The sequence below is a fragment of the Aquila chrysaetos genome, chromosome Z (assembly GCF_900496995.4).
Source record: "Aquila chrysaetos chrysaetos chromosome Z, bAquChr1.4, whole genome shotgun sequence".
In the NCBI taxonomy this organism is placed as follows: Eukaryota; Metazoa; Chordata; class Aves; order Accipitriformes; family Accipitridae; genus Aquila; species Aquila chrysaetos.
The window spans coordinates 13,400,570-13,644,362 of NC_044030.1; the positions used below are offsets into that span (position 1 = coordinate 13,400,570).

Sequence of the window (243,793 nt, forward strand, 5' to 3'; positions counted from 1 at the left end):
AAGTTTTCACTTCTCTTTGCCTTGACAGGAGAGTAATACCTCTACGCTGATGTGAATGAGAGATGAAGCTTGAGGTGGTAAATGGGGAAACCTGCTTTAGCACACAGCTACAGGATGCAGAGCTACTTCCTCAAGAGGATTCCTCCTCCAGCAACTTGACAACTTCCACACCAACATGATCAATGCAAAGACATGGAAAATCTACCATGGAATAGATAGAAAAAAATTACATCTTTCAGAAGTGGAGAAAGTACAGAAAACATACACTAAGGGTAGCAGATGAAACAGGGAACAGCAAGTAAATGCAAACACATTTCAGCTGTAGAAGGAGGACATCTATTCATGTCCTGATTCAATGTCACACATAGCGAAGTAGTGCTGCCTTTAGTAGTGGCAATTCACTCAGGGATCTGGAAGCTCACTCCACCATGAAAGCTCATTTAGGGCATTGCTCCTAGAACAGGTGGCCATATTTCAAGCTTTGCTATGCAGGAAAGATCATTTTTACACAGGGAAGGAGAGATATACTATCACGACCTCTGCTGTTTCAGTAAAATTTCAGCTAAGCATCAGTGGCCACAATATTAGAAGGAAAAGCAACTCTTCCACAGCATGGACAAGTTACATCACGTAACAGTCATAGGGCCAAGTGGCACAAGCCCCAAGCTGCTTTTTGTCAAAGCCACAGGTTGGGGAGTGAACTAAGTAAGTAGCAAAGACCTACATTAACAATAATAGCTAAAAATGACCAACCTCTACAAAGACAATGGGACCACCAGCAAATGGACTTTTTTCAGACCTCAGAATGGTCTGAAGCTGAAGGTGGTAGTATGTCTTTTGTTAGGGAAAGAACCATATGATACCTGTGAGAGAAGCCACAAACTCCAGGAATAAATTTAGTCCTTGTCCCAGTAACAAGAACTTTTGAAGAGTGGAAATTGATTTCCCTCGACTGCACAAAAATCATTGAAAGGAAGACAGCAGACATACATGTGAAATCTTATGCAAAAAACCCTTTTAGTGAAGCAATGTCTTTATAGATTCCAGGTCTGCCAAGTACAAAGAGCCTAACTTCTTTAAGTTGATAAAAACAGGAACCTATTAGAAGAAGCCATTTTCTTTCTCTTCACCAAACCTCACAATTTAGGCCAGGAGCTGTAAAGGACTCATTCATACAAACCAAAAAAAAGTGTCCAAGCTGCTTGCCAGCAGCCGCTTACAACCAACTCCAAATAATGATTTAGAGGAGCCCCTGTATGGTGTTAGAAGATTCAGGGAGAATCGTATTTGGGAAGGGGGAAAAGAGAAGCAGCTCTTTTGGATATTTTAGGAAACAAATCATTGTGTGAGTGTGAAGTCTGATGACAAAGCCCTTGTTCTTATTTACCATTATGACTGAGGGTGCGCATGTAGTATAATGACTCAGGGAAGAAGACTACAAGATACAAGTTACCGAAAGTCATGTTTAACCTACAGTTATGGACACTCCACTTGCCATGTAAGATAAAGGACAAATTATAGTAGGATAGACTCAGCTATCAACCACTTTTCAAAGCCCATCTCAGTGTTGGCAGAAAACCCAGTAAGATTTGAAGTTGTAATGCTGGTGATGGCTTGTCTGGGCTATCTACTGATTTAAAGTCTGAACATGCAACTGAATATGCAACTAAAGTATAATTAATTATGGAATATTTGGGTTTAGTTTTAGTTAAGAGAAAATGAAGCACTAGGCACCACCTAGGGGCATGTACATCAGGCTCGGAGCCAAGGACCCACAAATTCAAATCCTTGCATCAGCCTTAGTAAATCACTTAAGTTGCCTGCTTCTTCCTCCTCAGCTATTCTGCACACAGTTATTTACTCTTCTCCTTCAATGTCATTCTTATTAGTAACTTCAAGTATTATTATTAAGTTGTATTAATGTCACACCTAATCACATCTGAGATCACTAATAAACATATATATTCAAAAAATGTCTGTTCTTTAGTTGAACATGTAAGGTTGAAACTTCACATAGCACATAGCAATGTGTGTGGACTATAAAAACACTGCAATGAGTCCAGAAATATTTCCTTTGATGTAAAAGGTCAACATAAGCAGATCCTTCTTTGCAGGGCCTGAGACAGATTTGCATGTTAGAGAGAGTATGTTCTTAGTGTTTGCAGTAAATTAAATTGCAGCTGCAAAACTCTTTATACTAGTTTGTAGTAATCAGAGCAGCCCACAAGATGGGAAAAGAATATTCCAGACTTCCTTCTAAGATTGGCTACAACAAACACAAAGACAATGCAAGAATAAAGGTATACTACACTCTGGTAACAAAATCTAATTGGATGAATAAACCAGACTGAAAAAAACTTTACTAAAAATTACAAGTATGATATGTACCTGAAGTTTTAGAAAGGTGGAAGGTCTGCTGACATTTTTAAGAAATATTGTATAATCCCAAAAATGTGCTACAATGAGCAAGTATAGAAAGAAAGAACCAAGGTTGTAGAATGAGCTTTCTACATTTTTGAACTTCTGAATGCACAACCAAGCAACCTTAGCATTTCCTTAATATACTTTTTCATCAGAGGTGCACAGCATATGAACAAAAATAGGATCACAACAGGGGTTTCAGCTGCCAAGCATTAGCATACACTATGCTTTCCAGTTCATTTTTTCTCTCCTAATAGTCCTATCTAGCCATGATTGGCATCATTTCCACTGCAACCTCTTTTTGCAGTATGATTGCTTCACTGGGAACTTGCCATGTTATTTTGATGAGGAAAAGAAATGCTTTATTACATAAGAAAGACGGGTCATTTGAAAAGATAATATAGGCATCACTTTCTTCAGGCTGGAGAAGACAAAGGTCCCTATGATATGCAAAATGCCCGTATGTTTTTTCCATAAAGATATAGCGTGGATTAGACATCACAATCTGTTTATATGGTGCAAAACAGAAACTGTATTTTTATCATTCCTAGGAGGTACTGGACAGACCTGTTTTCCCTTGTTTGGGGGTGGGGTGGTTGTTTCCTCGTTTCCCTGATGAGCTGATTCCAAGTTGCACAGAGCCATCACATATAAATTAGCTAGAGATTATCCAAATTGGATACAGGTGTTTGATAAACCTCTTTCTATTTGGAAGTTGTAAGCATCACTTGTGACTATCAAAATATAAAAACACATCTACTTTAAATTTACAAAGTCTGTTTTAATCAGTATGACTCCGGAGCACATAGAGTCTTCACTCACCAGGTATACACAGCTGCTTTAAAGAGTGGATTACAGCAACACTGAACTATGCTGTGGAATTCAGAATAAAAAAGGTTCCTAAGTGGTTCCAGATATCAATCTTCAATAGGTGAAATACAGGGATTCACCAAAAGCATGCCAGTAATTTTGTGTTTAAGCTGGAATCCACCATACATGAAAATTGAGGAATGAGAAACATAATACTGTTAAGAATAATTTCATAATAACTAAGTTTCATTTCTTTATATCAAGCTGTTAAGATGCCCCTAGATCATATCTTCATACTTTTCTTGTTCACAGCCATTATGACTAGACATTTGCTTTAAAAAGCTATGGCTGAGGTGTCCATGCCATTGCATGAATAGAGAAGCTATGGACTTCAGTAAAACTCCAAACACACTAAGAGCTACTTTTAGGTATATTTGTTTCATAATTTCTTTTCTGCAGCTCAACCAGATTGTTTTGTTAATCAACCCTGTCAACATATGCTAAACTCCTGGAGACTTAACTGTTGATTTAATGGGTAGAGAAAGGTTAGTTTAATCAGAGGGTGGATGACAGTATACCACAGAAAGTGTAGTCTAGTCAAAGAGATCAGTTTTTAGGAAAGCACTGGAACACAGTATAACCAAATATAACTCCCATCAGACACTGCAGAACTTTAGACAGCTGCAGCTTCTTAATGAGCTGGTTTGAAATTAAAAGTTAATTCAAACATAATAATATTTTGTCCTGATTGTCCAAAAAATGTCAAGTCTTGCCAACATCAAACTTTTCTTCCAAACCCACAATTTACACTGAAAAAAGCAAGAAATCTATGGGAAATTCCTGGCCAATATTAACAGCAAATTAGGCTAAGATTAATGATTTGGTTTTCTTCTTGATTTTTTTTTTTTGTACAGAAATAAAATATGATTAAATTACTTCTGATACAATATGAGTATCTAATTTATTTTCAGTCAACTCCAATGTTCTCTTCCACCTCCCACTGTACAATCTTCACCTCATTTCTTCATATCCCCTGAAATCACAACCACCCTCCTCTGCAGGATGGAAATACAAGCACTGCTAAAGAAATGAATAGTTTCTGAAATTATGATTTAAAGATGCTCTAGAATGGCATTTAGCCATGTTACGTTGCTTGATTAAGTCATTATCAGAATTTCCATCGAATCTTTTTGCACCAGGATTTTCTGGCAATATCAATTTCCGAGATCAATCTAAATAACATAATAAAATAAAATAAAATAAAATAAAATAAAATAAAATAAAATAAAATAAAATTACAATGAGGGAGGAGGATAAGCTATAGACAGTAGAAAATTAGATATTCATAGCACTATGTGGTTTTACTGTGTAGAAGAAAGACATCCTAATTACATTAGCAGGAAACTAAAAATACTCTAGAATCTTTCAGGAGCACAATATTCAAACTCTAAGAACAGATAATGCTGCTTAGCTTAAAACACTTCTTAGTACAGGTTAAGAAGAAAGATCCAGAGGCTGCAATAGGTGTCATGTACTCTTCATCAGAGCAAGCTGATACCTCTACACCATAACTGAGAGTGCCACAGGACAATAAGCAGTCACAATAACACAGGAACTCCCTGAAACCAGTTGTGTAGGACTGTACCATCAATATTGTTAAGAAGCAATTATAATTTCAAAATAATAACTTCCCTATTGTTACCCTTATTTCAGCATCTTTCCCTGCCTTCTCAAGTTCCCTGCATTAAGAACTACTATCATGCTTGCTAGCTTCATGCTTGTACCAAACTGCTTACAGGCGTAAGACCTTAGGAAACCCTATGCCACCTCCCACCAGGGTTTCTAGGAATAGGCACAACTTGAACAAATACAAAAATATGTAGTTCTTAATGTTAAAAAAGGGAAAAAAGTAATTAAAAAAATATAAGTACTGTAGAACAGGTAGGGTTCACCCTGCAGATGATCTTATCCCTCTTTAAGCCTCAGGTGCCATCCATTGCTGGAGACAGGACAGCAAACTCACGGGAAAATGAAGAGATCCAGTTTGTCAGGAGTGATGTTCCCTGTCGGTTCCACCGCTGGGTACTGGTGACATTATCCAATTACTCGGGCTGTTTTCTCATGTCACTAAACTGCCTGTTTCTCATGTCACTAAAACATCCCAGCTGAATTAGAGCTTTACAACATACAGGTGGATGAACAGAATTCTAAATGTAACAGATATATATTACTTAATTGTCAAGCATTTCAGCAACTGATGCTTAAGTAACATTCAAGTAACTGGCTAACTTAATGAAAATTCAGTTTTTATTTAAACCTTTTCCTTGATTCTTCCCTCTTTTTCTTCAATGATTACAGTTTAAGTTATTTTCATATTGATTTTATTCCTCATTAAGCCTGCACCCTCTTCTCCTATGTGACATACGAAACTGTAACAATAGAAAATTTTGTTTCTTCAGCTAATCCATTGTTTATTACCTTGTTTTCCAATAAAACAGAAAATCAATAGCTCTATTTCTGCACTTTGCCATAAGCTCCATACACTGCCACCAAAGCAGACAAGGAAAGAGGGTGCAACCATGATTAGGTACCTGTATGTTTAGAGACTGCTCCCTTGTGTCAAGACATCAGAGCTGTCTTTAAAGTTGTATTGGGTCTGGCTGAGATGGAGTTAATACTCCCCACAGCAGCCCTCATAGCGCTGTGCTCTGCATCAGTAGCTAGAAAGGTGTTGATAACACACCAGTGTTTTGGCTACTGCTGAGCAGCGCTGGCACAGCATCAAGACTGTCTCCCCAACATTTTTGCCCCCTCCCTCAATGGCAGGCTGGGGCAGGGCAAGATCTTGGGAGGGGACACAGCCAGGACAGCTGACCTAAACTAACCAAACAGATATTCCATACCATATGACGTCAGCTCAGATATAAAAGCTAAGTAAAGGGGGACGGAACAGGGGGCCATTTTTGTCTTCCGGAGCAACCACCACGCGTACTGAAGCCCTGCTTCCCAGGAAGTGGCCAGACATCGCCTGCTGATGGGAAGTAGAAAATAACATCATTTGTTTTTTTTCTTTGCTGTTGCACGTGACTTTTGCTTTCACTTTATTAAACTGTCCTTATCTTGACCCACGAGCCTTTTGTTATATTTTCTCCCCCCTGTCCAGCTGAGAAGGGGGAGTCATAGAGCGGCTTTGGTGGGCACCTGGTCCCCAGCCAGGGTCAAACCACCACAAAAGTACCTCAGGTATGGCGGGCACCCAAGCGGCAGTAGCCTGGACTTTGAGATGGGTGAATTGCTCCTCCTCCACAGTTAGGCTACCATTTGCTATCTGAACTAGGTAGTATGGTAGCCCTCACACTACACTCATTTCACACATAAGCATCACAGAGTTACTTCTGGCACCACATGATTTTGGGCTCCTATGGGAGCAATAGTCCAGTCTGACTCCACAGCTCACTTCTCATAGCCTTTTTCTGTGGGTATCTTTGTTGGGGCTTTGGAAGCCAATGACAACAAAAAGCCATTAAAAAGGTGTTGCTCCTTTCTCTGTCCACACTGCTCTCTGCAATGTGAATAGCCTGCACCCTGACATAACAGAAGTGACATCAGTTGTCACTTCCCTTGCAAGGGCAGCACACACCTGAACCCAAGAACATTGAAAGCTTTATATCTTTCCTTTTTTCAGATGGTAAAAGCTCATCCTGAGTGTGAACTCACACACCTATTAGCAGGTATATGTTCTTTTAGAGCAGAACTACCAGGCTGAAACATGCTTCATCTGGAGAGCTCAGAGACATCTCTAGATCACAGGGTGTGATGGTGTACTACCCCCGACTCCACCTGACCTTTATTTCCTGTAACCCTGCTCAACTAATAACCACCAGTGGTGGCCATAATGGATGGATCTGGTCCTGATGGCTGCATCCAGTTCAAAGTGGATTTGGGGCAGACAGATAACAACACAATAGCCAAGGGCTAATTTGAACAATGTCCACATCTAACCACAGTGCTGGTCAATGTTCGACTCAAGCCCGTTGAGCTCTCCTGCACAGCAGCAGGCTGCACACCAGGATTTCCCCTTAAGTAGGGATGCCTCTCAAGGTTACTCCTTGAGGCTGAGAGAGTCCTTGCCGCAACAGATTCTCGGTAAGTGATTAATAGAATACTAAACGTTGAAATCCTAACTAAATGATATAAAGGATTGATTGTACACATGTATTCCTTTAGACATAAACCATTGACCAAGTCTAGGACTAAGTCTTGATCCAACCTCACTTAAACTCCCCTCTGAGAAGGAGTTTAGAACACAAGGGCATCCTTTCTGAACATCATAATTCAACAAGAGGGTCTCCCTGACAGTTTTGTCTGACCCTGTCTTCTATGCAGTAAATCATCAAGTGTATCTTGCCATTGAATCTTGTTAAACCACTGTCATATTATACCATCAAACTTTGTTAAATCATTGTTTTATATCAATAAACACATTGCTACTTCTGTCTTATGAGTAAAGTGCATCACTCCATCTGCGACACAGGGCAATGAGGAGCATCCAGCCAGGCTTTCAGTAAGAATACAGCAGTGTGACTCCCTAGGCCACAATCCCTACCTGACCTTTGTACAGACACTTGTCTAACACACCCCTAAATCATGATCTTGGTAATCCCCTATGCACCCCTTCTTTGAGGGGTTTGTGATGGGAGCCCAGTCACACAGGGCTCAGAGGTAGCTCTAAAGAAGGTCAGAAGGCTTTATTACTCAAGAAGCTATGTATTATTCTAGTGCAAACTAGGAAAATTTACTTTTTAAAAAGCAAAACTTGGAGTAACTTAATCAGACAGAGCAGAAACAAAATATTGGTTTATAAACAACTCCACTGACCACACCAGGCAGATTCTTGCTCCAAGCATTGCTCCCAGACAGCCCAGTGGCACACAATGCGTTGCAGCAAGCACTGCACCTTCCCTGATTAGTACTAAGACATTCTCCTTGCCTTATCCTTCAAGCCCCGGCTGACTGCTGTTTCCTCCCTGCAGTCCTTCTGCAGAAGCAACAGGCTTCTACCTCCTCTCTGGAAATTCACCTACTCTGCCTCTCTAAGCAACAATCTCCTAGCCGATCACAACTGCTCTTCTCCTGAGTTTGCTCAACAGAAACAGTTTCCCTTCTTCTGAAGGGGCTTAACTGAGCCACTCTTTTTGTAACAGCACACAGCATGTTGCAGAGATAAAAAAATAAAAGAGAAAATGAGCTGACCGAGAGATACCCGCGTACCACAGGGACAGCCACCTCATCCACCTGAAGTGGGTAGTGCCTGGCAGCTCCCAGCAGCACAAATTGGTGGACATAAGTGCTCTACACCCTCAGCAAGTTTGCAGACAACACCAAGCTGAGTGGTGTGGCTGACATGCCTGAGGGACAAGATGCCATCCAGAGGGACCTGGACAAGCTCAAGAAATGGTCCCATGTGAACTTCAAGGGGGCAAGGGCAAGGTCCTGCACTTGGGTTGTGGCAACCCCCAGTATTAATATAGGCTGGGGGATGAAGAGATTGAGAGCAGCCCTGCAGAGAAGGACTTGGGGGTGCTGGTGGATGAAAAGCTGAACATGAGCAGACAATGTGCACTCACAGCCCAGAAGGCCAACTGTAACCCGAGTTGCATCAAAAGAACCGTGACCAGCAGGTTGCAGGAGGCAATTCTGCCCCTTTACTCTGCTCTGGTGAGACCCCACCTAGAGTACTGTGTCCAGCTCTGGGGTCCTCAGCACAAGAAAGACATGGACCTGTTGGATCAGGTCCAGAGGAGGACCACAAAAACAATCAGAGGGATGGAGAACTTCTCGTATGAGGAAAGGCTGAGAGAGTTGGAGTTGTTCAGCCTGGAGAAGGCTCCAGGGAGACCTTATTGTGGCTTTTCAGTACTTAAAGGGGGCTTATAAGAAAGAGAGGAATAGAATTTTTAGTAGGGCCTGTAGCAATAAGACAAGGGGTAATGGTTTTAAACAAAAAGAGAGTAGATTCAGACTAGATATAAGAGATTTTTTACAGTGAGGGTGGTGAAACACTGGAACAGTTGCCCAGAGAGGTGGTAGATGCTCCATCCCTGGAAATATTCAAGGTCAGGTTGGACTGGGCTCTGAGCAACCAGATCTAGTTGAAGATGTCCCTGCTCATTGTAGGGGGGGTGGACTAGATGACGTTTAAAGGTCCTTTCCAACCCAAACCATTTTATGATTCTATGATTCTATGAAATTAGGCTCCAAATCACTCACTAGAGGGGACAATTTTTTTCAACAACTGTCAGAAATCTGAAGAAGCTTGCCCTATAACTGGACATGGAGGCATACTTTCACTGTGGAAGACAGCAGTAGCACATGCTAGTCTGTTGTTTGGGGCATTTGAGTTGAATGTGTAAAGTTCAAAACCTGAATTCACTCCACTGTATCACAGTGCCATATTCCCTTCAGAATAGACTTCCAATTCACATAAATAGAATCAAAGTAGGCAAAGTTGCAACTCCCATCAATAGCAAAGCTTGCTTGTGAACCCTTCCTGCCTTTAAACACTTTCCTTTGGAGCCATGTAGAAAAATAGCTTCTACTTTCCTATTGATGTACTATTCTCTGTTAAAAAACCCAGAAGTTACACAAAATCTCTCAAAATTATCATTAAAATACAGAACATTTGAAATGTGTTCAGAGGTTAAGCAGAAGTTCATGAACAGTTTGGGTAAATTAGAAATCTTTTAATAGTGGCAGATAATTTCACTGATTTTAACATGAGTTAATAGAATCATAGAATCATTTAGGTTGGAAAAGACCTTTAAGATCCTCAAGTCCAACCATCAACCATGCCCACTAAACCATGTCCTGAAGTATCTTGTCTACATGCTTTTTCAATACCTCCAGGGATTTTGACTCAACCACTTCCCTGGGCAGCCTGTTCCAATGTCTGACAACCCTTTCAGTAAAGAAATTTTTCCTAATATCCAATCTAAAACTCCGCTGCCACAACTTGAGGCCATTTCCTTTCATCCTATCACTAGTTACTTGGGAGAAGAGACCAGTACCCACCTCACTACAACCCTCTTTCAGGTAGTTGTAGAGAGTGATAAGATCTCCCCTCAGCCTCCTTTTCTCCAGGCTAAACAACCCCAGTTCCCTCAGCCGCTCCTCATAAGACTTATGCTCCAGGCCCCTCACCAGCTCGGTTGCCCTTCTCTGGACACGCTCCAGCACCTCAATGTCTTTCCTGTAGTGAGGGGCCCAAAACTGAACACAGCACTCGAGGTGCGGCCTCACCAGTGCCGAGTACAGGGGGACAATCACCTCCCTGCTCCTGCTGGCCACACTATTTCTGATACAGGCCAGGATGCCGTTGGCCTTCTTGGCCACCTGGGCACACTGCTGGCTCATATTCAGCCGGCTGTCAACCAGCACCCCCAGGTCTTTCTCTGCTGGGCAGCTTTCCAGCCACTCTTCCCCAAGCCCGTAGCGCTGCATGGGGTTGCTGTGACCCAAGTGCAGGACCCGGCACTTGGCCTTGTTGAACCTCATACAATTGGCCTCGGCCCATCGATCCAGCCTGTCCAGATCCCTCTGTAGAGCCTTCCTACCCCTGAGCAGATCAACCCTCCCTCCCAACTTGGTGTCATCTGCAAACTCGCTGAGGGTGCACTCGATCCCCTCGTCCAGATCATTGATAAAGTTATTAAAGAGAATTGGCCCCAGTACTGAGCCCTGGGGAACACCACTTGTAACTGGCCACCAACTGGATGTAACTCCTTTCACCACAACCCTCTGGGCTCGTCCATCCAGCCATTTTTTCACCCAGCGAAGAGTACACTTCTCTAAGCCATGAACCACCAGGTTCTCAAGGAGTATGCCATGAGAGACAGTGTCAAAGGCCTTACTGAAGTCCAGGTAGACAACATCCACAGCCTTCCCCTCATCCACTAGGCGGGTCACCTGCTCATAGGAGATTAGGTTCGTTAAGCAGGACCTGCTTTTCATGAACCCGTGCTGGCTGGGCTTGATCCCCTGGTTGTCCTGCATATGCCATGTGAGCACACTCAAGATGAACCACTCCATAATCTTCCCTGGTACCGAGGTCAGGCTGACAGGCCTGTAGTTCCCTGGATCCTCTCTCTGATCCTTCCTGTAAATGGGCGTCACATTTGCAAGACTCCAGTTGTCTGGGACCTCCCCTGTTGACCAGGATTGCTGATAAATGAGGGAGAGTGGCTTGGCAAACTCCTCCACCAGCTTCCTCAGCTCTCTTGGATGGATCCTATCTGGTCCCATAGACTTGTGAGTGTCCAGGTGACGTAACAGGTCATTAACTGCTTCCTCCTGGATTATGGGGGGTATATTCTGCTCTCCGTCCCTGTCTTCCAGCTCAGGGGGCTGAGTACCCTGAGGATAACTGGTCTCACTATTAAAGACTGAGGCAAAGAAGGCATTAAGTACCTCAGCCTTTTCCTCGTCTTTGGTAGCAATGTTCCCCTCAGCATCCAATAAAGGATAGATATTCTCCTTGGCTCTCTTTTTATTGTTAACATATTTGTAAAAACATTTTTTGTTGTCTTTTATGACAGTGGCCAGATTGAGTTCTAGCTGAGCTGTTGCCTTTCTAATTTCCTCTCTGCATGACCTAACAAGATCCCTGTACTCTTCCTGAGTTGGCTCCCCTTTCTTCCAAAGATGGTAAACTCTCCTTTTTTTCCTGAGTTCCAGCAAAAGCTCCCTGTTCAGCCAGGCCGGTCGTCTTCCCCGGCAGTTTGTCTTGCAGTGCATGGGAATAGCCTGGTCCTGAGCCTTTAAGAATTCCTTCTTGAAGAATGTCCATCCTTCCTGGACCCCTTTGCCCTTCAGGACCATCTCCCAAGAGACTCTCTCAACCAGTGTCCTGAACAGGCCAAAGTTTGGCCTCCAGAAGTCCATAGTGGTGGTTTTGCTGACCCCTTTCCTTACCTCACCAAGAATCGAGAATTCTATCATTTCACGGTCGCTAAGCCTGAGACGGCCTCCGACCACCACTTTTCCTACCAGTCCTTCCCTGTTTGTAAACAGTAGGTCTAGCAAGGCTCCTTCCCTGGTAGGCTTACCTACCAGCTGTGTCAGGAATTTATCTTCCACACACTCCAGGAACGTCCTAGACTGCTTGCTCTCTGCCGTGTTGTACTTCCAGCAGACCTCTGGAAAGTTCAAGTCCCCCATGAGAACAAGGGCACACGACTGTAAGACTACTGTCAGCCGCTTGTAAAATGTTTCATCTGTCTCCTCAACCTGGTTGAGTGGTCTGTAAGAGACTCCCAGCACAATATTTGCCTTGTTGGCCTTCCCTCTCATCCTTACCCATAAGCACTCAACCTTATCATCACAGTTGTGGAGCTCTGTACAATCAAAACACTCCCTAACATAGAGAGCCAATAAGTACATGATTTTGGTGACTGAGCAAAGGAAACTTTATTTTATGCTTGATTCTGAAGATTTCTGTGGAACAAAGCTGTGAATGAAGACCATACTGTCCCCCGCTACAAATACTTTGATGACTCCCAGCAAGCTGGAATCACTGGAAGGCTCAGCATTTCTGTGCTGTCATTTCTGTGTCATCTTGTGAAACACTGTTCTGTTTGTCAGGGAAAGAGAGGATAATAAATGGAAATTATCTCTTTTTAAAAAGGGGCCAAGCCAAAGTTCTTTAATCAGGAAAAATTGGAGCTTAATCCAGGTATCGTTTCAAGGAAAAAAAACCAAGAAACAGGTTTTGTACCACGTTTTCTGGGCCATATCCATATGCCCACTAGGTTCAGCAGAGTTCGTATGTTTCTGGCATGATCTTATTGCTACCCAGCCTTTCAACCTTCCCTTTTTGTTTTAGGACCCTTTAGCTCACCTAGTGTCCAGTTTCATGACTCCAAGCTTTGTTTTCTCATCCCTTTTCATCCAGATGAAGCAACACCATGCTGTATTGCCTTTCCCCTGGGGGCTCAGCTGCCTGCATCTCAGGGACCAATGGCCAAACACAGACATAGCCATGCTGCACAGAGGAGAGGTAGCACTGCAGAAAAAAGCCATTTTAGTTCTTGCATATGCAGCATGCTTTTGTTTTCTCTCCACTGCCTTTGCTGCTTTTGACTGAAACAAAAGGCAACATCTGTAGAACTCAGACACATGGGAGACACTGACCATTTTGGTCTTGCTTTCCAAGATAATAAAATAAGCACTAGCCCTAATGAAAAAATGCTTCTCTAAAGCTTATTAGAGTGGAGAACAATCTTTCCACTGACCTGGACAGATTTTGAGTCAGAGCTTTTAGTGCCCAGTGCAAGATGTAATGGACCTGCAAAGCAATCTGACTACAGACATGCAGCTACTTAGAGCAATTGCACGATCTAGAGCAAGGGGATGGTCACATTTTTCAAATACAGCAGTATGTAGAGTGAAAGGAGGAAATGCAACAAAGTCACAGTTAGACAGACCTTTTTTGTTTCTAAGTGAATTTTAGTGACTTTTTCAAATGTTTTGCTCTTCCCCTTGTAACTTTTTTGTCTTCTCTGTCCTTTAGCCATTAAATGGTCCCTTTTGATATTATGGCATCAATTTACAGTTGATAATTACCTAGGTTTAATGGGTTTAAGTTATTTGTTCTTTTAGTGTCTTTCATGAGTAAGGTCTGTCTATACAATATGCCTTTGGCTGAAAGGAGTTTATTATCCCATAAAAATGTCTTCAGCTAAATAATAAATAAATTCAACTCCCCATTCTTTTATGATTCTGGTTTTATAAATTTGGGGTGAATATTTATGTTCCAGGAAGAAGAGAGGCTGCTGCCATAAAACGTTTAGGTCTCCCTGTAGTCACAATATAGTCATTTATAAATGCATTTGGCCACAGTGACCCGCTAGTGACCTAGTACTACTAATGATTAAAGCCAAGATTGCTGAATGAGTTTGCCTTCTGAGGAGAAAGTAAGGTCCCTTTTGTACATTCTTGTCAAGGTTATCTAAAATAACAGAAGAACAAACCTAACATTCATCCTCAAAGGGAAGAAGGAGATATACAGATGTGTGTATGTGTGTGCGTTTCGGTCTCCGTGTGTGTATGGGAAGGAAATTGTTTACACTTTACAAAAACTCAGACTTCTTTTTTCTCATACAAAATCACTACTAAAGCCAATCCAAATTCATATTGTAAAACAGCACAGCTTGGCCTAAAATGAATGTCAGTAAAAGAAATAATCTGAGCCAGATAATCAGCTCATTCTAGACTCCAGCCTGCACGTACGTTCAGGACTTTGTGCTAACCTGGGTGAGCTGCAGATATGATCAAATTGATTACTGCAGGACTGATGGCCCACTTCTGCAAGGATCTGCAAAAAACCAATTCTCACAATCATGCCATAATAGCAAGACTCATTCTCTTCTCTATCTAATTTCCATGACTTTTGGCTTTTTTAACCACAAAACAGTGCAGTACCTGTGGCACACAAACCAGGACCCCCCAGGCTCTTGCCAGTCATTGTGTACCTAGACCGTCAGATCAAGTACAACAATAGTCAATTAGTATATCGCTACACATAGGGGTATGGCTTATGTGCTCTGATTAATGCAGCTGCTATAGTACATAGGCTACTTAATGGATCAGCTTTTTCTTCTCTTTATTCCAAGTACTGTTGTCCACACAGGCTCTGGGCATCTGGGGAAATTTCTGGGTCAGAATTGAGAGATGTGTCCATCAAACCAAACCTCATCCAGGTGCTAACTCCTCCACTGAAAAGTCAATCCAATTTTTCCTCCTATATGGGTAAATATTATGATTACTTCTTCAAGCCCAGTGTCAATGATATCATCATTTTCACATGCCTTTCTTCTGAAGTTAGGATTTTCCCTCTGTGCACAAAAATACACCTAAAAGCAAAGATGAACTCTGATGTTAACAGTAACATTGCCTAGGGTATTACTGTACCTTATGCTTGCAGAGCCAGGATAAATATGACTTGCCTTATTCCAGAAAAAATGAAGCACCTCCTTGACAGCAATAAAATGACAGTCACATTTTTAATCAAAATTTTGTAACATTTTTCTGTTGCCCCTATGCAATTTTCCTAGCAGAAAAGTGTACTGGCTGGATTATTTGCTGAAATGTTACGTTTCAAATAAAGATTGCTGAGAGAAAGTTAAAATCAACTACTTAAGAAGAAGTAGAAGTAGCTTACAAAGATTTTAACAGTGGTATTCATCCCCTACCAAACACCAAAAAAAAAAGTCTATGACCAGCTTCATAGATCAGGGATGCCCTGAGTAAATCAAATGTGTTTCAGTTGAGAACAGTCTTCCTCTCCACAGGTATCCAGGAAAAATAATTTGTAAGGAAGTCTCTGGAGTATTTACACAAAAATCAGCATGAATGTGGACTATCAGATGTTTTCTCTGGGCTTATCACCAAAAAACTATAGTAGATTAAGTATTTGGAGGAATTATTTTATGAGCAATAAGTAAATTAAATAAAATCATGGCTGCCTGTGGACAATTCACAAACAGAAATATGTAATAGAATTAATAACTAAATTTTTTTTCCAGGGTTTATTTGCTTAACTATTGCTCCAGCTCACTACAGAAAACACAGGACACAGTACTGAATTCAGAAAACCTAGTTTCAATAGTCCCAGCCTGTGTGACACAAGAGAGACTTTGTTTCGTAAAGCTCAGTCAAGATACCATCCAGCTTACATAATTTAGTTCCCATCTTCTGATAGATTTGCAGAATTCCCTTACAGGCTGTAACTGATAACCACACAAACTTCCTCATCTGGACAGCTAGACAAAAGTACTTGTCTGTACTGCCCCCTTCATTAAAAATTCACTCAACTTTCATATTATTTAAAAGCAAAAGAATTTTTACAAGTACAGAGAGCAAAACCAATCAAATCTATTTCTTTCCAATTCAGAAAATATTAAATATTCTTGAGTTCCAAGACTGTATTTTTATTAAAGAAAAGCAAAAGCTTGGCTGTTTTCAAATTGTTACTACTGTCGACATATATACATATATCAACTGTATAATCTGATACATACAGCAAAAACATATCAGCAACATACGTGTTTAGCTGGGGTTGTGCCTGGTTTTGGAAGAATTTCCATTGACACTCGGGTCAAAGCTTCAGTTAAATAAATTGCCCCTATAAAAGCATGTTTCCTTCAAAACTGGATCTTTTAACATTGGATGCGAGAAGGCTTGACACAACATGAAGTCCTTGTTCATTGAAAAATTCCCTACAGCCCAGACTGGGAAAATTAAGGATAGATATCAAGAGTATTGATAAGCCAACCAAGCATAATTTATGCCAGCTCCTAATATAAGGTACAGATGTTGTATGATTAATTTAACTGTTTCAAAAAAACGTGTGCAAGAAAATGAAACCAAGTACAAGTTGCCTATACAAAGAGAGGACAGCAGCGTTTTGAGACATGCAGCACACCTTCCACTGCAAAGAAAAGCAACTCAAATACTGTGTTGCCCAATGATACATGACAGAGCAACATAAAAGGCGATGTCACAGAGAGCCTGGTCATGATACACTTTTCAGTTCAACAGTATGTCAAGGCAAACAAATCTTTCCTTACTATGATGAAATAAATTCTTACGTAAAGTTCTCGAATTGAGTATAAAGTATTCAGATTTTAGGACAGGGAGCCATATAGCACATCTAACCTCCATCCAAAGAACTTTCTTCTATACTGAGCCCTGAGACAACAGAGATTTTGCTGTATTTTCTATTTTTAGCAATACAGTGATAATGTACAAGTCACTAATGCCTTTGATTTACTTAAACAGGCGTGTGCATCTTATAGTGATATAGTCCAGTTCATGTGCATGATTTGATCCTGCATCCCCCGAAGCCAGTAAAATTCCTTTTCTCCCTTGTTTCCCAGCAATCCTACCAGTCTTGAACTTTACAAGAATGCACAGACGAGTAGGAGGTAGATAGAAAATATAAAAAAGATTATTCTCTGAAGTTGTTGAAATCTCTGCATATAAAAATGCATTTCACCAGCGGCTGTCCAAACTCACTACCGAATTCCAGGTGTTCTTTGGGACAACTTTGATCAGATGTGGTATCTACTTTATACTGATATGCTGAAATCTGCCCTTTTCTCAGACATTTCCCATCTGAAGTATGACCATCTTACCACTGGCCATTCACTTGTGTTTCAATACACTTTATTCCCAGACTCAGTTATAAAGTATGTTTAAACTGGATAAAACTCCATTTTCTGTTAAAACACCTAATTTAAGCACCTTGTTAGCTTTCATTCTTATGCCCTTCCATTAAGAATTTTGAAAAGTTTCCTTTTAATAACTGAAGAATAATTACATTAGCAGAACACATTGTGCAAGGCTTTTTTTTCCTAGGATATGCAAATTGGATATGGTAGCTAAATCTTCTTGGGAGAATGTACTGACATTTCAGATTATATTGTAGGATCGTAGGGACAAAGCCTTGTAAGAAGCTTTGCAATAGCTACAAGATTTAGAGTGAACCTGTTTTATTTGTTTTATTTGGCCTATGTTAACACTCTATACTCATATGTAGACTCTATGCACATAAGCACACCCCCTTCAAAGATTACCTGTGCTATACTCCTTTTTCAATAGCTCCAATCTCCTATGACAAAATTATTCTCTTACTGCATTCATTTCATTAGAGAAGGATTGACTAAAGCATTGTAGTTACAGTCTTCATGTACCACTCACCTACGCATATAAAATGACAGAATCCTACTTCTTTTTATTCTTTTTTTTTCTTTTGTGATTTTATGGTTTTTGGTCAAGTTATAACTCTTGTCATTTGTCGTAGACTTACTTGTGGCAAGGTTTTAGTAGTGGGGGGGCGGACTGCAGGGATAGCCTTTGTAAGAAGAGATCAGGAGCTGTCCCCATGTCAGATGGAGCCAAGGCCAGCTGGCTCCAAAATGGGCCCACCCCTGGCCAAGGCGGAGCCCATCAGCAACATTGGTAGCACCTCTGTGATGATGTATTTCAGAAAGGATAAAAACTGCTGCATAACAGCATCTGGGAGAGAGGAGTGTGAGTATGTGAGAGAAACAGCCCTGCAGACACCAAGATCACTGAAGACGGAGGAGGAAAAATTGCTCCAGGCGCCGGAGCAGAGATTTAGGCCCTGCAGAAGACCATGGTGAGGCAGGCTGTCCCCCTGCAGCCCAGGGAGGTCCACGCTGGAGCAGATCTCCACCTGCAGCCCAGGGAGGACCCCACACCGGAACAGGTGGGTGCCCAAAGGAGGCTGTGACCCCGTGGGAAGCCCACGCTGGAGCAGGTTTTCTGGCAGGACTTGTGACCCCATGGGGGACCTACACTGGAGCAGTGTGCTCCTGAAGGACACAGCCCGTGGAAGGGACCCACACTGGAGCAGTTCATGAAGAACTTTAGCCCGTGGGAAGGACCCATGCTGGAGAAGTTTGTGGAGAACTGTCTCCCATGGGAGGGACCCCACGCTGGAGCAGGGGAAGAGTGAGGAGTCCGGCCCCTGAGGAGGAAGGAGCGGCAGAGACAACGTGTGATGAACTGACCCCAACCCCCATTCCCTGTCACCCTATGCCACTTAGGGAAAGGATGTAGAGAAGTTGGGAGTGAAATTGAGCCTGGAAAGAAGGAAGCAGCGGAAAGTGTTTTAAGTTTGTTCTTTTTTCTCATTATCCTACTCCCTTTAATTGGCAATAAATTAAATTAATTTCCCCAAGTTGAGTCTGTTTTCCCCGTGATGGTAAAATTGGTGAGTGATCTCCCTGTACTTGTTTCAACCCATGAGTTTTTTCATTGTATTTTCTCCCCTTTTCCTGCTGTGGAGTGGGAGTGAGAGAGCAGCTGAGTGGGCATCTGGGAGCCAGCAAATGTTAACCCACCACATCATTATACAATGCTTAGAAGCTCCCAGAGCAATTATAATTTTAGAAAAAAACCTGCACTAATAAGAGTATTTTAAAACTATAATCTCACAAACTGAATCTTTTTATTATCTTGCAAGCCAATTTATAAATAAGACTTCAGTTCTATCTCCACATGTTCATGTTCAGATGTCCTCATCAGCCCCAGATTAGCATCTTCAGAAAGAAATTGTTCACTGGAAAAGAAAAGTGGTACTTAGCTACATAAGTAGGAATTTTGTACGCTTAGCAATTGACACCCTAAATTCTCAAAGTAAGTCCAAGCACTTGATTAAATTTAAGGGCCTGCTCAAGTGCTATGCTGAATTGGGGACAGCATACAGTTTTGTAAGAAGGCTTCGTTTCCCATTTAAGTTGCTGGCACATGGATGGATATAGCTATCCTGGGATCAGCACTTTGGGAAGGTTGAGAAAGAGAAAAGGGGAAAGAAACAGCGACTGGCAAATGTGTGCTCACCAGATAAAAGGGAAGAGGATGGAAGTGTCACAGCTTAAGATGAGGAGTTAGGAGAGTAGGAGAGAGTTCTTGAATAAACTCTTACTGTGAGAATAAAGCAACCTTTAACCTGCACCTGAGCTCTCCAGCATATAAAATGGACTTAATAGTTATTTTCTAACCTATATGAATGTTGTGAAGTTAAGTGATTGTGAATTACATTGCTCAAATTACCCTGCTAGAGCACAATCCTATTGCCATTCACATGTACTCACCAGTTTTGTTTCAAAGACTTAAACATCCAGTTTAATGACGTTCAAAGTATATCAGAAAGTGTCAGAAAATTAAGCAAGCATTGTCCAGATGGTATTTTGATTTTAAAAGAATTATTAAAAAAAAAGAAAAATTTGCTTAAAACTCAGTTTATTAATTTTTTATTTTGCAGCCCATTATGGCTTTACAACAGTACAACTACATGTCACAGAAGACACAAGAACTATGAAGCCTACCATTGCAATACAATGACCCCATGTTTAAAGAAGATAACAAACTTAACTCTTTGCATTAAAATGTTTTCAAAATGCTCCTTATCTTACAACTTGCCCTAGACTGATAGAGCCCTGGCCTGCATGCACCAGCTTTCAGGAAAAGGAACTTGAGATCTGCATGTCTTCCTGAATCACAGCCAAGTGAAATCATTACCCTCTCTTCTTTTCTGTTTGCTATTAGAGAAACATGATTGCAGTAACCTACAACAGTATGCACTACTCATTTTGTAGTACTATAGCAAATCAGCTGGTTTGGATTTGTTTGAAGATCATTTTACAGGTTCCTTCACCTTAACCCACCCAAATTCTTTCAAAGCTAAATGGCTTTTAAGCTTGCAGCACATGAAGCTGCACAGTATTTATACTAATCTAACACAACTGTAGTTGGCTGCTTTGTATAAAATCTAGATAAAAAAGGAACAAAACCTGAGAAATATTGCTATAGTGATGGCAGAAAAACATTAATGGAGTTCAGAGCCAATACAGAGCTGTTTAAATCTATTGTCTATATGTGGGTTAATTTTGCCTGAACTGCTTGCTCAGCTTAACGTAAATAAAAAAATAAAAAATAAAAATTTAAAAAGGCAACCTTCACCCAAAAGAAGTATGAACCAGAATTCATTGGCATGGCAAAAAACAAACTTGTGATCTCATCCATCTCTGTGAACAAAGTTACTGTGTGAAGTTTCTCTGTGATTCACTGTGTCTAGTTCACAATGATGGCAAAGAGTGAAAAGAAGCTGCCTTTTTCGTGCAAAGATTCTGAATTCAAACACCTTGTATTGGCTTTGTATGGCAAGGTTTTGGTAGCAGGGGGGATTACAGGGGTGGCTACTCTAAGAAGCTGCTGGAAGCTTCCCCTGTGTCCAACAGAGCCAATGCCAGCCAGCTCTGAGACGGACCCGTCACCAGCCAAGGCCGAGCCCTTCAGCGATAGTGGTAACACCTCTGGGATAACATATTTAAAAAGGAAAAAAAGTTGCAGGACAGACAGAAATGGCAGCCGGAGAGAGGAGTGAGAACATGTAAGAGAAAACAACCCTGCAGACCCGCAGGTCAGTGAAGAAGGAGGGGGAGGAGGTGCTCCGGGTGCCGGAGCAGAGATTCCCCTGCAGCCCGCAGGGAAGACCATGGTGAGGCAGGCTGTCCCCCTGCAGCCCAGGGAGGTCCATGGGGGAGCAGATATCCACCTGCAGCCCGTGGAGGACCCCACACCAGAGCAGGTGGGTGCCCGAAGGAGGCTGTGACCCCGTGGGAAGCCCGCGATGGAGCAGGCTCCTGGCAGGACCTGTGGACCCGTGGAGAGAGGAGCCCATGGAGCAGGTTTTCTGGCAGGACTTGTGACCCTGTGGGGGATCCACGCTGGAGCAGTGTGCTCCTGAAGGACTGCAGCCCATGGAAGGGACCCATGCAGGAGCAGTTCGTGAAGAACTGCAGCCCGTGGGAAGGACCCACATTGCAGAAGTTAATGGAGGACTGTCTCCCGTGGGAGGCACCCCACGCTGGAGCAGGGGAAGAGTGTGATGATTCCTGCCCCTGACAAGGACGAAGCGGCAGAGATAACATGTGATGAACTGACCGTAAACCCCATTCCCCGTCCCCCTGCGCCGCTGGCGGGGGTAGGTAGAGAATCCGGGAGTGAAGTTGTGCCCGGGAAGAAGGGAGGGGTGGAAGGAAGGTGTTCTGAGATTTGGGTTTATTTCTCATTACCCTACTCTGGTTGATTGGTAATAAATTGAGTTAATTTTCCCCAAGCTGAGTCTGTTTTGCCTGTGACAGTAATTGGTGAGTGATCTCTCTCCTGTCCTTATCTCAACCCATGAGCCCTTTGTTACATTTTCTCTCCCCTGTCCAGCTGGGGAGGGGGAGTGAGAGAATGGCTTTAGTGGGCACCTGGCATCCAGCCAGGGTCAATCCACCACACACCTGGACAATAGAAGGGCAATTACCAGCTGTATTTTTAACCCTCCAATGAGAAACTTGATTACTTACTAATCAAAGAAATAGTTTCCCACAAAACTGGCTGCTATTTGAAAGACAGAAAACAGTGGAAAAATCCTTTATACTGTTTTTCAGTGTTCAGCATATTATCTGTGTGCCCTTCAGTGCTTCTAGATCATATATGTGATATGGTGGCAGTTTTCAACAGGTAATTTTTTGAAAAAAAGGTCACAACATAAATCACACTGAGTCCAGGGAAGTTATGTTCAAAAGATGTCATTTTCAGTTTGGGAAGGAGGCATTTTGATTTTCCAAAAACCAGATTGTCACTGTCAAATGCAGCCAAAGATAAAAAGCAAACAGTGTTGCCAGTTTATTTGCAGTCATGTCAAAAGCATGGAGATTCTGGTTAAAAAGAAAAAAAAAAGGACAAAATTTTTTTCTTTGCTGACACCCTCCTGCCAAGTCACTGTGGTCATAACAACAGTAAAGCAATGAAGAAGATGAAAACTGGGTCGAAGAAATACAAATTGTAATGTGAGGTGCGCTCTGCTGAGCCTTTTCGTTAGAGCAATGGACTGGCCTGCAGAAGACCCTGATTTCACTTCAGGTTCTTCTACCAGTGCTAAGCAACCCTGATTATATCTGTTTTCACATTTACATAAGGAAGGAAGTAATATATATGTATAAAAATATCATAAAGATATAATAATAAAAATAATTATTTAAGAAATATATAAATAACTATTAATTTTAAGTATTTTATACAACAACCACCTTATGTTTCCTTTGGGTACTATAGACAAGTATCAAAATGCTTTCTAATTGTATATTCATGGCAGAGAAATCTGCCATTTAAATATTCACTTAAGCAAACCTCTCAGTGAAATCATGAAGCTATGCTTATATGTGGTGTAGTTCAGTTTTACTAGACTTGGATTACTCCTTCTGATGCAAAACAGTACATGGGATGCTTAACCTCTTTCTTCTAGACTTCAGTGCATTTAAATGCTACATTATGGTCAAGAATTAACAAAGTTGTTTGCATTGACTTCTTTTGGATTATTTCAGTGGGCTTGAATAAAAAGATGGAAATTCTGCATTTAAATTAACTTAGTAAACCCATTGTTATGTGAGAGCGAAGAAATCCAGTTTTAATAAGTCATACATTTTTACAACATATCCCAGTTTAGCATTGTGAGCGTATATCACTTTTACATTTTTGGAAGTATGATCACAGATCATGTCTCTGCGAAATAAACTCCACCATGAGCTCTGACAGCTTATACCACAACAGTGTTGCTGAGTGAACATTTTGCCTCAGTTTCTTAGGCTGTGCACTGTACTCATTGCATATGTTAGGGCGACTTCAATGCCCTGAAGTAATGTGTATTTCAGTAACACGTCAGTGTGTCAGTGGATACACCACAGAGCACTTATGAGAACATTGACAGACTCTTAAATATATCAGATGCCACTACCATGAAATCTCGTTCATTATGTTGTCTGTCTATCTCACACTGCATGCGTCATGATGTTTTCCGAGCACCTAATGTGATCAAGAGAATATAACAAATATACTTGAGACATTTTCCTAAAGGGCCTGGAAGGACTTTCAGAGAACATGGACAGTTTCTGAAAGAGCCAGGAGAAAATTTCTAATGAAGTAAACCTTTTGTCCTTGCTTGACATCCATACCTTCTGCATAAAATACTGTTCCTTAGACTGAAGGAAACTATGTACTTCAGATAATGAAGTGCATTTCTAAAGGGGCAAGGAGAGACCTGTAATGGGATTCTGTTCAGCTGGAAAGTGTCTATAAATTAAAGGTGAGCTTATACCTCAAAGCCATACATTGAACGTAACTGTACCAAAGGAATGGTTTCCTATCAAAAATGATAAATTTTTTTTAGCCTCATCTTAGATTCTAAATCCAGATTTGTTGTGTGTTTCTGTGATAAGAGAAGATTAATGTTTTCTGCATAGATCATCCAGAATTTAGTTCTTTGTGTGATATCAAACTATTTGCCCCTTTTTATTTTGAGTTTATCAAAGCGAAAAGACATAATCCATTCTTTACTTGAAGAAGTGACATATAGTCATCATTCATTGAATATGCTCCTCTTACAAATGTCCAGACTTCTTTTATTACTGTTTACGTTTACAACAACAAACTATGAATCATCGGCTGAGTTACATATCAGCAAAAATGGAATTTGCAGATACTAAAGTAAGGAATTATTTATGTGGCGGAATCATATTTATGTTTTAATAATCCTGTACAGTTGAATATAAAAATATGCCCAAGTTTCTAGTTCTTTTTTAATGGAGTCTTTGACTGTTACAAACAATAAACTGTAGTTACTCCATCATTTTCAATTCCCATTCTCTTAATCTGCTATACTGCTAAGATGGACAAAACAAGACTGGTTTCTACAGCAAAGTAGATGATCTGTATTGACTTTTTTTGTTCAATAAACCTGAACTCTTTTTTCCTCAGTGGAAATGTCTACAAATGGCTAATTTTTTTTTTCCACCTGCATTTTTTATATCAAGTTATGTTGTGAAAAATTCCTGCAATTAATTCTTGGAACGTGATTCATTGAAACCAAGGAATCAGTGACTGCACTGCTGTGTTGAGCATTTCATGTCCAAATAGGTCATGGAAAGATATGTCCCAGTGTAGCAAGAATTAAGCAGCATTTTACCATGGTTAGAGAATCTTACTGCACTGATTGTCTTTCGCATATTAGGCAATTTTTCTTGCACAGCAGATGGTCAGCAGGGACTAGCTATGTTTTCAGATAGCTCTTCAATTTGTAAGTAACAGAGGACCTTCTCCTTCAGCCACTACTACATGGGTGTCAAAGATGAAGTTTAGCCATTTCATCTCTTTCTTCAGAAGCAAGAGCTGAGAAGTAAGCCCCATCATCATAATCAGAAGATTCAAAAGAGGAACAATTTGAATGGGATACAGTTACTTTACTTTATCTTTTGTATCTTGTCATTTCTTCAGCTTGTAATTTTTCAAACCTATTTGGTCCTTGAGTGTTTGGTTCTGCAGCTACCAACAATGAAAGATTTCACTTTTCAACAAGCACAAAACAAGGTTTCTGTTAACACCTCTTAGTAAAGGAAACAAAAGCTTAAGTAGGTTTTGTCAGATAGCTATTTTTTATTCAAAAAAAAAAAAAGGCAAGGTTGAGAGGGAAGTGCAGGATCTTTCTAATCACATGTTGTTAATGGTTCTGGTAGAATAACTGTGAATTAAATTTTCTCCCTTACTGCTATTTTTCTTCTCCTGGTTTTCTCACTTCTTTTCTGTTACTCTACTCTGACTGTGTATTCTCCCCATAATGTCATCTATTCATCCATCCATTTATATCTTACTTTTCCCTGTTTATTCCCCAAACCTGATGTGTATGAGTGGCTTGGTAAAGAAACCTGACTGGAACAATGTTCTCTGCACTGCAAGACTGGATAACGTATTTGAGATCGATTGTAGATTCTTACCAACTGTTACAAAGCTCCAAAATGTGCAGAATGATTTGTAAAACCGTATCAGTAGAAGACATGAAAACCTGAGCAAATGTTTTCCATGGCTTTTGTACTTGAAACTCTCGGATACTCAGTGCTTTCACTATCTGCAATTTTTCCTAAATGTGGTTTCTTTTTTCCAACTGGACCACAACACTAAGCCACCATTTCCAGCTTTTCCATATCTTTCCTTCCAGTGTCTGTATCACTCACACACCAGACACGCTTCTGGTGTCTGTATTACTCAGCTTCCCAGGTAACTTAATCTCATTCTATCATTCTCATTGGCTTTTACCAATGGTGTTTCTAAATTCTGCTTACATTGCAGCTTTACGTGCAACTGATAGTCTGACTAACACAGAAGTCTCTGCCAGCTGTTTTAAGAAGTCTTATAAGGCCATAAGAAGAACTGAGAAAAAACTGAGAAGACAGGCATTCCCCTTCATTGCCTTTCCTAAAAAGACAACAGTCCAACAGTTTCAGCATAAATGTGCCTTTGCCATTTACCTAAATTCATCTACAACATATTTTGTGTTCTTACCAACCTCTTAGTTTTTCACACAAACATTGAATAGTAACGTGAAAATGTATTTTTGGTCCCAACTAAAATCCCAGTTCTCCTTTTGCTTCCAAATGTCTCCCAGTATTAATACTTTGGTCACTCATTAATATGCCTTTCCAAAAGTTTGCTATAGCATATCTGCACATGCTTCCTCAAGGCAAATTTGCTCCACCTTCACTGAAATTTGCTAGAATTTCACAAAGTTCTACTCCGGACCACTTGTCCAAGTAAGACTTTAATGTGAAAATTGAAATGGCTGACGCATTTAAATATATCTCATTTCTGCATGTTCCTGCAAAACTTTACAAGTTCTGAGAGTGGATGAGAACCAGTACCCAAGGGTTTAGGTCCATTCTGCACCTTAAACCCAGAAGATCAAATAAACAAAGAACACTTGCCCAACTAATATTTGAAGTCAGCATAAAAGGCAATCTGCCATCAAGTGGGGAATTCTAATAATTGGTTGTCAGTTCCAACTTTCATGTGTGCCAAACTTTGTGGCAGTATACATTAAAAAATACAGTCCTGAGGAGAAAATCAGCTTTCACATGACAGTCTGTAATTGTTTCATTGAATTCATCTCAGTTGTTCACCTGACTGACCAGTATGATAAATGTACACTTCGAATGAGCAGTCTGTGTGTTTAAGGAAAAAAAAAATCACTCTGCGATTTTGAGTAATGTTATAGCTTAAATTGGAAGGAACTCTGGTGCTTCATAATATGTCAACATCTTAAGGGCTTAACAAAGAATGCAAGAAGTCATTAGCTGTGTATGTGGGCAGTGGAGAGTCATTAGGGCTGTGTTCAAAGGATCATAGGATAATTTAGAAGAGGCCTCTGGAAGTGATCTAGTTCAATTCTGAACTGAAAGCAGGGATGGCTTTGAAGTGAGATCAGATGCTCAGAGCCTTGTCCAGCTGAGCCCTGTGAATCCCCAGTCTTCCCGTGAATCTCCAATAGCCTGAACTACTCAGTATTCATTAACACAAGTGGAAAAGAGAAGAATCTGAATAGCTGCTAAATGGGTTTGGACTACAAAAAAGTAGAGATCTCACAGGTACAGTCTCTGAAGACAGGAGAAACAAAATAATCATCCATGAATGCTGTGAAGCTTCTGCTACCTTCCTAATGCAACTACAAGTACTGACAGAGCATTTTAAATAGCAAACTAGATACAATCACGGTTGAAATTTTTCTGTTCATTTCCATTCACCTATTTTGGGGGACTTCACAAAATCTAAGGTAGACAACCCATTTAAAACTACAAAATTGTGTTTTCTTTCTGCTTAATCTGGCTTGTTTAAAGAGCATTTTTAAAGTGACCCTCTGAATCCTAAGTAGTTCTATTCCTTTGAGATGGCAAACCTAAAAATAAGTCTAACAGATTTTCTTTAAAGGACTGACCCTTCCATGTATGTCCCACAGGTTATATCATATGAATTGGGAGTTAAAGCTGTATGTCAAACTGTTTTAATTAATGTAGAAAAGTTGTTTTAATGTGTGTCCCGAAGGGTTACAAGATGAGTCTCTGCAGGAGAATGAAAAAAAAAGTTTCTCTGTGACCATCCATTACTGTTCTGAGATCCAGTGAATCTGTGGGGAACACACCAAGCCCTGACAGTTCTGAAAAGGCCTGCTTCAATGGGGTTGGCAAGGTATGCATTCTGAAGAACGCTTATTACAGCAAGGCAAAAGGTATAACAGGCAATGTTAAAAGTACAGTTATTATTGCAATATCTAGTAGGAATAAATTGTAGATATTATTAAGTAATTTATTTGGCTGTCCTAACAGCTTACTAATACAGATTTTCCTTAGTTAAATATGACCTACATATTGCATTTTGATTTTATCTTTTTGTTTTATCTTGAACTTAATTAACTTTTTATCTTAATATCTTGTCTGAAGACACATCTAACTCAGAAAAACCAAAGATTTCCCATTCTTACAAGAATGGTGATGACTGTACTGGTACAACAGACAATGCATTGTCAACATAACAATAGTTCCAAACCCTTCCAGGGATTCAAAGGTAATTAGTTATTTATCACTGGAAGTCTTACGGACTCCTTGAAATGTGGGGACACAAAGACCTGAGAGAAAGTAGCCCCTCCTATTGGCCTATGCCAGCTGGGAAAGCTTCCTGGCATTGAGCAAGGCAGTGAAAAACATTTCTAAACTTGGATTATAACAGATGGGCATCAGGATCTAAGACAAGGAATGCGAGACTGAAGGCTGAGTTACCCCATACTTTAACTTTTTAATTGCACATATCATATTTTGCTTATGCAGATCAAGGATGTTGATGGAATGACTAGGGGTTCTGATCATGCATTTTTCACTCAACTAATTCCAAGGTCTCCCAGGTATTACTAAGTATATAAACCTCTTGCCATTCTGAGTATGGTGCCAAACCATTTAAAAAACCTTATTCCACAAAGTTGCCTAACCTTGGAATTTTAGAGAAACTGCCACAAATAAACAAAAAAGTTTGGAGCAACTTATAAGCAGAAAACTAATTTGCTTTATCAATTCTTACCCACTGTTCCTGATCTTCAGAATAATTTGGGTGTCACTGTATCAGCCTCACATGTATTGTCCTCCTTTATCATATGAATGGGAAACATATTTCTTGCTGTCAAATTTAATCAAAGAATCTACAAGAAAACAAAGAACCTTATTTACTTACAGAGACATCACAGAAACAGCATTTTCTTTCTTATGCATCCAGAGAATAATTGAGGTATTTCAGTGTTGCATGTCTGTGTTTAAACTGGCTATGTCTCTTTGTCTATCTTAACAGATCTGACTGAAATGTTTGTTTAAAAAATTGAATTTGAGTCAAAAGCCAATAGGAACAGATACTGTATCATTAACAATCTAAACCAAAACATAACATTTTCCAATATGAAACAATGGAAAAACCCAAGCATCATAATCACTTTTGGTAAACAGACAATAAAGTATATGTAAAACTTTAAGAAAAAAAAGAAGCATAGAGGGACGATGTCAAGGAAGCTGCTAAACACAGAAGATCTCACTGAAGTTTCAGGGATATCAGGAGGGAAAAGAATGTTTAATTTTAATGTCTCCAAAGGTTGACTTTGCCTGTAACATTTATAAAATATTGAAAGACAAGAAAGGAAGTAATATGGATATGAATTCTGTGGCTGGTTTTTCTTGCCCTTGAAAGCAGCCGCCATAAATCTTGGATGAAACCAAATAAGGCTGATGATTTTGATCTTAAATTCATTCTTTCCTGTCCTTCAAAACGTAAATGATCCTGATGGAATTAGAGCTAAGCAGAATGGCTTTCTTCTGTGATCTGCATCTTCAATGAACTACACATTTACATCAGCAAAGTTAAGCCAGTTTTCCCCTCCCATTTTGGAAAGCCTGTTTGTGTGTGTGCATGCATACGTATGCCCATGCATGTGTCCACTCTCATGCTTGAACAGCCATTTGAAATTTCAGGAAAAGTTGAAAATTAAGGTCTAATAGGAAAGGGAAAGCAAAAGAAAAAGCTATTGGTACATTCACTTCTTTTTTCTCTATCAGTCATGCTGGGAACTAACAATGAAGTTGTAATGAACGGGTTAACTTTGTTCATGAAATCGCATGTGGGGGTAGGGATATTCTTCACTTATCTAAGACCATGAGTACCGATGATTAGCATATGTAGAGAGACGTTTACAGAGCATGAATGGGACTTGAGTCACCTAAAGAACAGCTGAGGAAAACTTCGGCCTTCATCCCAACAACCACCAGAAGGCAAATTACGACCACTTAACACCTGATGACACAAGATACCGAAGATACCAGCCAGCCGTCACGTATCAGGGACTAAAAAGACTGTATAAATAAAGAGGCTCTTCCCCTGTTTGAGTGCGAGCTTGTGGCGGAGCACTGTCTCCCCGGCCGCCCAGCGCTGTTTTGCTCTTTTATCGCTTGCTAATAAATTCGATCTTTTATTTAATACAAATTGGCTCCTCCAATTTGTCACGAGCGTCTATAACAAACTTGGTGCCGTGACTCGGATCCAGGTTCTTTGGTGCGGGCCCTTTCAAGCGGGGAGGCGCCCTATCCCTGGATAGCCCCGTCTTGAAGAGGTGCTGCCGCCATACCCTGGACCCACGAACCCCTCTAAATTACGATAACTGAGCAAAAGAACCTGCAGGACCCCTTAAATTTTGTGCACGAAGACCAAACGAAGACCCCAGGAGCGGGTGAGTATATAAAGCGTGAGCCGTTTGGTTGGGGTGGTTATCCCGAGGTGCGATTGTGTGAGAGGTCTCTCTGAGATCACACGAGTGCGGACCCTCCAGTAGTGCAGTTCTCGTAGCCCGCGAGGGAGCGAGTCACGACCGAGGGGAAGTGAGTGTGTGTGTGTGGATAAAGGCACCTCGGAAGATGGGACAGAGGAAAAGCAAGCCCTCTGGACCCATGGGGATGGGGAAGGGAAGTAAGTTACCAGACATACCCCCGGACAGTCCCCTAAGCCTGATGTTAAGATATTGAGACAGTTCACCAAGGAAAAAGGATAGGTCTAAGGAAAAAGATGATTAGTTATTGTATTGAGATTTGGGGTGGAAAACCTCCCAGCAATCCTCATGTACTCTCGCCTGTGTTCGGGTCCTCTGAGGATTGGGTGTGTCAACAATTAAATATATGGGTAAACAATAAAAGACCACCAGCCAGCCCAGAGGAAAGTGAATATGCTGCCTTATGGATTTCCCAATCCTGGGAAATGTCATTCCTCTTTGCCTTAAGGGAAAACAGACCAGATAAACTTCTAAAAGATGCTGAGGACCCCCTTTGGCCCCCTCCCTATGCCCCTCAGGCCCCTCCTCCTCAAGACCCACTCCAAGGCCAGGAAATAGCCCAGGCCCCTCAACCCCGGCACCCCCTCCCAGAAGGTCTGCACGTAATAAAATACGAAGAAAGGAAAGATTGTTCTTTCTTCGGGAAATGTTGGTGCCTGGTGAGGATGAACAGGGGGGACCGGGAACGGGGTATGTGGCAGTCCCCCTTAATACAGGGGATGTAAAAAATTTAAGAAGGAAATGGGGAATCTGTTAGATGATCCCCTGGGGGTAGCCGAAAGGTTGGATCAATTCTTGGGACTGAATTTGTACACGTGGGATGAATTACAGTCTATCCTGGGCATATTATTTACCGTAGAAGAAAGGGACAAGATTAGGGGGGCTGGGATGAGACTCTGGGACCAACAACATCAGGCTGGCCCGGCGACGGATCAAAAATAGCCCTTAAATCGGCCAAACTGGAATAATCAGGATCCGACTCACAGGAAAAAGATGATACCCCAATGGAATGGCTTGATTGAACCATTTGAGGTGGTTATTAAGAACCCCGAGATTCCAGTGAGAGTTAAACAATATCCCTTATCTAATGAAGGGAGAAGGGGACTAAAACCTGAGATTAAAAGACTATTGGGAAAGGGGGTACTCGAACCCTGCATGTCCCCCTTTAATACCCCGATTTTACCAGTAAAAAAATCTGATGGTAGCTATCGGTTGGTGCATGACCTAAGGGAAATCAATGGACTGTCAGCCGGTTCCCGGTAGTGACAAACCCACACACCCTGCTGAGTCAATTGGGACCCGAGAACCAATGGTATAGCGTAATAGATCTTAAGGATACATTCTGGTCATGCCCTCTAAAGGAGGAATGTAGAGATTATTTTGCCTTCGAGTGGGAAGACCCAGACACTCATAGGAGACAGCAGTTAAGGTGGACTGTACTCCCCCAGGAGTTTACAGAATCCCCAAACTTATTTGGACAAGCCCTAGAACGGGTTCTACGGGAATACCAACTGCAGGATGGAGTTGTACTAATACAGTATGTAGATGACTTATTGTTAGCAGGAGAAAATCAAGAAACAGTCAGAAAAGAAAGCATACGGTTGTTAAATTTCTTGGGCCTTTAAGGCCTCAAGGTATCACGGCCAAAACTACAGTTTGTGAAAAAGGAGGTGAAATATTTAGGACACTGGATAAGCAAGGGGACTAAGAAGTTGGACCCCGAACGAGTAAATGGAATTTTATCACTGAAAGCCCCGAGGAGTAAACGACAGATTAGACAATTGTTGGGACTATTTGGGTATTGTAGGCAGTAGATTGAAAACTTTAGTGCGAAAACACGATTTTTGTATCAAAAGTTAACTATGGATGGGTTGCTTAAATGGACCCCGGAGGATGAAGAGAGATTAGAGGGTCTCAAGGCCGATCTAGTTAACGCCCCTGTCTTGAGTCTGCCTGATGTGAAAAGACCCTTTTATTTATTTGTGTCCACTGAGGAGGGGACAGCATACGGGGTTTTGACCCAGGAGTGGACAGGAAAAAAGAGACCCGTGGGGTACATTTCCAAATTATTAGACCCCGTTGGTAGAGGGTGGCCCACCTGTTTACAAGCAGTTGTTGCTGTAGCCCTGATAGTGGAAGAAGCAAATAAGATAACGTTTAGAAGTGAATTAAGGGTGTTCTCCCCTTATAATCGAGGGGATCTCCAACAAAAAGCTGAAAAATGGATCACCGATGCTAAGCTTTTAAAATATAAGGGGATCCTAATCCATTCCCCTAAATTGGAGATCGGAACAACGAACTTGCAAAATCTGGAGCAATTTTTGTATAGGAGTCCTGAAGAAAAATTAACACATAATTGCCTTCAGACCATTGAAGAACAAACAAAAATTAGGCTAGATCTGGAAGAAGTAGAATTGAGAGAGGGAGAAAAGTTATTCGCTGATGGGTCATCTCGAGTAATAACAGGGAAAAGGAAGTCAGGACAAGCAATAAGAGAGCCCAAGCGAATAACTGTGGTACATGTTAAGGGACACCAAAGAAGAACAACCCCTGAAATTCAGTGAAGCCAGGTGATATGGTTTTAATAAGAGCCTGGAAAGAATCCTCTCTCACTCCTAGGTGGGAGGGGCCCTTTCTTGTTTTACTTACCACAGAAACTGCTGTCCGAACTGCAGAACGAGGATGGACTCATGCAAGCAGGATCAAAGGACCAATTTGGAGTTCTCATTGAGAGGCGACCAAAGACCCTGACAGCTTGAAAATCAAGTTCCGAAGAAAAGTGGAGGAGTGATACTGTCTTTTGTAAAAATCCTCACTGTATATGTTATCTTTATATGTTACAGGTGTAAACTTTGTAGAGAAAAGTGGTGGACACATTGCTCCTATGGGTATTCCCCTAGTGACATTTGCCACGAATGTTATAATTACGAACAGGAATTAATTGAGCAAGCATTATGTATGGGAATATCAACTGGAAAAATTATAAAAGACTCCAAAGAATGGTGGGATATTTTTGCTAAAGACATAAACCCTGAGAGGTGTTGTCTTTATGTAAATGCGTTATGCCCAACGAAGGCTGAAATAGTACAAGTATCCCGCAGACGAACAGTAGTCAGAGTGGGGTGGGGAGCTTGGGAAGTGAAAGATACACACTGGGATGCATATGAGTCAAAGCAAAGTAAATATAAAGGAGGTTCCCCTGAAGAATACGACTGCTGCCGAGAAGATGGTACACCTCGCTGCTCTAAGCAACAGAGTAGGCAGAGAAGAGGGCAGAGACGTACTGCTGTGGGGATTAAGGTTGATGAACTACCTCCAGAGAAGGCTCACGGAGCCTCTTGACTTATTACTCCCAAATAAAACATCCTCAGAGCTTCCCCAAAGTCTCCCATCTCTCACCAGAGATGAAAACAAAAATCAAAATGATTATCAGCACCCTCGGAATACCTGTCGCAAGGGTAAAGGGACACCACTTTTCTCAAACTTGAGATTAAGCACTTGAATGATAGGACTGTTACTAATGCTAATAGAGACAACCCAAGGCAAAGGGAACCCCCACCAACCTTACAAATGGACGCTCTATAGGTGGGAGGATCAAAAAATACTACAGCAAGTAATTGCTGCCGGGGTCCCAAGCTTTAATCAATCCTTATGTCAGATCATACCCAGGAACCCATGTCTACATAACTTAGGCTTTTAGTTTTGTCCCAGTTCTAACCCTGGAAAGGGGTATTGCAACCATCCCGACTCTTACTATTGTGCTTATTGGGGTTGCAAAACTACAGCTTCTGATTGGATTCCTAGGTGAGGTACAGATAAATTCCTATCTGTAAGGTGGGGGTCTCATGGATGTACACCTGCTTCACATGGTTGGGATGGAAGCCAAACAGGACTATAGAGTGGAAATTGCCCATATATTTATATTAATGCAACCAACCCGAAATATCCTGCTTGGTTAACCGAGGGAACATGGGGAGTCAGACTTTGAAAACCAGGCGCAGATTAAGGGGGAATAATTACGATAAGGAAAGAGCTGGTGCCAAATGAACCCTCTGGTGTAGGACCAAATTCAGTCCTAACAGAGGAAGATGATAGTAACAGTATTGTACAGACTGCTACTATCCTCCCTAATATAGACATCACTGAAAACAATATCTCGGGCGTATCAACAAGAATCAATCCATTGTGGGATATGCTCCAAGCCAGTTATCAGGTACTGAATGCCACCCACCCTAATATAACTAAGCATTGTTGGTTGTGTTACGACATTCGACCACCCTTTTATGAAGCTATTGGGGTAGACAGTAGATTTAAAAAGTCCAACGGAACAAAGCCAGCTCAGTGCTTATGGAATAAGGAATCTGGACGTAAACAAGGGATAACAAAGTCCCAAGTATCAAGAAAAGGAAGATGTATAGGGAATGTCCCAAAAGACAAACGACACCTGTGTAACACAATTCACAAATCAAGAGAAATAACAGCTGAGTGGTTAATTCCTACAGATAATACTAAGTGGATTTGTTCCCAAACTGAGCTTACACCTTGTATATCCCTAAAGGTTTTTAATTGGATAACTAAATATTGTATACAAGTAACTGTAATACCTAAGCTTATTTACCATCCCGAAGATTTTGTTTATGACTATCAAACTACTCAGGCCCATCACATACAAAAAAGTGAGCCCTTGACAGCCCTCACGGTAACAACCCTCATAGCAGTCGGAGCTGCTGGAGCTGGTACAGGAATAACCTCCCTCGTACAACAAAATCAAAAATTTCAATCCTTAAGAATAGCAGTCGACGAGGATTTGGCTAGGATAGAAAAAGCCATGACAGCCCTAGAACAGTCTGAGTCTGTTAGGTCTTTATCAGAAGTAGTATTACAAAACAGACAGGGCTTAGACCTAATGTTCATGCAGCAGGGGGAGTTATGTGCAGCCCTACGGGAAGAGTGTTGTGTATATGTTGACCATACTGGAGTAGTTAAAGATACAATGGCCAAGCTACGGGAGAGGTTAGAAAAACGGAAAAAAAGACAGGGAAGCACAACAGAGCTGGTATGAGTCTATGTTTAATTATTCACCCTGGTTAACCACCCTATTGTCAACTATTACAGGACCCCTTATCTTGTTAATCTTATTTTTGACTTTTGGGCCATACATTTTTAATAAGTTGATCGCTATTGTTAAAGGGCACTTAGAAGCTGCACACTTAATGCTGTTACGAAAACAATATAAACAAATAAAGGATAAAGGAATTAATCCTATCCTCGGGCGGGCAAAAGAAGTATTAGATCGATTTAATGAACAAAATCAGGATAAAATAGAAAAGGGGGGATTGTAATGAACGGGTTAACTTTGTTCATGAAATCGCATGTGGGGGTAGGGATATTCTTCACTTATCTAAGACCATGAGTACCGATGATTAGCATATGTAGAGAGACGTTTACAGAGCATGAATGGGACTTGAGTCACCTAAAGAACAGCTGAGGAAAACTTCGGCCTTCATCCCAACAACCACCAGAAGGCAAATTACGACCACTTAACACCTGATGACACAAGATACCGAAGATACCAGCCAGCCGTCACGTATCAGGGACTAAAAAGACTGTATAAATAAAGAGGCTCTTCCCCTGTTTGAGTGCGAGCTTGTGGCGGAGCACTGTCTCCCCGGCCGCCCAGCGCTGTTTTGCTCTTTTATCGCTTGCTAATAAATTCGATCTTTTATTTAATACAAATTGGCTCCTCCAATTTGTCACGAGCGTCTATAACAAAGTGATTCAAGGAGGAAAAGCAAAAGGACACCAAAACAAAAGCTTTTAGACAAAAATGAAAATTGACACTTACTCATAATATTCTTCACAGATATCCCACATAGCTTTCAAATTCTAATTAGAACAAGTAACTGGGATTAGAAATGAAAATTACTGCTCCTTCTCAGTGAAAAATTTCCCCTCCAGTAAGGTATCAGCATAAGCATACAGTTTATAGCAGAAATACATTGTTCCTTTTCAGAGACTGCACTGGTATCACAAGAGTCATACATAAGCTGCCATACCTTACCACTGAGGGACTATAGTAAACAAATTATTGTGGATATGCAACTTCAACTCCACTGCACAAGGCAAACCCTGTTGCACAACAACATCCATTTCCATCTATCATGTATTCATTAATGCACCAGAGTAAATAAAAACCGTGATTGGGAGCCACCTGATCTGATAAGAAGCAACCCCAGAGCTTTTCCACATGTGAAAACAGAAAAGCTGGATGATTTTGGCTCCTAAATTGTGAATTAACAACAGTCTTAACTGACAAAAAATGTTCTCCAAATCATACTTACATTTGTATATTATAAACTGTGGCAGAGAACTGCAAGGATCTGGAAGGGAGCAACAAGAAGGAAAAAAGCAAAAGGAGAGTCCTGGGAATGGATGGCACAATCATTCATGGTATTTGGGAGGAATTACTTCAGAAACTTTCCAGGTGACAGCTCTCAGGAGAGGAATACTGGGACTTCTTCTGCTAGCTTGCTAGGAAAGAAAAAAAAGATTGATAGCAAATGTTGCAGCCAGAAGAAAAGCAGAGGAGTCCAGTCTGGACAATTTTCTTTTTCACAGTAACAGCTTTGCAGAGGTTTTTAGTCCACTAAACAGGTAATTGAGGAAACTCTTTTGGGGTGGTTCTTGGTTGCTTCTTGATGGATGCTGTCACATCACACAACTAATCAAATCACACACAACTATCCTACAAATGACTGGACCTGAGAAAAGACTGACTAATGAACAACAGGTAACAGATACTGCTGTGGAGCCCCATGTATTGCTGAGCAACTGTGAACAAGAAGACAAAACACTGAATCTGTTAGCTGATTACCTAGTTTGTCAGGAAAAAAGGTTAAATTCACTGGAAATTTTTCAAAGCAACATTTTCCCAGCAGAAAACAATATACTATATAGCTGTTATTTTGTCATTGAAATATGTTAATTGCATCAAGATCAAAGGAAAATGTTCAAATTAATTCAAGACAGAACATATTACAGCTTATTTCTTTTGAAATTTACATTTTCCATTTTATTCTAGTGTTCTAGTTTAATTTATCTCATTAAACAGCATCACCAATGTTTAATATGAAAGGGACAATATAGAGAAAACAAAAATGTATAAAATTAGATATTTCATTGAAATCACACCTATTCCACTCTTTTTGTAATTTCTGTTCTGTTCCCTCATTATTCTTGGCCTTTAGATCCAGTTGATAATGATAATAATTTTTTAAATGCTAGAATTTACTGCAGGGGTGAAACTCCATTTCAATGACAGTTTTAGTGAGGAAAGATTTTTGAAAATTGATTCATTCAATACCTCTATAATTATTCTTTAATAATTAATATTGTCCACAAGGGTCTCTGCTCAGAATTCAAAAGTCAAGATGACTTTGTTTTCATTGGCTAGAAATATTACATAGTGGGCTTTTTCCTCCCTGATTATAATGGATATACATCTTACAATTATGTCCACAGATTCCAAATTACACCCCTTTAAATACTTCCTAAAATTTCTTCATTATTTTTGTTGTAAATCCTACCCTTTATTTCTTAAATGAATATCCATGACAAAATATTCCTCTAATAAAAGCATGAAGAATTTTTTTTTTTTGAGAAATATTACAGGATTTTTCACAGGTTTTCCTCATGTTTGTGTCAATGCCAAGTTTATTATAATTACTTTTATTCAGTTATCTTAATAAAAATGCTTAGTTAGAACATAAAATTAAAAAGGTATTTTGCTTCCTGAGAACCAACTTTTTAAAACTAAGTATAAAACTCTCCTATATTTTTTTTCTGTCCTACTCCAAAACAAATTTTAAATAATCAGTGGGTAAGGGATGGGGGGCAGTGATTCTTCATGTGGCCTCTATACCCCCTAGGAATGGAAGCCACCTGTGTCAGCTCTCATAGCCCATTTGAAGTCAGTGCAGCCACAGTGAATTATTCCAATCAGCAATCTGCCTTGTGAGTTAATATAAATTACACACAGCTGGATTGAGTCATCTGACCCAAGATAGTCCAACACAGAGCTCAGACAGAGTTCTGCACTCTGAACCCTCACTTTCCTGATGTGATTCAGGGAACAGGCTAAATCTTAGCCCAGTGTCCTCAGGGAAGATTATCGTGAGAACCTGAATATTTGCCTTGGCCAGTCTGGAACATGTCACCCTGTAGAAAATATAGCAGTAATATGTGCTGTAATTTGAGCATTAATGGGCAGCCACACAGTGACTTAAACTTTCTGAAGCTGCAAAAACTGATTCCTCTGGGACATACAGTGCCAGTGACTTACTGTTCACTTCTCCCAGCAAATATTAGAAATACTTCCAGTAAAATATCCATTAAAAAAGAGACATAATTTGCAAGCCAATGTCTTTACAGGATTCACAACTTTTTTTCTTAAAGCCATCAGCTTCATTGGTCACCCCTTTTCTTCCATTCCGTGTCCTGCAATAAAAGAAGAAAACTCAGCCAGAGCAAAACACGACAGGAACAAAGTAAGAGTACACAACATCTCTGAATCTTCCCTGGCAGGACAGGATTAATAGCCAGTTTTACCAAAGCAGACTACAAGTCCTGAAGTTCAAAATTCCTAAAATTCCCTCCTCCTCAGAAGTGCTGTGTTACCCCCACTGTTTTTTTCTACAGCAGCTCCTGAAAAAGAGACCTGCATCCCCCAAGGAAGCGTGTTCCAGTCATCATGGACTGTTTCTGTTTTTCTCTACTTCAGTGTCAGAGTAATAGAAGCTAGAAAATTAGTACTAAAAAAACACTACAACATACATATTTTGTTCCTTCTGTTTGTGTCCCTATAGACCTCTGTTGTATTAGAAGATACATGTGAAATCATGCCAGGAAACCTAGCAACATATAGCCCTATGTGCAGACATAGCACCACATCCAGTAAATAAAAGAACTTTCCATCTTGTATCTCTTCCTTGAATCTGTTTTCTAGTAACCTGGAAACTGTGTTCAAGTCTTTGTAAGCTTCAGTGACAAGTGATTGATTTGATTCAAGCTGCTTAATTTCAGACCAGAATGAGTCATCTGTCACCCCACATCCTATACCTTTTATTTTTTATTTTTTAAGCCTTGCTGGGAAGAAAAAGAAAATGCTTTAATTCTTCTCTGATCTTTAAGTGAAATGTTCAGAGATCTCTGGCAAACAATAAGTCATAAAGCAGGCACAGTAATTCAAACAGTAATCTATGGGCATATATATCATCCTGCAATGGTACATTAATCATTACCCTTAAAGACAGCACAAGAGTGATGAAGTTTTTCCAATTGTATCTATTGCAACTCAGCTATATTCCAGTGTTTTTAATCTGTGTCATTACATCAAAAGGTAATAACTACATTTTAATCTAGAAATCTTTTCTATTGCCTTCCCAAGCTTGACTGGAAAAGAATCATAAACAAAGGAGAGGTGACTTTTGAATTCAGCATGCATGTGAATGTACGAACACTGGCATGCACACAGAAAAGTTATCTACAGAATATAAAATTAACATTGCTTATAAAGGGGAAAATAATTCAGGTCACTGAAGATAAAACTTCCTATAAAAAAGAAAGAGGACAGGAGGAAAGGATGTGCTTTTAGGCCAGCTGCAATCCTGAAATTTATTGCATTTTTTGTTACCAGACTGCAACTGGTTCCATATACTTCTGTAAGAAAAGGTCAGAGAAAGAGGTGAGAATTTAACTGTTTGGTAGGGAGAGATATTAAAAAAAACCAACAGGATAGTAGCTGGGCTGATAAAACACCTTTCATATTCAGAGACACTCAAAATAGTTTCAAAGATTAGAATATTGTATTAATGCAAACAAACGTAATACATACCAGCCTCTCTGTATTCATGACAACTTCTATACTGTTTTGAAAGCAGGATTCATCTTAAGAAAAAAAGTCAGCCCTGACAAAAAGGTTTCCCCAAATTCCTTCAGGAAGTTTACGGCAGAAAAGAGAACCTGTAAGATTTCAATAGGAGGACACCATGTCTAACTGGAGTTACCTCTGGACATTTGACGTTATTTTTGTAGTGTCTTATTAGTTGTGGTCATTAGCCAGCCTGAGTCTACAAGACACACAGATATATAGTTTTCTAGTCCAAAGAAAGACAAAAATATAATCACTAAAGAATGTGATGAAGGAACCAGAGATGTTGTTTGGACCCTGTTTTTTTCAATGCAACCCTTCTAATTCAGACACACAACTGGCTCTCAATTACTCTACACAGCACAAACAACTTCTGCTGAGGTCTGCTGTGTAAACCAGCTGTGAATCTCCTAACAGGCCCTGCAAGGAAATCTCAAAGCCAAATCTGGACCTGATAAAAAGCAAGCATAAGTTACACCAGGGCCAGATGTAGTCTGAGTGATGGGAACTGGATAAGTGCCGGAGGACAGGCGTTCCAATAAGACAGTCCTAATTTGGGGGCAGGAAGACAACAAGAAGGTCACAGGACTCATAAACCTCCCACTAAACCCATACCTGGATGACAAGTGCACATGTGAAATAACACGTGAGTAAAAGGGTGCTATAGTTAGCTGGGTCTTCATATCTTTTTGGATTGCAAACTGAGTGTTGTAGTCCCCAGTGGAGAAAGGTTGCTGAAGTACAGTCAGAAAGCAGCATGCAATACTGAACATTTATATTTCACTTTCCACAAGGATTAGACTGTGTTCCTTCTCAAATTACCCTGTTCTTGGAAACTGGCCTCCTATTTTGTACCTAACAAACACCAAGTACATGGAAATTATACCACTATACCAAATTTCCTTATCTTCTAACATTCTGAGACCTTACCACTCTCTACAACTACCTGAAAGGAGGTTGTAGCAAGGAGGCAATCAGTCTCTTCTTCCAGGAAGCAAGTGATAGGACAAGAAGAAATGGCCTCAAGTTACACCAGAGAAGGTTTAGATTGGATATTAGGAAAAATATATTCACAGAAAGGGTTCTCAAGCACTGGAACAGCCTGTTTAGCGAAGAGGTTGAGTCACCGTCCCTGGAGGTATTTAAAAGACATGTAGATGTGGCACCTGGAGACATGGTTTAGTGGTAGACTTGGCAGTGTTAGGTTTACAGTTGGACTGAGTGATCTTATGGGTCTTTTCCGACCTAAATGATTCTATGATCCTATGGTTATAGTCTATCTATTTTGTGACTCAGACCAACTTTATTTGACTGCCAAATATAGCCTTCTTTATAAGCATTTATACTCAGAAATTTTAAAAAAAGATCAAATAAGTGTCCTACACAGTCTAATCTGATAGCAACCCTTAGGTCGTCAGGTTATTTCTTTTTATAAAAGCTCATAAAATATCACAGCTGTGCTATGGCAATGTTTGATCTATTTCCCCATTTTTATTTTCCTCCTCTTCTTTGGTTAATGAAATTATTGACACTTTTACTAAAAATTAAAATTTATTATGTTGTTTTAATTGCAATGTGGTCAAGAGAACTGTCCATGTAGGGTAAAATTAGAAATACATCTTATTAAAACACCATACAATTATATGCAGTGCTCATTATAGAGGCAAGAACCATTGATCTTTAAACATATCCTTTCAGGCATACAGCTAGCCACAGGGATGGGAGTTAGTTTTTTACCTGCACATAAGCTCAAACCAACAAGCTGACAAGAGGATAAGTATAGCCTATTTTCAAGCAATGTGAGCAATAGTATTTTATGGGTCAAGAAGTCCTTTCTGAAATCAAGTTTGTTCAATCCATTTTACTTTCTGTGCTCTGACAATGACAATGACAACAAACTAGAAGCATAGGTTGTTCTGAAAATAAACACTTTCTGAGAATAAACACATTTTTCAATATGTAGAATTACTTACAGAGAAAGATCAAGATAAGGCATAGACTGAAGAAGCAAAAGGAAAGAAAGATGATTAGAAGGGGAAAGTGGACTTCAGGCAGCGGAAGCAAGTCTCTCTCTGTTTATTTTGTTCTATCCTTTGCTTCATCAAAGAACTCTTGAAGCTCTCATGAGCCATTTCTATACTTATTTGTGCATCCTAAAATAGAGATGGCCAGTGCTTTTGCATCCTGGTTAACTAGGACAGCCAGCTCATCCGTTTCTCCAGACTGCAACCCCTGTCTGTTAAAACAGTGAAAACAGAAGACAAGAAATTCATTCTTTCCATGCAGTCAGCACAGCCTTGCACCAGTTCCCTCCAAGACTCTCCCCAACAAGAGGCTCCCTGGCCCTTTCCATGGGCTCAGTTGGAGCTGCCGCCTGAACTGCAGAGAAGAGGAGGATAGTGGGTTCAACATCATTCTGCAGGACTGACTTCCAGGAAACAAAATATCTGATAAGTAATCGCATTCCTAAGGCCTTGTGAACCTGCACATTCCTCTTTCTCAACCCCATGAACTGGTAGCCGCCCACACTGATGGCAACCACAGCCAAACACCATCAGGAAAAGGTGTTCTCTGAAGTAGGGGGGACCCAGGCCTTTTGTAGAGCACAGCTTTATAGTGGTCAGGAAACAAGTCCTGTTTATTAATCAAGTGGCCAATAAAATCTGTACCAGTTGCAGCTTCTGAACAGATTCAATATCCAACTCCATGTAAAGCTCACTGCTGTATGTGGATCTGAAGACTGTCAAGTCTTCACCTAACCTGAGTTGTTTGGATGGCTCACTTGCCATCCGATGGCTACAATACATGAACCATATCCTGCTGAATCTGTTATCTTATTTCCAGCTTCTTAAATTATGTCACTTGCTATTTTGCACCCTACGTCTATCAACCTTTTCCATTCCCCAGCAATATTCAAGCACTGCTGAGACCACTGGAGAGTGCTGCCCTGTCAAGTCAGAAAAAAAATTTCCTTTTATAACCTCTCTTCAGAGCAAAGGCTCTTACAACCTAGAAGCATATCTATAAGTTTCCTTCACGCTCTCTTCAACCCAAAGCCATCTTCCCTATGATGAGACAGCCTGTGCTCCATATGACACATTAGATTAGGTCTAGTTATTCTGGTGGTGCAGGGACAGAATACTAAAAAGCCTGAGAATGCTTGCAATCTGGAGGCATTTAAAGGTATTTGTAGCAAAACCAGTAACTAAACAAAACTCCTGGGGCTTTAGATTGTGTCACAAACACTGATTTCCTACAAAGGTTTGATCATTCAAAAGGTAAAAATATCTTCTAAGCTACAATTGGCTTTGTCTTGATAGAACAATTCAACTTTCTGTTGAAACTGGCAGAAATTCATTTACACAGGGGAAACAGTAGGTTTCACTGCTTTGATGTTTGGAGTACAAAGCCAACATTTTAGGGATAAGTCAGGTAGATTGAGCTACAGAGGACACTCACAGCATCTACTTAGAAGCAAGTCACTCAATCTGGCATCATCCCAGTGGAGAAGTCCCAGATCCATGCAGCCACTGGAGCTGGACAAAATACATTTGAGGCTAAGTTTTTCTTTTATTGGCATAGAATTACTTTTTGTGAACCAGAAGGCTGTTCTAGAAAAGTTCAATTTAAGAAAAACATTTTAGGGTTTTCTTCCTTTTTAACAAAATAAACAAACAAACAAACAAACCCATAAAACACATAATGAAAACCAGCCAGCTCAGAAACTTTTCCATTTCAAGAACTTACTTTCTTTGAGTCATCAATAGTAGATAAAGGGAAAGGGGAGGGGGGGAGATGATTATTTGTTTTCTTTTTTTTTCTGCCACAGCAACCAGGAAAAAAATTGCAAAAAAACTCAGTAATTTTGGTTTCATAACATTTCTCCTCAGAAAGCCTTGATAATCTACCAGACAATTTTGACTGGTTATTTCTGGGTCATTTTCTATGTTCAAGTTGTGTAAAGTTTTATTCACTATGATCTCACCTGAATAATCACTCAAATAATCATTCCTGCTAGCACAAAGCAAATGTAAAAATGCACCCAAACCAAGATACTGGAGTAGAAATCTGAAATTGTACTAGTGTATACTGCTATAGCTGACAGTGTAAGAGAGGCAAAAATCAAGCTTTACTCAGGGACCTTAGTGACACAAGTAGTCACTTAAAACATCCTTATTTTTCATGTATAGTAAAGGTGTAATACACAGTTGATGATAACAAATATATTCTAGTTCTCAGGTGATTCCTCTATTCTTTGTATTTTTGCAATGGATATTAAAAATTTTCTCTCTCAGTTCTTCTTTTCCTCATTTGTTATGGTGGAATTTCAGTAATTCCTCTTCTAGTCACCTATGCCTAACTAAACTAGACCATAGATATTTGCTAAAATCTTTTGTGTCAGGTCTGCTTCACTGAAGCCCATGGAAGTAACCCAAATTTTGGCAACATCCATCACACTTGCAAGAGCAACAAACTTCTTTGTTTGATCATGTTTGTTTGAGCATGTTTGATCACATGCACAAATTATTTTGATTTGTTGTCCCTGAATGGGAGAATAGCACAAAAGTGCAAAATAGCCCAACAGCACAAAGCAGAAAAGTGGAAAAGCATCACCCATACTAGGGTTATGTAATTTATCTTCCAGTTTGACTTCTGCTAGTGTGTTCATGTAAAGGAAAGAGAATTAGATAGAACATTATTATGATGTCCTACCTGGAGTCATTCCATTGACAGTGTCCACAAACATCTCCTGCCCCTGCTCTTCTGCTTCATGATTTATACTCCTGCAGTAAAAGCCCGGATGGAAGAATGGCAGTGTAATCAACCATCTCCCACAATTACATCCTTAATCTTTCCCCTTTACTTTTATTATTTTTTATCATTGGCTGACAAGTCTGTTTAAGTATTATACTTTGTGAGTTTTAGATAAGGAAATGATTTACACAGGAATATAAAAAGTATATTAACAATTCTGTTGTCTCTTGAACACTTAGTCATGCAGCCAAGTTGAAACTCTTGAACACTTAGTCATGCTGCCAAGTTGAAACTCTTCACAAGAGTTTGTCAGCTACCGTTTTACCATAGAGAAGGGGTCTTCAGGAAATAAGCATGTAAACTCTACAACATCCTTTCAAGCACCTAATGCTGTTTTGCAGTGCAGTCTTCTACTTCATATCATCTGCCCAAATAAAGGTAGATTACAGAGAAGCTGAGCCTGTATTCTTTAAATACTTACTCATTAGTGTGCTCTTAGCACTACAAGTTGTAGGGCTAAATTCAATTCCATCCTCCCATGGCTGGCAGGCAAGTTGGACAGCCTTACTGAGGACCACAGGGTCCTTCTACCTATTCCATCTGAGCAGAAGCCACTCCCTCATCTCAAGCACGTGAAGCCAGAGACATCTTCTGCCCAGCCCAACATATCAGCAAATCAGAGTCAACTGATGCCTTGATAGCTCACTCAGTACAATGTGGTTCACTGATAGACAACTGCCCAAGAAGTGTAATGTCTTAAATTCACAGCCAGCAGGAGGGGGAATGGCCCTGTAAAGGATTGAACTCAATGACCTCCATCAAAAGAAGCTTAAGACTAGTTTATTCCAGCAAATAGTATAGTTCAGTGCCCAGTGTATACTGAGGATATCCACACCTAACCCCTAGCACTTGTGCAGAGGAATTCAGAGACACCTGGCACCTGCCTGCTAGGACGTGCCCCGTGAGAGCAAAGGGCCCTGCAAATCCAGTAGGAAGTATGCATGAGTTTCCTCTGTTAACAGCCAAAAGAAGACAGAAATTGGTTTCCTTCTTGTTACTTTTGTCAGAGGTCATTTACTGAATAGACTGAATATTCCCTCATTTTCTCTCTGATACTTTATTCAAATTAGTCTTTTTGGCCCATCCAGCAGAAAAGGAGAGCAAGGCTGGATTGGGGTTAGAACCAGAGTCAGACTGTAAATAAAAAAACTACAAATACCTTTTTTTCCCTGAAATAAGTAAAATTCATATAATTCTGAAAGTGTCTCTACTCACCACACTATGTTGAAAAGTTGATTTTAAAAATTATAATGAAAATGAGGAATCAATTAAACAAGCTACCCAAAGTTTTACTTGCCTAAATTTATTACCTGTAAATAAAGGTAAGGAGGTGCTTCTAGTAAGCATTACTAGATGCTTACCACATCTATTTTTAGATTACCACAAATTAATTACCACAAAACTATTTTATTTGAAACTTACTGCTGACTAAAGAATCTCAAAACATGACAGTTTTATCCCATTTGAACAAGAAAAGCACTGCTGTATTCCCACAAAAACATGGCTTGTCCACAAGCTGGCTACAATTAAGGCTTATGTCAGAATGAAAATTTATTTCACCTTTTTTGTTTTGTTTTTTGAACATAACCACTTCTGCTATAAAGTCATTTATCAGAAATTTACCATTAAAATAAGATAATTTTTTTCTGGTGAAATAGTTCTCAAATGGGGAAAAAAAAACCACAAATATTCATCAACTACTAATCAATGTAGAAAATATGTAGCCTTGAAAAAGTATGGAATAAGGTTTTTGATATGGCTGAATTGAAAAATCTCAGTTCATTTTCTGAAGCTACTTTTCATGTTTATTTCATATACAGGATATAATATAAAAATGAATAATTCTTTTCTTCCACAGAAAAGGAAGCTTTTGATTGATTGAAATAAATAACACCACCACCAAACAAATACTCAGCAACTTCAGTTGTGTGAAATTTTTTTATGTGATTGCTCTGTTCTGATCCAGAACACGGTTTTCAGAACTTTGGGTTTTGCACAGCAGACATATGGCATAACATTATCCCATAACACATGCAAACAATCAACTTGGATTAGTATTTTCACTGTGACTTTGGCCAGCAGCTGAAGACAAGGTAAGAAGTTTATATCAGGGCAAACATAACACTGATGCCTTTACTGGTGTACTCTCCCAGCACCATTGATGTATGACTAAAGAGAGGACTGGAAGAGGAACAGAGCTCTCCAAGATAAAATTTTCCAGAATACAATCATTTTCTACAGCTTGATGTGAGAAAAGAGATTTCCATAACAAGGGCCAGATGCATGGATAAACCCCATGTGTTTTGAATCACTGAGCTTCGTTTCACATACAAAGCAACACAAAAAAGTCAAAAGATACTGGTCCTGCTTATTTTAGTAATGGTCCAGGAAGGTCATGCAATGTTTTTTCACAGATAACTTGTGGCACAACCACAGAATATTTTGCAAACTTCACCACTTTCCCCCATAGAAAGAAATATTTGTTACTTTTTTGTAAACCTTGTTAAATAGTAACCCAGAATTAAGATGATAAACTGTCAGATCCAGCCCAGCACAGATTTTAGAGAAGCAACCTCAAGGTCTGAAAGGAACATGATTTTATCCGCAGCAACTGTTAACAGACCTTCTAGTTGAAGCACAGGAAAAGGAGATGGGCTTCAGTCCTTACAGCCTGTAGCAGTATGCAAATAATAGTTTTGGGAGGGACATTCTGAGCAGTGGACAAATTCCCTGATCACACTGAGGGTGATGACTGATGCTTGTGTTGCATTGACAGGCTCCTTTAGCTGCACCTAGTTAGGAGCATGCCTCTTCTTACAAAGTAGGGGATTTTGTGGACCAGACCTGGGGTTTTTCCCTGATTGCTTGCAAATTTGAGGGACCCACTGCAGGACATAATGTTATAGTTATATCTACTGTAGGAGCTCTGGTCCAGGCAATCCAGACCCCATCTTATCCTTAGCTATAGCAAACCCTGGCTTTTCACATAGTTTAATGCAATTTGAGCAAATTTTAAACCATGATAACTACAGGTGAGGTCCAGAACAGACCATGTAAAAGTGGCTTAAAGATAACTTTACATCTCCCTTGTCTCTTTTTAAAAAAAGCTAGAGAAAAAAACCTGTATTGCTTGGTGTAAGAAAGGCTGTAGAGGGCCATGCTCCTTATCTTGAATGTATCATTACTAGGGTGGTAAAGAAGGATGCCTGTTAAATTTCACAGAGTACAAGGGAACCAGAGAGCTGAGGAAGTGTTTGGAATGACAAGCACATCCAGCATTTCCTAGAGGCACAGTGCTGGCATCACAGACTGATTAGCTCCTATTCATAATGTATTCCATCAGGACATAAGGGAAAGTGTGTTTTCCAAAATAATACAGCAGAGGAATAGTACTATGGTCAACTGCCACTAGAGACAGCTCAAAAATACACTGAGATACTCTACCATTTCAGAAAACAATCTGAGAAAAAGGCTGTAACACACAAGCATTTCTTTCTGGAGGGATGCATGACTGTTTTGACTGGAAGAGGTAAACATTCACCTGCAAATATTATTGTTGCTTTCCTGCTTTTGTACTAGTCAGCTGTATTGAAAACACAGATTCTTCCTCATCTAAGGTCACCAAGAGATCAAAGAGCCCACGGGCCATGTCCAGTGTTCTGTACCTGGATCTATAGGTCATGTCACACAGTCACAGGAGATGAGGTTGCAACAGGCCAAGACATTGGGCAGTCCTCCTCTTTTCCCCAAAGCATGATCTGAATGACCTGTTAATGCAGATGCTGGGTACTACAGTTGGTCATTGGCAGTCTTATTATTCTTCAATCCCAAGAAGGCAAGACCAAAGATGAAAAAATTGCTTGGCCTCCATACTTTAGTTCTTATGCTGAAACTGCCCAATGCAATGGTGACTTCTGAAATCTGGACATAAGAGTTCTAGGGAGCAGAATGGGAACCATTCCCTCCAGCCAAGCAATCACAGAGCAGAGTATTATTGTTGGCAACAGCAACCCACCAGGGACAGAAACATACCTGTGATCCAATCGATGCAATCCCAGTCTCACAGCAGTTGGCAGAGGTTTGATGTTAACTTTAGTACAGTCAGGATTTCACCCAGGGAACGTAGGAGCCTTTATCACAGTTGCCTCCTGCCAAGTCAGTTGTACACCCTGTGCATACCAACAAGCATTTATTTCTGTTACTAATCCAGTGCAAAGTTGTTGTTCTTTGAATATAATCAGCATCATGGAGGGAAAAAAAGGCCCTGTGCCACAAAGCCAGTGCTGAAAAGATACACCTATTCCATTTGGTGGGAAATTACACAATCTCAAATCTTTGTGTTTGTGTTACACAACACAAAACATTTCAGTTTTTAGCCAGAACAGAGCTTTGTCAGTGCAAGAGCAGCAACACATAAAGTACCAAGAGGAAAATAAGGAAGAAAGCCCAGAGAAGAATAGAATGGAGATGAGAATAGCCTCACAGTTAAACAGTTTACTTTTCAAAGGCAACACAAGGACAAATTGCTTTGTGCAAAGAGAAAATTAGTTTCCAAGGTGTGTGCTTTCTACAAAGAGTCAAGTTAATTATTCAAAGCAGAGGCCCATGAATTCTCACAATTTAGTCATTCTGTTCTGACACATTCAGGCCCGGTGAGCTGCTTCTTATCACCAAGACTGTGATAATTAGCTTAGACATATCAAATAAACTTTCAGGAGAATTCAGTAGTAAGCAGGTATGACATCCTAATAGGGGTTTTATTAGGCATTTCTCTGCACGGTAATGTATTAGCAATCACTGTGACATTTTCTGCTCTGAGGGGTTTTGGCCTTGCTCATTTTTTACACTTGCTGGGAAATAAATTTATTCACGGCAGAGATCTAATCCAATACATGACTCTGTTTACCCTGGTTTCTAAAGTAGCAGGTCTCTCAGAATTAATGAGAAGTGACATATACATCATAAGAGAAAATGCAGTGTCTTCAGTCTGGCATGACTGAATAGCAATGATCTCTTCTGAGCCTGCAGACAGTAGGAATTCAGTCCTAACTGCCCTGGTCCTCATGTCACAGATGACATCAGCACAAGAGAGTGAAACGATTTCTGTTACCTCCTTCTCCACAAAGCCAAAACTCTGAAATACAGAAGAACCAACTAATAACATTTTTAAATATAGCTTCCTAACTTCAGAAGAGTACTCAATACATCCCCAGCAAAAAAAAGGCTTGACACTAACAATATGATGTGAATTTCAGTGCTTGTCTTGCTCTTCAAGATGTGAACTACCATACAGTTAATCTTGTATTGGATACAGGGAGACTTATGTTGAAGAACCTGAAGTCTTTTTCAGATGATCCACAACCTAGAAGTGGCCTGATGCACAGTTTTGTTTCAACATTTCATAAAGTCTCTCTTACAACTGCACCTAAAACATAGTAAATGCATCTCACAATTTTTGTAATGACAGCTTTCTCTTTGGGATAGGATTCTCCCAAAGGAGACAAAAGAGCACTACCTCATTATCTTCTCATTTCACAAAGGAGAGATTTTCATCAAAAAATAAAACCCTAGTTGACTTAGCAAAATAATAATGCCCTAACTTGCAGGTTACCAATGGGCATTCAGGGCATTTTTGTCCCATGTTGTTCATTCATTGTAATTCACGTGAAGTGAAACAAACTTACAACTGTAGACCTGCCAGCCAGGTAATCTACTGCTTTACCAGTTTCAGAAGTATTTTATTGGCAGCAGGATGTTCAGCCATTGCTGTAACTACGCAGTATGCAGCTGAACACACTTCTAGTGCACATGTAAAGTACAATCAATCTGCACATGTTCAGTAGGTCTCAGACAGCATCTTTTCAACTATGGGTTTACGGTGTTCTGCATCCAGCTGAACATTTGGACTTACATTTCCGGGACTCCCTATGCTTATGTTAAGATTCTGCTATGTTCTTTACTACACCAGGTTTGTCGATGCTTGAAGACCATCTTTGCCATTACTCCTCAGCAAGTGGGGAAAACCAAGCTGATACATCAGCTCACCTCTATAAAAGATTGCCAGGTCAGGGCTAAGGAAGAAAGTAAGAGAGTTTGTATTGGATTTACTCAGGTGAATCTGACATGTCAAGAAAGACATTTAAATTTAAGACGGGTCCAACGGAACAAAACACACAGTCATAAATGCTGTGAAAATCCTCCCTAAAAGTGAAACAAACACTTTAATATCCCTTATAAATAGAGTTGTATATGGCTACAGAGAGGACAGCTTCTTTCCTGGTTGCTCCATTTATTTGGAAGCTTTCACTTCCAGCTGAAGGGCAAGCACTGTATGCTATCCAGAATCAGCTGATCCAGAATTAGCTACTGAGAGATATTTGGAAGACTGTGGAGAGACTGTCAGAGAAAATGCTCTTTCTCCAATGACTTGCAGAATGGGGACAGTTAGGTACAGCTTCTCATCTTGGAGTCTTTGTATTGAATAAAGCCCTGTAAAACCCTGGGCTTTTTTTCCTCTAGTATTCTGGTCCCATATCAAAGATGAGCAGTATTTAGAATAAAATTCATTATTCACTAGCTACTTTTGTTAAGGCATTGTTTTACCTCCACTAAATAAGCTGTTAATGCACCCAAGCACTCTGGAGGCTGGGTCACAGTTGTTCAAAACACATATTCTGCAACTTCAAATTCGTGGACATTGCAAGACCCATATTCATTTCTTTCTGATTCAGGCCTGATCCACATGCAAAGGAATCACTAGTGCTGGCTTTGAACCTGCACAAAAACATATTTTGAAAGTTGTAGTGTAAGGGGAAATAGATCACACTGATGTAAAAACAACACAAGCAGAATGTCAATTTCTAATGTGTTTGACTTATGGACAAGTAAATATCTTGGCACAGACTTGAAGGCTGGGACCTAGGGACTTAGTTTAATGCAACATATGTAGACGAGCAGTAATTATTCAGTAATACTTTCTGACTTTGTATGTAAGATGAGCACAGACCTGGTAAACAAAAAAACTGCTACATTGCAATATATCGAGATCACTGCATTTCCTTTACTGATACTACACAAAGGCCATCTTTCCAGCTTTTAAGACAAGAAATAACAGATTTCTCATGTGTTCTTCAAGAAATGGGGATGAAACCTCATTTTAATAATAAACTCAATAGAACAATAACTGACAACAATTAGGCTACCAAGGCCCTGAAAGTGGTAACCATCTACTATGCTAACTGATATAGCACTGTTTCCTTGGAAACTAGCAGTCAGGGAATACATCTGTCTTGCTCCTGTCTTTCTACCTAGTCTGAAAGTTTCCTAGGACAAAGGCTATCCTTCTGGTGTAAGTATATACAGTATTTTGGCCACATTGGGCACATGACTACAAATGTAATAGCAAATATAAATAGCAGCAGTGCTGCTGTCAATCAAGTGCACAGTGGATTATTTCCCTCTGGCAAAGGCAGAAAATATTTAGCTCTATAGACATTCTTAGGTCATATGAGGTTATCTAATATTTTCTTTTTATAATCTCCACTATAGGATCACCTGCTTAGTACTCCTAGGTTGCTATGTGCAGGTTATTCTAAAATGCCAGTCCAAACAGATAAGGATCACTTCAGGGCAGATTGTGCTTATTACTGATCTGGAATCATGTTGTGATTAGGCTTTTCTTCCCTTTATGTAGAACTACCTGGACTCTCCATAATATAATCTGAGTATCAGGCACTGAACTCACCTTGATGCTTGGAAGAGAACTAGCTTCTAGTGTGAAGTGAGCAGTCACATACTATACAGGTTCAGAAGGGGAAAGCAGAAGCTACAATGCTATATTTGAAAGGTGAGCGATAGAACATCTAAAATGTTCATTTATTTGGCTGTCCTTGCTGCTGATTAGAGACATGGCTTTGTTTAGCACTGAGTCTTAAGACAAATACCATGGATTATTAATGGATACCCACCCAGGTGCTCTGCATTTACCAGAGAGGTAAGATAACCTTTTTGTAAATAATGATGCTTTCAAGATGAAAATCAACCCTCACATATGTTGTGTTGTGTGGGAACAGTCAGGTTTATACAAAAACTCAAATTTCTAGTGATTACCAATGAATAATATTTATTAGATAACTTTGTGCCCTAAGTTGAAAATGGCAGTGGCAGTGCTTTTTGGCACAGTGTGAGGCTAATATCTGTAATTAAGGAGAGCTTAACAAGCATTTGTAAAGTACTTAGTCTGACCGTTCTCACAAATGTAGTTGTATTGGCTTGATTATTTGTTCCTGTTTATTTATTTACTTATTGTCCTATTTTAAAGGTCATGGACTGTCTTTCCCTCCCTTTAACTTGTATGGAGTTTGAGACATTCCACACATTGTTTACATGAATCAGCAGCAAAAGCAGGTAAATAAATAAAACCCTGTCTTTGCATGGTTGTGGGGGATTGAATTCATGGACGATGGCTCAATTGCCTTCTGTCCTGAAACCACCAGAAATTTCAGCACTGGCTGGGAGCTGCCCCCGGCTGGGATCCCAGGTCATTTTTAATGCAGAGCATTGCTTCACTGTGTGGAAGGTTTGGCAGGTGTTTGCTGTGAAGGCTGTTGATATTGATATACCTTAGCACATCTATTTTTAGATAAATACCATTAAAAGTTTATAAAGGCGCAAGAGGAGCATGCTCCTCACAAGGAGTGAGGCAAGGCATATTCGTGACATTTAACTACGGCATGCCCAGAAAGCGATTCCCTAGTCCTTATCTGTCCTCATTAAAAATATATAAGGAAATCTAGCTCCTCACTTCAGATGCTCTGAGTCTCACCTAAGCCTGTTATAGACCACATGTTTATATGCTTTGCAATGTGGTATATGCACCAGGCAGTTTGATCCTGTCATGGAGCTGGAAGTCCCCTTGAAAAACATTCAAGTCCACAGGCAAGGCAACTTAGCCTAGGAGGGGCAATAAAAACATCTGTCATTTCATCCCCCCTGGCCTGATACCTTTTCTAAAAAAGATGTTCAGTTCCTTAGCTCCTTGCTGCTATGTCCAGCAACAGTGTGTGTTAAAGCATGGTATCTGTGAATACCTGCCAGTCTCCATTTCTGAAGAAAAAAGGGTCATTTGGGAGAATGCACAGTGCTTGTGGACGTACAACAGACGGAGGCTAAGAAGCAAAGAAGTGAAGGATCAGATCCATGGAGGTACTTCAATGATAAGTATCTTCATAAATCTCACCCTACATGACTTTACCAAGGTAACACAGGAATTTTGTAGCAGAAGAAGAACTGAATTTTTATTTCCCAAGTCCTGAATTATCTCCCAGCCACTGAATTTTAATGATTTTTAAATGACCCTTAGATAGAGTGGTTTCAAACTATTGACCCAAAAGTGAAAATTTCTTCAACCCATTACCACAGGGTTATCTCATTACTGGTCTCCTAGCAATCCAGTACCTACAAAACTATTTAGGAAAAGTAAATTATCTGTGGATATTGCTATACAATAAAAGCCTTCTCATCTGTACGTACAATATTGCATAGTAAAATCTATGTACTGTAACCCGGTAGGGAGAACTTTCTCTTGACCAATATATTTCCTGTTGCAGATGATGCAAGAAAGCTTTCTCTTCAGAATGTTTCTTCCTCTGTTGCTGCAACATTTATCTATGGAAAGGAGAGAATTTGTAAACACATTCTGGTTTTGGAGAGTCCAAATTAAGGCAGAAGCTTCCCTGAAACTGAAAAAAAAAAAAGTTAAAAGGAAGAGCAGAGTATGAGAGAATAAACAAAATCCAAGAAAGTTCTTCGTTGAGCATTTACAGTGCAAAGTAAATTACCTTGACTTATTCATAGCACAGCCAGATTGTAACATTATAAAACACTTGACTGTAATCAAAGGCCAACAGGATTAGCAGTTGTTTGTAATAATTTTATTTTACACTATAATAGTTATAACAAGTCTAGGATGTTTTTTGTTCTAAGCATAAAATGAGATATTACTACATACTGCAAACACAGAAGAAGAATACCTTATGGATCTTGAAAAGTACTAATAAAAATGTTCTTTATACTACACAGTCTGGTAAAAAAAAAAAGGGGGGGGGGGGGAGTCTAATCCTGTATAATTAATGTGTACAAATCCTCTGTTAAAATTGATTGGAGTTTGGCCTGAATAAAGATTCATAGAATCATAGAATACCAGGTTGGAAGGGACCCCAAGGATCATCTGGTCCAAACTTTCTCAGCAAAAGCACTGTCTAGGCAAGATGGCCCAGCACCCTGTCCAGCCAAATCTTAAAAAGTGTCCAATGGTGGGGAATCTGTCACTTCCCTGGGGTGATTATTCCAATGGCTGATTGTTCCCATTGTAAAAAATTGCCCTCTTGTGTCCAGTCGGAATGTCCCCAGGAGGAAGATGTACCCATTACCCCTCATCTTTTCCATGTGACTCCTTGTAGAAAGAGAGTCTCTATCTTCTTTGTAGCCTTTAAATAGTGGAACATGGTGATAAGGTCTCCCTAAGCCTTCTTTTCTCAAGGCTGAACAATACCAGTTCTCTCAGCCTTTCTTTATGTGGCAGGCTTCCCAGTCCTTTGATCAACTTTTGTGGCCCACAGAGCTGCTCCCCAGCCAGGTAGGTCCCAGCTTGTGCTTCACTCCTGGATTATATTTTCCCAGGTGCAAGACCTTATATTTGTCTTTGTGCAACTTCATAAGGTTCTTGTTAACCCAGTCTTCCAGACTATCCAGGTCTTCTTGCAGGGTGGCTCTCCCTTCCGAAGTGTCTACTTCTCCACTCAGTTTGGTATCATCATCAAAGTTCATCAGGGTACACTTGATCCCATCATCCAGATCACTTATGAAGATATTAAACAGCGTTGGGCCCAATATCGATGCCTGGGGGACCCCACTTGTGCAGGAGCTATTTACCATCACCCTCGGGGTGTGGCCTGTCAGCCAGTTCCCCACTCACGCACAGACCACTTGTCTAGATTCTAGCGCATCAGTTTCTCTTAGGAGGAGGCTGTGGGAAACCGTAGCGAAAGCCTTGGAGAAATCCAGACAACGTCCACTGCTTGCCCCACATGAACTGAGCAGGATTGAAGGAGCAAGAGTCACAGTTTGGACATTACAAGCAGCTGAGGAGATCTAGGCTTACAGAAAATATTCACCTTTCACCTAGAAGAGACTAAGAGGTAGTTTATTCTGATGTGATGACCAAACATCTGCTTAATACCTTATGTGCATCTTTTCTCTCAACAGGTAAACAGATAAAATAAGACTTGGAATTTTCAAGCATCTTCATGAGTGCTTACTTGTCACTACATTTTTAGGAAATATTTAATCTCTCCCTGGGTTCAAATTACAGCTTCATATGGTTGAAGGAACTGTTCAAGGAAGCTCAAAAGCAGTCATGACCAATCACCTTCGAAAAAATAGCAGAAACCAGATATTTTACACCATCTTTGCACAGATTCAGGCAGAAAGACCTCTTTCTTAGGAATCCATAAGACCAAGTCCATAAGTCCAAAGACCTCCATCTTGGGAATCCATAACTTCAGTTAGGTTCTGGAATAAGCAAGTTGTCTTATCAACAAGCTCAACTTAAAAGACTCAGTAGAAATCACATAATGTGCCAGCTTATACTGGACTCATTTGCTCTGCATGATCACTGAGCAGCATATGCTAGGAGGCATAAGGCAACTTTAAAAGAGTACAACCAAAAAAGCTAGAAGTCCTCCAGAGCTGACACTCCAAGGGAATTCAGAGGACAAAATGGATAAGATAAGCAGGACTTTCAAAAGTCAATGAATAAGTACCGCTCAGGCGAACTGGAAAGAAATACAATACAACAGAACTGAAGTCTCTGAAGGTCTTGATAGTCTTGTTAGTTGTGAGTTAATTTGGGTGGAAGACACAACCTCTGAAACTTTTGTAATACAGAAGAGTGTGAAGCACTGCATTCCACCTAAAAACACAGAGAGCACAGGAATGTATTTAAAGACAGCACATACAACATGGTGGCAAGCAATCTACAGCAGAAAAGCCAGTCTCCAGCCAGGCTGGACTTAAATTGTGCTCTGCAACAAAAATCACTCAGAGATACAGGCTCCTGGAAGGTACAGAATAGCAGCTGACAGAGAGATCCAAAATTGTAAAGCAAAGGGAGATTCCTGGTCCAGAAAGCAACTTAAAAGTAAGTTTCACTAAGCAAAGCCTAAGTGTATTTATTGTGAATCAGAGTAACAGACCCGTGTACTTTTGTAGTATAGCAGAATAATAAAATCTGGAGGAAATACTTTCTTGTCAGTTGCGTAATTATTGTAAATACAGAAAAAGTGTGCTGTGCTGGGTGTTATTCATGTGCGTAACACATGCCTAACCATCACAATCATTTGAGGATGAAAAAAGCTGCAAAATCTTCATGAAGTTTTTCTTGCAGGAATACATGCATGAAGGTATACTTCCTGCTCTGTCTATGATACTTTTCATATATAATTTCTCACCCTGAAGACTACACAGTGTTGATGGAAAATTAGTAATAAATGTACAGTACATTTGTGGATTATGTTTTGTTGTCCACAAATACTTTTTTTTTTTTCTCCTACTGGCATTCTTTAGTTCAACTTCTTTAACTTTACAGGGTTATGGAGATATGAAGACTGAGTATGTTGCAGGAAAATATGGAGAATGGGTGGATTAGCAAAATTAATTCCAACAGCACACAAGTAGTATTTTCAGTTTTCCTGTTGCTGCTGTAGTTAAAGTAGTGATGGCAAACACACAGTTATCATTTTGCAGGTAAAATACATAAAAGGACACTTCAATTTGTCTCAAAGTTGTAATAGTGAACCAAAGCTGTAAGGAATATAGCCCATCTGATGGATGAAAGTTTTGACAATACCATAGGACATCTGGGATGGAGAACCAGTTAGACAACAAGGAACTTTTTTCCACTAAAATAAATCGTTCTGTTTATTTACCAACAACTAAAATTACAATATGCGGCAAATATATTGTAGTTCACTGTGTCACCAATATTTTTCAGTGTTCATATAAGGGATAAAGGTTAAATTCCTTATATTTTGAGCTGTAGTTCTGTTGCCAAATGTAAAATATTTAACCATTAAGGCAGTCATTATTCTCTTGCTGTTCTGGTCTGATTAATTCTTATAATATTAAACAGCAATTCATTTCATCCCTCCACATCACAAGTCCAGCTGAAGGAGATAAGTGGCTGATAAAAGATCTCTGAGAACAGTTATAAATTATTCACTTTAAAAGAATAATAAAGCAGCTATGCAGAGCTGAGTAAATCCTCCATATATTGCACATAACTTACTTAGAAACCTTCAGCAAATTACAATCAATAATCTTCACTGTCAACCTGCTGTTCCCCAAACTTTTGCACAGAAACTTACCTCTGAAATGCAAATGCTTAATTAGTTTTTAATGGTGAGGTTTATTTTTACTAAATCTGGTCATCTGTCTCGATTATTTTCTCCCTTTTTTATAGTTAACAAGTAATTGTCATTTCAGGAGCTTTCTTTCTCCTTTCTTCCGCTTTGTATTTCCCTCTTTGAAAGGCAAACTCCAGTAAAAAAAGGTCAGCACACAGTCACCTGAATAGCAACCCACTGTAGGCACCCACCCTCAGTCATTTCCTCTTGGGATAGATACTCCAAGTCGGAGAGCTCAAGTATGAAGGAGGAAGCTGGTACTCAGCTGGGTCTGTGGGGCATTGTTTAAATATATGCATCAGTGAAAAGCAATGTATCTTGCTTTATTTTCATGTAAATAACTGATGGCAGGAAATGGGAACTGTTGGCATAGTACAAATTTAGATATTTTATGGCTCTTAGATCTGAGCTGTGACGCACATGCTGTCCTGGGGAAAAAAAAAAAAAGAAAAACAACTTTGATAACTGAACAGCAATGGTCTCTGCATTTGGTTCTTATGCTGTGCTGAAAATATCATTCAAATTTAATAATAATACTACAGACCCTTTTTCATACTATGCATATTTGCCTCCTTTGAGTATCTCGGGACTGTGATACCTGTGAAAAGTTCACAAAAATTTATTAAATTATTTGTTTCTTTTCCCTAGGCCAGCAACTAACTTAAAATGTTTGAAGGAATGTAATTTCTTTCTCCTATTAAATTTGGTCTAAATAGTAAAAATATTGCAGCACTGCTCATTGAATTGTTCTCTAACACACAGTAGTTCATCATCAGGCCGATATACTGTCATTGCCTATGTTCAAGTAATCATACTTATGAAATTTAATTTTCAGTGATGCAAACATTACTTGTGGTACGTGGCACTATCTCCTAAACCCAGAGTCTCAGATCAGAGAGCTACAAAGTTTTCTGTAATCTCTACATCACCTTCTTGTTGCATGAGTGAATTTGTTTTTAACCCACTGGTAGCAGTAGCCTGGGCAGGCTAATAGGAGAGCTTTCTGCCATGAGGACAGCTTAGATGCTCCTGGGCCCAGCAGAAGCAGCAGGTAATTTGGAAGACTGTGATTTGTTTGAAAGCCTCTGGTTCTTTTGGACCTGTGCAGTCATTTTCACCTGTTACTGCCAACTAGGACTTTGCAGTCTTTATAACACATGAAGCCCCCTTGTCAATTGCTCAGATACCATGGCAACCAGGATGGATAGGTAGACTCTAGGAGTAGAGTATTGTTAGAGGGGAAATGTAGGAGATGAGCAGGCTACATCACACCAAAGCTCTTGGCCCTACTATAGCTATCCTATGTCCTTTCTGAGCAATAAATGAGTACCATATGAACCCTCCTCCTGAAAGAAAAACAAAAGATCTGATGGTGAAAGTTACATGGGTGAGCATATAAGCATTAGTTGCCAAACCAAATGATAAAAGGTTGCAAGGTTACACTAGCTAAATGGAGTCATTTAATTTATGAATTCTAAAATACCAGATTTTCTTCCAAGCCTGAGAAAGCAATGCCAAAGGAATTGGATGCCCTTTTTCACCACACTTCTGAATTATCTCAATATACAGCCAGTAAGAATCTGTGGTAACAGTGAGTAATTGGACCCCACATCTTCCACAACAACTGCAAGCATCTAATGACTACCAAACGCTGCACTCTGGAGCCTGGGTAAAGAAAGCACATGTGTCTTGTAGAGCAGCAGTCCTGTTCAGACCGGCTGCCACGCAGGCAAATGATCCCCAGAGAAGCAGGCTGTGCTAGAGGAACTGTCAAACACCTGAAAACAGTTGCTAACATTAATGACAGCGGGACATCGTTCTGTCTCCAGTGGCAACCATTGCTGTGATTGCAGGAGCCAACTCACCCACGATGGCAAAGAGTTCAAAGAAAGCAAATGGGAGACCAAGCACTTGACTCTTTATGATTAAGTGGTCCCATTCTTTAAGAGAACATTATTACAGTGTCACACTCAGTGACAGATCTGGCTTAGTCCCTCAGTACACAATTAACATTTGCTGAAAATATGAGAAAAACAACTGTTAATGGGGAAACACACCATAATTAGCAATTGCTTGCAAAGGTTGTAATTTAGATACCAAACTGGAGCCAGGGAAAATCTGTAATGGAGCAATGAACTGACACAGTTTAACAGATCCTATGTCTATTTTGTGCATTAGGAAGGAAGAATTACTGTGCCATTTGTCGTAAAGGAGAACCAAATAGAAGATCACTTTCCTTTCACATCAAGCTTGGTTAAGAGACAATGAGAATGTAGCTACCAATAGATACATGTGATCCTCAGCACAATAGTCAGTTGCCATGGGGATGGGTTGTATAGAAAAGAAATTGCTTGTAAAAATGAGTTGGTGGCCAGTCTCATTAGAAAGATGTCCTTTGTTTGGCACTTGCTCTCCATCTGACTGGACAAGCTGAAGAGGTTTGTGTCCCTAATAGCAGCAGTATGCATGTGCTGGGCAGGGGGCTTTATTATGCTTGATTTCAAGAAGTCAAAAGCCTACCATCTGTTAAAGTCAGCAGAGTCCAAGAGGCAAGATCCCAAGCAGAGGCTGAAGAGGGGACAGTCTCCATTCTGCCCCTCTTGCTGACAGAGCACACAGATCACTTCAGTTCCCTGAGGGTCTCTTGCTCAACACCTGCACAAGCAGAATTGAAAGATAAACTTTCAGATTTGTTGTTCTTAAACAAAACAAGTTAAAATACCACGCTGCTGATGATTGTTTCTGGAGTTTTATATTTCTTTGACTGACTGGTGCTCCTACACTACAGCCAATTAATTATTAACCTTGAGGAGCATGCACTCAGAAGGAATTTTTGATGGATAATTTTGTTTGCAAAGAATGAATGGGTGATGAAGCTGGACTTGCTGCTTTAAACAGTGATTGTTCAAGTGGAAAATTTAAACAGTATAACTGTTTGTGAGGAAACTGATTAAAACATCTTTTTGAAAACAAGTTCTGTAAATTCTGGATTCCTAAACTGGTGACACTTTTAAGGGGTCTTACTGTCAGAGGGTTGTTTCCCACCTCTAACCTTTTCATCTTTCTCCAGCTGAGCACTCCAAAAACAAAGATAGGGAGTAAATTCAATCCCATTGTCATAGTGAAGGAAATTGGGCTTTTAAACACTGTTCTTACAAAAGAATGTCTGAGAAGATGTTCATTGTCCTTGTGTTCTGTATAGTGTTGTGTGGGTTGCAGAATAAACATTTGCTCCTTGCCCTTTCCATCATTTCTTTTTTAATGCAACAATCATAATAAACACGGAGAACATTTTATGAGGGTTCCTGATATATAACATTTAATATCCCACAAACATGTTATCACAAAGCAGTTTATGGAGCAATGCACAATGTTGTTCAAGTGCAGTGACTTGCAAGTATACATGCCAGCCCTATTGTGAAAAGAGCAAGGCTACTGTGAATTCTTATACTACTGGCATTTAAACTGCAGTGATTTACTGAGTGAAGGTGTATTAGTCAGGCCACCGAGCCCACGCTCCTTTCCTTTCTTGAGTCATCTCATGGGACCTTTCAGATCCTTTACATGAACATATCAATAAGAAAGAAGCAAGGAGATTAAACATCTGTCTTTATGCTTCTTCCTCTCAGGTATTCAGTTGTTTCCTGAGAAGATGAGAATGAAAGTCCCATACAGTAGATATCTTGCAAAGGGATAGTAAGATAAGGGAATTGAAATGTCACAAGAGGAAAAAAACCATTAATTTTCTTCAACCGTTAAATATCCCCAAATGCTATTCAGTTAATTGGGTACCAATGATTCTCGGTGCCACGCAGAAATGTGTTCTTTCTAAGTTTCACAGTGAAGCAGTATGACATAGAAACAAGATTAAAATTTTTCCAATGCAAATGATGAATCAGACAAAGCATGATCCTTTATGGAACATTACGCCTCAATTTCTGCCATGCTGTATGGTGATGTGAAGAATTCAACTTCTAGTTGTGATTTTGGAGCTAATCTTTATCTTTGTATACATGCACAGACACAAAAGAAAATAAGGTTTCTGGCAATCTCCCAGAGATAAAGAAAATTAAGGGACACCAATGATATGAATTTTGCACTACGGAACAGGTACTCTAAAAATTGCTTTATCCACCTTCCTCCATTTCCTGCAAATACTGTCCACCAGACTAACACTCCTTCCCCAGTGTTAGCAGCAGGGGAAAGCCTATGTGATGTTGGCTGCATGTAGAGAGAGATTGAAAGACAGGAAGAGTATAGCTGGATAGGAGTCATATAAAGAAGTACAGCTAAGCAGGCAAGATATCCTAGATTAGAGCTGAGGTCTCAGGGATTCGACTTGAGTTGCTAAGCTCCCTTTACAAATCTATTATTAAAATTATTAGCTACACTCACTGAAGTTCAACAGTGACAGGCTATGAGAATTGTAGAGGAAAATTAACTTTGCTTTGATGTTTAAACATGAACCTAACAACAGAGCTGCAACCAGATCCCTCAGTTGTAAGGAACAAATTCCAAGTATGAGATGGAAATAAGCTTCAGTGACCCAGGGGAATCTGTATATTCCCAGTTCACATCCATATTTTGTGACCTGTGTCTGTCTCTCTTCATGACTGGCCAACATCATCAAGATGTGGAATGGAGATGTGCTGAATTTGGCCTTTTATGATAATGACTTCTGCTGATAAGCACCCTGCTTCTCTTCTCTGATTATTTCCAAAGGCAATGAAAAGGTTCAAAGCCTTGCATTATTGAACTTTAATTAGGAGACTAGTTTGCATACATTTTAAATGTTAATCACTGTTCAGTGAGCTGGTGAACTTTGATGGGTCACAACCTGTTCACCACTGGAATAGCTTGTAGCTCTCACTGCCTGTTGGCATTGATGTCAGAAGCCAAACAGGGTAGGACATGTTTGGACAGCATAGAATCCTCTTCAGAAATGTAGGTTCATTACAGAGGTAAAGGTATTAAGCAGAGAATTTGAGCTGATTCCAAAATTACTTCTTTCTGAACTGTGCCTTGGTGTCTATGTTTCTTCAGGCATTATCTACTGGCTATAAATTCAGATACTAGTTCTAAAATGGTCAGTTGCAGCAGACAAATTGCACCAAAATTATATTTATTATGCTATGCTTACAACGAATAGCAATGTGCTAAACAGATATTGCAACTCAAGTTATGGAGTAAAAACTGAAGAAATTCAGTATAACAATTCATCTGGAGCTTCAGTTGTTCTCACCTGTTTTTATATTAAAAAAAATAGAATAGCATTTTGAAGGACATGTTTCCGCATTTCAATGCAGCCAGGCTGATGAGGAAGGACAAACACTTGAAAAGTGCAGTTACACAAGGTGCTTGAAGGTAGAAATTATTTCCTTAAAGTGTTTAATCATGCTTTCCAAAACCACTTCCTCTGGTGACCTAATCACATAAATCATAGTAAAAGGTTAAAGACATAGTTCAATTGCACCAAATTATATGTGATAGTTTCTCTGAAATGGATTAGTTTCCATTAAAGAGTGAACTCATCCTATGAAATAACCATATTCTTTGCATGGCCTCTGGACTGAAAGCTGGTACTTTGTCACACACTTCTATGGATCGACTTTTTGCCTCCTTAAAACTCTGCTACATGGGATAATAACAACCAATCATATAGCCACTTTGTTCTAGAAAGTAATCACTTAACTACTGCCTTACTCCATTGTCCTGGTTTCAGCTGGGATAGAGTTAATTGTCTTCCCAGTAGCTGGTACAGTGCTATGTTTTGAGTTCAGTATGAGAAGAATGTTGATAACACACTGATGTTTTCAGTTGTTGCTCAGTAGCATTTAGACTAAAGTCAAGGATTTTTCAGCTTCTCATGCCCAGCCAGCGAGAAAGCTGGAGGGGCACAAGAAGTTGGCACAGGACACAGCCAGGGCAGCTGACCCAAACTGGCCAAAGGGGTATTCCATACCATGGGATGTCATGTCTAGTATATAAACTGGGGGGAGTGGGGGCAGGGGATTGCTACTCAGGGACTACCTGGGTGTTGATCAGCGGGTGGTGAGCAATTGCACTGCACATCATTTGTACATTCCAATCCTTTCATTATTGCTGTTGTCATTTTATTAGTATTATAATTATTAGTTTCTTCTTTTCTGTTCTATTAAACTGTTCTTATCTCAACCCTCGGGTTTTGCTTCTTTTCCCGATTTTCTTCCCATCCCACTGGGTGGGGGGCGAGTGAGTGAGCAGCTGCGTGGTGGTTAGTTGCTGGCTGGGGTTAAACCATGACATCCATGCAATGAAAATGTTACATGTGACTTATGATTTCTGCAGAATTTCCTTGAAACTCTGCTTGTTTTACAGCAGGGGAAACCAAAGCATAGAAGTACAATGGGAAAGCATGGAGCTGGGAGATGTCCCACTCATAGACATATGCACTGCACTATCTTCTTCCCCCCATCCCTCAGAAAACATGTTTCTATTCCAAACTTCTCACTCTTATGAATTTATTTTGGGTGACATCAATGTGTTTGCTTGGTTAAAGTTTGGAGACCTAAGGCCACCGTGCTTCCAAGGAACTGGTGAAAGCCAGCCACCATGTTGTGCTGGCTGTAGAGGATACTAAACAAGCGTCGGTCCAACTGCCCTTTCTGAAAGCCAAAAAAAGTGCCCTGACCAGGGAGTAATCAAAGAAGAGAAAGATGCCATTCATTTAAAAGTTGATCATGCAGTTAGAAGTGAGGGGAAACAGTAAGCCAGAGCTGGCAAAGGTGTTACATTGCTCCTAATGGCAGCAACAACATAAGCCTGAAGAAGCTTTCATTGCATACATCTTAGAAGATGTGGTATACTAGCCAAAGGTTTTGGCAGCTGCAGAGTAGATGACAGGCACACAAAAGGTGGCAGAAATTGTGTGATGTTGTGGCAGAAATATATCAGCTAGATGGATCTTCATATGGTCACCCCCAAGAATGACTTAACAATCTTAATATTCAAAATATAATCTTTAGATTTAAGGGTCAGTATTCAGTCCAAGAAAACTAGAGAGGGTTCATATCTCTGATAAATGCTCTAATTTCAAGTTCTCCTCTCATGAGGTAAACAGCATTTTATCAGTTCAGATAATGGTGTACACTTTAAAAAATGTATCCTTTAAATGTATGCCTTAAGGAAGTCCAGGTACCTTAATGTATACTTTAAACAAAGAAGGCCAGTTTAAGACATTAGTGAGGCATTTGAACTAATATTCTTTTATAACAAACTTTCCTAAATTTCCACACCATAAATTACTATGTAAAAAGATCCTAGGCCAATCTTTCTGAAAAATGAATACCAGATAGCTGCAATATATAGGAAAAAAACACTCACACAACCACAATATTTCCAGGCCCAATTGCAGCTGAAATTTTTGCCATCCAAACAACACAGAGGGGCTCCAGTACATGCGAAAATCAAGCCAACACACTGGCAGGCAACCAGTTCTCTGCTGGTAGCCTGGTAATTACAAAGTAGTTTGAGTAGAATACCGGAATTCTTAATAGTTAATTAGGACTTTATAATGTAGCTTTGATAGCACTACTTGAACTTAATTATGAAAGAGGTAACAGTCTTGTCCCCACTGTAAAGAGAGTAAATACATCATTACAGAGGAAATCATATTAAGAAATAAAATAAATTTAATTTAATTGTCATGCAGGTAGTAAAATTAATACCAAAGGCAAAAAAGGTCATACCAAATTAATAAGATTTTTAAAAGTCACCACATCTAGTAAGATATGTGACCTGTCCACAGCTGGAAATACGCTAGTCTTAGGAAAAAAACCTGAGCAGAACAAAAGAAAATTGTGTAGTACCCATCAGAATTTCAGGTTTTATGTGACTTAGCACATCTGTGTGTATACAGGTAGGCACAGGCACAGTAGGGCTTATCAACATCCTGAGCCCGTGCTGAAGACTATCCCTCTTGAACTTGAGTGAGCAAGGTGGTCACAAAATGTGCAACCTTTCCATGTCTGCAACTCTGAACATGGTCTTGCTGATTTCTCAGGGGAAAGGGAAGGGAAAGAAAGGGAAAGGGAAGAGAAAGAGAAGGAAGGGAAAAAATCTCAGTCCCAAAGCAAAGTAGGCAGAGCAGAGATTTGAACCAGGTCTCCAAGGCAGTGTCTTAGCCCTGAAGTGGCAGGTTTAAGTGCTGAAAAACAGACATTTTGGTAAAATTCCATGTACTTGAAAGATTTTGAAGTCTTAGGTTTTGACTAGGTGGGGCAGGTAAAGATGCCTGGAGCAGACTTCTATTGAACTCTGAGCAGTTTTAAAGTTGACTTTCTCTCATTCTGTTGTCAGAGCTAATGGCTTTAGCAGTCCTTTTATGCTAGTAAAAGTCAGGATTTAATTCACTTTCAATGCACAACAACCATGCCAAAAAATGTCAATATAAGCGTGCCTCTGGGTAAGGTGGCAAATATGTCTTTCCCTTCCCTGTTCAACATCTTTCAGCATAACTACAACAAGCAAAGTTAATGACTTACAAGTTTCATTTTATTTTGATACAGATCTCCTCTTTGAGGTCTTTCTGCTTCATTCTTGGTATTTTCAGTGGCATTCTCATATAGTGTCTATTAAATACATGCACATCTTTTAAAAGATAGAGCAGTCAACGTCCACTGAAGGCAGTTCTGCTGTTTTGCCTGGCTGGGGAGCTACTTTTCCATGTACTGTTGGTTGCCTATAGACAGACTCACCTTCTAACACATGCTTTAATACCTCCAGTGATCCACATCATTTTCCAAGAGGGTTTCCAATTATAGCAAACACTTTTGACATAACTTCTGTATGGGCATGTTTTAGCTGTAGATTTATTACTTTAAGTGTCAAGAGATGTACTCGAATACAAGAAAGCATGTTGGAACTGGAGGTAACATCACTACAAATGTTATTTCTGGAGATGAGTTTCCTGCAGCGTTACACAAACTGTACAGATAAGCCATGTTTCCTTCGTGGCTATGCCTTAAGGCATGAACTTGACTAACCTGAAGGTGGGGAATAGGCCATTCAAACAGATGCCTGCAAGTGTGGGTACCAAACAGATCATGAGCAAGTAGATGCCTCATAAGCAGTTAAAAGTAAAATTTGCATCCGTTGATATCTCAGCATCTGAACATCCTGATCTTTATGGTCCCTAATTAAAAGACGGCCTCCCAACAAGTATTTAAGCTGGGCTGCTTAGTCTTAAAAAGCAAATAACCTCTTCCATGCTCATTTGAAGAAAAGTTTATCCAACTTCAGTCAGGAAGAGCAACTTGAATACAGGCTCCTATTCTGACATTTCTGTACATACTAACCAAATCAAACCATTATACCTTCTTTTCAGTTTAGCTGAGCAGGCTCCAGAACACCTAACTAGGTTTTGTGGCTCAGCACATGGAGAAAACGTGGGCAAGATTTGCTTAGAGAGCACTCTTGGCTGATTGTTGACATTAAAATTCAGCATAGTGTCAACATTAAGATATGACAGAGAACATTTCCAGTACTGCTAGCCCAGAGTCTGGGACTCAAACTAGCCAGCTGCAAGCCTCTGCAACACAGTAAGTGCACCACAGCCAGATGCACTGAATCCTGGCCCTAGTAAAACAATATGACACTGTGATGATTTCAGTGAGTGCTGAATTTCTCAGCTGAGTTCAGATATTTTAAGATTATGTTTGAATCTGGAATTTCTTATATTCACAGCCATTCAGGTGCAGCTGAGCAGAGTAGAGATCACTTTTCAGAGAGAGACCTTTTCCTCCTTGGTTGATGAGACAGGATTTTTCAGTGGCAGTATGACAGTGGAGAGCCTCGGACAGGTCACTCTGATAGGTTGACAACTGGTACTGTAAAACAAGTAATAATACAGAAAGCTGTAAATATTGCATTTGATCTAACTATAGCTGCCTTTGCATAATGGTTACAACTCTGATTTTGCCCTCCATTTCAAGTAGAAAAACCGAAAATACCAGTGCATAGTGAGCAGCCAGGCTTCCGCATTGACATTGTACATCTGAAGTATTTGCACAGCCTTTGCAGACAAACCTGCACTCACATTTTTTTGCAGTGTTTTTTGCAAATATGCACTCATTATGCTCCAATATTGTTAGGCCCTTAAAACACTGTGTTTAAGGTAATGCAGAAAATCCTGCCAAGAACACCATGTCAAGCTAATGAAGTGGCACGGCTTTCAAACTGGTGTTTGTTCCTATTAGTTGGCTTTGAATGTAACCACAGAGAGAGCAAAATAAACTGCAACTTCCAGGAAGGGAGATTGCTGGCAGCTCACAGCAAGCATGACTAATGGGCACACCTTCACTTTTTAAACAGACCTTAAACAAGCCAATGGGGCAGAAGCTGGCCTTCCACACCATGTACACTCCCATGATTACCAGTGAGAGTCTCTTCATTGCATTCAGAGCCTCCCTTCCCAACTAAAAGCTTTTGAGCTTCCAGAACATTAAAGGAGACAACCTGAAAATTTGACTAAACACGCTTTTTTCTGAACAGCCTCACGTTCCTCTACCCTATTTCAAAGTGAAGCAAGCAGATAGTGACAAGCACAATATGCACCCTGCACACTTCTCTCAAGGCAATTATAATGTCAAGAAGGGACAAAACAAATGAATGAATCTCAGAAAAGAGGATTCTGAGGATATTAATGGTAGGTAGTTAGCTACCTACACTCTGTGCTATATTATGCTGCCCGGCCTTTTTTTTGTGCTTTCAGTGTAGTTTTTCTGTAGGTGTGGCTCAGGCAATAGCTTAAAGGGGAGGGAAGTTAAGATTACTGGCCCTGTTACTGGAACCCTTTTCATTGCAGTTCCCTCTGCTCCATTTACATGTGAGTAAATTTCTCTGAATATTGGAGAAGTACTTCACAGCCCCACACGATCTGCAGGAAGGGCTCAAGGATTCAGAATTCACATGCACTCAGGCTGAGAGACACACACCTGTGCACTCACATACCCCAGTCATGCAAGAGGAGAATGTGATTCCTCCACCTGTACAGCTCTATTCCTGTATTGTCAGGTCCTTCATTCTAATCTTCCAGTGTAAATGCAACTTTCAGCCATTCCAGTGGCACCATATCCCTCCAGAGCAGGAGAGTTGGCCCAAAATGGGTCATATTCCCTTCAAAATGAAAGGAAGGAGAGGTTTGTACTTTGCTCACCTCTCTGTCAAGTCCTTGCTCATCAGTTTTGCCTGAAGGGGTAATTCTCCAGACCCACCAACCTCAACAGCACCGGCAGAAGAATGTAATTTTTGACTGTTCACCCATTGCTATGTTGCCATTTTGGGGTGGGGAATGGACCCTACCAGGCTTCCATACATCAGGCAGAGTGCCCAGAAATGGCCACTGCACACACAGGAGCTCTTCTGCCCACGTGATATTCTGCTCTAACCTACGGCTTCTCTGTATGCATTATGGTATATATACCCACAAAAGGTCCAGGGTGCTCTGGGTTCACCAACCAAACTGTACTCTTATAGGGATTCACACATGTGCACTGATACTAGTCTATCAGTAATGTATGTGCCCATTCACTAGGTCCAGTAATGGCAATATACGTAGCCTATTCCTTTCAAATCAGGTAGCTGGGACTGGTTTTTACACTTTGTGTACAAAACTATGATGCACTCAAAATCTAAAACCACAAAAGCTACAGAAGTAGTATGCAAAATCTGGCACAACAGGAGAAAGCAGTTCTTGGGAGAATTGTTTGTGGGAATAACTACTTGAGGAAACATGTAGTATATCACTTCAAGTTCTGCCAACCTCAGTTTTGTAATACAGTAAGCATTTTGTACTACATCCTTTCTGCTACTGTCTTATCTTATGCTTGGCTTGCAAACCCCTCACCACAGAATTTTTTCTTTTCGTTCTGAGTCATCATAACACCTAACACAACAAGTACAGATGTTTACTAAGCTGGAAGGACTCTATCTGTTTTAACACTAAGTGATGATTTGTTGTTAGGTCTAATACATGCTGAACCTCAAAACAAAGTGCATCCCTATGTGTTACTCCAGTTCTCCACTGATTTATAGCAGCATAAAGCTAGAGTCAGCTTGAAAACACCGGACCCATTTATATCACCTCAGGAAATGAGGTTTAAGACAATGCTTCGTACCTCTCCCAGTGCTGCCTGGCTTGGTGGTTCAGCATGTTGGGTAAGATTTTTATTCCCATATCTCTGTTGTGGTTACACCTGAAACACTTTTTTTCTTCAGTATATGTGTCTGTCAGCTCTACCTCTCATGCTACAATGCAGCTGACATGATATTCACTACAATGCAGGGGAGCAGGAAAAAAATTTGTGTATCTGTTAAATCATCACAATAGGTCTTAATTAGGTCACTACCACATTGAGAAAATACTCATCTTTAACACTGATGGACTGTAATGGAGGGTAAGGCCACTTAGCACTAATTTGAAGTACTCGATAGACGGAAGGACTGGACCCTACATGCTCCATCCTACTGCAGGAGTCAAGGAGACTTTATGTCATGAAATACAGTGGGAGCTGAACCAAACTCCAAACAACCTCTCCGAGGTCATCCAGAACTGGAAATCACTTCTTTCACATCTCCACCTCAAACTGTAACTGACTTCAAAAAACCAAGTTTGAAATCTAGTGAAAAAAAAACTAAATAAGTGAATTTAAATCAAAGGACTGTAACAACTGAAACATATGGGGATAAAATGGGTCAAAAGACAACCCAGGTAACACAGCTTGCTTCTACACTATCCAGAGGATTTCAACAAAATGTTTGCCTTTTGAGGATACACAGTTGCTAATATTAGAGTGGGTGTGACAATAAGTATGAACATCATTTTTTAAATCATTACGTGCTGCTTCAGAAAGTAATACTTTCTACTCAGTAGAGGGTAATAATTTAATTACAAAAGAGATGTGTGCTTTTCTTATTCCAAAATGTTACATTCTATTACATTTTAAAAAAAAAGAAAGACATTACCCTACAGGTATACCCTAGTCTCCAAAGAAGAATGTCATACCAACTCATTCTTCCTGGTGTTATTAGGTTAGGAGATAGCTTCCAGGTGAATGACATCCACCTATAATGATCACATTAAGGCAGAACTCCTTAATTAAAGATGAGGTCTGGTGTTAGTTGAATAACCTGTGTCATTTCTTTAACAAGAAAAAGGTATTTCTTGCCTCTTCTACTAAAAGAAGAAAAAACATACATGCCATATTCTTATATAAGCATAAATCAGAATAGCTCCACTAGTATCCAATAGAGTATAACTATTTCTAATAAAAATATGCACCAAAACATAGAATAGCCTTGTATGACCGGAGTTTCTACTTGCTGCATTGAAAAACTCAAGTAGTATTTTTTCTGTGTAAAACATAACTAATTTTCAACTTGTGATGTTGGAAAAGACTTCCCCTAGACTATTTTTTTGAAAGGCAGGGACCAATTTGCAGATTTGCACAAGAATTTACACTTTCAATTCTATGAGAGATAGGGTTTTTTTTTATTTTGCCCCTAGTTTCCTTCAATAAATATTAGTAATGTAAACAAGTTTTCAGACTCATTTTAAACTATATCAGCACACATTTTGTCCCACAGAGATCCTGACTTAAATATCTTTATTGGTCTATAGATAAATAATAATACTCATAGACAAATTCAAAGATAATTTCATGTTTAGTTAGTTTCTCTGTAGGTAAGAAATGAATTTGGTAGAATTGGTATGTCAGATTCCACTCTTGATGTCAATTCAGAGTAACACAATGAGCCCAAAGGCATTTTTAAAATTTATAGCAGCATCCATGGAATCAATGTGTGGCTCAAAGAGTTTTACTGCTACTCTTTAAGCAAGAGTAAGTACAAATATAAAACCAGATCAGAAATCTCATTGACTGTACCTTCTAACCCAATTAATAAGCTATGTATCTTAATAGAGGAAAGCCTACCTCCACAATACAAATTCTGCACCCTGAATCCTTGAGAAGTTTTGTAATTTTGGTTTGATCTCTGTGGCTTAACCTTATCTGTCATTTTAAACACAGACTTTGTAACAGTCATTTTCCCATGGATGATGGGTTCATTACTAAATCTGCTCACCACCTACTTTATTTTACAACAGCACACTGCTCCCTAGCTGCCTTCTCCAGTAATATTCAGCTCAAGTATAAACAGATATAATTAATACTGCAATGAGATGCATAAATTAAATGGAGCATTACCTTTTGCTGGCTTTTGTAAAATATGTTTCAGAACGAAATGAAAGGGACTTTTCTGACTGCCTTCCCAGTCCTGCAATGGGATTACCTTGGTGTAGGTTTTAGTTTCCTAATATTTCAGTCATTGTGACACTAACACATCATCAGTTGAAAAAAAACCCTTCAAACATTTGCTGACTGCTGCAAAAATCCAATAGCAGGGCCCATTAACATAATTCCACTATTTGAAAAACCAATATCATCTATGTTAAGTGGATTATTTTATATATATGCACATAGGTAGGAAGGCAGGTAGATAGGTAGGTATAGATTGATAGAGAGGTAGATAAATACATATATATATTCACTCAGCATTTCTATTTTGCAACAAATCAGCTGGGAATTGTCTGTATTTAACAGTTTAAGGCATCTTGTAGTTAGTCATGTAGAGAAATTAATGTAAATGATAATAAATTGCTTATTATACCCAGTAGGAAAAGCACCTCAGATTATACATCTGATCTAATTCACTACTCCAAGCAAAGTGCAACATCAGTTCAAATCTGACAGACGCTCTGGTGAGGGGATATGAGCTTTTCATTTTGGTCCCTCACAACCAGTGTCCTCTGACTATTTTTTGAGTAGAACATCATTACCTTAGAGGGTTTCAGAAGAAAGTGTTTTAAGAAACTGCATGATACTTTACAATATTCAAGACATCATTTTCTATTAGCTTTCAGTCAGGCCCATCACATCTTTCCTTTCTCTGCTGTTTTAGTTTGTTGAAAGGCTGCCACTACTGAGGGGGAGGGTAACTATAGTTGTTCACTAGATGAGAAAATAAGGTTTTCTAACCTTGAAATTGGGATGCAGCCGAAATGGACCTGACTTTCACGTTCTTTCTTTTTTTTTTAAACCAGTGATGCTCTCCCATCTAAAAGGACAAGTTCAATTTCCCTTCAATTCAGCCCTGTTAGCATGGCCCTGAGCAGAATTAATAAATCCACCTATAATTTATTAAAGTCTTTCACAGTTCTCCACTCAACCAGCTCACATCGCATGTACTTTTAAAAAATGATTCTGTCACCTGGAATGAGAGGATACAAATAATGAACAAAACAGGATCAGAGTGACTGCAATTAATGACTAAACTCCTAAGAAGCTTTATGGCAGGCATCACAAATACCCTCATGTTTTCACCACAGCTGAAATAAAGCACTGACTCACACGTGACTGCTGATACTCCTTAGTTAGTAACAACTTTAACTCAGAAAAGCTTCATGAAACAAGGGGTCTACACCTTGCTGAATTACAGGGCATAGCTCTTGAGAGAAATTGATGAATCACTATGAATCCAAATCTCTTACAGGGGTCAAAAAAGGAGTAGAAGCACAAACGATATCATGTTACTACCTAAGGCTGTATCACAAGTCTGTTATGGAGATTATTCTTGGCCCACACTTTTTTCTGTGGCACTTTGGACCAGCAGTGATCTTCTCCTTGGAATTAGTCACTTGTCAATATGAGGAGTAGGAATGTGGCGTTCAGCTTATTCAGCTCTTAAACTGCCAAGAAAAAAAAGAACAAAGGTCAGTACTGAGTGAATGAAAAGTTAAGATAAATATGTAGTAAAATAGTGTAACATAAGATATTCATCCAGGATCAGATGCTTTTCCCATGTGGTAGCATTAAAGGTATGAAAGGAAGCACTGAAAGAAGGGAGAAGGCTTTTGGAGAGGTACCCAAATCAAAAATGAGCAGAATTACCTCGTATTCCAGCTAATTCACATTGATGGTAAGGTTAATTTATTGCTTGTTCAGTGGCTGTATTTCACATTCTGCATAATGCACCTGGCTACTTTTGTGCTGAAAAAAAAAAAAAAAAAAAGGAAGATCTTCCTGCAGAGAAAAAGGTGTTACACTGGTTGTTTGAAAAGAGGCAATACCCCTGTGACTGAAGCATGGGGGATGTCTTGTGCCTGCTAGAAGCATCTTCTGACAGATTCAGGAGTAAGAAGAGAAAACCCCAAATCACTTTTCAAATACACTTTCTGTCTAGCTTATCTGATTTTAAGTCCAGTACTACAGGAAATTGGAATAACTGAAGTCAAAATATAAGAAAATTGTAGAGGTACTCATTGTGTCCCTGCAACAAAAATGTGTTGAAAACAGACCTCAGGCTTGAACAGGCTTTCAAAAGAACGGAACATATCCACCAGTCCTACAACAAAAAAAACAGAACATAAAAGCTAAAAAGTGAACTCTTAAGATTTCTTCTTAAATAACTGAATGAAATGACAGCTACATCGTGTCATTAATGTTGGCTTACGCAGAGTGAAAGGTAAAATGAGCTTTACCTTCAGACTCTCCCTGAAATCTCCAGTTAAAATAAATATAAGCCTCTTGCATCCAGTTAGAAATAGATGCTGGTTTGAAGCTGTTCATTAAAGCTACTTATTTGCATATGTGCTTGATCTTTATTGTGGACATTTCCAGAATAAATATATATATATATATATATATCCCTTTTTAGAACTTTTCTTTCTGTTAAGAAAATACCCTCAGTTCCAAAAGAAAATTTACTATTAGGATTTTTGGAGTTTTTTTAGACTACTAGGATTTGGGGAGCTTTGCTGTACATGATTTCTTTTAATTCAAAAAAAATGTTAAGATTCAATCATGTACTTCTTTTTATAGGCAAGTAAGGGATGATACTGTGAAGAATGGCTGAGGTTGGAGACACTTCTGGAGATCATCTGCTCCAACTCTCCCAGCTCAGAGCAGGGTCAGCTAGAGCAGGTCATCCAGGATTCTGTGCAGTCTGGTTTTTAATATCTCCAGGGACAGAGACTCCACCCCTTCTCTGGGAAACCTGCTCCAGCCTTTGACCACACTCATAGTAAAAAAGTTTTGTCTTGCATTTAGATGGACTTTCCTGTATTTCAGTCTCTGCCTGTTGCCTCTTGTCCTGTCTTTGGGCATCAATGAGAAGAGTCTGGCCCCATCTTCTTTGTTCCTCCATCAGATATTTATACAAAGGAAAAGATCCCCCTTAGCCTTTGCTTCTGAACAGTCCCAGCTCTCTCAGTCATTCCTCATTTTAGAGGTGCTCCTGTCCCTTCATTGTCTTTGTGGCCCTCATCTGGAGTTACTCCACTATGCCTGGTGTCTCTTGCACTGTGGAGCCCAGAACTGGACCCAGCACTCCAGAGCAGAGGGGAAGGATCATCTTCCTTGACCTGCTGGCATCAGTCCTCCCAGTGCAGGCCTGGTTATTGGCCACCTTTGTCACAAGGGCACATGGTTAACTTGGTGTCCATCATGACCCCACCAGGACCCAGGAATATTTGATGCATTGTTCATAATTTTATTCCTCCACTCCTCTCTGTTAAAACCATTTTCTCCCTTCCCCATTGTACTTTGAAAAATATATGGAAAGCAAAAAAAGTTAGGAGTTCTAAAAGAAAGAATTATTATGAAATAAAGGGGTTTTTATGAATGTAGGCTGATGCAATTAGCCCCTTCACTGTCTCCAGGAACAAGACTTTAGACTTAATTTTCTTCACCTGTTACTTCTTCACCTGTTGACAAGATTAACAACTAAAATACCTTCACTTCTCTAAACATTCTTGCTAAATGTTGAGGAACAACTTGGAGAAGGCAGATACACACAGGCAGTATGAAAGCCAAAATAAGTATGTTCACAATTTCTATAAAGTATGTGAATGTTTTTTTCCCCATAAGCACATACTTTCCTACTGTGACATCACAATACTTATCTTGAATTAGGGATACAAAAATACTCAGAAACTTCTAAATTTTGAACATCTCCTGAGGCTCAATTCACAACAGAAGATTAAAGCAACTTAGGTTTATAGTCCTGCAACATGGAGTTTGGATTTGGCTTAACATTATTTTTAGGGAAAAACTAGGGAATTATTCTGGAATTTTATTCCAATGTCCCTAGGGTTTGGAAGAAAAAGAACAGAAAGTCAAGATAGGGCTTTGACTTCAGCCTATGTCTTCTCTCTTTCTGCATCTTGCTCTATGCTACATCATCCCCAATAGGGTTTGCAGGTTTATAAACCCAAGTACTAATTTATATTATTCTTTGTTGCATGCTCAGCTGTGCCTATCAGCCTATTAAGAAATTAATAGGGTCTCAGTATCTGTCATTGCTAATTTTAAACAGGAACAAGGACATGCCAAGTCATAATACTGATGCATTTGAAAATATGTTAATTGTCTTTCTCATTATTCAGCCTACTTAGCTACTTTCCAATACTACTTTCCTAAATATAAGTCATGAGAGATATTTTAACATTTTGAAAACCGTATCTGAGTTCCTTTGAAATGCCAGTTTTCCTACTAATTGAAAAACAGGTTTCATGAGGATTTTTGTAGAGAAATCACCAATCAGAGATAGAAGTTAATGTACATTTGGTACACACTATCAACTGCTTTTCAACCTCAATTACTAATGAAAATTAGCTATCTGAACTCAGCGGAAGTGCTAACTATCTTTCAGTACTAGCAGTTCTCAACCTGGGTTCAGAACAGCTGCAAACAGTTCAGACACACTTCTGTTGCAAAATATCTCCTGTAGTTGTAATATGGGAAGTAAGCAAGGGAGTATATTTTTCTCCCCAGCAATCCTGAGTGATTCTTACTAATGCTAATACAGGCATGCCTGTACAATAATGACTCTATATTCCCCTCAGACTGCAGATTGACAGTCTTACAGCATGTCAGTATGTATAAGGAAACATAATGAATATTAACTGTGATTTAATGCATCATTTTCCAGTTTCTCTATGGAAACCTGAAATTCTGTAGGGTCCTACTCCATTTTAGCTTTTGGGAGGACACTGAGTGGGGTTTTTTGGATGTGTATGGAGTAATAGCTCTTTTGACATTTAGATGTCAAGTTCCCCATTCTGATATTTCATTCATGGGCTGCAATATCTTTTGGACTGCCTGAGATCTTATCTACACACATTTTTAAAAAAAAGTTCCCTTTCAAGTGGTGAAGAGAGATGGCAGCCTTTCAAGTAATAAATCAGGAGATGTCTCCCTGATAGTGAATGTGAGCAAGAGAGGGGCAAAGGAGATGGGAGTGAGGGTGGTGGTGGGGGATGCCTGCGGGTGCAAAAGCTGATCATTTTTGCCACTTGTACTCTCTTTAAAATGAGTGACAACCATCTTATGGGCTATAACTCCTTTGTCTCTACTCCTTGCCAAGTTTCTGTACCTCACCCTTCCCTGACACTGGAGGAAATGATTTATCCAAAAGGTGCAGATAAATCTCACTTCTTAGCACACCAAACCACACTCATTTTGCACATATTCATGTACATAATAATCCAGATCACAAGACAAAGAAAAAGAAGATAAAAAATCGTCTGAGGAATTGATGAAAGAGGAGGATATGAGTTCAGAATTTCAAAAGGGGGGAATTTTGCTCCGGCAAGTTGTTCTCAAAGGAAATCAGCATCCATAACCTAGAAATTCTCTGCCACTTAAGCATTTAGGCTCAGATTTTCAAAGAAACCTTTGGGTGATCTGGCACTCAAATCCTACCAAGTCTCATATAAGATCGTCAATAGGTTCTCAACAACTCTCCATATTATGACAGACAAGGGATGCTCTGCATGTCCGTGAAAGTAAGCCTAGAGTTCAACATTATTTTTAGCAGAAAACAGAGGCAGAAAATCCACATGTATAAATACTACAGTCCACGTATAAGTATGCATATTCATAGCACTATATGGTACTGCTCTGAAGGAAGAAGAAATTCCTAAAAAGCAGGAGAAAAAGAGGGAATAGGCAATTTTACCTGTGGTCTTAGACTAGCAGCAATCCCAGCAGACTGAGACAGTTCAATCTGAGGCCATGACAGTTAGATTTAATGAATTTACAGCTGCTGGACAGCAGCGTGGTCAAGGGTATTCCCAAGCCCAACCAGACAGTGCTGGTGATTTATATCTGAAAAGCTGTAGCATCTTTCTGTTGATTACTAGTTGTTATGCTTTAGCTTGGGCAAGAAAATATCTTAGAAGTTCTTATAAAGCTGATCTGAAATTGAGTTTAAATTGCTTGTTGCTTCCTGCTGAGAAGGGCTGAACCATTCATACTCCATGTGGAGTTCAAACAGGATTTCTGCCTGACTGTGCAGTGACAGCAAGCATCCAACACTGGGTGAGAATAAAGCTTGAATCAGATGCTGCAAGAAGGTCTCTCATGTCCCATGCCTTTGGTAAGCCTATGCCCAGATTCCTGCCCTGCTGGGGGACTTCCCTCCATGAGTGGTCCTGCTGGACCTCTGAATCAACCCTAATTCAAGACCTAAAGCTAGCCCCGAGCTGTGTATAAAACTAAACACATACTTCACTTTCTCAACTGATAAAGGACAGGCAAAAGAGAAACTCTTGTGAAAGGGGAGAAATTCCCCATGTATGCCTTAGAAATAGAAAAAATGCTGCTGGAGTTTGACTGAGTTTGACTCACTTTCCATTCTTTAGACAAAAAAAATAGAGTGAAAATCAGAACTTCTCACTTGTTAGAGATCAAAATGTTACTCACCTCATCCCCTGGGGATGAGATCCCTGGGATACTCATTGAACCACCTTTCTGAAGCCACACTACACTGACAGACACACATTTTGCATAAAGTCTTGTGTTCAGTGAAAAAGTGAAAGATTTGCCCCTTATTTCATTGGGACCAGGGCTTCACACTCTTAATTTTGGTAGCCTCTGGCAAGCACATATAGTGTTCTGGTTGGTATGTCCTTTAGTCAATTTTTAAGCAGCAGTAACATATACTTGTACCAAAGAACAAGCTGTGGCCAGTAACAGCAGTAGCTTTATATTGGGTCCCCCAAAACTGATTCAGCTGCAGTCCAGGCCAGCTGTAATGCAATCAATGGCACTGACCTGTGAAAGACAAAATCATTATAACAGAACACTGCAAACCAAAGAAGTCCAATAAAGATGTGAGGACAATGAAACAGGAATCAGAAGCATTAAGGGATAGATGACAAAAGAAAACACAGATCGTATCTCATCTCTGTGCCACACATGTTATTAATACGAAGAAAGAACTCATGACAAATTATCCCTCATTTATTTTCCTTATACACAATGGATGCCTAATATATTTGGTCACTGATCCCCTGCAGTAATGAAGCAGTACAAGAATATACACTCATAAATATGTATATATTATATAAGTGAATATAATGGCAGAAACACTTTGAGTCTCCTTCTCCAGATTGAAGAAACCTGTGTTATTTGACAAAGAAAGAAAAAAATAACTATATTTGTGTTTCACAAAGTTTAAACATATGACAGGAAGCAACACTTACCTTTTAATGTTTTTTCCTTGCTCTGCTCCTGATTTGCAGTGACATTTTGGTTATGCCTTCCAGGCATTTTTTTACCCATAGATAAGGTGAGCTTGCATAGGATACACCAAGCTCTGTGAGTACCAATTTCTTGAAGTGTCTGGACCACATGTTTAGGTTTTTTATTCCTTCCTCTCTAGCTGATACTATATGTGTACACAAGTAATAGAGGGAGAGGGTAGTGCCTCATCCCCACTCACCCTTTGTTCTCCAGGAGGCAGCGGAGAACACAAGACAGCCTCTCAAAGAGGTGAGGGAACCATGGGGCAGGATTTTACAGGAAGAGATACGTTGGGTCTAAGCTGTATGTGCCATTCTAAAATCTGCTTTTTCCACCCTTAACACCCAGAAAGCAGGAGAGGAAACAAAGGCAGGAAAGCATAATTTTCTAGTTCCAGAGTTACTGGTGAGGATCCTGTGTTCTTACTTCACATGATTCAGTTCACGGGAGCCAAAATGATGCCCAGACAAGTTCCTCATGAAAAGAAGGCTCAATGTAACACTTGTTACTATTTATTGAGGACTGGCGAGTTAAAATGAGCACTTAACTGTGCTGATATTAAAAGTGCCTTGTCTTTACTAAGATAATATCTTCCATAGGTCCCTCTCCAAGGTCCACGGCCCTCCTTGGACGTGATTTCTTCCAGGGCTGGTGCAGCTTACTATTAACCATGTACATGGGGCCCAATGGCACCATTTAGCTTTCAGATTTTACATTTGTAAAGCATGCTGATATCCTCTGACCATAGAATCTCTCTCTCAGTTACATGCAAAATATCTGAAATATTATTTAATCTCAGGTGTGATCAAATGGGGAAAAAAATGGCTGTAGGATGTTCCCTGTTTTCCTCAGATGCTCTATTGTTGCATGTTTTTAGCTATAGTAAAAAGTTTTCTGGTGCTACAGTAAGCACAGAGTCCTGTGATGTAAAAGAAAAAAAAAAAAACAAACAAAAAAACCCCGACTTCCAAAACATTTAGTTCAAGTGCAAGCATGTAGCTCCCAATATACTCTGGAGATGCAATGTTTCAATTTGCAGCAGGCAAAGTCCAATCACAAGCTCAGTAATCAGGAGCAAATGAACCCCCCATACCCAAGATGTGAGGCAAGGGATATGCTTTCCAGGAGTAGCATCACCTGGGACACCAAATCAGAAAGAAGAAATTAGAACAGCTCCTCACCATCAATGCTTGCATTAAACCAAGCTGTACAAGACCTTGCAGCTATATTTTATTGCAGATAATCAGAAGTCCTGACAGGACCAGAATTGCTTGTCCAAATAAGAGGAGAATACACCATAAAAAGGTCAGGCAGGAGGCAAGGGAGAGGGGAGGAGAGAGGAACATACTCCTAACATAATTTTTGGGTGCTACTCCAGCATCTGCATTAACAACTAAGACTTGCTATTGACAGAGACATAGAAATAACAAGAGGCTAGGCGATGTCCCACCTCCACAGACCACCAGGTCTACCGTGATGTTGCTTTATTTTTATTGTTTGCATTACAGCAACTGCAGGATGCCCCAAAGGGCCCGAGGGTCCCACTGAGTGCAGTGGGATGCAAGAATAAAGTCTTCCACAGGCCACTCATCCAGGGGTTGCCAGATACAAAAAACCCCTTTCAGTTACCACTAATTCTCCAGTAGCCAGGACAGATCCCAAAGCCCTGGCAGCAGCTGCAGAGACAGAGGACATAGACTGATGTGCAACTGCACGCACACTGCAGAAGGGCTGCTTGGCTCAGCTTACTGCAGCCCTTGAGGGGAGTTGGCTCTTTCCTCCACTATGTGATTTGTTGTTGCTTTCTCCCTGTGGGAGAAAAAGGTAAAAAGCTAGTGTTTTTCCACTTAAAGAGACACAGCACAGGAATAGTTAAAATAAGAAAGCCTGAATGTTTAATCTGTGAGAAACATATGAGAAGAGCAATCAAATCTGGGATAAGTAGCTCTGAATGAGGTATGCCTGATTGCTTTAGGCCATGCTGTTTGTCAGTCTTTTAAAATTCAAGTCATTAACAGATGCTGATCTGCTATAATATTGTGATATTTTATCTGATTACACTTATCTGATTGTGCCATATCTGCTATTTGCCTTCCCATTTTTCCATGTATATTAAATGCAGGTGGTTTTATTATTCAGAGAGCTAGAAAGTGTTGACTGCTCTGAATATAAATGGGGATATTATATCATTACCTTGCTCTGAAAGCAGAGTCATTCAGTGTGTAAATCATATGCAAGGTACCTAGTAGAGACACAATAAACCATAATGTCTTGAGAGAGAAAGCAATGAGGAAGGGATAAGGAGATAAAAATTTAAGGCATTGTTAAAGAAGGATAATCTTCATAATCCTATTTAGTTCTTTCAAACCACCATTTGTTGATATTCAAAACTTTTTTTAAGTTCATTAAGTATCTCTTGGTGAAGTTATTGCCACATGGAACATTATCAATAATGGGACTGAATAAAAAACAAGATCACCAACCAACCAAGCATTCTAGCTGCTTTCAAAAGGATGCAGAAGGGACCCTCACATTTCTGCAAAAGCTCTGTGGACTCTTCTTCTCCTCACCACGATGCTTAATGTGAGCACATGACTTCAGAATTCCCTGGAGAAATGTGCAGGAATCACTTACAGCATACCTGAACAGCAGATCAGGGTAGCAGGGCAAAGGGACTTCATCTGAGATCAACATGCAGATATAATAAAGTTAAGCTGGGAACCCCCTTTTGCTTGCAAGCAAAACTCCTTGATGATTTCACTGTGATAAATGAGATAAATTTGAGAGCATGACAAATCCCACTGTGAGGATGCTTAGAAATGTTACTAAACCACAGAAAGACTGAGACTGGAGGTACCTCTGAAGATCACCTAGACCAACTCCCTTGCTGAGCTAGAGCAGGTTGCTCAGGACAGTGTGCAGCTGGGTTTTGGGTATCTCCAGGGATGGAAATTCTACAACCTCCCTGGAAAACCTTTTCCTGTGCTCAAAAATCCATACAGTAAAACAGTGTTTTCTTATGTTTAAATGGACTTTCCTGTCTTTCAGCTTGTGCTCACTGCACAACTGTCCTGTCACTGGGCACTGCTGAGGACAGTCTGGCTCCATCTTCTTTATTTTACCCATGAGGTATTTATATACATTGATAAGGTCACTCCCTGAGCCTTCTCTTCTCCAGGCTGAACGGTCCCAACTCTCTCAGCCTTTCCTCATAGGAGAGATGCTCCAGTCCCTTCAGCATCTTTGTGGCTTTGCTCTGGACTTGCTCCAGTATGTCCATGCTTCTCTTTTACTGGGGAGCCCAGGACTGGGCACAGCACTCCAGATGTGGTCACCTCTAGATGTTATTCCTCTCCTTTGGTGGTTTTAGTGTAACCTCTTGTGATGCTGCTCAACCTCCAACAGCCCTGACTTGACAGACGCAGGTAAATGCTCAACAAACAAGTAAGAGCATAAAATAGCTAATGCCTCGCCATCCCTGCCCCCATCAGTTCTGCTTGCAACAGTCAGAAGGACACCAGGGATGTCAAGTCCCCCAAACAGGCTACAGCACAAACCAACCCTGCCACACCTCTGTTTACAGAAATGATTTCAGAGAGCATGACTACGCATCCAGAGGGAGATGGTGTTGGTCAAGTAGACAATACTCTAAGTAAAGCAAGATAACCTTACATAGACAATCATAGGAGGTGGAGGATAGCCGGGTGTGCAGAATGCAGCTGGGGAAAACCTCTATAATTATAACACAGCAGACACCAACCTCTCTGCAAAAAAAGAATGCAAAAAAAAAAAAAAAAAAAAAGGAGGGGAAGGGGCAGTCAACACAAGAGCCGAGCCATGGATGAACTGCTCAGAGACAAGAAAGTTCAAGAAGAAAAACAAGTAAACAAAAAAAAAACAAACATGGGAGAAAGAGCTTGTCGTGGTTTAACCCCAGCCAGCAACTAAGCACCACACAGCCGCTCACTCACTCCCCCCACACCCAGTGGGATGGGGGAGAAAATCAGGAAAAGAAGTAAAACTCGTGGGTTGAGATAAGAACGGTTTAATAGAATATAAAAAGAAGAAACTACTAATGACAACGCTATTGTAATGTTGTGACAGCAGTAATGATAAAAGGATTGGAATATACAAATGATGCACAGTGCAATTGCTCACCACCCACCGATTGACACCCAGTTAGTCCCCGAGCAGCGATCCCCCGCCCCCACTCCCCACAGTTTATATACTAGACATAGACGTCACACGGTATGGAATACCCCGTTGGCCAGTTTGGGTCAGCTGCCCTGGCTGTGTCCTATGCCAACTTCTTGTGCCCCTCCAGCTTTCTCGCTGGCTGGGCATCAGAAGCTGAAAAATCCTTGACTTTAGACTAAACACTACTTAGCAACAACTGAAAATATCAGTGTGTTATCACATTCTTTGCATACTGAACTCAAAACACAGCACCGTACCAGCTACTAGGAAGACAATTAACTCTATCCCAGCTGAAACCAGGACAGAGCTATAACTATTGAAGGTTAGTTTAAGCTTGCAGGGGAAAGCGTAAGGGCAACAAAACAAAAGCAAGGATTAGTGTGAGGTGTCAGAATCAAGAGTAAAGGTGGCTTGAAATCTGAACTGAGGAAAGGGTACATTATTGTCCTGGGACCACAGTGTACAGTGTCAAGCTCTCAAGTGTGTATTTTGTACAAGTGCACAGGCAGCCCAACTAATCCAGAGGTAAAATCATCAGAAATGCTCTCCTCTGTAACATGCACCTTCAGCAAGCAGAAACAAAGAAAACTGTGAGAAGGAAAAAAAAGATAGACATAGCCCTCAAAGTAGTGGTAAGAGCCAGATGGGCAAGCCGCGCCTTCAATACCTCTCTCCTGAATCTTCACTGATTTTAGCTGGCCAGATGATTTTCAGCACAGGGTAACAGCCTAATGACATTGATACACAAGTCTGGGCACTAAAGCTTGCTGGAATATGTGTGATTTTATCATGAATATCACAAAATGTGTTGTTCATAAAGACTCTGCTCCCAGAGCCAGGTGACAGAGGGAAATTCTTGTTTTGTGTTCATATTTCAAAAGTAAGCTTTTCATCTTCCCATCTGTGGAGAAAAGATTGAAGACATCAGCCCAAGATTAAAAGAGCAGAAAGCAAATAAAAAGAACTTCATGTTTAAAAAACATACTTCTAATCATTTTAAGGAATGTCACTTTCAAGATTTTGGAAGTCTTGATTTATCATGATTGAGCTCAGTTTCATTCCTTTTTCAAATCTCCTGGACAGACAAGCTAACAAGTGCCATACTGTTTTTCCAGGATAAAAAGTTGTCTTGCCAATCACCATCTCATATGTATAAATCTGATCAATGGAAAAAAATGGAGAAAAAAAATTATGCAGAAAGTTCCAAAACTTCAAGAACTGATGGTTAAAAAGCAAGGTCTCAGTTCACAGTATAGAGGCTTCTGTGTGCAAAACACTCATCAGTAGCGCTCAACTAGGGGATTTCTAGCACTTTTTATTTCCTTGTATTAGCAGTTCTTCAGAGAAGAGACACTGGTTTTGCTTTGCTTTCAGAAAGCAACTGGTTGCACTGGCACAGATTCATATCCATATCTCCTCGATTCTAGCACCAGACAGAGGATTTAAACATCAAATGCAATCAAACTGAACTGTTTTTTCCTGTTATTTGACTTCTAAGATTAGGGAATAAAGGGAACATGGGACTAGATGAACTGTATTTGGATGCTGGTACAGCTTTCAGCATTATTATGAAAACTTTCCTCAAACTCACTCAAATTTGTTTGGAAAAAAGAACTTTGCAGAGACTGAATGGCAGAGTCAAAATTGAAAGATAGCGGTGTAAATTTTCAAAGGCACACAGATATTCAGGGAAAAGGAACTGTGTCAGTCTTGGTTTTATTTAAAGCCTCCCTTGTATAGTTTTTGAGAGGGGATAAATATTATGTTTGTGAAAGCTGCAAATCACACTAATGTAGAGGAGCTGCAAACACCAGTTAAAGCAGAATAAAGTAAAGTCTCTTCAAGAAATTAGAAAGACAGGTTGATAAATATAACAGAACGAAGCCATTTTCCCAAGAGACCCGTTTAGTACAAAGTTCCTTATATGCAGTATTTCCACGGGGCAGTGCACCCAGGGTCATAGGCTTTCCTGTGCTGCAAATGTGCCACTGCAAAGACCTGAAAAGCCACCTCAGTCAATCTAGTCATGGGTGGACTGATATCAGACTTATTGGTGGGAAGAAGATATTTGACTTCTGTGGGTTTCAGACCCCACCCTCAACAATTATTTCTCTTGGTGTATAAGGAGATGGGAAGAGGAAGCTGAACATTTCTCAAATGACGGTGACAGGCACAGAATAGTTTGTTGATTCTTTTTCGTGTTAATTCATAATTGTTTGTCAGCATGGCTATAACACCTCTGTATGCAGTTCAACATCTGTGGGTCTTGGCCACTTGCCTGCTCTTCTCCCCATTTTTCTCTTTCTGTTTTTACTTCCGTTTCTACTGCTGCCATTTTGTGGTTAATAAGAAAGCTCGGTCTGTTCCAGACCAGATACCAACAGACTGCTATGCAAATTTTATCAAGACTTGACCCGGTTAATGCATGGCCAGGAGTATCATTTTCCAAAGACCTCAATGACCTCAGAGCTTTCACAAAAGTGACTTTGTCGCTTTTATCACTCAGGTCACCCTAGCAAGGAACTGTACCCATAATTTAGCAACTTGGTATGTTACAGAAACGATACGTGCAAGAAAAGGACTAACAATTCCTCCATTAAAAGCTGGCATTGGGTAAGACAGATGCACGTACATGTTCCATGAAGTACACATGTATTAACAGAGCTTTGCAGATATTAGGAGACAGTGTCATGGGCTTTTGCCTCAGAGGAAATGTCAGTTTAAGGAGTTCCTGCCCCAGATGTTGTGTCTTATTCTTCACCTGTGCTGCCCCTCAGTTACACTGACACAACTGTTCAGTAAGGCTGTACAGTGAGCAGTGCCTGGGTTAAAAGCAACCCTGCCAAAAGGGAAAATCTTGTATACCTCAAAACCCCCTTAGCTCACTGACCAGTTTAACATGCCTGCTGTAATTTGCTGAGCCTGGCTTTTCAGGTGGGGGGATGCTTCAGAGCAGCAGAAGGGCCTCAGCCACTGCTGTGCCCAAGGAGAGGCTACCTGGAGCTCTGCTGCAGGGTTATGCTAACCTGGGTCTCTACTTCAGGGGAAAAATTCATCTTGCCAGAAAGGCTTCAGCACTATTTTAATCTTTCATTAGCTCTTAAAAAGTTAGGCATGCATTTGTGTGGCATAAAATTACTTTATTACTAAATAAATACATCCTGCTTTGCCTATGTCCTTCCATCAAAAATACATAAGCAAACTTCATTCTTGCCCTTACTTAGAATTTTTCCACTTACAAATGGAGAAATTAAAATGTCCACCAAGTCCCTTGTAATGCCTTGTCTATACTGCCCTCTCACCCCAATACTACAGCTATAGAGAGACTTATATTAAGCAGCTAGGAAAAAACAGAATTTGGCATAGAATCTACAACGCCCACCGACTCCCTGACCAAAAGGCAGGGATTCAGAAGAGAACCCTGTTTCCCAAAAAGCCTTTAGTTCAGGCACACTTGCTGAATGAGTCCATTCAGCCTTCATGTACACTGGCAGTGGTTTTTCATGGAATGCAAACATTTAGTTGAGGAAAATATTGACAGCCACTGATTTCATCAATACTTGCCATGATTTATCTCTGATTTTTCTTCCAAGAATTTCTGCGCAGAGACCTCATCCATCCAGTCTCCCACATTGTTTTCTAGTTATTCCTTTCCCAAGGATGGCCTTTGTTGCCTCGATCTGCTGGCAAAAAAAGAGAGAGGCTTCTTATTTATGTACGTACATACATGCCGTGCATATATGCACACACAGGAAATAGTAGCAGGGTGCTATTACTTCTCGTTATTCACATGGAAACAGCCTATGATACATGGTAAAACCTTCACAAGCCAACAGTTTTGCTGCATTTCTGAGTCAGAAAAACTTGCACTCCTGCAATAACAGCAGGCCTAAAACTTGACAAAAGAAATCACTCCTCAATTAAATCTTGCAGTATGACTAGCATACAAATTTAGGCAGTCTAATAAACTATTTAGAGAGCTGTTCCTCATTCTTTGCAGATGGCCCCTGCAAATTGTATCTGACAGCAGTGCATTCATTAACAGTGTTAGCAAAATACATATTTTCAATAACAAAAATAAAACAAATTAAAAGGAAATATTGAATTAGAGTATCATATGGTATAAACAGGCACAACACTGTTCAGGCAATTCTTTTATTTTTATTTAATAATCTTTAAAGGCATGTTATACATACAGGATGGAGAATGATAGGCTAGTCATTTGGAAATATTTGGTCTTACATGGAATAAGAGGACATGCTACAGTGGGGTGACATAATACAAAGACTCTAACGTGGAGCACGCAGTTCTTCAAAAAGAAGGGTGCCAAGCTGCTGTAAACATTCTCCCTCACTTTTCCATTCTTTACTAATAGTAATGTAGACCCTTCAATAATGAAGAGATTTTTAATGTTATTCATTACTTATGCACTTCCTGATCAGCTTTTCTCTTAGATAGGAACTTTGCACCATCTGGGTACTGAAACATGTTCTGAACACTGTAGAGTCAGATACCCACTGCAGAAAAACTTTCTATACTCAATTTTGAGAAAAGTTCTGTTGCCCTAAGAACTTATGAAAGTACATTTTTCCAAAGGTAAATGCATATTGGATTTTGCCAGTTTTGTTTTAAGGACAATATGATATTAAAACACCAAGAAATCAGATTACCAACTTCATTGGATTTAATAACCTAGGTCACAAAACCAACCAGTTCTCTGTATAAAATAATATATCCTCCCTCTTTCTTTTCATAATATATATAAGGCACTTGTTCAATACTTTTTTCCCTACAGACCAAAAAGTATGTTAACAACCTCTAGTTGCTGCCAATAAAACACTTGTTGGCTGTGAACAACACAAATCCTTTCTGTTCTCATTAACTGAAGGAAAGATTGGGCTCATTAAAACTAGGCTGTGCTTCACAAGCAGAGAAGGAAGAGAGAAAGGATATGAAAGGGACAGGGTCAGGAAAAGCATCTGGCAGGTAAGGATGCTATTTGTAGTTGTTTTCCTCCATATAAGCCTCAGGATTACCCCAAGAACTGGCTGTATTTTTAAAGACAAAAGAGAAGTTTCTAGTTATCTGGGAAGGGATATAGGGTGGTGCAAGAGAGCAAAACACTGCAAACAGAAACCTTCACAGGGAGACTAAGGCACAACCTAAAACTACAGAGAGAGAAGCAAGGAGGCATGATAACCAGGTGCAGGAAAAGTAAAAACTAATTTGAACACGAGTGCAGAGACAACCACCCTGTGAAGGTGCACAAGTTCTGTCTTTCTGAAAACCTCATTAGTATTTACTGTAACAGCACAACAGCTCTAGCCTTGGAGGTAAGTCTGCAGGACGAAAATTAATGGGCTGAACCAAGAAGTTTTATAAATTATCAGAGTTTGCCCATAAGAGAGTGCCAGTTTCCTCCCATAGGTATGAAAGAGGTACCTTTACCACTACCATAAACTAGACTGAGACCAGAGCAAGAGATCATGCAAGGAACAGTGAAGAGGATGCCTGATGCCCATTTTGTTGGGAAAATAGAGTAAGATGGGAACCTTAAGCCTAACTCAAGAGTAGCAGCTAAAAAAGGTAGTCACTCTAATAGCATGACAATGCCTGCGTAGCTTTGTGGACTCAACTTCAAATCGCTATGCCTCAGTTGCCCACCTCAGTAAAGGAGATCATAGGATTGCCCTGCTCTACAGGACAGTTCATTAAGATTCTCATTCATTCTAAATGAAGAGGCTGAAATTACGTAGAGTGAGCACCATGGGCACCCAAAAGTGAGACCAAAAAGCTGATTAAAAAATACTGGGGATCCCACATCCAGCACGGCTGTAATTCAGAAAGTTGGTCACTGCTGCAGGAGGAGATCCCTGAGTAGTAAAACCAAGAAATTACCAAGGAGTGGAGAAAGGAGATGTACCCTTTAGCCAACATGAGTGCTAACGATAATAAAACAATCTTTCTAGTCCTGATGTCCCTCCCAGAAAGACTGGGATCAGCAGGAGGAAGGGGCCGACATGCACAAGGGCAGGGCGGCTGTCCAGGGGGACAGGACCGGTGGGAGGAAAGGACAGGGCCCCCACGCGCTCGGGGCGGGAGCACTGCGCAGCCCTGCCCCGGGCAGGCCGAGCCCTGGCAGCCATGCCGGTGGGGCCTGGGGCAGCTCGTCCTGGTGGGCAGCGAGCCGACAGGGCCGGAGAGGCTGGAGATAAGGGAAAGCTTTTCCCCCCACGAGGACAGCTGGGGAGTGGGGCCAGGCCCAGGGAGGTGGTGCCATCTCCCTCCTTGGAGGGTTTCCAGCCCCTACGGGATGGAGCCCTGAGCCCTGGTCTGACCCCGTGGCTGAGCCTGCTCTGGGCAGGGGGTTGGAGTGGAGGCTACACAAGGTCCCTGATGGCCTGAAGTATCTCTTATAATGATCCAATGTTCTCAGCTCAGGGAGGACATCAGAATGCTGGAGAGGATTCCTGGAAGACCTAATTAAGGATGAATTAGGTAACTGGAAAAGGTGCAGTGCAGAGGAACATTTTAAGGATCTCAATCTTTTTACCTCATTAGAAGCAGGTTAGTGGATGTGTTGATCACTGTCCTTAAGTACTGCTTCGGAAGCACAAACCTGGTAACAGAGGGCTCTTCAGTCTGCCAGCAGAAGGCATAACAGGGTCCAGTGACTGAGCCAAAGAAAGTCTCAGAATGAAAAAACACAGACATTTTTTAAAATGAACGTAATTAAGTATTTAATTTGTGGAAATCCACTAGTCTGAACGGAATGTAAGTAGGCTCAATTATAGTTGCCATTTGGGCCTTTTATTCTGAGAATTTGAGCGCTGAATAACATCTCTTTTTCAAAAAGGATCAACACAGGATAAGAGGTTTTTCTGACCAAAAAAATGAAACATGCATATTAGCTGTTGACTGAGAAGATGCAAAAATAAAGTGTAGGATGAAAGCCTATGGAGGGAAAGAAACCTAAGCCCAAAGGAAACAAAAGTATGGAGTTGCACAGGTGACAACTATAAGCTGACATCATATGGAAGACTGAAAAAAGAGAGACTTGCACTAATTCATTCATTATGGCTTTCTTGTGATAGCTCTGCAGGGTTAATAAAAACACAAATCATCAGCAAATCAGGCCTTGGGTCTATAACTTTGCAGCGCATAAAAGGAGGAAATTCATATGGGGCAGGAGCCATCTTTCTGCGTTGAGAAGGTGTTACGCCACTTGTATTGCCGCTGGTCAGTAGCATTAGAGGAGTACAATTTATGTTTTTTGTCAAGGTGTAACAGCAGCACACGCAACTCTGGATACATAAGCAGAGCAGTCCTTTATTGTGTCCTGGACTTAAACCAATGCTGTGCAGGGCAGAACCGCACTTTACAGTTCCATGACAACTGGATGGAAAGGTGAATCAGAAGGTTAGATAAATGACAGAGACAGATAACAGCCTGTACCTGGTTAATATTTATTTCTAAGTAGTACAAACACAACAGAAGAGAGCAATAATTAGCTGTAAATGCAGTAGCAATACATGTAGCTATAAAGCACAGGCATTTGGGAGAAATGGCATAATTAATGAGGAATTTCAATACTGCATGCAGGTCTAGTGCTGAGCTAGAAGCAGAAGCTACAGTCAACACCTGTCCTAATATAGTGGCATTAAGAATATATTCTAAACAGTGAGTTTTCGGTGTGATCAGGAGTGTACTTCCTGATCAAATCAGATTCACTCTTTTGAAAGACATAGAAAATAACTAGCAAATGTTTCGCTTTGCGTTATAGCCTATGTTGGACATTGCTTTAGTTACATTAGGGTGTGTTAGTATGGTGAGTGCAGAAAAGAGCTCTTGACAAAGGAAACTGTAGAGCTGATCCAAAAAAATTAATTCCTAGTAGGCATGGATTCTAGTGTGAAAAAGTTTGAGGATGCCTTCCAGACATTGAAAATGCCTTTCATAACACTTAAGCAGCCAAGTGGCAAGGTTCATTATATATAAAAAGCCTAGTTCATTTTAATTCCCTCCTCTTCATCAATGTTTCCTGTTTCCTAAGTGCTGCATGGATACCTAGCAGGCCAGAGGCTGAGCTGTTGCAGATGCCATGCAGTACCAGTGCAGATGGTCATGGTAAGGTTCCTAACAAAGCCAAGCAACAAGAAGCCTGCCATATGAGCAGCTCTTGATCTGCCACAATCTCCTCCATAAGCATATTCTCCCAGCTGCCCCAATTATCTTCGATGGAAAATGGTCTTTTGACAAGCTAGGCTCTTCAGACCCCAAATCCTGAAAGGAATCCAGTTAAAGAAATGAGCAGAGTATCAGTACAACAAATGCAGTGACTTCTTCAGTCTGAATTATAGGTGCAACTTACAGTAGCCCCATAAATTTCACTCTGGCAGAATCCCTCCAAGGCTACTCTATCATCCTGCTGTTGGACTATGCGATAGGAAGGTCAGAAAAGCTGATTTTTAGTTTTTCTGTTTAGTTTCTTGTTTTACAGTCTCTGTAGCAATGACCCCATGTAAGGTTAATAAAACCACATAATACATTAAGCTACTAAAAAATATTCCAAAGAGTGCACACTTAAGAGAACTGACCAATCTGTTTCATAAGCAGGTATAGATCTGACAGCAAAGAATTTTTGCAAGAACTTGGTCTGTATTTACCCTATCCTTGAATGATGAGTGCTTAGCAGAAGCCTACTAAGATCAGGGACTTTATCCATGGTTCAATACCAACAATTCTTCTTCTGCAAAAGTACAAGAACCTTGCCCATCAGCAGTGTTTCCTTCCTGCAAAGCCCATTGAATCACTGCAAGATGCTTTCTTGATAACTGATTCTGCAGGTTTTTTTGTAAGTCAATGAGCAGCCCAAGTTTTGTTAAATTGCTGCATTTTTACTTATATTAATTCAATGCATTTAAAAGGCTGCTGTGGCTGGAATGGAAAGGAGGTTGTTACACTATCAAATATTTCTCCTGTAGGCTGACAAAAGGAGCTGTCTCTTAACCTGATGGCAATGAAAGACAGCAAATGAATCACTGCTTGAGGAAACCAATTTATTTAGTCAGTCTGTGTTGCTGTTATTTATTACTTATCAGCACATGCTGCTAGTTCAATTAAATATAAAAACCTGAAGTTCTCTTCCAGCCCTCCCCCACCCCAATTTTTAAAAACACACAACAAACAAGAAAAATGACATGAATCTTCAGTGCTAAAGCAGAACCCTTTGGGTTTATTGTGCTTCTCTTGTTTTAATTAAGCTTTGTTTATTAAACTTCTGCAGCTAAGGTATGGGGATTATTAATCTTCTTCAGCAGCTAAAGATAAAAGTTAGCAGAGAGAGAGGACATTATAAAAGTACAGTTTAGAGTTCCCCACTGAGATACACATAAAAAAGTGAAATGAAGTAGTGAGACAAAGTGTTGATTACAACATTTTATCAATGAAAATACAGGGAGCTGCAAACAGCAAACATTTTCTGCCTTTTGCATACAAAGGAATAAGGAATGAAAACTCCTAGTTTTTATATATAGGCATGTATGTCATTTATAGGGTTAGTAGTAAATGTACATGCCATCTCACAATATAATCACAGATGTACAAAAAAACTTACATACATTTCAGTACTGCCTTTCCTCCTGCATCCATGTTCTTTGTTTAAAACATGATGGGGGCAGATAACAGAATTTTTGCTCCTCATAAGAGGATTCACTGTTCTATGCTTAAGAGGACAATTAACATGGAAAGCCTTCCATATAAATGTAAATAACTGTAACTATAAATCATAAAATAAATAATATAAATATAAAATCCACGGGTCCATAGAAAATTTGGCATTTGGAGATTTGCTTAATGCATATCATTGCTAAAGTAATAATAAAGTTGCTCTACCCAAGACTCTTTTCCAGCATTAAAGGGATAGTCTGAATTGCAATTCTAACCAGGTTTACATGCCAGCTGTGTCAAACACTGCCTGCTGATTCCTGACCCTGATTCCAGTTTTCAATGATAAGCATGTATTATACCCCAACAGCTTTCTAAGCTGTCATTCTTCACTGACTACAGCTCTCACTTCAGTTAAGTTCACTTCATTTGGCCTGTTGATATTTAATGAACAATCCAGGCAACATTACCTTTTTCTGCAAGTGGAGATATAGGGGCTCAGTAGCTTCCTGTTTTCCCCCTCTGTTGTTCATGGCTTGGCTTCCCAATACAAATTCCAGTGTTAATTTAGGGCTGCGGCAATGCTGTAATGTATTTTCAAAAACTGGTCCACTAAAAAGCGTTTCAGTCATTTACATCTTTGACATGTCATACTTTTCATGAGACAATAAAAATCTTAGTAAACTTCATTTCTCAGTTCTCAGGCAGCCAATGTTTTTAATAAAACTTCCCAATGTAGCAAAAGTGCAAGGAACAGGATTCACCAGACGGGAATGACCCTAGCCTGCAAACAGACATAGATGCTTGCAGAGCCTCATTATTCTTGAAAATGCAGGACCAAGATTTACTAACTGGAGATTTAGTAAAATCATGATCTACCAATTCCTGTATCAGTTTATTTCACCAAACAAGTAATTTACTGATGATAAACACCATCATGCCAAGACCGTATAGAGGCATACTCTTAAAACAATGAAAGCACAGAAACTGCCGCAACGGGCTCTCCTGCAAAGCAGATATAACTATTGTATTTTTGAAAAGAACATGCAGATTAGTTAGTGAAACAACTGATGAAGCTCTAGTATTATGTGACATGACACCAATATTTGGCAAGAAGGGACATATTTGAATGGCCTAAATTCTACCCAAATCCCGATACCTAACTCTTTCTATTAGTAGGTACTAGCTCTTCAGAGGTGCCCGCACAATATAAAAGAATAAGCTCAGGAATTTAAAGGGAACTTAAGATTGTCTAAATAGGGCCCTACTATGGTAGATGCTACCTATTTTAACTTCCTGGGAACAATATTAATAGCTCTATGGCATTTTAGTACAAAGATAAATTCCATAAGAAACCCATTTCTTTAAAATACCCTTTTTTACACAGTTCAACAAGAAGGCAATCCATTAATAGAGTTGCTTAGATCCACTGAGTATTTAAAAGGGTTAGTAGAAATTGAAGATAGAAAAGACATTACCTGCCTTCACAACAGCAGGAGGTCCCTTCAGTTAATTTGCCAATACTGCATCCACTCGAGTTTCAGTGTACATCTATGTCAATGTCTTGATGAGGCCTGGAAACCAAGTGAGAAGATATCAAACAATTAATCTTAATTTTGCTTGGGAGATAGAGCAGACGGCTTCCTAAAAAGCAATTTGTTAACAAAGCAATCCTACAACCTGTAGTGATACAGAAACTGGTGCAGCCAAAGAAATAGGACACTAAAGCAGAAGCACTGGGATATGCAGTGTATAGAAATTCCCCTTTATGGAGGAGAAAATTATATGGTTGCTAAATCTTAATGAAGAGTAACCTGCCAGTCCCCAATTCCAGCAAACTGTGTTATGCATCCTAGGTCTGAAGTGCCACATTAGGACTGAAGTAACCAGGGTGCTGGTCTCAGCCTTTCCACTCATCTCAAGACAATGAGAGCATCACTTCATCCTTCAACATTTCATCTAAGGATATATATAACAAAATTTCCTTGCTCCTACCTTACATTTTTCTAAATTGCAAGTCATTCCCCTTTACTATTCTGCTCCCATCCCGTTTTTTATGCAGGGAAAAGTAGTGCTTACATCTTGTTTATACAGACTGTGTTCTGCTCTTAGTATACAGCTCTTTGAAACAGACATTGTTAAAGCAACACAGCCCCCTAGTGTGGATGCAATTCAAAAGTTTAATTTCCATACAATTATGAGACACTAACTTTAACCACACTACACATGGTAAAAATTAGTGACTTTGCTTAAAAAAAATACCAATAATCATAAGTATGTAGATTGGCAAATTTAATAGCTAAAATAGCTGTACTGCTCCAAATGTAAACTACCATTTTTGAGTGAAGACCTGCATCACTTCAACAAGATGGAATTACATCACGGACCTTCATTCTGGTGCCTCATATCTCAAGGCCTGGAAGAACCTGGGGTATCACTTGTGTAAGAGTATCTAGCACCATTTTCAGCAGTTGGATTTTCACTACTAAATTTGTTGTGCCAACACAGCAAATTCAATCAGGATGCTGATCCAGGTTGGGAGGAGCAAGTGGACAGGATTCCCTGCTCAAATGAGCTTCCTGATGTGGTTCTCTACGTACTCACATAAACACTAGCTGCACAACAGTGGTACAGGAGGGAGGAGACAAGGAGACAGCCTGGGAACAGCCTGGAAACCTAACCAAAATATATTCATAGTTCCTCACCAGTATTCATATTCAGCTTAAAAGTCTTTCCCAGTACTCTATTTCTGCCTGTCTTTACATGCAAGTTTCAACATGTTCAGACCAAACAAGCTTTTCTAGTCACGTTTCATGTCCTCTGTTCCTCTAGTGACCTTAGGAGTCTTTGTCTGCATTTACACCACTCCCAACTGATCATCTTCGATACAGACATGCAGAGCTGCACACAGTATTCCAGGGAAGTAAAGCTGAGATTTTGTAAGTAAAGTAAGATTGACTGGAGTCTGAAAATGGAAGATGGGATGCAAGATCATAGATTTGAGAATTCGCAGTGTAAGATACTCATCTAGAATAACTTTGCAGAAGCATTAGATACAAAAGATGAAAATTCAGTTTTGAGTCTGACAACAGTGAAGACAGATCCCATGAAAAAAGATGACATTTTCACATATGCTTAAGAAAGTGATGATGCACTGAATAAACATGCTTTTTTTTTTTTTTTGTAATAGAGATGATTACTTGTGCTCTACAATTTACTAACCATGCAATATTTACATTTATGCTTTTGGGGTCTTTCCCTGTCTGACTACAGAGTCAGTTTGACTAACTGGTATGCGGCTAAACCTTTTTACAAGCTTCAGATTTTTATTCACCTTTTATGTATTCTGTTTACATATTTTAATATTAATGTCAAGAAAGGCCCATGAAACATGAGACTTGACAAAAATCCCCCAGTATTTTAACATTTAAATTTAGCCATAAGTAAGGTAAACAAACATTTTTTTCTCTCCATATATTGCAGATTGACTTAGCAATAAACATGACGGTTTATATTACTGGGACTAAATTGCAGGACTTCATAATCAGTTTTTAATTTGGTGTCTATGCTCCTAAAGTTATGCCTTTCTTCTTTATGTTTCTGCATCAATTAACCCCCTCATCTCCCTTCCTGACTAAAGGGCCTATTTCACAATTAATCTTCAATTATCTTCTGTGAAAAGGGCACATTTACCAGTGTCAGTGATCTCATAAAGCTAAATCAGTGCTTATAATTTTAAGATGGACACGTAAAATGCCATGTAACAACCTACTACGCATTCATGTGCACAAAACCCCTTTTCAGCTGCTGTTTTTTTAGAAAACCCTTGACATGCTTTATCCACAGATGAAAACGAAGTAACATTTGTTAAGACAACTGCTTTTGTAGACTAATATTTAAAAAATAATAGTAATCACTGAGGAACCATTTATGATCGTTAAAGCTCTGACCATGTAAGGAATCAGCTGGTGAAGAGACATTTTGTCCCTTTACAGGGTTCCCCCATGGTGGCTGCTGTTTGTCAAACCATGCTCCCTCAAATGCAGACAACACTGCAGGAAAGGGCTACCCAGCTGCCTCGCTGGTGAGATTCACGATGCTGTGCCACACTGCTCATGTTTAATGCGGCACTTCAGCAGTATCCAGTTACAACAGCAGCATCTTAAATCATCTACACAGATGATTTGATTCCCTAGGTGCTACAGCAACCTGAAGTCAATGATCAAAACTTTCATCCACTGTGATTAATAATTACAGTAATTTTAAACAGAAAGAACACATTTTATAACATAGCTTAAAAAAAAGTTATGGAAGGCACTAAGTCTCTTAGCCAAAATAATTTTGAGAGCAAATACTGCAGTGAAAAGAGTGTTACAAACAGAACTAATTCTTTTTTGGGGAAATGCCTGTGATTTGTCTTTCAAAAGTGGCATCTTGAAGTCTAATTATTACTCTCTATGAAATCACTGTAAAAATAACATTAAAGGCTCTAAACAGAAATAATAGATACTTTTGGCTCTCTGGGGAGTCACACCTTTTTATTTCCCTAATACAAACACAGTCAACCCTCCTCCTCAAAAGAGCACTGTGCTTCATCTATAAGGACAGTCAAAATTCATCAGAAAATATTCCTGTTGCAGTTCAGAATTTGATCAGGATCTTTTTCCTCATGCTGACCAACACCCAGTGTATATTTTTTCCCAACAAAGTGGTTGATCAAAACCCACTAAAATTATTTTAAGGTTTCATAAATAATTCATGACTGCATTTTACATACAAATTGCCTCTTCCTCCAAGTGAAATATTAAATCTATTTTTCAAAGAAAAAAATCAAAGAGATATTTAAAAGTGAACAACAAAACAGTTGTATAATAAATATTTTAAATACACTGGATTTTTTTGATACGACTCAATGCAGGAACCCATGTAATTTAGCTGATCTGTTTTTAACCTAAGCAGCAATAATACAGTATCCTAAAAATGAATTAGCACTTGTATAATCAATCACATGAAGTCTCTCTTATGATATATATATTACTTTATTTTTGTAAACAGATTAATTTTCTTGGAATCCTTCTCCTCTTTTAATTTCAAATTTAATTAGGCTATAATTACAAATCTTCTCTGTCATATGCACAGTAAACCTCTTTCATCTTCATCACACTACATATTAAAGTTAGCATATGCAAATTCTTGATATGGACCTTGAAATAATGACCTTTGACAGTTCAACACACTACAAAATGAACTTTTAAAGGTGACCTGGAAAACCAATAGGAAAATGAAGGTCAGTTCAGAAATAACTGCCATATACCTCTAGCAAGTCAGCAGTAGAATAGAACTCTGTTCTAGTTTATCACTACTTCTAGCAGTATTTCCTTGTTGCCAGACAACTGCAAATGTATCGTTATGCAACATCACTGAATGGACTTCATACATTTGACTGTATCAGTTCTTCCGGTGGCACAGGAAACGTATCTCTAATTAAATCTGATTTACATTCAGCTTTCCTAAGACATGCTAAGTTATGCCTTACCAAGGCATGGCTTCTGCCTGAAGTAACCTTCTGCTGTTCAGTGGTTGGCAGAAATACATGGGAGCCACACAGGAGTATGCAGTCCGCCAGGAATCACCTCCATGGGTGATAAAACCACAGGTGTTGGGAGTACCAGTAAAAAAAGGAAAGATACAGGTCTAGAAACTGTTTTCCTATCAATCAGCTATTACTGTATTGTACATCCTTCTTCGATATTAAGGACTGATTTTTGTTTATTCCTACCGCTTGGGATCTTGCAAGCCTTATCAATGCTACGGCAGATTGTAGAACTGGCAAATGAACCTTGACATGAAAGAAGAGAGGCAAACAATAAGGAACAAGTTTTCCTATTGGCTGAGATATACAGGGTTGCACAGTAGGACTAGGAAGCAAATGTCCTTGCAGGCCAGCTTTTTCATTTCCACAGCAGGCAAAGTAGATATTCAGTGCCTTAAGGATCTAAGTATAGCAGCAGTAAAACTTATTTTTACAGTCTAACGTAGTTCTACTAGCCTATGACTTTACAAATAAGAAGACATCTAGGTTTTGCCAACTGTCTGTCTTTCATTACCTGCTTTTGTTTTTCTATACTCAAATAAATCACAAGTTCACCAAACAGCCAAATGAAATTAACTGAAACAACACACATATATTCTGAGACAGTTAAGTTACCTTTTGAAGTGGATATATATATTCTAACTTACATCTTCCATTTGCTCAAAAATAATAGAAAAATGTTGTTGCCATGGATAACTGATTACAGTCAGGTAAAATTTACTCAGATCACTGCCATCATTTAGTGAACTCACACTGCAATTTTCTCAGCTGTACTTAATGAAGGTTTTAGTTTATAATCAAATTGACACTGAACTATTTTGCTACCATTTTACTCATAATACTGTTGATTCTAGAGGAAATCAATCATACTTTAAGAAATACATAAAAAGCTTTCTACTAAAGACAATGCACTTGACTAACAATAAAGAAAGGTAAAAGGGTAGAAAATGGGTTAAAAGGAAAGGGGGGAAAAGAAAGGGAAAAAAGACAATAGAGGGAAAAAAGGAAAGAAAAAAAAGGAAGGAGAAAAAGAAAATTATAAAACTTGCAAGAGAATTCAAGACACAGTATTTGAATAGAAAAACGTCTGCAGTAGTATTGCAAAATAGCACATGGAAATTTTCTATGCTACTGTTGCAAAGTATCTAATTTGCTTTCTAAGTAACAATCAAGGGAAAATCAGGAGTAACCATATATAATACATCATTTTACTTAACAAGGACCACATTCGTAAACTTCATACCTTAAAAAAAATCCATTTGTGTGTGTGTGTATGTAAATACACACACAAATATTTTAATATGCATTTGATTAGGAGCTATCTATAAACCCAGCACTAATTCTAAACAAAATCAGAATTATTTTAATTGTTGGAAGAAATCATAGCAGGAAAACTAATCCTATAATACAATTTACTTACAAAGAAATACCCTTCAAATGGATTAAAGTATAATTATTATTTTAAAATCTTATATAATAAATAAATTAAATGCCTTTTATGAAAAAACATTTATACTGAAATTAGGTGGATTTTCCCATTTATAAAGAACATGAATTGACTACATCAGTTAAATGTTAAAAACTCAAGGTCTTCAAAATAGTCTGATTTACTGCATTGCCCTAAATATTATGCCAAATATTCAACAAAAAAGCTTTATAGTCAGGAAAAAACTCTGTTTTCTTTATTTCAGTTATGACACAGAAGATTATCAGTGGAGAAGAGTGACAAAAACACATGACCAACAGTATAAAAACTCTGGTATTTGTCACTTTCAGGCACTTTTAAAACCCTGAAAATAACATGGTTCGACTGTTTATTTGAAATGAAAAAAACCCTCCCTTCAGGAATTCAACTTTCTAAAAATTAAGTATGCTTTTAAGTGAATCATCATTCGTTTTAACTAGAACAGCTACATTATGAGAGCCCCAAGGAGAAATAAGCAATCTCACATCCCATCACAGACTGCTGAAGGCAGTCACACGACGGAAGACCTCTTCAAAATGGTATTTTTAATGAAGTACATATAAATCAAGTTTCTCAAGTAGTTTAACAAGTTCCTAATAAATAAAACAGCTGGTAATTTCTAACCATGGGATTATAAATAACTTGATTCTTCTAACCCTTCTGGAAGGCACCAGGTTCCTGGCATAGCTCTATATGTTGTGTGACTCCTTGAGGAGATAACTCAGCACAGAGAGACTTGATCTCAGTGAAGCATCAAACTACTGTTTGTGCATGTCATGGAAGCAGCACACTAAAGGCAATGAAATCAACTATCAATGGCTTAAGCCACGGGTCAGGATACACAATAAGGTTTGAATGAGGAATGTCATACCCAACCCAAATATACTTTAGCACTGAAGAGAACAGACATCACATCCTTCAAAACAAATACTGAAAATTAAATCTAAACAATCTCAGAGCTGTTTTTTTATATCACCAGCTTTCATCAGAGCCTTAATAGCTCTAGCCCTCATCTCAAGCTCCAGAAGCTCCAGCTGCTGTGCTGATGGCTGAACATCTTCTGACGGAGGAACGGCTAAGGTTGCTGCTTTGGGCTCCTTTGGGCTGGACTCTGCCAACCCCAGAATCTCATTCACGCTTTTCTCAATATCCTTCTCAAGGTCATCTATCTGACTGGCTCCACTTCTGACAGTGTTTTCTTGCCCATCTGGGCCATCTTCTTCATTGCATGGGCCTTCTATGTCACTATCATATGCATCTGCATTTATGCTGAGGACATCACTATCTTCTCCCTTGCCTGTAACACAAATGTAACAATCATATAGTTGCCTAACAGAACCATTTTTCTTTCAACTTACAAAATTGCTTCTTCTTAAAGTGTTTCTCTGTAGATTAAGAGCAACAAAAAGATCTGTGAATTTAAGACAATTCCTGTTCTTTCTCTCCTCCAACTTTTAAGGCTGATCTAATTTAGACAAGTGTTAATGCATTTTTATGCCAATTTAGAAGAACATGCAGTATAGCAAAGCAGCACTACCAGCAAAATTTATTCCATCCTATGGAGTTATATGATATATTTTCCTAATTAAAATATCATAAGGTTTTATATCATGAGGAAGCCTCTGCAGTGCAAAATTGATTATTGTTTATTATCTTTAAAGTAAACTTTGTTTTCAAAATACAGTTTTTAAAATGACCCTTTAAAACTATTTTATGTATTTTAAAAGGAGTGGGACACTACAGCCAGGCACAGTACTAAAAATTAATAGAAACTCCACTTACTAGTGCAACTATTCAGAATCTATCACAAGTATTTCAGACGTATTTAACTCAGTAAAAACATGGAGAAAGTTATGGCAGTGGCTTTTAATGCTGGCTAAAAGTTGGAGTTTATTTAAAAAAAAAATAAATTGGAAAAGGCAGTGCAACAAAATAAAAGTCTAACAGAACCTGAGTAACTGTTCTTACAATTTGTCTACAGAGAGACTATTGCTTTTGACACATTGGCCTCAGAAATTATTAGTCCTTCTCCAACCTCTGTAACTGTGGAAACTTACAGCAGGATTGGTTCCTGCTTAAAATGAACAATTTATAGTCAGATGATGGTAGTTACTGATTCTAATGCCTTTATAATTCCTTTTGGTAGTATCACTATCCAAAGGTATGGCTGTGTTCAAGATCTATGGGTTTGAAATACATGTAATTTCTTACCATGAAGGTTCAAAGAAAGTTTACGTTCATATGTAAGCTACTTTAGTCTATAATGATCTTCTATATACCAAAAATATTCTTTATTTAATACATATTCAGACAGTATTGCAAACCTGTTTTTTTTTAACGTTCTTTAATTCTCCTTTAAAAATATGGGAGAGCATGAAGACAAGGGAGCCGAACTCTTCTCAGTACTGCACACTGACAGGACTAGTGGCAATGGGCAAAAATTGAAACACAGGAAATTCCACCTGAACACATGTAAAAACTTCTTTACTGTGAGGGTGGTCAAACACCGGAGGAGGTTTCCCAGAAAGGCTGTGGAGTCTCCATCCTCACACATATTCAAAACTCAACAGCATGTGGTCCTGAGCAACCTGCTCCGGCTGACCTGCTTGAGCACAGGCATTGCGTTTGATGATCTCAAAACAGTAAATCTAACCTAAACAATTCTGTAACTCTCTGACTCTTAAAGTTAGTATGTTGACATCTGGCTTTAAAAGGCTCCCTTTCACCAAACTGTTAATTTTTATTTTTTTTTTAATTGCTAGTTTCATGCATCCATACTTTTGGTTCCTGAACCTCAAATCTGCAGGGCTAAAAGTACTGATTTGCAAGGACTGCTCAACAACAAAACAACCAATATATTGGAAACCCAAGCAAGTACTTCCTCTGTGAATTGCTCTTTTTTAATATTAGGTAATCAACATCTTACTGACATTCAAACTACAAAAAAACCTCCCCACATTGATAATGCAGTCTAACACAGCAGGGACCTATGATTTTAATACCCTGAACTAATTCTCTTCTGTCCTGGTTTTAGTCGTGATAGAGTTAATTTTCTTTCTAGTTGCTGGTATGGTGTTGTGTTTTGGATTCACTGATGTTTTCAGTTGTTGCTAAGTAGCATTTAGACTAAGTTAAGGAGTTTTCAGCTTCTCATGCCCAGCCAGCAAGAAGGCTGGAGGGGCACAAGAATTTGGGAGGGGACGCAGCTGGGACAGCTGACCCAAACGCACCAAAAAGGTATTCCATACCATGTGACCTCATGCCCAGTATATAAACTGGGGGAGTTGGCCTGGAGGTGTGGATCACTGCTTGGGAACTAACTGGGTGTCCATTGGGAAGCTGTGAGCAATTGCATTGTGCATCACTTGTTTTGTATATTCCAATACTTTTATTATTATTGTCCTTTTATTATCATTATTATTATAATTATTAGTTTCTTCCTTTCTGTTCCATTAAACTGTTCTTATCTCAACCCACAAGTTCTATTTTTTTTTTTTTCCTGATTCTCTCCCCCAATCCCACTGGAGCAGGAGCAGAGTGAGTGAGCAGCTGCGTGGTGCCTATTTACCAGCTGGGGTTAAACCACAACATCTTCCTATCACTGGCTTTTTTGATCAAGATGCTCACATTTAATACTTTACTGTTGGAAAACTTCTGAAAGTATTTTGTTAATAATTCTTCTCAATCAGAATGTTCCTTTGACATGGGTTTCAGATCCAATACAAACAATTCTCTCCACTTTCAAAAAAGAATAAAGCATCTTTGAAACGACATTTTTAGAAATCTGTTTTACACTATTAATGTTTCAGTGTCTCTTATTATACAGGAAAGATTTAAAAATGCAACAAAAAGAATGTGAGACTTTTCTTGAAAACACAAGTGTGAAGTGCAAAAAAATCCCCATCCACATAGAGATTTGTATTTTCTTCTTAAGTTTTTGTGCAACCCCTTCAAGCTAGGTTGAAGTTCTGTACAAAGCTTAGCAGTAGAGTATGGATTAGAAAAATTAAATTGTTCCTTGTTCAGAATCAGTTTAATCAACAAACCTTAAAAGAGACCACTTTTACTTTTAAACGAAAAACAAATAAGGTTTTAGAAAAATATTACTCTTTTTTAAAACATTTTTAAATGCCTGTTGGTACATGCATGTGTTCGGTTTTAATTCATTAGCAGTGCAGAAGAACCTTAGGAAAGATCTATTTTTCTTGGGGTTTATGACATTCCTGCTATCCTGAGGGTGTGGAAAAAAAAAAAATCAATACTGACTACTAAGAAAGCTATAAATGCGCTTTCTGTGCTTAAAACAAACAAAAAAACAAGGGGAAGAAAGGCGGGAATAGGGGGGGGAACGGGGGGGGGGGAACTGGGGGGAAATTTTTTTTTTTTCTGGTCAAAAAAAATCTCATAGGTTTTATAAACAACAGTAACATTTTAAAACTAACTCCAGGGATTTTATTGATTCAGGATTAAAGATTTTCTTACTATATACACTTAAAAAAAGATATTCAGATATTCACTCCTGATCACAGGCTATGATTTGTCACAGCATTTAAGTCCCAATTTAGGAATATTGCATGTTACTCTGACATGCACTCCTGATTTAGGATCTTACATAGTTATCGATCAAGTACCTAACAACACCGGTTTACTGTATTGCAAACACAGGCCATCCTACTGGTAAATACAGCATACATGGGAACATATATAGCTAATGTATGTGGCACCTCCAACATTCTAATCAAAGCTGACAAGAAAGCAAATTCAACTCTCATAAGCGTACGATAAGCCATATAGATGAAGTTTAGAGAGAACTTTTGATCTTTGTTTTTTGTAAGATAAATCAGAATTTGCAAGCAATAAAAACTGAAAGTCTAAAACATAAATGATTCTGAAGCTATAAAAAAATCCTCCTCACAGCAGTGTGTATAAAAAGTATTCATAAGAAAAGAACATACCAGGGCCTTCTTCAATCCTAAGTAGTTTTGCCCTGTTCCTACTGTGACAGTAACTTCAAGATTAGTGTTTCAGTTTCAGATGCAATTTTACCTGCTTCTCATACTATCAAATCAACTTAGAACACTGTCTTTTCAACTTTACCTTACAAGACACAAAGTATGTGAAAGATCAAAAGAAATGGGAATCAACAGGATTAAGAAGTGGAAATTCTTCTATCTTGCTGCATGGCATCAGTCAGTATTTACTTAACATTCTGCTCAACCAAGCAGCATTCCATGGATCAAAAAAATAGGTGCATCAATGGATCATAGTTCAAATGGTCTTTATCTTGACCCGTAAGTTTTTCTCGCTTTTGCTCTTCTGATCTCCGCCACCCCACTGCAGGAGGAGTAACTGAGTGGCTGGTGGGTGCTATTGCTGGCTGGTGTCAATCCACCACAGGATTCCTTTTAGTATTGGTCACATATTAAGCAGAAACAAAATATTAGAAGTCATTCATGTCTGTCCCAGAATTAGTATGGACCAGGAAGCAGGGCAAAGCTGCCTTGGGTTCCTATTCAGAATTTGGAGCCTCTAAAACTGTATAATATAGTGTTCATATAAGCTCATTCGCCTACAGATGTTTAATTAGCTGATGGCTTTACTTCCCTCTTTTGCAGTTGTAATTTTACCCAGTAGTAAAGATCATGGTTGGCATTTCTCATTATTTTTTTCATTTTGTTAACTTCTACTTCTTCCTTCAGCTACAGTTGTGAAATTAATTTTAGCATACTTAATTGTGTTTTTTAATTTTATTTTATTCACTTTTGCTTATCCTCTCATTCTCTTTTTTCTTCCCATAGCATCACAGACTGCAGTTCAGCAGATTGATGAGAGTTATATTTTTAAATTTATATTGATATTCTCAAAAGCTCTTTAAAGCTAACATCTTGAGTGGAGCCACTGTTATAGCCCAAAGCCATCATGATATTCTGGTTGATTAAGTCATAAAAAACAACAATGAAACAACCACCTGCAACAGTCATCAAGTCCCTTTGATAACACGGAAGTGAAAGAGATCTGCAGGAAATCTGTCTGTTCTAAGGTCACTTCATATAGTACAACAAGCAACATTTAAAGCATTCCTCACAAAGCCATAGCAACCTGCTCCTAAAAGTTTTAATGCTTTTATTATGAGTCTTTCCTCCTCCGTTTAATTCCCCTCACTAGTAACTTCAGAAAAAAACATGTTTCAAAAAGTTATTCCAAGAGACATCTTTTAGACAACATTCTCAATTGGGAAATAGGAGTTGCAGGAAGCAGATAATGTTAGATCTTTGCAGAAGAGAAATATAGCTTCCAAGAATTTGCAACATTCTTTGATTGGAAAAGCTATTTCCGATGTTACTGCATACAGATAGTCCAAATGAAAATAAACAGACAGACAGAAAAACCTACAATTCTAGTGCTTCATGCACAAAAATACTGGCAGTAGTTATATGGTGCCGATTGAATGATTGGAATAAAATAAATACTGCTGCAGGTTAAGAAAACGGTTTCCTTATGCAGCAGGTACTCAAATGTGCATCACTAACTTACCTGCTTTTGCGTTTTCTATTCTGCCAATCACTGTAGTACCTGAATGTCTCACCCACTATATTTTAGCATTTAAAAAGAGAAAATATACAAGACAAAATGTTCATCCTCAGAGATTCAAAGACTTGAGTGTGTACTTCCACTGGCACTGACTTCAAGTAAAATATGCTAGTTATCAGGAGTGGTGGGTGTTAAGCACCATTCCATTGGACCCCAGCTCTGCACAATCAAAGCAAGCAAGGTATCATATACCAAGACTGAACAAAATGATTAAATTACAAACAGTCCTTTGGCAAACAATCATCACAATGGATTTCGATGAATGTCAAAACAGAGTACTGTAGTCTCTTATGATCATCTCAAAAGAAAGTAAAACTGGCTCTCGAAGAATTCAGCAAATGGTAATAGCAGTATTATCAATCACCTATATACCAAGAAATTGAAATGACTGAAGATCCTCTTCAGCTGAAAAACTACATGAGAGCCAAATGAGCCTTGCAAGAGCTTCAGTCATGTTCCAGAACCTAAACTAGCAAACTCTGAAGAGCTGCAGTTTTCTTCTAGCCACAAAAAAACTCTCCAATATCACAGAATTAAGAGGCCAAAGTTCCTAAAATGTCGTCTTCAATGCTCCCCTCTCCTTTTCTGGAATGGGGCTCACGGGACAGGTTATAACCCTACACAGCTGATTTCTAAGAGGTTGCTTCTCTGTGATTGCAGCTACCATTCAAAAGAGAGTTATCAGTTATCTAGAATTAGTCACTGCCCAACATCAAGAAAACAAAATTTCAGCTTTCTCCACTACATACCTTGTTTTGATTCCTGACCTTCCAGCTTGCTGTCTTCTCTGAGAGAAGAAGTAGAGTCTATACTGTTGTCCTGTCTGGAAACAAAGACAACTACATATTAATCTACATCTTTAACAATTCAAGAGAACTTTTCCAGGAAACATTTACTTTAACTAAAGAAGTTATGTGCTGATAGGCCAACAGGCCAGCTACAGTATGAATAAAGGCAAAAGGAACATAAAGGAACATACAGAGTGCTAATCTAAGCGCTTGAGAATGAGCTTTTTTTTTTTTTTTTTGCTTTGCCTAGCAATACACAAGGATAAAATATTTCCACTACACCTTTCCGAATAACAATCCTCACTGGTAGCTCCTCCCTAATATGGGGAGCTTTTCTCTAAAACTCAGAATAAATTGTCACACAGTTAAACAATTTGAAAAAAAATAGTTTCAGTTGCATTCAAATACTATTTACTGTTTTATTTTGAAATTAACAAGTATTTTCATGAAGTTACAATCACCTCACCACCATCCACCTCTCCTACATCACAATCTCAGTTTCATAAGGAGACATTTTTTAAAATGAAACGCAACTCAACTGTTAAATTGTATTCAGTATCTGCATTTCTTTATTTCTTCCATTGCAAGATTTCTACCGTTGACCTGTAAGGTTTCAACTGCTTTATACAAGGGATGAGGAAGAGATACTTTTGTGTAATGTTCATGTCCTTAACACATTTCGTATATACTAGTTATACAAACTGTAAAAATACTGTGAAATATACAGGAAGAAGGAAGGCAGCAGGACCCAGAATCACAGGAAGAGTTCAATTGCCATGTTTAGTGAGCATTTTGACAGTAGAATTGCCAATTTCCTACCCTGAATGTCAGTGCGCCATTGGTTTCATACATATTAATATGGAATCAATGTAACTATCCTGCCTGTGGGAGCTAAACAGCACTATAAAAAGGATAGCAGTATTCTGGTATCACAGATGTAACTATAATGACTTTAACAACTTGTTTTTCAGTAATGGCCTGAAGGCTCTTCCTAAAATTGAATACAGATCTATTTTCCCCATGCTCTCAAAGATATGGGTTTTTTTCAGATGTCCAATAGCTATTTCAGGAAGGAGAATACTGTTATACTTCTAGCCACCTTGGTCTGAGAGACAGTTATTTTGACTGCTATTTCCTTTTCTGTAGTAACAAAGGTTACAAATGAGTAGAATCTTCTGTTTCTCCCGCTTTTTGTACCCATTGCAAGGTAGATGTGTAAGGTAGCATGCAATAATTAAGGAGAATGTGTAGCTGTTGTCATATGCAGGCAGCACCTGAAAAAAGATTTAAGTGTTGTGCCCCTTAAGTAAGGAAAGAGAAATGTACTGTCCGAAGCCATTATAATAAAACAGGAATAGACTATTTACTCTGATGCATTTTTCTCAGAACTCAGTGGTATTTATCCTTTCAGTTTGCTTTCCTACTTGGTCAACTCAAGAAGTATTCTCCCAACCTTTTAATTCCTGTTGGACTTTCCACTCCCAGGCAGGGCTGATAGAGAAGGAATGGATACAAACTAGATTTTCAAATGGCTATGCTAAGTGGTAAGTTCTGTATACATGGCTAATCCCTTCAGAAAATTATTTAAACTGTGCCTCTTCACAAACAAAGAGAGTTTGCTCATTTATTTTCTATTCCAGTCATCAGTCTTGTGGCTGGTGTTGGCCAGAGCTGTTGAAATATGGATTACAGCCCTCACCTGCTAGATGTAAAATAAGCCCAGGAATTCAACAAATAACATTAGGTCTGCTGTATGTGATGGTTTAGACATGTTAACCAGAGTCTCAAACTTTCTGCTGTCATGGGAGAAAAGGAACACCAGACAACATGACATTACCATGTTCAATTTAAGTGGATTGACCAGAGGACAGGCTGTGAGGAAAAGTTTTGCACTCATACATACACCCATACGGTCAGAGTTAACTGAAACCCACCCCAATTACCACTCCAGCGAGCCTGCACAGCCTAGCCCAGGGGAAACAGCCTCTCAGCGCCAGGCTCTGGGCCGCCACTTAGGACCAAAGCCTAACTGGTCCTCTGCTTTGAGACAGTGCCAGACTCCTGGGTAGCAACATTTCCCCACCCACCTCTATTACTGAGTGGGGTTAGGCCAGATGCTAGCACAGACCACCAGCTAAATCTGTCCATGATGCTGTCACAGCAAACCTTCTCAGAAATTTCAGGTTTTGCTCTCCTGCCACTTGCCAAGGCTTATCACACTCAGGTCTCCTTTGTATTGTCCTGTCCACTAGGTTATGCTACATAAAAAGAAATTATCGACTGAAAAAAATCACACATCAAAACTTGTTGTAAAGTTTCCTCCTGTTGCCTTGACACTATCACTGATTACAGCAAAACCACATTCCTTTAAAGACTACCTACTGTCAGCAAAAAAGTTTTTAGAACCCAAAAGTACTTATACAGCACGTTCTACTCTTTCAGAATTGATTGGATTGGACTGTATTGCTGGTGAACCTCCACTACTTCATTTCATAGGTGGGCACTTTGCACCATCTTGTGGCCAAGCAGAAGCATTTCACGGTTCAGTTTCCCTCTCAACTTGTTAACCTTGTTTAATTTGTTTGTTAGTAAGAAATATTTTTCTCCTAATTACCTATACTGCAGTATAGATTTAAGAAAGGGTAGCACATCATCATGTCTCCAAACAACGGGACCAGAGATATGCTAATCTAAAATTAGGGGACAGTATACAAATTTAATACCCTCTTCCTTCAGGCCATGCTAGTACATGACCACAGTAATTTGGAGCTCCCTCTTTTTACCAGTCTTTAAAGACACTTCTCCCTCAGGATGACAGTTAAGTTCAAAGTCAGTCTTCCAAGAGATAAACTCAGCTTTTTTTTTTGTTTGTTTTAATAGAACAACATTTGCACAGTATGTTCCTTTCAGCAAAAAGAAGCTAACCATTGCATTTTGTTGGTGACAAATGCTGTAAATTTCAATTTGCCCTATGCTAGCTTTTCATGTTGGCATGCTCCACATTAGTGCAATGCTTACCTCAGCTTATGCACATGGCTTCTGTACAGAACCTATTACTTTCAGGAATCTGCATAGCTATCAAAGAAATCTGGGTTTGAGGGCGATTTGGTACCACAACTCCAGCAGATTTATGAAGAGTGAGGTAAGACAGCAGCACAGGTTAGGAAAAGGGTTACGGTCAGAGGAGTGGATGGCTAAGGATTAAGACAATAGCACTGCAATACTGGTGGCTCGGATTCCAAGTTTCAGTAGTAACTGGGGTTGGAGACCAGGAGGAAAAGTTTTGTGACAGAAAAATATCTTCATGTACTGGACTAGAAGACAGCCTGACAACATGAGATACAGTCGTGCTGATACTTTCCTTACAGGGTTTTTAATTGTTAAGAAACATTTACCTAAATCTCTGGAGTGAGGCTTCAGATCAGTACCTCTGCTACTCTTGACATAAAGATGATGTACCTTCCTAAATTAAAATCTGCCTTTGCAGTTCCAAGCCTAAAAAAAATGTTTCTAGAAGTCCCAAGTCCTTGTAAGCTTCCAGCAAATTTTTGTTCCCAGGGTAGTTTTCCATGACAAATAAGAACTAAAATAATTAACAGTAAGCAATTTAAAAAAAAAAAGGAAAAAAGTCCTTATGAAGTAGCACTCCTCAGGAAAGGTATCCCAAGTGACAGATGCTAATCAAATAGTTTAATGAGCTGACAAAAGGCCCATCAGTCCAATTACAGGTGAAGTTTGAGGACACCACAAGAACAGAAGATAGCGAAAAGATGCGAAATGCTATGTATCTGTTCATTGACTCACATAGCCTATTCTTCCAGTGATTCCAAATGGTGAAGGTAACCAAATTGTCCTAGAGGGGTAAATATCAGATGGCAATTGCATGCTTGTGAACAGCCCAGCACCCAGGAGCAAAACATGTTAAAACAAGGCAAGCCTTTAAACTGCTAGCCTTCCTAAAACAAAACAAGCAAAAACTGCACTCACGACTGCAAAGCTGTAAAAAGCCTATAAAACTCTTGAAAGAGCAAATACTAAACCACAAATTTTCACACAGTGAAAAATAAGCACATTTGATTTTGAAAGCAAAGATCATTTATTCACATTATACACATGAACATATGATCACTATAATGATATTAGCATGCTTGGTTTTTTAATACATGTGTTATTACTACGGCAAATAATTTACTTTCAGTCCTTCTGTTGGAGGGTATTTAAAGAGCCAGTTCAGGGAACAGGAAAGAAATAGCTCAAGAACATGCTAATATCTTTTGAGTGAGATGGGAAGAAAGCCTGCTTGGTTTGCAGGACATTAATTGGCTAACTCCTTTCAATTAAATATGTCATTTAGTTGGAAGCTTGGCATACAGTAATTCTCTTGGTTTAACGGTATTCCACTGCAGACAGTAACACAGAAACAGTAACAAAAATCTGAGAACTGCATAGTCAAAAAATCTACACAGAGCTCACAAGTAATGAAGTGTATCTATTGTAATAGCAATTTCCAGCTGTTGGCAAACACAGGCCCTGCTTCTTCAGTTCTTCTGCATGCTTATTCTAGGATTTCTAGTGTTTAAATCAGAAGAAGTTGGTGACAAAATAAGAGCAAGTGTTTGACATGCTAATGGAAGCATGTGAAGCTTTTACAGAGCTGAAATTTAGGAAAAGCCTCAGGACTTCCTGTTCTGGTGGCAGAATGAGGATAGGTACATCAGAAAAAGGAAGGTTCAGTTTACGATTAAAGGTACAATACCATCCAAAAGCTTCAGATAAAGATCTGAATTTTGCAATCTTCCCTGTACCTGGACAAACTTCTCTAAACCCCTGATACTCTTAGACAGTAGACAGGAAACAGGTCTTTAGAGACATCTAAGTATTTGCCTATTTTGGGGAAAAAAAAGACACAGTACAAACTATACCCTTCTAAGAAAGCCTGTGTATTTTGGTACACTTGTAATTTCTTCAGATGTATTGATTTAAGCTTTCTTTTCTATTGATATATGGACATTGCTGAAGGTATAAGTTTATCAATTTCTTTTTTTAAAGGAACAAGGATGTAAGAAAAACCATGATGTTTCCAATCAGTAAATTTTTGACTAGAGTAAGACTTGCTATTCACATTTTCTCTTCCCACATCTATGTGTCCATGAAAACAACTAAGACAAGTCAGATCTCAACCAAAGAAGCTTTAATGTTGCATCACTAACAGAATGCAGAAAAAAGTAGCCATTTATAAGAAAACAACAAGTAATGAAGACAAACTAGGAAGAACTAACAGTGAGAATATAAACAAACAAACTGCTTTTTTCATTCTGAGAAGCCTTTTCTCAGGGCAAACAAATTCACCCATTTAAACTGAGATGATAATTAAAAACATATTAAAGATTATAGACAACCAAAGCTTAGCTTAGCAATGCAGCTTTCACTGTTTCTCCACTGTTGCATCTTTAGCCTCCCTGCGTACTGAGTTGTTGCTGTTCTGGCTGAAACATAAGTTTTCTGAAGTTTTGCAAACTTGTTTTTATACTTATTTACACACAGGTTGCAAAAACATTAACCTAAATGCCCAAAGATTAGACCTATTTGGTAAAAAGAACTTGTGACATTTTACAGTTTTAAAAGCATAATATTGCTCTACTTACTAAGCACAGGGCTTAATGATAAAGATAAACCCTTAATGTTCCTCATTTCACCTCTTCCTAACCCGTTATTTCTCTATCATCCCAACAGCTTTCGATTTTTGTTTTTTGTTAAAGCTAACACACAGCTGAACCTACGAGCCAAGGTTCTAAGATAGCACCCCTGTGTGTAGCATACCATTTTTTAATCCACTGCATTAAAAGGAGAAGAAAAGCCACAATTCCTACATCAACATGTCTTACCCGGCCAGTCTGGAGGAGCCTGAAATATTAAAGTACCAGGATGGAGATAGAGATAACAAGAACCAGGGGCACCTCAACCATTCTGTTCAAAGGCAGCAATCTGCTCTGTAACTCTGACCAACATCTCTCAGTTTCTTCTACTTTTTTAAAAACACAATTTCTTCTTGATTTTGCTTTCAGTTACTGCTCACATCTTTCTCATCAGGTGACCTAGCTTTGTCAACTTTTGGTAACTGCAGCAATGGTTAAGGAACTTGGTCAGTTTTAATTCTGCTGTACTTCAACACAGCTATGAGAAAGGGTACACAACACCAACTCACTTTGGTTTACTCACCACTTATGCCTGAAATATTATCTGTACAGTGTAAAAACAGTAGATTTTGAAATTGCAATTTAGATCCTATAGATGTTGTTTTCCCGAAACTTTCCTACTTGCCATGGGCAAATGGGTTGTTAAGTGTCTTCAGATACGCGCTAGTTAAAAAATGGTAAATCCTGCTTGCCTTCCTTATTTTGTTGTTTTATTCATTAACTGACAATAACAATTTCCTCTGCTTAGGTTTTTACCAGCTCAAATCATTACTTTATTTGCATATAAGCAAGACTTTACTCAACCTACTGTAGCTGACGGTCATAAATACATGTCTCAACAGTAGCTCTGAAATACCTTGCAGCCACAGAACTACCTCCCTGAAATCTAGCAGCACTAATTCTGCCATACCTCTTTTAGATGAAGAGCATTTCATGTATTTTGCAACAGTAAAAAGCTTGTGAATTAGGTCTTTAAAAAAAACCATGTAATTTCTCCAGACATAGAAATCCTGGGGCATTTTTCATGGTTTCCTTAGCCAACAATTTTGTCTTCTCATTCTATTCAGAAGTTTCCTGGCAAAACATCAATCACTTAGACTCCTTTATGTAAAAAGACCTGATATTTAGTGTATTTTGTAGTTTTTGAAATTTTTATTTTGCTTTTTTAAATAGCAATCAGAGGGCAATATCCAAAATAAGAAAATTAATCCACATAAATGGGTGCACTGACACCATTCACAGATCATGTAGGCAACAAATAGCAAAGGGGAGGATACAGTCACAGACCAGCTCTACATGGAACTCTAGAAGAAATAGTGCCAGAGGATATTAAAAAACTGTATCACATGAGAACAACTGAAACATCACTTAACTTAGTATCACTCCATTTTCTAGTATATTTGTATGATGTATGATGAGATGTGATCAAAGAAAATTACTTCATTCAGTAACTTCATAACTTGTTCTGAATCAAAGACAGGATCAGAAACCAGGTCTCTGAAATCAAAAATACCGACGAGAATGTGAAATTTTGATTACTATCACTACTTTTCCCATCCATTTGTTCCCATTTAGTAGGTCTAGATGAACTAACCAAACCAGCAACTAAGAGGTACTTTAATCTGCCCAACACTGGTGTATTGTCTCAGAAGTTTATTAAGTTTGTGTACTAAATCTGCAGACCAGCTGTATCAGGTTAGCAACGAAAACAGGAAAGCTTTTTATTTTGTCTTCTACAAGCAAGTTACTCATAAAATTCAATACATTATGGGTGATAACTAGCAACTTTCTTTTCCCCTTCACTCCTTCCATGGAAACTGTCAGAAAGAGTTCACCCATTCAATATAGAAGTGACTTAGTAATATACTACACAAGACCTGTCTTTAAAAAAACAGACAAGTATTTTAAGAAAAGGTTAAAAAGTGTTGGCCTTTACAAAACTGACAGATGCCACCCTAAAAATAAGAAACCAGAAGTCTCTGTTCTTGAAACTCTAGCCATTCTACAGCATCCCTAACAGAGAACACGGGAACAGGTGAGTGTCAGTGCTGCCTCAACCGAGGCAGGAATGAATGACCAGAAAGAAGAGAGGAAGAGAAGAGATACATCTCAGCTGAATTGAAAATACACTTACACAATTCACTGACCCAAGTGGGAATGGGTTACTCAATCTGCTTTAGCTCACTCAAAGAGGGTTAACCTAAATCATATAACTTCACTTCTGCTGCAGGCTAGGAGTGTGCACATGTTCAATTACCACAACTCAACTGATGAGTGGCAACACCATTATGAAACCCAGTTATGTGCTCAAGACACATTTAATGTTACAAAGTGACAAAGTCACATTTATAAGTTCAGTGCTTGCTAGCAGTCACAGCTTATGATCATTCTACTAAAGTAAGCACATAATTAAGGATATAGCAATTGGTTCTGTCAACATTACATTTGATAATTTCTCATGAAAAATCCCTGTATTGTTCAGTATTCTTAAATTTTAAATGTTTTGTCTTTTACTCACTGACTGACTGATTCACCTCCAGTCTTGTCTCCTTCATCTGCCTCCTCGTCAGTATCAGAATCAGCTCCAATCTTGCCTAGGTATACAGTTTCAAACATGAAAATTTAGGCAGGTTATATAATTAATGCTACACAGTTAGGCTTACTCTTAACGGTTAACTCTATTGCAATCAGCAGGAGAGGGTTTTTTTCCAAGTTAAAGCAGATGTTCTAAACATTAGACTTAGTCAAAACCCAAAACCTTCGTTTTTGAGCTTCCTGCTAGCCACGTGGTTGCCTTTTTTCAGTTCCACTGTACTATAAAAAAAACCAGAATAACTATTGCTAGTATAACACTATAGGCACTAAAATAAAGCACAGGAGACAGAATTAATAGAAGGTACTCTGCAGTGTTCAAGATTTGAAGAGTTCCACTTAATTGAGAAGACAGCAATAAGTTTACAAATAAATTCTACAGCCCTTAAATATCAAGTGGAAGTTCAGTAAGATACTGAAAAGCTAGAATGTCGTATCCTTAATCAAAGTTCATGAACTATGTGCCTCAGCAGAACAGAGGGATCCACCAAGAATCCTTTAACTACACCGAATACTCCAGTGCAATTGCTCATACAATTGAACTGGTATTGCAGTATGTCAGACCTTCCCTGCAGAGAACCAGGAGGCAACTTAATGTCAGTTTACCTAAAGTAACAGATTTCAAACAATTCAAACTACACTCCCAGCTTTGTTTTTTCCACCAAGTCAAAATCTTTGTTCTTAGTTTGGGTACTAAGGAAAAGGAGCTTATACCACCGTTTTCTGAATGTGTCCTTAATAGCTTCTACATCAATGGATGTTTTCATCCAAGCTTAAAAGATCAAAACCAGCATGTGTGTGTATATATATATATACACACACACACACATACTATATATACTGTCAGCACATGTACATATGTAATACTAATACATATGTATGCTAATATATATACACACTAATATATACTTACTAGTGTGTGTATATATGTGTATTAGTAGCTAGAAACTGAGTGAAAATCCAGTTTAGAGGCAGACTATTCTCTGGTATACAGTAGTGCTTAAGTTTCATTCATACCTTCAAGTATCTTCAACAGTTTTTTTTCAGATAACAGCTCCAACTGCTCCAAGCAAAGCCTTTTGATTTCGTCCATGGAACAGTTCTAAGAAGACAAATAAGACAGACCACAAGCTACTAAAAATTTCTGAGGACAGAGTAATTATGAACAGTAAGTAGCACTCCAACTGCACTGAATAAAGGGTTAATTCAGACTGCAAGTCCCTTCCCTATTCTGACCTGCAGTGATGCACCTGCTGAAGAACAGCAAGTAGGTGTTTCAGTTTTGACAACTACCAGAAACAGTGTGTGTTTTTTTTCTGAAAAATTAAGCAATACACACTATCAGTTACGTGACCTATGGCTTGGAGTTTTCACTGCAGCTGCAACACTTGAGCAGCAGAAATACTCGGCCATACATGTGAAGCATGGAACAGCAAACAACTGTAGCCCTGATTACTCCTAACTCTCCATCACTTGGGAGCAGGTGGATTAAATAATTAAGCCTGCAAAGATCAGAGCCAACTGCTGAATCCAAGTTCACCAACTGAAGCAAACACTGCTATTGACAACACACCAACAGTTGTATATCATAATAAAGAAAACATAAAAAATATGTAAATTGTGATCCATTTCTATGCTTGATACATACCACACACTGCCACAGATTTTATGGGTATTCCAGTTACCCTCACATCTTTCATACTACTTGGTGTCATCTTGGTGAAATAAAGTGATAACTTCACACTTTCAAATGAACTATGATACCCCATACAAGTACCAAAATCAGGAAGTGCTGAACTTATTGTAACATTCACAACTGTACTGTAGGTTTGGTTCTACATGACTAGGCAGCTTCCTTTCAAACTCAGTGATGCCTTTGCCTCCAGCTTCTCCAGACCTCTTTTCTTCTCCCAGAGGTGAGAAATGGATGAGACTGTATGCCATTCACTACATGTATAAAATTAAGAACTCCTGCCTCACTTACTTTAATAGTATAACTCAAAGATAAAAATTAAAGACAAAGATTTTTAAACTATTAACAAACATCACACAAATAGCATTTCTTCTTCTGTACAGGCTGCTAGCCTAATTTATTTTTACCAAGTCCTGCAGTTCACAAGCCCCAAAAAGCATATGTTCTAAGCCAGTAAAGCTCTAGCTATACTACCACTAAAGTCCACAGAAGTTACAGCTTCAGAAGCTGTTTATTAAGAAGGGGGTTTACTGCCTTATCTCAGACATTAATTTAATACCATACAAAGAAATTCAGCTGACACAAACAGAAACCAAACTTTTATTAACAAATCAGCATAGTTATTAGTGAACAACACTACTGAATTTACTCCATGCAATTATGAAACTTCTTTTGCGTTTAACTAACCAGTACGGACAGACGGTGTAAAAATAAGCAGCCTGCAGTTCAGCAATGGCTGAGGAGTGCAAAAAGGACTAAACTGGAATAACTATATCAAATCTCAAAAAAGTCTCACTTTCAGAGACTCAACGTAATCTTCCTTTAAGAAATAACAGGCAGCTTTTAAGCTGGAAGTCCACTACACTTGAGAGATAAATGTGCTTTGTTACACAAGCATTCAAGCTCGGAAAAAGTATATAAATGGTAAGTGTATTTCAGTACCTTTAAAATATCAGGCAGCATCTTCTGTAGTTTTTTCTCCCCTATGACACAGAAACACTGTTGAAGCATTTCTTTTTTGTCCGCGATGTAGAAACTGACAGGTTTGAGTGACACACTGAGATCTAATCCTCCTTCTTCTATATCACTGGGTTGTTCAGCTTCTTCCACTTTTTCTCCAGATAGTACATTGCATTTTGCTTCCTAAAATCAAGGAAGGCAAGTACAATTTTCACATTTTCTAGTGAACTAGAGAAGAAGGAAACTTACAGCTTCATCTGCACTTGCAATAGTTTTCCCTTCATAATCGCACAGTATATCTTAAGGCAGACTTCCGGGCTGCCAAATAGTGTATTAGTTTGAAAGGCAGCTGCATTACAGAAGCTACATTTTTAGTTACTGAAGCCATTCTTATGCTAGGGGAAATTTTAAAAGCCTCAAGAGGCAAAAAGTACTTTTAAATATTAACCAGAAAACATTATCTGCAAATAGCTAGCTGCTGCCTATACATGAAAGCATGCTTTAAGGCTGAAGAAATCCGTCTCTCTGATTTGCTGTGCAATTAAATCACTAATGTCATAGCCTACAGATACCCTCCTAAGAAAGAAATGGGCACACACTTCCCCGTGCGGCACAGTCTTCCGAGAATAAAAGCGGGCTTCGTATCAGAAGACCTATCTTCCACGCATCAGTTAGAAAAGCACCCAGCTGGAAACACATTTTGACAGGCCCACCGTTCACTCAGGAGCGCGTGTCACGCGGAATTGTGTACTCGCGCACCAGCACCTCCTAGAACAGACCCACAGCCCTGCTAGCAGGAGCACCACGACCGCGGCCACCTCCGAGCTCGTGCCCCGCACCTCTCACACGCGGGGAGACACAGACCGGCCTCCCCGCGGGGCACCAGGCCACTGCCCGTCCTCGCCGGGGGTCCCTGTGCTGCCCACCTCCCCGCGCTGCCCGTCCGGGATTCCCCCCCACCCCCGCACAGCCGCACGCTGACAAGCTTCGCCCCAGCGTGACCGGCCCTCCCTCCCTCCGCCTGCGCCGCGGCTCCGGACCGGAGCCAGCCGCGGCCAGCCGGCCGGGAAGCGGCCACTGCCGCCTGCCCCCCGCCCCCGGCCCTCCCCGCAGCCGCCCCACGGCCGTGACAGCGGCCAGGGCCAGGCCTCGCCCGCCGGGGCGCCACGGGAGGCGGGGACGGGGGGAGTGGGGGGACGGGTGGCGCCCCAGGAGGCGCGGGCGCGCCCAAGCACCCGTCCCGCCGAGGCGGGAGCGGGGGAAGCAGCGGCCGGCCGCCCCTCTTCCTTCCTTCCCGCGCTACCTCCAGGGCACCGTAGCTGGACTCCGTGCTCCGCCGCTTCCTCTCGCTACCACCCGGCCCCGAGGCTCCCTCCGGACAGCAGGAACGCGAGCGGCGCCGCTTCTTCTCCTTCGAGGACTTCCTGCCCGGCATCGCCCCGCCGGCGCCCGCCGCTGCCCGCCGGCCAGGCCCGCGCCCAGGGCGAGGCGTGCTTCCGGCTGAGCCCTGATAGGCCGCCTGGAGACGGGGCACCACCCCTTCCGGCGAGGAGCCGCCGCAGGCCGTCCCTTAGCGGTGAGGCCGGCCCGGCCCCGCCCGGCCCCGCCCCGCCCCGCCCCGCCCCGCGGGACCGCGCCCCCCCGCCGCCGCCCCCGCCGCCGGCAGCGGGTGGTCCCCGGCCCCCGGATTCGCCCCCCGGGAGTCTTGCGAGGCGCCGCTGACCGGCCGCTGTCTGCCGAGCCACTCCCCCGCCTCGGGCTCCGGCTGCGGCTGTCGGCGGCAGCCGCTCAGCGGCTGGGCGTCCCGCCTGCTGCGTTTGGAGTGGTCTCGGGATGCTGCCCTAATTGTGCTGCGCGTTTTAATTCGGGTACCGAGGTGGGAATGAGACTCTTGCCAGACGTAGGCAATCCGATACCCGTTTATACAAGTGCCTTTGATCCTCCTTAATTACTGCTTAATCCTGACCGGCTTTCCCTGGCTTTCAGCCGGTTTCAACAACGTGAGGGCCTCCATTCTCTTCCCTTGGCAGCTCTTCGGAACCAGAGGTCCTGTCCGAGGTAGATGACATAAAATCCCAGCAAACTACATTATCCAGGTGACACTGCCTTTGCGCTCAGCGGCACCTGCAAAACATCTGAATAGATCTGTAAGATGTTCTGCCAGAGTGCGGGTGATGTGGGGGGAATCTTTAATGCTGCTTTGACTAGTCTCATTCCAGTCTTTGCTATAGTCCACATAGTCTGCCCAGCAGAGAGACATTCGACTTAATTCTCTCTTGTCCCAGAGAGTCTCCTCTCAGACGTGCTTAAAAATAGTTAGAGCTGCTGTTCTAAGCCCCTGGTATGAAGCTTTAAGCAACAGGTTACACATCACAGTAAACACCTTAACTTGGTTCTTGGGTAACGTTTTGCCCCAGAAATTTGTCCTTAATGATTTGGTGGATGTATTGCTATCTTCTAGAGACATGCTCCATTAGGAATGGTGCAAGCATGGAAATATCCATAATAAAAAAATCAAACATCCATATCCCAGTGAATGCTAATGTCAACAGGAAATCACAGCTTTCCTGTGTTATTTCATGAGTATTGCGTAAGTGTGACACGCACTATTTTTCATGGGATGCAAATTTTTCATGGGATGCAAACAACTAGGAATCACAGCAGAGGAGCCCGTTAAAGGCACTGTACAATTCAGTAAGACACTGATCGGCCTTCAGCCAGCAACACCAAGATTAGCTACAGAGCGAAATGCCAATTAAAGAGGAGAGTTAGCCGAAAATAAAGACCAGGGTAAACAAGTGCCCATCATTACACAGAAGGAATTTGCATGAAGAACCTCCTTTTCTGTGCAGAGATATGCAACAACTTTCTTCTTTATTTAATGCACCACAGTGTCCATTTGTCTTTCTTCTGGGTCTGGGTTTTTTTTTCCCAGATTCAAACATGTTGCCTTCCAGTTTGATATATTCCACGTTGTGCTGGGTCTTCAAACAGCATTCGTGGTGCTACCCCATTTAGGTAGAGGTCCACCAAATGCAAGTTGTAGAAAGCTAGCGGTGATCAAAAGCGCAGCGGCCAGATAGGTAACACAGTGGTTGACATTGTGTTTTCAAAAGGGTTAGAAGTATCCCTTCTACCTAACTATCATCTGTTCTTTATACAAAAAAACTTCACACACTTGGAACCAGAAGGTTATAACATTTCCTAAAGCATTTACAGGTACCTCTTTAGTACTTATCTGTGTGACTACTCTTCCATAGTAGATTACTTTAGCATAGTATGTTACAGAGAAGTGACTGCATCCAATGATTCATGAATGTATAGCTCAATGTACAGTGCTTTTAATGAAATAGGTTTGCAGACTGAAGTTAGTCTTTTTCTGTCTGCAACCTGAACATGACTCGGTAGTTTTTAAAGTCTGCTTAAGGTCAGGCCCTGATGAGAGCAAGGTACATCGTAATAATAAACATTACAGAAATCTTGTGATTCATGTGTCCCAGGTTATGTGACTATAGTCTCCATTTGTCTTGGCAAGTACAGCAGTTGGTGCTGACTTAAGTCAGTTTTGATCCCTCATTCATTTCCCTAGTAAGGCATTTTATATTGTATGCTGAGTTCTGGTGTAAGTAGATCCCAAGTACTTGCACTTCATAAAACCCAAGGCAGGCTTAACAACAAAGGTTTAATGTGAAGTGCTACTACATGCTGTTTGCTGTTCTTTCTAAGGGCTTCCATTCTAGCTTAGAAAAAGATGCCAAAAAAAGAATTGTATCATCTACTGAGCAGCTTTGAATTCTTAGCAGAAGACACAATTTCTCTTCAAGGGGGTCTTGAAATCTCTAACATGCTTTTACTATTTCCCTGATGAATCGGGAGCACTTAGCACTCAGATCAATGTATTTGAGGTTTATTGCTGTAGATAGCAAGCCAGCTCTGACTTCTGTGCTAGGCACATACTTGTTTTCTACGTCTCTGGTCTCGAAAGATTGTACCCCATGGACCTGTCTGGCATGTTTCCCAGGCACAGGTTTAACATCCTTTCACTAAAACAGAAACTTCATCCTGGTAACATCCTTAAGGTTTTCTAGTTGGTAGTGATCTCAGCAGCAGATTTTGTAGTACACAAATATATCTGTGTGTTTATGTACACACATGCTCAACGTGTACCACAACAGAGTTTTAGAACAGTGTCATCTAAAATGAGCAATAGCAATTAGTCATTTTCAAGATAATACTGACAAAAAGAGTATATTTAGTTGTTTTATGTCAGAAGACAGAAAAAAAAAAGTCCAGTGCGTTGTAAAAGATGTTTCTCCCTTTTTCACACTCAACCTGTGTTAGCAACGTACAGTTTTGCTAGCTTGGGAAAATCCTTACTGAAAGCTACTGCACAAATGCATGACGGCCTAAGAATGCCATGATGCTTGTCAATTAAAAAAAACCAAACCAAACTTGTTGTAAGATCTTGCTATGTGTTGTACTTTTTTTTTTCTTTACTTCCTTTACACATTACCTCCACTGCCTATGCCGCCACTGCATGTCTCTGTGGGGACCCTCCAAGGACAATTCCTGTGGGGATGGAATCCAATGTCCCCCACGCCCTCTGTTCCCTCAGACAACGCTACATCATGGAATGGTCAGGTATCACAGTACCCTGTAGCAGCAGCTGTCTTTCTACCCAAATATTCCTGGCCTGCTCTGTGTATCTTGCCTAACATGCAGTGCTGCAGTGCCCAAATGAAGTATTTTTTGTTGTGCCCCATCATTTCCCTGCAAATGTAAGTAAATTTTGTAATCTCTTAATATACCATTTCTTGGAGTTAACAGAGTATGTTTATTAATTTAAACATTAATTTTTGGTCTGGGAAATTCATGACAATTTTCACGTAGAGAGGTAATCTGTAACAAAGCAATCCCACAATAACAAAACCAAAATGTTAGGCGAGTATAAATGTCTTAAAATAGCACATGTACAAACACAGTTAAAGAGCACAACATTAAAAAGCTAAAGCTTCAAGAACAATTGTATAGTAGGCAACCAAAATTCAAGAGACAGGCACATTATTTCACAGACATGTTTCCTAAAGGTAGCTTCTTAGATGTTTTCTCAGGAAGGGGTTGATCTGTTGTTAAGCACTGTAAATCCTGAATAACCTGTTGGACTGCCTTACACATGAACCTGCAAGGGATCAAATGAGAAAACCTGTGACTAAGGCCATAATCAAGACTGTGAGGATATGTATCTCAAAGTTAATCTGAAGTGTAACAGTACAAGTGTGCAACTAAGGATCAGAGAAACAGGGTTTGCTGGAAGTAATGTAGTAATTCAGACAGTTCAGTTAGATGGAGCAAAAAAAGTTAAGAGGTCTTGGTCACAAAATCCTTCACATCTGGCACAGATGAGGCAGACGGATATCATGTGATGATGAACTCACATGCCAGAAAAGCTTGCCCATTTTTTTTTCATATCTTCTATTCTGTTAATCTAATGAAAAATGTAACGAACATTGATCGTCTTGACTTCATCTTAAGTCTAAATCAAAGTGTAACAATTGCAGGAGTTGTAGGAAATAATATTCCCCTTTTGAGCTGAACATCTTGGATCTACTGGATTAGCTGTAAAATATTATTTTCCCTTTTCGCAGTCACCACAGTTGTTATGTTAAAGCTACTTCATAAAACTTGACTTTACATTTGTACAGTTTAGAATAGAATATTTCAGTTGTATGGGACCTATAGTGATCATCTAGTCCAACTGCCTGACCACTTCAGGGTTGACCAAAAGTTAAAGCATGTTATTAAGGGGATTGTCCAAATGCCTCTTAAATACTGACAGGCATGGAGCATTGACCATCTCCCTAGGAAGCCTCTTCCAGTTTCAGCTGCTCAATCTGTTCACTGCACGTAAATTTCTCTCCCACTCTTCAAAATGACTTGTTTTTAAAATCATCTAATATTTTACAACATACTTCAGACTAAGACACTTCCTATCAACTGGTGGAGTGTTCCTGTCATTAAAAGTTAAAAGTCATGTAAAAGCTTTTGTAGAAGTTCAAGCCATTTTACAAGCTACAAGATACTCGCTTATCAGTGAAGCACGACATCTATATGGCAGTTAAAGATTCTACCCCTCAAAAAGTCACCTAAGTTCTAGGTTAAAAACAGTAAGAGCCATAAAACAGCTAGGTTTCAAAAAGGAATTGGGAAAAAAGCTGACGGAAAATTTTAGGTAAATGCTGTTTCCCTACCAGGATATTTGACAAGAGTTAATATTAAGCAACGTTAACGAACAAGCTCGTGAAAAGCACCATTGAACTTAACAGTTCTCAGGGCCCCTTCTCTACTGACAAAAAGCACGGTCAAGAAAGACTCATTTTGCTGAAATGTAGAAATGTGGCTGATGTGGGTGTCAGAATTGACAGTCACTGAATCAACTGCTTCCTACATTTCCATCTAGATGACCTTTTAAGTACTGAGATTGTTTGACTTCTTGGTGATCTATTTTGATCGGAGCTATGTCAGAAGGACTTCTTGCAAAGATCCTGTGCACTACAGACTTCAGAAAAGCAGTCAAATGACAAACAATGTAAAAAGTTTTATTTGATCTGTATCTTGCAACAAATCAAGTGTAATTAATCCACAGTATTTTCTCAATTATAGTCTGTCATAAAATATGAATAAAAGCATCTTTTTTTTCTGCATACACTGTCTCCCAAGTGCTAAAAAAACAATTACAGCAGATTAAGAACAAACCTACAGCATTCCTTTACTTTAGCTGGTTCTGATACAGAGGCATACTTTTTTATTTGAGAGTCAACTCCAAGAGACTTAGCTAATTGCACAGCATTTGTATCATCACTGATTAGCGTCCCAAGAGCCACAAGCAGTCTAAAAATGGCTTCAAGATCTTGAACAACTTCCATAATTGTGCTGATTACTGACAAACATTGAGCTTTGCCCTCAATGTTGTTGACTTTAAGTAAACACACAGCATAGTTCAACGTCAGCGTGGCAAGCGCAATGTGGATGTTCTTATTATTGCCCGATTTCATTTCTATTGCTTGTGTCATTATTTCATCCCTTTGTTCCATCATAAGCTTCTGGCCTGCCGGGCTGACAAAACAATTGCAAAGAGCTCTAAGTGCCAACAGCTGGTTTGCTTGCTTTCCTTTGGGGTTCAGAAATTTAAGGAGAAGGATGATAAATTGTACATGATCCTTTTCACTGCAGAAGTTCTCATTCACAGTGGGATGCCTGATAGACAGTCTAAGAATGTCTAGGGCTGGAAAGACAATATCTAAGAGACAAAACAAAAAAATATTTTAGTATTAATATTGCATTATATGCAAATGTGCTGGTGAGTTTCTTTCAGATACAGACCTTCTTAAACCCCTAGCTTTGGGAACAGACAGTAACAGTATCCTGGAGAAAGAGATTCAGGTAAAGCACAAGTTGTTTGAAATTCCTAAAGACAAGTGTTGACAAACCCATTCTAGTAACACTTCAGTTAATCACAAAAACCATACTCCTGAATTTAGGATAAACACAGTGCTTTGCCAAAAGAAAAAAAAAAAAAAAAAAAACTTACAATCTTTCCTAAAAGCTCTAATTTATAACACTGAAGGCAACACAAACCATGGTAACTAATCCAAAAAGGTCTCTGAACGCCCCTACACAGGCAGCATCTCCCTTTGTCCAAATTCCCTATCTTACAGTTTAGTATAGCTACAAAATTGCTTACAGAAAGAAAAATGAGTAAAAAAATTTTAGACTACCTTCAACTCTCAGACATGATTTGCAAATTGAAAAAAAAAAAAAAAAAAAAAAAAAAAAGATGTCCTCAACTGATCAGCTGGAAATCACTGTAAGGAAACTGAACTGAGAGTTCATTCAGTAGTTCCCCTCCACTTTCCCAAATTTCAAATACATCTGGCTCCTTGGGTCTGCTATCAGTATCCCATACTTATAACCAAATCAAAGCTGAACCTGCTTAGCTATTTATTGAGAAGTTTTTCCTGTAGATATGCAGAATCTTGAGAATTAATGCTTTGTCCAGTACAAAGAGCCTGAAAGGTATGAAGACATTAGCCATCAACAGCTCCCAGCTGTGCAAAACATAGTTTAAGTGATGTTATATAATGAACATGAATTTTTAATACTAAAATATTCTTCCCATTAATAAATCTTCAACTGCAATTTCAAGAAAGCAGTTTATTTTAACTGCATGTTTAGATATTTGTATATGCAATGTATCCATTTTTTTCCAGAATGTGGAGTAACAACCACAATAGCCTTTCCAATCCATTAGTGCTGACAATGGTACATTATCAGATGAAATTATATCACCTCCACTTGCATCCATTCAGAATGTCATTTCACTGATGCAGTTCTAACCACATAACCTAGCTTCAGTAACAACTTCTCTTCTACCACATTAAACAGGAGCTACTTTTGAGATTTTTTTAATAATTTATCTCCATAATTTCATCTCTGATTTAGTAACAGCTTAGGACTCCAACCTCACACTAGTTTGCTCTATTTCCAAACAAGCCTCACACTTCTTTCTTGAGGATGCTCCTGCCAATGAAATAACCATGACTGATGTTTATATCAGGTTTCTCCTTTACATTTACTGTTGTGCCAACAACAAAACCTGACAACCAATTACCAGTTTGGCAATTCATGCCACTGCCCCTGCTACTGATCGGTGCTATTAGCATCTGTTCATCATCTTCTGGTTTCTACTTGTGTGTTAAACTCTTTGCGACAGACACTGTGTAACAGCCAGCATAACAAGACTTTTGGTGCATAGTGAAGTATTGATGATGACGGTATGAAAAATAATTGCAAGTATCTACCTTCTGGCCAGTTAACTGCTCTCCATAAAGTCTGAAGTTGCTGTGCTGTAGGTGTTTCTGCAGAGGTGTTACATGTTGCAGACAATAACTTTTCTAGGGTTATCAAGTCATCTTCTGTAAGCTTATGTTCTTCAGTTGCACTGCCATTAAGTTCCTTTAATTTGCCTGTAAAACCAATGGAAGAGGCATGGCTTTCTCACATTAGAGCTTCACAAATCCATATCTTGAATGAAATACTACAAAAGCACTTTACACACAAGTTACAACTACTGTAATTGTTGGGGGGGGGGGGTGTTAGATTTTTAAACATTACTTTTCCCAGTTTCATCATTTTCTGATTTTTTTAATTATCACAATGACTGCTACTATTAAGCCCCCTCTAATACTGCAATACAAAGATTCAGAATTCACATCATGTTAGCCTACATACAGGCAAAAATGCAGAAAATAATCACAAGACCATTAGTTTTCGTAACTGAAATATGATTCCTTTTTTGCTCTTTTCTATTATTAGGTATTAGAAACAATAAAGAAACTGTATGTTCTTAGTGTGATCACAGGTTTTGTATTTTTACTTATTGAAGTACCATAAGCAAAATATGATTGCACCACGTCCTATATTCAAATTTCAATGTAATTTAAAAAAATCAAAGTATTGGAAAAATTATTTTAATTTACTGAATTTGCTTAAAATGGAGCTAGCATTAAGCACCTGCCAATCATGGTTCTTCCAGAACTGATGAGGGCCATGGCAGTTAACACACAAGCAGGCAGCATTACATTAGTACACCCTTATGAGTTTTATAGTACACTCAAAAATCAACTGTGGGCCTCTTATGAAAAAAACCAAACCAAACCAAAACCCCAAACAGCTATTAAATCCCAGTCCAGCCATAATATTTACAAGTGTATTTAACCATGTACTGTTACAAACCTGCAGAAAACTCAGTAAACCTAGTTTTCAGATTCTAAGCTTCAAAAAACCAAACAACCCACTAAGCCTGTGGTTAATACGGTCATCCTTCAAGAATACTGGACAAATACAAACTGATGCAGTATGTTTTTAAGACTAAAAGTCTCTCGTTTGCTATAACATAGCAGAAAGAAAGCCAGTCTTGCCATTCTCCCTCCTAGGAAGTTCTGGACAAAATTTTTCTGTAAAATCTGTGCAAAACTAAGAGGAGGCTAAATCTATTTACTACTGACAACCTCCTGAAAAAAAAAAATCTAGTTTGTGAATCCCTTATTTTCTCCCTAAACAAATACCAGAGCACAAGAAAATTCAGGGAAACATGATGAGGCTGACTGAAGATTGATATTTTCCAACAAAAAATGAAACCTGAGCAATACACAGAAGTGCAATACTGCAGACAGAAGGCCCCAGAGAGACCCTAACAGGCTTGAGAAGTAGACTTGTGTGAAACTCATGAAGTTCAACAAGGCCAAGTGCAAGGGTCCTGCACCTGGGTTTGGGCAACATCGTGTATCGGTACCGACTGGACAATGAATGGATTGAGAGCAGCCCTGAAGAGAAGGACTTGGGGATACTGGTTGTGAGAGACTGAAAGAGTTAACATCTCAAACATTGTGGTGGGGCAAGTTATGCCTAACTACGAACTCTGCATAACAATGAACGCTGCACAGCACGGAACCCGAGGTGAAAAGAAGGCATCAGCACAGATCAGCACAGGATGGGGAGGGTGTACCAGAGGCTAGCTCCCCATTCTGATAATGCTGAGCAGGGCAGCTCACCATGCATGGCCAAAGATCAAACAACAGTCACATTCCTGCAGGGAAGGAGAAGTTACTCCCTAAACAACCCCCAAGCCCACGGATCCATTTCCCCGAAGATTCTGGAAGCACAAACCGCACATGACACCTAATTAGCTGAATGAGTTCGAGTGCCTGCCCGAAGGAGGGGCAAGGATGATAGAAGGGCAGAGACTGAAGCCCCACATGCATGCGCCCACTGGAACCGGACCCCTCAGCTGACCGGACCCCTTGGCTGACTGGACCAACACTGGACTCAGGACTGGTGAAATCTTTCTCTTTCTCTTTGTCTCCGTAATCCCTACACCTTATCCCTTTAGACATAAAACCTCTGACCAAGTCTGGGACTAGGAGTGAATCCAGCCGCCCCTGGGCTCCTCTCTGAGAGGCAGTCTAGAAAGCAAGGGGATCCACTCTGAACCTTGTGACTCAATGGGAGGGATCTCCTTGTCTTCCCTGAACTGATCCCCAAATAAGCAAGGCCTGTAGTATACGTTTGGTGATGTATGGTTAGCACATGTTACACAGTTTACTCACATGGTTTCATGCCAATTTTTGTTGTGAGCGTACCAATTTTGGTGGTGAGCATGCCAATTCTTGTTGTGAGCGAATAAAAGTTGAGTTTTGTGAGTTGAAGGATCCCTGGTGTCGTTTCACCTTAATCCTGACCTGGGAATCAGCAAACCTGAGTCATCATCCTGAGAAATTGGGATGTGACACTGGTGGGCTAAAAATTGGACATGAGCCAGCACTGTGCACTTAGAGTCCAGAAAGCCAACTGTATCCTGGGCTGCATAAAAAGAAGTGTGGCCAGTGGGTTGAGGGAGGTGATTCTTCGCTCTTGCGAGACCCCACCTGGAGTACCACATCCCCCATCTGGGGTCCCCAGCACAACACAGACATGGACCTGTTGGAGTGGGTCCAGAGGAGAGCCACAGAACTGATCAGAGAACTGGAACACCTCTCCTATGAGGAAAGGCTGAGTGAGTTGGGGTTATTCAGCCCAGAGAAGAGAAGGCTTCAGGGAGACCTTATTGCGGCCTTTCAACATATAAAGGGGGCTTACAAGAAGGATGGGAGGGTAACTTTTTACCAGGGCCTGTAGTGACAGGACAAGGAGTAATGGTTTTAAACCGAAAGAGACACAGGAACAGGTTGCCCAGAGAAGTTGTGGATACCCCCTCCCTGAAGTGTCTGAGGTCAGGTTGGATAAGGCTTTCAGCAGCTCACCTAGTGAAGGAGGTCCATTGGACTACGTGACCTTTGAAGGTCCCTTCCAACCTAGACCATTCTATGATTCTGTTATCAATTAATACGTATAATATGACTGAAATAACCAGGGAACTGCTGAAGTCCTGTATACAGCCCCCATCAGTTAATATTTTAAATAGGCAAACAATACCTAGACATGATTTAGCATTTAGGAAATAACTACTAGAAAATGGAGCTTTATGTTTATGTCAGAAAAGGTAATGGATTGTGGTCTGGTCAATAAACCTCAAATAACCACGTGGAACTGCCAAGATTAGGGAAGAAGTAGGTAAAAGGTAATTCCTTTTACCAGGGAGACATCGTGACCACCGACTCGTTGACCACCTACTCAAATGAGACCAGCTACTCAAAAGATGACAATGAAGGAAGAAGACAGAGTCTGCACACTAATTTACACGAGAGGTGAAGAAGAAAGAACCAATCATTAAGGGAAATAATAATGAATATGTATTACTTAAGTATATAAATGTGGGAATTTTTGAGATGAAGGTGTGCTGTCTTGAGACGGCACCCATTCATGTACATCAATGAAATTAATTTGAAAATATCTCCACTCTGTGTGTTATCAGCTTGCACAACAGGTAAATTAACCCTGTTTGAAGGACAACAATTCCATGACTAAGGCCAAGAGCTTGCCTTCTTAAAGAAACAGGATAAAGGTGAAGGTATACTTTTTGTAAAAAGCAGAATCTCTTGGTTTAAGTTTCCTTATCAGACTATCTAGACAAATACATCTCCAAGCTCTGTATATAAAGGGGAGGAAAGGAAGCAAGAGAATTTTAATTTGGAGATCTTCAAGGCAGGTACATTGTGAATATAAACTAGTTTTACAAAACCCTTAAATGTACTAAGGCACTCTACAGAAACACACTGAAATAAACTGGTGACAAATAGAGTAGAGATTCTGTGGAGTAGAGAAAATATAGACGAAGAGATAGTAGAATAGGAATAAAGCACAGGAAAAGAGAGGGAAAACAAGCCAATAACAACATTACTAAAGATGTGTATAATTACTAAATATTGTACACTGTTTTCTTTTTCTGTTATGCAGAGTGTTCTTTCTAAATATAGAAGTGACCATTGCAACCTGTAAAATTGCAGAATGCAATTAGGGGTGGAATATATTGGGTTTGTGTGGCAAGGTTTTGGTAGCAGGTGGGGCTACAGGGGTGGCTTCTGTGAGAGGCTGTTAGAAGCTTCCCTTATGTCCAAGGGAGCCAATGCCAGCTGGCTCCAAGATGGACCCACCACTGGCCAAGGCTGAGCCCATCAGCAATGGTAATTAGCACCTGTGGGATAACCTATTTAAGAAGGGAAAAAAAGTTGCTGGGGCACAGAAACTGCAGAGGAGTGAGAACATGCAAGAGAAACAATCCTGCAGACACCAAGGTCAGTGACGAAGGAGGCGGGGAGGAGCTGCTCCAGGCGCTCGAGCAGACTCCCCTGCAGCCCCTGGTGAAGACCATGGTGAGGCAGGCTGTCCACCTGCAGCCCATGGAGGATCCCACACCAGAGCAGGTGGATGGCCGAAGGAGGCTGTGACCCTGTGGGAGAAACGTGCTGGAGCAGGCTCCTGGCAGAACCTGTGGACCCATGGAGAGAGGAGCCCACGCCGGAGCAGGTTTGCTGGCAGGATTTGTGACCCCACAGGGGACCCACGCTGGAGCAGTCTGGGCCTGAAGGACTGCAGCCCATGGAAGGGACCCACGTGGGAGAAGTTCATGGAGGACTGTATCCCATGGGAGGGACCCCACACTGGAGCAGGGGAAGAGTGTGAGGAGTCCTGCCCCTGAGGAGGAAGGAGCAGCAGAAATAACGTGTGATGAACTGACCACAACCCCCATGCCCCATCCGCCTGTGCTGCTGGGGGCGGGGCAGGGGGGGAAGAGGGGGTGTAGGTAGAGAATTTGGGAGTGAAGCTATGCCCAGGAAGAAGGGAGAGGTGGGGGGAAGGTTTTTTAAGATTTGTTTTTATTTCTCATTACCATACGCTGGTTTGAGTGGCAATAAATTAAGTTAATTTTCCCTAAGTAGAGTCTGTTTTGCCCATGACAGTAATTGGTTGAGTGATCTCTCCCTGTCTTTATCTCAACCTACAAGCCTTTTGTTATATTTTCTCTCCCCTGTGCAGTTGAGGAGGGGAGTGATAGAGCAGCTTTGGTGGGCACCTGGCATCCAGCCAGGGTCAACCCACCACAATGCCTTACTTTAAAACTTCATAGATTACATTGTATGGCTATCTGGTGAACTAAAACTTTCATGAGCAAAATCAAAAAGGGATTGCGCATGACTGGCATACCCAGCAGCTGCGTGAAAAAAAAAAGTACAGTATTCAAATGTACCAGCTTGATAAAAAAGATGCCGAACAACAGCAGATAGAAGCTGAGGGGAAAAAAAGAACTGATATCCTGTATTAAAGTTCTTGTGAAATTTTACTCCTAAGCCTTCAAATACATGCACCATTAAAACGACAAATGGAATTTTAAAAGGTCAAAACTAAGAAACAGTTGGAAAGCTATGGGAAATCACTTAGCTTTCTGAAAAGATCAAAAGCGAAGTTACTTCAAACAGATGAAAAATAAAACCATCCTTGAAATTAAAACACTGACCCAGTATCTGCATAGGATTGGCCTGGTCAAAGGTGACAGCATCCTTCTTTGGAAAATAAATATTTTCAACTTTAGCTGCAGCTGATTGGTAGGCACCCATTCCTACATAAAGGAAATACGAAAAGTTCAACAGTGTACCAAAGTGTCTGACATAGAACAATATCCCACCAGTAAGTCTCTCCTGCTGGACATTAATTAGAAAAGGATCTTTAAAAAAATTGAATGCTTATGCAAAGAGCTGTCATTCCTTACATTATTTTTACATTCAAGGGTTAAAGCTTAAAGCAATACCTTCACAAACTGTTCTCCCCCATGTAAAAATTTACAAGTGTAAATTATTAACAGTGATTTCTGAATTACATGAACTAAATACAGTCATTCATAGGAATGGGTATTGCAGTTAAGACATGAAAATGACAAGGGTCATTTTAGAACAAAGATCCCTCCTGCCCCTGAAATCTTATCTTTTGATTATTTTCATAATGAATAGGCAAAGTTTTTATATATTGGAAGATTTGCAGATATGACCAAGTTATGTCACATGCAATAGTAGCCTGAAATCTCTTCAGAAAGAGTAATGAGAAGCTTTAATCATGACCTATAATGATTTCCTAGAATCACAGGTGAGTTAGTGGCTGATATTGTGTGATTTCCATTAACTACATATATCAATTTATTTGAGAGGATTTTTGGTTTCCTACTAGTTATGTTGTTGATCAAAACCAGATTACTATCATATATTTTAAAGCTGCTGTGCATGATTCCTCCATGTAAAAGAAGGCTCCATTATCCCTATTTTCTGAATAGTTTTGAGTATAAGAAGCTTCAATCTGCTCATTATTTTTAATTAAGTATAAATTTGCATCAATATAGAATCCATCTCAAAGGAAAAAATTAAGCAAAAAAATCAGGGATGCTTTTCATTGGCAGGCATCATCTCTTACCTGTATATGGATCAACCCCACCCACTGGAGCTACTGCATTTGATGCTGAACCAGGAACATAGCGACCAGCACCTGAATGGAGACATCAGGCTTTTTAAACACCACCACTGGTAAAGAAGTAATACATATCTGTATTTAGTTACTAGTTTTCAAACACCACTATTAAAGGTTTTATTTTGCACTAAAGGAATTAAAAAGTCTTCAACACTTCCTGAAATTTAAGGATTACATCTATGCCTATGTGTGAGGGCAGTACTGGTGGCAATGACGGCATTCGAAAGCGAAGTGACCCACAGCTGGGAAGCATTCTGGCATGGTCTCTGGCACCCACTGGTGCAAAGGCCCTCAGCCAGCAGATACTTTACCCATGACAAGCGTCTGGGAGGGCAACACTGCCCAGACCTGGCCTCTCTCTGTGCCTGAGGCCACCAGTGGCCTCTCCTGTGGGAGGTGGACTCTGTTTGTGGCACTGAGGACTCACATGAAGGAACTGCAGGGTCTTTGCATTTGCAGAGACCACAGCCTTAGCCATACGAAGCAAGGGAGGAGACACAGCTGGAGACCACAGTAGAATAGGAATGGAGAAAGACTGCCAAGATGGGGAAGGCTGAAGGCCACGGCTTTTGGCAGCAGCACAAAGGCTTCTGCTCCACCTGTAGATCTGCACCTGCAGAACAGGCACAGTGCCCCGGCACTGGTAAGGACAAACATCCAACAGGAGATGCATCAGAGCCATCTGAGACTGCACCTCGCTTCCACAAAAAGGGGAAAGGCAAGCAGCAGTGGTGGGAGGCTTCCTCCTGCAGCGTATGGAGGCATCCATCTACTAACATGACCTGGTATCTTGGGAGGTTGGTGTCTGCTGGGGGCCAGGATACTGCAGAGAGGCTGCCAAGGCTTGCCTGGCCTTCAGAGTATTACCCCACTACTCTTCCACATGGGCATCAATTATACTCTCCAGGACTTCCTTGGCAATATCAAGAATGATTAGAGAGCTCTGGGGGCAAGGGTGAAGGGCCCAGGTGGAGTTTCTTTGATGCTGCCAGCAAAGCAAAAACACTTGAGTAGACAGACTCATCAACAGGGTCAGCAATTTGCTGCATGGCAGGTTTTGCAGGCAGGACTTTGGCATCAATGACTACAGCACCCTCTTTGAGGAGCAAGAACTACTGTTCAGGGATGGGATAAGTCTGACAGAGCAGGGCTGTAATGTCTTTGCAAACATGCTTGCTAAACTACTGATGAGGATTTTAAACTAGCTATGCCAGGGATTGTTAGAATCTAAAATTCAGGGTGGAAGGTACCAATAAAGGGCATGTAATAAGAAAAAAGGAATAAGGAAAAAAAGAAAACAACTTTATGAATATACCCATTCCTGTGTTGGCCATGTGTATGAGAGTTTGACAAAACATAAGGTTTAAGACCTTACTCCTCTGCTGTAGAAGAGAGGGTGACATGAGGCAGACCAGACAGCACAGTGCTCTCTACTGAACAGACCTGGACATGCTTTGACAGTAGCAGGGTCCACCTTACCAGTCTGTCCCACACTACTGCCCCACACAGAGAACTGCAAGAAACAGTAGTCTGGAGCCAAACACTGAATGCATCTTAAATACTAGCATGACAGATTATGGATTTTACATTACCTGTAAATGGATCTGCTGCAGGCATCATACTTGATCCAGATGAAGAGCCTGGAACATAACGTCCAGCACCTAGTGAAACAGTAAGAAGAGCAATGACTACTATACACAGCTTGATGTTATTAAAATGTCAATACTTTTCAGACAGAAGCAGCTCAAAAATAAAGCCAAACAACAAATATATCTTATTGTTTATTGTGGTGTTATAAGAAATCTGATCCTACCACACAGAAGTCCCCTGATGCTGAACAAATTCTTCCTAATTATCTGAGGTCAGAAATTTGTTTTCTGGGCCATACACATTACATATGCGGACACAGCCAAATCAAAAGTATATGCGTAAATTCACATTACTGCAGCTCCATGAGTTGCATCTGAACCTGATTAGCCTCTATTCTCATTTCTAGTTCATTGCAAGAAAAAGATTTAGCTCAATTGTTTTAATGACATTTTATTCCTAACTTCATCTTTGTGAAACTAGTTGAAGTAAGAGTGGTTTATTTTGTAAATGTGATAAGCAGGATGTAATTGATTAACATGGTTCAGCTTATGAGTAATTAACTTGTTCTAGTTCCATTTCCTGCCTGAAAAAGGGTTATTTATGTATTTCACTCAGTTGCAGTTCATTCTCTAGCTAAACTTTTGTATTTTATTAAGTGCCTTAACAGCACCTGGCCACCTCTTACAGTAATATGAAAAGTGGATTTTTCTTCCACTGGAAAAAAAAGACTAGACTGAAAAATACAACTGTCTTGATTAAAATTTTGTTGAAGATTTGTTCTGACAAATACTTCAGAAGTTTGTCAAGTTTTTGTGTTTTTCTTGTCAGATCTATCTGTGCCTTGCCCTCAATCATTTGAGGACATGAAAACCCTGTACAAGAAGTGCAGGAGCTACAACACTGAAATCTGCCTGAGCAGAGAGTGAGGTGGACTGAAAACTGACTGAACAGCCAGGCCCAGAGGGTGGTGATCAGTGGCACAACATCTAGTTGGAGGCCAGTCATTGGTGGTGTAGCCCAGGGGTCAGTACAGCATCCAGTCCTGTTCAACATCTTCATGATCTAGAAGATGGGTCAGAGTGCACCCTCAGCGAGTTTGCTGATGACACAAAACTGGGAGGAGTGACTGATGTCATCATTTAAGTTTAAAATTTTTACCTGTAAATGGATCTGAAAATTGAGCACTTGTACTCAACAGTGTTTGCCCCTTAGTGTTGTCCATAATAAACTTGGCCACCTGATCCAGAAACATAGGATTTAGGTCATTCTTTTGCAGGAAGTTGTATGCAGTCAGCCAAGGATCATCAGTGATGTTATATGGCAGTTTGTAGGAAGGCCCACTTTCATTTACATCAATAGTGAAAACATAGTCATACTCCTTTAAGCAGAATAAAAATAAAAACAAATTGGAAGTTTGTCAGCACTTTTTACATAAGGATGCACCAAATGCAGAATAATAATGGCCCAGGGCTAAGCTTAAAAAATTTGATACTGCTACTTGCAGATTGTATCAATAATACTCTCCTACACAGGCTGCAAGAAAAAAAACCATACTTAAACCATACCCTGTGTTTTCCAGAATTCTGTGCCTCAAGAAGAGCAGGGTAGAACAACATACCGTGATAATGCGTGTGCAGATACACAAATGCATCAGGTAACTCTCATGGACAGCTCTGGCTGCCTGCAAAGCTATAGGGCAGTCAGATACCTGAAAAAAACTTCAGTCTTAAAAGCACACCTCTAATACTAGAAAACAACAAATTCCTGGGTTTCTTTAAACAACGTGAGAGATAAAATCAGTATCTCAAAGGCATGCCTTCTGCGATGGCACTAGACAGACTTTTCTATGTATGTGTCAGTAAAGGAAGTGTTTTTCACCTTATCTGTCTTTAAGCTCAAAAGTTACTATAGAAAAGGGGTACAGAAAGCCTGGTACTTAATATTTTAGGTAAGCCTTGCATTATAAAATGTACAGTTCACTTCCTTTGGAAAGGAAGTTAAAAGTAACTTTTCAAGGTATTAGCAATAAATACTACAGAACTTGATTGTTTCTCTACTAATAGTTTACCTCTCTCCAAAATAATTTGTCTCCGTTGGCTTGCTGAATTTACAAAATGTGTTTCAAAAGTAATAAAGCAAGTAGTACTTATCTATACTTCTACCCCTGAGTTTTAATAGATCAAAGATGACAAAAAAGTACCAACAAATACCTACTTTCTAAATTATATTTTATCTAAGCAAAGACTGGAATAAATTTTTAATGGGAAATTAAGCATTTTACTTAGGAAGGAATAAAACCAGTTAAAGTGTGCATATACCTTTCCTTCAAATAAAACCTTTCCAGATGTTTGTTGTGTGGCTCCAGAAGAACCAACAACATCACCAATCTTGATCCATCTTCCTTCACTAACACTCCACTGATATGCTTCTATTTTCCCATTATCTTTAATAAGCCGTGTCTGTCCATCCCTTGTTCCTGTAGACGGGAGTGTTTAAGAGTTTGAACATATTCAAGAATATGATTTGCTTTAGGAGAGAAAAAAAGTCTTCAAATAGCCCTCAAATTTAAAGATGAAAAGATAGTTCACCAACATTTAAAGTCACAGCTGTTATGGTTTAACCTCAGATGATAACTAAGCACCACGCAGCCACTCACTCAATCCCCACCCCCCATCCAGTGGGATGCAGAGAGAATTGGGGAAAAAAAAAAGTAAAGCTCATGGGTTGAGATAAGAACAGTTTAATAGGACAGAAAGGAAGAAAATTATAATGATAATAATAACAATAAAATTACAACAATAATAAAAAGATTGGAATATACAAAGCAAGTGATGCACAATGCAATTGCTCACCACTTGCCAACCAATGCCCAGTTAGTTCCCAAGCAGTGATCCCTGCCGGCCAACTCTCCCCAGTTTATATACTAGGCATGACATCCCATGCCTAAGGGAATACCCCTTTGGCCTTCTTGCTGGCTGGGCATGAGAAGCTGAAAACTCCTTGATTTAGTATAAACACTACTGAGCAACAACTGAATACATCAGTGTGTTACCAACATTCTTCCTATACTATATCCAAAACATAACACTATACCAGCTACTAGGAAGAAAATTAACTCTATCCCAGCTGAAACCAGGACAACAGCACAGGAAGTAACTAGCTACTACATGTTGCAACAAGAATAGCAGAAATCTTGACAATAGCATTTTACGGTTACGGTAATAGTATCTGCCACCAGACTAAGTTGCAAAACCATCCTTAAGTATTTCAAAAATTTACCATTTTCCCAGGGAGATGACAATCAAGAAGGGTGATATCCTCCCATGATCTAACAAGATGGAAAGCTTCATATGATTGTAAGATTTATGCCACTTGCTGATCAGAGCCAAGTACTGAGGTCACTGGTTACTTCGCCTTGTCTATTTGTCTATTTGAAAAACTATTTGTCTATTTAAGAGTAATCTTAACTACCACTGCTTCCACTGTATTCTCAGTAATCTCCCAAGTACCTGGAAAGCGTGAACTGAGTCAGTCAAGACAAACTATTTTTCAAGCCAAAAGCTAAAGCAGAAATTTTGCATCTACTTTTCTTTTAGGAAAGAAATTCCACATTCAGTAGCCCTTTTGCAGATTACGTTAACTGTCTTATATACTATTGGCACAGATACTGTAACAGATCCAAAACATCTTGAACACACTACAGCAGCCTGAATTCCACCTTCTTCTAAATTATCTCATAAGAGAAATATTTTTTACCATTTTAGTCTACAAATTATTTTTTTTTTTTTTTAAACTTAGAGTCTTGCCTCCAAAAGAATCAATGAGAGGATAGTAGAGCAAAATCAAGGTGTTTTCTTCAGCAATTCTATTGAAAGTGATCAAAGTCTTAATTTTCGAAACTATGGAAAGTTTCATTACCTCAGAATCAAGATTTGGAGGCTTCTCTAACATGACAAAAGTACAGTAACTTACCAGGATCCTTAAGATGTTCTCTTCCAGGAAGGTCATCAGCGTTAATATCTCCTAAGTCACCAGTTTTAGGGTCAATGGATGCTTGGGAAAGCTCATTTTCAAAAGCCTGAATCTCCTCAGCACTTGCTGTACGTTCTAAAGACTCTGTAAACACTCTTATAATTCCATCACTGAATGGAGAGAAAAAATCCAAACAAATACTATTTTAAATGTCAAAATGATTACATACATTCCAATGGTGACTTCTATGTCATGAGAAAACATCTTTATTTCTAACAACCCGTCCCAATTATTTTTATGAAAGGAATTAGCTCTCATGCTAAAAACACCCAGAGAAGGACTTAAGCAGGTAACCCCATCTGTAGTATAATTTTAAAATCAAGGTAGGATACGCCTATCAAAAGGGTTCTTTATACAGTAGTTAAAAGCCCATTCTCAGTCTGTTCATGGTTTACCACATTCACAAAGAACTCACTCTACCTCTGCAATTCACGTAACAAAACAATGACGTTTAAATTTAATCACACACACACTTTGATGGCTGTATTTTTAAATATAGATGAAACTGATATCCAAAGTTATGCTTTCAATTTCATCAAGGGTTTGAAGATTTAGATCCAAAAATATGCTAAGAGTAAAACCTGGATACCTTGCACCAACTACGATGTCACCATTGTCTAACACACAGCAGCACCATACAGACTGAGCTGGGAGTCTGATTGTTTGAGCACATTCCCCTTGTTTCCAGATTCTGAGAGATCTATCCTCTCCAGTAGTTACAAAATCTGAAAAGACAAAAAAAAAAAATTTAAAACTTCTAATGCATATTTTTAGTGTACTGTAATACTGGATACCATTCTGCAACTGGGTACCTAAAAATTAGAACAGTGAAAGAACCTTTCTACAATTTAATATGTCTCTCAATTGCAAGAAGAAAGCTAAAAGAAAGCCACTGCATAGTTGTCTTCTCAAAAAAAAAAAAAAAAAGTGCATAAATTGCAGACTAAACAGCCAGACAGGGAATGAAATTATGCTCAAGACAAACAAAAGATTCCTTCCTCCTTTCAAGAGTTTAAAAAAAGAACTTTGAACAATTTTGTAACCACCACTGGTTTAGCTTACACTGTACTTGCACAGTTTCACATTTGTTTTAAATTCAGATTTTCGCAAGGTAGGCCTGCTTTTTCAGGAAACATGCATTAAGCACTCTCAAAAGTCTATAAACTCCTCAATGAGAAATTTTAAGGCATAAGAGATTTATGACATACACATACACTAATTGTGCTGGGTTTGGCTGGGATAGAGTTAATTTTCTTCATGGTAGCTAGTATGAGGCTGTTTTGCATTTGTGTTGGAAACAGCATTGGTAACACAGGGATGTTTTCATTACTGCTGAGCAGTGCTTACACAAAGTCCAGGCCTTTTCTGCTTCTCACCCCACCCCACCAGCAGGAAGGCTGGGGGTGCACAAGAAGTTGGGAGGGGACACAGCTGGGACAGCTGACCCCAGCTAACCAAAGGGATATTCCACATGGTATTATGTCACACTCAGCACATAAAAGGCTGGGGGAAGAAGGAAGAGGGGGATGTTTGGAGTTTGTCTGGGCATTTGTCTTCCCAAGTAACTGTGACATGTGATGGAGCCCTGCTTTCCTGGGCATGGCTGAACACCTGCCTGATGATGGGAAGTAGTAAATAAATTCCTTGTTTTGCTTTGCTTGCATGTGCAGCTTTTGCTTTAACTATTCAACTGCCTTTATCTCAAAGCACAAGTTTTCTCACTTTTACCCTTCCGATTCTCTCCCCCATCCCACCGGGGGCAGGTAGTGAGCAAGCGGCTGTGTGGTGCTTAGTTGCTGACTGGGGTTAAACCACAACACTAATATACATGCACTTTACCTGTTGAACAAACACGCAAGCGTCCCATACACCACACAAAGGTCACTGACTTGGAATTTCTTCTGCAACTGTCTGCAACAGCTAGTTCTTAATCTTTAAACCTCTAACTCTGAAAACAAATGCAATTAAGCCACACACATGAAATTCTTAACCTAAACTATTTATAATGTACTTTGAAAATTTCCTGTGGAAGTACCTAAATTTACATTATCTCAAACTGATAAGCCACGCATTACCATTTCAGTACTCTGGAACTGTGATGAAATAGAGCTGGCAACCTAGATGATAGTTTTGCCTATCGCTTCAGCAAAGTTTCACAGTTAAGCCTTACATTTAGGCCTAACCCAGGACCTTTCATCTTACCTACAGTCAGAGCAATTCTGCTGGAGGTGTGATTTACAGTCAATCACAATATTTTTTTTAACTATTTACACTAAAGGGAAGTAGTAAATTAAATGATACCTGAGTTCTTTAGTTGTGGCAGCTCCACAGAACTACAGAATGCCTACCTTGTAATTTCATTTTGGAAGAATGTTGGGTAAGAGTCACAAAAGTAATCTTACCTTTACAATGAGGGAAGACAGAGATGCTGTATATATAATTTGTATGTCCATAATACACCTGCAGACACTCGCCAGAGATCTGCCATCTTCGAACACTAGCATCATTAGCACAGGAAAGGAATTCCATTTCACTGAGAATTGCTAAACCTCTCACACAATCTTCATGTCCTTTAGAAAAGAAAGGAAAACTTAATGTGGCTTTTCGTTCCACTAGCAGCAGTATACCATTTCTAGTTAGCTCACATCTAAATCCTGGCAACCAATCTTCATTATGGAAGCAGTTTAAAAAAAAATAAGCAGCAGTGAATTGCTCATTATTCAGCGAAAAAAATCTAATTCTTTTAAAAGTGATGAGATTTCTGGGCATACAACTTGAGAAACTTTAAAAATATGGCCTAAAAGTGGTTCAATTTATCTACGGTTTTGTGCGGGTTTAATTTTTTTTTCCTTTTAAAAGAGCAGATGACCCTGATGGAATTACCAACTGCAGCAACATTTACCAGTGAATGTTCTTTCACATCTGCCTGCCTTCCACAGTTTAATAGTTTTGTCAGCTGAACCAGTTAGCATTAATCCCTGTTCAGGAAGTATTTTCACTGCCCATATTGCAGCTGTGTGACCCTGCAAAAAACCAACATTGTTAGACTTGTCAGAATCAAATTCAGAGTCCCTATTTTATATTCACGTAGAGGTACTTCATACCTGTAATGTCATCATACATCTGTCATTCAACCAGACCTTGGCTGTTGTATCCCATGATCCACTTAATAATGTGCCAAACTTCCCAGATGAAAGGCTGCAAACTGCAATGAACGTTCAAATCAGCACTGACAAGTTTCCTGCATTGCCACCAATCTTATGCCAGCAATTTAAAGAGATTTATTTAAGGAGATTTCCTTGGTATTAGTAGCATATTTAGTGTTGAGGAGTTGGGGAAGAATTAAGTGGCACTATAGTTGCACTGCAACCTAGAAATGAGCTGCTTAAAAATCTCTTTACTTTAGATTACAAAATTTCACATCTTTTTGCCATTCATATTTTTAAGTTTCCCTTAGTACCAGATCTCTTCTCCTCAGACTAGAGTACATTGACAAGCAGGTTAGATAACTAGTCAAGACACAGAATTAATGCAAAGGTTTAGTTTTAAGATTACGGAGAAAGCCAAGATTTCATCAACATGTATTAATTTATGTCCTCAAGAAGCAAGATTTCATACAAAAAATACTACTACCAAGAAATTGTGGTGACATTTAAAGATTTAGCAAAAAGATAATCTGCAAATGCTCCAGTAACAGTCAGGCATAAAACTGAAAACACACGGTGCTAATATGGTTTACTAATCAGTTTACAAAAACAGCCAAGTGAAAAACAGAGAGTACCCTGTCCATGTAGTCATTCATAAAAGGAAAGTATGGCCTTATACGTCTTGCTTCTGTGGCTCCACAGTGAGAACTGGACAGTATTCTACCCTGTCACTTGTCATGCCCTACTTTTTCTGCACTTTAAAACAGATTTTACAGTTAATGTAATTTTACATTTTTTAACGTTTTACTGTAAAACATTACTGTAAAAATTGCTACAAATACTTCTTTGTAGGGGAATCTATAACTTGTCTAGAATACCTTATCCCTTTTTACACCTCTGGAGGGAGCATATCACATGTTATTTTAACTACTCATCCATCCCAGGTTTCTGATGAAGTACATAACTATTCCATGCCTCCTTACACAGTGACATTATTTTCTTTCTCAGAGAAAGCCAAGAAGTTTATAATATAAAAATAAATTTTAGGTGCTGTTTAGCAGTCCAGGGTATTTTCAAACTGGTCTCCTGTCCTGGATTCAGCTGGGATAGAGTTAATTTTCTTTCTAGTAGCTGGTATAGTGTTTCATCTTGGATTCAGTATGAGAAGAATGTTGGCCACACACTGACTTTTTCAGTTGTTGCTAAGTAGTGTTTATACTAAGTCAAGGATTTTTTCAGCTCCTCATGCCCAGCCAGCAAGAAGGCTGCAGGGGCACGAGAAGTTGGGAGGGGACACAGCCAGGGCAGCTGACCCAAACCAGCCAAAGGAATATTCCATACCATGCGACATCATGCCTAGTATATAAACTGGGGGGAGTTGACCTGGGGGGATCGCTGCTCAGGAACTAACTGGGCATCGGTTGGCAAGTGGTGAGCAATTGCATTGTGCATCACTTGCTTTGTATATTCCAATCCTTTTATTATTATTATTATTGTCATTTTATTACTGTTATTATAATAATTATTAGTTTCTTCCTTTCTGTTCTATTAAACTGTTCCTAATTTAACCCATGAGTGTTACCTTTTTCCTTCCAATTCTCTCCCCCATCCCACTGGGGAGTGAGCGGCTGTGTGGTGCTTAGTTGCTGGCTGGGGTTAAACCATGACATCTCCACAACCATTCTTTAATACAGTTTAAAAAAGTCCCAAAACCTCCAAGACTTGAAATGTTTATTTTTGACACCCTAAAATTACATGATTAGACTGTTCAAAGGTCTACTAAATACTAGATCAGCTCACGAAAAGAAAAACTTAGTATGCCAATATGAAAATTGCTGAATCTTTCATCATATAGCTCAAGAAAAGGTATACAAATTTGGTTTAATGTCACATGTTGCAGTGACCTGACTAAAGAGAGATGAATTTTCTGCCATGAGCTTTTAGCCTTTACTGTGTATTTAAAGCACCAATTAATATTAGATCCCCATCTAGGTAACAAAATGGGCAGTGAAAGTTTTTTTATTTAGGAAGGTGACTTTTTCTACTTCTATCAACTTTGACATAAAAACTAAGCTTAATTCATGGAGAACTAAATTAACTGCTTCTTAAAAATGCAACTCTTGGCAAAATGATAATCATTCTGTAAATTGCCATGTGTTCACATATACAGTAAAGGCTCAAGCATTCATCAGTGTAAATTGGAAGTTCAATGAACTGTCACTGCATGAACTGAGATTATAAAAACCTATTTGCAGAGGCCATAATTAAATAGTTTGCTACATTAAATGCCAAAGAAATCAAAATTGAGTTTTGTCACTTCAACTTAATTTCTCCTCTAACAAATCACATTAACTTTTATGAAACAAACTCCAAAATAAAATTACTACATACCTGTGTTCTTATGACCCTTAAGGACATAAAGAGGAGCTGGGTTGTCAACTGTGAAAATGCAAATATTATGATCATTGCCACCAGTTGCAATCAGCCCACGAGGATAGAGGTCACTTGGAGGTATGATGCACACACAAGATACAAAATTTGAGTGGCCACTCATACAGTGCATTTCAGTAAAACCCCTGTTAAGACTAAACATATATGATAATCAGTTCAAAGTCATGACAGAAACAGTACTTATCTGAGGCACTGAATTACAACAGATGTGTTATACTCCAACTCTTGAATTAATAACTATGCTTACGTTGTGCTATGTAAATACTGTGGATGACCTAGAAAGAATGAAAAACTTAAGAGAAAAACTATATCCCAGCATTCCAACCCAGTAAGCAATATTTAAAGCTTTCCACTTGTTTTTCAGTAATGGTAGGCCTGGAAGGACTTAGTTTTGGTTTCCCCTCCTCATTGGTAAACACTATGCCCAATTTGATCAGAAGTAGTTACGGTTTACCTTTACAAAATCTTTTGCTGTCTCAAGACTCAAATATGTATCCCAATACACCCTAGAATAACAGAGCATGTAAATGAAGAAAGTTTACTGCCTACCAAATCTATTCACTGAGTCTTAATTAGGAGCACTGTAGAGGTTTAATTATTACATAATTATAACTGGTTCAAGCAGCACCCTTATAACTTCATCACAATCCAGCCTCAATAGTAACAGCACTAACTAGAAAAAGCTGCTTATCCCCACGCAATAAATGTCTGGGTTGTTGTGGTGTTTGTTTGGTTTGGGGGTTTTTTTTCCCCTTCTGTGTTTATCTCCCTGCCCCCCCCCAAAAAAACAACCAAACAACCCATAATGTATCGTATCACACTGTCCTCCTTCATACTTTAATGTTTGGGAAGCTTGGAATATGTAGGGGAGTCATGATACTCTTCTAAATTCTAAAACGTCTTCTCTGCTGAAGGTACTGAGAACAAATGAAGGTAACATATCTTCCTGTAAAATTTAAATAACACAATTAACATACAGTAGTTTGCTTACCCACTGAAGCCTACCTACTGTAATCCCAGAATCTTCAAAGCAGAGATAATCGTTACTGATGCTATGACTCTGCTTAAGTTACTTGTGTCTTCCTCACAGGGCCCTCAAAAATTGTGGGTTTGAAGATGACTTCCTTTCCTGCAATAAATTTCTAAGCAATTTAACAAGTTCTTCCCCTTGTGATGACAGATTTAAGATGACACACTTAATGAGATTAGTCTGCCTCCCCCTCAATTGCAGAGCTACAGAGATCAACTGAAACACACATGTGAGCATTCAGGCAAATTTGCCAATTATCTCTGTTTCACTGGAAGGCAGTGGAAAGAATACCCATGACTAACAACTTCAGAATGCAGTTCACAATTTGAAACTATAGACAAGTGAGGAAATATGTCCTGTGGTTTCCCACATCTCCACCATCTCCTATTCATACTGCTTAGCAGTACCTCTTCTGGCCATAATGGTATGCTGAAAAATTCACTGAGTCAATTCAACACAAAAAATCCAGTAGGAGAAAATCCTGTACAACACGAATATCAAAGAAAATAATGTGGGGCTTTTTTTGCCTTTTCCAACGTCTCTGTGTATTTAAATTTTCTGCATCGTTTTTGGTTCATGTTCCATTTTACGTTCAAAAACGTCTAGTCAGGAAGAGCAAAAAAAGAGCTTTTTAAAAATATTCAAAGCATACCGCATTACTGTCACAAATGCAGCATCGTTACTTAGCAGGATTACTTTGGAACCGAATACCAAGAGAAGGAAACGACGTTAATATCACCCGGAGAGAAGACGCCCGGATTTACAGACATTATCAGCATCTGCAAAGCACGCTAAAAACGCCGACGCACAGCTAACTGTCTAGGCAAACACACCATTCCCCAAAAGCAGGCACGCAAGCGGCAGTGCCCTAGCCCCCAGCGAACATACTGCCGCCGCCACGCTCAAGCCCGCCGCCTCCCTGGGCCCCGCCGAGAGTCCCGAGAGACGGGGACGGGGACGCGGCCGCGTGGGACACGGGCGGGACCCCAGCGCCCGCACCTCCGCGCCCTTCCTCCCCGCAGAAGCACAATCCGGAGCGGCCGCCCGAGCCTGCGCAGCGCCGGCGCCTCTGCCGACGAGGGCCGCGGCCCGGCACTCACCCGTCAGGAGCCCAGAGCCGCGCAGTTCGGTCGCGGGAGACGGACACGAAACTGCCCTGGGGGAACAGGCCGCGGGTCAGGCCCCGCACGTCCTGCCCGTGCCCCACGAGGGAGCAGCGGAGCCGGTAGGCGCCGCCCTCGCCCACCATGGCGGGAGGCCGCCGAGCTGTCCTGACACAGCAACTATCCCCGCCGCCGCCAACGCTACCGGAAACTGCCCAGCGGCGCGCCGGAAGACGTGTCACGGGGCACGCCGGCGGGGGGCGGGGGCGAGGCGGTGAGACTCCGCGTCCCGGCAGGCACCGCGCCCCCAGAGCCGGGCAGAGCTGCCGCGCTTCCGTCGCGAGGCACTCTGGGAGGTGTAGTCTCCGCAGGCCGCTGCCGGCTGCAGCCCCCCCCCGAGCGGCCGGGACGAGATTTCTGAATCTCGCGATAGCCGGGCGGCGGCGCTGTGTGGCGGGGCGGTTGCTGCGATACCGGCTCCATTGCCTGTGGGGGCTTAATGGCTGCTCGGGAGTCCGGTGAGAGGAGGAGGAGGCGGCGGCGGCGGGGGATGCCGCCGCCGCCCGGCAAGCGGGGTCCGCGCCTGTCTGCGGTTCCGCGGGGCCGCCCGGCTCTGTAGCAGGGAACCTCTGGCGCTGCGGCCTCCCCGGCTCCGGGCGCTCTCAGCCTTTGTGGGGGCGGGTTTTTTATCGCCCGGGGGGAGCAGGGGTACTTCCCGCCTGTTTAGGTGACGGCCAGCGGTACCCCGCCTCACGGGGCCCTCCGGGCGACTGCCTGGCGGCTTCAGCGCTGGTAAAGCTGTGTCTGTGTGCTGCGGCTGGGGAGGAGCTCCTCACGGGGCTGGTGAAAGCAACCGCGGGTTATCAGGGGTAGCCGTGGCATGGGTTTGCATTGGTGCCTGGCGATGCCTGAAGGACTGTCTCCATATAACCCAAATGCATATTTACAATGGATAGTTACTGGAAGCTGCTCACTTCCAGTTTGTCTCATGAGAGACTTGAATTCTGTGGGCAGATGCTGAAACAATAAATGCCACAAGAGTTAGCAGGAGTTACCTGTTTTAACAACATAAACTGAGGGCTGACTAAGCAGTGAAAAGGGACTGCTGTCTCGCCTTCCTCGTGGGCCTTCTGTGGTCCTGTCTGAGCACTGTCTCTGTCTCGTACCATGCTTTTCCAGTAAAGAAGTGCTTTGCAGATTTCTAAATAAAACTAACCTTTTAATAGGGGGAAGAATTAAGCTGTAAAGAGTTGATCTCTGGTAGTTTTAAAGAACTTGTGCAAATTAAAGGACTATTTCTATCCTTCTTTCCAGAGAGAAGTTCAAAAAGGAACAAACATGGCCAGCAGTCACAGACCTCCAATAGCTCGTCCCTCTTCAAGAGCAGGAGTAGGGCTGACTGCAAGGCCTGCCTCTTCATCAAGAACTCCATCAACAACCAGAATAGGAACAGGGGTATGTTAAAAAAAATTAGCATTAACTTTGATATATTTAGGGTTTTATCCGTTTGGGGTTTTTTTTTGTAATTTTTTTAGTACCATGACTGGAGTGATAGTTTCTTAGGAAGAATTTTAAGATTTTAATTTTGTAGAGTTTTATTTTCTAATTTTGACTGAAAGGGGTCAAGGAGGTCTTGCATCAAGTTCACCTGGGAGACCTTAATAGCATTAATGTTGCAGACAGAGGGAACAATGAGCAGCTGCTCAAAGGTAATCTCTTACCCTTCTGCAGCAGGCATTTGACCGAAGCTTTGTTTCCCTGAAGAGATGTAAATGCTAAGAGATTCTTACAGGAACAGTATAGAGGCTAACTTAAGTTTTTAATTGCTTTGGCAGTTGCATATGGATAATAAATTCATAATTCAGAGTTGGGAGGTTTGTGTTTGGGGTTTTTTTAATAGATGCCTCCTAGTACATCAAGACCCGGTTCTCGTGGTGGTTCTTCGACTACTGGAGGAGTCCTGTCATCTCAGATTAAAGTTGCAGACCGTCCAGTGACTCAACAGGGATTAAGTGGAATGAAAACTGCAATGAAAGGTATTTTTTAATGAAATTAGCTGTCAAGGCATCTGCAAACATTTTCAAGGAATATTTAGGTTTTTAAAGGAAAACTTTTCATCGCTGTATAAATCGCAGAGTGAATAGCTATCATTAGTAGGAGTAGGAGAAAAGAAAGGGAGATTAAAGCATCCCTCTTATTTTCTTTGCTCTTGGCAGTCAGAGAAGACAAAGGCTTTTCTGTGCCTGAGCTGTCTTTAAAAAACATTCAAAAGAATAGAACAAGATAAATTGTGTCTTCTTCCATCACTGCAGAATAATTAAAATACTATGTTATATAGTAACTATTCATATAGCTGAAAAAGTAATGTTTATCTCCACAACAGCCTAAAATGAATTTCTGCCTTCATTTCTTTTAATGAGGTAAAATCTAATTAAGAACACTGAGAAGATGGCAGTTCTCTGCCTGCAAATTCTGCAGATTGTTTTCATAATTTACAGTTCATCAAAATTAGTTCTTTTCTAACAAAATGTCATCTCACTCTCCTTTGCCAGGTCCTCAGAGACAGATAATGGATAAAACATACTACCTTGGACTGCTGAGGTATGTCTTAACAACACATTCAAACTGCAGAAGGTTTAATGCTCTATTGCCTTTCTGACATGAAGTTTGTTGGGCTTAGCAATACTGTGGGATAAGTTATGTTCACTTACAATGAAATCTGTTCTAACAGTTAAGGTCATTTTGCATATAGTTTGTAGGAGGAAAGGAATTTTATGCTTATGTCCAAGTACAGGTAGATTCCTTTGACATTTAGTTATTAGGCTTGCTAAGTTAAATGCATTCCTACAGCATTAGTAAAAGGAGGGTCAGCGATTCTGAGCTTCCACCTGTAACGCTTGATAGGTCTGATAGTTCCATTTGTGAGAAATAGTATCACAAACTAAGCACTTTTTAGTGTACATTTCAGTTGGTTTACTTGGATTATGCATTAAGCTAACACTGACAAAGGCAAGGCCTTGCGGAAACTGTGTTGCGTACGCTACTTTGTCAGTTGATCATACTGCAGTATTGAATAATCAGCCCTAAAAGATGTCATTTTAAATATGGATGATATCCACATTCTGTGAAATAATGCTATGATTTTTTTTCCTGTCCGTTTGAGAATAATTCACATCTGTTTCACCAGCAGGGACAAAAAGCTAATTAAAACATTTTATTTCATATACAGGTTTTCTAACAACTACTTATGATTTTGTCTGATAGAACCACTCTGCTTTTTTCCCCACTTATCCAGCTCTTCTTTGAAATACTGATTTGAAACACAGTGCAGTGTGAGAAAGAGACACTGATTGCACATCTCCTATAGTAAAATATAGTTTCTGTTCTATCTGTGTTTTAGTTGTATGTTCAAATGTTAATGATTCTTTTTTGTTTATTTTTTTGCAGAAGCAAAACAAATGAACTCACAACAGAAATTAACAAGCTGCAGGAAGAAGTAGAAATGTACAAGCAGGAGAAATCTGTCTATTTGTCATATGAAAAAAGGTGAGGTGTATTGCAGCTAATGTGGTGCTAACTTTCTCAGTCACAAAACTATTCTCAGGTATTGTGCAGGATTCAAGGAACCATTAAATAATTCTTTTTTTCATTAATTTCTTTTTGCATGTACAAATCTTCCCTTTTAAGTTTGACTTTTCATTTTGTGTTTAGGGCAGAGGCTTTAGCTGGTGAAATCAAAGAATTTCAAGGTCAACTAGCAGACTACAACATGGTATGCTGCTGTCAACTTTTGGTACTGAATGTTCTCCCTTCTCTCATTTACTTTATGCTGCTTTTGCTTTACTTCAGCATCTTTGTTATTGACATTTGTCTGTAAAAATGTGCTGGTGGTTAATACTGCCTTTTATTCAGTTATTGGAAAGGAAAAAGATGGAAACTAAGGAAAACATAAAAGAAAAATAACCAAGTATACTATACATTAGGAGAAGCGGTTGCATATGGATTTAAGAAATTACTGCTGAGTATTATTTGTGGGTTTTGTACACCACATATAATGATGATTACTTCTGAAAACTGCGTGTAGTCTATTCAGATTCCGAAATCTTGGTTTTTTCCATTGCAATAATAGAAAATTGCTGTGTTTTCCTGAGCACTTTGTGAGTTGCTACCTATTTGTCTGATTTTTTTGTGTAATTAAAAAAAAGGAGAGAAATAACAGGACAGAATTCTGTCTCATTTCAGATTGTGGATATACTTAACACCAATACGGATATAGCAGAAGTGATTCGAGATTACAATATGGTAAGAATTGGGATATTTGCTATGTTTAAACAGTGACATGGTGTGTGTTACTTTCTTGGTGCTTTGAACATATGACATATCTAAAAAAACATAGCACTAATTTAAAACTTACCCATTTTTTCCAGTTAAATTTACCATAATATTGGCAACATTTTTGTAGTGAGACATCTGTCTGAAGTGTTGCATTAACAGTCCACGATAGTTTTCTGTGGTTTAGATTTGAGGTGGCTGTCGTCCCAACCCAAATTATGAGCGTTAAAATATATTCTTTATTTGACTTGGGAGCATAGAACACTAGTCTTATGAAAGGCAAATTCACTAGACTACACTGCCTTGTAAAGCTGCTTGGTCATCTGGAAATTTAGTTCTCCTGTGTCTTCTGCCTTTTAAATGACTCCAGTGTAATATATATTAAATAGCACTCTGACATGGCCAACCACAAAATCAATGAGCTTTGGTCTTCCTTTACTTTCTTTCTTTATTTTCTAGCACAGATAGAGTGTTCCTGTAAGTATTAAGGCGTGAGAGGCATTAAGCATGTTCCATTTCTTATGATTACTTTGTCCATAAGCAAAAGAAACTAGTTTTAGAAGAGATTATTTTGGTAACATGAAAAACCACCTGAGTATTTCTTGGTCAAAACAATTGTTTTTTTCCCCCTGCATTTGATTAAAAAATAAAGTCACAACATCTGTGTCATAAAGAGAAGAATGCTTTGCAAGCGTTACATTTTCATTCTGTCTGTAGGCTTAAACAGTATTTTACTAAGTGTTTCAGGAATAGATCCCACAGTAATAGTAAGTGAATTGATTTGTTACAATCTTGATTGTTTTTCTTTTTCAAATGTAGAGATACCTTCTTACTTCCTTTGGTTTCCGGTGGAAGACTGCAATTTCAGAAGGTCTTCCTTAAGCATCAACTGCGAAAAGCCTCTGGAGCAGGTGGCCTCTGCTGCTCCTTTTTCTACTGCACTCTGAGCAGCTTCTTGATCATTTAAAGGAAACTTTGAACTTGTGTATAAAATCTATATCTTTATTATTATGTATTATATCAAAATATCTTTTTTTTTTTTTTTTAAGTTAAAGGTTCAGAATGACCGAGACGCTCAGAGTGTGGATAAAATTTTCACAGAAAGACAAGCGTAAGTACATGAAGTGTATGCTTCTCCAAAGCTGTTAAAATCATAACTGAACATGGCAAAATTGAGGTGTGATCTGATTCAGATGTTCCTTAACAGTGCGATGCATGCCACAAGTGATACCTGAGCAATTTCAAGATGAGGGTGGTGAGGCACTGGAACAGGTTGCCCAGAGACGTTGTGAATGTTGTGGATGCCCCATCCCTGGAAGTGTTCAAGGCCAGGTTGGATGGGCCTCTGAGCAACCTGGTCCAGTGGAAGATGTCCCTGCCCATGGCAGGGGGGTTAGACCTAGATGATTTTTAAGGTCCCTTCCACCCCAAACCATTCTATCATTCTATCATACAATACATCAGTGCCAAGCTGCAGCTGGAGTTCCTAGCTTTAAACTCTTCTGAGTAACTGCTGTGGAGATACTTACCATGTCATCAAGAAGGAGTTAGGTGGCAGTGGAGACTCCTGGCTTTTGGCAACCTGCTGTCAAGGTCCTGAATTTTGGAGGCGGTGTTGTGGAGAAGCAGAGTGAGGAAAGCAAGCGAAAGTGGGAACTAGAACTGAGATTCTTGTCTGGTAGGGTAAGGGTGTGTGGAGGGGAAGATGAGGACATTGAGATGCAGTAAGAATTTGTAAGCCATGAGAATTGCTTGTGTAGTGATAGGCTGAGAGGGTGAGTTTCTGAGATGTTTAATTTAGGGACAGGAGATATGCAGGAGAAAGAAATATGATCCTGCTTGTTGCCAGTATGAGTAATCTCAACGATGAGGTTTTACGTATAAATACGCACTTTTAAGAAACAATTTACCATTTAATAATAAATCACTTTTCAATAATACTGTGGTTTTCAACAGCTCGCAAACGTGTCTATTCTACCCCTGAATGCATTCTTAAGTGTTAAGAAAACATGAGAAGAAAAAGCTTGGTTCAGCAGCAAACTAAGGCATTAGGTATGCAGTAATGATAATTTATCATTGTACTGTATGTAGACACATTTAAGGGAATGGAGCAGTTGGTCTTTCTTGCTCTGCTAATTTGGGTAAAATAACCCCAAATGCTCTGTTCTCCGATTGTGTTAGTTTTGCCTGATAGACTACTGAGCTGTGACACCATTGATTTGGATTCAGTCCCCAGTCTGGCTGTGGTCTGCTTTGACATTTTAGAGAAATTATTTTTCCTTTCCGGACTTCTTCGCAATTAAAGCATTAGTGATCATGCCAGCTTCACAAGCTACTTTGTAAAGACTTGTTCATGTTAAGCAATGTACAGTAACCTCTCCCCTACCCCCGCCATAAGTAACCAAATAGGTTTTTATAAAAGGTGGATTATGAGTATTTTTTGCATGTTTTGAAATACTTGTTGTGACACTAATGCATGCACATCGCCACATTTTTTAGCTGCATGATTCACGCAGCAATACCTTATTATGGATTTGATGAGATGAAAGGAGATGGACTGCTTAGCTTCATTTTGTATTGTACATAAGTAGCGTAATATGGAAGTACAAATGTACTACAGTTTTGAAAAGTCAGTTCATCATCCATTGTTTAAGACATTAACTCCCCTCAGTTACATAAGAATCTATGTATTTATCCTCAATAAATCCATCTTCCCCAGGCACAAAGGCATGAATTTTCTCAAATATTACTATGGGGTCTTCGTTGTTTGTACCCGATACTGTAGGAAAAGAATTCATGTCAGCTGAGAACTCCTGTTCAAACATCTCTGAGTCATTTTCTTCCAGACGACGGTGACTGTAGCTGATCAAATAGCGATACCATGTCGGGCATTTTATAGCAGTAAAAATCAGGAGTGTAGTGCTTAGGACAAACCCTAGGACACCCGCTAGGAAGGTCCAACTTTTGCCAAGAAGTGGTAACTCTTTAAAACAGACAGGGAAAAAAGAAGAGTCATCTTCATGAGAAATACCAGCAAGAAGTCTAGTATGAATTTTTTCATAGTTAAACTGAGAAGTCACAAAATAAACAATGGTAGAGGAATTACTGAGTGTCTCCAAAGCTTTAGCAGAATGTTATTGCTGTGTTATTAGGGAGTCAGTAACATCACTCAGACCAAAAATGTATGTACTTCTTATATTTCCTAGCAATATAAATCAAGTATGCATATTTATCAAAATTAATAGTTTCAAAGTCAGATAAAGTTCTGGGGATATATAAAATCATTTTTTCAAAATTTAAATTCCAAGATTGGGATTTGGAAAAAAAATCAGTAATTGACTTCAAATTCTATTTCCCAGGCTTTAATTTCTGTATGGTGATGATGTCTGCACCCTAAAATATTACATCATTTTTTTGGCATATCCTTTCAATTGTCTTTCCGTTATAATAAAAATTTCGATAGACTGTAGTTGCCAGTAATTTTTATTTAGAAGCTTTTTTTTTCATGCTGGCCAGAGTCCTAAAATAGATTATAGCTGCTACAGAAAAAAAAACAAACAAACAAAAAAAAAACAACCAAAAAAACAAACAAAAAAAAACCCCAGTGTGTGGCAGTGGTGGCTTACAATTTGTGTATGTATCTGGGAACTGATATTTCTTCTGCTTTAGCCAGAAGCAAGAAGTAAAGCATTTCAGTATGGAACAGTGGAGAAGAATGTTAATTTACATGTAAGAAAAAGAAAAATTGACTTTACCAAAAGAAAAGCTAGACTATTACAGAGTGATGATCGAATTAACATCAAAAGGTGAAGAAAATTAAGGAGACTGATCACTGAAATTTTCAAAGAACACGGGATGGACACATCTGTGTCCTTTACACTGAACACAGTTGAGAGCAGGAGTAAAATTAATAGGGTCACTCTTTTACATTTTAAGAAGACAGCTGTGTCTAGAAAGCAGTTAGTGTGGAGGAAGTAATTGAATTTTTTTAAAGGTGCTTCTCTAGTTCTGTTCGATGGAGATCTGGGCAATTACCTCAATTTCAAGCCTTTGAAATTTCATCATCAGTTTATATAATTTGAGAATTCAGGTGTGGTTTATCCATTTTGAACACTTATTCAGTAGAGCTTAACATTCACCATAATGTGTGTACAGTCTACCATAACCTGGAAATACACTTGTTCCGTAGCCCTGGCTTTTATGGAAGTATTACAGTGTACTAGGAATACAAAATGGTATGAAATCAGGGAACAGCAAATCAAACAGCTTGTAAGCAGTAAAGCAAAACATCAGTATATTACCTGCATGGGTTCCATTGTTTCCAGTGATGTTGTTTGGAGTCAGAGCTGTTAGTAAGGCAATACTTTTAAGCTTAATGGCAGAAGTGGAAGTTACAGTGTTTTCTAAAGAAGCTTTTTCAATATTGCAGTCAGCTGATTGGATAGCTGCTGTCTTGATGGAGAATTTTTCCTTGTTGTTTGGGAATGTACATGTAGTGTTGTTTTCATTTTCTGTGAATGTGAGCAGTGGAAAGACTATGAGATATTGTTAATTAATTGGCACTCTAAAAAATTTTCATGGATAACTAATGTATTACTGCAAAATACCGATAAGTTGATGGTAAATATTATCCAGATCAGGAAAAAACAAGATAAGGCTGTTTGATGTAAACAAGTATGAAATGCTGCCATTTGCAAAACTTACCCATTGTCACATTGGAGGCAGTTAGCCATATCTGTAAATCAAGGAGGTCACAGGAGCAGGTCCATGGGTTTCCAGCTAAAACAATTTTAATCAACTTAAAAGATGATTTTATATGAAAAGATTTCAGAAAGTTACACTGTAGACTTAAAACTGTCAGACTTTTTAGAGAAGTGAATACATCTGAACCTAGTTGAGTAATCATGTTATAGGATAGATTCAACACTGACAGTTGATTTAATCCTGCAAATGCTGCTTTATGAACTGTGCTAATATGATTGTTGCTGATATCCAGAATTATGAGTTTTGTCAGATTGCAGAAGCTGTTGTTATACAGTACAGTAATCATGTTTTCATTCAGATAAAGTTCAGTGAGGTTAATAAAACTTTGAAGAATTTCTTTGTCACTATCTTTCAAAGTGATTTTATTATTTTTGAAGGTTATTTTAGTAATGTTTCGGAAGAGGTTAGTGGGGATATTAGAGAGGTTCTTTCCAGACTCCTCACAAATGACCTGTTGAAAAAAAGAGAATGACAACAATTAAATACTGTAGGTGATGAAGGTGTCTCAGTGATGACTATTAAGGGTATGAAAAATCTTTCTTGCATTTTTTTAATGCCAGCACTTTAGAAGAAAAGTGCTACTGCTCTTCATGCAATTTTATTTATGTATTTCTTAATATACTCATGTTCTGGTGATACAGGGGAATGAATCCTCCTGGTGTATAGAGACCTGAAGTTCCATACCACTTAGTGCTTAAACTCTGAGATGCAAGGCTCTTTATGTGATGATCATCCAAAATATAACCAGTTTGGCATGCTATTTTGGAATTAGTAGGGCTGTCTGTTTTAGAGTTCTATGTGAAGATTGACTGGGTAGAAAAAGGATTTCTTTCCCACATAAATGGGAAAGAAGATGTCATAGAGGAAGTGGATTCAAGGCTGAAAATTAATTCAAATGTGCCTTTTCAAATGTATTGCTTTGTTTCAAAACCAGCTATGTTTATTCTTTAAAACATCTTTGGAGCAGACTTTTAACAAAACATTGAGTATATATTTTATAAATATAGCACTTAAATTCATTTTGGTTTTCTGGGTTGAAGTTTAGCATAGCAGCAGGCTTTTCAGGTTTGGGAATGTTTACTCTCAATACCTTGAATCATTTTTTATTTCTGAAAAGAGTAGATTTATTTATATGTATATGTATGCATCACTACAGATTACAGTTTAGTGTCAAGGTACTTGAACTGGCTTTAAAGGAGATTCTAAGTACTGGAAACAGATTGGTTGGGTTATCCCTCTTACTAAATAAGTAGCCTATGTTCAGCTTGTTACTCCTGTGACTAGATTGAGTCTAGATAGTTTATTTAAAAATGAATGTAGGTGGAGTGCCTTTTCTACACTGGATATACCCCATTGTTTGGGGGTTTTTTTGTTCTTCATGTGTGTCCCAAAGATGAACAAGCAGTAGATACAGTACTGGACCTGTAGACAGTGAGTCAAAGCAAACAGTGCAATACCAGTTTTATCACTTGACTGTTAATCCCATTCCCCAATAAATAGAAAATCCATTAAATTAATCTCTGAAAAAAAACTTTAAAATGTCTCACATACATTTGGACCTGACTTTGGCAAGTGCTAACTCAATAAATGTCTCTAACTTGAGCAGTAGTTAGCCTTGTCCAAATAACTGCTGCTTTTTAGGCCTATTCCAAAATGATGTGAAGATAAAGGAGGCACTCCTGTTGTCTGCAGAGAGATTTGACTGAGATATAAAACCATCTCAAATATTTTTCAGTGTTATTCACCCACTTACAATGACTGCCAGCAGCTAATTGTCCATTTCACAGAAAACCATGTCTTCTTGTTTGTTTCTATGTGCTTCTTTTTTCAGGAATTTTATGTTTACAAGGTAGTTTTTAAAATGCCTTTAGCTTCTAGTGTATCTTTCAAAAATAAGGGTAATTTACATACATATAAAACTTACAGTTTGGGAAGTAATGTTGCAGTCAGCAGTGACTGGATTCAAAAACAGTGTTCCAGCCCAGATCACAAGCCAAGAGAGTTTCATGTTTAGAGCCTAGTAAAAAACAATACTTTTGTACACCAAGACCAGAATACCAGTGTCTTCTATAGTGGTAGTATAACAAATTAATAGATATAATTATTTCAATGATAATTTAATAAATTTTGTTCTACATAAATACTACAAAATGTAAAATTAAGAGGAAAAACATAGGTTATCAGAATTAATGCGTTCACTTAATTGAGCCAAACCTAAAATCCAGTGAGCAGACTGTATCAGTAAATAGAAAAGGGATTGATTAGACAACTTAATAGACAACAGTTTCATAAATGAATAAAACGAATAGGCAAGGATGTACTCATTAATATCCCTGTTAAAGCAATTATGGGTACTGGAAGACTACTATAGGAGTAAACTGCAGAAAGTATTCAGGCTTGCATGTTCTCCCCAAGTAATTTCTCTTGTTGCCGCTGACAGTGGCAGAATACTGTACTAGATGGATTGTTGTTTTATGTTTCTTCCATAAGTTATTAAGCATTTTTTGTGAATTTTTAATTAGTAGATTGATCTTCTAATCTCTTTCTTATCCATAATATAACATATATCATATGACATAAACCTGGACCTCTGTATTATGAAGGTGTAATTGTTGCTCTGATCTTTGGAACTAGGTAAACATGGTTCAGTCTTTTGTGCTGGAGTTTTTGTAAAGATTTGAACCTTATTTCTTGAGTCAGGAAAGCTGTTCTGACAAATGGTATTCACTGTGACATTAATGTTTCTCAGAGAAAGTGTCACTCATCCATCCCCTTTGAATCAGGCATTATTTGCAAGATCTACTCATTTTGAACAGAAATGTTAAAACATTTCTGTCAGATGTTAAATCAGTCCCTGTTTATGGCAGACTTGAATTAAAATGTTGTGTAAAAGGTAGCTTATCCCTTCATTTTTACACTTTTTCTTAAGCATCTGAAGAGAAAAGACAGTGGGCTAAGTGAATCTCAGTATCTCTTTCCCAGATTTCTATCTTCCAGATTAAAAAAGACCCAAAAGATAAGGTGTAAGATACTTGTTTAAATCTTGAGCTGTAGTGAGTATTCACTGAATTTAACAGAGAGTGAGGGAAGTTACATTAGGAAGCTCAGTTGCATGAACAATGCTAAATATAGGCAGCCAGTCAGATTTTAAAAGACTCCACCAATCCTTAAAAAGAGTGCCAGGATGCCTTTGCTGGTCAGTATGGAGTAGATGAGGTCACAGAACAAATTGGTCAAGTCTAATTGATTGCTTCTGTACATTTGTGTATCTAAGGACTGACCTCATTCACCTAACTGAATTGTCCTGGAAACTTACTAACTTCTTGAAAAGAAAATTATGATAAATGCCACTTATACAGCTCTGATCCACAGTGTATTTCTATTGCTGTTGGAAATCTACATTAAGTACAAAAAGAGTCCATAAACCTTTTTGTTAGACGTTATCTGTGGCGGGGACAAGGGGTACTAGCAGCAGCAGCCACTGTGGTATTATGTTCTGTATTAGGTATTGTTCTTGTCAGTGACAGTACTGGTGGCCTGCATACTTTTTGGAGCCAATTTGTATATTGCTAGTGGAAAACTTGATGCAGTTTGAGAACTCCCGATATAGGCTATGTTAACAGTTGTATCTTGTGGCATGCTTGGACCTTAAAGATACTGCTTCCAGGATGTTCAGAAACAGAGCAGGCCTTAACCAGGCAATCTAGAAATACAGATTAATAGTATTATTGAAGTTTGCAAGTTTCAAGAAAAATACTGTCTTTAACAGAGTGGGGAAAATGTATTAAAATATTATTTTAAAAGTTAGTCTGTAAATTAGTAACAATCAAGTTGAAAATGAAAGTTAATTTAAAAGTTTTTCAAAACTTCAAGCAAAAAGTTAAGATGTCTGAATGAAGGGGATGCCATTAACTTGAAAAATCGTTTTCCTGTCTAAAAATTCATTCTACATATGTCTAAGTCAAAAACATAGTTCCTATTTTTTACTTTAGTTTCTACTGAAAAGTTAGGGGGTTTCTTACAAATTTGATTCCTGCCATTGTGTGTGTGAGAACCTGTATCATCAGTAGAAGAACAGGAAAGCATCTGTAATTTTAATTGCAGTTTAGCTTTTTACTAGAACCAGACTTTAAGAATTGGTGTTTAAAGTAAGCGCTTTAAGAAACTGAGGAAAGAAACTGAGCCTGGCAAAACATAGAATCATAGAGTCATAGAATCATTTAGGTTGCAAAAGACCTTCAAGATCATTGAGTCCAACCATCATCCATGCCCACTAAACCATGTTCTGGAGTACCTTGTCTATGCGGTTTTTGGATACCTCCAGTGATGGTGACTCAACCACTTCCCTGGGCAGCGTGTTCCAATGCCTGACAACCCTCTCAGTAAAGAAATTTTTCCTAATATCCAACCAAAATCTCCCTTGCCGCAACTTGAGGCCATTTCCTCTCTTCCTATCACCAGCTACGTGACAGAATAGACCAGCACCCACCTCACTACAACCCCCTTTCAGGTAGTTGTAGAGAGCGGTAAGATCTCCCCTCAGCCTCCTTTTCTCCAGGCTAAACAACCCCAGCTCCCTCAGCCGCTCCTCATAAGACTTGTGCTCCAGGCCCCTCACCAACTTGGTTGCCCTTCTCTGGACACGCTCCAGCACCTCAATGTCTTTCCTGTAGTGAGGGGCCCAAAACTGAACACATTGGTAATACCTTGACATTTCCTTGTAATTAGAAGCGTTTTCTTAAAACGTTTCCCTTGGAAAACTTCTAAAGATTTTATCATTTAATAGTAATGTAATTCCTATTATTTTTCTTAAATTTGTAAATAAAAAGGCAGATTTGGGAAGGTAATGGAGTTTATATAATCAGGTAGTCTTGTTTTCAGAGAAGAAACAGACTGTTCCCTGGCTTTCTACTGAAGTACAATTTACTTAACAACTTGGCATGTCCAAGGTTCATAGTAATTCCTGAACTTTTAATGTATCTCAAGATGTATTTGTTTCCAGTCTAGCAACAAAGTTATACTAGTATATCTTTGCCTACATTTTGAAAAAGATGTGCCAAGTGTCTTACCTTTCTGTTGCTTCTTAGAGGCAGCATATGTACAAATGCAGATTTTTCAACGCACTGACAAGAAATAATATGGTGCAACAGCACTTTGGTTTTGTTCAACCTTTGTACCTGATGAATAAGCAGCCAGTGTAAAAAAAAAAAAAAAGAAAAAAAAAAAAAAAAAAGAACAAACTAGAAAATCCTTAGCAAAAGATTGACTAAGTTGAGCAACTTCTTATAATCATCTTGGATTTAATTGGATCTGCAGCCAATAGGGAAGTCCAATAGTAGTATGCTCAAGTGTCAAGTTCCAGATCATATAGGAAGCACTGAGTTAAAATGCCACAGGGAATTACAAACAAGTTGAGTTATAATCAGTTAAAGAAATGCTGGAGACAGAAAAAGACTTGCATTTTTTTATGTGATCAGACATCAAATGACGAAAATTTCAAGGTATTTCAAGGCATACTGAAGTAAAGATCTCAGTTAAATCTGTGTTAATTCTTGTGTTTTGGAGACATCATTATCAGAGGAGCTGTGGAGTGTGATACATAAAACTCACTGTTTACAAAGAATTACAAGCATTTAAACACGTCTGTTATATGGGCTATATTTCAGGAAGAAATTCTGAAAACAAATTATACTTGCTCTGGTTTGAGAGCATGTCTATATGCATGTTGAAAAAGGGATTATATTGATACACAAACACTACATCCAATAAATTTTTTCTTGCATTGATGCTCATTCTATCCAATGCACAGCATCAAACTACAAAACAGTTCAGACTCCTCTCATTCTCCAATCCTCTCAAATATGTAGCTGTAGAAACCATTTTACTTCACTGTCCTCTTTGATGTTATTGCCACTTTGACTTTTTGCTTAGTATCTTAGAACATTCTGCAACTTTTCCAAGCCTCATCCCTGATTCAGCTTCATGAGTAGCCTTCAAATTACTTGTGGTAATGAATTGTCCTCTGTGACAGCCATTGCTGATATTTTTATTGTCTCTTAGAAAATCACTGAGTTTTAACCTTCTGTCAAAATGCTTCTACCACAGAAGACGCATGACGGCGAAGTCAGACATTTTTAGTCTCAAGGACATAACTGGATCACCTTGAAATACTTTTTTAGCCAGGAGTCCGTATCACATAAAAAAAGAGACTTGCCTCAGGTAAAGAGGGTACTCTATAATGTGTCCACACACACTTTACATTGGTGGGGCTGGAAAAATAGGCTTTCTGTCCTTACTCTGCCATGCATACTTGCAGTCTCAGGCATAGATGAGAAAAATTCGGCAGAGCTTGGAGACACCACTGCCCTCAACAGTGGCAGCTGCTTCCACATTGTGTTTTGGAACACAGGAGAAATGTAGCAAGGGGTATTCTTCTCTCCCTCCCTAAATGCCCCAGTGATCTCCAGAAAAATGCACCCTCTTTGTACTTAAAGACAAGCTCCCTATGATCAGTACTGCCAGTCTGTCCAGGTGAATTACATCTAGCATGGAGATTTATTCTGGAAATCAGTAACCTTAACATTTTCTTGAATTCTTCATTGCAATTTCTCTGTTTTAATTCTGTGATGTCCTCAGTTGGGCTTAATTTGAGCTTTCATAGGCCCAGACTGAGAGATGAGGAGCCTCTAATAAAGAAGTAACATGAAAGCTTCCTGCCAGCTCCCAGTTCCATGCCTTCCAGAGGGTCTTGAATCAAACTACTCTCATAGCTTAAGAAGAACAGGCTTCACTTAAAAAATTAGTCCTTTCCACTACCAAGTGTAACATAATTATCCATTCATAAACTGGTGTACTTAAAGTGAGGGCCTCATTCTTTGGACTGGGTCCGAACAAACCATTTTTACTCTGAAGAGGTTGTTCCATTTAATGTCATGTTACAACCATCCAATATTTCTTGGGCAGTCCCAGTGCACTCCAAATTTACCACAGAAAATAGGATCTCATCACTTTGATTTGTTTCTTCATCATCAGGCTCCAAAGCATCTTTGCAGCATGGGTTGCTAACCTGACAGAATTTCTGCTTAACATCCTCAGATTCCTGGAGATTATAGATCTTTCTTGAAGCCTGTTATGGTTTAACCCCAGCCAGCAATTAAGCACCACACAGCTGCTCACTCACCCCACACCCAGTGGGATGGGGGAGAGAGTCAGAGAAAAAAACAAAAAAACTCGTGGGTTGAGATATGAACAGTTTAATAGAACAGAAATGAAGAAACTAATAATTATAATAATAACAGTAATAAAATTACAATAATAATAAAAGGATTGGAATATACAAAACAAGTGATGCACAATGCAATTGTTCACCACTCGCTGACCGATGCCCAGTTAGTCCCTGAGCAGCGCTCCCTCCCTACCCAGCTACCCCCTGTTTATATACTAGGCGTGACATTACATGATATGGAATACCCCTTTGGCCAGTTTGGGTCAGCTGCCCTGGCTGTGTTGCCCCCTAAATTCTTGTGCCCCTCCAGCCTTCTTGCTGGCTGGGCATCAGAAGCTGAAGAATCCTTGACTTAGTATAAATGCTACTTAGAAACAACTGAAAACATCATTGTGTTATCAACACTGTTCTCATACTGAATCCAAGACATAACATTATACCAGCTACTAGAAAGAAAATTAACCCTATCCCAGTGGAAATCAGGACAAAGCCAGCTGGAAGACTGGTTACACTTTTGAATTTCTTTTGAGAATTCCTTGGAAGTGGTGAAAACTATGAGGAAGGGCTGAGGGACCTGGAATTGTTTCATCTCTAGGAGAGAAGGCTTAGTGGGTATCTTATCAAAGTAAATACCTGACGGGCAGGAGTAAAGAAAATGGAGGTGCTCTCTTCTCAGTGATGCCCAAGGGCAGAAGAAGAGACAGTGGCCACAAGTTGGAGAACAGGAAATTCCATTTACATGTAAGAGAAAACTCTTTTTACTGCAAGAGTGGCCAAACGTCGAAACATTGCCCAGACAGGTTGTGGGTCTCCATCCTTGAAGATACTCAAAACCTGCCTGAACAAGACACTGACAACCTGGTGTAGGTGACCGTGCTTTGAGAGTGCAGCTGGACTAGATGACCTTCAAAAGTCCATTCCACCCTCAGCTCTACTCTGTTTCTATGAAATTTTCATTATTCCCTTACCCTGAGATTATCCTTGGGCAGTTCCACTATTTTGCATCATCTTTCAAGCCTGAGGGCATTCTTGGCTGCAATCATTGATCTGATAGTGTCAGTTACACAATTTAAAATTTTTGGCAGCTTGCAACTCAGGAACAGTTGTTGAAAAATAGAAGAAAAATAAATCCTGAAGGAAGGTATCCAGCTGATTTTGTCATTCTTAATAGCAGAAGTCACTCTGGAAACAAGCCAACAGTTTAAAATATCTTTCATGAACTGTGAAGGGAAGGAAGGTATACTCCTCATGGTCTCAGGAGTTTTTGTTGATTTACTTTAGCTATGTTTTCAAATTGACTCTCTAGGATTCAGTAATTTCATAGAAATTACTAGATACTACACGAAACAGTGAGAACCACTCTTTATGCCTCCCTTGAATCTGCTAATACATTTGCTTGTAGCTCACTATAGCTGCAGTGGTAGAGAAGTTCTTATGGTTGCATCCCATTGATTTCCTAACAAGATTAAAGTAATGAATCAAGAACATCGGGAATGGCTAATTTCTTAGTTCTTGCATGGTGAAGAAGCTCCACGCTGCCCAAGACTCTGAAGCCACTCTCCATTCTTAAGGAATAGATCAATTAATTGCTAAAGGAAGGTCATCTTATCATCATTATCCAGTACCATCAAGTCCTGGTATCCATATAATATGTATTCTTCCTATGCATTCACAAATCACATACCAGCTTCTTTATTTCAAACTGCCTGTTCTTACTCCACGAATTTACTGATTGAGAGCAACTGAGAGGGAGTACTATGCATTTGCCAGTGTTGGGGACTATGCAGGTAGACAGGGTTGGAGTGTTGGAAAGTATGATGTGGGTACTGGAAGGGCAAAGAATCCTTCCTCTGCATTCCATGGTGTGAATGTTTATGTAGCTAATCCAACGCCAAGAAGCTTAGATACAAGTAGGTAACTCCTTTTTTTAGAGTCTGTACGTTTTTTGTGTTAAAGGATCATTTCAGTGAGGCTGAAGAAATACCAGAGTTTGAAATAGGTCCTTAAAATAAACAATCAACTAGTAGAAGCTACAAAAATATTCTATTTTTACAGCACAGAAAAGTTAATTCAAGCTGTAGAAGAAGATATTGAACATGAAAAGGTTGTAGCAGATGACATAATAAAAGACATGTCACAGGAAAATCAAGCTAAATATATGGAGATGAAGACTGCAAATGAAAAACTCTCCCAGGTTGGTTTGTTTCATTGTACCTGCCTAAAATGTTTCTCAATCTGGCTCCATTGGTTCCAGATACAATTTAAGTATTAAAAGAGCTTGAGAACAGAGCAATACAATCAAAAAGCTTGCTGGTATCTTAATCACTTATGGAAGTGCCTGAAAAATAAATAGAGCAATTGACTAAACCCAAATACTCTCTCTTTTTGTATTTCTTATTTTAAGAACAAATGATGTTCATCATTTTCCTTTTAAATTTGGGGACTGGCGTGCAGATTTTAAAAGCTACTGTAGTGCTTAGATATTTCATCATGTGTGAAAAGCAAGCAAAAGCGAAAAAAAAACCCAGCAATTTTTGTAGTTCACTTGAGTAGAAAGTTTGCTTCCTGTGCACAAAAGCAAATCTGACTGGGTTTTCTTGTTGCTCTTGTTGTACATCTGAATGTATCAGAAAAAACTAACCAAGCTTTGTAAAATTTTTGTGACTTCACTAATTCTAATGTTAAGAAAAGCAGTGAGATTTCTAGGTTCTCTGGGATCATCTAGCTTCCAGCATACAGTCTTAGAAAGTTTCTCTGTATAGTATGTCCAGAGATACAGGCCTCTTTGGAGGCCAGTGCTTCCCAGCTGTTTCAGGATGAGCTGAATCAGTAGTCAGGGCCTACCTGTCTCTTTCTGGACTATGAAGAAACTGTGGTGGCTAGTTCAGATTTTAAAATCTGACTTTAAACTTCTGAAGTAGAAATTATAAATTCCACCCTAAGTACTGATTTTAAGGAAAATAGTGGTAAAAGGGCAAACATACTTTTCTTATAGCCCAACTGCAAATAGCAATGATAAGAGTTTATTGGAAAAGTCGGATGCTGAAAGTAAGTAGGTATTGCATCTGAGTTACTTGGAGAAGCTGGACACGGTCTTGTCTTTTAAATTTTTAAGAGCAGCAATGAGATGTTTTATAGCATTTTATAAATACTAAGTTGCAGAACAAAAAAGTAATCTAACCAAGTAGTAATTTTTATCTGAATTTTGCATTTTTTTCCTCTTTAGGAATTGGTTGCTCAACAGCAAGAATTGGATGCACTAAATGTAAAGGAAGAGGCTCTAAGAGCTGTATGTATGATAATAAGTGATCTCTGTACTGATCTTCGTTGAGCTTTAGTGTAAAAAGTAATACAGTAGAAAAATACCTACAATCTTTCTCCTTAAATTTTCAGATACCTGTAGGATCATGCCCTAGAATGGGAAGGCAAAGCTGCCTCTCTGTTTTCCACCAATAATTTCTTACAAGTTTTGGGTAAAAATTATTTCTGCTAGATGCCAAGTGCAAAATTTTGATAGCAATAGTAAGGTTTCCTAGCTTTAGTTATTCATGTAGGTTCAAATGTTTTGTGTGACATTTGATTGATTTGGAATTTCTCTCTGAAGATAAATGTGAAATTACCATTCACATCTTTCTCAAGGATCTGTGAGACCTAATTTTTCAATATGTTTTCCACTTTCAGGATATGTGAGAATGATTTTCTGGTTCCCTATTCCATTTCAGAAGCAACTGGCATTTGAAGCACAAAGTGATACCTGCTAAGATATTTTTTATCCCACATAAATACATAAACACACACTTCTAATACACTGTCATATTGGTAGATTGAGGAGAATTTTTTTGTATTGGGTCTTTCATGGATAAAAGGATTTTATGAGCTGAAACATACAGTCATATATATATTGAGAAAGTATAATTTTCAATACTACTGACATTTTTCCAGTCCTTTTGAATACTGTGTATGGTTTGTGATCCCCTGGAAATGATGAAAGAGTAAATCTACTCAGAAAATTGGCCTGAGGATGAACACATAAATCAAGAAATAGCTGACTGGGAAATTCCATTCCAGAAAATGCAATATTGAGAATATGGATTATAAAGTTTATTGCTTATACTGTCTCTGCACTGTTTGTAACAAATAAGCTTCACTTTCAATGTATAGATAAGTGTTGCTTAACTAAAGCACAATTTCTGCAATGCTCTCTTGCCAGCTGAAAATAGCTAGTAGGTGTTTGCTTTTCCCAACAGGAAATAGCACACTCCCAGGTGAAACAGGAGGCTGCGCAGCTGTATGAAAAGCTCCATGACCTCGAGGAACGTCGAAATCAAATGATTGCTGAGCATAAGAACATGGAATCTCCACAAGAGGAAAGAGAGAGATTACTAAAGCAGGCAAGAACCTAAAATGTTAATCATGTGAAAGATTCTCTCAGTCAGTATTTTAAGGGAAGGTAATATTTGAGAAGACTTGGGTTTGAATCTTGCCTTTATTTGCTCTTTAAACAGCACAAATAGTCTGAAATTAAGACAGTTATTGCATTGGCTGAATGGGATGTTTCAGGTTCAGGCAAAACAAAATTGGCACAATCAACTTTTCAGCTGATTGACTTGTTCTAGTACATCAGCCATGTTGTTATGGGAAAACTGATCATATTGAACAGTTCTATAACCTAACTCCAGACAGTATCTTTGTGGGGTACTGAGCAGATGTACTAATCCAGGAACAATTTAGTTTACAAGGCTCTATGTAGGCTGTGTTATGTAGTTATCCATATATACTGTATGGATTATTGGACTGAACAACACTGATAAGTGTGTCTGATTTTTAAATGTGTATTGAGAAGCCAGGAGAATATTTGGAAGACATAACGCAAGTCGTACCATTTCTTTTCAATGAAGAGCTGTTGTTTGACAATGTGACAGCAAGTTTGTGATTTCATATGCTGAGTTTTTATTCCCTGTATACCGAATTAAGAAATCTTTTTTGATTTTCCTTTTCTCATTTGTAGATTTTATTTCATATGTTAAAGTTGTTATACTTTTTTATAGGTTAAGGATGATAGTCAAGAAATAGCAAGCATGGAAAGACAGTGAGTAATCCCATTATACTGTTGCTACACGTTACATTTAGACCCTAAAGACAGTTGAATCCCATCACACATTTCTATGGACTTCTAGAACATCACCACATTTTTGAGCCTCTGCTTGTGTTTACCTTCCACAGAGAACAGAATATATCCTTCTGTTTCAGCTAAACAATTTTTATAGTGATAGGGCATTTAGATCTGCGTAATAAGATACTTCCTATCCTTATGAACATGGCTTGAGAATATAAATTGTTAATAGCACTGACATAAACTTCTCTAAGGCTGAAGAAGACGTCTGTAAGAGCTACTTATCTGGGACATGTATGGAGTTTAGCCTACCTTATGCTGCAGTCACATTTTGAAGAATTTGTTAAGTGTTCTTAAAACCTGAGAGTTACAAAGTTGCTTACAGAAAGCTCAATTCTAAAGAGTAACAGGGTATTGCTTCTTGACTCTTGCGTACTGGACCTTTCTGAAGATTTGCCAGAAACTCTGGTAAATGTTCTAATAAATAGTAATGTATTGAGGTGGGGAGATAAAACAATACAGTATTTTTGTGATTTTGAGCCTTTTGACTTCTCTCTTTTTACAGAAAAATCGAGATAATTCCTGAGATCTCCTAGAAACAATTTTAAATTCTTTTAAGCAGTATTCCCAACTGTAATCATTGGTTAATTTTTAATGCATCGACACCTTTGATTGGATAATAAGTTGCTTAACAGAATTTTTTGAAAGAAACAATAACAGAGAATTATATTTGAGAATTTACATAGAAATGTTTTGAAGGTAATTTCCTTTCCCACTTCGATTGATTATGTAATACAGTGCTTTACTTGGCAATTTCTTAATGGATTTTAGTGAACACATAGGTAATTTTTAAGGAATACAGTTCCTTGTTGCAGTTTACCAATTATGTTGCACCTTGCAAGCTGTATAGCAACCAGCAGAGGGACCAGTTGAGTAAGTTAAGAGCTACTGATGACTCAAGAAAAAATGTTTTTAATAAAAAAGAGCACCAGTACTTGTATTTCATAGATATAGGGACTAAAGTGACAGGTGCTTTACATATACCTTTTATAACAACAGTAATCCTCCTGATACTCTTTTGGTTTTGATAAATTTGGATTTGCTATTTTTATTCTTGATTTTTCTCTCCATTTTTGTGTAAAAAAAATAAGTATTTTAAAATACATTTTTAACCTTGGATTTCATTTTCTATTTGTCAGGCTGACAGAAGTAAGAGAAAAAACAAACCATTTTAAAAAGATCATTCAACGACTTGATATGGATCTGGAGAATCATCAAGGTAATATGACTAGAGCTGTAGCAGACTATGCAGAGCTGTATCTGTTCATATTGCAACACATATGGTTATGGACCTTAGTTGCTTGAAACCTTTAGGCTTATGCAAATGTCCATTATTCACCATCAGAAGAAGGTTTTGTGTCTAGGGGTACAGGCTTCTCTTTTCAGATGTGAGAAATGGGGAGTACCTACCTTTAGTGGCATGTTCATCAAGTTCATACTGAGTAGTAAAACTACCAGATAAAATAATAGTACAGCTGTCTGGTTTCCTGTCTCCATTTTATTTTTAGGACTACTTGAGGAATAGAAGTTTCTCTTACTGGCAGCATTGCAGAACCAATTCAGCTTCAGAAAAGCTTTTATTTATTTTACCTTTTACATGATCTGATACACTGTCAGTGATTGTGGAATTGAGAATGTTTAATAATAATATCTAAAGCAGACAGAATTCAGCACCATTTTTATCTGTCTTTGAAACTTCTTGGGTTGATCTTTGCAAGAGGAGTTTGGGAGCTGCCTAGAAATGGCTTTAGCTTAGAAGCTTACCTCCAGCACACACCTGCTGTAGTGCATTAGGCTAGGTTAGGTTAGGATTTGTCCTAGCACTGGAAATTATGGTTCTAGAAGAAGTAACTTAGTCTGAGCATAGGCCCTCAACAGCTGTGGAAGATTCTCCTTAAAATGGAAATTCATCCCACAGAAAACCTTCTTCTGATTATAAGGAATCTTGTTTAGATAGGAGTTACATAAATATGTGTGTACATTCTGGAAAATTTTGTAACAAGTTATTTAAATTCTGTAGGACTGATAAATTAATGTGTTTGTGTCCTTTTTAGTTTATACCTTTTCTCGGGTGATCAGTGTAAAATTTAACTGTAAATTTCTTCAAGGTGAACAAGTATTTCTAAAATTGGCCCTAATTAAATTTTTGATACAGCTGTTTCTCATCTTTTGCATTACAAAATATTTCATAGTTCTTCAGATATCTCATTATGTTTGTGCAAATAATTTATTAAGACTGTTTTCTTAGCTTTCTTGTTTCCAGATAACATCATTGCGAACTTTACTATTCTGCTTTAATTTCTCCTTTTTGTTTGGCTTGCAACTCTTTTTTTTTGTATCTTTGGAGAAATGCAGAAGGTAAGAAGTGAGTTGCTTTTCACATTTTTGTCGTGGTTTAACCTCAGCCAGCAACTAAGCACCACACAGCCACTTGCTCACTTCTCCCCCAACCAGTGGGAGAGAAAGTCTGGGAAAAAAAAAGTAAAACTCATGGGTTGAGATAAGAACAGTTTAATAGAACACAAAGGATGAAACTAATAATGATAATAATAACAGTAATAAAATTACAATAATAATAATAAAAGGACTGGAATATACAAAACAAGTGATGCACAATGCAATTGCTCACCACTCGCCGACTGATGCCCAGTTAGTTCCTGAGCAGCGATCCCCCCCCAGCCAACTCCACCCAGTTTATATACTGGGCATGATGAGGGAATGCCCCTTTGGCCAGTTTGGGTCAGCTGCCCTGGCTGTGCTCCCTCCCAAATTCTTGTGTCCCTCCAGCCTTCTTGCTGGCTGGCCATGAGAAGCTGAAAAATCCTTGACTTAGTATAAATGCTACTTAGAAACAACTGAAAACATCAGTGTGTTATCAACATTATTCCCATACTGAATCCAAAACATAACACTATACCAGCTACTAGGAAGACAATTAATTCTATCCCAGCTGAAACCAGGACAATTTTGTAGTTAGGTTTACAGACACAATCATTCATTGCTGGACTGTATATCTTTCACTGTTTTAGAAAAAGACCTCTGTTGAAGAAGAGGGTTTAAAGCATATGTAGGAGAAAGCACATACTCTCTGTCAACATATCAAGATCACTCAGGATATTCAGAATAAAGTTACCTTGTGGCATAATATAGAGGGAGTTACACCTGTTGGTATAACATAGAGGGAATAAAGAAGCTATTCATAAGGAGTAGCTTTAAGACACAGAAATCTACACTCCCAACACTCTCTTTAGTGAATGGAGAGAGAATCCCAGAGGGGCATTCATACTTCTGCTCTAAATCAGCATCTTGGTGTGTCCTTGAGATTCCTGTCCTCAATCCCTCCCTGGTCAGCTTACTTCTGGCTCAGTATTTAAACTGTTTATTACAAAGCATTCCCAGAACTTCAGCTCCTAAAGTTTTTTAGTTAAATTTAAGGTAAAATAGGCACTAAAAGAAAAATTACAACTAAGGATTTTTTGAGTGTTTCAGGATAAATATTTCAGGAATATTTTTGAGCACAATAAACCGACCATAAATAGAAATAACTGGGTTTAGTTTTCACTTAAGAAAATCTAAACCAGTAAAAAATTCACACACTTATTATATGTTCTGTATATTAGCAGTTACCTTTAACAGATTAGTCAAAATCAACATTAACTCTTAATGGAATAGACTTAACACTTCATAGATTGCATGAAAGTGTAAGATACAGATTTAATAATGCCATATTTTAAAGAAAACTTGTCTGTAAAGACATTTTAAAGGTTGTGGTCTTTATTTCAAATATTTTTTTTCTTTAAATACTTGGCAGATCATGTAGCACTCTCTTTCATGGCTCACTGTAACTAAGAGTTTTTAAGAGTAGAACAGACTGAGTTATTAAGGATTGAAGACTTGCCTTGCAAAGTGAGAGAGTCCAGCAAGGAACAAAACCACAGCTGCAAGGAAACTGAAGCAGAATCACAGTCCCTTAGGGGCCCACGGGTGTTCTTACTGTTTGGATATACTAGATAAAAAAGAAAGCATGGGGGTGTACAAGTAAAAAGACCTGGAGAAATTTGCTTGCTTAGTTATATCTATATCTATATCTATATCTATTTCATTCTTTTTCTTTGTATTCTTTAAAGTTACAAGATTATGCTGAAAATTAATCAATGACGAAGACTCAAGCAACTAAAAATCTAGATGTTTGAAACTTAAAATTATTCTTAGGAGCTGAATTGTCTCATCTTCTTGAAACTTGTGACAAATATATCGGGTCTCCCACTTTACTAGTACATTTTAATTGAGCTATTTATAGTCAGTAGTTGGATTTAAAGATGGGGTAAATTACATATTGTATGTTATTCATTACTCCTAATACCACTATAAAGAATGTGTATGGAAATGTTCTTTTAAACTTAATTGTAAAAAGCTTTCTGTGCATTTTAATTTCCTATACCATCGCTTGTACACTTTTCCTTTTTATTTCCCTGAGATTGTCACATTGTTGCTTACAAGCTTCATATCCTTATGAAAGTCCGTTCTTATATGTGCAAGTACCATTGAAATGGTAATGGTTAAACAGAGCTGCAGAAAGTTTTAACTAACCGTGGTGCCCTAATACACAAAAGCATTTTGTTCTCTGTTACTGAAATTCACCTGACTTCAGAAAAATCCTATAAACTTCCTTTGTTCAAACCAAGTATTTATCCCACTCTTATTTATCAAAAATTCTGACCTCGTAAAGGTTCTAAAAATTGCATTGAGGCTGATTTATTGAGCTAATTATCTTTTTTTTTTTCATATCAAAGTGTGTATGACATAGTCAGTTGAAGTGACTATATTAAATGAGATGGGATGGGTCCTGCAGTTTTTATTTTTAAAACTGACATTTTGCCTACCTGAAGGAATCCAGGACTGAGATAATATAAAGTTAAATCAATGTTACATCTCTTGCAGGAGAGGAAAATTGGAAATACAAGGAGCTGAAGAAGAGGGAAGAAAGCATGGACAGTAAGTTGTCTAATAAACTTTAATTAGGCCTAATTCCACTAAAATTCAGCTTTTCTTGTATTGTTAACACTCAGTTAATTTAGAGCTGAGAATAAATGATGTCCTGATCTTTGCATAAAGTTTCTGTGATCTACCTCAGGACAAGATAATTGATATCTTAGGACTTATAGGACAGTCACAAATATTTGGAGCATCTTTCAAGGTTTTTCATCAAACATTAAAGGTCTTAGGAACACAACTTTATTTTATCAAAGCAAGGCTGAAATTAATTTTAAAATTAATTTAAATAAAAGTTATATAAAACCAGCTGTTCAGGTCTGATTAAAAGCAGAACTTCAAAATGGACAAGCATAGACATCACGTAGTTCTTTAAAATTAAAGCTTCTCATATCTGTTTGTTCAAGATGAATGCTACTAAAGCTTTCTTCCATATTAAAAGGTTCCGATGTTGTAGAGACCTCAACAGCAACTAACAGGATGAAAACGGAACTGTTTTTAGAATACACGCTATTGCTAATATACTGCAGTAGGCAGCTTACAAAAAAAGTTGGTCTGTTACTCAGCCAAAGGAGAAAATGATCAATAAGTATGCCATGAAGGCCAAAGTATATAATACCTTTTTGTAACAGTGTTCTGTAAAAATGTTCAGTATAACTTATGGCTAGCATGATACTGAAAGAGAGGTCTCAGCTGACAATGAGGAAAGATGGTTAAGAATGTACTTAGAGAATTTTTGTGTTTTGAAATTACCTGATTTCCTGAGAAGCAGAAGGGCAAAAGCTTGCTTGATCTTGATATTCAGTATGAATACAGACCGTGAAAGCAGGGCCTCATGATTCTTCTGACTTTTTGGGTTCTGCTTCTGCGCTTCATCAGAGGATATTGATGCAGTTCCAGAGCTGTTTGACATTAACTGAGAGATTTGGGGGAACATTCAGGTGTCTTAAAGATGGGAAAAGAGGAAGTATGGTACATGTCTTGAAGAATACAAGCCGGGGAAGTACAGACCACTCAGCTTAGTATCAATTTCCAGAAAGATTATAGGAAAAATAAGCAAGCAAACAATTTGTAAACGTTATAGAAACAGGAATATGAATAACACTAGTATTGATTTGTCAAGAACAAAAAAATAATTACCTTCTTTGACAGAAAAATATTGCAGAATAAGGGAGGAGCAGCAGATCATGTGTACTTTGACTTCAGTACATCTGCTGCTGCTGTCTCATGGTGTTCTTAGAAGCAAGCTAGGGAAATATTGTCCATTATTAACCTATACTGTGCATTTGATTAAAAAATTATTAATTAGGACAGATTCATTGCCAAGATGAAAGGTTGTACTGAGTAGAGTTTTGCAGTGTGTTGGATGTTCAGGTTAGCCAATATTTTTATGAATCAGTTGGATGACAGGAGAGAGAGTAAATACATAGTTCACAGAAAATGCTACGTTGGAAAAGCTGAAATCGTGTTGGAGGACAGGGTCAGAATTTAAAATACTTACAGCAGATTATAAATGAAGTGCAAAAAGTTCAAAAAGGATTAAGTCTAAGTTTGTACACCTGGGCAGACCAATCAACAGCAAAAATGCAGAACAGGGAGCAGTTTGTTAGGCACAGCTCTGTGGTATGGATCAGAGTTACAGTGAAAGACAAAGTGAATATGGCTCAGCGGTATCACACTAACGTGGAAGAGAAAATACCACAGCAGTAGGTATATATATAGGAGTGTGATTTGCCAGACACATGAAGTAATCTTCTTCCCTGTGCATTGAGGAAGGCTTCAGTTGGAGTATTGTCTCTAGTTCTGCGCATAAAGAAAGAGATTGGCAGTCCTGAAGAGGCAGTGGTGAGGGATGTGGAAAGCATGACCCGCAAGGAAATATTGAAGCACAAGTCTTTTATTTTAGAGAATTTGTAACAGTTCCCAAATGTGTAGAAAGGCTGTTTCAAATAGTGAGTGAATTATCTATATCTCTGTATGAACATGGAGGATAGAAAAGTTGTAATACACCAATAGTTGCAGAAAGATTTCAGGTTGGATATTAGAAAAAACTTCCTAATTTTAATACTCACCGAGCATTGGAATAGATTGCTCAGGAGGATTGTAGAGTATCTGTTATGAGCTGTGTGTAAGAAGAGTATAGGCAAACATCTGAATTGCTGACATACAGTTGTTTTTGTCCTGGAGCAAGTGAATTAATTAGATGACCTCCTGCAGCCTCTTCCTTTCAATTTTTTATGAATCCGTGAAACACATAGCGCTCAAATGGAACAAGGTCAATCAGATGTGATGAAAAGGGGAGTTGCTTGCAGAAAGACAATGAAATGAGATGTAAATACAGATCTTGCTTAATGTTTCTAAATAAATTCAAAGAAGGTTTGGGAAAAAAACACCTAAAAAGGTACAAAATGCCAAAGGGGAAGAATACTAGTAAAATCATATAGGTACAATTCTTAGATCCTAATTCCACTGTATTGGGCTCAGTTTTGTAAAATTGTGTATATGTGGTTGTAAAGCACTTTAGTTTTGTTCTCATTGCATATTTATGAATGTGTGAGAATGCTTTTCTTTCATGAAGGTGCTTTCATTTCACTCTTCTGCCTTCCCTACATATATGCTTTGGAAGATTCAATATCCTCATTGCCTACAGCTTTCTTGGAAGCAAATAAATAGGTCTATCAAGATACCGCAATCAATTTGTTTAAGACCTCTGGCTAAGATGCATCAAAGTCCATGCCATCATCTGTTATGTTGAAAAGAAGTGGCTCAGACACTCACAAGAGACAGATTTTAATGAAGCTTTTGCTTACCACTAGAGCACTAAACAGTTAATGCGATTGAAAGTTTTGTGTTAGGTTATCTGAGTGATTCTCTTTGTAAAAATTACCCACTTAATTTTTTAAACACAACAGGAAAGAACAGCTCAAATGTTTTAAACACAAAACATTACGTGAGAATTTCAATACTATTACTTTCCTTACTGCCTTTCCGTTAGTTCTGTTGTGCTCAGATATTTTCTTAGTGTAGAAAATTCCTGTCTGTATTTCACAGATGGTATGAAATACCCAGTGAGTTCCCTTTGAGGAAAGAGCTCTTTTTGGAGTTGTCATTGTTGCTCCTCCTATTAAAATATAATTGTGATATCTTTAAGATAAAACAGACAAGTTTATTCTGAAGGAAAAGAACATCACAGAGAGAAAATAAAACTTCCCTTTCTAAGGATAGCTTAATTTGCAGCCTGGGTACTGGAGAAAGACAGGCCTGGCAATGGTCGTATTCAGCACTTGGGACTTGACTAGCTTTTTCAAGTGCAGGCTGTTTAAGATTTGGTTTTAACTATGTTTCTGGTTACTAGTTCACAGCAGTGTTGGCAAAAGGTAAACCTTCTTACATTCTTGACAAATACTGTTCTCTACAGTTACTAGTCAGCGTCAGGTGGACGGAAACTTTATTTCAACTTTTTGAGCCAACTGAATCTGCATCAGAACTGGTCATTATTTTTAGCAATCAGCTGTGCACGTTACAAATGTGTTGTCTAATGCCATTCACTGACCTCTAAGAATTCCAAGTGTCTTTCATCCTGATATCTCTGTCTCAGAGATAGTCTTTGTAGTATCTTAGTATTGTCCCCTGGCTCCAATAATGCACATTTTCCACTCTAAAAGTTTTAGAAGCTGTACTCTGTAAAGCATCTCTGTTAACTCTCATGGACAGCATTGCAGATCATGTCAGATATTGCAATAGTTTTCTTATCCATAAATATTTTATTGGTAAATAATTTTAAAATTAGGTATTTAAAAAAAAAAAAAAAGGATACTCTGGGATCCACAATTCTGTAGTCATTCTTCATCCCTTCAGGATTTGTCAGTATTTCCATTAAGTAGTTCCTCCTGTCTTCTTTCTCGCTTCCCAAATAATCCATCTTGAATTTACTATTACGTAATCCTTCTTGCTCAAACAAGCACTTTGCTGCTTTTTCATCCAGCTAGAAAGTTTGCAAACTCAGTTTCCTGAGTGCTCCTGTGTATATAAGCCACGTTTCAGGAGGAGACCCAGCAGGAGAGGGATAATCATAACTTGTAGCCCTGGGTTTCTCTTGGTTGACCTCTGCCTTTCATGTGATGCATCCAGCACCTTTTTCTGTCACCAGAAATATAATGTAGTAAGCCTATTACTACTACTACCACCATTACAAGTGTCTTGTCAGATTCAGTTGGATACTTATCGGAATGAACATAAATTGGAGGTGTAGCAAAGGGACATCATACAGAAATAAAGAGATGATACCAGGTGAATATTGGTCTCAGGTCCTTAGCAGTGTTCGGCATTTAGCCCAGGCCACTAGAGATAGCGAAGTCACATGTTTCCTTTATTTAGTAGCCCATTTTGATAGCTTTCAGAAAAATGAAGACCAACAGGTGCTAGGACAAGCATTCAGAAAGGTGTCAGAAATGATGGTGATGAAACTCCTTTCCCATTGGGTGGCAACCCTCATCTAAACAGTATCCTGAAGGTGGTGACCTCATGTCATTAATCAGTCAAATACATGTCTGGAAAAATTGTCCTTTTTTTCATTTCAACCCATAAATTGACAAGTTTCAAGGACTCTACCACCTGTCTCTTAAATAAACTATTAATCGTAAATAACCCATCTGAAATTGTACAGCTTATTAATTTAATACAAAGTTTTGACTGGAAATTACAAGAGCTTGTGCTGTACCCTTGCAAATAGCAGCCATCTTTATTATGTTTGTTGATCTCTAGGTTTTCTTGAGACTTTTGAAGAGGTGAAGAATCAAGAATTGGAACGAAAGGCCCAAATAGAAGCCAGCATTGTTGCACTCCTGGAGCACTCAAGCAGGGTAAGTGCATTTCCCTCCTCCTGTGGCAAGCTAGGAATTTAGAAGCACAGAACAGGAGAATGAATGGATAAAGAAGGATGCTGGGTTTTATATATTATCCAGTCAGTATCTGCATAACAATCTCTTAAGAGGGTTAAACATTAAGCCATGTACAGCTGTAGTTTAAAAAAAATAAACAAATTTGTTTGATTTCTCTTTATTTCTGGGGAAAGAGTTTTGAATATTAGATAATACTTGTGACCAGAATAAAAGAAATGTTTGCATAATTGCTGTAACTCATGATCACTGCTATAATGAACATTATTCCATTCATGATAAACATTTCAGAATACTGCAGATAAAACTACTGCAATATTTTGTTTACCTAAGGTCTGCAAATCTCAGTTCATAAGTATTCTGTCACTACTGTTAAGTAAATGACAATATTCCAGTTGTCTCTCTGATCTACTAAAATCATATCTGTAATACCCTGCTGTGTAATATTTAAAGGAAACACTTTAGAAATTGTTCACATTTGCAGTCCACCATTTTTTTGGCACTTTAAAAACATTTTTTCTTTTCACAGATTTGGTTCCTGTGGATTTTTTTATCTTATAGAAATCTTTCAGCTGTATAATACTTTGATTATATCATCACTTTAATTGTCTTCAAATTCTTTTAGTATGGCATACCATAGGGTATATTTTAGGCAATGACACTTTAGAAGAGATCGATATGGCAACACAGTTTATACTTGTTGCATTTTTGTTTCATCTTCACTGGCCTGTCAGTACATCTTTTATCAAAAGTTGGCAGAATGAAAGTCATTCACATTTAAAACACTTCAGACTACTTCCAGTATTTTCAGTCTTTGTAGTAGAAAAGCCAAATAATAGACAATGTACTAGGACAGGAGAGTTTTTTACTTGTCCAGTTAACCATTTGTTGTTTCAAAGATACAGCGTGTTCTCATTATTGTTATATATATTCTGTCACACACAGAATGTGAATCATATGAAACAAATTTCATCTGTTACCAATCAAGAGCTGAAGATTATGCAGGAAGACCTCACTTTCAAATCAAATGAAATGCAGAAATCACAGAGCACTGCTAAGAATCTGATTACAGGTGAGATCAGCAATGAATTTTCAAATTCATTCCTTATAAAAATTAAAATTACCTGAGTTGTTACACTAATAACAAATATAAGATCAGTGATCTCCAAATATGGAAACACAGTGGCAAGTTAACAAATTGAAACTCTTGTGGGTAACAAGTTATTTATATTCCTCAGGAGTATTTCACTTACTATCAGTAAATGATCTGCTTCCTTGCACAGATACGCGTTAAACAGATGTATTTTAATACAGGGATACAAAGTTGTTTGAGATAGAAGTTTGACTTTACTAATATTCATCTCAAAATAAATGTTTTTCACAATCTTAAAATAGTATTTAATAAATTGAATTAGAGACTTCCACAGTTATCTAAATATTATGTATTATTTGTAAATGTAGTTCTTAGTATCACTTACTTATGGTTTGTGCTTTTCTTAAAGGGGTACGTACCATGGGAGAATAACGGGCAACAACAGTGAATAGCTCTCAAATTCTCAGGCTTTGATTCTGCAAAGTGAATATTCATTTTGACTTAATTTTGGAAATACTCGAATACTTAAAATTAAGTGTAAGAATCTGCAGGATCTTGCTTGTAATTTCAAAAAGCAGACAGTATTTTTCTTTCATTTCCATAACAAGTATCTGTTTAGTTCTTTATTTGCACTGTTTATAGTAGAATTGTTCTCATAATTCTAAGCCTTTGCCAATATCATTATTGGTTCAGCAAGTCTTTCCCTGTTTGTTTGGCTGAAAGGAAGGGGCAGGAATTAAGAACTATAAATCATTTTGTTAGAAAGCTATTACGTGCTGTACTTGGTAGTAATTTTCAAAATAGGAGCTTGTGTTGTAACTTCAAAGTAGTTATGTGCAAATAAGAAGTTGTTATACACAAAATATTACAGAAATTGATTGTTCTGTTGTGTGTTTGAACATTTAGTCTTTGCTTGTCTGCAAATACTCATTTTGCAGTTCTAGCAAAGTTTAAAAAGCTGGGCCATACATTACAAGTTCAAATACAACTTTTTGTTCTTTCGTGTAAGCATCAATTCTTACTACTCTACAATATAAGGATGTTCTGGACGCACATAGCACTGCAGAGACATTATTGAGAGATGTATTTCATTCTTTGCAGTGGGAGAGAAGGAAGTTACAGTACATAATTTTCAGCAGATCATTTAAATAATTCATAAGTAAACTTCTGAAAGCAAGGAGTCACAGATACTGTAATAAAAAACTTAAGATTCTTCCAAAAATACAGTGAATGTTCAGTTTGCACAGTTGAAGTTCTTCCTAACCCTTGAATTATAGCATAACTATCTTCAGGATTTTTTTGTTGTGATTATAACAAAGATATAAAAAGTCCACCAGCAGAACCCTTTAAAAAAAAAGGGGGGGGGGGGGGAAAAAAAAAAAGGAAAGGAAACCATGAAGAGTAAACAAAAGTGCTGATGGCATAGTTTCCCAAAAACATTTCCCTGGGTCACTGAAGTTTGGACTGAGAGTTTGCTCCTGTGTACACACTGCCTGCTAGACGCTGCAACTTCATGGCGTATCAGAAGGAACTGGTCTGCATCCTCTTCCTGTCTCTTCACCTAGAGAAGTTTTGAGGTTTTTTAGTTTTGAGTTTTTTCCATTGAGGCTGTTGCTGGATAAGGATAAAATTCACCCCTTCCAGTTTCTTCCGTTTTCTCCAGAAAGTGTGAATGGATAGGAATAGCCCATTGCTTTCTCACCATAGTTTTAAACAGTATATAGACAGAACAGCCTAAGAATCCTTTCTGGCTTTTTGGCATTTATGTTGTTATTACTCTTTACATGTAAAATAAATCCCAATTAGTCAACTATGTATTATTTTAAAATAACAAAATACAAATATTAGAAGAACTAGATAAAAAGTGAAGATGCCATGATTAGGCCTAAACAAATCTTTAAGAAAATCTAAGGTTGTTTTCTGCTATTTCTCTCCAATTTGAATTATTTTTATTTTATAATTCAATTTTTTACTGGTTTTAGTGTTAAAGCCCTGATTTATTGAGGTCCTTAAGCATTTGTCTGTCTTTAAGCCACAGTGCTGTAGGAACACAAAAAGTAGAGCTGTGGTCTGTTCAGTCATGTTTTAGGATCTGACATTGACCAACACCAGGAACTGCAAAGTGAAACTATGGGCAGTTGTGAAATATTCTGGACACAGGGAAAGTGTCTTCTTAAACCCTTTAGGGTAGAAGGCAGCATAACATTGAATCACAGACATGCAATGCAGTTCCAAACCTTTTATTTTTAAACCCTTCTTTTTACCAGTATGGAAATTTTTCATCTTTATATAAATGCTCTTTGCACATACAGGACTCTTTCAATCTTAACTTATAGCAGTGTGTTCCTCAGGATAATTGCATATTGTACACAAAAATCTTGGCTTGTCTTTTTTTTATTTTGAGCTTCCTAAAGAAATCACCAAAGCACTCTGTAATAAGACAGAAACATTGATTAAAGCCAGTATTTCACTCTAAAAAATAAGTATATGGCATAAATACACAAGAGGAGAGATGAGTACCAAATCTTGCTATGACAGGGTTTTGATCAGGTGAGATTTTCCCAAATAATTCCACTAAGGAAACCATACCCACAGTTTTTGGAAAGGTGAACTCTCCTTCTGTCACATGTGCACATCCACTCCCTTCTGCTGTAAAGATCTGTACTGCCTTGGTTAAGTTTGGGGGAAAATTTCCTACCCGTTTTCCAGGTGTTCAGCACAAATCTGAGTGCGTGAGCAAAATATACAGTCTATGCTGAGAGAAGTTTCTTTGTGCTGTTTCATCCTGCCCAACAGCCCACTTTGCCTGATATTTTAGAATGTAGAAAAAAATCCTGCATTATTTGTATCGTTCTTCTGAGTTAGACACAGCTCTGAAACATAAGATTACATAGCCATGTGTTTCAATGTTCAGGAACATGAAGAGAATACAATAACAAGGCTGCAGGTTAGAAAACTACCCAAAACAAGGCTAGCCACATCTGGTCCTTCCACACTCAGGGTGGATGACTTATCCCCAATACTGGATCAAAGTATATTTTTTATTTTGTGTATCTTTCTTGTATCCTCTCTTAAGCATCTCATGTCTGAACAGTTTCAGTCTTTACATCTCTCTTCATATAAGAATCCATCCATACTTCTAACTCCTTTAATTACCTGTATCTTTGTTGTTTCTTTTTAATGGATTGTCCCAAGGAAATGCTGTATATTGTAGCACATGCTCATTTTGTCAGCTATGACAGTTCTTATTCTGTGGAGGTATAGAAGTGTTTTCCTGTACAGAGTGAATGTTTAAAGCAAATTTGGCTATTTACTCTCATAAAACTAAGTCTTATCATATACAAGCAACATAAATAAAAACAACATAATGCTAAAAAACTTAATAAAAATAATTTTTTTAAATTGTCTGCATTATTGCAGTCAGCTTTCTGTAAGGTATCACCACTGCTTTAAGACCTGAAATTGACTGATGCTATAAACAACTTTAACTATAGAAATACCACACTGTGAGGTAGAAAATCACCATGTTTTCATTACTCTTCACTTACAGAGTATAATACAGTAATAGTAATATAGGAGTCTGACTTACAGGATTATTGTGCAAATCAATTTTTTTTCTTTCATTCACATTAACATTCCCATGAATATCAGAATCAGAAAGATACGCAGGAGCTGTTTGTATGGCTTAAGTATAGCATAAACGTTTATATACTGGGCAATGTATTATGAAATAAAAAGTACTGTCAATTAGAGATTGTGTATCTGGTGATCTAGAGAGTCAAAAACTGCAGATGGACTTACAGAAGATGGAACTCTTGGAGGGCAAGATGGTTGATGAACTGGCTTCTCTTAAAGACAAAATTGAACAAACAAAAAGGGAGCTGGAGGTCTACAATAATTTGCCAGCTCTGAAAGCATCAGGAGAAGAGAAGAAAAAGGTAATGAAAGGAATGAAACCTTGAATTATACAGAATTTGTGTGGTTTTGAGCACCTAGTGGAGGGGAATCCAGGTCCAAGACTGGGAATCCTGACTGATAGCTGAAAACTGGGCTTGCACACCAGTGCAAATGAATCCAAATGCTTCTCTGCTTATATATGTGACTAAATAACTGGGTACAGCAGGCTATCAGCTGGATGCCTTTTGATATCTTCCTTCCACAAAATTTCCCATTTATTTTAGTGATTCATCTGAACCTTTCTGCTGTAACTTATGACTACCCATAAGTTTGAACTTAGCAATCTAACCACAGAACCCAAACAAAAAAGAAAAATCTATCCTGCATGTATTTGCTCTAAGACAAACTCCATCTAGAGCATTTCCCATTTCACATGTGATAAATTTCCTACAAATTCTTAACATCAGCATTCCCACTTGTGCTGATATAATATGGTCTAAGCCTACAACTTGGTCGTAACCATTGAATATTATCTTTAGGATGGAGCATGCATTGCTAGAGAAAAGCCTTATGAGTTCTTTATGCATATGATATTGTTCTGAAAGGAAGAAAAAATAGCATCTTGAAAGCTGAATTATAATAATTTGTCTGTAGCCCACAGCAAATGAACTCATCCATTAATCGGTTTGTGTTGGGTTTTTTCCACCTAGAGGCTCCAGGATGACAAAGAAAAATTAACAAAACGTAGCCATGCTTTCAAGAAAATGATGGAACATTTGAATACAGAGTATGAGACACTGAAGAGAGAGCTGCAAGAGAATGAGACACATTCTCAGGTATAGCTCAAGCTATATATTATCTTTTCAGTTGTTTCTATCACAGTTTCGGTTTTCTCATACACATGAAACATTGTATGAATGGAATCAGTTTTTTCCTTCTCAGGGAGTTTTCAAAATTGTGTGTTGTAATTGTATAGCCATATTTTCTGTTTTCAAACAAAGTTAATATTGTGCCAATAAATTTCTTGTAAGCTTTGTATTTCAGAGTTACTAGGCAGAGGTCTTTCTGAGCTTAAAAATTGTACGAATACTTTGTTTAAGTGTTTGTATTAATCTTGCTCAGAACTCTCCCCCTTTTGCCCTTCCTTTGCTTGAGGAGTTTTGAGGACTGACTTAGAAAGAAACTACAGGAAGAAAAAGTCACTACTAATTAGATAAGATGACTTTTGCTTTTAAAGTTATGGTGGTAAGTTTTTTCTTGCAACCTGTACTATTAATTCCATCTCCTTTTTTCCAATCCTTCTGCTCCTTGCAGACCACTGAAGTTTTAGGGTTTTTTCAGACGTCTTTAAACCCAAGGAACTTTGGTATATGAATTTATTTACATTTACATTTCAAAAGTGAATCAGGAAGGATGTTTATAAACTCTTGAGCAGCTTTGATTCTTCCATTATAAACACCCATAAATTGATGTCATTTTGGCAACAGAACTTTACTGGCATATAGGTTTGAATGTACAGAAGGAAAATGGATAACCTCAAAATAAGCTGAAAAACAGAAATTTTTTTTTTTCTCTGTATTTCACTGATTTTTATTGTTCCAGGTTGTTGAGATCTTTGTCCTTTAGAACTGTTACTTTTTTCTAATTCAATTAAAAGCTGAAGGTGATATTTGTACATGTTTGAGTTAACTTTCTTCTGGAGTGAACTTTATGGAGCAGATGAGAGGGCATAGCTCTAAATGAGAAGGTATACGTATACATTCATAGCCTATGATTATTGTGGACTAACTCTAGGTTCATGATATAAATCCCCAAAGCTCCATGCCAGAGTCTGCAAGACTTCAGATATTGTATATTTTTTATGCCAAGATCAGATGCTTATTCCTAGAGATTATGTAAATCAGAAATTGATAGCCAGCCAGTGTTAAGATACTTGTATAATGATGTTAAAAAGTTTATATAAAATAGTAGTTGTACAGCATTTCTTCAGTTCATTAAGCTGTGGCAGTTCTACTTCAATGTGTGTGAAAAGCATTTGTTTCTTTGCTTTTTATGTCACAAGTGTAAATGTCATGAGGGTAAATAAAGGTATATCTTAAAATAACTGATTAGTTGACACACATCAAAGCATTTTGAAGTACAAATGACATTTACATATGCTGAAGGTTTGGGTGATTTTACAAGCAGTCAACTGTATGAGTTGTGGCCTTCAAGGAGTTACTATAAAAATGCACTGAATAGTTCCTTAGATATATATCAGACAGTATTTTAAACCTAGGCTCCTTTACCAGCTATATTGCATGTAGCAACATTTACAAAGGGGCAATAAAAATTATAATTGGTCAAAAATATCATATCTTGGAAATAAATGACTACCATGTTTGCTGTGAACCAGTACACTGGGTAATTGAGTCTTCACTGTAAGATTTATTTTGAGTAATACAGCAACTATTTTCATATCTCCTAGCTTAAGAATAAGCTTTTAAGTAAAATGGTGCAATATTTTCCTAATTTATTACCTTAGTTTCCACTGAAAGTTTAGTCTCAGAATGATTTTCAGTTTTTGCATTTAAAAATAACATCTGCATATCTTGAAATGCAGAACCTTGAACAGTAGCATCAGAAAAACAAATATAAAATTGTATTGTAAGGAAGCAGCCATCGATATAATGTCCACATTAGTTTCCTGTTGATGCTGAAAGTATTGAAGAAGTGCCAGCACTTAACCCACACTCCTACAATCTTCTCGCTGCAGCTCTGTTCTTATCACAGCTTCTGGCATCAGACAGGAAACTTAACTATGGAAGTAAGGAAGTTTCTTCTGTATAGCTCAAAGTCCAAGACAGCATCAGGAAATATTGTATCTTTGGTGATTTTAGATCTTACTGATTTTAAGAAAAGATCATTTAAAATGATATGAAGTATAATGAGAATTAGTATATCCCTGCAGTGTTCACCTTTTTACTTCTGACTTGCTTATACCTTTCCCTATATGACAAGTCTCAAATTCTCATCTGATTTTTGCCATCTACCATTGCAGCTGCATGCAGTGCTTTTATATAAACAGGTGTATGAAGTGCTTAATTATATACAGGTTAATCATTGGCAGCTTTCAAAAATCATTTTGCCATTGTTTCTCATTTCTGTGTTTTTTTTGTGAAGTAACTTTGATCTTACCAGGTGATAAAGTACAAGATATTGATACAACAGGTTTTGGGAGATTCTTTGTATTAAGTATGTGTGTAATAATTATCGTTTTCACTTTTGGCTCTTTTTGTGTTTTCAGCTTACAAATTTGGAGAGGAAGTGGCAGCACCATGAGCAAAATAACTTTATGATGAAGGAATGTATCCTTTTCTTTAAGAAATACAGTAAAATTCATGCACTGTATTAATTGAGGAAGAAGTCTGTTTCCTCCAGCAGAATAAGACAGGATAGAATGGGAAGCAGGAGACAGGGGAGGAGGGGAAAGGCAGTGCTTTGCAAATGTCTGGTTAGCTGATAGATATTATATATAGAAAAACTTGCATGTGTTGTCTGAAACAATTTTACGGGGTCCTAAAGCATGAGATATGTCTTGCAGTCTGGAGTTTTTCCTGTTGGGTAGTTTTGACATTAGGTTTCATAGGAGAATCATCTTCACATCTGTCCAGTCTTATCTGAAATTATCCAGCAAGTGTAGCATTGTTTGAAAATCTGTACAGCATGGTGACTTTGCATGGTATTTTGCATTAAAACACCATAATTATCCATGATGAAAAGTAAACAACAAATTGTATGCATTGAATGTATTTCTTATCAAATAAAAGAGGAACTGCATATTAGAGGGAAAAAAAATCAGATAAATGTAGTAAGATATGACAATGAGATGCTTTAGCTGCAAAATGGGTGGGGATGGGGGAACTGCATTGTAGATGTCTCAATAAGTGATGCTAATTAGTTACATTCCACTAATCATATAAGACCTTCCAAAACATCAGCAAAATCTTATTTGCTTCAACTGACTTTCATAAGATAGTTTTTGAAATTAGCAAAAGCACTGAAGTTTTTTTAATTAGAATTGATGATTCTTCTTATCTTGTACTATTCTCCGTAGTTACTGTAGAGATCTGAGTACGGCACAGTTGCACTTTTATTTTATATTCTAAGGACATTGAATTCACCGCAATAAATTCTCTTCTGTAAAATGATTTAGGAAACAAAAAATCTGAAATATCAAAGATGCATAGAATCACCATTATATGGTTATAGTACAAATGTAATTTGTAAAAGTAACAGCAAAACTAGACTGTATCACCCAGTGCTGTGTGTTGGACAGTGGACATTGCTACATGTCTCAGAAAATGGCACAAGAATGTATTTCAGGCAAATCTGTAATAGCCTAGCCATCAGGGAAAAAAAAAAAATGGGAACTGCATATAGCGTTATCTTTTTCATATACCAAATATCCCATTTCTTTTATCTGATAAGTGCTCTAATTCTTGGAAAAATCTGAAAAAAAGTCTTGGTCAATGTAATATAATTGGAACCACCTCCTCTATGAAGAAGGCTCTACAGGAATATTTTATTAAGGCAAGAATCTTAGATTCTATTTTTTTCTAACAGAAAAAACTCTAAAACAAACCAAGAGAAAAAGTTGATCAGGATATTAAAAGCATCTCCTAACTTGCTACAATGTATTACCTATCTAAGTGCAGGCCCTTATTCAGAGTTTTATGTCTACTTGGGCTAGTGGAAAGAAAGGCCCTGCTGTCTTGGGCTGGGACTTTTGTAGATGGAGTTCCAAACTGTATGGCTGTAAATAGCTGAGTGCTTTGAAGTGGTTTTGTTTGCGATGTAACAATGGGCAGCATCTCCCACAAGGGACCTATTGCCTGTTTAAATGAAAACAAAACTGACTCAGGCATGTAATCTCTTTTTTTTTACCATGCTTGGCATAAGATGGTAGCTAGTAAATTGGTGTAAATCTCTTAGAACCAATTTGAGTTTTTTCCATTATTTGCAACCCTTGACAGTTTTCACAGAAGGAAACTTACTGTATTATGGTTCCCTTATGATCTCTAATTACGCTAATATTTATACTGGCAGTTTGTTTCCTTAATTCTTTTAATCAGTCATAGCAACAAAAAGTCAGGAGAGTGACTACCAGCCAATAATGAAGAACGTGAGAAAGCTGGTCACAGAATACAACAAAGCTCTCATAGAAGCTTTACAGAACACCAAGAACTGAACGCAGGCACTTCCTTCCTGCCCCAATGGACCAACAATGAGAGATGTGCACAGGCAGCATGGAAAGCTGAACTACTGAGTTCATTCGCTCACCACTACAGCGACAGATATTCTTAAAAGTATTTTTCCAGGTTTTCAGAAGTCATGGGTTTTAATAGTATGCATCTTTTTGCAACATTTAAAAATTTTAGAAATAAATTTCTGAATTTCAGAAACTTGTAGAAATAAAAAAGAAATACTGCACAATGAGTGTAAAATCATCAGAACATTTTACTGAGGCCCATTGCTGGATTGCATCTCAAATGTGAAACTTCAGTCTGCTTTACACAATGAATCTCTTAATTGTCTTGTAGTCCTATCCCTGCCAAACAGAACAGGAGTTTTCCCTGAATAAGGACTGTCTGACAGGCTCTCATATGCATTAGCTTAAATGAATTGTATAGTAAGAGAGATGGTAATATCAGCATACCATTCCTATTTTAATAGCAATTTATAACAAGTAAAGAAAACATCTAAGGATGACAAGTATCCTTTTAAGTCTGAATTGCATCATAGTATAAAGTCTTACAATAAAAGCAAATGTCCTTTGGATCTGTCAGCAAATTTTCATTTCCCAATGGAGAACTGATAAACTTCCTTATTTTCTATATTTTTAATGTAATTACAAGGAGAGAACTGTGATAAAAACTGGTGAAACATAGCTAATACTGACTTTGTGCAGAGCATTTTACTTGTGTAGTATTCACCAATCAAGGAAATAACAGGGAAAATTTTTTGTATTTTCTGCAATGTTTTTTTTCCTCAGATTTCAAGCTGCAGTGTCATATGCAACCTCTACTTCAACAAAAGTGTATAGAAAGGGATTCAACAGAGAACAAAAACAGGACTGGTACAGAAATAACAATGTGCTTTATGATACAGAAATTTCAGAAAATGTTTACATAAAACAAAATTTCCATGTATATTTTTCCCTCACATTCTACAGGTAATGTAATTATAAACAACCTATTGATAATTTCCTCCACCTGGTATGTTGAAAGCTAGTCCTGATCAAAGAGAAAAAAGCACAGTTGACTATAGGTAGGAATCTTAGCCAGACAGTAATGTAGCCTCTTACAAAAAATAATAAAAAATGGTAGGGTGTGCATTTATAGTTGTTCTGCTCTCCTAGAAAAGTTTTCTGAAAAAGAAGTAGACTATATGCTCCACTTCATAGAACTGCAGTAGACAAAGAATTAGAAAATGCGCTGAGTCCGTTAAAATAGAAGTTCTTATTTTTTGTCACTAAATTTCTCCAAATCTGTGATTGTCATTTGGAGTATAAAGAGGTATGTAAAACAAAAATACTGAAGATTCTTGCAGAGAGCACTGTGTTTCCAATTCAGCACAGTAAATGCTGTTGCTCTGTATATTTATGTCTGTATAATATTTAGAGATAATGGAACAGGATTTCTATAAACCAAGGACTGTTATCTAGGGGAAATTCCCACTAATGTCTCTTCCTTCCTGTCAAAGTTTCAGCTATTCCAGAGAGAGCCCATTATTTGTGGAGATAAGGTTGAAGTCTAATATTCTCACCAATCAAATCATCAGACAGAGAGATCACCTCCTGAGTTCCACTTGTGCTACAATAACAGATTTTAATGAACAGTGGAAAAAAGCTGCAGACTGAATAAACAGACTGCTTTAAATTCACTTTCACTCAGGGCAGGGGATGGTTTTATTCCTTGGCAGTGACTCTGTAAGACAGCATGGTAAAGTTTACAGGTTTTTGTTGTGTTCCCCAGGAGATGCCTGTCATAAAAGCCCTCTCTCCAGCATGCTCTTCTTTTCCTTATTCTGTTGAAGGATCTCCAGATTACCTGTTTCTGTCTGAGAATCTTGTCAGTCATTCCATAAGTTCATCCTTATGGTCCTGTCATGGTCATAGTACCTGTGGCTGAAAAGAACTATGGATTCTAAATGGTGAGCTATGCAGCAGGTGTTTAATCTCCCTCCAGGAGATTAATAACTCATTCCCAGTAGTGAGCTAAGTAAATTGTATCCATACTTAGCTCCTAAGTGTCAGTGAAAATAACCTTTTCTTTAACTCTTTTCATCTTTTTTTTTTTTAATGTAAGTTTAAGTACCAGACACACAGCATTTTTTCACCAAAGCTCCTGTGCATATCAAGACACTAATTCATTAACACAGGTCTCTCTACCCAGGCAATCTTTTATCCATTTTCTGCTATGACTTAAAACTGAAAGGACATTAAGTGGCAGCATCTATGGGGTGGAGAAATTTAAAAGCTTTTCTGCTCACCTGTCCCACCAGGGCTGAGTGGAGGTAAAAATCACCTCCCTCAGCCTGCTGGCAATGCTCTTCCTAACACACCCCAGCATACTGTTTGCCTTTTTTGCTGTGCATTGTTGGCTCTTGGTCAGCTTGGTGTCCACCAGGAAGGACCCCAAGGTCCTTCTCAGCAAAGCTGCTTTACCACCACTCAGCCCTCAGTGGATGCCTGGGTTGTTCTCCCCAGGGGCAGGACCCTGCATTTGTCTTTGTGGAACTTCATGGGATTTGTGTCTGCTCACTTCTTCAGCCTGAGATTCTTCTGAACAGCAGCACACCCATCTGGTGTTATCAGCCACTCCTCCCATCTTCGTATGATCTGCAAACTTGTTGAAGGTGCGCTCTAACCCATCATCCAGGTCATTAGTGAAAAGGTTAGACATTATTGGCACAAGTACCCACTCCTGGGGTACACTGCTACTGACGGGCCTCCAGCTGGACTTTGAGCCACTGATCACGCAGTGACACCCAAGCCAGTTTTCTGTCCGCTTACCTAACCCGTACTTTGTCATCTTATCTATGAGGATTTTATGGGAAACCATGTCAAATGCCTTGCTAATGTTGAGGTAAACAACATCCACACCTCTCTCCTTGCTCACTGAGTTAGTTACCTCATTGTGGGAGGCTATCAGGTTGGTTAAGCATAATTTCCCCTTCATAAATCCATGCTATCTGCTCATGATCACTCCCCATCCTTCATGTGTCTGGAAATGGTTTTCAGTGTAAGTTGCTCCATCAGTTTCTCAGGGATCAAGGTGAAGCTGACTGGCCTGTAGTTCCCTGGCTTGATCTTCTTGCTCTTCCTAAAGATAGGAGTGATACTTGCTTTCTTTCAGTCTTCAGAAACCTCTCCCTATCACCATGAGCAAAAGATAATTGAGAATAGCCTTGTAATGCCATCAGCCAGCTCCCTCTGCACATGTGTGTGCATCCCAACAAGCCCCATGGACTTACGTATGTCCACTTTGTTTAAAAGTCCCCTAACCTGGTCATCCTCCAGGAAGATGACACTGAGGCATTAGGATACCAGGTTTGGCAGTGTCTGTCACTCTGAATCCCACTTCACTGGCACACTGCATGGGAATAAGCATTTCTATTCAAATTCTTCAACCAAAGGGTCTGTTATTTCTATGTTATGTTTGTGCTTTGCATGAGGATGAGCATAGCAATGACTGTCACTATTCCCAGCTCTTGATGGGATGACACTGCACCAGCCTTGTTCCTGTATTCAGGGATATCATCATATCTCCAGCCAAACTATTTTTGCTGCAGGCAAGGGTTTAATCCTCTTGTTGGTCTTCCTGCTTCATCTTTACCTTCACTGCTTTTCATTGTGACCAAAAAAACTTACTTTTCTTTCAAAATTAGTTGATATTTTTCCTTGTATTAGTGAGCTTAAAAGACAACGTGCAGCATTCCTGTGAGCAATTCCAGACAGACAGATCACTGAGATTCTTTTACAGTTCTTTCTGCCTGAAGACAGTAGTTAATGTTAATGCTTCTTCATGCTGATATGTGCTGTTTCAGAATCAGAGGGATACTTTTCCAAAGTGAAGTGGTTGTAAAGTCTTTCAGTAGAGTTCTATTTTTCTGCTGCAAGTGTAAAACAAAATTACAAGGCATAAGGCAGACCTTATGATGAGGCACTAGCCATTAGATTATCTTATCTTTGAAGAGAAAGGTATTAAAATGCTTACTTTATAACTATTCTGCAAAGTATCTGCTTTGAGTGAACTTCTTGGAAACATGTCTCATAAGGCATCTGGGTGGGGTGGACATAGCAATTGTCTGGAGTGAAAAAAAACCTCAGATTCTGAAAGAGATCATAAAATGGGAGTTCACTTGAACACAAGCACAACGGTGAATACTAGCTGAATGCTGAACGCTATATATATTTTGTAGGTGACAACTCCAGCCAGAGCAATGCTGTGAAATGCAGGTTAATCACTGGGAAGGGGAACTGAATTACTCCCAAACAAAATAGTTGTCAACTTTTTCTTCTTTGGTAAAAAGAAAGGAAGCCTGTAAGCATTTCATAACTGCAGAGATAATCTGAATTCAAACCCCAGCTTTGATCATTCATTCATTGGAATTGGCAGAAGTTTGGAGCAGAGAAAGAAATGTTCCTTACCCTGACATGCAGTCTACACTTGCAGGTTCTCCCTTCAGGAAGGAGGACTAACTGGACAATATGCCAAATGTGTCAAATAGAGGAAGCCTCCCACATTTGAAAAAAAAAAAAAAAAAAAAAGGTGCCAGAAATGTAAAATGATCTTCTCTTGTTTCCTCTTGTAGAGCTAATTCCTTGAAAGCTACATTCATTTAAAGTGACTGAGCTTGATTCACTGAGCACTGGTATCTTTGGATCAGGCCCAAGATCTCTGCTGTGCAGCAAAGGATGAGTAAGGTGCAAGACCTCTGTCTCCAACATACAACACGAGTTTACCCACAAATACTATTTCAAGTGGGGTGAGAGGTACTCAGCACCTCTGAAAATTAGAAAGAAAAAGAAAAAAAAGTTAATGATTATAGCAGAAATTATCAGTAGTATCAGTCACCCCAACAGTTATGCATGAGAAACAAAATACCAAATAAAGCCTTCAAATTTTCAGTATCCTTCCTGTTCTTTCTTCATCTTCTGAATTAAATGAAGAGAGGGTGTTTAATGGCTTGGTCTTGTGTTCAAGTTTGCTGTATTTAATAATTTTTTAGGATTATTGAGCTGAAAGTTACTGAAGTTCTTTACCTGTATGCAAATCTACGTTTTAACTTCTCACCTTGAGACGTGCATGTCTTTCACACTTCCATATTTCAAGAATTGCTGAAATTATATTGTTCAAACACCAAAAAAAAAAGCCATTCAGAACTCTTTCACACAGAGAGAAGACTGAAGTTAAAGCTGGAGTGTTCAAGAGAAGGAACTGTTTTACACTGTAGCTCACCAACAGTGCGCATGTGGCTCTCCTATATCAGTACAAGATTTTAGCCAATCCCAGTGTGATATAAATTTGGAAGCACAGCCAGGTAGATGATAGCAAATTTATCACTAAGTTGCACTTGTTGAATGCTGATTAAAGTTAAATAAAGTTCAATGATGCAGTCATCAAATAAAAATTACCATTAGAATCATATTAAGGGTGTGACATTAATTCAGTGGAAGATAGTGGGTCCTGCAAACAGGATTTTAAGAATGAATTTTTGTAACCTTAATGGATGAAAACACTAACCCTGAGATCTAATTGACATGACTTGTTTCCTGGTCCTTGGAAGCAATAGTCAGATCTGCAAATTTCACATCCATTAAGTGGCTTACACAATTAGTCTTTAACTCTCCAAATTGCACAGATATGAAATTTGTGTTGTTAATGCTGGGCTACTTTAGGCAGTCATATTTTTATTGCTGTGCGTCATTTGACATGTTTCAATGTTAATATCTTAAAGACATTTGGATATACAGTCATTACCATTAAACATAAATACACAGACTTATTCATCCTTCAAAATGTATTGTAGTAAAATTAAGTTGAAAAGCAGTAACAGAATAGAGAGGAGAAAAATTGTGAACTCTGTAGCTTCTGTACGAGCTCTGCTTACCTTCTGTTGGATGATGCCTCTTTCAGGCTGGAGAATCTAATTTATCTCCAGACTGCTTTTGACTTTGGGGCAGCAGGAGTATTAACATCACTTACATTTGTGCTCCCACAACCTGATCCAATCTTGGCAGAGAAACAAAAACATGATTTTGTTAATTTAGCTCATGTTCAGAATCACATTTTATCAGATCTTTTATAAAACAGAGCAGACATGCTCTAAAGTAGGAAAACAACAGGCTCAAAAAGCAATGACAAGGATACAGTTTGTCCTTTTCATACAAACTAAGTGGCATATAACTAGCTTGCTTACTTCTCACTCACGTGACTTCATATACGCATTTGACATCAGCAGTGGCCATCACCATTGCTGGCTCTTAACTTCACTTCTCACACTTTCTTCCTCCAAGCATTTTTTAAAATATTCTCTGTCCCTTTTGTCAGCAAAGAGTTGGGAAACAAAACTATTTTTTGTCCTTCTGGTGACCACAGACCACTCTAAAATCTACATGAAGTGTATTTCAGCAAAATACAAGTGACTCAAAGTAAAAGTTTCCAGAGTATAGACCTTAGTCAAACAGCCTGATGTCCTTCACAATGACTTTACTGATACAGAGGCCCTGAAGTACTCCTGTGTTGTTTCACCAGCTGAACATTCCCCTTGAAAGAAACCTGAGATTCCCATGAGATCCTGTGTTTAAATCCATTGTAGTAAATTCCTTTTCATTTCACTAGCAAGGAAAACAGGAAAGCAACAGCACCCTTTGGCTAAGGCTGTTCTGTAGACTGCTCAATATTCAGCCGTTTCCCGGGCTATGGTCTCCTGAAAATCCAAGAGATCTTTTTATTTGAGAAGAAAAAAAAACCACTGAGAAAAAAACCCTGGTCATAGCTATGCTTGCAATCCTGAGTTACATTTTGAGTATGCATATGCAGGAGAGGCAGTAGAAAATCAAGAAGTAACTGCACCTCCTCAGCACGGGCTGCCAACTCAAGAGAATGAGCTGCAACAAAAAACGGAGTCTGTTATCTTTTCTACCCCACCTTAAAGTTTCTCACAAACACCTACTATAGTATCGCCACTCCTCCACACTGTCCCTTCCATGTTAGTATGATTTAGCTTTAACTATGTACCGCAGGAACCTTTACACTGCCACTGCATTGCGTAGGGGTAATTCCTTACCCTGGCTGCTTGGACCAGCAACAGCACATGTCCTCTGAATGGTCACCTGGCTGCTCACTTCCAGGTGATCCAAAGTAGATGGCTTAGGAACTGTGGCTGGCCTCAGTGGCATAGGCTTTTTTGTAGGGGAGAACAGGATCTGTTTAAGAAAAGAAGTTTAAACTCTGTCATTTATGAGCCTCTGCTTCACATTAGCTGAGTGCAGTGAGTAATAATTCCTAAAGTTCCTTTACTGCCTCCTACTAACACATATTAACACCATGTCAAGGCCAAAGTAATGGCTTGTTTCCAAAAGGCATAATACAGCCAGACACTGCAAGAGGATATGTGCTTTCTGCTAACACATCTACCTGATTAAAGAAGTGCAGAGTGGCTTTGTTTCTTTTTCCTCCTCGCACATTTCCATGCACTGCAGCGTGTATGAATGGATTGTCCTTGAGACAAGCATGCTGCTTATCTAAAGAGGAAAGCCTGGTGTCAGGAGTTTAGGGCACTTGACATATCATAAAATTAACCTTCAGCAAACAGAGTTATGAAAAGCCATGTTTAATGCTAGGGTTATATTTACATGTTGAAAGACAATATTTTCCCTGCTGTAGCTAATTTAAAACTCATGTATGCCATTGTGATGGGTGTTAAGTTAGATGTGAATGCTGATATGTATTAATCAGCAGTTAATCACCAACAAAACCGGTGTTCCTGAAGGGAACACTTTCGAAATCACATGGGGTTTGACAGTCTTTCTGAGTATTTCCAAGTACCTATAGAAAAGACAAAGGGTGTAGTCTGGGGGCCCAAATACAGCTACATACCCACCTGAGGACGTGCCATGGACATGATCATTGGCCAGCCCAGTAGACAACAGCCTCTATTAGCCCCACAAGCAACAGATGCTAGAGTAACTTGCTATTGTATTTTATCCTTCCTGCCATCCTCACTTCTAGCCCGGTTTCTTTCACTGGCAATCTGGTTTTGCCAGAAGGCTTTTTCCAATTCTTCTGCTCTTTAATAGTGAATGCAGACTGAGATTTAGGATCCTCGTTTGTAGATCAATTAATACTATCTGAGGACTAGATAGCAAGAGATGGGCTTGTGCATGGGATCCTACTATGACATTGTTGCTGCTTGGTGGAGGGGACAGACAATTCTACTGCACTTCTGTGTTGTTCAGTAATCAGAGTAATACAGTTTTTAGTTCACAGGACAGAAAATTGATACGACCTACTTTTAGGAAGACTCATATTCTAATAATGTGAAATATGAGGATGAAAATGTGGAAGGAAGGGCTGGCAGACACTTAAATATGAGTAAGAATAAGCCAGAAGAGTGAAAGTCTTTAAATTCCACATTCTCACAAAAGCTTATCATGTTATTAATTTTTACATCAGTGGAAGCAATAATCAAACTGGCACTTAAAAGCTTTCCAAATAAAAACAGATCTAAGTTTAAACACTTATTACACATAAAAAAGTACTTAAATATTTGCTGAATCATAGATGCTATTCTTTATTTCTTCAAAAATGAAATTATATAGTGAAACACAAAACAAACACATGATCCTGCTGAGGCTGTATTCCAACTAAATTCTGACTTGAGTAAGTATGTATTTCCTCTCTTCTGGCTCAAGCGAGTCTTTGGAACCTTCTTGTATTTGTGCAGTATTGTATATTTAGGCTGTCCGCTCACATCCTGGAGATAGCTAGCTTGTCATGGCAGATGAAATGATCAGTAGGCACAAGCTGATTCTCCAAAAAATAATGAATAGCTGACCTGGCCTGTTATGCATACTGCAAAGTCAGTATCAGCAGCAGTCCATACGCATTGCTTTGCATTTAAGTGCATCAAAAATGGAGACATGATGCATTTATCCTCAGTGACCTGTTTATGCCCAGGGGAGTGAGATTTAAGGTAAAAGTTTAAAAACACCTCTAAGCTTGTGATAACAATCTGGAGAGCCACAGCCTTGACTGAAGTTGTATAACCCCCCTGCCCCAGCACATCAAAAGACACTGAAAAAAAAATTAAGGATAGGCCATGTTAGAAGTAAGTTAAATGAGCAACAGAACAGAGTTATCCACTAGATAGAAATTATGATAATACTTAGTATCTGGTAATACACTAAGTGTTCTGATATTGGAGGGGCCTATACCATCAGGCTTATAAAGGCTAGCATGCAATTGGAGTGTGGATAATCACTGCCTCTTCTTGCCTAGGAGTAGAAGAAAATGTTCTCAAAAATCAAAGGTGGACAAAATACACATGTGTATTTTGGTCTGGAACCAGGCCAGGTAAATATCTTACATTCTGTCTTTAAGCCTCAAAATGGATTTTTAGTGGTGTTTGGACCTCACACAGTGTTTTTGCACCCAGAGGGTATTTTCAGTTTAAGTTCCTACTTGGTTTGGCTTTCAGTTTTTGGTTTTTGGGTTTGGGTTGTTTGTTTGGTTTTTTTTTTTTTGGGGGGGGGGGGTGGTAGATGGCATGAAAGGAGCAGCTCTGGGTTAATGCATTGAAATCTGCTGTAGATGACACCCTCTGCCCACACAGCAATAGATCTTGGGTGTAAAGGCCTTCCTCTGTGAAATCTACACCAATCGAAGGCTAAAAGGTCTTCCTAAGGAAATTAAATCAAAGTAGGATCAACCCACATCCCATTTCCAAAATGATGCTGAACATTTGCTTTTCTATACTTCTGTAAAAGTCATTCTGGGTGTTAGCATCTTGGCAGACCTACAGGACTTTCAAATGCTACATTGTCATGAGTTATATTTAGTCAAGTGGTAAATAAGATTACCCTTTATATGCAATTCTGTTTATATAGCTGAGTGCTGCCTTTCCATTTATTTCATTAATTCTTTGTGGTCTTCTTTGTATTTTTTTTCATATTTTGTGTTAGCTTCTGAGTTTTGAGACCCCCTGAGTGATGTGGCATTTTGGTCCCACCGAAGTCATAATAACTCTGGGTGCAATTTATTATTGCAACAAGTTTTCAGTCTGTTTCCAATTGCCAAATGTAGAGAAAAATTGTTTCCAGTAAAGCACATGAACTAATGGAGTAGTTTGCTGGGTTGTGGCTGGCTTTGGTCTGTACTGGATTCAGCTGGTTGGTTTGTTACTGTTTACTTCATATTTTTATTACTGTGTGCTGAGATGCATTGCAGCCAGCAGCTTACACGTGGATTAAATAAATAAGGGGAAAGATTATAGTGCCCTGAGAAATTAGCAGATCTGCCCTTTGTGAAGGGGATGACAATTTCCACCTCCTGTACCTACGTGGAGGGAGGACTTTTTACTTGCACTCTCCCGCCTACTGCAGGATGCCATCATTGTTCCTATTTTGCTGACTGTGACCAACAGCAGTCCCTGCTTCTCCAGCAGCTCCAGATAAGTGGTTTGATGTATTGCTGGATGGACGGGATTTGCACTGCCCTGCAGTCCCGCTGATACAAAAATGCCTTTAAGATCCTGCCTTTCCCATCCTAATCTACAAAGGAAACAGGAAAAAGGAACTTAAACTCCCTGTACTCAGACAGCAATGAGACTGTTCCAGTCTGTGCCAGTGCTACAATTTCTTGCCTGTGACTTGTAAACATCATACCATGCAGAAGAGTAACTGGTAAACGTGTGCCCCAAGAAAAGGATACTCCATGAGCAACTGTAAGAACTGGATGGATATATTTTGGAAAGCATGGACCCTTTAGCACACCTAGTTCTCTATGGATTTAGCCTGATGATTTCAGGTAAGCCTTTGCTTTAATATCTGTAGTCGACCTGTCATGACTTTCTTGTTTCTCACGCAATGTGCAGACAAAACGCATGACTCCCTACTCCTTACTCCAGCACTTATATTTATTGATTTAAGTACCTGTGTTTGTTTCAGTGAGTCCACTTATCTCTGTGCAGTGCTCTTACAGTGAGTGAGGGCAGGACTGTGGCCAAGCTATTGGGGAGGATTTAGCTACATGTAGAATCTGCTGCTACCTCTTTTTAATTGTTGAAGTAATTTGTTGACACATAACGCACATTGCAACAGGGTTTGTCTTCTGTCTAATGGTATTAACTTTTTCATAAATCTCATTACTTTGAAACCATTGAAGTCTTTCCCCAAGAATATCTGCTCTAAATACAGACTAAATATTGAGTTTTTCTCTGACTGACTTTATGAACTGGTTGTGCAGCAGGAAATGTTGCTGTTTCTAGGTATTCCAGCATCTGATTTCAGACAGGTTTTTAGGCAAGATTCCACAACAGAAATCTAGATGAAAGTCAGTGGACAAGAAGGACAGAAAAATGCACATTATATGAGATCAATTAATAACACTTCACATGCAGCTAAAGAATGATTCAGTATTATCAGCAAATGCTGTTAGTTCAACAAATCAGAAGTTAGTTGTAAAAGACATCTACGGGAAGGTACAGAATAAGATTATACTGATGCAAATTTAGTTTATAGTATTTGGAGCATTAGTGTTAGAGATGCTTTTCTGACGTTATCACAAGCAGAGCCCTGAGGAAGCCTGCGCTCTTCCCACCAGATTCTTAGCTGCTCAGCATTTGAGTATTGCTTTCACCACCCATACTTTGATTTTCTGGACAGTTTCTTCTGGGTAACATACCAAGCAAAATCTGTAAAAGAGAAATACAATTCATACAGTAACCTTAGACTCTTAACTCACTTCTAACCATATAATTGAGATATGCATAGGTTGTTCCAGTCCATTTCACAGTAAAAAGGCAATGTGCTGCAGATTGTGCTGCAATGAAAACCAGAAAGTAGCAAGAAAAGGAAGAAGTCCTCATTGCTGTGTAACCTGCTTTACAGTTTCCAGATCTTCTTGATTAGCAGCATGTTAATAGCTAAGTGAAATTACGGACAAATGAGTTTGAGATGTTACTTTCGGCATCTATAAAAGGCAAAAAAAAAAAAAAAAGGTTTAAAATCTGTTGAATGTGTGTTTGGAAGTACTCTTATCTAGCCATTGCTGTAACCAACTCCTCTTTCGTGGCTTAAGTTTCTTGATTGTTTAGCTGCACATTGATTCAACCTACTTAGCCTTCAGATCACTTCCAGCTTTTCACTTTAAGGACATATCTGGTGCTGTAAGCATTATGGATGGAGAAGAAAAGAAAGTCCAGTGACCCCAACTCTTTTTCCTTGTCTCTCCTGTTTCTCTACGTGGTAACATACACCTAATTGACACAGAAAGCAAGCAAAGTTCATTAAGCCACAAGTACAGGAGAAACAAAAGTCAGATGCAGAGATTAGCTATAAGCATGGACAGTGCAGACAGCTCAGTACTGAAGAGCTGCCAATCACTGCCTTTTCCACAGGGGCTGACCACCGAGGTGTGTGCCGTAGTCACACCCATCTCAATAGATCTGTCAGCTTTCCCGCTTTTGTTTGAGAATGATATCATGTTTCCTGGGGCGAGCTGTGGAAGACAATGCGAGCCTGCTTTCCTCTAGATACTGCAGGCGGAGTTCAGGAAAGCAGGAATGACATTCCCTGAGCAGGGAGGCTTTACACTCAGCACAGGCAGTGAACTGGCTTAACCTTGTCTCCGATGATCGTAGGCTTCTCTGGGTGTGGTGCTGGGTAGGCACAAACTCCACTCCACCCTTTTCCAAGGTGAAGACCGTCGGCTTGGCTCCTGTTATGAGAAATGGCCTTTGATTTAATGTCTTTTTTTTTTTTTTTTTTTTTTTTTTTTTTTTTTAATAACAGTACTCCATTTGCAGCTAGAGCTAAAGACCTGATTTGGATGGTAATGTTAGAAATATATACAAATGCTCACTTTTGCACTGTATAGATGGTCACTGCTTGCCATAGCAAATGTTCAATTAAACGGACAAAGGGTTGGATTTAATCCTGTTGGGATTCTTGAAACTAGACTGAGCATCACCACATGTTTTTCTTTTGGTTGATTCTACTCCAGTCAACATTTTGTAGAACCAAAATGATCCTGGTATCCATCCTGAAATATGGATTCAAACCCCAAGGTCGTGGCTAGGTGCAGTCTGTTAATTCCTGACCAAAGAAGACCTGCAGAGTCATCTATTCCCTTGGAAGGTTGGGGACAAAGCAAGTAATGAGTGTCAGAACTTGCCTTTTCCCTCTTAACAACATCCTCAGATGGTCTGAAAATTTGCTTGCAGCTTCTCACAGTGGGCTAACTCAGAAATGTTCATGTGTGAGCCTTATTTTAGCAAGATGGCCACCATCAGTAAGAGATTTGTGGAAACCAGCAACAATTAAAACCAGTTTTAAGCACATTTCTTTGACTATTTCTGGCAGGAAACAAATACATTGTCAAATGTCCCCATTCTCCAAGACAGAAAGAATCTTCTGTGCTATAGCTTTGCTCTACCAATAATCTTAGATCCAGTGGGTTTCTAAAAATGCTGGATTATTTTTGTGTGTGTGTGATTTAGCTGTTGGAACCATATATGGTAAAAGACTCAAAAGGTTATATTAACCTTTTAAGAAGGGTAACAGTGGAGTTAACAGTGCAGTGGCATCCAGTAGTAGCTCTCTATCATCCCTATTGATGGTTACATTTTCTTTGGGATCAGTAGGTGTTATGAAAAAAAACATAAATTGTATTTATTATCATAATTATGTGACTCATTTACGTATTTAGAAAGTTAAGCAGCTTTTAACACAAGCACCATTACGATGTTGTAGGCTCTTCAAAATTACAAGAAATCATAATTTTTAGTTAGACTCAACTGTTCTAATAATTCTGTTTCAAGACTTGTTTTTCTCTTGTGAAGCTTAACTTAACCTAAAGAAAACCTGTATTAACCTCTGGTTAACACATGCCTGTGACAGTGAATATGAATGTCATCCTTTCCATAATTAAAGGGACTAGGCTTGTGTGATTATCTTCAAATATGCTGTTCTCAGACAAAAATGGCACCTGTAGTTCAAACAGTCTGTCCTTTGGCTGCAGTGCTGGGGTTTTGAGCCTCCCACAGCCAAAGCAGTGGACAGAAACCACATTGGAACTTTTAATCTCCAGTATTTCAAAACTATGCTGATTAGACATTACACTGACACACAACCTTTCAGACACTTGAATTATCAAACTACTAATGTGACTTGCAAGAGAAATTTGAAAATGGATTTCATTCCTTGTTCCTGAAGTGTATTTGATTTGTGAGACACAGCAATTACATCTGCCTGCAACACATAGGTTATTTACCCAAAGGGAACAGTACCCTGGAGCCTTTTTCATAAGTCTGAAATTTACATGGAATTTAGGCTTTTCTTGAGATGTAGCTCTTCTTGAGATGTTCTCTTAGGACAATCATGACTACAAAATCAATGGGTCTGTTTTATGGGAGAAAGAAAGCTGTTTTGTTTTAGTTACATTGTTGGCTATACGTTTGCAAAGAAAAAAGTTCCAGCTGTGACCTAAATCATCGCTCCCTGACTCTGCAGCTAGAAGCCAAAACCAACAGCTTCAGCCTGTGCAGGCAGCTCTGTGTACCTACCCTAAGTGGAATTACAAAAGTGGGCTGATTCTCTCCAGTTCTATTTTTTAGCTTTAGAGTTTACTTTTGGTGTGTTCCTGGGTCAGACCTAGTGAGAGGTAGAGTTGCTCTCAGGAAGCCTGTGCCTCCAAAGGCCATTTCAGCAGCTGGGAATAGTCAGGAGTGAAAAGGCATTGCATCAGACCCAGAGGAATCAAATCTAAAAGGTTGAAATGAAATCACACTACACGCACAAGTGTTAACATATGCTATTGTTTTAGATACATATTTCATATATATATATATACACATGTATACTAGATTTTTTTGGTATTTAGTCATAATTAAGCTGGTTGGATAGATTACTTTTTTGCTGAAATTTCATTTCAGGGAAAAAAATGAAGTTGTAACATTTTGCAGAGATGGTCTGATACCCACAAAAATTTCATCATCTGGAAGGCTTTAGGTGGACAAGAGGGAACAGAGAAGTCAGAAAGACTGACTGCAGCTGAGCAGCTGGCTTTAGGACAGGGGAGATGTGGAGTTGGTCCTTCATGTGCCCACAGTGAGAATTACCTGGGTTGGAAACCTGCTCTGTGTTGGTCACATAGACTTGAGCCTGCTTGGCCCAGACCCATCTCTTAAACACACAAAAAACCCTGTTCAGCTCTCCATGGAAGACCAAGTCATTGTGGTGTGGAGGGCGTTGGGTACGCACAGAAGAAATGAACCAAAAATGGATGCACCTACCACCTGTATGAGACAGACATATAGTTCCATTGTCAGCTCCCACTGTGATGCAAGAACTATCTGGGACTGGAAGGGTGAAAATCTTAGAGAAATTGAAATGAAGAAGTGTCTTCCAGAGACATTATCTACCCTGTGCTAGTGGCAAGATCACGTTTAGGATGCTGTTCCTCTGTGGTTCAGTGGAGACACATAGCAAAGAACCAGCCTGAGTCTGAACTGGAGACTTTCCTGTAAGGAGTTTAAATTGCCGATCATTTTTTAGGGTGCAGATTTGATAACTGTTCTCCAACTAACACCCAAACTAAGAACATGGACTAATGATTTTAAACAAGGGTCATATCATAAAGAAGTAAAAAACCCCACCAAAATTCATTTTTAAATTCATCACTACGAAATGCAAACACTTTTAGGGTGTGAATATATTAGGCATTTCCTAAGTTCTGAAAGGATTTTTGAAAGACAGGTCACAAACAACATTTCTATATTCAAGGGTAATATATGTAAATTTTTGCTTCAAGGTTGATATTTTGATTGCCTGGTTTTTATTTACTTTTTGCATTGTGTCAGCCTGTCTCATGAAGTGACTTGGTTAATTTCCCCTTTGGAGTGTAACAAGTCTCCCTCAACAACACAGTTCCATCTGCACTTCTGATAGTTCTGGTGATTTTTTCTTGTATTATTTTCTGAACAAGAAGGTTTCCCAGTGGTCAGGGACCTTAGCCTCATTAGTCAAAAAGCGTGATTAGCACCAGAAACACCTCCCACCACTCTGCTCAGAAAATTCAGTAAGTGACAAAGTGAGGGTACGCTACTGTACAGGCAAGAACGTATTAAGAGTACATCCATCCAGCAGCCAATGCGCACAGACACTTCCAGACAGTTAACCTTATGCGTGTTGTATGCACTGATGTATCCTATGAAGACTAATTGATTACCTATGTTAGTTTGTATACTTCAGCTTGGTACATGTGCATAAACAACATACATTACGCATATACAATGTACATAGTAGCTTTATAATGCAACTTACAAGGACCACCCTTGTTATGGACATATTTATTCTTGCTTGCAAGTACTTTCTTGACAGTAGTACCCGTATTGGGCAAGCTGCAAATCCAGCCAGATGTAGCTGAACTACAAGCCTATCCTACTCAAGCTTTCCCACTTCCCTCATCCTTTTTCAACATTGCCTAGCACATCATCAGCTGGCTGTTCAACGAGCAATTTCTGCTGATATGTTGTTTTCTGCTTTACTTGCTTATGGTCAACCAGGTCCAAAGAGAAGTCATGAGAAAGCGTCTTTCTACATTTTGGTTGCTTACACACACATATTTAGGCACCTTTGCTGGGAAACCCCCAACCAAGCTGCACCAGTGTTTCTCTTCTAGCTTTTACATCTTAAAAGATTGCTTTGATGGGTTATGAAGCAATTGAAATTTAGAGAAAAATCACACTTTATTTTACAAGAAGGCAGTTGTGTTTCCTTCAACTGCTCTAGAGGTACCCAAGGGACCATAAGAAACCATTAACCCCAGCAGTTTTGACAGACTATTTTATTTTTCACACTTGTGCTCTGGTCTTCCCACTACTGCAAAGTAGCAAAGTGATGTTCTGTCACTAATTTTTTGTCTTTTATTAGTTTCACACTACAAATAATGCCCTGTTTCTAAGGGCATGAGGTCTTGGTATTTGAGCTGTCCCACAGCTGCCCAGTAGCATCACATAAGATACAAGCAGTAAGATTCTTTCCATAGACAACAAGAAAGGTTTTATTGGAAAACCTGACTTTTTCCTCATTTATGAGCTGTTTTTCAGCAGCATTTCTGTCTCTCTCCCTTTTTGCCCTGCTGCTGCTGCTGTGTGGCAGAGAATCTTAATCTGTTCCGGTAATAATAACTTCAGCCTTATTTTCCTGTGGAGGACTGATCTGTCAGAAGAGAACTTGACTCACTGGGAGAAATTACCTGAGCTGCTTCTATCTTTGCATCCCAGATGAAATTTCCAGGACTTTAAAGAGACTACTGAGCCCATAAAATGAATATGTGATTTCAAAGCACACCCAATTTAATTTTTTGGAGGATGAACAAAAAATAACCAAGATTGATAAGAGAAATGATGAATGCACAGAAAAAAGAGGAAATAAAGATTACCAAATTGTGGTGTGGTATATGTTCCGCTCTCCACATGAAAAATATCACCTAACAGCTAATGTTTTGGTTAGTTTCTGACTAACTTTAATATTAAGTAAGAAGTACTCCATTTTTTCTTCTTTTTTTTTTTTAAAGGAAACGACATATGAGGATTGGGTCTCTATTTTGTTCATTTCTTCATATTTCACTTGAATTATTTCCATCCTGATTATCTTCAAAATTGGTGAATTAGTTAATTTTACAAAAAAGTCAAGTTAATTTATTCAGTACTTCACTAAGAATTAGTCAAATGCTATGCTTTTTCAGCAAAATTTCTTACATGATTGCCACTTGTATTCTTAAATAGATTAGTTAAATTCTTTTAATCTGTTGTGTGATTTTATAGTGAAAAATACAATTAAGGAGGGTACAGCTGAACTTGTAACTACAAAACAAGACAATGAGAAATGTTGAGGTGCAGGCTATTTAGCAAGTTATGTTTGTTCTAAATCAAAACCTTATTTTTTCAAGCAGAGAGAGTGCTTGGTGTTGTTTTTTAAGAGATGTGAAAGAGGAGGGGTTGATGACTTGACAGTCTGGGACATACATTTCCATCAATCTCAAAATTATTTTTAAATCCTGCAGTGGGTGTCATATGCAACTGACTGTTTTACTTTCAGCATAACACCAAACCTAATCTAAGCATAGATTCTATATTTTTCCTGCTAGCATAGTATCTATATGTTTTACATTCATATTCCCAGGTAGTTAATAGCAGAAATAATTTGTGTTCCAAGCAATAAGAGTAAAAAAAAAAAAGAACTGCCTAAGAATTTCAAATTACAAAAACTTTTATTCCCCTTGCTTCACCTGATGAAAAAAAGGGGTGGAATTTACTGGAATTTTCTGCCCTCTCCTCTTCTTTTAAATAATTAGCACTTTAAAAATATTGATCTTTCCACTTACCTCTTACTACAGCTCTTCTTTTTCCTCTGTTATGCTCCAAATGTCAAGGGAAGGACTTCCAGCTTATAATCACTTCAAGCAATTAATGATAAAGCTCTACAAATATAAGGAAAATAAATACATCATTAGATGTGTAATGTCTAAATAATTTCTTTCTTTCCGCTACTGCTCAGTATTAATTAATAGCTAAAACAGTTACTCAGAACTTTGCATTCTCAATACACCTTGCAAATATGGACTAATGATTAAATATGTGTTTGGGGGGTATAGTTATCCTTCACTTTGATGGAGCTGACCACTCTGGCTACTTGCTATGGTAGAGGAGTGTTAGCCACTCCACAGTATTTAACACTTTTCCAATTAACAGACAATTTTGCAAAGGCTTCACATTAGGCAGAAATTGTCTTGATTATTTCCAAGTTTTCCTGGGGACCAGATAAGGGTTAACAGTGTAAATCTGAAAGTATTTGGGCAGTGACTTTCTGAGATGAAAGGACAAGTCATAACACCTTTCTATTCTTGTAAGACTTGCTGTGTGTACTCATCTATGACATTAAACTATGTCAGCTTGAGATTGCTGCATTGTTTTATTCCCGAACTGATGTCTAGCACCAATTCCGATCTAGGGAAATAATGTTTTAAACTTTATTGGAGACTTTCTTGCTCTCTGAGCAGACCTGTGTCTGGGATGTGTTCCAGGGAATTTCTGAGAACTGTTTCTTCCAGCTGGTCCTGGCTGAGTTTTGCTGGTGCAACACAGCACAGAAAGCGTGATGACTCTCTGCCTGTATGAATGGCATTATGGTAGGGAATAAGAACACACAGGGACTGCAGAGACAGTGTGATACACAATTATTCCCTGTTCAGCACTATTTCCACAGGCAAATATGTACTAGAGAAGCTGTGAAAGATACAGCCAGGTATCACCTAGCAAGAGAGAGCACAATCCTGTAGTTAAGAGTGGGCCAAGAGGAACAGCAAAGGTGTCTGCATTAATTTTGCTGTCTGAGTTATAGTGAGTGTGCTATTATTTAAACTTACTGTTCTAGAGGATACCATTTTCTCTGTGCTGGAAGGGCTCAAAGCACTGGACCACAATGAGTGTTTGTCATAAATACTGGGCAATGAATCCTCTCTGCATGGTATCTCCCATTTCCAACATTAACCTTCTGCAAGTGCTCTCTCTTCTCAAAATCTATTTGCACACACAGCAAATTGCCTTCCTGATAAGGTCAGTCCTTCAAGGACCAGGGCAGGAGTCAAAGGACTTTTTCAAGGAAGCATAGAGGTTTGTCACTGATACAGAGACAGGCTGTTTCCTGTCTGTGTTTTTTTGTGCTTTTCTCAGAGAGCTAAATCCTGTTGTCCTTATTTGTTCCTTATATACTCAAAGTCTTCATTAACATCAAGGGTAGGATTTGCCTAGGTTTTGCCTGACTAGGTAAATTCCTTTTTAGCAAGGACAGTTGGGTTAGTTTACGTTGCATTAGCAGAAAGAGATGCTGTAGGAATCCCTAAGCATAAAGCATATGTGCATTTTACACTTTTCTGGTTTTTTCTCTTCCACAGTCTGAGGGCAGCAGCTCCCAGTGGAGTCAAAGAAAGCCTTCCTATCACCTCAGAGGCCTTAGGCTGACTTTAAATGCCAGTCCTGCTAGATCCTGAGTTGAACGAGTGAGTTGCCTTCAAGTCAATGTGCTGATAGGGTGCTTTTTTGTTTGGGTTTTTTGTTTTTGTTTTTGTTTTTTTTTTTTTTCAAATACACCTAAAGCATAGCTTTTCTTAGTGCAAAACTTTCACTTGGATATATTTTAATTTCTGCTTGCAGTATATTCCAGCTGTGAAACCTTAGCTGCCAAATCATGCTTGGTATATGATTCCATACTTAGGTATAGATATTACTTACTTTTAGATGCAGAAAAGCCTTCTAGTGTTTCTCCAGGAAGACATGAAACTCCATCTGTGCTCCATCTGCTTCATGCAGGTGTCTGGGTTACTCTGCAGTGTTTAATATGACAAAACCCCACCTATATTTAGACCATCAGAACTCTACCCATCCACCAGTGGCTAGAATTTGATTCATCTGGAATAATCACAAGTGTAAATAAGCAATATGCCTGTGGTTGTTCTGCACTTTGATGACACGATTTGTGTTACCACCAAGAAACAGAAAAGTATGTAGCAAATGCCCTGAATCTGATACGATATTGCTTTGCTATGTCTTGCACAGGGGTCAAAGGCAACGTGAAAGCTAGTGCTCAAAACTCCGACTTCTCCTACTACTTTTTCTCAGCGTATTAAAAGGTTGAGATGCAGGAGGGGGAGAAGAGGTGTTATTTTTCACCTTTCAATCTGTGTTGGAAGTCAGAGGAACAGAGAAATGCTAGAGAAATGGTGCTGGAGCCCTGGATGAGCAGCCATCCTCTGAAGGACCTCAGCAACTTGGGCCCATACCTCCATATTGGAAAGATAGTTGCAGCTTTGTGCCCTGTGGATGCTAGGCAGAAACATCAAAATATTTCAATTCTGATCTGCAGCACCCTGCCTGACCTCAACACAGATAATCATGCCAAGTCACAAAGTTTGAATCCAGATTTGATTCTGAGTTTCACAAACTTTCGCAGAAATCAGGATCTTGCAGTTTATGATTTTAAGAATATCTCTACCTAGCATGTGATCCTTGCTGATATAAACTGAAGCCCTCTGCTTTCAGTGTTGGTGACTGTTCAATAACATCTGCTTTCAGCTGATACATCATACCTATAGTAAGAGCATAAATATTCCTCATATAAAACTAAAAATGTTGAGATAAATTCCCTATAAAATGAATGCACAAGTCTGGCCTCATTTCTATCACATACCTCTTTAACTTTTTTCAAAGGTTTATTTTTGTAATGTGCAGCAGGATGAATTGACTTCTCTGACCTGCACCTTTATGCAATATTTACTTTAATGGCTGTTGCATCCTTTCCAGAAGGTTTAATTTCTCCATTATGTAACTGCAAGTTATCTGGGCAGGCACATTAAAGGGTGGTAGCTGTGGCAGACTGGCTGGGTGTGGTGAGTGTCAGTGTGCTGTGAGATACTTCAGTCCCCAGAGTGGTTGCTGGTATTGAAAGCAGAGGAGGACCTCCTCCCTTGGCCCCAGCACTACTGAGACACACGCAAAGACTGCAGTCAGCACTAAGACCTTTTGACCTCCCTTATCTAAAACTATACCCCTTCCTTCCAATCAGAGGAACATTTGGAAGCTGAGTGGCACTAAATATCGCGTCTCTTTTTGTGTAAGTACAAAATATTCTTGTATCCAAAGCAGGAAAATAGATGTGATGAATAAAAGAAATCAATTATTCTTCCTGTTTCAGATGGAAAAAATGTTAGTTTCCTTCTCCTTACCCTGAATTTCAAAAGTAAAGGGAAATGCCTGTTGTTTGCAAATTGTTGATTATAGGAGAGCTGTATTTCCCTCCTGCTATGCACATTTGAACAACTAAATTTGTAGCACTCTGCCAGAGACTGTTTAAATTAGGCTTGCTTCTATCATTTTCAAAGAACTTTGATTACCATGTATTTCTGGCAGTTCTATTGATCAAAAGGAGCCATTTCAAATTGATTTAAACCTAACCTCATAAAAAATGGCTTTACTAGTGCCGCCAACTTGCTCTTTGTTCTTGGGAAAGTTTCTTTGTGCCATGGTTCTCGCCGCTGTCTGTTAGCACTTCAAATGGTTAACATATGAATGATTATGAAATCATTAATCTAAATTCATAAAACAGCTGAAAAAAATACTCTAAGTATTCAAAGTACTTCCAGTTCCTATAACTGAAAGACATATCTGCTTTACATCAATTCATAAGTATTAAATCCATGCAAAGGGCACCATTAAACTGACAACTTACTGTCTACGGACCCTGTTACCAGCAAGGCACCATATTTGAGGCATTTGTGTATATGTCTAACTATCCAAAGACCTATCTGCTTCTGCAACCCACAGTTTTCCTTGGGCTTCTGCAACAGCTCTTAAAAGAAATTCCACAAGTTTGCAAGGCTTATTTCCTCTTCTGAGAAGAACAAACTCCGTCTGTCCATGACATAAAAAGTAAATCCTGAAGTCAGTGTAGTTAGAATAGTTAATCTACAGTCTTCCTATTTTGCATAAAAGCTGTGCAAGACACCAGCCAGAGAAACCCTGAGTACTGGGTGAAAGAGCTTACCTGGTGATTTGATCGGCCATGTACTCAAACTCTGCAGTAAAATTTTTTCACTTGCTGCTTTTTTCCCTAGGTAAAGTGGAAGCTGCACTGGACCTCATACTGATCAATTCATTCCCTCTAGTGGGCAACTCTGAGACATCACTTATCTGTATCACTTCCAAATGGCGTTCCCGTGAGTCTATCACAATAGACCGAGACCAGGAGGATGTGACAAACCAGCACCGGGAACCACTGGAAGTTAATGAAGATTCAAAGAGAGCGACAGCCAAAACAGTGGTGTGGAAGAGGGAACAGGCCAGTGAAACTATTGGAGCATATTACTGTGAAGGGAAACTCAAGGATGAGGTGACAAGGATACATACCATGAAGATGCCGCTGCGAGGTACTGTATGGTGGTCAGAACTGAATTTTGCATGTCACTGCTTGCAGACTGGCAGTTATTCCCGGTTGACCCAAGTGGGCCCAAATGTGGCTCCAGAGCAGGCAAGGCAGTCTGGAGTCAAAATAGACTTGGCTCAAGCCTGTGTTTTTCTTCTAAAATGCAGAGGTAACTGGTAGATACTAGCTGTTAGTCATTTCCTCATGGAAGTTAGTCAGACACCTGTAGGTATTCTGCCTGTATCTGGCTATGGCCAGGAACACAGTCAGGTGGCAGATAAGGTAAGTACTGGCCTCACTGACCCCATGAAATAACACATGCAGTAACTCATACATTGGGTTTTCCGCATCCCAGACCCTTGATTTCTAAACATGCTTCCACTGTAAAGTCTTGACAGGTCTGAGATGCAGACAGGTAAACATCACTATCCCTTTTTTTTAGTAAATGGGCAACCTGAGCCTGGAAAATAACTGCTTTGCCTAAGGTTCAGTCAAACCTCAGATCAGCAACATTGGATCTGCACAGTGTGTGTCAGTATGAAAAAAACACTCCAGCTCAGCACTGGAAAGAAACTCTAGAGAAGTTTCCCAAAATCTAAGAAGGTTATTCACAAAAATCCACTATGGATTTCACTATTGACTTGGTTTTCGTTTTAAGGCTATGCACAATAGAAAAAGCAAATATGGCAGGGAGATGTTGGGATGAAAAGGTGGGATTTCCAAGGTCCAGCACTCTAGCCATTAAATTAGATTTTCTTATGTGAAAAATTTTGCTTGTCTCTGGACCTCATTAGGCTTCTGGGACAAGTTCCAAGGCAGAGATCACCATAAACTACAGAAAAGTGCAAGAAATTTTGGCTAATTTTCTGCAGTAAATCAAGTTTTCAACACCTCAGCCCATTTTTAGTAGACTTCACTGTATTGCTAATGTTTTGTGCCATGGCAGCTGGTCTGTTGGGAGACTTGACACCTTTTCTTTATAAGGTTAGTGAGAGCAGTTATCATTGTTGGTACCTCCCGAAATTATATAGCAAATTTAGAAAAAGAGGTTTTCATTTGTCCAAGCTACAGTTAGTGTGTATTTGTTTCTTTTATTATGGGAACGTTAGAAGCAAGGTAGGCAGGACAAGTTCATTTTTCTTTGGCTTATGTTTTCTCTGACCCAAGGTGGTCTTTGAAGGGTTGGATGGATCACCAAGAAAGCTCTGCAGATGCAGGCTGACAACTCCATTGTTTCAAAGTAGGCTGCAATGAGGAGGAGATAAGATAACAGTCCATGGAAAGTCAATGCGATCCTGTGGCAGAATGCCTGTGAGCTGAGCACATCTCTGGCTGTCCTGTAGAAAAACCTCCATGGGTGGAAGAATGTCTTCTGAATCAATTATTTTTTTGCACTTGGTATCTATGGACCTAGGAGCAGAGAATTTAACGTAATCAAACTTTGAGAGCTTCCTATGTGACAGAATTTGTTCTAACCAGAAGTAACACAACATTCACACCAGTGGTAGGTAGGTTTCTTTGAATAAGTTCTGGGTTTGAATCCATTTCTCAGATTTTCTCTGCAAAAACTTACACTGACAACATTTGAGCTAGCAACTCGTCGGTGAACACATATAATATAATCAGGCTAGATGGGTGAGAAGGAGGGTCAACAGAAATTCTCAAAGCTGTTAAAGTACAGAAAAAGAGGAAGAAGAGGTCAGTGAGGGACTGTGAGGTTTGGCAAAGCATCTGTAGTTGGAAAACAGGCCTTTTTCCCCTTCACTGTTGTCTGAATAATTTTTAAAGACAGAATCTGTTTTTCAACACCAAAAATTGAGCAAGAGTTGAAATGTGCAGTTTCCCATTGAGGACACAAAAGGCATGGGAAGGAGCAGTACTTCTGAAAGTCGAACCACTGTTCTGCAGCCTCAGGGCAAGAAGCTGCTGAAACACTCACTAAGCATTAATCATTTGGGTAGCACCAGCACCATGGACTTTAGTGGGAACTGTCAACTGCCTGATTATGTACCCATTATCAGATATGCAGATACAGTGAAGATTTTTGCTGCATAAAATGGAAAGATCACAGGTCCATTTTCCTGTTTTACTCTACACATGTGCCATTCTGAAAGCAACGAGTCCATTCTCCTGAATTCTTCATACTGTAGCATTATGGTTACACATGTAATATTCATATGTGTAACGAGAGGGAACAGAGTAATGCTTATACTGTATACAGCACAGATATCTAGAATAGAACAGTATATAGCCTGTTCTGCATCTAGTCAAATAGAATTTATGCAATTCTCTACACAATAAATGTGTATTTTCATATATATGATTGAGTTTCCCCCACAGAAACTCTCTAGAGCAGGCAAAGGGACAATAATGGAAATGCTAGTGACAGAGTTATGGCACTTGCCCTGCAACTCAGTTCATTATGTCTCTATAAGGAATTGGCACACTTGAGATGTGAAATCATGAAATACAAGTCACAATCTAAAAATACGTTGGAACTGAGCCCACCAGGGAGTGTACATTCTTTTCCATTGCAACAATACTGTGAAGAAAAAATCTTGTGGTTAAGCTAAATAACATAAAAGAAAAGAAAATGGGAATACAAAAGCTTAATATCTTGTTAAAACAGATAGTAATGCCTCACTAAATTTGGTCCAAAAATCACTGCAGCTGAAACACTTAGGATCATTTGTAACTAGCAATTCATTTTTGGGAAAGCTGTTGAATTTTATTTTCCTAAATAGATCATTATTTTCACCATGCATTTGTTACTCATAAATAACTTCTAACTTGGGAGCTGACAGTAAGTTGGGACTGCTTTCAGTTTTTGTTTGCCTGTTTCTAATGAGATTTTCTTTCATTATTCTATATTAGAAATCTCTGTTTCTCTGAGTTGTTAAGTTCAGTTACCAGTGCCTAGGTAACATGGCAAATGCCCAGTAGATTCCCATGCATGTTCTTAGTACCATGCAGGAAGAGTCCTGTTGAAATTGACTGGATAGCACTTAAAAAGGAATGAAAACATGTGGCAGAGGCTCAGCGAATAAACACTAGAACTGCACAGGGGATGGAAATCCCATTCTGCAAAGAACTGTGACTTTTCAATAGCTGTCTTATTTCCAATCAGAAATAAAACATTAAATTGTCAAATTTCTGAAGGAAATAAAATTCTGGGAGAGAGGTTGGCTTGGATTGATAAAAATATCTTCATTTTTACTCAAATTTTCTTTCTTTAATTTTACATCGCATGACATAACACAATAGAAACATTTTGATTTTTAATTAAAATGTCGTTCTGAAATGGAAGTATTAAAATGTTCTTTCCTCAAATATTGCAAGAATACTACCCTTTTTTTCCCCCTTGGATTTTACAAAATAATATTGTGGAGGTACTAATACAGTTTCAGCCTCATACAGACTTTGATGTAGCATTTACCCGCTCATTTTTCACAGCACTGTTCACATACAATTTAACAGAAAGTTCGTTCATAATTTTTTCTCTGCTTTCTGATCCTATCACTGTGTACTTCTTTGCCAATAAATTTCAGCCACAGACTCCAAATTTGTTTTCTGCAACCATTGGTATGAACCAAATCATACTTTATTGGCAGTTTTCTAAAAATGAACCAAGAAAAAGAGACATGACTATAGATAAATGGCAATTTTTTATTAATATGTTGTCTAGCAGTTCATACTAACTTGTGTATGTGTTCCTTAAGCAAAATATTCCCTGTGAAATAAATGCGGCTTGAATAGAAATGGAACCTGTGCAAATGCAGAGCCGACTAGGAGCATGAATGGCTCTTCAAGGATTCCTTCCAGCTGAGGCTCAGGTGGGTCTTTCTGTTGGAAAGGTCCCACTTACCTTGTTGGGGAGGCAGGTGGCAGCAGAACTGGGCTCCCAGGAGCTGAACAAAAACAAGATGTAGGACAGATTTACCCAAGAAGAACTTGCACAGGAGGAACTCTAAGGCTAAACAGCCTCCAAAACAGAAGAGAAAAGGGACTAGTGAAAATCAATGCCTCATTCCCCTGGGTGCTCTGAAAGGGAAAGTACAAAGGTGTAACATTCTACTCAGATAAAGAGCTGAATAGTTTGGAATTTAACTTTGCCTAGAAGCGTTTCTGAAATTTTTTTGCCATAAGACTTATCAATGACAGTATGGCATAAAAACTCAGAGCTAAATATGTTCAGAAAACCTGAATTTGTCTTCAAAAAGCTTCACAGCCTTCCCTTAGAATTTTCCAACTGAATGAAAGGAAGCGTCCTTAACTTCTAACTTCTTTCTAAGTAATATTGCCATTAAAATTATTGTTTCACCCGTTTCAAAAAGTACTATTTCTTGAGATTCTTTTGTTCCTTCACCAATTATCTTCTGATCTTTTTTTCCACTAGTAATAATAAGGAAAAGGCAAAAATTTTGTGAAAATCCCTCTATCTACTACTTTGTTCTTTTTCTTAAATCAAGAACTATAAACAAATGTATAAAAGTACTTTTTTGTTTAAGCAGGAAAATGAAATTCAATTTCCCAACTGGAAAATTGAAAAATATCACTAATCTAGACAGTTCCTCCCACAGAATCTTTATTTTAATTAAGCCACATTTTCAGATAAGAATATTTTGATAAAAGTACTACTGGGTGTGAATATGTTTTTTTTGTTTTTTTCTTAGTGCAAGCCAACACTCTCAGTATTTATAGAGGGCATGGTGAACTAACACAAGCACAGACCTACTCTACCTTACTGCATCTCCCCCAGACCCTCCATGACTGTGGTGTCCTGAACTATCTTGACTGTTCTGCATCATAAAACTTAAACAGAAGAGAACTGAGTCACTCAGGGTATTTGCCAATGACAGCTAGTTCCCTACAATACATTTTCCAGTACTTTATCCAGTCTGCTTTAAAAATGTCTCAAGGGATGAAGAAACTTGGGAAAATGTTTTACAGCCAGTTGGAGCTCCTAGTTAGGAAGCGTTTCCAGTTACTCAGCCAAAATCTTTTTTTTTTTTATTTCATGCCCCAGGTTCTAGTGGCAGTCAGTTGTTTCAGGGTATAGGTGAGTCCTCTGTCATTGCCAAAACATAGAGTTGAGGTTGCTGGTGATAAAGAATCAGTGTGTGCTCTAAAGAAATTTAAATGTCAAAATCTGAGTCAGGGTCATGCTGTAAACCATTCTCAGCTTTCAGCCCAGAGACCAGATAGGGACAATAACTACTGCTATTTATCCCACACTTCTGTGCTGTTCTGTTTTCAGCCTCATTCCACCCAGTGGCATTAACTGTTACAGCAAATAAGGGAGAGCATGTGAATATTTCCTTCATCAGAATGGCAGCCAAAGAGGAAGATGCAGTGATCTACAAAAATGGTAATTAACCTTTCTCTCTTGTCTTTTCTCTTCCTGCTATCATTGTCTTAGCCAAGTGCCATATAACTGTTTTAGTCATTGGTGATGATGCCCATACTGTGCAACTGGAGCAGACATAATTTCTCATGCATTTAATGTTCCCTAAAGGAGCCATTTGCCATATCCAATATATTGAGCTGACCTGTTGTCGTGGTTTCAGCCCAGCCGGTAACAAAGGACCACGCAGCCGCTCGCTCACTCCTCCCGCCCCCTCCGGTGGGATAGCGGGGAGACGGAGGAGAGAAAAGAAAAAAAACCTGGAACCTCGAGGGTTGAGATAAGGGCAGTTTACTGGGACAACGCAAAAAAAGTTACAACAACGACGGTACTAATGAAAGAGTATACAGAAAAGAGCGATGCACAGTGCAACTGCTCACCACCCGGGACCCGACGCTCCGCAACTTCCCCCACCGAAAGTCGAGAGAGAGCAGGAGAGCCCTGCCCCCGGCCCACTCCCCGTATATATACTGGGCGTGATGTCACATGGTATGGAATAGCTCCTTGGCTAGTTCAGGTCAGCTGCCCCGGCTATGCCCCCCCAACTCCCAGGTTCCTGTAAAAATTAACTCTATCCCAGCTGAACCCCGGACACCTGTTTCTCTTCCACCATAATGCCAAATCCTCTGTTTATACCTTTGCTCTGTTTCTCGTTTTCCTTTTTGACTTCCTTCTATATCCCCTCTTTTATGATTCTCTTCAGGCTAAGAAATTAAGCACTAGTAATCTGCTATTAGAGAGGCAAAACTGTCAACAAAATCTAATTCTTATGTCATTCAACTACAAAAATTAGCCAGGTTGTAATATTTACCACACCAACTTTTCTATCTAACATGGCACCTAAATCACATGTAACTCACTGTTCAGCTGTGTGTCGCTTCTGCTTGACGCTTGGAAGAATGTGCAGTTTGCCATCTACCTATTGTAGAAATGTAGTAAAATACTGGTCACTAAAACTCACAGTGCCTTCATACTTAATCAGAATGTTAGACCCCAACAAATTATATGTGTGGAAAGCACATGTAACGTACTGGTCCATCTTTGTCTACTGATAGTCAAGCTTACAGTTTACTACCAGGAAACGGAGTAAATAGAGCAGAATGAGGCAAGGCAGTGTCAGCACACTGCAAAAGAATGCATGCAGTGGGTCAGCATCAACCCCAGCTACTGAATATTTGGAACACTTCTCTACAGACTGGAAGAGCAAAATAACTAAAAGGTGTCTTTTAAAAAGGCAATATGCAAAGCAGAGTTTCTTAAAGACCTGTTTCTTCATTCTTCAGAGATTCAGCTATGGCAGTGCACAGTGGAGAATGTTTGCCATCACTTGTCCTTTCAGGGTCCCCAGGGAAACGTTGTGATCTCCTGTCAGCATTTTCCCATACAAGAACCAGCTGGTATGTTGGAGCAGGAGTGCTTATGTCATGGTGCTGCCTTAGCTGGGATTCCAGCTGGAAATTTGGCAAAAACTCTTAAATTAACCATGACTCTGGACAGTAGGTCAAGTTCTCCACCTGCAATTACAGCTGAAATAGTATCCCTAAGGATTCCTGATACAGCAGCTGGCAAAGAAGAGAAAATACTTGTCCTGTTATATTTAACTGTTGCAGTCTTTCACTTGAGCCATTTAAAGTACCACTTGCCCCTTGCAGACCCTCACAAAAGCTGTCTAGAGAATGAACCTGTTCCACTAAACAAGATTGCTTTAAGATATTGGCATAACACATGCCATCCTGGAAATCAAACAACAAAAACCGAGCCTTGCTAACAGACTGTGAGCATAAGGCTTTCTTAATACTTTGCTGCCAACTTTGTTCTGCAGCTTGTAACTCAAGATACTAAAAAAAAAGCCCCATCATTTCAGAACGAATCCCTTTCATTCTTTGCTCTTTTTCTTTGTCCCTGTTTTTCTTATGTGTTGTCATGGACTAAACTGACCTAAGATCATTTTCCTGTTTTGGCTACGATCCTCAGAATAGTTTTACGTTTCTAGGCTGCCCGAAATTTGACTATAGTCACATTGATAGTATGATGGTATGTATGATCACAGACAGTAAAGGTTCTGCCTGACACTGTTTACCTTCTAAATTATTTCAGCAAAGTGAAAAAAATTGTTTCATTATCACTGTAACTGTAAGGGGATGTAGAAGGTAAGGGCATTTGATTTTTGGGAGTATCACCTGGTTAACGGTCATTCAGCATAAAAGACTAAGACAAGAAACAAGAGAACTAATAAATAGACACACAAGCCCTAAGGAGTAGCAGATGACAAAGTCAAAGGGCAGAGCTGTCCAGCTTCTGAGGGCCACTGAGGGAACAATACAAAGCCCTGAGCACCTTCAGCCAGAGCTTTGTAGGTATAAGAAGCAGGAAACAGGATTATCATGGGTCTCGGAGGGAAAGAATAAGCATATTATGGCATGATTGAGGGGGACCACGAGCATGTGTGAAATAATGGGATATTTAGAGACAGAGCCAAACAGGAGAAAGGGAGGGCTCAAAGTGAACAGCAAAGCAACAAGCATGGGAAAAAGGGGCAGGAGGCAGGTGAAAGTTGCCACTGCTCTTGCCAAGCTCTGCGATACAGTTGGTCCGATCTTATTAAACTCCATTCTTAATTGTTCTTCAACATAAGTGTGCTCTCTTCCTCATACGCATATGTATAATCTGCTAGTGACCATCAGGCCAGACTAGAAGGCACAACAGTTTTAACTCCTAGTAACTGGAAACATATGCCGGGTGTCAAAGCACCTTATATGTCTGGGGCTAGCAACCAGAGGGACTAAGTGTCTAAGGCTGGTTACATCAGGGACCCGTTTGCATGTGACTCTGTGTGTGTGTGACACTAGTGAATTTCAAGCCAGGCTAACCAGCAAGTAGGATAAGGGGTCTGAGAGCCAGCTATTAGAAAGACTGTAGGTCCAGGCCAGCTGAGACGCAGTTTGGGGTGTGTGAGTATATGAAATCTGCTAGCAAGCACGACTAGCTGGCAAGTGAGAATAGGATTGGGCTGCCTGAGTGTTCATGTGTTTGTGAGTCCCATGTTCACATGCCGTAGTACCTGTAAAGGCACAGTTCTGCTGTGTGCATTTCTTGGTGGCTGGTTTTGCCGGTACAGCGTGTGTGAGAATGTGCACATATATTTTGGTGATAGCTGGCTGGACTTGGCATTAGCCGACTGCAGCAGCCTTGCTCTAACAGACTAGAGTGGAGGGACTCCCAGGGGTTCTGAAGTCCACTGGATGCAGCTTGTCTTTGACAGCAACCAATGTTCAAATGTTATTACTTGGTGATACAGAGCGATGGGAGAAGACCAAATGCTATTGCCTTACTTAGCAAGCATGTATGACCAACTATAGAAAACCTAGAATAACATAGATAAGCTTCCTTGGTGAAAAAAAAATAGAGGAGGCAGAAACATGTTAAGTCTGGGAAGAAAAGATAAAGCTGTACTGTCTTCTTCGTGCTTTGGCCTGCTAAGTAAATCATTGTGCTACCCAGATTAAATAGGACCTGGCTGGCATTTGCTGTTTGATTCCTCCCAGCCACACTAGACTTCTTACAGATTGGCACCCCTCGCTTCAGGAAAGGCCAAGAAATAAAACGAACACTTTTAACCACTGGTGTCGTTACTGTTAGCAACATTCCTGTAAAGCAACACTGAACACGAAGTCGTTTGTCACGTTCATCTACTAAATCTCCTCAAGATCTAGCTTCCTTTTTCTTGCACCTCTGCAGTTATCAAAAACTAGTATAGCTAAAGAGCTGTTAGCAAATTCATAACTAATAAACAGATTCTGCTGCTTAGCTCATCCCAAGCTGTCCTTCCTCAGTAACCAATGCAAACTCACTTTTGTCTGTAGAGGGTGAATGACTTCTGTATGTTGTATCTGTATGCTCCTTCCCCAGGTTCCTTCATCCACTCTGTGCCCAGGCATGAAGTGCCGAGGGAGCTGGAAGTCTCCTATCCTCAAGTTCAACCACAGGATGCAGGGGTTTACTCTGCCAGATATATAGGAGGAAACCTCTTTACTTCTGCTTACACAAGGCTTATTGTAAGACGTAAGTTCCACTAATGTGTGCTGATGATTAATTGTTTAAAGTCACAATGAATCTGAAATGAAACTTATACTGTGCCCAAATAAGGGCCAAAATCTTTCTTGGCATAAGTTGCCATCAGATTATGTCAGATGAAATTTTTTCCCAAGGATCTTTGGTACAAACTGATATTATTTAAGCAGCTAAGAGCAAAAAAAATTTCAGATTTAGGTTCAATTCATCTTAGCTATTTCCAGGACAGCTAGCTCTTTTCTCAGCACCTCAGCTTTTCAAACACTACGTAAGTGTGAACAAAGAAGGTGGCACTGAGTCTCTCATGAGTATGAGATGCGGGTCTGAGCACAAAATAGGAATTTTCAAATATCTCTGTTCTCTATGGTGGGCTATATCCAAACCCCATTTATCCTAAGATTTATCGTCTTTAGCATACATTATTGTAATGTCACAAACTGGTAAAACTCCTGGGACATAGTCCAGGAGAGTGGTAGGGATCACAGTAACAATACAGAGAACGCAGGATTACATGCCACTGCTCAAACACATGTCCTGTTTTTCTTTGAATTAGCATTACAGACACAGACTGATGATTTTTAGAAGAGCCTTTTTTTTTAGTATCCACATGTAAGAATTTCATTGTGGGAGAATGAGGAGATAGAGCTCCAAGTGCCATGTTGATTCACTAATTATTTGCTGAAATCTGAAAAAGCTGATCCGAGTCTGGATTACTCAATTTTAGCAAGCCTACCTCAGGACTTTGCCATTTATTATCTTCTCAGTCCCAGCTTTACACTAGAGGGTGTCATGAAGGTCAGTTTCTGTGACATAAGAAACATTGTTACAAATAAAATACTGAAAATTACTGAGTCTTCTCAGCTCCCACTGATTTTAAAAGCACCTCAAAGAATTTTGCATCTTGTAGGGACAGATTAAGCATTTGCATGATGAAGCCATATATACTTATTCAGAGCTTGAGCTCCACTTCGATTAAATCAGTATCAAAACTCTCACTGGCAGGATTAATGCTAGTAGTACCTTTTAAATTATGAAGTGGGAAAGAAAGTCATGACAGGTGTTAAAACAACTGATTGCTCTTAGTCCATTTATTCCAGAAACAGGTCACCAGTTGATTAATCCTTGTTATAAAGACCTAGTGAAGACAGTAAAGATACAACAGATGTGAACCCAGTCTAATGAGCTTTCAAGAAAAATATTGATACAGAAAAAAATCATGACTTGCCAAATGCTGGTACAATGCCAGTGACTCCAAGTTCGGTCCTGCTGACATACTACCAGTACAGCCAGCTCCAGGTGAAGTCTGAACCTTTTGTAGGTCTCAGATCCCTGCTACAAGAATAGAAATCTTAAATATAACATCTTTATCAACATTCAAACTTACTCTTACAGACTAAAAAAAAATCTATCTCTAGTTTCAAAAACAGAAGACTTTTTCAGTTCCTTCCTTGAAGATGTTACGTAGTATTACTGCGTACAATGCAGCAGTTCTGATCCGGAAATAGAGGCACTTCCACAATGCAAAAAGTGATTCCTTACCTTAGGTCAGTTGGCTGGGGTTTGGGGATGTCCATGTGGATCATATTTTTATGTATTTTACTGTTTGTCTTTATTAAAAAGAATTTTACTACTTGATTGGTTACTGAATAAGAAGATGACAAATATGTCATTATATTTTTCCATAAAAGGATGTGAAGCTCAGAAATGGGGCCCTTCCTGTAGCTCCCACTGCCCTTCCTGCATGAACAATGGCATTTGTCATGAAGATACTGGTGAATGCATCTGTCCTCCAGGTTTTATGGGAAAAACATGTGAGAAAGGTAAGCAAATATTATTTTCACAGATTGCTTATTAATTTGTTGTCAGTAATAGAAGTTGGCAGATCATTGAGGGAAGCATCAAATGGAGTAGCCTTGTTTTACTCTTTATAGCTTTAGCATTTACAGCTGGTGCTGGAGACAGGACAGTGCTGGGTGAGATGAACCCTGAATTAGTAAGGCTGTTCTTGTAGTTGTGATTTATCTTCTCCCTCTCTTCTCCTAGTAGAGATTATATTGCTAAGGAAGATGAATGTTTCCAATTCTTCTTGATCAATGTGCACTTGGACAGAGTGCTAGATAATCTCACATAGGCTCCTTTTCCCACAAGAGGCTGGACCAGATGATCTTCTGAGGTCCCTTCCAACCTAGGCTATTCTCTGATTCCCCTGAAATCAGTATGCTCAAAGCTACAGACTGACTGTTAAATGCACCGTAGAATAGGAGATCTTAAGGATACACTGGCACTGGGAAATGAAGCCATGTGTTAGAGATTCCCTGGCTACTTCTGAACAAGCTGCTAATGTGCTCACAGGGTGATTTGTTTCTGTGGGGGCATATCAACAGTATATGTCTGTGCATATCTGTGTCTGTGACAATTAGTTTGGATTCTGGAAGAATTATAGCAGACATCACATTGGTCTGATCTCTCCAAGCAACTTTCAGGTTCAATGCTAAATATGTATCCTAATATTTTGACTGAATTGCAGTGCTGCAAATACTATAGCTAAGCTATTGGAATAGTTGACATCTGAATGACTCTAATGTAGCACTGATCTTATCAGAAAAGCAAAACCTTGAGCTTGGCAGTTTCATATGCACTGACCTCTAAGAAGAATATTTGGTTTTCATGGCACTGTTTGTCCATTTTATATTAAAAAGGCTTACAAAGAGGATTTACTGCTGAAGCTCTGTCCCCACATATCCAAAGCAATGGGTGCTTTGCTGATGGATCCTCACACAGGAGAAAGTTAAGTTTGATTCTGCTGCCTGAACTTAACCATTAGAGCAGCCATGGCTTAAGTTGTTATGGATGTTAATATATCTGGTATCTGAATAGTAAAAAATGCTAATTTTTATTTTAATTCATGTGTTCTGTTGTCTAAAGCTGTGTCATTAGAAGCATTAGCTCTTCTGTGGACTTAATGCTGTTGGGCTGTTCTTCCCCTCTCTCTCTTTAATAGCTTGTGGAGCCAATACCTTTGGCAAAACATGTGAAGAGAGCTGTAAAGAAAACTATGGCTGCAGAAACTATATGTTTTGTCTACCAGATCCATATGGTTGTTCTTGTGCCACAGGATGGATGGGACTGGAATGTGATAAAGGTATAGTAAAAGATATGAGGAATGGTGGAGTCCTTAGTACACATAGGCAATATAGAAGGGAACTGACAGAGAAGTGTAAAAGACAGGATTTTTTACATTCTGTAAAAGAGGGATAGTATTTACCCATCTCAGAGGACCATGTCAGATTTTCAGAAGGACATAGTAAAGTTGAAAACTATTCAAATTATTCTGCAAAATGAATTGACATTCTACTGAGATGTTATAAATCCTCTAACAGCTACAGTCCTGCTGTATTTCTACAAGTCAAACTGAGCAATTCAGTGCCAAACATATATCCATTGCTGAGCAATACTGAGCATAATCAGCCTTGTTCATTTCAATTAGACTGCAATCTCTTTGGGACACAAAGCACATCTTCCTTTATGAATATGTGCCATCTTGTTCAATGGTGGCATAACTCTGATGAAGACTTTGGACGCTACCACAGTGTAAGTAAGTGAAGTGCTGAAGAAGCTTCCACATTGGCATCTAGTCTACAAATGACCAGCATGGATACAAATGTCATCTACGTTTTTGATGTTAGTGGGTTCTCAGGCTGCTCTGTGGATGATTTAGTGCTAATACATATAGTTTCAAACTCAACCCAAATGAGGGAACTAAACCCTACTGGAGAACTGATGCATGAGATTGAAAACTAATGGAAGACATTTTCTAGTACCTTTACACTAACTGGAAACACATGTACTTGCAGAATGCAAACCTGGTTTTTATGGGTCGGATTGCAAACTCAAATGTAATTGTCACAATCGAGGGACATGCGACAGATTTAAGGGCTGCATCTGCTCCCTTGGATGGCATGGTCTGCAATGTGAAAAAGAAGGTAAAGCAAGGTAACATGGTAGTAAATGGCTTTTCCCAGTGTAACTGAAACAGATCTTCATGCTGGTACAGCATTACCACTCCAGGCTGGTATCCTTGCTCTGTCAATTACATTCCAGGAGCCCAGACACTTCTGTACATCTTTATTGCAATACAGTATTTTTAAGCCTCTGCCTCAAATGCTGCATCTAGAAGGCTGGTATGCTACCATTTCATGTGATTTTGCTTTCATTAGAGGTAGATTTTAAAACCTTACTCCATAGGATTTGACATTGCCATTAATATCAATTACTGACAGAAGCTGCACATCCTACCTGCATGATCAGCTTTTGGACAGGCTCATGGTACTTTACCATTACGTACCTCTTATTCATCTGCATATGCTCCTATACCATGCGCCTCATGATCTGAAATTGATTACTGAGACACCAGGACAACCCAAGAGTTTAAAACAGCTCTGTCTCTCTGAGAGGGAGTTAAGCTTGCAAAACTGAACATATCTCATTCAGAATCTCTTTGGATTCAGGCAAGGTTGGCACATAGTATTTTATAAGATGCACTCAGCATCTATTATTTCTGCTTGATAAATAAAGTGACAAATCCACTGTTAACTTGTAAAAGCTTTCAAGTGCAAAAACAAGTAGAGAAATAAGACTGTGATCTAATGAGCCAAACTATACAGTTGTGATCTGACTGCTCTTTTAAACAGACAAAATGGAGAGCAAATAGATACTGTACATTCAGTACAAAGTGTGTGCATGATCTTGCCATAGCTAGACTACCTGTGCTTAGAATGTCATCGAGGATGAGAGGGGAGGGGAAAAGAAAGAAGATTGGACACAGGGCTTGCTCCTTCTCACATGGTATTTACACTGATGTAACAGTGCTGACTTTGGTAAGCATGATCCTTGCACATGCCCACATGAGTGAAGGGAGAACCAGACACCTATGCTGCCTATGCTCATTGTACACCTAAACCTGTTTTGGTGCTGCGTTTTTAAAGTTCTGTTTGAAGGCTAATATTAAAATACTATATATCTTCTGTAGGTTCAGCAGATCTTTCACCTCAGATAGAAAACTTACTAGATCCTGTAGAACTCAATTCTGGCGTTGAGTTCAAGCCTTTTTGTATAGCAACTGGGATACCACTTCCTAAATCTGAAGAATTTAAACTTTTGAAGCAAGATGGAACTGTCCTAAGGGTAGGCTCCTGATTAATTGCTTCATGTTATTTCTGATGTTTATATTGACTTCATCTGTAGCTAACGCACACTATGGTTTTCAAGCATAATGTGAAATTGCAATATTCTGAGATACCTCATGAGCACATGTGAAACTATGGAATTGACCATTGTAGACCCTTTCTATTGACATCACTAAACTCTGGATAAGTTCCTAAACTGTGAGAAATTGTCATGGGAATATTCCTAAATACCCACATTTTTCAGGCCCTGTACATCTTCTGTCATTTCAGCCTGCCCTAATTGTTACCAGTAATCGCTCTGAAGCCATGTTTACAATTAATCGAATCCAGCCCCGAGATACAGGAACCTGGGTCTGCAGTGTGCAGACAGTAGCAGGAATGGCAGAGAAACCATTTCAAGTTACAGTCAAAGGTAAAAGCACGAATCTCTTCAAATGTCTTTGCCTCTCTACTTTTAAGGGCAGCTTTATACTCTAATATGGCAGAGCTTTCTGTTCTCTGCATGGCAGGAAAATGTCTGAATATCTACAGTCAGAATATGAACAGAAACCGTTTATAAGCAACATACTAATTATGTGTATTGACAAAATAAGTGTGATTATAAGGATTAGAAGAAAACCCAAGGGTTTTTTGAAAGATTGAAACTGTCAGCGTTATGGTGTAAACCCTTCTCTGCTTTGTAAGAGTTTTGAAGAACATCTCCCATTTTCCTGTAGATCTAGGAAGATATCAGAGTTTTACTGACATAGGGAATTAAAAGGCTGGTTTAATACTTGCATTCTTGCTCAGTTCCTCCTGTGCCACAGTATGCCCCAAGGCTGACAGACAGTGGACATAATTTTCTCATAATTAATATCAATGCTGAGTTACATCTTGGAGATGGACCTGTTGTGTCAACAAAGCTCCTGTACAAGCCAGCAAAACGTTATCAGTCCTGGATGTCTGTGGAAGGTAAGAGAACATTCTTTAATTCCCTTAAACACAAACTTCAGCTGCATGCTGAAACATACTGTGGTGTCTGCTCTTGACTAGACTCAAAAGACTCTACAATGCATAAAAGTAAAATCTTTCATGACTGGACACATGAGTCTCTGTATATCACTATGTATAATGTTAATGTGGATGTGGTACACCAACAGTAGTCAAAAGTATATATTCAGTTTTCAGCAACTAACATGTTCCATCCTCCTTCCTTAAGATAAACAGTACTCAATGTTGGGCCCAGCTGTTGAAAATTCAACATGTAAACAGCAGGTTTTCAAAAGCTGTGAGCAGTATGGAGACATGCTGGAGCATCCACAATTTTCCATTGTGTCTATTGTGTCCTCTAGTGAGACAAACATCTTACCTAAATATTTATCAGGAATGGTACGGGCAAAATGAAGCCTTCTTGTGAGTTAGATGATCTCTTCCAGCCCTGTTTTCACATTTTATGCAAGACCTAAAATATTATAGGAAGCATTACAGGAACTTTAATAAGTAACAAACAACTGTTGTTACTAATTCAAGATAACCCAAGATCCATGTACACAATGCATGCTGCCTAAGCAACCAGCCTTGTTCTGTCCTGAAGGAAGGGCAGATGGAAACATCCTTTGGGCTGAGTTGGAGCTCAACTTAAAAATAAGTATTTTATACTTATAAATAGTTTATCTTAGTGAATCGGGAACAGAAGAAGAGCCTGAGTATCTGACCTTCCATGGTTAGTGGTTCAGGAATATTTTCCAAACCTTTTCTTCCTTAACATTTTTCAGCATGGTCTATGGCTTTACTTTCTCCTTTTGTTGTCAGTAAAAGGCACAACCAAAAGACTGGACAATCTGGAACCAAAAACAGAGTATCAGTTTTGTGTTCAGCTGAGTCGGCAAGGGGAAGGTGGGGAAGGCCATCCTGGACCACAGGCTAGCTTCACCACAGCTGCACTTGGTAAGTTGTCATCTTGGCTTGCTACAAAAGGGCTGTTTCAGCTGTTTTTCTCTGTGGCCTGTTCCCTGATCTCTGCCAGAGGACTTTCATTTGAGCAAAGAAGGCTGGACCTGAAAACTATGTAGAGTTTTTCAAAATAATCTCAGGCAAAGAAAAAAAAAAAGAAGAAGAAGAAAAAAACAAACCAGAGGTAAAGAAAACCATAAAAAGGCAGAGCTATTATTCTGCCTGATTTATATCTGGGGGATCTGGGAAAGGAAAATTTACATATTTTGGCTGGCTTTGCAGCAGAGTTGGAGATACAAATCACTTCTTTGCACGCCAGTCCTTCCTCCTAATACCAAATCAGGCCTTCCTTTTAGTATTAGATCAGTTTACTTTAAAAATGAAGATGTCTGAACAAGCAGAAAGTCCACTGAGGATACAACCCAAACTGAATAGAGGCATAGAAAATAAATGAGGATTGCACCAGGAACTATCTAACGAGAGCAAAAGAGCTGACTTCTCACATCTAAAAAGTGCGTCTGCAACCCCAGCTCAGTGAAGAGACATTTTTGTTGACACAACAGCTGTTGATAAGATACTTTGGGACTATCAACACCTCTTAGGTGTAATTTCTGCCACATTGAGTGGGGTGGTGGGGAGAAATACCCTTTGTCACTCCAAGCTAGGGCAAGTGGTTGGGAATAACTGGTACCCCTATTTTAGCTTACATACCAGACATGAAATATTGTTCCCTGTCTCACTGTGGCTTTCCCAAGGTCTTCCTCCACCAGAAGGTCTCACTCTCTTTCCAAAAAGTATGACTTCACTGAATTTGTCATGGCATCCTTTAACACTGAGAGCAGAGGATGACATTCGTGTTGAAGTGGAAAGGAAGAGCGTAAACGACAATGGTGATGAAAGCAGCGTTATTACTCAAGTGCCAGGAAATATGTCCACCCTGATCATTAAAGATCTTGAGCCTAGACAGCAATACATGTGCAGGGTACGGGTGAACACCAGGTCCCAAGGAGAATGGAGCAACTATCTGTATGCATGGACTTACAGTGACAGTAAGTAGCTGATTCACATCCTCCTGTTTAATTCTTCCTCTTTCCTCCAGTGATCAGACTGATTGTCACTTTATGACTACATTAAATGTAATCCTTTGTACTGGTAACAGGCAGTTCCTGATGCTCACTTATGGTTGTTATTACTATTATTATGAAGATAGCTCAGTGTCCAAAGAAATTCTTATGCTGGAAATTATCAGGAACTAACAATAAGTATTAAAAAAAAAACCAGGGAAAAACAAATTAAAAGCTTGGGAATCCAAACCTTCATTTCAGTGCGGTTCAGTCTTCTGACACAGGTAGCATTTTTTTTTCCTCCTCATAATGATGAACCCAGAGAGTTCATTACTCCAAGCCCCTTTGTTACTCCAAAAACACACTCAGACCCTGCAATTGAGTTATGTCAATACAGAAGTAGTCAGCAGTTAAAGAAGGAAGAGAAGATACAATGCCAGGTAAAATCCCTGTGAGCAAAGAGTAAGTTAAGTGTGCTATACATGAAGACCAGGGACTGCCCTTGAATTCCCTGAGTGTGAGTAGTGTCCTTTCATAATGCTATAACAAATGCCTTATCTGAATGAAGTACCATCTGAACAGATGTCTATCTGGATGGCTGATGGGTGCCACTGCCCATACCACTCACTGGAAAGGTGGGCTTCTTCCTCCTTACAGGTCATATGAGGAGGTCCTCACTGAGATCCTACCTATATTAACAGAAGTATCAATGGCTGTCATGAGACACTGCAGTTCCCTGAGCTCTGACACTGAACTGCACTAAGAAAAACATAAAGGTACTCTTTCCCAGGAGAAGATACTTAGCTTAGTAGTTATGGGTGCGTCCACAAATCTAGCACTCACCCCTGCTGGTGGTTTTCTGATGAAATTTGTGGCAATGCTGGTATCGATTTCCGTTCTTTCTAACAGCCTGTATCCTGACAGGGAATTGTTCCCTGAAGCAGTGAAAATATGGAACTTGGGAATCACACAGGAATGATGATTCGGTATAGATGGAAATTAACACTTTCTGCATTAATCTGAAAGCAATCGTGTTGTTCTTGCATACAGCTCAGAGAATTCGTATCTTCATCCAAGGACAGGGGTGTACTGAATGACACTCCAACCTCTGCTGGAAGTGTGGAGTACTGCAATATGGTGACAGCACATCAGGTTCATAAAACTACTGCATTCAGTTACCATACCCCATCAACAAAATTCTGATTCTGTTTAGCACAGCGAAAGCACTGAGAAAAGTGTCTGGCTCACTGTGTGAAGGAAGAAGAGGTGGATGTACACTCCAACGCTTTGTGTGTGTTTGTGTTTGTTTTCAGGAATCCCTCCTGCACCATACAACATCAGATTTTCTAACACCACAGACACATCCTCAGTCATCTCTTGGACAACCGCTGAGGGTCATTCCATCTCCTCCATCATCATCAGCTACAAAATTTATGGCAAGGCTGAGTACAACCACATCGATATTATCATAAAGAACACCAGCATTACTCAATACCATCTCAAGGGCCTTGAGCCAAACACTGTGTACCAGGTTCAGATTAATGCTCAGAACAACATTGGCTTGAGCAACCCAAACACATCATTTGAACTGAAGACTCTTCCAGAAGCTAAAGGTTGGTTATTCCAGCATGCTGGACTTGCACAAACCAGGGCCAGTGGTATAAACTAGTTAGCTAAGGCAAAGTCATAATATTATTTTTTTAATATTAGTTTTCTTTTGCTCTTAATTTTGACACACAACACAGCATCACCAAAATCTGATTCTTAGTTCACTGGATGGCATTGGTGAAGTGACAACATGCAACATTTGTGTGTATCCACTAGAAAGTGCCCAACAGTTCATAGATTAAAGGAGCTGCATACAGTAGGACTATTAGATCACTGAATGTGACCTCAGCTCTGCTCTGCCTGAATTCGGCAGGACCTGCAGGTGCTCATACATCTGAAAATCAGAGCATCCAATGTCTGCGACATTTTTGGAAAACAAAGGGATGTATCTCTATGTCTTTATCCAGTTTACAAGACAGGACTATTTAGCTATACATTGTTCATGGCCTTTTCAGAATTAGCTGGAAATAATGATGAACTCTTTATGTGCTTCCTCAACAGCTCCATATGAATCAAAAGGAGGCAAGATGCTGCTTATTGCTATACTTGGCTCTGCAGGGATGACCTGTGTAACAATTCTCCTGGCCTTTCTCATCATGCTGCAGTTAAAGCGAGCCAACTTCCAGCGCCGAATGGCTCAGGCTTTCCAAAATGTGGTGGTGGGTTTCCAGCTTTCCTGTGTCAGTGTGGTTATTAATTTTGGCCCCATCTTTTCCTGCTTTTTCCAATTCCTTTTTCTCGGCCTTCCCAAATACTGTCTTCTCTTCACATGTGCAGTTAGTACTGTTGTTGTAAAGCTTCTCTGCTAGTGACCCCAGAGCTAAAGCAATCACAGTTATAGACTCTGAGGTAGAAAACCTGACTTGAAAAAAGTTGCACACCATTTATCCTTCTCCCTCTTCTGCCTTGTCTCACCTGTGTATGACAAGTACCAAGCCAGACAGAATGGAGGAGCCTCTTCGCCCCCTCTGAAGCTGTGCCTGATTTTGAAAACTACAATATATTTTAACATTGCTTTTGAGCGTCAGCAACTGCTCCATCATGGCTTTGCAACTTGGGGACATCACACCAGGGACCAGTCAATGGCAACATCATAGTCCTGGATGTGAGGAAATTGCTGAAGATTGTAACGTCACAGAGAGATACCTTTATATATACACGTATATATTAGTATCCTACTGTAGTCTCTTTATTGCTCTGCTTTCTGGTGCTGTTCTCTCACTTCAGAGGCCAACCTGTGAAGCAGAATGAAGCTGGGTCAAAGAGCTCCTCCATATGGATGTGCATAGGTTGTTTCATAAACAAGGGGGCCAGGGGCTCATCCAAAAAGATGATCAGTCCCCAGGCCACACAGAATAGCTCCTGCTCCTTGTCCTGAAACTTCTCCCACAGAAGTATTTCATGGGAATGTGTAACTGAAGTAGTGATGTCTCCTCAAGTATGGAGGAAGATCATGTCCTCTCTCTTTCGTTTCCTTGCTCCTTCTTTCCTCAGTCTTCCTGACTAAGCCTGATCAGCACAGGATTTAGTCAAACCCAACATGAGATAAATCTGAAACCTGAGACTTAAAACGGGTTTTGAGATCAGTTTTACCAAATTTTTGCCCATCTCCTTCATCTTCAAGATGATAATAAAACTGTTCAGGAGGCCTAGGTCTACAAAAGTACTTAAACATAAATTTATTATAAATTAATTAATGATTAATTTTGTGGATCTGGGCAAAAGTGCTTGATGCAGTTAGCATCTAAAGTAGGTGTAATTGTCTATTGTACTCACTCTTGCATAAGCAAGAGATGGATCAGGCTCTGTGTGTGTATGTACATGAGTGAGCACACATGTATTCTGGGAGTGTAATCAGAGCATTGCTCAGTAAGGTAGAAATCACAGTTAATGTCATTTGCTTAACTCTGTTACAGAGGGAAGAACCAGCCGTACAGTTTAACTCAGGTACTCTCACCCTGAGCAGGAAAGCAAAAAACAGCCCAGATCCCACTATTTATCCAGTTCTTGAGTGGAATGACATAAAATTTCAAGATGTGATTGGGGAAGGTAACTTTGGGCAAGTCCTGAAAGCACGCATTAAGAAAGATGGCTTACGCATGGACGCTGCGATTAAAAGGATGAAAGGTAGTAAAGATGAGAGACTCTGAGACTAAAGACTTTTCTTGGTTGTTTGTTGCAACTGTTTCTCTGTCATAAGAAATGCTTAGTAGCCCTCTCCTAAAGATAAAATAAATATTCAAAGTTGCTAGTGAAATTGCATCAGTTGTAACTAGGCCAAGATTTCTGCCCTGGCAAAGACTGTATTTCTGCATGGTCAAGTTGGTTTATATTTCTCTTTAGTTGTTAACATCATTAACTATTATGTATTTTTCAATTCATAGGTCAGTACGAACTTCATGTGTGAGTTCATCTGCAAAGTAGGAACCATTATAAGATGCATTTAATACAGAGAGGAGCACAGAGCTAGCCTGGGGCACAGCATTTGCTTATCTTGCTTTACCTTAGCCATTCAGAGACAACTGTATCTATGCATCTATGTATATACATACTATGAGGATCACTCTTTTTTTTTTAACTCATTGGGCATGACTGCCACATTCCAGAGAGAACTACAATAGATAGAATACTGGAAGAATGTACATATTTTCTTGTGATTCACTAGATCATTATCCAGGCAAATTGGGAGTCATTCTAAGTATGATGATCATTTAAAAAAGAGCCAAGGTCTGCATGCAGGCAGAAATAATCAGCAGCACACATAGGGAAATTTTTTTAGGCAGCTAATCTTCATATGATCTGCTATGACATTTTACATTCTCAAATAATAAGGGAAGTGACGTGGTATATTAAGATGCTTTCTTTCTCTGCAGATGGCTGTTACAGACATTAGGTTCTCTCTTTTTTTCCTTTGATTGAAAAATCCTACTTTTTTCAGTAAATACTAATGTGTCTTAGAGTCTTTCTCCTTCTATTGGGGCTGAAGCAGTAGTGCCCCAGGCAGCCCAGAGTCCTCATAATTAACAACAATATGGTCATAAATTCAGTTCAAAGGAAAACACAAATGTATGCTTATTTGATTTTCAGAGTATGCCTCAAAAGATGATCACAGAGACTTTGCTGGAGAACTTGAAGTTCTTTGTAAACTTGGTCATCATCCCAACATCATAAATCTGTTGGGAGCATGTGAACATCGGGGTAAGATACTCTTGAATACATGTACTTTAAAAATCAGTTTTAAAAAAAAATCCACAGTACAGCCCATACAGTCCATAGAAACACTAGTTCATAAGCAGGTCTTTCTGCAATATTTGTTAAAAAGCCAAATAAACTTGGTTTTAGCTCTACAAGCCCGCATTAATTCCTCAGAAATGATGGTCATCAATGGCTCTAAATTATCCTCTGCACCTAGGAATTTTGCTGTTTGATATTTCCCCTCCAGTCTGTTTTTTGTTTATTTCTTTTTCACTCAAAGCAGTGTAAGAGTCCAAATACTGTTATTGATCATGTTTTACTTTGTGATATGCTCACTATCTGATGTTTCATTAGGATATCTTTACCTTGCTATTGAATACGCCCCACATGGAAATTTACTGGACTTCCTTCGGAAAAGCAGAGTGCTAGAGACAGACCCAGCATTTGCTATTGCCAACAGTACTGCATCTACACTTTCCTCTCAGCAACTTCTGCATTTTGCAGCAGACGTGGCTAGAGGGATGGACTACTTGAGCCAGAAACAGGTCAGTCTTCAACTATCTACCCACTGAAAGCACAGCAGTTCATTTTTCAGGGACTATGCCTTTTAATGAAATCAAAATAAGGTTTTAATATTAGCTTCTATAGCACCCACTGGAGGAGTTTTATTTTGTTGTGTTCACCTAGCCCTATCAAATATTATTTCACGGGGAATCAAGGAAAAGGCATTAAAACTTACTAAAGACATGGTAACTAACTGCTTTCATCTTCTGATAAAGATTAAAATGTTCTTGGTAGCACCATATCAAGCCGTTTGGTTTGGGTTTTGTTCTTATTCTGAACATTTGCAATTTTTAATATAGTGCTAAAATAATACATGTAAACCTCATAGATACTGTGGTGATGTCTTTTTTTTTTTTTTTTTTAGTTTATTCATCGAGATTTGGCAGCAAGAAACATCTTGGTTGGAGAAAATTATGTTGCAAAAATAGCTGACTTTGGCTTATCGAGAGGCCAAGAAGTTTATGTTAAGAAGACCATGGTAAGGATCAAAACAAACTCATTTATTCTGTTTTCCTCATTTTTTGTTTTCTTGTTTCTTGCTTTGTGTTTTCATATGAACAAAAATGCAAACTTATGGGTACTACAGTACTGATTATTTAATTGTTAAATATTAACATGTATAAATATTGATATTGTGTTTATTAATAAACATACACTACTTGTAAATCAATTTTATACCATGTTTATAATGTAATATCAATGTAATTGACAATTATTTATATGAGTATGGATGGCAGTAAAATAACCAATTTTGCAGCCAGTGATGAGATTTAGTAAAAATGTACTATAAAAAAACATATAATATATGTTTGACATATGAAGAGGCTATGTGCATGTGGGTGGATCTGTACAGCTATGAAAATATTTTCATACCAGAATTTGTCCAGCTGAGGCAAGCTGGTTTAATTCTATTAACAAGGCCAAAGTTAGCAAGATGGTAACCAAAGGCATGTCAGGATCTGTGAGCTGAAAAAACAGCTGTCCAGAGCTAATGCTTTGGAACTGCTGAAACAGGAAGATATATAAAAAGCATCATGTAGTCATAGACCAGGAATAACACTGGGTGGGCAAGGGAACAGGATTGGTTAGAGGCATCATAAGACATCACTCAGGAATTATTTCCATTTTTCTCTTGATGCTGGTTGGATAAATTTTCTGTTAGCTTTAGTATGAACTGTCCCTTTGAGAAGTGAATGCACAACTTAAATAAGTTTATTTACTTGATAAAGCTTACTTGCATAAAGTCAGTTTTCATTAAGGTACCACACAGAACAATTGTTGAGGTATAAATTACAATATTGCTATTCCAACAACCAACAAATAAACTTTCATGAAATAATTTCCAGGGACGGCTTCCAGTGCGATGGATGGCAATTGAATCTTTGAATTACAGTGTTTACACCACAAACAGTGATGTGTAAGTATGTTTTCAAGTGGTCATTTTTTAATAAAGAAATATTTTTCAATATCAAGGAAAGTTTGACAGCCAAGATGAGGCATCCACTCTTAACTCAAAAAACTCAGTAGCTGTGTCAGCATGAGTGAGCAATGGAAGCAATAATAAAACCCAGAAAAAAAAGTTACTTTTATTTCATCATCAGTGTCTGAACAAGTTCTGTGTTCACAAACTTAGGCCACTACTTTAGCTATATTTCTCATTTGAAATCAGAATCCTCATGAATTCTTGGGATACCCAGAGGAATTCAGTATTTTAGCCAGGAAATCGGAAGTGATATTTGGCAAAGCAGTTCTGTAATAGCACTATTTGCTGAGAGCTCATGGTCTAGTAAAGGACTCTGGTTGACGGACTCACAGTAGATTAATTTTGCTAAAGATCTGTCTGCTGCTTTCTGCTTCTACAAACCCTATCATTATACAAAACAATAAAAAATATAAAAGAATGAATCACACTTATCTGTGTTCTCTGAATACTAGCAAAACTATCTACCATTTTAAAATATGAAAACTTGTTCCATTCTTGTTGCACTCCATAATATCCCTCTGTTGCAGATGGTCATACGGGGTCCTATTATGGGAAATTGTTAGTTTAGGTAAGTATCTGAATTTTGTACTGCACAAATAAACCAACCTGAGCCAAGCCAGCTCCATTTACTCAGTCTGTTAAAAATTTATTGCTTTGCAACATATTTCAATTTTTCCTGTTTCATTCGTCTAGATTTTATTTATCTTCAATATGCTTAGAAATGCAATTTTCAATTCAGGTACCATTCTAAAGGAGAAAACCATAGTGACCATATTTTCATTGCACTATAAAACCTAGGCCATATCTAAATATAAAATCCAGCATAATACATGATATATAGCCCTAATCCAATATGTTTTGGGTTTGATGGGTGGCTTTTCCTCAGCCTTCCTGAGTTTTAAATCAAGACTTATATTTTAATGACTTGGGGGAGGAGCAAACATCTCCTACTCCAAGTATTCTCAAAGAAAGTTTTTGAACATTGATCTTCAAATAAAATTTAGAGTTCATTTCTGCACACACCTCTATTCATCATGTATATGATACAGCCTCAAACCATTCAAAATTACTGTGTTACATAGCTTTAATGATTTGCCTTAGAGTGTGCCCCATGGTCTGCTGGACAAGAGATGAGTATGGACTGAGGTGCACATTGCATGGTGGACTAATCATAAACTCTTGCTTTCTAATTTGTTCCCATCTTTCCTTACTAAATAGGTTTGTGCTGGATATGGATGGGAACTAACACGCTGCAGTGTGGAAAATCAAGAGTCTAAGTAATCAAACATCTGCAAAAAGGGGGCAAAACCAGCTTGACAGTAATAGCTCCAGAAGTTTATACCGGATCTTACTAATACCATGCTAATGAAGGAATGACTTGCCTATTGCCATCAAGAGTATTGCAAAACCAGTTCAAATACAATCAGATGCAGGCCCTCAGAGTTGTAGAGAAATTTAGGCCAGTCCCACAGATGATAAAAGTTTATATTCCCTTTTATTTTTCTCTTCAATACTGCGCATTAAGCAGTATGGAAACATTAACAACAAAAATGTAGCTGCAAAATATTCCCTAATGTTGGACTCATTTATCTGTTACTAAGTCAGACAGTCTTTTTCATTTCTACTATGCAATTAAATTTTTTCTTATTAAAAACCGCTTGTGTTCACGACAATGGTTAAATTCTGCTTTAGGTGGAACACCGTATTGTGGAATGACATGTGCGGAACTCTACGAAAAACTGCCTCAAGGGTACAGACTGGAAAAGCCTCTCAACTGTGATGATGAAGTGTAAGTAACTGCCTCAGCAAAAAAAATGAAAGAGAGTAACAACATCTGCTACAGGAAATATATGATGTCTACAAGAAACTAATAAACATTGTTTTCAGGAACATAAAAACTACATTTTTAAAAAAACATTTTAAAAAGGGTGCACAACTGCAAATAATTACTTAAGTCCTTTTGTACCCAGCATGCACTGCTATTTGCCATGAACCCTCTCCCAGGCTCCCTGCTCCTGCCAGATATCCTGTTCTTTACACAGTATGGCTGGGCTTTAGCTCAATGAGAGCTTTTTGATTATTCCAGAGAAAAAAAAAAATTCTTTTCAGACAGCAACCAGCTGTGGAAAATGTAACTCCAGCTATGTATAAATCTATTTTCCTTTGAAAAATGGAATGTGCACAATCTTCCAATAAACATGAATTTGCAGCTTTAACCTATGTATCTAAACTATGAAATGTTGGTGTTTGTTTTTTAAAGGTACGACCTAATGAGACAGTGCTGGAGAGAGAAACCATATGAAAGACCATCATTTGCTCAGATACTGGTGTCACTGAACAGGATGTTAGAAGAAAGGAAGGTAAGAATGAATCCCTAGAAAAGAATTAGGCCATTAATAATTTCAGTATAGTTTAGGCTTCTAGAGGTAATGCACCTTGCATCACACCCTTTCCATTTATTTCCTTCCCAGACCTATGTGAATACTACCCTATATGAGAAGTTTACTTACGCAGGCATTGATTGCTCCGCTGAAGAAGCTGCTTAAGACAGGAGGAATCTTCACTCATCAATGATGTATTGAAGAAAACCAAAACTCAATCTGCTGGAGCCCAAAATGTGATGTGTTGTGTAGAACTGTGTATAGCTCTAACTGTATATAATATAGTAATACTGGTTTACTACAGATATGTATGTGTATATCACACAGTAATCTCTGCCTCCACAGGCTGTAGAAGTGTATATACTGTTCAGAGTAGGAATAGACTTAAGTCATGAAATCTGCTGTTTCATATGCAGGGTTTTCTTTTTCCCTAGTCATGTAGCTATAGTGTATACACACATATTGTAATGCATTAGGTATTGTGATCTTAGATATTTTTTATACTTTCTAAGAGCTACTGATAGCAGAATGGGTATCTTATAGCAGTATTTGAGACATTTCATTGTGATTCAAACAAAAATGCTAAGCTCAATGCAACAATGGGAGTTGCAAGCAGATGTCAATCCAGTATGCTCACCAAGGATAATTAATTATTAATTAACTCCTATTTGAATGTAAAAGTGAGCCAGTAGAAATAATCTGTTCAAAAATTCTACTGACACTTGTAAGATACAAGGCATGCTATTGTTACTTCATAGTCCAGTTTAACAGTTAGTGTTTGCCTATATGCAAAACATGCATATATTTTGAAGTGTTTAATGCTATCGGAGGCAGCCATTCAGCAATTATCATGAAGCATAGGACTGAGGAGCATACTACATATTGTAAAACACATTTTTACAATTAGCCTGGATATACATGAGGCTTATTCAATTTGTATTTCATTTAATAATTTCACTGCATAACTATAAATTACAACCTATTATATACAAGCAGGGCTTGCTTACTTTTGCTTATTTTATCCCTTATGCAGTCTGCAGTGTCGTATGGCCTCTTAAAAATACTGTACTGAAATGCTTCAAAACAATTATATTTGGCCTGCTGGAAGGATCTTCTAGTCCTTAGGTTAGACAAATAGAGGCAGGATTGGCCTGAGCTTCTGGTATTAAGTCCACCACATGGGATCCTGTGGACTTACCCTATTCAAACTTCACATATTAGCTAACCACATGCTTTGCACATGTTCCCCTCATCCCCCCATGACTCACTAGCTCATAACTGACCATCAGACCACAGTGACTTTCTATCTGGGTGGATCAGTTCACTCGACAGGACTTGCAGGAAGATGCTAGAGAGAGGAAGATAAAAAGGTTTCTCTTCCCCATACTTAGTTTGTAGGTGGGTATTTAGTTTGTTACAAGGCAGGGATATCACAGCAGAGTATAGAGTAACATTACTGGCATACACCAGGCTGACTCAAACAGAAGAAGCAGCAAGAACCTTATTAAAAGGGAATAAATCAACAAACAAGTGTGCTGAGATGACTTGTGTGGCCTTGGGATAGGCAGAACTTGCACTGTACATACAGTTGCTACAATCTGAGATTCCTTGGACCAAGAAACAACTCCAAAATGGAAAAAAGAACCAAATTCCACTATATTTTTCATAAAAGACTACTTGGCTGGGCACTTTTGAAGCATGAGTATTGCATTTTGCAGTCCAACCAGGTTCCTACAGGTCAGTGAGGTGAACAGGAATGGACCTCCACCTGGTGTTTACTAGGCTGCCTGGCAAAGCTAGCTAACAACTTCTGTTGGAACTGCTCCACTTTCTGTACAGAATTTTTCACAGGTCCAAAACAGCTCATTGTCTTACCCATCTCTAACAAGCAGACACAGCTGACTATTCTGCTACTTGATGTGAACCCCTTCTTCTCTGGCAAACTTCTACTTGGACCAGTATGCCACATAAGGAAAGAATCAGAGAGTCATTCATCAACCCAATGGTCTTAATACTGTCTGCATTTTCAGTGCTCAAGTCTCACTGTAAATTAGCTGAAGGACATTTAAGTGTCCTTATAAATGTTCTTCATATCTTCATTTAACATTGTGGCATGCATTAACTTTATAATCTGCTGTAATGAAATGTAATTTTTTTTTTAAATTGCCATTTAAAAAAATACGTAAAAGAAAACAGTAACTCCAATACACAGCTTAAGATGTCTCTATTCAGTCTATACATCACAGAAGTACAGCTATTAAAAACATCCACTAGCTCTGTCAAAGTCTCAGATAGACTAATTCCTTCTGTACTTGCAACGTGCACTGGGTATCCCAGGTTCAATAGCTGGATTTTACTGTTATTCAGGGCTGGAAAGCCCAGTTTATGGCAGTAGGTAGCATATAAAGGTTTTCAGCTTAACCATTAACAGGTCCTTCCACAGCACAATACATCAGATCCTACGTCCCCTCCTTTCCAAGTTTCTTTGCTGTCAAGAGCATAATACTACCAGTGCCAACAGTTTTCCATTATTCTAAATATACCATGTCCTAACATTCTTTATACACCTCCACCTATTTACACCTGTCAACATCTATGCACAAGCTTAGAGTACTATCACCTATTGCCCATGTTGTTTTTTGACCTCAAAGCATTAGTTTTCCCATATTCTCTCACATAGAGTTATCAAGCTCATACTCAGTACAAATATTTGGTTGAGAAAGAAAAGCATTTCAGACAAGTGGAATTGGCCATGCTATGAGGAGTATGTGATGCAGAATGACAGGTAGCTGCTTACAGTCGAGTGTTACCTATAGTTAAAAAAAGAAATTATCGGACACCTGATCAGAGAAAGTGGGGCCTTTAAGAACAAAAAGGCAGAAACAAAGCCTCCACACTTCACCCCCAAGCCTTCTCCCTCACCATCCTCAACCTCCATTTAGTGCAACAGCTCTGATTGTTCAACAGTCTGAGTGCACACAAACCAGAAAGTCCTTAATATGTCCAAGCAAAATTCAAGAGCTACAGAAGAACACGGTGTGCTTGGCAGGAAAGCTAAGAAATGATCTGAGAACAGACATCACTGGCTAGTGTAATGCAGGGTTCACTAGATACCATCATGAGGGGAGGTGTAACAAAGACTCCAAACAAGCACCTTTACCCTCATTAGATTTGCTGAAAAGTAAGGTATAACTACCCTTGGGGATGTCTAATCCACTCAATGGCTGCACTTCTCCCATTCCTCAGTAACCTGAAAGGAAGCACACATCTGGTCTTAAATGACAGGGATATTTAATTCTTACTTCTCTGTAGACAGATTGCACCTGACACAACTTAAAAGTCAACCATAGCCCCTCTCCACTACCCAAATACAATGGTCAGGCATTTGCTGAAACTAAAAATACAAAATGGTGACTATTACATACATCTCATCAAAACGTATAAATACCTGATGGAAGGAAGTATGGCAGATGGAATTAGCCTCTTCTCAGCAGTACCCAGTGACAGGATGAGAAGCAGTGGGCATAAACAGAAATGTAGGAAATTCCATTGAGAGTGGTCAAGCCATAGAAGAGGTTACCTAAACAGGTTATACGAGTGTCCAGCCTTAGAGATATTCAAAACCTGACTAGACACTGCAGAGGACTACAGTAGATGATCTCCCGAGATGCCTTCCAACCCCAGCTATACTGTGATTCTGTGAACTCTGCAAGACAGGAGATGGGAAATGCAGAAAATAAGCAGAGGCCCAGCTAAAGAGCAAGAGCAATTAAATTACAAGGGTATAGTTCAGCTGTGGTCAAACACAA

General features: G+C 39.1%; 5 protein-coding genes and 3 long non-coding RNA genes across 17 annotated transcripts; 3 read left to right on the forward strand and 5 right to left on the reverse strand.

The window, feature by feature from the left end:
* Positions 1–62,046: 62,046 nt before the first annotated feature.
* Positions 62,047–65,713, reverse strand: LOC121232653. Its single transcript, XR_005931507.1, has 2 exons — positions 65,034–65,713; positions 62,047–64,452 (listed from the first exon to the last, which is right to left on the reverse strand). It is a non-coding gene; the product is annotated as an uncharacterized LOC121232653 (long non-coding RNA).
* A 562-nt stretch (positions 65,714–66,275) lies between these two features.
* On the reverse strand, positions 66,276–75,542 carry LOC115337463. Its single transcript, XR_003922156.2, has 3 exons — positions 74,737–75,542; positions 74,383–74,534; positions 66,276–68,616 (listed from the first exon to the last, which is right to left on the reverse strand). It is a non-coding gene; the product is annotated as an uncharacterized LOC115337463 (long non-coding RNA).
* Positions 75,543–101,489: 25,947 nt separating this feature from the next.
* Positions 101,490–121,138, reverse strand: CAAP1 (caspase activity and apoptosis inhibitor 1). Its single transcript, XM_030003411.2, has 6 exons — positions 120,918–121,138; positions 119,597–119,797; positions 117,979–118,063; positions 116,888–116,963; positions 108,635–108,708; positions 101,490–102,591 (listed from the first exon to the last, which is right to left on the reverse strand). Exons 1-6 carry the CDS (start codon positions 121,047–121,049, stop codon positions 102,248–102,250), a joined length of 912 nt encoding a protein of 303 aa, XP_029859271.1. The 5' UTR covers positions 121,050–121,138; the 3' UTR covers positions 101,490–102,247.
* An 80-nt stretch (positions 121,139–121,218) lies between these two features.
* On the forward strand, positions 121,219–131,937 carry LOC115336455. The gene is made up of 3 exons (XR_005931506.1): positions 121,219–121,710; positions 129,742–130,507; positions 131,807–131,937. It is a non-coding gene; the product is annotated as an uncharacterized LOC115336455 (long non-coding RNA).
* Positions 126,195–148,689, reverse strand: PLAA (phospholipase A2 activating protein). Of its 4 annotated transcripts, XM_030003409.2 has the most exons (15): positions 148,471–148,561; positions 147,332–147,469; positions 146,281–146,474; positions 143,848–143,948; positions 143,646–143,766; positions 143,146–143,313; positions 141,333–141,468; positions 140,684–140,853; positions 139,030–139,187; positions 137,870–138,089; positions 136,714–136,782; positions 135,068–135,139; positions 134,124–134,225; positions 128,473–128,637; positions 126,195–126,911 (listed from the first exon to the last, which is right to left on the reverse strand). In XM_030003409.2, the coding sequence occupies exons 3-15, from the start codon at positions 146,450–146,452 to the stop codon at positions 126,346–126,348; spliced, it is 2,220 nt and encodes a 739-aa protein (XP_029859269.1). In that variant the 5' UTR covers positions 146,453–146,474; positions 147,332–147,469; positions 148,471–148,561; the 3' UTR covers positions 126,195–126,345. The 4 variants fall into 4 exon arrangements, with proteins under 4 accessions (XP_029859269.1, XP_029859268.1, XP_040976546.1 ...); XM_030003408.2 differs by lacking the exon at positions 147,332–147,469 and having other exon boundaries at positions 148,471–148,689; XM_041120612.1 differs by lacking the exon at positions 148,471–148,561 and having other exon boundaries at positions 147,346–147,463.
* Positions 148,690–148,853: 164 nt separating this feature from the next.
* Positions 148,854–190,667, forward strand: IFT74 (intraflagellar transport 74). 5 transcript variants are annotated; one of them, XM_030004839.2, is made up of 21 exons: positions 148,865–148,991; positions 149,788–149,928; positions 150,374–150,509; positions 151,026–151,074; positions 151,921–152,019; positions 152,185–152,245; positions 152,716–152,775; positions 153,855–153,916; positions 166,850–166,988; positions 168,021–168,083; positions 169,042–169,185; positions 169,843–169,883; positions 171,107–171,186; positions 171,316–171,318; positions 174,909–174,962; positions 179,724–179,821; positions 180,803–180,929; positions 184,725–184,888; positions 185,558–185,683; positions 188,134–188,194; positions 189,962–190,667. In XM_030004839.2, exons 2-21 carry the CDS (start codon positions 149,812–149,814, stop codon positions 190,075–190,077), a joined length of 1,800 nt encoding a protein of 599 aa, XP_029860699.1. In that variant the 5' UTR covers positions 148,865–148,991; positions 149,788–149,811; the 3' UTR covers positions 190,078–190,667. The 5 variants fall into 5 exon arrangements, with proteins under 5 accessions (XP_029860703.1, XP_029860699.1, XP_029860702.1 ...); XM_030004840.2 differs by lacking the exon at positions 148,865–148,991 and adding an exon at positions 149,027–149,149; XM_030004841.2 differs by lacking the exon at positions 148,865–148,991 and adding an exon at positions 149,182–149,651.
* On the reverse strand, positions 155,367–162,718 carry LRRC19 (leucine rich repeat containing 19). Of its 2 annotated transcripts, XM_030004844.2 has the most exons (5): positions 162,639–162,718; positions 159,494–159,586; positions 157,510–158,020; positions 157,107–157,316; positions 155,367–155,788 (listed from the first exon to the last, which is right to left on the reverse strand). In XM_030004844.2, exons 1-5 carry the CDS (start codon positions 162,663–162,665, stop codon positions 155,463–155,465), a joined length of 1,167 nt encoding a protein of 388 aa, XP_029860704.1. In that variant the 5' UTR covers positions 162,666–162,718; the 3' UTR covers positions 155,367–155,462. The 2 variants fall into 2 exon arrangements, with proteins under 2 accessions (XP_029860704.1, XP_040976865.1); XM_041120931.1 differs by lacking the exon at positions 159,494–159,586 and having other exon boundaries at positions 162,639–162,706.
* Positions 190,668–200,519: 9,852 nt separating the features above from the next.
* TEK (TEK receptor tyrosine kinase) lies at positions 200,520–242,263 on the forward strand. 2 transcript variants are annotated; one of them, XM_030005146.2, is made up of 24 exons: positions 200,520–200,923; positions 210,074–210,178; positions 212,789–213,100; positions 218,354–218,464; positions 222,410–222,562; positions 224,260–224,391; positions 225,573–225,713; positions 226,426–226,554; positions 227,601–227,755; positions 228,028–228,169; positions 228,547–228,708; positions 229,549–229,683; positions 230,445–230,738; positions 232,067–232,366; positions 232,863–233,020; positions 234,278–234,488; positions 235,449–235,559; positions 235,911–236,101; positions 236,485–236,598; positions 237,467–237,537; positions 238,131–238,171; positions 239,296–239,392; positions 239,864–239,963; positions 240,075–242,263. In XM_030005146.2, exons 3-24 carry the CDS (start codon positions 213,082–213,084, stop codon positions 240,147–240,149), a joined length of 3,042 nt encoding a protein of 1,013 aa, XP_029861006.1. In that variant the 5' UTR covers positions 200,520–200,923; positions 210,074–210,178; positions 212,789–213,081; the 3' UTR covers positions 240,150–242,263. The 2 variants fall into 2 exon arrangements, with proteins under 2 accessions (XP_029861006.1, XP_029861005.1); XM_030005145.2 differs by lacking the exon at positions 210,074–210,178.
* The last annotated feature ends 1,530 nt before the right edge of the window (positions 242,264–243,793 follow it).

Bases quoted from the DNA above. Each gene is read 5' to 3' on its own strand.
- TEK (XM_030005145.2), top strand. From the start codon at position 200,872: ATGGACCCTTTAGCACACCTAGTTCTCTATGGATTTAGCCTGATGATT. The intron at 226,555-227,600 runs GTAAAGCAAGGT...TATCTTCTGTAG, and splicing joins TCTGCAATGTGAAAAAGAAG to GTTCAGCAGATCTTTCACCT. The intron at 237,538-238,130 runs GTAAGTATGTTT...CCTCTGTTGCAG, and splicing joins TACACCACAAACAGTGATGT to ATGGTCATACGGGGTCCTAT.
- IFT74 (XM_030004839.2), top strand. From the start codon at position 149,812: ATGGCCAGCAGTCACAGACCTCCAATAGCTCGTCCCTCTTCAAGAGCA. The intron at 149,929-150,373 runs GTATGTTAAAAA...TTTTTTTAATAG, and splicing joins CAACCAGAATAGGAACAGGG to ATGCCTCCTAGTACATCAAG. The intron at 169,884-171,106 runs GTGAGTAATCCC...TCTATTTGTCAG, and splicing joins ATAGCAAGCATGGAAAGACA to GCTGACAGAAGTAAGAGAAA.
- CAAP1 (XM_030003411.2), bottom strand. From the start codon at position 121,049: ATGCCGGGCAGGAAGTCCTCGAAGGAGAAGAAGCGGCGCCGCTCGCGT. The intron at 118,064-119,596 runs GTACTGAAATAC...TTGTCTTCTTAG, and splicing joins TGCTGCCTGATATTTTAAAG to AACTGTTCCATGGACGAAAT. The intron at 108,709-116,887 runs GTGAGTAAAAGA...CTTTGTTTCCAG, and splicing joins GGAGGTGAATCAGTCAGTCA to ACAGGACAACAGTATAGACT.
- PLAA (XM_030003408.2), bottom strand. From the start codon at position 148,619: ATGGTGGGCGAGGGCGGCGCCTACCGGCTCCGCTGCTCCCTCGTGGGG. The intron at 139,188-140,683 runs GTAAGTTACTGT...TCCCGTCTACAG, and splicing joins AGAACATCTTAAGGATCCTG to GAACAAGGGATGGACAGACA. The intron at 138,090-139,029 runs GTATATGCACAC...TTCTGCTTAAAG, and splicing joins AGGTTTTATTTGAAGGAAAG to GAGTATGACTATGTTTTCAC.
- LRRC19 (XM_030004844.2), bottom strand. From the start codon at position 162,665: ATGCTGCCTCTAAGAAGCAACAGAAAG. The intron at 159,587-162,638 runs GTAAGACACTTG...GTTTTTTACTAG, and splicing joins CTCTAAGAAGCAACAGAAAG to GCTCTAAACATGAAACTCTC. The intron at 157,317-157,509 runs GTAAGTTTTGCA...TCACATTCACAG, and splicing joins TGCCTCCAATGTGACAATGG to AAAATGAAAACAACACTACA.